Source organism: Macaca mulatta, chromosome X, assembly GCF_049350105.2.
Source record: "Macaca mulatta isolate MMU2019108-1 chromosome X, T2T-MMU8v2.0, whole genome shotgun sequence".
NCBI lineage: Eukaryota > Metazoa > Chordata > Mammalia > Primates > Cercopithecidae > Macaca > Macaca mulatta.
In genome coordinates, this window is record NC_133426.1 from 38294718 (window position 1) to 38583075 (window position 288358).

At 39.9% G+C, this 288358-nt stretch overlaps 1 protein-coding gene, 1 long non-coding RNA gene, 1 other non-coding gene and 2 pseudogenes across 4 annotated transcripts; 3 read left to right on the forward strand and 2 right to left on the reverse strand.

Moving 5' to 3' along the window:
• Positions 1 to 536: 536 nt before the first annotated feature.
• Positions 537 to 69184, reverse strand: LOC144338502 (uncharacterized). Of its 2 annotated transcripts, none has more exons than XR_013412721.1 (3): positions 69083 to 69184; positions 68922 to 68992; positions 537 to 6820 (listed from the first exon to the last, which is right to left on the reverse strand). It is a non-coding gene; the product is annotated as an uncharacterized LOC144338502 (long non-coding RNA). The 2 variants fall into 2 exon arrangements; XR_013412722.1 differs by lacking the exon at positions 537 to 6820 and adding an exon at positions 49518 to 50793.
• Positions 45206 to 46295, forward strand: LOC100430109 (BAG family molecular chaperone regulator 1 pseudogene; annotated as a pseudogene).
• Positions 69185 to 94840: 25656 nt separating the features above from the next.
• On the reverse strand, positions 94841 to 97950 carry LOC100430302 (nucleolar transcription factor 1 pseudogene; annotated as a pseudogene).
• Positions 97951 to 122632: 24682 nt separating this feature from the next.
• Positions 122633 to 241035, forward strand: TSPAN7 (tetraspanin 7). Its single transcript, NM_001261716.1, is given in 8 exon segments — positions 122633 to 122739; positions 218152 to 218340; positions 223389 to 223463; positions 226283 to 226378; positions 227766 to 227921; positions 233360 to 233443; positions 239724 to 239799; positions 240069 to 241035. Coding segments are annotated over 7 exon segments (750 nt in total). The 5' UTR covers positions 122633 to 122658; the 3' UTR covers positions 239793 to 239799; positions 240069 to 241035.
• LOC114675208 (U7 small nuclear RNA) lies at positions 166491 to 166552 on the forward strand. The gene has a single exon (XR_003726298.1). It is a non-coding gene; the product is annotated as a U7 small nuclear RNA (small nuclear RNA).
• Positions 241036 to 288358: the final 47323 nt, after the last annotated feature.

The following is a 288358-nucleotide window of genomic DNA, read 5'->3' on the forward strand; positions in this document are numbered from 1 at the left end:
ATCTCAATTAAAATTATAAGTAAATAAATAATGATATATTTGTAAACATTAAGAAAGGTAAGGAAATCCAAAGCAAAGGAAATAAATGAGTTGCCCAAGATCATCTTTAGTCTGGATTTGGAAATGTATTCTACTGCATCACTTCAACTGAACTGCCTATCAAAGAGGAATTACACTTTTAAATCATCTTATTTGATTAAAGAAATTGGGCACCTTCTTTATTAGAATGAGGGTCTGAACCTTCTGCAATTGGTAGATTCGCCAAATTTCTGCTCTGCCAAACTACGAGTAAAGAGAGGGGTTCAAGATTGAAAGACCAGGGGAAGGATGGGGAAAGGAGGAAAACAAGAGATTGAAAAGCCATTGCTGCTTCTCACTCCTACTCCTAAAGCTATTTCTAACATGGAACAATTTTGGCTAGTATCTTTATTTGATACCCATTTGACAAATTCAGATTATCTATAATGCATACAGTACTTTACATTATATTAAGAGTATATGGTCCCTTTTTATAAATGAAGAGGCTATATATCTCCTTAAGAAGTTGTCTTTGTTTATTCTTGCTGCTGTAACAAAGTATCACAGACTGGGTAATTTATAAATAACAGAAATTTATTTCTCACAGTTCTGGAAGCAGGAAGTCCCGTAACAAAGTGCCAGCAGATTCAGTGTCTGGTGGAGGTTTTATCTCTGCTTTCAAGATGGTGCTTTGTTGCTATATACTCACTTGGCAGAAGGGCAAAAGGGCATGAACGCTGTGTAAAGCCTCTTCAAAAGAGCATTAATCCCATTCACGATGAAGAAGCCCCCATGAACTAATGACCTCCTAAAGTCCCTACCTTCCAAAACTATCACCTTGGGGTTTAAGTTCCAATGCATGAATTTTGGAGGGACACACACATTCAAATCATAGCAGCAATTAATTTATAGTGATTTTTGATGTGTTGCATATCCTCCAGATAAAAGCTCACAGAATCTATTCTTACTAAGTGAGATCAACAATGAACTCTGAAACAGGTTTTCTTAACCACCCATGAGAGGCAATGAATACACCTGAGTGGATCAATTAACTGTGTAAAATTACGCACAACATTTTATGTGTATATTAGTACTTTTTTCTGTGATGGGAATCAGAGCTTTTTGGGAAGCCATGAATATGCACCTCTCAGATCTACTGCCAAGAGCATATTGACTGATGGCCCCAGCACTCTGAAATCCATTACTGAGTTGATGTCAAGGCTACACTTCCCACAGCTTGCTCCAAGACAATGGCAGGACTCCTCTGATGGCAACTCTGGCTCAAGGGCTCCCTGACAGCCTTGCTGACCTCCCTCAGAACTGTACTTCAGTCCAAGATGCATCCACTCAACCTTCCTCTCTTCCTTCCTTCCTCCCTTCTCTCTGTCCTTCACCCAGGGTCAGATCTGCTTTGAGCCTTCCCTGGCTCCCTCTCAATTTTCCCTCATAGGCACTGTCCTTAATAAATCTCTTGCATTACTAATCCCATGTAGTATCTACTTCTTGGAGGAGTTGGACTACACACGTGGTACCAGGAGTTGTCCTGGTTAACAGGTGGGGTTCGGATAGTCCCTAGCACAAAGTGGTAGTTCTATTGCTAAAGATTTCACTGATAGTGACCTGGGAAAATGTCCCAATAGAGGAGTTCAGTGGTCAGGATCATGCTTGGATACAACTTTTAAAGTAAACCACAGTGCTGTATGTTCCATGCCCTACTGTAGAGAAAGAAGTCCAGCACCTGATAGGTTTCTTTGGGTTCTGGAGGCAGCACATTCCACCCCTATGAATATTCCTCTAGCCTGTATACAAGGTGGCATGCAAGGCTGCTGGCTTTGAGTAGGATCCTGAGCAGGAATATAATCTGCAGCAGATCCAGGTTATGGTACAAGCAATCTTGCCACTTGGGCCATATAATCCAGCAGACCATATGGTATTACAGTTATTAGTGGTGGAAAAATATACGGTCTGGAGTTTATGGCAAGCTCCAGTGGGAGCAAAACAATGTAGGTCCGAGGGGTCTGGAGCAAGGACCTGCCACCCGCAGCAAAAAACGTTATGCCTTTTGAAAAACAAGTCCCGGCATGTTACTGGGCCCCAATAAAGACAAAACACTTGACTATGGGTGTCAAGTGACCATGCAGCCAGAACTACTCATTATGAGTTGGGTTCTTTCTGACCCACCCAAGTCATAAAGTCAGATAGACCTACCATCAATCCATCATACTATGGAAATGGTACATCTAGGAAGGACTCCAAGCAAGACTCAAGAACACAAGTACATTGCATAAGCAGGTAGCTCAGACCCTCATATCGTCCATAAATGATGCACCAGTTCTCCTTCCCTGGTTTGCACCTATAGCCATATGAAGGAGAGTTCACATATAAATAGCTGAAGGAGAATAAACCTCTTTCTTGGTTTACAGATGAGTCTGCTTTTTTACGTGAGTGAAAGCTAAACATGAATGATGGCTTCATTGCAACCACATTCAGAAGTGGCCCTGAAAGACAGTGAGAGGGAAAATCTTCTGAATGGGGAGCTGAAGTGGTACATCTAGTCATCTACTTTCTGTGGAAGAAGTGGTCTGAAATAATAATATTTACAGATTCACAGGCAGTGGCCAATGGTCTGTCTGTCTAGTCAGAATCCTGGAAGTGAAGACTAGATCAGAGACCAGGGGTGCTGGGGTAGGGGTATGTAAATGGACATATGGGAGTGGGTACAAAGTATGAATATCTTTGTATCACACATAACTATCCACCAGAAAATATCCGCCACACAAGCAGGGCACCATGGGCATCTACATAGAGGGTCATGTTGGCAGAGACAAAGGCCAACAGCACGGAATCCCATTTACCAAGACTGATCTAGTTAATGCTGCCTTTGAACATCCAACCTGTCAACAAAAGAGACCCATACTGAGCTCCCAGATATGACATTATCCCTTGGTCAGCCGTCAAGCCAAAAACACTGGGCGTCTTCCATTCTGCAACGGCCAGCAGTTTGTCCTCACAGGGATAGATAACCACTCTAGGCATAGGTTTGCTGTTACTTCCTGCAGAATCTCAGCCAGCATCACTATCGAGGGATTATGAAAGTCCTGATTCATAAGCATGGAATCCCATGCAACATAACATCTGACCAGAGGACCCATGTTACTACAAAGGAGGGGTGAGAATGACCCCATGATAATGAGATTCACCGGTCATATCAGGTACTACAGTGTCCAGAAGCAGCCAGCTTCAACCAGTGCTGGAATGGTCTTTGAAAGTAACTAAATTGTTGCTTTGAAGGCAACACTCTGAAAGAAGGAGGCATCATCCTTCAGGATACAGTGTATGTGTTAAATATAAGGCTTTTATCTGGTGCTGTGTCCCCAGTAGGAAAAAATACATAGATCCAGAGGACAAAGGGTGGAAGCATGAGTAGCCTTACACTGGAGGACGTTGTGCTTCTTGTCTCATCAACTCTGGGTTCTGCAGAGTTTGTGGTTATGATCCTCAAAGAGGGCCCACTCTTGCCAAGGGATGTAGGAAGGGTCCCATGGAACTCTAAGCTATGGCTGCCACCAGGACACTTTGGACTACTTGTGTCCAGGGGCCAGCAGGCAAGAAGAGGGGTCACAATTATGGCAATAATTGATGCTGATCATCAGGAGGAAGTAGGGCTGTTTTTATACAATTGGAGCATGGAGGAATGTGTGCGTGTTGCCCAGATAATACACTTTGGTGCCTCCAGGTACTCTCTTGCCCATTTATGACTTTGAATGGGCAAGTGTGGTGATTGCAACCTCAGAAGTGTGTGATTCCCAAAGGCTCAGACCTCTCAGGAATGAAGATTTGGATTAAACCATCAGGTAAAGCCAGTAAAACCTGCACAGGTGACGGCTGAGAAAGAGACAGCCCCAAGACCTGCTGCAGAACAGGGGTTGTAATTCGTCTTATTAACCTTCCTTTACTAAGTTTATCCCTCAGAAAAAGAGGTTCATGGAAACCACGTAGGATCTGCTCCCTGACCTTGTGTGGTGAAGTAGATCTGTGCAGTGCAAGGAGACTGTAGCAGCCATGAGAATGTCCCTCTCAGACCTGACTATCAGGATTATAATTGACGTGCTGCTGCTCTGAAATCCATCAACTCATTGAAGCCATGCTTCCCACCTGCTGCTTTCAGCCATGAGTAAGTGCTGCAGGGACACTAGGGCAGGCACCTCAATGGGAGATGCAGGACTCCTCTGACCTGCCCCTATGGCCCGAGGACTCATCAGCTTTGCCAAAAGTTTCTTAGACATGCATTAAAGTCTAAGGCACTTCCACCTAGCCTACCTTTGTTTTGTCTCTCCTCCACAGGGGGTCAGAATCCCCTTCTCAGTCTGATGGCACTCCTGGCCTACCCTAAGAGTCAGATGGCACTCCTAACCACCTCTCTCTCACCATTTTCCCTCACAGGTCTTTCCCTCAATGACTCTCTTGCACAGTTAACCCCATCTCAGAGGACCTGGATCAACACAGCTTTCATCAGATACTCAAAACGTTTATGACCTAAAAAAGGTTGTATACAACCCATTTGCCAGATGCTGAGTTTGTGTTCCTGCCTTAGAAAAACCAGAAACACAATATGGAGCCGTTCTTGACCCAGATCAATGCTTTCTTTCTTGCAGTATCCCTGATCCAGGTAAGTAAGATCGTGCTGAAGCATCTGGAAAAATAAATCAATGATGGGAGTAAGTTTAGGTCAAAAAGCAATTTCTCTTCCCTCTGGCCAGGCAGGCAGGTCACCCTTCCAACAGAGTCAGCCTTATTATATAAACTAGGAAGACTCAGTGGAATTTCACAAAGGCAATTCAACTGGAGAAATAGTCTGCCTTAAATTTACTTATTAAAATAATACATTAACAATACTAAATGTCCTTCCTGAATCATCCAAGAATGCAGTGCTATTAGTCACTCCAAGAACTTGAAGTGTACCACAAACACAAAGGCATGAGCTTTCTCTATCCTGAAAAATTCAGTGACAAGGGAAGATGATTGCAAACCATTTCTGGAGAAAATTAAATACATACATTTCAGGTTTTAGACAGTTAGGCTTTTTAAAAATAAAATATGTGCTTCCTAATCATCCTTGAGCTTTTCCCATGATATTAATCGTGTTCTGCCAGCAGGGAGAGGGACAATATCTACCTAATAGATCTGTTTCCCATGGGGAAGTATTTCAGAGCCTGGCAACTTCCCCTTCTCTTATTAGTGACAGGACTGATTCAGAGTGCTCCTCCTTGACCCATTTATTCATGGGTATACTATCAAGAATAGTTCCAAGCTTTCTATTTCATGGCATGATAAAAAACAAACTCAAGCAAAATTCATCCTCTGTCTTCTTTCTGTCCCATTTTTGTCCTGGTGATATTTCCTGGGTCTTTTCCCCTCAAAACATACTGTATAAAATAAAAATTTTATTTTATAAAAATGCATTGTCCCAAATCCCCCCAGATGTCAGTCCAACTTAAAGTAATGAAGAGTATGACATTTCTCGGGTAATATGTGAGCAGAGGAGAAGCTGGAGGTGGGGGTCTGGGATATAGGTGGAGTGAAGCCTTTTTCAAAGCACAAAAAGTCCCAAAAGATCTTTCTTTAACAGTAATGTTTCTGTGGAACATGCTGGTGTTCACGGCAGGATATTAGGATGAGGAGCTTGCTGGAACATCAGTAGCTGATTGAAGTTTCTCTTCATTCTTATGTCTGTAGCTGTTCCAATTGCCAAAATCATCTAGTCATTCTCTTTGGGACAAAAAGTTCTGTGAGTCCATGCCAGTTTTGTAATTTAATTTATCAGGAGACCCAATTCACCAAGTGACTTTAAATCAAGCATCTAATCTTTTGCATCTAAATTTATCTGTTTGTAAAACTGAGATTATATTGATTATCTCTTCCTCATTTTATAGGTTCTTATAAAGGAGAAAATGCCCAAATTTTAATTGAATCAATATTATAAGAGCCAAAAATAGTGTTAAAATCTATGACTCATGGGATTCTTTCAGCATTATCCATGTTTGGTTTTGCATTCATAAAAAAAAAATAGCTCTGACAGATTTTGAAGATCTAGCTTCAAACATTGAGTACTTTGAGGGAGGAAAATGACGAGGTAAAACGTTGCTAGTTAATGCTACTCGTTTAAAGGCAACAATATTACTGTTATAAAACCATCCCTCACATATAGTGTTATCTTTCAAGGAAGTACATTTCACATAACTAAAATTGAAGTTGACGTCAGCAACCCATGCTTGCAAGGATCTAGCCACATCTAGCAAATCAGGATTCCATGCAACTCTTGATCACACACCCTGCTTCACCATTTTCTTCCGATTCTCCAGCATAGAAGCTCTCAAACCACTCTGTCATCAGAAGTCCCTCCTTGCTGGGTAGAAAAAGAAATAGCAAGAAAACAGTCCATTTTCGAGGGAATGGGGAGGGGGAATTGCCAGAAACTTTCACGTCAAAAAGTGTGACTCCATCGCACTATGATCTGGCTCTCATCTACCATATTATATATTTATAAATCTAAACATATTTCCTAAATTATTTTTGCTACTAGCATATGGAGAGTAATGGTTCTCACTGGAGACAGAAGCAAGCCATTTGACATGGAAATAACAATCGCTTCTGTCTCTAGTTGGTCAACCGCAGCTCCAGCAGTAATTGAGTTGGATGTTTTCCAAGTCTTCATTCACAGAGTTGTTCATAATGATGTCTATGAACAACTTTTTCCTTTAAATTTCACAGAGGCTTTTTCCTCTTAAATTTCACAGAGCACCTTTCAAAACAAAAAAGATGGTAAAAAATTCTTTTATATATATATATGTAAAATTGTGATACACACATACATCTTATTATCAAATACAAAGTTTTAATAATGACTGATATGCATTAAATAATTTATTTGAAATTTTGTAAATGGCATATGCCATTCCAGACAGGTAAATTAGGTTTGGGAAAAATGTGTGCTATGAGCTAGCTTTTGTATTAGAGCACCTATTGTATTCTACCTTGTATTATTGCTCTTTGTTAACAAGTTCATCTCCATTAGCTTACAAATCTTTTGAATACAATGGCAGTATCTTTTATTTCTTTGTATTTTCTAAAGCGGTGAGATGTGGTTCATGGAGAGGAGCTGGTCTGGGAACAGTTGGTTGCCAGTTTGCAACAAGATAAGTACACAAATTGAGAGTACATATTTAAGATCTTTTGTAGAAATTTACTATTACCATACCGTCTAAGTACATGATGAGTACGCTCGTCTAGTAGAACAAGGCATAGGCCAGATTGAGTGTTGTTGAACTGGCTAGAATGACTTGCATGTGGTGTGAGCTGTATACTTGCCCTGGGCAGCAGAACCATGTATTGGTCTGGCTTGCAATTAATTAGGAATAAAAAGAACAGAACTGGTACTTTAATGCAGATAGTTTGAAAAACACTGCTCTAAATAAGGAGTTGGCAAACTATGGCTTGTTAGTCACATCTTACTGGTCACCTACCTGTTGTTGTATATAAAGTTTTATGGGAACACAGTCATGCTCATTCATTTGTTATATATGCTGTTTTCACACTAGAGAGGCAGAGTTGAGTAGCTCCAACAGAGACTGTATGGTTCTCAAAGCCTCAAATATTTACTACTTGGCCCTTTACAGAAAAGGCTTGCTGATCCCTGTTCTAAAGTAACATTTTTTAAAAAAACTTTGACTGTAATTGACAGTAAGAAATGCATTTTACTTAGCGAACAAGTAGATACATACATATATCTATCTAAAAGTTTTAGAAAAACAATTTACTCATACTATGTGGGATGCACTTTGATATTTCTATTCTATTCTGCTTTAATTGTATTAAAAATAATATCGAACACAACATAGTAAATTTATATTACAACCAATTATAGATTTTTACCATAATTTGAAAATTACTGCTCTAGCATGTTGCTTTGCACATTTATTTATTGAATAATTTATTAATATATATTAATATCAGAGTTATTTACCTTCCATGTCACATAGAGTTTACTGATATTCATTATTATCCACACCTTCTTGTACCACAAGGACTGAAAGCCTGGAAATTATATTTCCCAGATTCTTTTGCCATCACAGTTCCAGTTAGAGTTTGATATGAGAGACATTGAAAGTGGAATGAAGGAGGAGCTATTATTTCACAATAGAAGGCAATGGGCATCAGCAGACAAAGACAAAAAGCATGGGGTTTTGCCACCCACTTCCAGGCATCTGCCTTAGCATTCCCCTCTCCAGTGCTGCAGGCAGCTGATATCATTGCTGGTAGCTTCCCTGTAATTCAACATATTTGGTGAGATATAGATCATTCATCACATTTTGTCATGGTTGTGTTTGGGATATTTGGGGCTTCCTAGTCGATTCCACTTGAGAAGAAGTGTTCAAAAAAGGAATTAACTAGAGACAGAAATTAATTCCATTTTCTAGGCAGCATATGGGATAATCAATGACCTGAGGAAAGATCCCTCCAACTGGTGAAAAATTTGAGGGGAGAATTACAGAAAGGAAGAGTTATAGTCAGTGGTGTGCTGGTAAATGTTTAACAACTGGCTCTCCTGGGGGAAAAAATCCATGATTTACAGGGTTTGACTATTTCCATGGTGTAAATACTCCCACAATGGCCAATATCAAGCTAGCAATGTGGAATCAATGAATGTGAAGTTGGAAAGGGACACCCACAATCAGCTCTGCAGGTTAGTGGGAGCTGGCTACAACACATTAGATATAATCTTATCAGTGGGGTGTCCAGGGCAGCCCCACCCTGTATCTGTTGTTCATACCTGCCATCTTTCACTTCCCAAAGTATTTTATTTAATAGAGTCTATTCTTGTTATGCACAGTAGTTATGTTCTATAAATTGACTGCAAACACCAAATTGGTGAATACTGAACTATCACTCCTAGGTAAAACATAAGGTCAGGTTCCGGCAAGACTCTGGTCACATTTTTATCAACAAATCAATATATTACCTTGTTTTCTGTGTGTTCTTGTTTAAAGACACCTTATTTAATGTGTACTGTTGGTTCATTATACATTAACATATAGTTATAGATTATACATTGAGCTCACGGCCAATAACACTATCTCACACCTGAAGGACACTTATCTGACATATATATTTTCTTTTTAAGAAATATTATACGCCAGGGTGGCTCACACCTGTAATCCCAGCATTTTAGGAGGCCGAGGCGGGCGGATCACGAGGTCAGGAAATCGAGACCCTCCTGGCTAACACGGTGAAACCCCGTATCTACTGAAAATACAAAACATTAGCCGGGCGTGGTGGCGGGCGCCTGTAGTCCCAGCTACTCGGGAGGCCAAGGCAGGAGAATGGCATGAACCCAGGAGGCAGAGCTTGCAGTGAGCCGAGATCCCACCACCGCACTCCACCCTGGGCGACAGAGCGAGACTCTGTCTCAAAAAAAAAAAGGAAAAAGAAATATTATAGCCTTCTTGTGTTTATGAACAATAGCAGCACTTCGGCACTACACATGGAGGCCACTTTAAACAGCAAAATCATTAAGTAAAAGCATAAAAATGGGGAAAATGTGGCAGTAAATAGACCATGAAAAGAACACTTGTTTACAGTGTAAGAGCTGAAACAAGTAGGCAGGGTGTCACCTTGTTCAACCTAAGCAAGGAGAATGCATGTTGAGTGGCTAAAATTTTTTGTCACTCTGAGCAGGTCTATGAACAATGGCAAAAGCACCACAAGTAGAGATTTTGGTGTTATGAATACACTTTAGCAAGCAAGCAAATCTCTAAATACAATATCCATGAATAATGAAAACTGACTGTATATTATGATTACCCTAGTTATTTTTTAAAGATTTTTATTGATACATAATAACTGTAAATATTTATGGGATGCATGTGATATTTTGATACATGCATACAATGTGTAGTGATCAAATCAGAGTAATTAAGATATCCATCACTTCAAACATTTATCATTTCTTTGTATTGGGAACATTTCAAATCTCCTAATTATTTTGAAATATATAGTAAATTACTGTTAACTATAGTCACCCTACTGTGCTATTGAACACTAGAACTTATTCCTTCCTATCTAATTGTATTTTTATATCCATTAGTCAACCACTCTTCATCCTCCCATCCCCATTACCCTTCTCAGCGTCTGGCAGCCATCATTCTACTTTCTACCTCTATAAGATCAACTTTTTATTTATTTATTTATTTATTTATTTATTATTATTATACTTTAAGTTGTAGGGTACATGTGCATAACGTGCAGGTTTGTTACATATGTATACTTGTGCCATGTTGGTGTGCTGCACCCATCAACTCGTCATTTACATCAGGTATAACTCCCAGTGCAATCCCTCCCCCCTCCCCCCTCCCCATGATAGGCCCCTGTGTGTGATGTTCCCCTTTGTAGGGACATGGATGCAGCTGGAAACCATCATTCTTAGCAAACTATCACAAGAACAGAAAACCAAACACCGCATGTTCTCACTCATAGGTGGGAACTGAACAATGAGATCACTTGGACTCAGGAAGATCAACTTTTTTAGCTCGCACATGAGTGAGAACACACAATATTCATCTTTCTGTGCCTGGCTTATTCCACTTAACATAATGTTTTCCAGTTCCATCCATGTTGCTGAAAATGACAGAATTTCATTCCTTTTTGACCAAATAATATTCCATTGTGTATATGTACCACATTTTAAAAATAAGTTCAACTTTTATATTGGATTCAGGAGGTACATGCGCAGGTTTGTGAACTGAATATATTGCATGATGCTGAGGTTTGGGATACTATTGATCCCATCACCCAGGTACTGAGCATAGTACCCAATAGGTAGTTTTTCAACCCCTGCTCTCCTCCTACCTCCTCCCCAGTAGTCTTCAGTGTCTATTGTCCACAAATACCCATTGTTTATCTCCCGCTTATAAGCAAGAACATGTGGTGTTTGGTGTTCTGTTCCTGTGTGAGTTCACTTAGGATAATGGCCTCCAGCTGCATCCATGTTGCTGCAAAGGAAACAATCGTTTGTATCTGACAGCTTCATCATATTTCACGGTGTATATGTACCACATTTTCTTTATCCAGTCCATGTTGATGGGCACCTAGGTTGATTCCATGTCTTTGCTATTGTGAATAGTGGTGTGATGAGCATATGAGTGCATTAGTCTTTTGGTAAAACGATGTATTTCTTTTGCATACATACCCAGCCAATGTGATTGCTGGGTCAAATGGCAATCCTCTTTTATTTTTAAGTTCTTTGAAACATCTCCAAACTGCTTTCCACAGTGGCTGAACTAACATTCCCTTGAACAGCATATAAGCATTCCCTTTTCTCTGCAACCTCGCCAACATCTGTTTTTTTGTTTTTTGTTTTTTTTTTGAGTCAGAGTCTCGCTCTGTCGCCCAGGCTGGAGTGCGGCGGTGCGATCTTGGCTCACTGCAAGCTCCGCCTCCCGGGTTCACACCATTCTCCTGCCTCAGCCTCCCGGGTAGCTGGGACTACAGGCGCCCGCCACCACACCTGGCTAATCTTCTTTGTATTTTTAGTAGAGACGGGGTTTCACCACGTTATCCAGGATGGTCTCGATCTCCTGACCTCGTGATCCACCTGCCTCGGCCTCCCAAAGTGCTGGGATTACAGGCTTGAGCCACCACGCCCGGCCTATTTTTTGACTTTTTAATAATAGCCATTCTGATTGGTATGAGATGGCATCTCATTGTGGTTTTGATTTGCATTTCTCTGATTATTAGTGATGTTGAACATTTTTTCATATGTTTGCTGGCCATTTGTATGTCTTATTTTGAGAAGTGTCTGTTCATGTCTTTTGTCCATTTTCAATGGGGCTGTTTTTTGCTTGTTCAATTGTATAGTTTCCTTATAGATTCTGGATATTAGACCTTTGTCAGATGCACAGTTTGCAAATATTTTCTCCCACTCTGTAGGTTGTTTAGTCTGTTGATAGTTTCTTTTGCTGTGCAGAAGCTCTTTAGTTTAATTAGGTCCCACTTTTCAATTTTTGTTTTTGTCACAATTGCTTTTTTTTTTTTTTTTTTTTTTTGAGACAGAGTTTCATTCTTGCTGCCCAAGCCAGAATACAATGGCAGGATCTCGGCTCACTGCAGGCTCTGCCTCCCAGGTTCAAGTGATTCTCCTGCGTAAACCTCCCAAGTAGCTGGGATTACAGGAGTGCACTAAAACACCCGGCTAATTTTGTATTTTTTTTAGTAGAGACGGGGTTTCACCATGTTGGTCAGGCTGGTCTCAAACACCTGACCTCAAGTGATCCACCCTCCTTGGCCTCCCAAAGTGCTGGGATTACAGGCGTGAGCCACCACACCCAGCCTGCAATTGCTTTTAAGGATGTGGTCATAAATTCTTTCCCAAAGCTGACGTCCAGAAAAGTATTTGCTAGGTTTTGTTCTAGGGTTACTAAAGTTTGAGGCCTAATGCTTAAATCTTTAATCCATCTTGAGTTAATTTTTGTATATGGTAAAAGGTAGGGAGCCAGTTTCATTCTTCTGCATATGACTGGCCAGCTATCCTAGTACCATTTATTGAATATGGAATCCTTTCCCCATTGCTTATTGTTGTTGACTTTGTCAAAGATTAGATGGCTGTAGTTGCATGGCTTTATTTCTGGGTCCTCTATGACATTCCATGGGTCCTCTATGACATTCCATGGGTCTGTGTGTCTGTTTTTGTACCAGTACCATGCTGTTTTGGTTGCTGAAGGCTTGTAGTATAGTTTGAAGTTGAGTAATGAGACAACTCCAGCTTTCTTCTTTTTCCTTAGTACTGCTTTGGCTATTCGAGCTCCTCTTTGGTTCCATATGAATTTTAGAATAGTTTGTTGTTGTTGTTGTTGTTCTGTGAGAAATGACATGGGTAGCTTGAAAGGAATAGCATTGAATCTGTTTACTGCTTTAGGCAATATGGCCATTTTAACTACATTGATCCTTGCAATTCATGATCATGGAATGTTTTTGCATTTGTTTGTGTTATCTATGATTTCTTTACAGATATGGCTCTCAGCTTGAATGTTATTGAATACCATACTTTATTTATTAATCCTTTGATGGACACTTAAGTTGATTCCACGTCTTGGCTATTATGAATAGTGCTGCAACAAACATGGGAGTGCAGATATCTCTTTGCTAAATTGACTTCCTTTCTTTTGGATATATACCCAGCAGTCAGATATCTGAATCATATGGTAGATCTATTTTAAGTTTCTTGAGGAAACTCCATACTGTTTTCCATAGTGACTGTACTAATTAACATTCCCACCAACAATGTAAAACCATTACCTTTTGTCCACATCCTCACCAGCATCTGTTATTGTTTGTCTTTTTGATAATAGCCATTTAACTGAAGTGAGATAATATCTCATGGTGGCTTTGATTTGCATTTTTCTGATAATGAGTGATGTCAAATATTTTTTCCACATACTTCTTGGCCATTTGTATGTCTTCTTTTGAGAAATATCTATTCAGATCATTTGCCCATTTTTAATTGGATTATTTTTGTTTTCTGTTTTTGCTATTGAGTTGAGTTTCTTACATATTCTGGTTATTAATCCCTTGTGAGATGGATAGCTTGAAAATATCTTGTTCCATTCTGTAAGTTTTCTCTTCAGTCTGTTGATCATTTTCTATGCTGTGCAGAAGCTTTTTAGTTTGATGTAATTCCATTAGTCTATTTTTGCCTTTGTTATCTGTGCTTTTTTTTTCTTTTCTTTTTTTTTTTTTTTTGAGATGGAGTCTGGCTCTGTCGCCCAGGCTGGAGTGCAGTTGCGTGATCTTGGCTCACTGCAAGCTCCGCCTCCCGGGTTCACACCATTCTCCCACCTCAGCCTCCTGAGTAGCTGGGACTACAGGCGCCTGCTTCCATGCCCGGCTAATTTTTTGTATCTTTAATAGAGACAGGGTTTCACCATGTTGGTCTGGCTTGTCTCAATCTCCTGACCTCGTGATCTGCCCGCCTGGACCTCCCAAAGTGCTGGGATTACAGGCGTGAGCCACCACGCCCGGACTGTTATCTGTGCTTTTATGGTCTTGCCCCAAAAATCTTTGCCCAGATCAATGTCCAGAAGTGTTTCTCTAATGTTTTCTTCTAGTAGTTTCATAGTTTCAGGTCTTACATTTAAGTCAATCTATTTTAAGTTGGGTTTTTTTTTTTTTTTTTTTTTTTTTGAGACAGGGTCTTGCTCTGTCACCCAGGCTGGAGTGCAGTGGCATGACCATGGCTCACTGCATCCTACCTCAGCCTCCCAAGTAGCTGGGACTATAAGCATGTGCCAACATGCCCGGATAATGCTTTGTATGTGTGTGTGTATGTGTGTGTAGAGACAGGATCTCCCTATATTACTCAGGCTGGTCTCAATCTCCTGGACTCAAGTGATGCTTCCACCTCGGCCTCCTAAAGTGCTGTCATTATAGGCATGAACCACTGCACCTAAGTTGATTTTTGTATATGATGAGAAACAGAGGTCTAGTTTCATTCTTTTGCATATGGATATCCAGTTTTCCCTGCATCATTTTTTGAAGGGACTGTTTTTTTCCCCAAATATAAGTTTGTGGTGCCTTTGCAGAAAATGAGTTAGCTGTAAATACATGGATTTATTTTCGGGTTCTCTACTCTGTTCTGTTGGTCTGTGTGTCTGTTTTTATGTCAGTACCATGCTGTTTTGATTACCATCACTTAGTAGTACTTTTTTAAGTCAAGTGGTGTTATGCCCCAGCTTTGTTCTTTCTGCAAAGAATTGCTTCAGCTATTCACAGTCTCTTGTGGTTTCATACAAATTTCAGGATTGTTTCTTCCATTTATATTAAGAAAGTCATTGGTATTTTGATAGGAATTGGATTGGATCTATAGATCACTTTGGATAGTATGGACATTTTAATAGTATTAATTCTTCCAATCCATGAGAATGGGCTATCTTTTTTTTTCTTTGTTTCCTCTTTGACTTCTTTCATCAGTGTTTTATAGTTTTCATTATAGATATCTTTCACTTCTTTGGTTACATTTATTTCCGGGTATTTTATTTTTTGTAGCTATTATAAATGGGAATGCTTTCTTGATTTCTTTTTCAGATTTTTTTGCTGTTGGTATATAGAAATACTACTGATATTTGTATGGCGATTCTGTATCCTGCTATGTCACTGAGTTCAATTGTCAGTTTTAACAGGGTTTTTTTTTTTTTTTTTTGGTAGAGTATTTAGTTTTCCTAATATAGGATTATGTCATCTGTGAACAAGGCTAATTTTACTTTTTCCTTTCCAATTTGGATGCCCTTTATATATTTCTCTTGCTTAATTGCTCTGGCTATGACTTCCAGTACCATGTTAAGTAATAGTGGTAAAAGCACCACCCTTGCTTTGTTCCAGATCTAAGAGGAAAGGCCTTCAGTTTTTCCTTATTAAATATGATGTTGACTGTGGATTTGTCATATATGGCCTTTAGTGATTTTAGATATATTCCTTCTATACCTAATTTGTTGAGAGTTCACCCTAGTTATCAAGTGACAAAAGTCATTAGGTTTTTTTCATGGGTAGAAAGGATAGGAACTCTGAAATAATTAGTTAGAGAGGAAGAAAGATTTAAAATTTTGCCAAGATTTTGTTGAAGATAATTTTATGTTTAAAATCAACTTAAAGGAGCTGCAAGGGGCCAGATTGAATTTGTTACAAGTTTTATCCTTTTCTGGAGTTCCTGAAGCTCAGAATTTTAACCAAATCTTGCATCTCACTGTGGGTGTTTTAGTGCACCAGCTGGAAATGGGGATGAACAAATAGGGTCCCTATGGCCTCTATCCTGAGGACTCTGTTGGAATTGATTACAACATCAGCCTGCTTCTTATTGGTTTTCAAAGTGAGGGAAGAATTAAAAAATCCTAAATGGTGGGAGCATCCTTATGAAGTCTGGTCTTTTGTTTGGGTTTATTGAAGATTCAGATGTACTGAAAGGATTTATCACTTGCATGTCAGATATGTTTTTCTCATTTATACTCTCCACTCCTCTCTACCATGCTCGTTGCCCCAGGAGCTGACTTTTATAGATTGCATCAACAGAATTCTTTGTCTTCTAATTCCTGGCTGTCTAATGGTAGACACATGTAGATCATTGCATGGGAATGGAGTGAAGTCAGAGTACTTATTCCCTTGGTTTCTTCTCTTCTGAGTTGCCACAGGTTGGCAGTGGTTGTAGTTCTCCACCAAAGGCCACAACTCCCATTGCATGGCCTTCTCTTATAGCTACAGTTCTCTCTCTACGTTCCAGTAATTGCTCCCTTTATCTCTTCAGGCTCTGGGTTAATGGCATCCTTCTCCACTACACTTCATCTTAGCCAAAAGGCCGAGAAGCAATAATGGCATCCTTCTTATGGGACTCCTAGGGTACCTCATTATTCCTTGTTGGTTTTCCTTAAACACACCCATACCATGATAAGCAGTCTTTTTATTAAACTGTCCTCAACTGTCTTATTTGGCTGTGCCATATTGTTTCCTTCTGTGACCTGACTGATGACATTGGGTTCAGGTGTTGTAAGTCTGTATCCTCCATTATAAAGGTCCCCACTGACATCCATCTAATGATTTTGATAGGTTTTGATGATTGCTGCTAGAAATGCCATGCACCAATTATGTCATTACCTAAAGTATAGCTTGTACAATAAATAGAATAAATGTTTGATTATGTCTCTTTATTGATTTTTCAGAAGAGTTGATGTTCTAGTAACCTCCAAAGAAGCCTCCCTTTTTTCAAATAATATTGTGAATTCATAAATATGTATATATCTGGTGTGCTTCGTTATTTCTTTTGATGCTCAAATTGTCCCATCTTTCACCAGCAGTAGCCCCCTCATGCTGTTGCCTTTTTGTCATGACCTCAATAGGCTTCTATAGCTTCCTTGCTCTGTGGAGCAATGTGATGTCTCAGATTCTTTTTATACATTTCTGCTGCAGACATGGAACCAAACATTACTCTAAGGAGCCCTGATTCCTTTTTGTGGCAAATGCTATTTAGAGACCATAATTGGGACATTAGAGATTCTAGTTTCTACTGGATTTTCATTGCTTCTACATTTTTTCAATGAACAGAATTACAAAATGTGTACATTTTTATAAAGTGAAAAGCAAATCATGAGTTTATACTGTTAGTTCCAAGGAAAAATTTAAGATTACTGGGTTTTTAACTTATTTTAGATGTGTATCCCTTTTCTCTTAAATGGAAAACATCGTAATAATATTAACATATTAATAATCGATCATTTTATTTTCCTGCTTTATATGTCATAGCCTCAGAAATAACAATATTGTTATTAAAAACAAGACTATTGAGTGCAGTGTAAGATTTCTTTGAGGTTATTTGGTCTTTAGGATATAGTCCTCAAATAATTTAAGGGGGTTAAAACGGTTTCATTTAAAAATCACTTGAAATAGTACTTCTGTGGTTATGCCACCAAACTGAACTATAATTAGATTCCATCACTACAATCTAATTTAATTTTGGTTTTGTGTAAAAATTATTCTCTGATTCTGAAGTCAAAATTATAGAATAAGGTACATTCAGAGTCCTAACTTCCTTCATTGTTCTTGTTCACATATCCCCATATATTTCCTTCCCCCTCCTGTAAGTAATATTTCTTTATTAATTTTTTCCTTCCATTGTTTCTTATTGAAGCAAGCGTGTGTGTGTGTGCGCGTGCGCGCGTGTGTGTTCCAAGACCATTTTTGTGCCAAAGGTGGCAAGCTATACATATTTTACTTCACCTTGCTTTTTTTGGTTTTAACAATATATCTTGGAGATTACCTACAACGGTATAAAGAGTTCGTCCTCATTCTTTTTAACATAAACTAGTCCTTCATTGATTAGATGTAGCATAGTTTATTCAACCAGTCTCCTTGAGGGTCGTTTGGGTTATTTCCAAGCTTGTGCTACTACAAATAGTGGTGAAATGAAGTTTTTGGTATATGTCATCTTGAATTTTTCCTAGACTTCTAGAAGTGAAATTGCTGGTCAAAGGATAAATACATATGTAATTTTTCAAATGTCACAAATTCTTCTCCAAAAACATTGCATTTCCAATGAGGATGCCTGTTTCCTCACAACATCACCAATGGAGTATGTGGTCAAACCTTGAGATTCCTTTTGCCCCTGAATGGGTGATACATAGTATCTCTGTGTAGTTTTCATTTGCATTTGTTTATCTTACCATGATTAAGCAGAGCATCCTTGCACGTGCTTGAGGTTCATGTGTATATCTATTTGTATAGACAGTCTGTCTCTTTAAGACAGAAGAGATTTAAATGCTCTTCAAATTATGTAACATGAATGTCTTAGTTTCAGTGCCCCAGAGGCTGACCGTAAAACAAGGATTCATGTGATTGTGAATTATTAGCAGGTATGTCCATGTGAAGACAGTATGCTAAAGGAAAAATGGGACAAGAAAAAGAAGGAGGCTAAGCCAGGGTATGATAGCAAGCAAAGTTCCAGAGAATATTGCTCTGGGTCAGTCTCATAGGAGAGTTACGGAGACCGTGTGAAACACACCTCAGAATTGTCCCCTACAGGTGGCAAGGGAGGTAGAACAGTTTTTTCTTTTCACTGTCTGTCACTGATTGGTTAAGGGCTGCTCTCAGGGGACACAGGCCCCCAGGCACTTCCAGCTCTCTATATCTCTGGGCAAATCAGGCTTCAGCTGCCTGAGAGCAGTCATCCAACTAAGAAATGTAGATACTGGAAATGAAAGCCTTCAGGGAGCCAGAAAGCATGAACATGGTGAATAGACTGAAGAGGTTATGGGTAGAGCACTGGCAGCAACTACTTTAATGAGTGACTACCCATTCCACACTCACAGGAGGTCAGCCCCATACAAAAGAGACATGTATCAGGGATGATTTCAAAATAAATACCCGTGTCCATGATAGATGAGTCAATATTATTGGCATCTTATTTACTTGATTTGACTTTATAACAATTTGCTAATCACATGTGTTAAAAGAAAATTATGATGTATTATGTACACCCAGTATTTCCTAGTCACACAGTGTTGAGTCAAATGTCTCCTTTGAGGGTACCTTAGAATTTTCACTGATGCATAGGGTAATCCCTTTGTGTGAAATCAACACCCAGACCTGTGTTGGAATTAAACCAGGGTTCCCCTGACACTAGCAAGAGGAATAAACAGAGCTTTGTTTTCTCAGCTAATGAGAGCAAACAGTTCTATCCCAGGCGGCCTTCGTTGGAGGTTTTTGCAACTATAAGATAATCACACACAAGCCAGAGGTACAGCTCAAAAATCCTGAATGAGAAACCAGGAAAGGAAAGGAACAGAATACCTTGCTTGAAACTATCAAGTATTTTAGCCCAGTGGCAAGAAATTTACTGACAAAGCAAGTTTTATCTCTTAGGCCTTTCACCCTGGTTTTCATGTTTTTATTTATAGAAGGACCTAAAGAGCTCTCAGATTTCAACATCACAGACAGCAGAAAGCTGTTCCTCATTTCATTTATTTTATTATTACTTAAAATTAGTGAGTGGAAACAGGCCATGGGAGAAGAGCTAACATGAATGGAAATTGATCCAGGATGTAATTTCTCCACATCCATGTTTTGTTCCTCCTCAATTCTAAAGTTGAATTTTGATCAATTCTGGGGTGACCATCTTATCTGGATTTGTCTGGGATTTTCCCAATTTTAGCATTGAAAGTCTCAGACATAGGGCAAACTGGAATGGTTATTTACTGTAGCCATTTTGTGAATAATTCTGGTTATATTACTGGTTTAGGACGGGGCTTCTCATGGTAAACTGCATTCAAAGTCCCCAAATTTCCTGTTAACATGCATGCAGATGCTGATTCAACAGGGCTGGGGTGGGGCCTGAGAGTCTACCTTTCTAGTTTTCAGGTGATATTGATGCTTCTGATCCACCTGTGGACCACACTTGAAGTAGCAGGGGTCAAGGGTAGGGATATTGATGCTAAGTTTCGTTGCACATTTCAACATTTGAAATTTAATTTCAGTTTATATCTACTTTTTTTTTTTTTTTTGACACAGAGTCTCACTTTGTCGACCAGGTTGGAGTGCAGTGGCGTGATCTCGACTCACTGCAACCTCCACCTCTCAGGTTCAAGTGATTCTCCTGCCTCAGCCTTCCGAGTAGCCGGGATTACAGGCACCCACCATGATGCCCAACTAATTTGTGTATTTTTAGTAGAGCCAGGGTTTTGCCATGTTGACCAGGCTGGTCTCAAACTCCTGAGCTCATGTGATCCACCTGCCTCGGCCTCCCAAAGTGCTGGGATTACAGGCGTGAGCCCAGCTAAAATTAGCCCAGCTAAAATTAGCCCGGCCCTAGTTTATTGAACTTTGAACTTAAGGAAAGAAAAGCCTGGGCCTCCTGAAGTGCTGGGATTACAGGCATGAGCCACCATACCCGGCCCTAGTTTATTGAACTTTGAACTTAAGGAAAGAAAAGTGTTTATGTGATAATCATATCTCTTTATGACTATTCATGGTGAAGGAAAGAGAAATTAAAGTACTTGCCAATAGAGCATTTATGTTTATGAAAAAGTTAAAGGAAAGGTATTCAAGATACAAAAAATTAGCATTTTAATTGATACAAAAATCGTAGATTGCAGTTGTTGCTGTATGTTTTATGTTGTATCATTTATTTAGTTTTCTTTTTGGATTTTGAACAAATTTTGAACGTGGTATTTTCTTAGATAATTTTAATTTTATTAGCATGTCTGCACTGCCAATTCCTATCTCAGTCACATAGAGGCACCATCTGTACCTTCAAATAGAATTGTATGTTTTTTATCCTTATTACAAGGACATATTTCTATATATTTCATACATAAGATATGAAAGTACTGAATAAGGGTTATTCCTAAATTTGTTCCCTCAATTCCATATCTGAAACTTAATTTATTCACTTTTCTTTGGGCACTCTTCCCAATAGCAAATCTCCTTTAAACAACACATTTCACTGGTGTCATGAGATAGCTTTGATTCCAGGAAAGAAAAGCTGGTTTTCAGTATTCCTAAATACAAGAGTAGGGCTTTTTGTTACTCATCTCCATTGCCACCAGTAACATGAAAAGCAACATCTAAATCCATACAATGCTTTTCTAATGAGGTTTTTTAGAGTTATTTTTTTGCCAGGTTTCTCAATTACAGGGTGTCCACTATTAATCCTATTTGATCAGTTTCTGTTTTAGGAGAAGACTCATAGAACACAGCAAATATTTCATTTATTGAACCTGTCACAGTTATGAACTATCTTCCCAAATCCATCAACTTCATTGGATTTCTAAATCTATTAATGGTTAGTAATTGTGTGTGTGAGATGCATGCTCTATTTTATATATATATTATGTACATATATATATATACACACACACACACACATATACATACAGTGAGGTAAAATTTCATGTTGCTTTTGGCTATAATTTTTAAAAACCCAAATATGTTTATTTTATTTTATTTAAAAAATTTATACTCTACCTTGTACTTCTAGTACATATAGCTTGTATGGTTGCATGTCATCATAAAAAATAGCAAGCGTTACATGAAGGAAATTAAATAAATCAGAGGATAATGTGAAGCTAAGAGTAAACATAGAAGTAGAAACAATAACAACATTCACATCTACAGTGTAAGCTTTAGAAGTAGATATGATAGTGTCTAGGAGATAACAGCAGACCAACTGATCAATATATTGCATAGGAGTATTTCAATGTAATATTTCATCTTGTTCCACTGGCATCAGTGCCAAGAACAAACTAGTATTTATTCAGTTTGGAAAGAACTGAAAGAAAACTTTTCAAAGCCCAAAGTTTCTCTCCCACTCTCTTCCCATACCTTTCTTTCTTTGAAAAGAAAATGAAACTTTTTAATCAATGAAACTGACATTAGTTTATATACACTAAAGTGCACCTATTTTAAGTGTATATTTTGATTAGTTTTGACAAATGTATAAACTTGTGTAAGCATCAACACAATTAAGATGCAAAACATTTCCCGAACCCCTAAGTGCTCCCTTGCAACCCCATTCTATTCAATACTCCCCACCTCTAGCCCAGGCAACCATTAATCTTCCTTCTGATACTATGGATTCGATTTGTCTTTTCTCAAATGTCATATAAATGGAATCATAGGGTATATGGTCTTTTGTGCCCAGATTCTTTCCTTCAGCATAATGTTTTTGAGATTCAGACATGTTATGTGTATCAAAAGTTCATTTAGCTTTGTACTACTGAGTGATATTCCATTGTGTGGATATACCACAACTTGTTCATTCACCAATTGATGGGAAAATGGTCATAAGAGAAAGAAGTCTGGGTTAAAGATCATGTAGATCTATTAGCTTGGCTTTATGAATAACAGAAGATGTAAAGAGAGCAAGATTCTTGCTAAAATATTCTTCAACTCAGCAACTAAATCTCTGTCTTCTTTTCTCTCTCTGGGCTTGTTGCTTCTTTTGTTCATTAGTAATAATTTTATTATAGAAACCTAAAGTACTTTAGATTTAATTAAATTCTCATTGGCAAATCAAAGCATGTCGTATTTATCATCTTTGGCTCAAATATCATCCCTGAGTGGCAGGCAGATGGCAGACTGTGTTATCCTCTATCAGTTGAAAAGGAAACCCCTGGAAATAAGTTAATATGTTGGGCTGTAGCAGAAAGCTGGTACTGAAACTAGGAACACAACATAGATTTTCAAAGCCCCAAGTTTCTCTCCCACTCTCTTCATATACCTTTATTCTGAAAGAGGGGGAGTGAACAGAATAGCCAAAGTACTGCCTCCTTCCCCTTGTCCCCATCCCAATTTCCTCTTCTCACTTCAATCCAAGCAGCAGGTCTTTAACCTATTTTATATATTGAGTTTCTAAATAAAATTTCATTTGCTAAAATATTTCTCAGGTTAAGAAAACTATTGAAAACCCATTGAACCAAATCTCATAGGAAAATTAGGATTATTTGTTTTAAAACACAAACTTCAGTGATATAATAATGTCTTTCACTTATATGGCACTTTCTACTTCTTTAAAGAGTTCTCACAGACATTTCATTTAGCCAGAAGAATAAAGCTAATCAATAAACGTAATTAATTAAGACTATACATTCACAAATGTCTTAAGTCCAATTAACATTTAATTATCCTTGTTAATGGGAAATGGACCAAGTTTGTGTGTGCAAGATCCACACACAAACTAAAAACTTAATTACAGCAACTGGTTTCTAACTTCTGTCTCATTTAATTTTGGCTGGAGGTACTAAAAAGTATCCACAGTGGTTAAATTTTTTTTTTTTTTTTTTTTTTTTGAGACGGAGTCTCACTGTGTCTCCCAGGCTGGAGTGCAGTGGCGCGATCTCGGCTCACTGCAAGCTCCGCCCCCCGGGTTCACGCCATTCTCCCGCCTCAGCCTCCCAAGTAGCTGGGACTACAGGCGCCCGCTACCACGCCCGGCTAGTTTTTTGTATTTTTAGTAGAGACGGGGTTTCACCATGTTAGCCAGGATAGTCTCGATCTCCTGACCTTGTGATCCACCCGCCTCGGCCTCCCAAAGTGCTGGGATTACAGGCTTGAGCCACCGCGCCCGGTCAAAATTTTTTTTAAGGCAATATATGTGGGTTGCATTTCCTATCTCTTCTGCAAGAGAAAGGTGGTGCAGTAAAATAAGAATATTGAGAACATGCATCTTTTAAACAAGGAAAAAATAACTTTCCAAAAAATGACTGCTAGAATTTGATATGATAGTGACACATAGTTTTAAAAGTGACTTAAAAGTCTTCCAATAGGCAAATACTAAAAACATCAACAACAGTATTGCTTACCTTTGGGCAACTATTGAGATCAAGAAGACAGGCAAGCCATATATCTAAGCATGGCACCAACTGGTCCCAAGTTGCCTGGACAGTAATAGTTAATTTTTGTTCCAGCGTATTTGTTAATAGCTCCTTCTTTCACTCTCAGAAGTGTCCTGATTTGGGTGATAAATTATATGGTCATCCTGGCTATGAGGAAACAGCACTGAAACATGACTAAGATGAAAAACATATTACTTTTTCCCATTTTTTCCTTCCTCAAAATTTGAGCATCTGCTCAAACTGGCTGTTTTTTTTTTTTTTTTTTCTGAGATGGAGTTTCACTCTTGTTGCCCAGGCTGGAGTGCAGTGGCACAATCTTGGCTCACTGCAAACTCCACCTCCCGGGTTCAAGCGATTCTCCTGCCTCAGCCTACTAAGTAGCTGGGATCACAGGCGCACGCCACCATGCCCAGCTAATTTTTTTATTTTTTATTTTAGGAGAGACGGGGTTTCACCATGTTGGCCAGGCTGGTCTCGAACTCCTGACCTCAGACGATCTGCCTGCCTCGGCCTCCCAAAGTGCTGGGATTACAGTTGTGAGCCACTGCTCCCGGCCCTAAACTGGCTTCTTTCATTATCTAAACTATAGCTATAATGAGGTTTCCTCTCCTTTCTAGTAATTTCAATCAGTGGTTTGAAAATGTGGGCATTAATTAGAATCTCTGAGAAGCTTAAAAATACCAGTGTCTGAGAAGAACCTTGGAACAATTAAATCAGCGTCTCTGGAGGTGGGACGTAATCATTGATACTGATTAAAAGATTCCCAGATAATTCTAATGTGCAGCCAGGGTTGAGAATCATTGATTCTGACAGTCATTAAATAATTATTTCTATTACAAAATACCTGGTATTGTAAATGATGTAGGAAGTTTAAGATCTGCCTGGGGAAAAAGGATGTCCCTGCCCACCATACTTGACCATGGCATACTTTTGGCTTCATCCTCTGAGTAGCCAAAGGGGCTGCTAACAGATTCCTGTTATCTTGTGATCATACAAAGAGTAACAATCACATTTTTTCCTCTGAAATCTTCATTGTCTGCAACGATAATATAACAAAGCCAAATGAAGACCTCCTTTGGCCTGGGATAAAGGCACTTTAAGTGATAGTGATAGAGGCATTTGAGGGGACCTTCAAGTTGGCCACTCATCATCTAATGGAAGCTCTGACATTCTGAAAGCTTAGGCAATTGAAGCTAGGTGGCAGTCCTGCTTAGCAATTAAAGGAGACACCATAAAGACAACTATAAAGATTCACACAGAAGAAAACCAAAAAGAACTTGCCACTGATTTAACACCAACATAGGATCAACAGGGCAAAACTAACTTGCTATGTTATGCCTTTAGATATAATCTTCCTCATTAAAGCTCGGGAATTTCCTTAAAATTATAGGCAACTCTTAAAGTCTGATGCTTCTAAATAGGCTCCATGACCTCTTTACATTCTAGTTTTCCGGAGGTTAATCCCACTCCCTTATGCAAATGTCTGCAAATAGACACTAGTGAATCATTAATCTTCTATAAAATGAAAGAATATGAGGAAGTTACAGAGAATATTGAGAAACATCTGAAATGGTAATGCTTGTGATACATAAAACCATGACAAACTGTGATTCTTTTAAAATTTGTCTATAAAGATGTTTACCAAAATATTCCCAGTGTTCACCTCCAGGTCAGATGATTTGTGGGGATTTTTACGTTCTTTTTAATACTTTTCTGTTTTATTTAACTTGTTTTACAAAAAGCATATGCCATCTTATTTAAAATTTTTACTGTTTTTATGAGTGTCATAATGCTGTTTAACTCACTCTTGTCCATTAGTGATTAGATAATTAGCAGATCATGACTGTTTTCTGTAATGTCTATTCTCAGCCCCAGGCCTGCTATACTTTAATTGATGATTCCTCTAATTAACATTGTTAATGGATGACGCTAGTGTGTGTGCATCCCAGACAATCAATAGATTGTGCTTATACTTGCTCTAATTTGAGAAGCTAATCAGAAGTAGATGTTTTTGTTTATTTGCTGCTGTTTTAGGGAATAGCCAAGATGAGGATAGGGTCTATTGAGTTGCATAGATTTCATACGTTTTAAAGTGTTTAACAAACTATCCCTTAGATAGAATTCTAGAAATCATAAAAGAAATTGCTATATCAGAACTAAGAGCTCTGAAAGATTTAATAATTCTTCTAAACATATGTTCATTGAATTATTTGAGTTAAGCACAGTATATTAAGGAGTAAAGTTAGGAATACAACTGACAGTAACAGTTGAGTATCCCAATGGTTGAGCAACTTCTCTAAAAAATAATGTGTGATTAGATGTTGAGTGAGATTTTTCTGTTTCCCTGGAACTAAAGTTAAGGCCTAAAGCTGTTAATAAAAGACTAAATAGTACCCTAAATCTAAGTTTAGATAGCCATCTAGAGTTGAGGCCAACTGCTCCACTGCAAAGAATATGAACTGGAAATTAAAAAAAGAAAGCAGATCCTCCCCTTCCCTTCTCTTAGTATATACTATAGGAGAACTCAGGGAGAGCCCATGACTCTGTATCTGTAAAGTAAGCTGTTGTGACCCTTCACCATTGCCATCAACCTTTCTCTGATTGACCTGGGGCGAGGGTACTTCCCTTTTTCAAAGCCAAGATGGGAGTTGCAAGAGAATCATTCATAAAGTTATAGCCTGTTAGAAAAGGAGACTGGAATTTCACTCCCTCATTGGATGTCTCCTTAGGCCAGACAACTTGCTAGACTGTCCCTGGAGGAGAGAAATAAGAATTGGGAGGACGTGGCAAGGTAGATGACTATGAAGCAGAGAGGGTGCCAGGAACAAACTCCACTTAAATTCATGTTTCCTGAGAGGGCCATAAGATAGGGCCCACATTAACAAAAAGAAGGTGCAACTGGGAGCCTCAGTTCTGCAGCACTGCTGCAGTATGGGAGGCAAGAGCCTGAGCCACAGAGGAATGTGTTGTGATAGCACCAGCTGGGAGACCTAAAGAGAAGATCTAGAATGTAGCCCGGAGATAGGAGATAAAATCTGTTAAAGAAAAGGTTAAAAGACATGGTGCAACACAACTATTCAAAGAGATAATGGATAAGAATTTTCCTGAATTGTTGACAGACCCAAGCCTCATTATAAAATTCCTATAAATCCCAAACAGGAAAAATAAGAAAAATCCACACCTTCATATATCTTAGTGAAACTGTGAATTAACAAAGGCAGAAAATATCCAAAGCAACCAGAGAGGAAAAGGCTAACAAACACTTATAAAAGGATAGCTATTAGATCAATAGCCACCATTGAAGCCAGAAGGCAGTGGACTATCTTTAATATTCTGAGATTAAGTAACTGTCAAGTTGGAATTTCATACCCACAGAAACTATATTTCAAGAACAGAAATGAAAAAACTTTTTTTAGACAAAGAAAAATAAAAGGCTTTTATCAGTAGATCATCATTAAATTCTAAAGGATTGTCAGTCAAGCAGGAGAAAATAATGGCAGACATAAGGTCTGAAATGCAAAAAGGAATAATAATGAATAAAATCCAAATGGAGAATATAAAAAAAACAAGTGAATATAAAGATAATAACATCTAATCTTTAAACTTAAAAATAAGATACAACTAAAATACGGGACAACTATGTAAGTACATGGGGTGATCATCAGAGATAATACCTGCAGGAAACAGCTACCATTCCTAAGACAGGGTGGGAGGGGTGGGAACAAATGGAAGTAACTAACAGGACCTAGAAGCTTGGAGGCAGGGACCCCAACCTTCTAGGAAGGGGTGCTGCCTGGCTGGTGCTAGCATTTCAGGAGCTTGAAGAGGCCCTGCAGAGCTGATCCTCAGACCTCTGAAGAATGTGTACTCTTGGCTGCTGCTGTTGTCTCTGAAGGGGCAAGATCAGTCAGTTGTGAGAATGCCAAAGAAACTGGAGACAGGAACCAACAAAGTGATGTTGCCGGGGCAATGTTGCCAGGAGCATTATGCAAAAATGAGAAAGAATGGTCTCTTCTCCTGCCTTACAATATCCCTATAGGGCCCCTGACTTAGTCTGTGTAGTGTTGCTATGAAGGAATGCCTGAAGGGGAGTAATTTATAAAGAAAAGAGGTGGTTTTGGCTCACAGTTAAGTAGGATGTACAAGGAGCATGGTGCCAGCATCTGCTTCTGGTGAGACTTTCAGGCTGCTTCCACTCATGGAAGAAGGAAAGAGGAGCGATGGTGTGCAGAGATCACATGGCAAGAGAGGAAGCAAGAGAGAGGGGAGGGAGGTGCCAGGCTCTATTTAACAACCAGCTCTCATAGGAACTAGTATAAGGAGAACTCACTCATTACCATGAGGACGGCACCAAGACATTCATGAGCGATCTGCTCCCATGACCCAGACACCTCCTACTAGGCCCTACCTCCAACATTGGGGATTGCCTTTCAACATGAAATTTTGAGGGGACACACATCCAAACCATATCATTCAACCTCAATCCCCCATATTCATGTCCTTCTCAAATTGCAAAATATAATCATCCTTTCCCAATAGTGCCCCCAAATCTTAACCCATTCCAGCATCAACTCAAAAGTCCAAAATCTCATCTGAGACTCAAGGCAAGTTCCTTGCACCTATGAGTCTGTAAAATCAAAAACAAGTATTTACTTCCAAGATACAGTGGTGATACAGGCATTGGGTAAACATTCCCATTCTAAAATGGACAAATCAGCCAAAAGGAAAAGGTAACAGACCCCATACAATCTGAAACCCAACAGTGCAGACATCACCTCTTAAAGCTCCAAAATAATTTTTGACTCCAGGTCTTACATCTAGGGCACACTGGCGTGAGAGGTGAGCTCCCAAGGTCTTAGGCAGCCTGACTCCATGGCTTTGCCAGGCTCAGCCCACATAGCTGCTCTCACTGGTTGGAGCTGAATGTTTGTGGCTTTTCTAGTCTGAGGTTGCATGCTGATGGTGGCTCTATTAATCTGGGTTCTGGAGGGTAGTGGTCCTGCTCCAGTGGCTCTACTAGGCAATGCTCCAGCGGGGACTTTCTGTGGGAGCTCCAAGCCCACATTTCCCCTTGGCATCACTTTAGTAGAGTCTCTCTGTGGGGCCTTCACACCTGTGGCAGGCTTCTGCCTGGGATCCCAAGCTTTCCAATACATTCTCTGAAATCTAAGTGGAAGGCACCAAGCCTCCTTTACTCTTGCATTCTGGGAGCCTTCAGGTTTAACACTAGGTGAAAGCTGCCAAGGCTTATGGACTGTACCCTCCAGAAGGCCCAGTGGCCTGAGCAGTATCTGGGGCCCTTTAAGCTGTGGGTGGAGCCAAAGCAGCTGGGATGCGAGGAGCAGTATCTCAAGGTGGTACAAGGCAGCAGTGCCCCGAAAAAACCATTCTGTCCTCTTAGGTCTCTGGGCCTGTGATGGGAGGGGCTGCATCAAAGAATTCTGAAATGCCTTTGGGGCCTTTTTCCCATTGTTCTGACTATTATCACTTGGCTCCCTTTCAGTCATGCTGACCTCTTCAGCAAGTTGATGCACCACAGCACCCTTAAATTCCTCTCCTGAAAATGCTCTTTCCTTCTCCACCACATGGCCAGGCTGCTAATTTTCCAACTTTATATGTTCTGCTTCCATTTTAATTATAAATTTCAACTTTAGATTGCTTCTTTGCTGCCATATCTGTTTGTAAGCTGCTAAGAGTAGCCATGCCACTTCTTAAATGCTTTATTGCTTAGAAATTACCCTAGAACTTAAAGTATAATAATAATAAAAAAAAAAATGAGAAGATTAAAAAAAAAAAAAGAAATTTCTTCTGCCAGATACCCTAGGTACTCTTAAGTATGGCTTTCCACAAAGCCCTAGGACGTGGGCACAATTCAGCCAAGTTCTTTGCTATGGGGTAACAAGGGCTACTTTTGCTCCAGTTCCCAATCAGCTCCTCATTTCCATCTGAGACCTTGTCAGCCTGGCCTTTACTATCTATATTTCTGTCAACATTTTGATCACATCCATTTAACCAGTCTTTAAGAAGTTCTAAATTTCCCCTTGTCTTCCTGTCTTCTTCTGAGCCCTCCAAACTCTTCAACCTCTGCCCATTATGCAGTTTCAAAGCTGCTTTTACATTTTCAGGTATCTTTATAGCAATGCCCCGCTACTTGGTACCAATTTTCTGTATTAGTCAGGGTCCTCCAAGAGGACCAGAACTAATAGGATATATATAAAATGTTAAAATGTATACCATATATATATATATATATGGATATGTATACACATATATACATACACGAAAAGGAATTTATTAGGGAGAATTAGCTTACACAACTACAAGGTGATGTCCCATAACAGGCTGTCTGCTGGGGGAGAAAGATAGAAGCTGGTAGCATGGCCCCTAGGGAAGTTGGTAGCATGGCTCAGTCCAAGTCTGTAAGGCCCCAAACCTGGAAACCTGATAGTGCATCCCCATTCTAAGGCCAAAGGCCTGAGAGCCCTGGGGAGGCTGCTGGTTCAAGTTCCAGAGTCCAAGGCTGAAGAACCTGGAGTCTGATGTCCCAGAGCACGGGGAGGAAAGGGTATACTGCACCAGGAGAGAGAGAGAGCGAGCAAAAGAAAGAAGAGCAAGCAGCTGAATACCCCCTTCTTCTTCCTGCTTTGTTCTATCAACACTGGCAGCCCATTGGATGGTGCCTGCTCACATTGAGTGGGCCATCTTCCTCTCTCAGTCCACTGACTCACATGTCAATCTCCTCTGGAAACAGCCTTACAGACATACTCAAGAACAATGCTTTACCAGCCATCCAGGCATCCCTCAAGGGAGTCAAATTGACACCTAATATTAATCATCATATCTCCTCTTTGGCAGGTCCTAACAAGGAGCCAGTTGGCTGATGAGAAATGTAATTTGCAGGTCCCAGTCCCAGCATCACCAAGTGGAATATAGAAGGGTAGGTTTGGAGCTGAGATATTAATAACTGGAATGTGCATTCAGTACCAGTTTTTCCTGAGTACACCATTTTAATCTGCATATTCAAGGCTCCTTTGATTTCAGCAATGTTTCTTGAATTATATCTATGAATTTTTTTAATTCCATTGTTTGATCCTTAGTTTTTTTTTATGTGGGCTCCAGATTGGTGAAAAGAAACCACTCCATGGATACATCATATGGCGAAATTAATTTCCAGTTTGTTTAACATGGCATATATAAGCCTAACAGTAGGAAGGTGGCTACAAAGTATAGCTTGGCTCTGAATTGGTTTCAGAGGTCCTTACCTCCACCACTAAACTCTTAACAGGGGCTGCCATAGCCCTTTTCTGTACAAGTTGGGGTACTGGTGGATCTAAGAAGCTCAATTTCATATTTGTAATCCAGGGTAATACTCCGGGAAAATACTAATAATGTCATAAAGATAGTTGTATTTTCCTCATTCCAGGCCTAATTTAGAACCCCAAATCCCTTCTCCTAGTGTCTGAGAAAAGAAATCCAAATAAAAACAAAACATATTGAAGATGAAAAATAATACAGTGACTAGTTTTAAGATCCTTTTATTTCTGGTTCTATTTAGAGCCCTTGACTAACAAACTTGTCCCCCAGTCTTTACCTTTATAGATCTCAGGAGTGACTGGGCACATGAAGTCCAATTGAAGGTTGTTTTATCTGTATGCTGATGCAAACTTTAGTACACAGAAACCAAAAATTAGGTCTGTAAATTGCATTTGGTTTTAGGGTTATTGCTTCCCTCCATACTGATGAGTGTTGTGGGTGGATTTGTGAGCTCTCACTGCTAGTTAAGCATCTGCTATTCATCATCCTGATATAGTCATCTTTTGCATTTTACTTTTTAAATGGCAAGCTTCATCAGAAATTAAGCACTCTTTACTAGAGACACTATTTGACTCACGATTTGACAGATTCTAAGCTTAAAGGGAATCGGGGCGGGGGGGGGGGGCGCTGATAATAACATCAGCTACAGGAAGCTGTCATGAATGGGTTTACTTACTCTACTGGAGCCCAAAATGAAAGGAAGAATATGAATATTCTCTTGACCTCACTGTCTTCTGGTGACACTTTAGATCTGGTTCCATCAATTTATATTTTCAATTACACCTGCTTTACTGGCCCTTCCCCTCACTTATATTTTTACGTCTATCCTATATTAAAAATAATTATATCCTGCCTCCCACGAGCTGCTAAACTCACTGCACTCAAAATTCTTGAAATAATTCTCATAATATTCTCACCATTTTTCCCCTCGAAATGTGGATTTCATTTCTGCCACCTTTCCGAAACCACTCACCAGTGTCACAGATAACCTACTAATTGTAAATCCAATTGCTATATCCTTCTTTCTATTCCCCTCCACCTCTCTCCCTCTTTTGATATTCTCAAGCCTCTCTTCTCCTGAATTTTATGACACCGAAGCCTCTTTGTTCTCCTAATTCTGGATACTCCTCTGACTCTTGCACTGATTTTCTTCCTCCTCTTGCTTCTAAAGGCTCTCCAAGACTCTGTCCTTGGTTCTTATTTTTTCTTTCTCTTGAACCTCGATGAATTCATCAAAGTCCATTGTTTTATCATTTCTCTTAATTTAGTTATTTCTTCAAGCTCTATTCATATGTTCACAACTTCCTGATGGACATTACTCCCTGAATAATCCAACAGCATATCAAACTCAACAGGTCCAAAGATAAATTCATTATGTCCTCTCACAAATTACCTCCTTTTCCCAAAAGCTCAAAGCCTATCCTTTGCTCTTCCCAGTATCGAATCAATTGCCAAATTTGTAAGCTCTCTGTCTTTGCAACATTTACATCTGCCCCCTTACTCCATTCTCACTACCACTACCGCATGTTTTATTGAGTAATACACTGGACAGTGTCAGTGCTCCAGATAGGTTCCTTCAGATTTCTTTGCCATTTTACTATATGTGTCCTTCCTCCACTGATTTCAGTGTTCTTTGAATTGCCACCTTTCAGTGGGCTCTTCCTTGAAAGCTGCCCTCAGGCTATTGGAGCTATTTTGCCCACAGGTCAGAGGATTAGTTCTGAGAGTTTTCATCCCTCACCTCTACCTGGGGGTGACTGTTAACCAATGGCTATAGAATGTGGGACTTTGAAAGCACAACTGTCTGACCTCAGGATGATACAACTTGGAGGCCTCACACTGCAGAATTTCCTGGCAGGATCAGGCTGAAGTTACCTCTTGCAGAATGGCTGCCAAATTTTCTCCCTTTCTTCCTCTCCTCTGCTCATCTCATCTTCATAGGAAGATGAGATAGGAATCCATTTTTCTATCTCTCAGGGTCTGCTGCTGGGGAACCGTGGCTAAGACAAGTCATGTTTTTGAGTACCTGCCATGTTGTCAGGCACCATGCTAAATGTCCACATACATAAATTCTCTTAATTTAATCCTCTCAACCATCTGGAGAGCTAATTATTATTCTGATTAATAGATGAGTGAGCTGGCCTTTGAAGAGATTAAGTAACTTTTTTCAAAGCTATGTAGCTAATATGTGGCAATGCCAAGAGTCCAAACAAGGCTTCAGAGGCAGCTCAGTCAAGCAATTTTCTATACTCCTTCTGAAACTACTTCATGGAAAGGAGACTTCTCATATGGCCCCGCATGAGCCCTGTCTCCTGGTATTCACATCCACGTACAATTCTCTCCCCTTGGGTGTGAGCTGGACCTAGTAATTTGCCCCTGACAAATAGAATGTGGCTAAAGTGATTTCACTTCCAAGGTTAGTTATACAAGACTGGCTTCTATCTTGCTAGCAGAACATTTTGCTGCCTTTGACTAATCAAGTTGCTCTGTTGGAGAGGCCCATGTGATAGGGAATTGAGAGTGGCTTCCACTCAAGAGCTAATGAGGAACTGAGGCCCTGAAACCTGCCAGCAACCACATGAGTGAGCTTGGAAGTAAGTCCTTCCCTGCTGGAGCCTTGAGATGAGGCTGCAGCCATAGTCAACATCCTGATTGTAGCACAGGAGAGACTCTGTGCCAGGGGGCTCAGATAAGCTGTGCCTGTATTTCTGATCCACAAAAACTAAGAGATAATAAAATTTATATATATATATATATAAAAATTTCATATATATAAAATATCACACACACACATATACATATATATACATATATACACACACATATATACATATATACATATATATACACATACACACACACACATATATATATATATATACACACATGAGACAGGGTCTCACTCTGTCACCTAGGTTGCAACCACCCCTCTGGGGTTTAAGCTATTCTCATGCCTCAGCTTCCCATGTAGCTGGGACTACAAGCATGTCACACCAGCTAATTTTTGTATTTTTAGTAGAGATGGGTTTCACCATGTTGCCCAGGCTGGTCTCAAACTCCTGGCCTCAAGCTATCCACCCGTCTCTGCCTCCCAAAGTGCTGGGATTACAGGCATGAGCCACCACACCCAACCAGAGCGTGGCATTTCTTTAAAGCCTGCTGCTTGGAAAACAGAGAGTCAACTTTGTTATTCAGTGTAACACTTGAAACCTCCAGCTCAGTGACTTACCAATAGATGCTAACTAATAATCTATCACCTCTGGTGGTTTTATGGTCCAATAAACTTAGCTAGGATGGTGATGAATAAACTGCTTGAAAAGCATTAACTTTCCAGTGTGATAGGTACTTGATAACCTTAGAACCAAGTAAACAACAAATAAATTACCAGCGAGGTTGAGTAATGATATTATTTTAACACATCCAAAATAAGTCTTTGGTTTTGTGTTTGTTTCAATCAATTAATCAATCAATAAAGGACAGTACAAATTGGGCACCAGCTGGCTTGTTGCTCAACCATTAGCAAAGCTGTGTTCAGTACCTCCCAGTCAACTGCATGTTTCCCAGTGTGTGCCTCTCTCTGCCCCTGCATACTCACCCACATACAGCACATTGTCATGTAAATGGAAATCAACCAAAGATGTTTTTCCAACTCTTTATTCCTTTCGTTGCCATGGGATTACAGATCAGAAGTCAGAGAAGACAGATGTAAAACAGAAAAAGATGCAGCCCTCCAACTACCCTAGCTGCCTGAAAGCATCCTTTGAGTAGGCAAGAAAAGGTAATAATGAGATGGATGACATTGAGCGACAGTCTGCCACTATGATGGTAGGAGTAGAAAAAGCTAGAAGACAAAGGCAAATGCATAATGTCCCTTGACCCACAGAGAAACCTGCACACCTTCCCCATCTTTTTCAAACAGTGGTTGGCAACATCTTGGGCAACCAACTATCCTGATTTGTTGGAAACTGTCCTCATTTTAGCACTGAAAGTCCTGTGTTCCTGGAAACAGCTCGATCCAAGATAAACCAGAATGGTTGGTCACCCTAGCAACAACCATTAACTCCCAAAGGGCTCAGCTCCCATTGACATTTGCTTTTTAATTGGAAGAGTCAATAAAAAGATATCTTCTTAAACTTTTCTCTTTGAAAGCTGTAATTATCCTATTGGCAGAATTTATTTTTTAAGGTAGTGCCATAAATTATATTCCTCCCACTAAAAAGTGAAAAGATACATTAGAAGGTTTTACTGATTTTATTCAGATGTTATATTCGAGCTGAAAGGTGGAGGAAGGAGACAGGAGAGTGAGTTTGGAGGACACTAAGCTGTCAAAAATATGAACTAAAGGCATATTTAAATTTGCTGGTACATTATTAATTGAAGAAATCATTTGGCTGAATTCAAAGGCACACGTTAAATATGTCAGTAGTCACTCTTTAAACTCTAAAGATCTGGACCCTACAATTTGCAAATTTTACAGCTAGAAGACACCTTGGAGGTAATCTAACCTAACCTCCTACTTTTTAGACAGCATTCAAGGAAGCTCAAATTTGCATTTTGCTACCTGTTACAGAACACAGCTTTCTTAATAGTTGTTACATGATAAAAAGTTTCCTTGGTCACATAAGTTTAGGAAATATCAAGGTAAGCAATGTCAAACAAGTTTCTTGACTGCAGAAATTTTCTAGGCATTTGATATGCTTGCAATCAGTGACTCTCATTCAGAGATGTACATTAGAATCACCTGGGGAACTTTTAAAAGCTAGAATTGACTGGGCCCCACCAAGATTTAGGAAACAAAAAATAATCACTCTCTGGATATTTCTGATGTTCACCCTGATTAAGAATCACCAGCTATATTCCTGAGCTCTCCATTCTGTTCCACTGGTGTGTGTGTCTGTTTTTTATGGCAATACCACACTGTTTTAGTTACTACAGCTTTATAACATATTTTGAAGTTAGGTAATGTGATGCTCCAGTTTGTTCTTTTTACTTAGAATTGCTTTGAATATTTGGGGTCCTTGTGGTTCAACACGAATTAGGGGTTGTTTTTTTTCTATTTCTGTGAAAAAAAAAGTCATTGAAATTTTGATAGAGATTGCATTGAATCTATAGATTGCTTTGGATAGTATGGACATTTTAACAATATTAGTTCTTCCAATCTATGAACACAGGATATCTTTCCATTTATTTGTGTCTTCTTCAATTTCATTCAGCAATGTTTTATAGTTTTCAGTGCACACATACGTCACTTTCTTGGTTAAACTGATTTTAGACAATGGTGCCAAGACACACAATGGGAAAAGAACAGTCTCTTCAATAAGTGATGTTGGAACCACTGGATCTCCATGTGCAGAAGAATGAAATCAGACCCTTATCTCACTCCATACACAAAAATAAACTCAAAATGGATTAAAGACTTAAACATATCTGAAATTGTAAACTACTAGAAGAAAAACAGAGGAAAACCTCCATAACATTGGTCTAGGCAATGATATTTTTTATATCACCCCAAAAGCAAAAATAGACAAATGAAATAATATCACACAAAAAACTACACAGCAAAGGAAACAATCAACTGAGTGAAGAAACAATCTACAGAATGGGAGAATATATTTGCAAGCCATACATCTAATAAGAAGTTAATATCAAAAATATATAACACACTCAAACAACTCAATAGCAAGAAAACAAATAAACTGATTAAAAAAATAAACAAAGGGCTTGAATAGACATTTCCCCCCAAAAAAGACATACAAATGGCTAACAGGTATATGAAAAAAATGCTTAACGTCACTAATCATTAGGGAAATGCAAATTAAAACCACAATGAACTATCACCTCACATCTGTTAGAATGGCTATTATCAAAAAGATTAAATATAAGTGTTGGAGAAGATGTGGGATAAGAGGTACACTTACACACTGTAGGTGGGAATATAAATTAGTACAGCCATTGTGGAAAACAGTATGGAGGCTCCTCAAAAAACAAAAATAAGGCAAAGAGCGGTGGCTCATGTCTGTAATCCCAGCACTTTGGGAGGCCAAGGCAGGCAGATCACGAGGTCAAGAGATCGAGACCATCCTGGTCAACATGGTGAAACCACGTCTCTACTAAAAACGTACAAAAATTAGCTGGGCATGGTGGCGTGCGCCTGTAGGCCCAGCTACTCAGGAGGCTGAAGCAGGATAATTGCTTGAACACAGGAGGCGGAGGTTGCAGTAAGCCGAGATCGCGTCACTGCACTCCAGACTGGTGGTAGAGCAAGACTCTGTCTCAAAAACAACAACAACAAAAACAAAAAACCAAAAATAGAACTACCATATGATCCAGAAATCCCACTACTTGATATATATCCCAAGGATATGAAATCAGTATGTCAATAAGATAGCTGCACTCCCATGCAACATTATTCACAATAGCCAAGGTATGGCGTCAACCTAAGCATCAACAGATGGATGAATAAAGACAATGTGGTATATATACATAATGGAAAAGAATTAAATCCTGCCATTTGCAACAACTGGGATGAACCTGGAGGACATTATGTTAAGTGAAATAAGCCAGGCACAGAAAGGCAAATATCACATGTTCTCATTCATACTTGAAAGCTAAAAAAGTGAACTCATATAAGTAGAGAATAGAACAGTGGTTACCAGGGGCTAGGGAGAGGGTAGGGAAAGACTGGGGAGAAGTTGGTCAAAGGAGACAGCATTTCAGTTAGACAGGAGGCATAAGTTCATGACATTTATTGTAAAACATGGTGACTGTAGTTATTAATGTATTGTATTCTTGAAGATTGTTGAGGCATAAGTTCATGACATTTATTGTAAAACATGGTGACTGTAGTTATTAATGTATTGTATTCTTGAAGATTGTTGAAGGTAGATTTTATGTTCTCACCATTAAAAAACCATGTGAGGTAATGAATATGTTAATCAGCTCAATTTAACTATTCTACAGTGCATACATATTTCAAAACAACATTTGTACGTGAAGAAATATATACAATTTTTGTCAATCAAAAAGTAAAATTGGCCAGGCATGGTGGCTCATGTCTATAATCCTAGCACTTTGGGAGGCCAACGTGAGTGGATGGCTTGAGCCCAGGAGTTCAAGATCAGCCTGGGCAACATGGTGAAACTTTGTCTCTACAAAAAATACAAAAATTAGCTGGGTGTGGTGGCACGTGCCTGTAGTCCCAGCTACTTGGGAGGCTGAGGTGGAAGGATGGCTTGAGCCTGGGAGGCAGACATTGCAGTGAGCCGACATTGTGCCACTGCACTCGAGTTGAGTAATAGAGCGAGCCTGTCACACACAAAAAAATTAAAATTAATAAATTTTAGAAAGAACTACTGGCTAATATGTACTGTGAATCTATGATAGTAAAAAATAAAAAGTCTGCAATATTTTGTAACCTTATTTGACAACACATTTTTTTCTTCCTTCCTTTGTTTCTTCCTTCCTTCCTTCCTCTCTTTCTTCCACCCTCTTTCTTTCTTTTTGTTTTGGCTTTGGAAGATACTGATTTATATTTGAGGTTTTGTTTCTTTGGTCAACAAGGAGAGAAATAGAAAATTATTAATTATGTCTATAAATATACTTTATTTAAAAACAGATTATACTTTATTTAAATTTTTAATATAAAAAATTAAATCATATGGAGAACTAAGGAGAGTAGAATAATAAACTGTTTTGTACTATCACTTAGTTTCAACAGTTATAAACGCATGACCATCTTGATTCACCTACATTCTCATCTACTTCCGCCCTCTCCCCACTACTGGATTCTTTTGAAGCAAACCCCAGATAACTATATTATTTTATTCATAAATACTTGAAGATCTATCTCTAAAAGATTAAACATTTTAAAATATAATTGTAATACCTTTATCACATAAAAATTAATAATTCTTTAATATTGTTAAATATTCAGTCAGTTTGCAAATTTATAAGAATTGACACCTTCATGATAATGAATCTTCCTAACCTAGAACATGGTATGTCTTTTGATTTGTTCATGGGCATTTTCATGTATTTCAGAAATGTGTTTTCGTTTTCCTCATGTAGGTTCTGAAAGTTTTTAAAGTAAGTTTTCACCTAGGTATCGTATTTTACTTATTTTGGTTTATCCTTTGCCATTAAAATGACGTCTTCTCTTACATTATATTTTCTAACTTCATTGTTTGTATACGTGAGTTTTAATCAGCTTTATCAAGGTCTAATCTACATGCAACAACATGCACAGATTTTAAGTACACAGTTCAATGAGTTTTAGTAAAAATATATACCCATTTAACCACCATCCTCACTGACTTTTAAATGTTGATTTCATAATCTGCTAACTTATTAAATTTCATGTTTTAATATATATTCTCAAAGTTCTTACTAGCTTTGGCCAATTACTAAAAGGGTATCATATTCCAATTTCTGTTTTTGGTTTTGCTTCTTACTCTATCCCACAATGCCAAAAAGATTTTTTTCCAGTCCATGTTGTAATAGAAATAAATTAAATGTCAAATTGTGACTGATCCTAGAGATTTAAATTGTTATTACCGACATAAAGAAACACGATCCTGTTTGCAACAGGTGTCATGCTAAATACAAGTTTAGTGATGTAAGCAGCTAATAATAATTGGAATGTGAGCTGACTCAAGAATACATAACCGGCTCATTAATATTTGCTTCAGAGAAATAGGCTCAAATGTTCTTCTTGAGTCTGAGTAGGTATATGCCCTGTATACTTAGATGAATAAATTTGTGGCCAAGCCCAGCACTAAAGCTATCATTACTCATAGAACTCCATGTGACCCCTAGCTGGAAAAATGTGTTTACCAAGCCCCAGCTGTTGTATTTATGAATGTTTAGGAAGCTGAAATGACTGGCATTGGTCTCAGTGCCCCTAAAATGCGACGAGTTTTTTTGAAAGTTGCGAGGCAGCCAACTCACTCACCTAGATGAGACTAGAAGAAAAGCAGTAGCTTTTCACGGGAGTAGGGGCTTTACAGGCTGAGTATCCTCTGGGGTCATCAACACCCTGAGGATAGTCTGGTACCTACCTAGGGGCAAGGTAATGAGAAACATATAGAGCAAAGGTGGTGGGGGCAGAAGGGTGAGGCATGCTGGTTGGAAGAAAAAAGTGGGTTATTCCAGAAGTTCTTAGAGCTGATAGAGACTGTAACACATAATTTGATACTTGACCCTTGTCTTTGTATGAGGTTTGGAAAAAGTGGGCCTTGAGCAAGGATTTGACTGCAATTAGTTTATTGGAGGAGGGGGTATAATCTTAGGAAGCATGGCAAAAGAAAAGAAGGAAAATCAATATTCTGGGTGTAAATGAAAGGGTTACTACTGTGGACAACTGGGGCTCAATGTCACTGGCCCCTTCTGAGATATTGGGTAAAATATGCTTCAGAAATGTCCTGCTGATTGCTGAGGATGCTCAGATATGTATTCACTCATTTCCATCCCTAATTGGTTTAGGGTCGCTATTAGGGATGGGGTGGAAGTTAACACTTGACACTTCTGGCCTACCCTACTGGAAAACCAAGCATGCTCCCATGGCCAGAGAGTGCCCTCTGGCAAATAACTGTATGGATATGGGAGTTCTTTACAGGAAATTTCTAGGTAGAGCAAGAGGATCGGAGAGCTACAATTTTATATTGCTTATGTTGCTTTCTGGTTGTTTTTTATGTTTGAGTTTTATCTCACCAACAACAATGAAAACTCTTTGAGTGCAGGGGCTACAGCTTATATTTGTGTTGATTCACCCCATAAATTCTGGTGAGCTCCTTGCCACTGCAAGATTAAATCCATTAAGCCCTTCATGATCGGGGGGCCCTGCCTTCCTCTCCAGACTTTTCTTTACAGTCCACTTTCTCATCCCAGGCATCCCAACTATTCCTCAAGCGCCTTCTCTCTACATAAAATACCCCTTCCTCCCTTGTCCAATGGGTCAACACTGATAATCTGTCAGGATCAGCTAAGCAGCTCTTTTTTCTTAAAGTATTCCAAGTTTTCCCCAAGTAATCATGCCCTCTTTTGCAAACCACTACCTGGTTCTTACTTCTACTATACAATTTATCATACTGTACTGAAGTCCTGCCTATCAGAATGTGAGCTCATTGAGAAAGTAATGTGTCTTTATCCAAAGCACCCAGTTCAGTGCCTGCTATGGAGTCGATGCTGAATAAACACTTTTGGAATGAATTAATGAATGTTACCAATAGATACTTTCTGATTAAATGAAACAAGGAGTTGGACATACTCTCTTTGGATACTCGAAAATACCCCTCAACTATTTATAGATTGAATGTGTGGTCAGGAAGAATATTCCCCAGAATAGTGTGTCAATGCTCTTCAGCCAAGTATGACCAGGAACATGGCTATAATTCAACAACATGGGTTTTTACTCATTGCAGTGAAGAAACACACATCATGGTGGACCTTACAGAGTCTCAGTAAGAGTGTGTTAGAAAGAAACTATGATAAAGTTGGGACTTTGGATGGATGATGGGGAGGGGAACAAAGAAGCAGGGATTTGCTCTCGATCAGATGCTGTCAGAAGTGGGGGCAATCCTATGATTAGGTCTGTTGTGAAAGGCATAGTGGCTTGGATTTTGTTTGGGCTTAGACAAAATTATGAAGTGACCTTGTTTTGTTTCATTTTCTAATGGTCTCAGGGTATGTTTATCTGTGTTTGGTATTCTGTGAGATTGTTTATGTCCCACAGGACAAAAAAAAAAAAAAAAAAAAAATGGCCTGGCTGTGAGCATTTGGTCAGCTTGTAATAATACTGAGGTGTAACTGTGAACATCAGAGAAGTTCTGAACATCATTAGATGCTTCTGTGAGGTGATGAGAGAAGGGCCCAAAAGAATAAGATTATATGTACAGGTACTGATAGCACTCACAAGTGTGAAATGGGAGCTGAATAGAAGAAGAGACTAAAACCGAAAAGCAAACTCGATCTTCCATCATGCTCTCTGTGACCTTTCAGGTTGAGAAGAATCTTAAATCCTGAAGCTCTGCATAGTCCCAAATGTATATAATGGCTAAAAGAAATAGATTTTTTCAACTGAAAAGCAAGAAACCCAGATCCTCCTTTGAAGATATAAACTATAAGCCCTGAAAAATTAAAATACTTAATCCAGCAGCAATATCACTTGTGTAGCAATAAAATAATAGGATTTCCTTTTCTCTGCCTCCTTGTTTTGGCTATTCTCTCTTCTAAAAAAATTGTTGACGTACTTTTAGGGGATAAGAGTTAGATAACAAATCTGAAAGTATATAATTTATATTTTGGAATAAAAACAGAATATGGAATTTTCTGTTGGTTAAATCGTTTATGAAGCCCTGCGACTGGAAATCTAAGTCCAAATGGTCACTTAAAAGCCATTACACTATTTATTCAACAAATTGTTTTAGAGCACTTAGTATAAGTTAGGTACCATGGTAGATGCAGGAGTTACGAAGATGAATAAAACAAATTCTTGTACTAGAAGAGCTTACAGTCCATCAGAGGAGACAAATAATCACTGACATAAAACAAACCTAATTCTCTGTCAGAGTTTCCACCCCTGGCAAAAGGAAGTGACAGAAATGTTGCCAGACACAGAGAAAGTATAGCCACGAGCAACTGGGTCCCAAGAAATAGTCAGTCTGATTTAAATTATCTGAGATTGATTTTTTTGGGGGACAGCTTTTTATTTGAATATAATTTCAAACTTACAGAAAAGTTGCAATAATAGTACAAGAACTCCGGTTTACCTTTCATCCAGATTTACCAATTGCTTTCCTAACCATTTGCAAGCAAGTTAGAGATACTGTGCCCAGCCATACTAAATACTTTAGTGTGTGTTTTCTTTGTTTAATTTTTTTTTTTATTTCCATAGGTTTTTAGGGAACAGATGGTATTTGGTTACATGAGGAAGTTCTTTAGTAGTAATTTGGGAGATTTTGGTGCACCCATCACCCGAGTAGTATACACTGAACCCGATTTGCAGTCTTTTATCTCTCACCCCCCCCACCCTTTCCCCTCAGTCCCCAAAGTCCATTCTATCATTCTTATGCCTTTGCATCCTCATAGCTTAACTCCCATTTATGAGTGAGAACATACAATGCTTGGTTTTCCATTCCTGAGTTACTTCACTTAGAATAATAGTCTCCAGTTCCATCCACATTGCTGCAAATGCCATTAATTTGCTCCTTTCTAGGGCTGAGTAGTATGTATGTACACACACACACACACACACACACACACACACACACATAATTTCTTTATCCATTCGTTGATTGATGGGCATTTGGGCTGGTTCCATATTTTTGCAATTGCAAATTGTGCTGCTATAAACATGCATGTGCAAGTATCTTTTTCATAGTGTGTGTTTTCAAAAAACAAGAAAATTCCCTTATCTAACCATCATGCAGTTATTCAAGCCAGGAAGTTTATCACTGATACAATACTATCCACTCCATAGTCCATTTTCAAATTTTATCAATTGTCTCAATGTCCTTTATAGTATTTTGTTTCCATATCCTGCTCCAATGCAGGTTCATGCATTTAGATGTCATTCTTTTTTTTTTTTTTTTTTTTTTAAGTCTTTGTTAACCTAGGATAATTCCACAGTCTTTCTGTCTTTCTTGACCCTGACACTTTGAGAATTCCAGGCCAGTTATTTTGTAGAATGCCCCTCAATTTGGATGTATGTGATATTTCTCATTATGATATTCAGGGTACACATTTTTAGCAGTAATAAGTGGTTGATTTAAAATCTCAGAATAGCTGCCTCTACCCACGTCTCCCTCACTTTGACCTGACATTGTGCACAATTGGGAAGCTTTTGAGGTTTTCTGGTGAAATCCAGACTTTTCTCTGCTTTCTCCTATGATCTCTAATTTAGCCATCAGAATTGCTAAAATCCTGAGGAGAATGTTTGCTTCTTGGGGAGTTTACACTAAGCAGAAAGCTTACATTAATTCTAAACTCATTCCAATGTGTGTCCCGCCCCACCCTAATCCCCCAGGGATTAGTACCTGCTTTATTATTATTGCAATGAATACATTATTCATCAGGGTGGCTAAACGGCTTACAGAGGTAAATAACACGACATGAGTGTAATAAAGATATTTCCCTTTTCTAAATAAGTAGCACTTATAACTCAGCCTGTAAGACTGTTCTTCTTTCCAGAGAGGAAGAGTCCTGTAAATGGTACCCGAAGAGCAAGAGCTTTAAACAGGCCCTAGTGCAAAAGAGGTCAAGGCCTCAGTGATACCAAGAGTTCTGATTGTGTCAGTTCAGTCCCTGCTTCCTCACTGGTATATCCAAGGCTACCACAAAGTGGAAGGAGGAGGATGTGTGGGCGAAGAGTGGGTGGAGAAGACTTCCAAGAACTGGAAACTATGCAGACTAGCAGCCGGTAGTTAATTAGTTTTACTTCTAAAACGACCCCTTTGTGCAGCTTGTCCTTCCTGAGAAAGAGGTTAAAATGCTGCCATGGCTGCTTTTTAGCAGTATGGTGATTAAAACAATCTCAGGGCCTAAATAAGCTGGCTCTACTTATTTGGTTGAGGAGAGAGTGGTCCACCTTCATTTTCTTTTTCTCCACTCCTACTCACTGAACATCACATCGAAAAATGAGCAAATTCCTACACTTTACTTCCTATTCCTATAGGAGCGATTTAGAGGGAGGAATGCTCATTAAAGGAGATTCTAGAATCTAAAGTTATATGTTTTACCGAAACTGAGAAGCAAGCTTGAGATGTTACTAGCATAGCTCGGACACAGTTGATAAAAGTAACTAACATCTATTGTGCATTTAGCATGTGCTGGGCCATAGCTTAAGGGCTTTTCATGGTTTATCTCATTTAATCATCACTACAATCTACAAGTTGGGTAGTGTTATGATTATGAGCATATATGTCCGGTTTTTCAGATGAATAAGCTGGGGCTGAGAAAGGTGAAGGGACTGGACCAAGGTGAGTTAGAATGGAGGCAGGATTTAACCACAGGTCGTCTGGCCCAGAGCCCATTGCTCAACCACTGTACTACCTGCCTTCCAGCTTCCATTTGCCTACAGTCTAGTGGGAGTCATAAAAGAACTAAGAGAAGAAGATGAATCCAGACTGGAAGTGGTTGGGCTCCTGGCTAGGCCAGGAATCTCACCAGTCGGAGACCCTGGACCCCCTGGCCAAGCTCACTGCAGATGAACAAAAAAATCCACCCCCACTCAGCCTGGAGCAAGAAGGTGACCAAGGAGGAAATGGTGGCAGCCGAGCTCAGCATGACCGTCACTCCGAGCAATGAGAAGCATGACCGTCACGTTACCCTGCAGCAGGTCCAGCAGTGAACCAATTGCCCAAGACCTAACCCAGGTTGTTAGAGAGGCCACAGAGGTTCTACTGTCTTTTCAGAAACTCATAATTAAGGGAACATCTCTGAAGGAAATGGAGATACCTTTGTCAGCATGTGGAATACAAAATGGTTGCCAAGTCATGTTAATTGGGAAAAAGAACAGTCCAGAGGAAGAGGTTGAACTGAAGAAATTGAAAGAGTTGGTGAAGCCTGTGGAGAAGAAAGTTGACGAACTGTAAGAGTTGAATAAACAGCTTACTGGACTCCAGCAAGGTTTTCTGGCCAAGGATTTGCAAACTGAAGCTCTCTGCAAACTTGATAGGAGAGGAAAAGCCACAACCAAACAGTTTATGAAGATCTTGGAAGAGATCGACACACTGATCCTGCCAGAAAATTTGAAAGACAATAGATCAAAAAGGAAAGGTTTAGTTAAAAAAAAAAAAAAAAAGTTCAGGCGTTCGTAGCTGAGTGTGGCACAGTGGAGCAGAACATCTGCCAGGAGACCCGGCAGCTGTAGTCTACAAACTTGGCCCTGGCCAAGTAAGGTGTGACAGAAAGAGGCTGTACTGCCCTGAAGAACACCACCACCAGCTCTGCCCTCTCTGGAGCACAATTTACCTGATTTATTCTAGGGACAACTGGCCTATTGCCAATTTTCCTACTCCTACCCCAGTTCTCAGTGAAAAACTGTTGTCCTTGTGATCTTGAGTAGGGCGCTTGTCTGTTTTCTCATTGTGTCTTGTGTCTCTGTGGCCGTGTGGTCCAGCAGCCTACTTTTTCTGGAGAGGTCCTCCCCTGCCCAGGTTTTCCCAGCTATTTGACCTTCTGGTGCTTTCTTTGGGCTGGTGAGATCTCTCCTTTGTCCTGAGCTAGTTCTAGGTTTATAGGCTACCCTGGTCTTCAGATACAGAAGAGCTTTTTCGCTCGTGATCACACAGTCCCATAGATGTAAAACCAGAATCACTAGGAGGTTGCATCTATAGTCAGGAATGTTGAGAATGGCTTAGAACAGGTGTTTGGCACATAGTAGTCCAAGTATCCCTCATGGTGACCTAATTCCAGAACATCAGGCTGGGTTATTGGCTTATAGGCATTGTTCTTACCTCTTAGTGACCTGACAAACTACAAGACATGAAATATCAGGGGGCCAGTCCTGGAATGAAGCCTATGGTTGATGCATGGACTTCCTTGTCCCCAAGAAAATATTCAGAACCCAGTGTTGACTGAGTCCGTGCTTAAAACCAGGCAGAGCAATGGCTTAAGAAGGGCAAAGAGGGGGAGCCACAATGAATAAAGCAGGCTGGTGGTGAAGCCAACCATAAATTTCCCAGGAATGACATGTGCTTCCTTCAAGGGCATTTCTGTTAAAAATACCCTTCTGAGATCTGTATTTCCTTCAAGGCCATTGTTGTCCATTTTGTGGACTCTCCTGCAATATCACTGTTATTAAAAAAGTTTGAGCATAGGTATGGTGCACATTCCTGTAGTCCCAGCTGCTTGGGAGGCTGAGACAGGAGGATCGCTTGAGCCCAGGAGTTTGCATGTAGCTTGGGAAACATAGTGAGACTTCATCTCTAAGAAATTAATAAGTTAACAAATACATAAATAAAACAGTTTGAATGCGCATCATCAAGCAGAAGAATGTTTTGTTTTTGTTTTGGTTAGTGAGAAAAACCATTCTGTGGTTCTAGGCATAATTTGTGTTTAACAGAGTAGCCACAACATTTAATAAGAAGTTACTGTGTGCTGGGCACTGTTCTAAGTTTTTAAATATATATTCATCATTTGACCCTCACATAACCTAAGAAGTAGACAGGTATTATCCCCGTTTTGCAGATCAGGAAACTGAGAACACTTAGGTAATCTGCTTAAGGTCAGACAGTACGTGGCAAAGCCAGGGCACAAAGCTGGGCAGTTTGGTTTCAGAGCCACTGTTTTTATGCTCTACTGTACTACCTCTCAACCAACATAGGGCTACATGCTCCCATTCTCTTATTTTCTCTCTATTCCTCTCCCTATACCTTTATCTTCCATGTTAGTCTTTCCACTTCCTCTCCGGCCCTCTCTAGTTCATTCTCCACAGGGCACTCTGAGTGATTATAAAGTACAAATCTTATCATATCAGTCCCCTGCTCAGAAACCTCCAATAGCTCACTACTTCTCTTAGGATAAAGGCCAAAGTCCTTACCTACACCTTCTCCCACCTCATCTCAAGCCCCTCTCCTGTTTGCTCTCTGCTGTCAGCCACTCTGGTCTTCTTTCGGGTCCTCAGATGCACTGTGCCCTCTCCTACCTGGGGGTCTTTGCACATGCTGCTACTTCTGCTTGGACAGCTCCTCACCATCCTTCCTCCACCCCCACCCCTTGTGTACATAACTCTTATTCATCCTTCAGAATGTAACTCAAAGTCTCTTCCATGGAGACCTCGCCTATTGTCTTGAGACCATATCAGGCCCCCAGATGAGGTCTTTTCATGGCTACCCATAACTTTTCTTTCACAGAATTCACCATAGTTCATGATAGCTTATTTGTGGAATTATCTGGTTAGTATTTGCCTTTAACACTAGACTGTATGTTCCTTAGGTTAAGGAGCTTCTTTGTCTTGTTAACAGCATTATTTCGAGTACATTGTCTTGTATATAGTAGGACCTCAATAAATATTTGGAGAACAAAACAAACAAACAAACAAACAAACAAGCAAGGTGAATCCATGCCAGATGACTGGGTTGAGTTGGTCAGGGAAAATTTCACAGAAGGCAGATTGGAACTAGGCTGAAAAGCAGGCTGGGTTTGATTTAATGAAGTAGGCTATGAAAAGCATTCCAGGTGAGGGAAATCAAAGGAACTTTACACGTCCTGGGACCAGCAAACTGAGAAGTTTGTCTACAGCAGAGAGATCTTGCAGTCATTTGCAGGAGACCTTTATCACACTTCTAATCCATGAGAAGTAGTAGGGTGAATATGAAGAACTCTCAGAGCCCAGTGACTATTGGTGCTTATTAATCAGGGCACGGGGGCACTGCAATGACAAGGCAATGGGCCTGCCAAGCACTCCCCACTTCCCTTGGGCTGCCAGCATTCCCCTGAGTCTCCGTGAGGTTTGTTTAATTCAGGGGGTGGCAGTAGGAAGCCCTCACACATTCTCCAATTTGGCTTTACCATCAGCAAAGCTATCTTGATTCCAGTCTGGCTTCTTGGATGAAAGGAAGGATGAGTAATTGGCACCCCCAAAACTTCAACAATGGGAAAGTAATAGAAAATTCAATTTAAAAGGTAATTAATACATTATACAGGGTAGACCAAGAAGAATCTTGAAGGCAGGGCCGGGCGCGGTGGCTCACGCCTGTAATCCCAGCACTTTGGGAGGCCGAGGCGGGCGGATCACAAGGTCAGGAGATCGAGACCACGGTGAAACCCCGTCTCTACTAAAAATACAAAAAATTAGCTGGGCGTGGTGGCAGGCGCCTGTAGTCCCAGCTACTCGGGAGACTGAGGCAGGAGAATGGCGTGAACCCGGGAGGTGGAGCTTGCAGTGAGCCAAGATCGCACCACTGCACTCCAGCCTGGGTGACAGAGTGAGACTCCGTCTCAAAAAAAAAAAAAAACAAGAATCTTGAAGGCTGGTATAAGGAACTTGGTCATACGAGAATTATTATAATTCTCTGTGCAAGTACACACACACACACACACACACACACACACACACACACACACACACACTGTTTATCCATAGAGGAAATCACTGTGGGACTTGTTTCCAAATTAATCTCTTGAAATTTAATGTCATCAAATTCCCATCTTCCACAAATAAATTTGCCGAGAACCTTAAGTCATTAGGAAGTAAGTGTTTTCCAAGAATTATTTGATGACCAAAGAACAGTTTAGCCTACTTGGGAGACTTTAATAAAGCTTTATTCTACAGCCCCATTCTTGACATTAAAAAACATAATAACTAATGGTTTGACAAATACTGTGTATTATTTGGAAATAAATTTTCTCATCCTTCTTCACAAACATTTTACCTCAAATTACAGCCTTTCAATTGGTCTCACAGGGCTAGGTGATTTTTTTTCTCAGTCAGATTTATGTGTTTTTATTTGTGTGCTAATTTGAAAATAACTTTAAGTACATATTTTAAGTACAGAGATATGAGTTTTTAATCCAAATCTGAAAACAATTGTTAACTGCTTCTGTATATCTCTTACTGCCAACAACCAGCAAATGAAAAAAACTTTCTCTAGGGAAACAGTTGCCAGTATATTCTTTTTTATTATCAAAATATTTTGCATGAAAACAGGAAGATACAGTTTTCTCCTTAACTAAGCAAAATAGTTGTCCCAATCTCTGCAAAATATTCTTCCTATGACTCTAACCCTTCCATGATAAAAGAAAGGATAGCATGCTTCTGGTCTTCCTGCTTCAGGAAGCAAAGGAACTGTAGGAAAATAATTAATTTTTCTTCTCACTTTTGAGGTTTGAGAAAAAGTTGTAACTCCAGCTTTTCAAAGTGCAAAGAAAACATTACACACCTATTACTATCTGTGGGATACAAATGTATGGATTTAGGAGGAAATAACTGGCCAGAAAAATGAAATACATTTTAAATAAAATGCTACTCTGGTGCTTCTCCTCTCTTGGCTTCCGTAATTTAACCTCCATCTGACCCACCTCCATTCTAATCGCTTTGGCTCTCTTAGTGTTCCTTAAAATTGTCTTCCCTTTTCTCTAAAATGAACCACAGAGCCATTTTTTTAAATCTGCATTTTAAAAATTTACTTTATTTATCTACTTAAACACAGCCTTGTTCCAGAGAGGGTTTAAGGTGGCTTCAAAGGATCCATAACATACACCAAGAAATGAATAACAAATGGGACAAGAATGAAGCTCATACTAAAATGCTTATACAATTCTACTCATTTACTCTGGGTAGACTACAAATTTGTCTCTAAGCTTTCTAGCAGGCAGTCTAGAAAAGGAAACTTAATTAGTTACATCACTTACAGTGTCTGTAAAACAAAAACAAACCAATTATCCAAGTGAAGCACTGGTATTCCTAATACTAAGACCAGAACGAAATTTCTCTTGAGAGGCTTCATAAAGAGGTCAGCATGTGATGTAACAGCCAGTGTTCTCTGTAGCAACCAAATGGGAGATGCAAAGATGAATTTCACAGGGCTCTTACTGCATTTCTCTGAAAAGGCAGATGGCATCGCATTAACTTGAAAAATCAGGAAAAGAAATTTTATCATGAGTTTAGGGGTTTGGGGTGGATACAATGTGATATATTCTAGATACTCGCCTCTCTGCTCTGCTGGGCAAAACCAAGAATAACAGAACAATCCAGTACCCAGAATGGCCTCAGAGAAATATATATATATATATTTTTTTGAGACGGAGTCTCGCGCTGTGTCACCCAGGCTGGAGTGCAGTGGCCAGATCTCAGCTCACTGCAAGCTCCGCCTCCCAGGTTCACGCCATTCTCCTGCCTCAGCCTCCCGAGTAGCTGGGACTACAGGCGCCCGCCACCTCGCCCGGCTAGTTTTTTGTATTTTTTAGTAGAGACGGGGTTTCACCGGGTTAGCCAGGATGGTCTCGATCTCCTGACCTCGTGATCCGCCCGTCTCAGCCTCCCAAAGTGCTGGGATTACAGGCTTGAGCTACCACGCCCGGCCCAGAGAAATTATTAAACCACTAAAACTGTATGCAACATTTTGTGAATAAGAAACTGTATTTTTCTTGACAGACAAAATGCAGTTTTATCAATCCTTAAAATACACACGTGACTCACAAAAGAACAATTTCTTAAAAACTCTAGAGCATTAAACAGACTGCAGATCCTTCATGCTATTCTGCAAACATTTTTTTCCCTCTCAGCCTAGCATTTTTTTTTTTTTTTTAATTTTGCAAAAAGAACCTTTTATTGTTTCCATGCGGTCCATGGCTTGGTGAGTACTTCTGGATGTTGAGAAGCTCAGGCCGAAATCCGGAAGCCAGAAGAACGCAGAGGGGCACCTCAAAAGTTGCTGGGCTCTGGAAGCTCCCAGTCATCCTTGAGCCTTCTGAAGAGATACTCCGCCAGCCTGGCCTGAGGGCTGGCCAGCCTGCGGCGGTTGGTCAAGTAGTCGCCCATCTTCTTGATGAGTTTCACCTCTCGGTCTAGGAAGTGCTTTTCCAGAAAATCACAGAGACTGGGGTCTGTGTTGGCAGAACCCAGGGTATGTAGATCCAAAAAGGGCTGGTTCAGGTTCTCCAGGGCCAGGGTGGCTTCTATGGCGGCCAGGCTGCCACTCCACTCATCTCGGAGCAGCTTCTGCTCACCTTGGAAGAGGCCGCAGCTGCTGCGCTGGTTCTGCACCAAAAGATGCTTGGCGCTCTCGCATCTCTCTTCAGCCAACTTGCGAAAGAAGTGGCCCACGCCCTTGAGAGCCACGTCGTCGCCTTCGAAATAGAAGCTCAGAGAGAGGTAAGTGTAGGAGGCCTGCAGATGCATGTTGATCAGGCGGTCAATAGCGGCCTCCACCCCAGCGGTATACTTTTGGCGGCTCTGGGTGCTCATGGTTGGCGGGCAACCAGGAACTAACGACAAAAGCTTTGGCTGGTCCCAGAAGCCAGAGATAGTTGAGCAGATAGTCACGGAAGTTGTGAGTGGAGATGCAGGGTTAGAGGGTGGGGAGAGGCAGCATGCGGAGAGGCGGGGTGGGGAGGGTGGGGAGAGGCGGGGTGGGGAGAGTGGGACTTTGTGGGGTTGGGGCGGGATCACAGGGCGCAGAATCTCTCAGCCTAGCTTTTTTTTTTTTTTCTTGCATATAAGATTTATTTTGATGATATCATTCAGCCAGGACCCTGGTTTATTAGTAACATTGTACATATTCAAATTTCTTAAAGAAATGTAATTTTTAAAATAGATTAAAGGTCTACAAATGTACTTTTGTTACATGGATATATTGCATAGTGGTTAAGTCTGGGCTTTTAGGATACCCATCACCTGGATAGTGAACTTTGTTCCCAATAGGTAATTTTTCAACCCTCACCACCCTCCTTCCCCACTTTGGAGTTCCAAGTGTCTGTTGTTTCCTTCTATATGTCCATGTGTATCCATTATTTTGCTTCCACTTCTAAGTGAGAGCATGTGGTATTTGATTTTCTGTTTCTGAGTTACTTAAGATAATTGCCTCTAGGGCTATCCATGTTGCTGGGAAAGACATGATTTCTTTTTATGTCTATGTGGTATTCCATGGTGTAGATACACCACATTTTCTTTTTCTAACCATCCACTGATGGACACTTAGGTTGATTCCATGACTTTGCTATTGTGGATAATGCTGTGATAAACATAGGAGTGCAGGTGTTTTTTTGATATCACAATTTATTTTTCTTTGGGTAGACACCTAGTAATAGGATTGCTGGATCTTGGTAGTTCTATTTTTAGCTTTTCAGAAATCTCCATTCTGTTTTCCATAGATGTTGTACTAATTTACATTTCCACCAACAGTGTATGAGAGTTCCCTTTTCTCTGCACCCTCTCTAACATCTCTTGTTTTTCTGACTTTTTAGTAATAGCCATTCTGACTGGTGTGAGAGGGGAATCTCAACGTGGTTTAAATTTGCATTGCTCTGATGATAAGTGATGTTGAGCATTTTCATATATTTGTTGGCTGCTTGTATGTTTTTTATTGAGAAATGTCTGTTCATATTCTTTGCCCACTTTTAATGGGGTTATTTGTTTTTTTTTCTTGTTGGATTTTTGGAGTTCCACATACATTCTGGGTATTAGTCCTTTGTTGGAAGCATGGTTCACAAATATATTTCTCTCATTCTGCAGGTTGCCTGTTTACTCCATTGATTATTTTTTGCTGTGCAGAAGCATTTTAGTTTAATCAAAACCCATTTTTCTATTTTTGTTTTAGTTGCATTTGCTTTTGAGGTCTTAGTCATAAATTCTTTGACTTGGGCAATGTCCAGAAGCGTTTTTCCTAGATTTTCTTGTAGGATTTTTATAGTTTCACATCTTACATTTAAGTCTTTAATCCATCTTTTGAGCTAATTTCTGTATATATTGAGAGATATGGGTCCAGTTTCATTCTTCTACATATGGCTATCCAATTTTTCCAGCACCATTTATTGAATATAGTGTCCTTTCCCTAGTGTATATTTTTGTTGACTTGGCAAAGATCAGTTGATTATAGGTATGTGGCTTTATATCTGGGTTCTCAATTCTGTTTCACTGATCTATGTGTCTATTTTTGTACCAGTACCATGCTGTTTTGGTTACTATAGCCTTGTAGTATAATTAGAAGTCAGGTAATGTGATACCTATAGCTTTGTTCTTTTTGCTTGATTGCTTTGGCTGTTTGGGCTCTTTTTTGGGTTCTATGTAAATTTTAGGATTGCTTTTTTCTAATTCTTTGAAAAATGACACTGGTAATTTGATGGGGGTACATTAAATCTGTATATTGCTTTGGGCAGTATGGTCATTTTAACAGTATTGATTCTTCCAATCCATGAGCAGATGTTTTTCTATTTTTTGTGTTTGACTTCTATGATTTATTTTACCAGTGTTTTGTAGTTCTCCCTGTAGCTTTTGATAACAATTTAATTCCTCTTTCTTTCCTAATTGTTAGAAAGAAGTCTTTATTTGTCATTTGGCTCATTTTTACCATAATTCTAAGATGAGATAAGAACATCAAAAGTACTCATAGTGAAATCCCTCTAAATCTTCATTTGTGAGTTGAAACTCCCTTGTTTTTAAATTTAGAGGTTTATACACATATTTTTTTCCTGCTCCTAATCCCTCATTGGGAGTGACCATTAGTTACAGTTTGTGCAGAGTGGTCCTGTTGTCTTGGTATAATGATTAATAGCGCCCCTTTCCCTTTCAAAAGGGTCCTTGTTTGCAGTATATATTACATGGTCACCTTACCCATTGAGAAGGAAAAGAAAATCTATACTATGAATAGAGTTTGTAAAACATTGAACTTGACCATGGTTTGTTTCCATTTTATTACTTAATCATACCAGTAAGAACCCTATCATAAATTTTCTATTCATCACTTTATATTTTTTATTCATTGACTCAATTATTTCTTCTAGAAAGTTCTATTGAATGGCATAGATACCAGGTGTTTTGTTAGGTACTGGTGGCTTCTTAGGATTCAGGACCTTGCTCCATTAACTGAAACATCATGTGAATGAGTGCAAAAGATGAAAAATATAGATTGATAAATCCTACCAAAATAGAAAATAATCCATATAAGTTGAATGAGTTGGCTATTTCCTGTTGGAAGATGTTCTCACAGGGTCTCTTCTGGCTTTGTGAGTCCATGCTTAGTATTTTATTTTCCTAAATACCACTTGTCTGGTGCTGTTTCACAATTAGAACACTTTTGTGTATTTTCTTTCTTTTTTTTTTTTTTTTTTTTTTTTTGAGACAGAGTCTCGCTCTGTCGCCCAGGCTGGAGTGCAGTGGCCGGATCTCAGCTCACTGCAAGCTCTGCCTCCCGGGTTCACGCCATTCTCCTGCCTCAGCCTCCCATGTAGCTGGAACTACAGGCGCCCGCCACCTCGCCCGGCTAATTTTTTGTAGTTTTAGTAGAGACGGGGTTTCACCGTGTTAGCCAGGATGGTCTCGATCTCCTGACCTCGTGATCCGCCCATCTCGGCCTCCCAAAGTGCTGGGATTACAGGCTTGAGCCACCGCGCCCGGCCTACTTTTGTGTATTTTCTAACAAACAAGAAGGCATATTCTATTCAGGGTAAATAAGATTTGAACCCTAGAGAAGAGAGTTTTGCTTTGAACTTTGGACTTTGCACTAAATAAAAATGAAAATTCAGTTTTTTTCCAGCAACTTTCAATTTGTATTTTCTCTGTTGCTGAAAACTGACATCTTAAAATTACAAAAAGAACCCTGGAGTCTTCCTTTACTGCTTAAGGTAAAATATGAACACATATCCTTTATCTAAATACAGGATATATTGTCACTTTTAATTTCATGGATGGTTGTAGTCCAAAAGTATTCTCATACTGCATTTTAAGTTTGCAAAAACTGTTAATATTCAGGAAGAGTCACATTTTTCAATCCTGGGGGGGAATTAACTGGATAAAACATGAATATATAGTTCTACAGTCTTCCTGGCCTTGGTTCTAGGGCATAAAAAAGGCTGGCAGTATAGAGGAGGAGGAAAAACAAAAATTCAAACCCAAGAACAACCCTAGCAGGTAACTAAATAAGAGATAAATTAAACCAGATGCAATACGCTCCAAATGACTGCAAAGAAAATGATTGTTTTCTACCTTGTACATAAACCATTAATCATCATATTGACCTTATAATAAGGAAATGCTAAGCTTAGAGAAAACTTCATCATATAAAATATTATCCGTATTGCAGCATGTCAGGCTCATTTAATATATTTCAATTTCCTATACATTTACTTATTCCTCTTGGAAGAGAAAAATGTCTATATAAACCTTTCCAGATGAGATAAGTTTCTGCCTTGTGCAAATGTTGACAAATCTTTCCCTCATTACTTTAGAAAAAAAAAGAGCCAATATCAGAGCCATATTCTGGGGGTAGTTAAGCACACAGCCGTTAGAACGAGACCAAGGTAGGCTCAAAACCCAGCTTCGTCACTACGAGTGTGAACTTAGGCAGGTAATATAACTTCTATTAGCCTCAGCTTTCTTGCTTATAAAATGGAGATGTTAATATCTCACAAGTATGCTACAAAGGTCGAATGATAAAATGCACAAGAAAATGCTGCCAAACAAGTAGAAAGAACTCAAAAAATGGTGCTATATGATCGATCAGTTTTGGAATAAAATTGTAGAGATCCTCTCAAACCCCAGTAAGTATCAGAAGCAGATGCCAATATGTTTTTGATCCAAGTTTTCTCACTGCAGACCTGTTTTGCTGAATCACCCTCTGTAGGTGGCTATACCCTTTCAAGCACAAAAGCACAGCTTTGAGTGTTCAAGATCAAGGCATTTAGAGCACAAGCAAAGGCAGCTCCTCTTACTTCCCTTGGTTAAGCAGGCATCAACAATGCCTCCTGAGGCACTGATGGGTGTGGAAGCAGGAGGAGCAGTGCAAAGGTGGCAGAAGTATGTTTTCTTAGTTCTCCGGACCAAGATAATCATCCATTACAGAAAAAAAAAATGAGTGCCTATTTTGTAGGATAGGGTAAGACTCTGAAACATTACTTGTGAGTGGTAAAATTCACCTTCCCTTTCACTCAAATATAGACCTTGGGATGCCTTGAGAATCTTTGATCAGATTCTCCAGAAGCAGTCCCTGATATGAGGATTCCTGTGCAAGTGATTTATTAGGGAAGTGCTCCCACAGGGAGACCACAACAAAGTAGGGAAAGCAGGACAGAGCAAGAAGCCAATAAACAAAGCTTCAATGTCAGGAAATGTCACAGCTTAGCCACGATCCCAAGGTGGAGCTCTGGAGTGCAAATCACACCTAGAGTTTGTTTCAACATGAGACAAGGGAACTGGGCTTTTATAATCTCGCCCCATGGTCGTGGGCCTCCCCAGGGTGATAAAAAAAAAAACCCCAGGGTACATGGGAGGTATGTACAAGTGAAGCAACTCCATTAGCCCAAGAGAAAGACACCAAAGAAGGCCACAGGTGCTAGTAACTAGCAGAAAAGCACACTGAAATTGGGTGCTGAGCATATCAAACAGGGAGAAGGGAATTTGGGTAGGGCGTGTACAGTGTCCAGCACCAGCTTGCTACCCTGCTTGACCTTGGAAGGTATCAGAATTCAGTGGTAATGAGGAATCCCAATCAGAACCTTTTTTTGTTTTTAACCAGGAATCTAATAGATAAGATGAAGACCAGCTTATAGGTATTAACCTATATTTATTCTTCCTTGCTACTTCTATTTACAGGGAATACAGGGGTTTTGGAACCTACATCTGTAGTCTCCTTTACCATCCCTGAAACTCTGTCACTCTCATCAGGGGTCTCATTTGTACACATACCAGCCAAATCAGGTCCAAAGCTCTAGATAAGGAAGCATTTACATCTTTTATCTGACCCTCTACTCCGTTTGACAGCATTCCCCATATTGGAACCACATACTGATTTTTTAAATAGCTTCACACAAGTACTTAAAAGTCAAAATATCCCTAGCAACCAAAAAACTGACAGGCTGTGAAATTGCTGCTTAAGAACCTGTCATCCAAACTGAACTCACCTGAAAACTGATGTTACACAAACAGTAAAATGGTTTCTGTGTATTTGTCATTTTTCTAAAAGAAACTGTAAGGGGTACTGAGTTTAGTTCTGAGCTGTTATGCTTTAGACAAGGGACCACCTTGCACCAGGCAGTTATGAAGTAAGAAGAGTTGCTTTGGCCGGGCGTGGTGGCTCACGCCTGTAATCCCAGCACTTTGGGAGGCCGAGGCGGGTGGATCACGAGGTCAGGAGATCGAGACCATCCTGGCTAACACGGTGAAACTCCGTCTCTACTAAAAATACAAAACATTAGCCGGGCGTGGTGGCGGGCGCCTGTAGTCCCAGCTACTCGGGAGGCTGAGGCGGGAGAATGGCGGGAACTCAGGAGGCGGAGCTTGCATGGGCATGTATGGGCATGGTGAGTGCTGAGGGGGTATGAGTACCATACCAACAATGTCTGCTGGAGTTGGTCCTCCAAGAGAACATTTATGGGGATTTATCTTCAGTTTCGTTTTCTGAGGATGATGCCTTAGCCAAAAATAAAATTCAAATCATGCCCCCAGTAGGTATCCTGAAGACAAGCAAGAGTGATATGTTTTAGAGGGACCTTGTTAGAACATACAGTTAGAAAGGCCCTTAGAAACCATGTGTTGAAGCTCTATACCAATGCACAAATCCCTTGAAGAACATCCCCAACAAATAACCATCTAGTCTTTTCCTGAATGCAACCAGGTACCCAGGAACACATTAGCTCAGGAAGCTCGCCCATGCCATTTTTAGAGAGTGTGATGTAGGGGAGCCAAACAAATGTGAATTTAAACCTGGTTCTGCCACTTAACAGCTATGCAACTTTGTGCAAGTTACTTAACTTTTTTGAATCTTACTCTCCTTAGCTAGAAAATACCAGCAATATTATCTACCTCTTAAGATTACTGTGAAGATTAAATAAGATAATACAAGGAATTAGCTCAACTTCTGACACATAGTAGGTGCTCAATAAATATTAGCTGTCTTCACTCCTTTTTCTTCTCCACCTTCCCAAATCTCATGTGTCAGTTCTGTACCTCATAACGCTTTTGATCTTTTCATTCCAGTTCTAGCTTCCAGAAGAATAAAAAGTATGTCCAGCCCACCTTCCCATTAAACTAAGACTACCCCCTTCTCCATGGAAACACACCTGGCTTACTCCACCATTCCTTACGTGGCCTGGCTCTGTGGGCCTCTATTCTCTGGTCTCTCTCCAGAAGGTTTTGGAATCTCCTCAAGGAGATAGCTGCAATCTCATCCTGACCTGGTGCAAAACACACTTGTAGATCACGTCCATTTAATTTTGATGCACATAGATCAAAATGAGTTTTGTATGAATAATCTTCTAACATAAAGAAAAATCTAAAATATGGTTTAAACTTCTTCTAGTCAGAAAAGAGGGCAGGAAGTGATTCTCTTTCTTTACCATGCTCTATTTTAACTCTTGAAAATGTTTCTTCCATGCTGTATTTGCCTCTCTCCCTCCATGATGAACAGTGCTTTCTGTTACTTTTTTCAAAGGAAAAATGTAATGTTTCATAGAAAGAAACAAGATTCATATCCTGACTAGAGGTGGCCTCATATCTCAGAAGGGCTGGCAAGTCTGTCCTTGGCAGTTGCCAAGAGGTGGGTTGGAGAGACACAGCTTGAGCTGGAAACAACATCCAGCCTTGAAATTTGAAGTGGCAAATTTTGCAATGCCACTCTCTCTCTTTCCTTGCTTGAAGCCCCTGAATGTTCTTTCTGGTCATACTGACATCTGATTGGAGAAGGAAATCACATGGCAAGAGATTTTGCTTTTCCTTACCTATAGCATGATCCAATTTAAAAAAATATATGTGTGTATATATGTGTGTGTGTGTACATATACACACACACGTGTATATATATATACACACACACATATATATATACACTATTTGTGTGTATATATACATATATATATGGTGTGTGTGTATAAAGATGTGTATACTAAAATATTAACAGTCATCTCTGTGTGTGACCAAGTGTTTACTTTCTACTTTTCTGTATTATCTGATTTTGGGGATAATAAGCATGTATTTAACATTGCTGCAGGAAATCAGGGGAAAAAAGACCTGTTTCTGTTTTCAAAGAAAAGGCGGAAACTTGCTGTCCTTTCTCAAGTAGGTCATATGATCTTTGCCCACAAAGCAATGAACAGGGCTCAGTGTTTGTCTCCTGAAGCCAGAGCTAGCTTGCTGAAAGGCATCCTTTAGCCTCTTGGGCACCAAGCTATTTTGCATGAAAAGATTAAAATTCAGGAACATGGAGGGCTTTCTCATCCACTCTTCCTCCCTTACTCCTCTGGGACTTCACTGGCAACCTTTCTACTCCCTACCGGCCACCAACAACTTGAGGTTCAGTCTGAGGACTGAGAAGAAAAGAGAATCCCTCCTGGGACTGAGTTGGCTTCTAGGACAGGAATGTTGCTTTATACTTCTTCCATATTCCCTACTGGGTCTGGCACCATGATTGACACAAAAAATAACAGATGCTCAGAGTAATGGAAACTCAAAGGTCATCAGTGCTTACTAATTTCCTAATGAACATATTAAATGTGGCTACTGGTCACTTTACCTGCTTAAGAGGTTTAAGCCACAGAGTCAGATGCCTCAATTCATCCAGAGAGCATCCCCAGCCAGTTCCCATTCTCAATGTCAAGGAATACAAAGACAAAGACATGACTGAGCATTTATGCCTCCATGAGTGGGACAGGAGAAGGGGCCATGAACCATGGTGGGACTAGCACCAACAGGTCCCTTTTATAGCATTCAGGGCTGGTGATAGCTGCATGCGTGGCATTCATACAAATCTACCCTTCCACAGTGTTCTTGCCCCTTCCTTGGGGTGTATGAACATGGCTGCAGGCCAAAACACAGCTCTGTTCACCAATTCAAGATAAGGAAATATCTATCTGGGCCTGGCTTGCTATATAAGTACCAGATGGTAATGATTAAAATTAAATTAAATTAATGCTTGACAGTCCATGAAGGGCATAAATTGCATAGTGTGCTGCTTGTCCAATCTGTCATCTTGTTTCCCTCGGCTCAGGTCAACAAACAACAGCTGAAAGCTCCATCTCTGAATCAAACAGTAGCTTATTTCTCTGCTATGGAAATGGCTGCTCAGTTTACTAAGTTGAAGGCTTCCATGCTGCCAAAATTGTGATTAAGATGCCTTAAAAGGCAGAGAATTCTATCTTTTTGCCACAATCTCCAGCAGTCATCTCCCAAACACAGTAATAGCAATTACTGGTTAGAGTTCAGAAACTGGGAAATCTGAACCTGGCCTAAGAGTGAACCATTGCCAAAATCACAATGCAATTTTCAGCTCTAATGACAGCCTTCTTCATTCACATGGTTTCTAGAATGTGTGGGCAGTGCTGATGTGTTATCAAGTTGCAAAAGAATTCATGGCATCACATTTTAAAATCACCCATCTGCCAAGTACTCCCTTCCTAAAAACTTTCAGATTTAGACTTTTGCTCCTTTCCCCTGTGTTGTTCAGGAATCAGTGTCCAATATTTACATTTTAGTACTTAAACCCCAAATAACGTTTCAACCTTTGCACTTTTACACAAGAACTTTGATGAAATTTTCAAAATATTGAGCATAACTTCTTTGGTGGGAAAGATTGGATTCTTCAGGAGCAAGCCAAATAGTAGAACAAGCTACTGAAGACAGGTACAGGGTGCTGGAAGTTGTACCACCCAGATTATCCTTCAGGAATGAAACACTTCCTTCCCCAGCTGCTGGGAGAGCTGCAGGGGTATGGCCATCAGCTGTCATCTCCCTTTGGAGATTGCCTCCACTGAAGAAAACTGCCTCACCCAAGATTTCTTCTCCTTCTAAAGGCAGCCCACATCACTCAACTTGGGGCAACTCTGAAGGGCCATCCCTGCCTTTCTGGTTATTTTCTCTACCCGGGCTTGTCTCCCAGATTGCTGCCTGAATCCCTCCCCACTTCATTCAGGTCTCTGCTCAAATGTTGCCTCATCAGAAAGGCCTTTCCTCATCTCTTTTTCTAAAATAACACACACTCAGCCCTTTCCCATAGCCCCAGCTCCAGGGCTCCCTGCGCTCTTACCCTGCCTTCATTTCCTTCATTTCTCCTACCATTACCTGCCATTATTTACACATTTATCAATTATTTTGTTTAGTGCCTGTCTCCCCACTAGCATATAAGCTCTATGATGGTTGAGAATTTGGCTGTTTTGTTCATTGCTTTATCTCTACTACCCAGAAAAATGCTTAGCACATATATAGAGATTCTCGATAAATATTTGTGAATAAGTGCATGAATGAGTGATTAGTTGCCTACTATCTTAGGTACTTCCTAGTGCTTAGGCTGCCTAGCTCTCTCACTGTGCATCCTGGGAATCAGAGTCCTGCCAAGGTAGCATAATAGTCAAGAACACAGGCTATGGAGTTCCACTGGCTTATTCACTTAGTTCATAAACAATTACATAGTTCTTAAGTTGTGCTAGGCATTGCTCTTGGCTCTTATGCTATTAATACATTTAATGTTCATAACAGCCAAGGTCGCAGGATTCCTCTGGAAACTACTAAACCCAGGTGACAAAATGGCTTCCCAGGATTATGACTTCCTGGTTGCTTCCCCAATTCATCCTGTCATTTTTCACCTCTTCTCAGAGGCATGACTAGTCTAGCCTAGCTGCTTACACAAAGCAGCCAGAAAAAATGATGCCTATTAATCAGTTCTTGCCTCCTGCTGATCACCTCAGCTCAGGGCTTCTCTTTTCTCAAGGAAGTAAGACAGATGATCATGGGTTGCCACAAAATGCTGATTCTTTACTTTGACCTCCTCAGTCCTGGGAGGATTTATCAGTCAACAACACGCTCATTTAACTACACATCAGCAGCAGACAAAGAGTCAATCATTAAGTAAGTATAAACAACTAGGTACTTCACACGTTTGGTAAAGGCCCATATATTTATAAATGTGCCCTTGGGCAAGGGTCAGCCTCAATGATACTCACTTTGGGAATAACAAATCCCAAACCACTTATTTGTTATGAAAATAAATGACATTTTGATCTCAGTAATTATTTAAAATTCTGTACTTTTAATGGCCCATAAAATCTTAACATGCTCCCTTACATGTCAGATTTCCTAAACTACAACTGCATCAACCTCATAACTTCCACTTGATCATCAAGAATAGATAAAACAGTCAGGCGCGGCAGCTCACATGTGTAATGCCAGCACTTTGGGAGGTGGAGGTGGGCGGATCACCTGAGGTCAGGAGTTTGAGACCAGCCTGGCCAACATGGTGAAACCCTATCTCTACTAAAAATACAAAAAAAAAAAAAAAAAAAAAAAATAGCTGGGCGTGGTGGCGGGTGCCTGTACTCCCAGCTACTAGGGAGGCTGAGGAAAAAGAATTGCTTGAACCCAGGAGGCGGAGGTTGCAGTGAGCAGAGATGGCGCCACCGCACTCCAGCCTGGCGACAGAGCAGGACTCCATCTCAAAAGTAAATAAATAAATAAATAAATAAATAAATAAAATAAAGAATAGATAAAATACTTGCCCTATTTAAGTGTGCAGTAGTGTGTGCTGGATAAGCTAATAAAATCATAGAAGATAAAAATGCAGGAGAGCATAACTGCTTATTTTTCAGATTTACTAAGGGAACATATTTTATCTAATTAAGTAGATCTTCCTAAGCAAATCCTTTGCTGTCACAGCATGTAGCCTAGTTCTTACAAAGGAATGAAAGGAACACTTGATAGTCTATTGGTTTCTCATATTCGTTTTAGTTTTTTTTATGTACTTTTAGAAATACTGTTTCATTTCTGATCTTAAATTGTCTGGCTACCCAAAGTGGAGCTGGTATTGTTAGGCAGGACTGAGTCCTGATCAATATTCTGTTCTTTATAGTGAAAGATGATATGATTGATGCTGACCCCAATCTGAACGGACAATCACAGCTATAAAAACAGATGCTAGTCTCCCAGGCCCATCCCAGCCATACATTTCTATTCATGGTTCAGGGCACTTGGCAGAGATGGGCATTTTGTGTCAGTAAGCCTCTGATACCCCTGGGCTGTCTGAAGATTATTTTTAAAAAGTTATGATTCACTGCTGATAGGGCTAGCTGCCTCTTAGGATTCCACAACTCCTATGGCTCCTGCTTTGAGAGTTTTCCTCTGTGCCTCAGATACCTACAGTCACCTCATTTCAGGCTCCCTATAAAGTGATTACTTGGATCACAAGAACAATGTATTGGTAAGGGCTTAATTAAAACATTCTGTATAAAACATTTTATGGTCGTGAACGTCACTATAGTGGAAATTACTGCAGTTTAGCATCTGCCCATAGGAGCTTCAGACTTAGTTGAGGAAACACAATTAAAGCAGAATGACGTTTGCCATCATTGAAATAGGTTGTATGACCACCTCCATAATCTCAAAGTGAAATCACAGGGGTCCTTGTTAAAATGCAGCTCTCATAGCAGATCTACTGAATAAGAATCTCTGGATTGGTGATGGAATCTGCATCTTTAACAAGCTCCCTAAGTAATTCTCATGCACACTTAATGTTCAGAATCATTACCCTAGAGGCTGATTATTTCAGCGCAGGCATGGTTCCTGCAATGCCACAACTAGTTAGTGATTCTCTCTGTGTTTTGGAAGGAAATAGCAGCATTCAGTGACGATCACCACTGAAATGTGTGATTAATCATTATAATGATGGTGTTGATGCCTCACCCAGAGCATCCATCCCCAGCTGCTTACACCATCTTACCCAGAACTGTGACTAGCTCTATTTATTTTATATTTAGTAGCTATGAGTGTTGGCTGCTAACAGCTCACAGCTGCACTGTTCTCTTGAGAATTACTCTCAGCTGATGGGAACCTCACCCAGAGATGCCTAGGAGGTTATGTACCCACCAGCACAGTCAATGACAGACTGGTATGTAGGAGCAAAAATCCAGTCCCTTTGCCTCCAGGGAGACAACTGTGTGGTGCCGTCTTTGCTCTAGAACTTCCTGTGGGATCAGGCTGATGCTAGACTTCTGCTGAAACCATATCTTTGCTTAGCTTCTTCCCCTGCCTTTCCTGCTTCCCTCACTTCCTTCCTTACAGGTTTCTCCTGAGAACATTTCAAAAAATAAGTGTTGGAGAGGATGTGAAGAAAGACGTTCACTTACACACTGTTGGTAGAAAAGTAAATTTGTATCGCTATTATGGAAAACAGTATGGAGGTTTCTCTGAAAACTACAAATATAGAACTACCATATGAACCAGCAATCCCACTTCTGGGTAGACATCCAAAGGAAATGAAATCAGCACATTAAAGAGATAGCTGCATGCACATGTTCACTGCAGCATTATTCACAATATCCAAGGTATGGAACCAACCTAAGTGTCCATCAGTGGATGAATGGATAAATACACACACACACAAACATACAAACACACACAATGGAATACTATTCAGACTTGAAAAAGATCTTGTTTTTTGTGACAACGTGGACATAGATGAATCTGGAGAACATCACGCTAAGTGAAATAAGCCAGGCATAGAAAGGAAAATACTGTGTGATCTAACTTATAGATGGAATTTTAAAAAGTCAAATCCTGTTCATAGAAACAAAGAGTAGAACAGTGGTTACCAGGGCATTAGGAGGGTGGGGAACAGGGAGATGTGGGTCAAGGATACAAAGGTGTAGTTATGTAGGATTAATAAGTCTCAAGATCTAATGTATAGCATGAAGACTATACTTAATATTGTATAATGGAAATTTGTTAAAAAGTAGATTTTAGGTGCTCTTACCATAAAAAAAATGGTAACTGTGAGATAATGGATAATGTTGACTTGATAGATAAGTTAACCATTTCATTATGTATATTTATAGCAAAACATTGTGTTTTAGAGGCTTTCTCTAGGGGGAAGATGTTATAAAAATAACAAAAGTAACTGTGATAAATACAGAGATATATTCGTAGCAGGATGTAAAAGAAATAGGAGGTTCTGGTTCCAAGTAAAATGGGGGTAACTCCACCCTGTTTCTCCCACTCAATGCAGCTACAAAACCTGGACAGAATGCATGGGGCAGCTATTTGAGGACTCCAAAAATTAAACAGTGGTGGGCAGACTAGGAGAGAAGACAGGCCAGAATCTGAAGTACTACCAAATTGACACTGAGTTTATCATTTATTTTTCTTCTGTTATCCCCGGCCTAGAATCAAGGCATCCTGAAACCTAGAAGTGGGTACTCAGGCATGGACAGAAAAGCTCTCTAATTCTGTCTTGAAGAGCAAGAAAGAGATGATCTGATGCTCAGAGAGAGGGTGGTTGGGAGAAATCTTCTGAGACTTTTCCCTTTTCTCTGTCCTTCTGCACTCCAGGCCATCCTGCAGTAACTACAGTAGCAGTAGAGACAGCAGCAGCACTGGGGGTCTAGGGATGCCTAAAATTCTGAGGGAGGAGAACCACTATTTCTGATCAGGATAGTTATGTCCCAAAAGGGTGGGGTGAATCCCCATTGCCTTTTTTCTTTCTATCTTCCCTCCTGCTATTTCAGTTCAGAACTGACATAGGTTCAGTTGTTGGAAGTGCGCAGCACAGCATAGTTATATAAAGCCCCATCTTTCTTAGACTGTAAGAGGGTCGCAGCCTGTAAGTTGAACCCCAGGGAAAAAAAGTTGTGGGGACATTTTGGAAAGTATGAAGAAAACAATCCCATAAAATTGTGAAGTCCTAGGCTCCCTCCCTAGCTGTGCATGTATGGATCTGACACAAAACAATATACCAAAGATTTTGAGAATGAAATTATGGGACAGAACACTGCTTAGGTCCTAAATTGGCTGCTGGGTTTCACACATATGAGACAGACCTGACAGACTGCAAAAGCTTTGGAAAATGAACTGACATTGGAACCACAATTCAAAGAAGGCTCGTTGGAATATACAGCCTGAACCCAATCAAGTTGATTGTCTGTCACAGCAAAATGAACTACATTCCCTACAGGATGAAAGACACAGAGTCTCTCATAACCTAGAGTCTTCCAAAATGTCCAGGATAAAATCCAAAATTACTCAGCATAGAGAGAACCACAAAAAAGCTCAACTCTCATGGGAAAAACAACCAACAGAAACAAATGCCAAGATGACACAGACACTGGAATTATCAGAGACTTTAAAGCACGAATAATTAGAGAGTATAATTGGATTGTTTGTAACAAAAAGAGAGGATAAATGCTTGAGGTGATGGATACCCCATTTACCCAGATACAATTGTTACACATTGTATACCTGTATCAAAATATCGCATGTACCCCATAAATATATAAACCTACTATGTACCCAGAAACATTTTTTAAAAATTTAAAAAGAAGAAAAAATACTCTCAAAATAAATGAGAAGACAGAAAGTCTCAGCAAAGAAATAAAGGATATAAAGAGGAATAAAATGAAAAATTTAGAAATGAAAAATACAGTAATCAAAATAAAAATTCACAAGATGGGCTCAATACAAAAACAGAGATAACAGAGGAAATAGTGAACTTGTTGGGGTATCAATAGAAATGATTCTATCCAAATAATAGGAAAAAATATTTTTATAAATAACCAACAGAGCCTCAGGGGCCTGTAGGACAATACTAAAAGAGCTAACATTTGTGTCATTGGAGCTGCAAAAGAAAATGAGAAGGAATATGCTGCAGAAAAAATATGTAAGAAAGTAATGGCTGAGAACTTCCCAAATTTGGCAAAAGACATAAACCTACGGACTTAAGAAGCTCAGCAAATTTCAAATAGGATAACCCTGAAAAAAATCTGTGCCTAGACATACCATAATCAAACATCTGAAAACTATAGACAAAATCTTGAGAGCCACCAGAGAAAATGACACATGACTTACATGATAATAACAATTTGAATATCAGCAAATTTCTCATCAGAAACCATGGAAACCAGAAGGAAGTGAAATGCCATTTTTTTAAAGTGCTGAAAGAAAAGAATTGTCAATCCAGTCCTTCAGTAATGAGGGTAAAATAAAGACATTATCAGATGAAGTAAAACCAAGAAAATTTATTGCCAGGAGATGTTTTCTGAAATAATTGTTAAAGAAAATTCTTCAGACAGACGGGAAATGTCACCAGAGAGAAAGTTGAAACATCAGGAATGAAAGAAAAGCAATAGAAATGGTAGACATCTGGGTAAACAGAATATTCTTTCCTCTTCAGTTCTTTAAAATATGCTTGATGACTGAAAGCCAAACATAACATTTTGTGATAGGGTTTTCAAGATATGTAGAGGTACTACATAAAAGGCATTTACAGGATAAAGGGGGTAAGGGAAAGGGACATACATGGTGGTAATTTTTTAAACTTGAAATCGTAAAGTATGGATTCTGAGTAGACTCAGAAAAGTTCAGTGCATATATTATAATCTCTAGAAAAAACACATAAAATAGTGTTTGTAGTGTCTTCCTTTTCTCTGATCAGTAAAAAACAAACACAATTAGAGTAAAAATAAATAAATAAAAAGGCAGTAAAACAATAGACAAATTAAAATGGAATATTAAAATATGTCCAAAAATCCAAAAAGGGAAGAAAACTAAAAACAAAAAATGAAAAATAGAACAATCACAAAACAAATAATAAAATAGTAAGTATAAATCCAAACATATCAATAATCACATTAAATGGAAATGTTAAAGTCAAAAATTGTCAGAATGGATTTTTTTTTAAAAGACCCAATTATACACTCTCTGTAAGAGACCAACTTCAAATACAATGATATAGGTATGTTAAAGGGATGAAAAGAGATATATTAATACCATGCTAATACTAATAAAAACAAAGCTGGAGTGACTATATTTAAAGAACAGATCCTGGCAAAGTGGCATGCTGCTGAATCTAAGCTACATGTCCCCAATAATTACTTAATAACTCTTTTATTTACATTCTTTCCCAGAAAAGTTTTACCTCATCTCACTCATAGACCTTCCAGACATCCAGATACTAAACACTTCCCAGCACTACTAGACAGTTTTTTTGTGAAATGTTCACAGGTTTTGAATTAGAATCTTCCAGACTGTTCTATCTAATGGCTTACCTTAAGAACATAAGAACATGCTTCTCAACTCTGTTAGGTGAGCGACAGTTTTCCAGGTAGATTTCTGTTTCCTATAAAAAAATAAATGTTATTTTTTCATTTTCATTTTACAATGATAATTACATCTACCTGATATGACTGTACATACTAAGATGAGATACCTTATGATATATGTTTAGCACAGTGCTTGCCACATCGTGGGTACACAATGAACATTGTTTCATTCCTCTTCATTTGCATGCCTTAGAGTAATGTTTGCTAAGTAAATTGAGAGTAAGGTCTGAAGTCTCAGATAAGGTTTTATTATGGGTATGTAATGATCTTGGCCTTGAAGAGAAGCCAAGGATTGGATGGAAAGCAAAAAAGAAGAAAGGCCTCCCAGGCAAGCCCTGGTAATAAGATAGTACGAAGGTAATCTTTGAAGTCCCAGGCAGCCAAAGGTAGGATTAATGAGTAAAGAGCACTTGACAAGTAGTAGGGATATTGATTTGGAATGTAGCCTTAAGGAAACACAATGAAAAAAGTCTTATATTTGTGGATTTGAGTTGACTTCAGGCTAGCCCATGACCACATGGAGAAATAAGCAATATTTTTCTTTGGTGCTTTTCCATTACCTGTTTTTGCTGTCATTTCTTTCAGCATCTCTTTCAAGGACTCTAGTGTACTATTTATGCTCACTTATTTGGGAGGAAAGTGGGATGAAAAATATCTAATTTATACCAGGGAGTTTTTGACCTAATGGATTAACCCTTCTAAATCATCATCAGTTTAAAAGAGAACCTTGGTTTGCCTTGTGATTAATCAAGAGAAAAGACTCTTCAGTGATTCAATTTCCAGCACTTCTAAGTAAGGAAGATTTTTTTTTTATTAGAAAGGCTATCCACTCAAATCATAACAAAAAGATAACTTCCCACTTCATTTATGGGTGGGAAGAACCCAAATTTATAGATCTAGAGATGCACAGTCGAGATATAATCATGCTTTAGTGTCAACATTTTAAATGAGGCTTTAGAAGAATTTGCCTCAATTCTTCCTATACAGGTGTTAGTGCTGAACAATAGGGAGAAGCACTGATTCCTGGCTGATACAAAGAAATGGAGAAGCAGGCAAATGAGAAAAGTCAACACCCAAGATAACAGTACTGTATTAAATTCAAAGGGCCAGAGGCATGATTGAAGGGGTGGCCTGCCCCTCCACACCTGTGGGCGTTTCTCGTTAGGTGGAACGAGAGACTTGAGAAAAGAAATGAGACACAGAGACAAAGTACAGAGAAAGAAAAAGTGGGCCCAGGGGACCAGCGCTCAGCATACAGAGGACCCACGCTGGCACCGGTCTCTGAGTTCCCTCAGTATTTATTGATCATTATCTTTACCATCTTAGAAAAAGGGAAGTGGCAGGATAATAGGATCATCTTAGGGAGAAGGTCAGCAGTAAGACATATGAATAAAGATCTCTGTGACATGAATAAGTTTAAGGAAAAGTGCTGTGCCTTGATATGCATATGCAAACATCTCCATAAACCTTTTTAGTGCATAAAGAGCACGTCCCACCTTCAGCCCTAAGGCGGTTTTCTCCCATCTTAGTAAATAGAACATACAATCGGGTTTTACACCGAGATGTTCCATTGCCCAGGGACGGGCAGGAGACAGATGCTTTTCTCTATCTCAACTGCCAAGAGGCCTTCTTTCCTCTTATGCTAGTCCTCCTCAGCACAGACCCTTCACGGGTGTCAGGCTGGGGGACGATCAGGTCTTTCCCTTCCCACAAGGCCATATTTCAGACTATCACATGGGGAGAAACCTTGGACAATACCTAGCTTTCCTAGGCAGAGGTCCCTGCGACCTTTGGCAGTGTCCCTGAGTACTTGAGATCAAGAGAATGGTGATGGCTTTTCACAAGCATACTGCCTTCAGGCACTTGTTTAACAAAGCACACCCTGCACAGCCCCAAATCCATTAAACCTTGAGTCACCACAGCACATGTCTCTTGCAAGGACAAGGTTGGGGGTAGGGTCACAGATTAACAGCATCTTAAATACAGAACAAAATGGAGTCTCTTATGTCTACTTCTTTCTATATAGACACGGTAACAGTCTGATCTCTCTTTCTTTTCCCCACACGTGATTACCAACCATCCTTCATGTTTGAACTTAGGAGAAGATGAAGTTCAAACTAAGAAATGGTCAGGAGCGACTGTTAAGTCCAAGGTGGTTATGGCGACCAGTCCATCCATGACATCTGCAGGTAATGTTTCCTCAGTGACTGCCAGTTGTAACTAGCTTCAAAGGTTAAAAACAGAGCAAGTGTAGAAAATGCAGCAACAGACTTCTGATGCTACAGGGAAATTTTAAATAAATACTAGAGCAGAATTGGTAGCTATTAGAACACTGAAGTTATGAAGCTAGTAGAATACAGAAGTTGTAACACATGCTACCAGAGGAGGTAGTAAAATCACTATTTAAAGACTCATTAGACACTCATTCATTTTTAAGACAGGATTTAAGAAAAATAATGAGATCTATCTTGTGGTAGTCCTGAGATATGAGCTAACTACCCCACGAGAGGTCTCTTCAAATCCAAGCGATTCTGTTTAAACATTAAAATCCATCAGCTAGAATGGAAATTAAATCCGATAAGCATTCTCCTTAGAAAAACATTGCTTTGTATGAGCAATGCTCTATTTGCTCTTCTTTTTCTCTTTTTTCATCCCTTCCAAATTAAAAACTGGCTCAAACCTATCTCAAAAGTAATTTTCTTGATATTAACCCCTAACAATAGGATTCATATCATAATATACCAAGAATGTCCAATAGACTTCATCTGGATAAAGGATTCCTGAACTTTGTGTTGGGAAATATTCTGAAGCTGCCTTTAGAGAGCTATGGCTGGTTAGCAATGCCTGCCCTGTGCAGGAAGGGAGATTAGTGCATGCTTACCAGGTGTTTGTTACTCTGCCTGTGTAACAAACAACCCAAGGAGTACTGGTAATTAAAAACAATAAACAGGCAATCTAATATTTTAATATTCTGAGGCATATATGATCTCATGGGCATCAGTGAAATTTGATGCATGGTATAATGGACTCCTTCTGAGAATATGGAAATAAGAAGCTAGTCATTGTTTAAAACAAAGAGATTCAATAGAAGAGGAAAAGACGTAACACTGGTACACTAGGAATAGATAAACCTGTTTTTGCAAGTCTGCTATTCTAAGTTTGGAGTCCTAAGGAAAACGTTTAGGTATAATTCAAAGGAGAGAGGAAACAGAACTCATATTGCTATTGCCATATACTACACTGCATGGCCTAACAGAGGACACATGGTATTCTTCTAATATTGATTACAAAATTTATTTTAAAGGCATAGATAGAGCTGAACTTCAATCATCATCCATTTGAAAAGTCATGCCATTAACCACAAAGCTATACAGCCTAAACCTTAGCTAGGACTCTGACCTCCCAATGCTTAATAACTTTTATTTCTTTTGATAGCCTGGTCTACACAGATATCTAAAGGCCTTCAAGGTTCACGAGGTAAATCTTGCTGATAAAATCGCATTGGTTTCCCAAAAAGCTTTTTCAGGGGATTCCACCCAGAATGTCTCAAGCCTGGAGTCAGCAACCATATATTTGCTCTACCATTTGAAGTTGTGAAGATCTATTTTGTGGTTCTGGTGGTTGTGGTAATGTGGAAGACCCTAGTAGAGTGCACACATTCCTCCAGCCCCCTATCTGCTTTATCTGAGACAAGTCAAGTGTGTGTGGTAGTTGGGGATGAAGTGAGGAGAGTTGAGGGGATGTTGCCTGACATGTTGTTGGAACTCAAACATTTATCAAAAGAATAAATAGTTGAATGAATGAGTGGAAGTATTGAGACCACCTTAAATAGTGGAAAGAAAAGTGCCTGCTGGCCGTAGAACAACAGATATAACAAGCCAGAAAAACAGAAGCAGGCTAGTGTAGATAAGATTAGTACTTTCCTACTCTACTATCAGCAACCATCTTCCTAAGACCAGAAAACTGGGACCGTTTTGCTTAGGAGGCATGTATGTGTGTGGGATCATGCCAAGACAGAAAGGCTAACCCTCCAAATTAGTAGAGAGCAGTTTATGCAGGCATGATGACATTTGGCAGCACTTAATTTGGGCATTCTCTAGCATGTACAGCATGGAATAAGAGGGTCATACAGAAGACCATTTAAGTGTACAGTTTGTTCTAACTGTGAATCTGGGATTGGACAAATAGACTTTTTCCTTTTTAATAATATACTGGTATATTGGGAGATAAACAACATCTAAAACTCATGAACCTTTAACAATTTTATTGGAGGAAACAATTGTGGTTTGTTTTAGTGACCAAAGAAAAACTTGAAATCATTTCGGAATAAGAAATTGATTTTGTTTTTAATTGGCTATTTTCTGAATTTCTCATTTTGGATTTTAAGCTGTGCTGCTGTTCTTTTAAAGAGAGAAAGTGCTTGATGGTGTTTGAACATCTAAGTAAATTAGGGTATAAGGCTGTATGAAATTGGCTATGTTTAGACTTCATTTTAAAAGTGGCTGTGCAAAAACAAAAATTGACAAATGGGACTTAATTAAACTAAACAACTTCTGTACAGCAAAATAAACTATAAACAGAGTAAACAGACAACATACAGAATAGGAGAAAATATTTGCAAACTATGCATCTAACAAAGGTCTAATATCCTCAACCTATAAGGAACTTAAATTTAAAAGCAAAAAACAAATAATCCCATTCAAAAGTGGGCAAAGGACATGAATAGGCCCTTCTCAAAAGAAGACACACACGTGGCCAACAACCATATTTTTAAAATGCTCAATGTCACTAATCATTAGAGAAATGCAAATCAAAACCACAATGGGATACCATCTCACACCAGTCAAAATGGCTATTGTTAAAAAGTCAAAAAATAACAGACTGCTGAGGTTGTGGAGGAAAGAGAATGCTTATACACTGCTAGTCAGAATGTAAGTTAGTTCAACTGTTGTGGAAAGCAGTTTGGCAGTTTCTCAAAGGACGTAGAACTACCATTTCACCCAGTAATCCCATTATTGGGTATATACCCAAAGGAATATAAATTGTTCTACCATAAAGTCACATGCATGCATATATTCCTTGCAGCACTATCTACAATAGCAAATACATGGAATCAACCTAAATGCTCACCAATGGCAGACTGGATAAAGAAAATGTACATACACACCATGGAATACTATGCAGCCATAAAAAAGAATCAGGTCATGTCCTTTGTAGCAACAAGGGTCAAGCTGAAGGCCATTATCCTAAGCGAACTAATACAGGAACAGAAAACCAAATACCACATGGTCTCATTTATAAATGGGATCTAAACAATGAGCACATATGGTCACAAAGAAGGGAAATTAGACACCAGAGCCCGCTAGAGGGTGGAGTGTAGGAGGAGGAGGAGGATCAAAAAACTACCTATTGGGTACTATGCTTATTACCTGGATGATGAAATAATCTGTACACTAAATCCCAGCAATAAGCAATTTACCTATATAACAAACCTGCATATGCACCCCTGAACCTAAAAGTTTAAAAAATATAAATGAATTAATAAAAGAAAGTGGCTGTGCAGAGGATATACAGTCTTGGGAATGACTGGTGTCTAGAATCTGCTACCAGAACAAGTTTTGCCTCAGTGAATACTGATTTTGCTTTGCATTTATTTAGACAATGCTCCTGCCTTTCATGTTTTACCATTTTCAGTTATTGACAAGCATAGTATTGTTAAATATGAAAATAAATCTATAACAATCTCCATTTGGGTTTTGATATCGTTCTAATTGAAATAGCTCACTATCCACTTGGTGAAGTTATGCAAAAGATAAAGACATTCTCAGCTCCAACTTACTTATTATCATGGATTGTTGTTGATTAAGAAAAGGTACTTTATACTACCAGCCATCCTCCAGAGGCAACATATTTGGAATCTAATATTCTTCTATATAACTTGTTATATTGCTTAATTCAATCCATAATTGAGAAATAGGCAGAAATATTTAATTCACTCTGTGGTCTTGGGCCCAGAATACAACCGAGTTTTCTCAGGAATTTGAAAAACTAGGAATTTATAAAATGCATGTTTTCATGTTTAATTAGGGGAAATGTGTAATTATGTCTTTTTGAGTTGAGAATGAATTTTCATAGAACTCATAATTCCTGGGTATTCTCCATTTATGGCAAGGCAGACTATTAAGGGCTGGGAAATGAAAGCTGTCCAGGAGCAGCCCTCATCCAATGAGGGATGAAAATTGGTTAGATAAGTACCCCAGCTCTCAAGCTCCTCAGATGGGATAACTGGGAGGTACATGTTCTACATTACAGGACAGCAAACTATTTCTGTTAGGGGCCACATAGTAAATATTTTAGGCCTTGCTGGTGACATTATCTCTATTACAATTACTCAACTCTGCCATACAGAGATTACATCAATGTAGAGAGTTGTAATTTTGTACAACAAAAGTAGCCATAAACAATTTGTAAATAAATGAGCATGGCTGCATTTCAACAAAACTTTATTTATGAATACTAAAATTTGATTTTTGGGGGGTAATTTATGTGTCACAAATTTCTTCTTTTGATATTCTTTAACCATTAAAACCATAAAAACCATTCTTAGCTTACAAGCTGTACAAAACCAGGCTAGAATTGGCCCATGGATTGTAGTTTGCCAACCCCTGCTCTATACTATCTCTTGAAGTTTCTCTGGAGATTACACAGTGGTATCTTCAGTGGTATCCCGCTGGAGAACTTGGTATTGTTTTCTTTTCTTTTCTTTTCTTTTTTTTTTTTTTTGAGACAAGGTCTTGCTCTGTCACCCAGGCTGGGCTGCAATGGCATGATCATGGCTCACTACAGACTTGACTTCTCAGGCTCAGGTGATTCTCCCACTCTAGCCTCCCGAGTAGCTGGGATTGTAGGCATGTGCCACCACACCTGGCTAATTTTTGTATTTTTTGTAGAGACAGGGTTTCGTCATGTGTCCCAGGCTGGTCTACAACTCCTGGACTCAAGTGATCCACCTGTCCTTGGTCTCCCTAAGTACTGAGATTACAGGCATGAACCACCAAACTAGGCCCATTTTCCTCTTCTTACCTGTCTTACTTCCCCATTCACCTAACAGTGTTCCCTGGAATCACCTCCCAAACAAGCTACATGCATTTGAATACTTGTCTTGAGGTTTCCTTCTTGGGGAAACAAAACTAAGAACTGGGCTGATTAATCACTGAACTGAATATTTGTTGCTCGGCATCATGAAGACCACAGGAAAGAGTCCTAGACTTCTAACAGCAGATGCAATTAAAGGCTCTTTCCAGTACAGTCATGAGTGGCTTAATGATGGGGATATGTTCTCAGAAATGCAGTGTCAGTAGATTTTGTCCTTGTGTGAACATCATAGAGTGTACTTACACAAACCTAGATGACACAGCCTACTACACACCCAGGGCATGTGATATAGCCTATGGCTTCTAGGCTGCAAACCTGTACAGCATGTGACTGTACTGAATACTGTAGGCAATTGTAACACAAAGGTAAGTATTTATGTATCTACACATAGGAAAGATACAGCAAAAATATGGTATAAAAGATAAAAAATGGTACACCTGTATAAGATACTTAACCATAAATGGAGCTTGCAGGACTGCACATTGCACTGGGTGAGTCAGTGAGTGAGTAGTGAGTGAATGTGAAGGCCTAGGACATTACTGTAGATATTATGAACACTGTACACTTAGACTGCAACAAATTTATAAAAATATTTTTCTTTCTTCAATAATAAATTAACCTTAGCTTACTGTAACCTTTTTACTTTATAAACTTTACAAATTTTTAACTTTTTTACTATTTTGTAATAACAGTGTAAGATACACTTTATATAGCTGTACAAAGATAACTTTCTCTATATTCTTATTCTATAAGTGTTTTTCTATTTTTTTTTTTTTTTTTTTTTTGAGACGGAGTCTCGCTCTGTCACCCACGCTGGAGTGCAGTGGCCGGATCTCAGCTCACTGCAAGCTCCGCCTCCCGGGTTCACGCCATTCTCCTGCCTCAGCCTCCCGAGTAGCTGGGACTACAGGCGCTGCCACCGCGCCCGGCTAGTTTTTTGTATTTTTTAGTAGAGACGGGGTTTCACCGTGTTAGCCAGGATGGTCTCGATCTCCTGACCTCGTGATCCGCCCGTCTCGGCCTCCCAAAGTGCTGGGATTACAGGCTTGAGCCACCGCGCCCGGCCAAGTGTTTTTCTATTTTTTTAATTTTTTTTTTTTTTTTTTACTTTTTAAACTTTTTGTTAAAAACAAAAATATAATCACACACATTAGCCAAGGCTTACATAGGGTCAGGATCATCACTGTTCCTATCTTCCACCTCCACATCTTGTCCCACTGGAAGGTCTTCAGAGGCAAAAACATCCACAGAGCTGTCATCTCCTATGACAACAATACCTTCTGGAATACCTCCTGAAGGACCTGCCTGAGGCTGTCTTACAGTTAACTTTTTTTAATCAGTAGAAGGAGTACATTCTAAAATAATGATAAAAGTATAGTACAGGAAATATATAAACCAGTAACTAATTTATTATCACATTTAAGTATTATGTACTCTACATAATTGTATGTGCTATACTTTTATATGACTGGCAGTACAGTAGGTTGTTTAAACCAGCATCACCACAAAGATGTAATGCATTGTACTATGACATTATGATGGCTACAATGTCACTAGGCACACATCATAGGAATTTTTCAGCTCCTTTATAATCTTATGGGACTACTGTCATATATGTGGTCCGTGGCTGACTGAAAGATAATTTCAAGAGGCAGTGACATAATTGACCATTGAAGTTATGTGGTCCATGACTGCATATTCTCAGACTCATCGTGTAGTGGGTTAAAGGAATAACCTTTATCATTGCAATCTTCTGACTTGCACCTGAGGTAAAACTGAGAGTGTTAATACCTGCAATGAGCCCAAGGCAGCCATTTCATCTTCTTGGATCCATCACTCCCAGACTCTCATGCTGGGTTTATCAGCAGTGAGGACCTAAAGGTTCCTTACAGCAGCAGGTGCTGGTGACTCAGAGTCAACAGAGTCGTGTAATAGTCTGCAGGAATCCAGGGGCATTAGGCATGATGATAACTATTGCAGCAATCTCTGTAGCCATGGGGATTTATGAAATGTGTTTTCTTCCCAAAGCTCCCTGCAAATAACCAAAGGATTGAATTATTTCTAGATCAAGAACAGCAGGTGGTTAGACAGGACATTCATTTTTTGGTTCCATCTCACTCATTTTATGTAGTAATTGCTTTCTCTGCAAATTGAAAAAGCTTTCCTCACCCCATTCTCTGCTGTTCCAGATGGCTGTACCCTCTCAACCTGGCAGGTGCCTGCCTGTTGGCAGTGAGGCTGTGAACTTACTAAGTGCAGCATTTTCCAATCTCCAGACACAAATGAAGCGATGTTGATTCTTCTACTAATGTCAGGCTTCTCTGAGGAAAGGATAGGCCATGACATGTGGACTACAAGAAATTATGAAGCTATTTCAAGCTCTAAAGTACTAGAGACTTGTGCATGGTTTCATAAAAACCGATTTCCTCTAGTCCTACTTATTATCCAACATACAACAAAAACATAATTGTAAACTTAAAAGAAAAAAAACCTGACAATCCAGAACCAGCTCTGGGGTATTTATAAGTTCTAACAAAATCCCTCCAAAATGTGTTTTAATTGGGTTTCTATTAGCAAGTCTAATCCATTGGGACTCCCTAATTACTAAGGTAAGTCTTAACTCCCTTTCATCATTATTCTCTCTTTCAGTCCAAAATAGAAAGAAAGAAATTCTTCTTAAGATGCAAATTTTAACTTGAATTTGAGGCCAGCAAAGTAAGCTCTCATTGGTTCTTTTTGAGTCTAACCCTCTAGAGAGCTTCATTTTAAAATTCAAATACAAGGAGATTATTTATCAGTGTGGTTCTGGCAGTGACATAATTGCCCCTTGAAGTAAACAAGTTGGCAGCCTTGCAAAAGAGGAAGTGATTTTTATTTATTTATTTATTTTGTATGGGAATTAGGTTCTGCAAACAAATCCCTCTGACTACTGAGGCTTAAAAAATGCTGTATGGTGTTCAAGTGAAAAAGCAACATGAAGCCAGTGAATGGCCATGGTCAGAGGGTGTGGGAAGTGAAGCCATAGTAATAAAAACCAAAGTGCCAGGGAGTGGCAAACCAATGCCCAGAGCTATAAGCCCGCTGAAATTTCTAGTCTAGGTTCCACATTCCTTCTTGAAAAATACCTTCCTCTTGATCAGACACACAAAGGTCTGTGTTTCTGTGGTGTTATAGCATGCAGCTGGGATAGAGTAGGGTGAGAACTGGCTCAGGCATGGGACATCCAGGTTATCTTCCTGCCTGTAATAGTCTCTGGGACCATATGCTGCAAGCTCAGGCAGAGGAGAGAGAAGAGCTATTTCTTACCATCATTTAGCTGCCAAGTCCTGGCATTCTTTCACCAAATTACATAACTGGAGACAGCAGGTGTGTTTCAGAAGCACATGGACCATCACCCCACCTCCCCAACAAACACACACACACACACACACACACACAAAAACACACACACACACACATACCCTTCACCTAGATCTCCCTCCAGGTCCACCCCATCAACTATGTTCCTATCTGCTTATTAATGCTGGAAAATTCATAGCTAGTGTTTCATGCCTTGGATGTAAGGCTCTGGTTTTTAGTAATGTGTATATAATCCTGGGATATATGACATCTTAACCCCTTCGCTTTTTAATTCAAACAAACCCATAATGTTTGTTGTAAATAACTCATTCAAAATAGTTACAAAATTAAAGGGACAAGCTCTATTAATCACATCTACTTTACTGTATACAGGTAGAGGGAGGGTGAGGCAAAGAATGATGCAGGAAGAGGAGGCTGTGTGATCTACCTAATGATCAGGTTGACAGAAATAAAAACTACCATTATTTTAGTCAACTCAACCTCTAATTGCCATAAACAAGATTCTACACAGGTGTTCATTCGTTATACTTTCCAAGACTTACTCTTTTCTATGAATGATTTGTGTAATAGAATAAAATTTTAAAATGAAATTCAGATCAAATACCCTGTTTGGGGACCTGAAAATAAAATTCATCAGAAAACTCTATGTGATTGTATCCATTTGGCCAACAGAGATATTGTTATATGGCATTTCTCCAAGTTCCCAAGCTTATTTATATCTCTTTGCTATCCTCATAACATCTGTGCTTTTAGGAGTGTAGTAATATACTTAACTGAATACATTTCTGCTTAGCCAGGAGGAGATGCATAAAGATGTGGAAATACAGAAATTGTCATATCATGATAGCATAGGGAAAGAGGAACACTCATAAACAGAGCATAAGTTGGTGGAAAAATTTGGCCATTTTATCAAAATGTATTATGTGATATAATTTAATGTAGCAGTACTTTTCCCAGAAACTTCATTGTATAAAACCACCTTAACAAACAAGTGGACTGAGGTACAAGATATATACAAGACACAAAAATGTTCATTGTAACACTGCAAATGTGGCAAATGCTGGAAACATCCTAAGTATTCATTAGTTGGTTAAATAAATTATGACTTATTTACATGATGGAATCTAAAACCACTAAAATAATTAAATAAGTGGATAAAATACCTAAGATATTTTATTAACTGTATATATATGATCATACATAGTTTTTTGACAAGTCAAAATGGACACGCACATTTTCCTGTGGTTACCTGTAAGAAGAGGGATGTTGGCAGGGGAAAAAATTTACTTTTAATTTCACGGTCTTCTGAACCGTTTAAATTTTCTTGTTGCAAGTGATCATTCACTACTTCTATGAGATAATAATAAGAAAATAAAGGAAAACAAAAAAATGGGAAAAGGAGAAAAGCAAATTGCCCTTCTGGAAGTACACCTAGGTGTCATTTTGGCCTACATTCTCTCTTGGAGAGTGGCAATACTGGGTTAGAAGAGATCAGCACTGTCTTCCCTGATGTGCCCTGAACATCACTGTCCCTGCATATTTTATAGATTCATCACCATAAACTAATATCTATCTTATTTGGATCAATGTAAACAGCTCCTAGTACCTCTTGGGGTAACAAGTTTCAAAAGTTTATCACCCCGACTTCACACCTATCAGTGTGCAGAGAAGATCATGACTCTAAATTTAGTCCCTTCAATCTTTAAGAGCTGTTTTCCAGGTGCAGGATTATAAAGGCTTGATGAGTAAGTCAGTGATCATCCCTCTATGTCTTTCGAAAACGTATAGTCTTTGACTCTCTTACTCAACTTTGCTTTTCTATGCAAAAGTATTACAAATCTTCATCTGTCTTCAAATAGAGAGATCGCCCATTTGTCCAATCTATTAGTTGCCCTTCTCTGGGAACTTTCCACCTCCAATATGATTTTTTTTTTAGACATTTTAGAATCAGAATTGCAAATGGTTTTCCCAGCATAGTTGGGCAGGGATTTTATACAGTGTTCTCTATTTTATTTCCACTGCCTTTTTTCTTGACAAGTCCAACTGCTTGGCCAGCTTTTTGGAACAAGTTATCCAACTCCTTTTAGCCATTCTTTTCCCTCTGCAAGACACCAAAACCTCCAGATAAAAATGAAAAATGTTCAGATGTGTCTAAATCATTGAATCCCAGAATAGAACTCAAAGGGTCATTAGATATAATCTAGTCCAAACTTCTTATTTTATAAATGGGAGAAACTGACTGGGTGCTCATGCCAGCCAAGGCGGGAGGGTCACTTGAGGCCAAGAGTTCAAGACTGGCCTGGGCGACATAGCAAAACTCCGTCTTTACTAAAACATATATTTTTTAAATTAGCTGGGCATGGTGGTGTGCCCCCTGTAGTCCCAGCTACTTAGGAGGATGAGGTGGGAGGATTGCTTGAGCCCAGGAGATTGAGGCTGCAGTGAGCTATGATCATTGCCATCAGCCTGGGTGACACAGCAAGACCCTGTCTCTAAAAAAATATATTCTTTTTCTTTTCTTTCTTTTTTTTCTTTTCTTTTCTTTTTCTTTTTTTTCTTTTTTTTTTTTTTGAGGCAGAGTCTTGCTCTGTCGCCTGGGCTGGAGTGCAGTGGTGCAATCTTGGCTCATTGCCACCTCTGCCTCCTGGATTCAAGTGATTCTTGAACCTTGGCCTCCCAAGTAGCTGGGATTACAGGCATGCGCCACCATGCCCAGCTTATTTTTGTATTTTTAGTAGAGACAGGGTTTCACCATGTTGTCCAGGCTGGTCTCGAATTCCTGGCCTCAAATGATCTGCCTGCTTCAGTCTCCCAAAGTGCTGGGATTACAGATGTGAGCCACCACGTCCGGCCAAATAATTTTTTAAATAAATAAGTAAATGGGAGAAACTGAGGTTCAGAGAGGTCATATTAGTCCATTTTCATGCTGCTGATAAAGACATACCTGAGACTGGGAAGAAAAAGAGGTTTAATTGGGCTTACAGTTCCATATGGCTGGGGAGGCCTGAGAATCATGGAGGGAGGTAAAAGGCACTTCTTACATGGTGGCAGCAAGAGAAAATGAGGAGGAGGCAAAAGTAGAAACCCCTGATAAGCCCATCAGGTCTTGTGAGACGTATTCACTATCACGAGATTGGCACAAGAAAGACCAGCCCCTATGATTCAATTACCTCCCTCTGGGTCCCACCCACAACATGTAGGAATACAATTCAAGTTGAGATTTGAATGGAGATGGAGTCAAACCATATCAGAGGTTAATCAAGGACTCTAACTTAAATCTCCCAACTTCCATGCCAGGCCCTTCTCCACCACATTTGTATACAAGAGAGAGCCAAAATATTTAATACCTGTATATAGCACAGGTACTGGACTGAAGACCCGCTTGAGTATTGGCACAGGGTCCTGAAGGCAGCCCAATGTGGTGGGCAATAGCTCTTTATTTGCTGTGTCAAAGAGTGTTCTGTGGGGTCCTGGGGGAGGAGCAGAGGTGGCTTCAGTGCCAGGTGGACGGGGAGTGTTATAGAGCTCGGTGCAATGTCTCTTGACCAACCAGTATGGAAGTATTTAAATATATTAACAACTGGGACAGTCATCCCAGTGTGTCCCAGGTGTGTAGCAGCTGCATTGGTCTAATTTAGATAAAACTTAGGTATACACTTTTTCTTCATTTGTATACTTTGATGTGTGAAGACTCAGAAGCTCTGGCCAAGTGATGTGCTTTAAATCTTTCAACATTTAGACATCATAAAAATGCTAGGTACTCGGGACATTACACATAATTAAACAAAGTCTAAGGGGTCTTACAGGCTTTTAATATCAGTCATGAAAATGAAATTTTTTTTTTTTTTTGAGATGGAGTCTCGCTCTGTCACCTGGGCTGGAGTGCAGTGGCATGATATCAGCTTACCATAATTTCCACCTTCCCAATTCCAACAATTCTCCTGTCTCAGCCTCCCAGATAGCTGGGACCACAGGCGTGCACCACCATGCCCAGCTAACTTTTGAATTTTTAGTAGAGACGGGGTTTCACCATGTTAGCCAGGCTGGTCTCAAACTCCTGACCTCAAGTAATCCCCCCGCCTTGGCCTCCCAAAGTGCTGGGATTACAGGCGTGAGCCACTGTGCCCAGCCGAAAATGAAGTCTTTAAATTGCAAAATAGATGTAGCTCCACAGAAATATGAACTCTCTAAAAATGCATGAGCTGCTGCTTATCCATCTTCAAGGAAAAATGAGTCACAGTAATGTTTCCCTCTGTGAAACAGATTTTAAATTGTGATTTATGCGGTTTAAAAGCAGTTAAGTAGCCTTTGTCAGTAAGACTATCATGAGATGGTTTGATGAAGACTATTTCGGATAAATTACCAAATCAACTCAATTCCCCTTCCTCAGAGCCAGAGAGTAAAGAATACCCAGGAATGGCTGTGTGTGTGTGTGTGTGTGTGTGTGTGTGTGTGTGTGTGTGAAGAGGGTCTTTGTTCTCTCATTGTTTTCCTCTCTCCAGCTCCTCAGGAGGTGCTACAAAGACACAGCATACGTGAAAGCTAAACAACAGCATGTACATAAATATTCCTCCTCCTCCCCTGCCTAAAACCAAAACATCTATTTCACAGCTTGAAATCCCAGCATTTCATCTGGCCTTTAAAAGTCCCCAAATAAAACAAAATTATTCCTGAAAAGTCTTGAATACTTACATCTCTTTTCCACCACAGAAAAATGGGGTTGAGTTTCCCACAAAAAATATTTTCGCATCTATTTATTTAACAGATCTTTCAAAAATATCAAAAGTTAAATCACACTTTGTCCCACTTTTAAAGAAACTGTCTTATTGAAAATGAAGACTATATGAATAGAGATATAGTAGAGGTTTAAATATATATTGAATGTGGGATGAATGAAAAAAAATCAACATGTATGTATACCAGTTAGACCTCAATAAAGCTGCTTAAAATTAATTCACATGTAGTTTAATACTTGATCTGGGGACTTCTGATGCCATCTGTATCATCTAGGGTTCAATCAGAGAAAGAAAACCACTACACACACAGGTACACACACACAAACAGATTTAACCTTACACAATTGGTGGAAGTTGGTTAAGTAGTCTGAGTAAGGTTGTCTTTGCCACTTGTGATGCTGGAGCTTAAAGTCCACAGGGCAGGCAGTTGGGGAAGGGAAGATGGCTATGAAATGAGGGAAAGCAATAGTAAGCTGGAACCCACAAGCACAAGCTGAAGACAAGGATGGGCTGAAACCTGTGACAGTTCTTGTTGACTCTGACCTTAGCATTGAAAGAAATGGCAAAAAAAAACTGCAATTACCTTTGCACGGACCGAATAGTATGATTGTTTTGTAGAAGCTGGGGAGCCTTCATCACAGGGCTAAACCCACATACCTTACGCAGGAGTAGAAGCATCGGAAAGAGGAGTCAGGGGAGAGTGGAGCAGTTAAAGCCCAGCTGCTGACTCTCTCCAATGAGGACAGTTAGCAGATCAGTGACGATGTGGGAGTTACAAAATGGCTGTTGTTCTCTTCTGCTATCCTAATCTTACATAAGAATTTCTCTTGTGGCCCACTTTAACCAGCAACATATAGGAAGGGGATATCTTAAAAACGTAGTTGAGCCTTGCCAAGTTGACACATTCCAAAGCCACCATAACAGTCAATGTATTCTAGGGAGAGAAGTGTTAACATATTTCTGAGAACCAGGTTTTCAAAATGTGGAACTGAAGGTATTTACCCAGCAGGGCAAAGATGAGGGTAAGGGTGGTGCAAAAAGAGGTAACAAAGCATATACTTAGTCACTCACTCTCCCTCTCTCTCCTTTCATTTATTAAAATTGTATATTATTTATTCTGTGTCAGCCCTGTACTAAATTGTATTTGCCAAAGATGGCCACAGTATATCCCTTCCAGCACGATCACCTTACATTGTGATGTTAACACTCCTATATCAAGAGTCTACGTTTACTCCCCTTAAATCTGGACAGGACTGAGACTGTGGCAGAAGTGACATTGCATGACTTCCGAGGCTAGCTCATAAACATGATTAATTTTCACTGGGCTCTCTATCTTTCTGGAGACTCTCATCATTGACTCCATGTTATGAGGAAGCCTAACCTATATGGAGAGGTCACATGGAGATGTCCCAGTTGACATTTCCAGCCATGATCTCAGCATAAATCAGTCAGCATCGATCACTAAACATGTAAGTGAGTGAGTTTTCAGATGATTTCTGCCCCCAGTCTTTAGGCATCCCTTCCCCTCCAAAAACAAAAACAAAAACAAAAACAAAACAAACAAAAAAAACACAATGCCATATGGAACAGAGAGATGAGCCATTCCACTGAGTCTTGCTCAAATTACAAATTTATGAGCAAAATTAATGTTGTCATTATTTCAAGCTACCAAGTTTTGGGGTGATTTGTTACACAGCCATAGTAACTGAAACAGGCTCTTTGCCAGACCAATAAGGTATATAATGGACAATATATATTATGTTATTAAATTGTACATAATTACCTAAATCCTTTTGCTTTAATATTGCTTAAATTGGCTTGAAGTTAAGTTTTTAATCAATACTTTTGTGTAGTGGGGTTTTTTTTCACTTTTTATCTTGAGATAAATGTAGATTTGCATGCAGCTTTAAGAAGTAATAGAGAGAGAGAGAGATCCCATTTACTGTTTACCTAGTTTCCCTCAATAGTAACATCTTTCCTAACTATAGTACAATATCACAACCAGGAAATTGATGTTGATACAGTTTACCAAACTTATTCGGATCTCACCAGTTGTACACGCAGTCGTGTGTGTGTATTTAGTTCTATGCAATTTTATCACATTTGTAGTGTTATGTGATCACCACTATAGTCAGGATAGAAAATAGCTGGGTGTGGTGGCCCATGCCTATAGTCCCACATAGGAGGCTGAGGCAGGAGGATTGCTTCAGCCCAAAAGTTTAAGTCCAGCCTGGGCAACATAGTGAGATCCTGTCTCTACAATAATAATAATAATTATAAAATTTTAAAACTACAGAACAGTCCCATTACAAGGAACTCCTTATGCACCCTTTATAGCCACAACCACCTCCTTTCTGCCACCACCACCGGCCAACCCCTAGCAACCATTAATCTAGTTTCCATAACTATGATTTTTTCATTTCAAGAATGTTATATAAAATTCATTCATGGCCGGGCGCGGTGGCTCAAGCCTGTAATCCCAGCACTTTGGGAGGCCGAGACGGGCGGATCACGAGGTCAGGAGATCGAGACCATCCTGGCTAACACGGTGAAACCCCGTCTCTACTAAAAAATACAAAAAACTAGCCGGGCGAGGTGGGGCGCCTGTAGTCCCAGCTACTCGGGAGGCTGAGGCAGGAGAATGGCGTAAACCTGGGAGGCGGAGCTTGCAGTGAGCTGAGATTCAGCCACTGCACTCCAGCCCGGGCGACAGAGCAAGACTCCGTCTCAAAAAAAAAAAAAAAAAAAAATTCATTCATTATGGACTGAATGAAATCATATGGTATGTAAACTTTTGAGATTACCTTTTCTTACTCAGCATAATTCCCTGGAGATCCATCTAGGTTGTTATGCATATTGATAGCATGTTCCTTTTTACAGTTGAGTAGTATTTCATGGTATGGATATACCACAGTTAAGTATTCACTCCTTAAAGAGCATCTGGGTCATTTCCAGTGTTTGAATATTATAACATCCACGTACATTTGTGTGTGTGTGAACATATATTTTCATTTCTCTGGGATAAATGCTCAAGAGTGAAATTGCTGTGTTGTATGATAAGCATGTGTTTAGTTTTGTAAGAAACTGTCATGTTCTTTTTCAGAGTAGCCATACCATTTTCCATTATCTTTAGCAATGTATGAGTGATCCAGTTTCTCTGCATTATCATTTCAATACATGTGTAGTGATATAGCAACATTTTTTTGTAATATGATCTGACCAGATGTGTGTAAACTCTGTTCCTTCTTGTTTTCACCAGGGATCTTATTTTCTTCAGAGCTTCTAGGCCTAGGGCCTGCTGAGAAATTTCACACCCATGTCAAATGGTGAGGGGATCTTCTATTTTTTTTAACACTACCTCATTCCCCTTGACCATCCTCCATGAGATGGAGAAGAAAATGAGTTATGTGGGCTCCATAGCTAATGGCTGGCTATCCTTTTTTTTTAAGAAACGACTCCTAATAGATATGCAGAGGCTTTGTTGCAAAAAAAATTTAAATACATTTTCTGCAAGATATTTTAGGTAAAAAAAATCAAGATGAAGAATGATAAGGTTAGGGACAAGATTAAATATAAGGTTTAACATATAAAATGTATGAAGTCTCTTGCAATTGAGTCACAAATTTGCCTGTGCATTTGTAGCGTTAAGAGGGAAATGTGGTGAACTATCTATTTCACAACATTCATGGGGAAATAATAAACTAGTTTCTCACAGAAACCCAGCCTGGTTCTGTGAGCAGAATGGAAATTCCCCCATGTCTATGGAGGCCACTAGGCAATGTAAGTGAGTGAAGCAGATTGGGAATAAGAGAATAGGGAGTAGGGGCTGGGGCTGTGTCAAACTGGAAAGCACATGCACAGTCTAAGGGCATCTACTACTACTCAGCCTCAGCCAATATTCCCAGAGGGAAGCATAAGCCCTGTGTTGCCAGATTTATTTTGACTTTTAATATATTAGCAACTATATCAGTGAAAATAATAACTGAACAAAATGCTTCTGTAGTCCAGAGCTGGTCAGTTGCTGCCAGTTTAAAACCTCTGGCCTTGAAGAGTAGGCAGAAACATCTAATGCAAGACAATCCTTATAAATATGACCTCTTTCAGCTTAGCTTTGGATAACTATTGAATGTCACTGAGTCAGTGATTAAGCTTTCTGACATGCATTTAGAATGAAGATTGTATGGCTGGTCAAGTATGGTGTCATACACTTTCATAATCAGCCAACAATAATAAAAACATGAACAAAAGACTTGAACAGGCACTTCGTGAAAGAAGATATCCAAATTGCCAATAAATATATGAAAAGTGCTCAATGTTATTAGTCATGAGGAAAATACAAATTAAAACCACAGTGAGATAAAACTACATACTCACTAAAATGGTAAATATAAAAAACACCCCCTCAAGTGTGGGTGAAGACGTAGAGTAATTGGAATGCTCATACGTTGCTGATAGGAATGTAAACTTGTACATCTTTGTCATTTCTAATGAAATGTAATATATTCCTTCCTCATTGCCTAGCAATTTCTTTTTTTTTAGGTCATATCCAAATGTTTATTTAACTCATAACCTCTATAACACATTAAGTTGAACTTACAGAAACGAAAGCAAAGCATTTGAAAATTGATCTGTGGATACAGCATCTATAGGAAACAAATATAAAACATGAGACTCAATGAGTTTGATGGTGATAATAATTAATGTTTAGGATTCAACTTATATTCTAATTAATCTAATTGGGTTAACTACAATCATGAAATATTCCATATTTTCCTCTTATGATTTTGTTTGTTTTTTAAACTTTTATTTTAGGTTCAGGGATACATGTGCAGGTTTGTTATATAGGTAAACTCATGTCACAGGGGTATTGTTGTTCAGATTTTGTCACCCAGGTACTAAGCCTAGTACCCAACAGTTAGGTTTTTTGTTTGTTTATTTGTTTTTCTCCTCTGCCTCCTCCCATCTGTCACCCTTGCGTAGGCCCCAGTGTCTGTTATTCTCCTCTATGTGTCCATGTGTTCCTATCATTTAGCTCCCGCTTATAAGTGAGAATACGTGGTACTTGATTTTCTGTTCCTGCATTAGTTTTTTTTTTTTAATTTTTAGTTTTTTTATTTCAATAGGTTTCTTGGGGAACAGGTGGTGTTTGGTTATATGAATAAGTTCTTTAATGGTGATTTCTGAGATTTTGGTGCACCCATCACCCAACCAGTGTACACTGTGCTCAATGTGTAGTATTTTATCCATCACCACCCCCCCTTTCCTCCCAAGTCCTCAAAGCCCAAAGTATCATTCTTATGCCTTTGTGCCCTCATAGCTTAGCTCCCACATATGAGTGAGAACATACAGTGCTTTGATTTTCCATTCCTGAGTTACTTCACTTAGAATAATAGTGTCCAATTCCATCCAGGTTGCTGTGAATACCATTATTTCATTCCTTTATATGGCTGAGTAGTATTCCATGGAATATATACCACATTTCCTTTATCCTCTCATTGACTGATGGGCATTTGGGCTGGTTCCATATTTTTGCAATTACAAATTGTGCTGCTACAAACATGCATATGCAAGTATCTTTTTCTTTTAATGACTTCTTTTCCTCTGGGTAGATACCTAGTAGTGGGGTTGCTGGATCAAACTGTAGATCTACTTGTAGTTTTTAAAGGAATCTTCACGCTGTTTTCCATATAGGTTATACTAGTTTACATTCCCACCAACAGTGTAAAAGTGTTCCCTTTTCACCACATCCATGTCAACATCTATTTTTTTTTAAATTTTTTTGATTATGGCCATCTTGCAGGAGTGAGGTGGTATCACATTGTGATTTTGATTTACATTTCCCTGATAATTAGTGATGTTGAGCATTTCTTCCATATGCTTGTTGGCCATTTGTATAGAGAAAATCTTCACAGTCTATACAAATGACAAAGAACTAATATCCAAAATCTACAAAGAACTCAAATAAATCAGCAAGCAAAAAACAAACAATCCTATCAAAAACTGGTCTAAGGACATGAATACAAATTTTCAAATGACCTAGCAATTTCACTTCTAAGTATTTACTAACCAAAAGAAATGCATGTATATATCCATAGAAAGACTTGGACAAGAATATTCAGAGCAGTTTTATTCGGACTACCATTAACTGAAAACATCCCAAATGTTCATCAACAGGAAAATGAGTAAACGAAAAACTTTGGGGTATATTCATACAGTGAATGAGCAATAGAAAGAAATAATTATGATGCATCCAACAGCATAGATTAATCTCAAAAACATTAGGTTGGGTGAAAGAAGCCCTACACAAAAGAGTATATACTATATGATTCCATTTATATAAGGCTCAAAAACAGGCTGGGCATGGTGGCTTATAACTATAATTCCAGCACTTTGGAAGGCCAAGGCTGGAGGATCACTTGAACTAAGGAGTTCAAGACCAGCATGGGTAACATAGTGAGACCCTGTCTCTACAAAATAAACAAACAAACAAACAAATAAATAAGCCAGTCATGGGGGCTTGCACCTATAGTCCTAGCTACTCGGGAAGCTGAGGCAGGAGGATCACTTGAGCCCAGGAGGTCCAGGCTGCAGTGAGTCATGTTTGTGCCACTGCACTCCTACCTGGGTGACAGAATGGGACCCTACTTACAAAACAAGGATTTAAAGTTCAAAAACAGTGCAACTTGTGGTAATTTTAAAACTGGTTGCCTCTGTGGGTGGGGGAACTGACTTTAAATCCGGGTGATGGAAATGTTCTATATCTTGAGCTGGGTGGTTACATGTTGTATATTTTTGCTAAAATTTTCCAAACGCTCCTCATAAAATCTGCACATTTTACTATATGTAAATTATACCTCATTAATTTACTAAAATAATAGTTGGGTCCTGGAAAAAAAACAACTGGACAAGGACACTGCTGGCCTGGTCCAACCAAACTATCCAGATTCACACAGGGAAGAAATGTCAGCCTCCATGTTGGTATGTTGTACTTGGGTGCATGTGCTGGGCTAGTTCCCACATAGAAATGGCAAAACATGCTTTTAGAGTGCCCGAGAGAGAAAATCCTTCTTTCCCCAGAAGTTTCCTACCATACAGAGAGGCAGTACATGGTAATGGCTAGGAAAATGACTTTGGAGCCAAATAACATAGATTCAAATTTTGGCTTTCTCAAATATTAGCTTGATGACTTTGAGGAAATTCTTACTGTTCCAAGCCTCTCATTGCTCAGCTATAAAAATGGGTATGATAATACCTTCCTCAGAGTATCATCATGAAGACTGTCTGCAAAGTGCTCACTTAGCACAGTAACACCCATATGGTAAAGTATTCAATAAATTGTAGCATTTCATTCTATATTCATATAGGGACCAAATGTCTGAACATCTACCTTTCAAAGCTTATCTAACATCTTCTCCTTAAAGAACTTTCTGCTATTCTAAGACTCCTAGAAAGAGTAACATACTGAGTTCTTAAGGCCTTAGTGCAAATTACTTTTAGAAAAATATGACTTCTCTCAGAGACAAGCAACGTAGGTAGGTTATAGGGTAATTTACTTGACATAGATGTAGGGGAAAGCACTGCTAAAGGAAGAGGTGTCATTTGGGATTCCTGTTTGCAAGTAATTGAAATGATCTTTGGTTTAACCGAAGGCAGAGGCTGGAAAATCAGGCCTGGGCTTACAGAAACCAAGGTCACTCTGTAGGCCTAGGCCACAGAATTCATAGCAACTAATTTAAAGAAGGAAGTAACCAATAAACGCATGACCTACATTTGTTTCATTGCATCAATTCCTCAAGATCCAAAGTTTGGGGAAAGAGTATCAGTTTTGTCAAGCTCAGACTAACTTCTCTTTCCTGGTTCTCAAAGTAGGCAAGGCTAGATGCCTTTGGCTTCCAAAGGGTGAGGGAGGAACCTGGAATTACCTTACACCAAGATTACCCTAATCAGGGAGAGATATTCACCAAAAGAAAATTGGGGTGCCCTGGGAAGTGGCAGTGGATACCGGGCAGCTGAAAAGTAACAGATATCTACAGGAACACAGGGCACAGTAGTGGAGGGCCAGAAAATACCATTTCCTCCTTAGTGGGTTCTTAAGAGGTCTTTTATTTGGAGCTCAACAACTTTTTGGTGATCCTATTATTAAATTCATCTCAACAACAGCTCTGAGCAGAAGAGAGGGACTATCAATTTATTTCCTTATTAGTGACCTGTTCTATCTCATTGTATTTATTTCTTAAGAGTCCAAGTGCTTTCTGTGGAGGTTAGCAGGAAGCTAGAGCAAATATTTAAGAGCATCATTTGTTATATTATATATATTATATATTATATTTTTACACATATAAAAGTTAAAAGATTAGGGTGACTTCTTGCACAAATCTTAGTAAAACAACTGTACTAGCTAGCAAGTTATACACAGTAGTCATTAAAATATTGAAATATGGCCGGGCGCGGTGGCTCAAGCCTGTAATCCCAGCACTTTGGGAGGCCAAGACGGGCGGATCACGAGGTCAGGAGATCGAGACCATCCTGGCTAACACAGTGAAACCCCGTCTCTACTAAAAAATACAAAAAACTAGCCGGGCGAGGTGGCGGGTGCCTGTAGTCCCAGCTACTCAGGAGGCTGAGGCAGGAGAATGGCGTGAACCTGGGAGGCGGAGCTTGCAGTGAGCTGAGATCCGGCCACTGCACTCCAGCCTGGGCGACAGAGCGAGACTCCATCTCAAAAAAAAAAAAAAAAAAAAAAAAAAAAAAATTGAAATATAGGGAAATATAAATTTTAGCTCATTTAAATGTTTCCAGAAAAAATATTTTATTTTCATGGAAATGTTACTTTGGTGTTGCCTACTACAACCTTTTTGGGAAGAAGGAGGCCAAAATATCAATTTGAAAATTGTACTTAAAATTTATTTTAATATTTAAATTTCCATCAGACTTTCTTATATACATTTTTCCTCAGCTTGAGAGAAATCATGTGCTGCCATACTACATTTTTTAATTCGATATGAACTTTATCAGAAAATATTTTTACTTCAATTAATCTGTGTGTGTGTGTGTGTGTGTGTGTGCCCGTGCGCATGCTTATAAAGCCTTGGTAAATTGTGACAACTGCCTTTTCTGAGTGGTATAATATCATAGCTCTCTTGCAATCATTTTGAATTATGTGTGCATGTCAACCAATTCAAGTACACTTCTGCTCCATAGGCAACTTCATTTAGTTAAAAAAAAACACCTTGTTTTTACCATAACACTGTGCTTCACAAAAAAAAAATAATAACTTTCGTATTATATCACAAAACAAATAACTGAATCCTCAATGTTGAACTTTTAAAATGAATTTCCAATAGAATTCAAAACAATATCATATTTCACTTTGATAGAATGAACTTCTAAAAATTTTACTTTGATTCAATGAGTTGGGTGAGAAAAATTTAGCCATCATTGGAATTAACAGATTGTTTTATTTGAAGCATTCAATATCACTGATTTAAAACTGACCTCGCTTAATTCTTTGCAAAGCTCTGCTAATGAAGTGAACACAATAACATCTATCAGTTCATTTTTAATATATGCACATGAACACTTGGAATAAAAATGAATGGCATTAATTTAGGAAAATGATGATTTGATCTAAATTAAAAGTCATGCTTTACTGAGTGATATGTAAATACACCTTCTGAAGACATATTAATACATGTTAACTTGCCATCTTCAGGCCCAGGCTTCTTAAATTAACTATGAAGTTTTGAAACTATGAAGTTTTCTAAGTGCAGTAAACCACCATGGCACGTGTATACCTATGTAACAAACCTGCACGGTCTGCACATGTATCCCGGAACTTAAAGTAAAATAAATTTAAAAAAGAAACTACGAAGTTTTGAAATAAATGTGCATGTACCTTTCACAGATCTACCTCCTTGGATTTTATATAGCCAGTCATTGATATTATTTTGGCTCCCAGGGTGGCTGGTAAATGGCTCTTAAACTTTTGTGCAAATTACATGTCCATGATCAACTGTCTTGAGAAACAGAAAGTCAGTAATTCGGTTATTAATAATCATGTGCTTCATTTTTTTCAGAATGAAGCATCTTGTTTACAGCTTAATATATATGTATATAAAACACACTTCTGTCCCCTCCCCAATAAGCGGGTCCAGACACCTCCTTCCTACAGGGGACAGGGGAGAGGGCCATCAGGGCAGTGCCTATTTCCTCAGAGGCACGTATCTTCCTCTCCCGAAATGTTCCCTGCCTCCAGTTCCGATGCAGGAGGCCAGGCAGGAAGCCCCTCTGAAAAAGAAAGGGTCCCCCCCAAACTTCCACCCCACCTTGGTTTGAGCTGCAGTTGTGAGGACCTCGCTGAACTCTCTGGGACCCCTCATTTCGGCTCCCTGTTACATCATCCAAGCCAGAAGCACAAGTCACAAGTAGTGGGGGTGTGGGGGACTGGTCTGGTGTTGGCTCAGTCAGGTGGTTGCTCTCCCTGGAGGACCCCCCAGGGCTGATGTCTCTGAGGCTGTAGGATCCTGATTTGGACTCCTCCAGCCCCCTATCCCCACCATATTTTGTGAGGTGAGCTCCTGGGCTCTCCCTGGCTGCCTCAGGGTGGGGCTGATCTCAGTTGAAGTCAGCATCTGAGGAGTCCCTTGAAGAGGAGGAGCGGGTGGATTCATTGTCTTCATCCTCCCTGCCATTCTCCTCATCATCCTTATCCTTGTCATCCTCCTTATTCTTGTCCCTATCCTTGATCTCATCCTCAATGCTGGACTTGGAGGAGTCCCCACCATCTTCAGAGGAGTCACTAGTCTCATCATCTTCCTCTTCTTCCTCTTCATCCTCGTTGTCCTTCTCCTCAGACTCCTAATTGGACTTCAGAGTAGTCCAGCTGGACTTGGAGTGCAGGTCTCAAAGCTTAGTCATGCTCTTACATTTATTGGAGATGTACTCTATAAATTACATGGTCCTGGGGAGACTCTTGATGCAGAGGCCCAGGTATACCTTGTACACTTCTGCTGCTCCTTGGCCGGCTTTTTGTAGTGCTCCTTCTGGCTCTGGGAGATGTGCTGCCAGCGGCTGCCAATCTCCACAATGCGTTCCTTCAGTGGCAGGTGGTTCAGCTCCCCATTGGACAGCAGCTCCTGGGAACTGTTCATGGGAGGCTTCTTGGTTTCTCCCAGGAACTTTATCTTCTTGGAAGAGTTTCTAGCAGCCAGAGATGCCTGCATCTCGCTCGGCTCTCTCTCATATCACTTTTGATGTTTAGCTGCCTTCTTAATCCATAGCAGTTTCTCCTTATTCTTTATGTTATTCCAGGTCATCTCCATGGCTTTTGAGGGCTTCACCCAGTTGTTCTTCAATTGGGCCATGTAGTCACTAATGATGCTCTGTTGTCAGATCTCTGCTGTCTTGGGTGACTCTGGCAGCTTGCCCTGGGCCTAGTACTCCCTCCTGGGCCTTGTTCTTGGCCTTCTTCTTCCCAGATCATTCCACATTTTGGCCATCAGGTAGGTCCACTCACTCCCAGAGAGCTCAGGCTGCTCCTCCCACAACTGCTACCACTTCTCCTCAAAGAAAAAGAAATGAACATGTCCAATATAGGCCACTTAGGCTTCTCTGAGTTGCCCTTACCCCCATCTTGGGATGGCTTCTTGGAGGCCAGGCTGGTGGCTTGCTTCTTGTTGCTATTCAACATCTTCTCCTTCCCCAGGACCCACTACTGCTCCTCCTTGGGGAAGGCTCCAAGTAAATGGAGGAGCTCCACCTCATAATGTTTCTTTTTCTGAATGTACTTCTTGTGATAGGCATCCTTCTCCTTCTGGGAGAGGGGCTTCCACTGTTGGCTGCATAGCACCATGCACTCTCTGCTGGGTGTGTCCTTCATGTCAGCCATGAGCTCTTCTCAGTACAGCAAGTAGCTTTTTGGAAGTGGCTTGGTGGGTCATCCATCAAACTTGTCCTTGAGCTGCCATTCTCAGCCTTGGTGAGGGTGAACTTGGTGATGCCCACCCCACCTTGGCTCAAGGTGCTTCTGGATATAGTCCCACATCGTCTCCTCATATTCCTTCTGCTGCTCCAGGGCCTTATTAATCCATTTCAGCCTCTTGTTGCCCAAGAGCTGAGACCACTGCTTCCTAGGAAGTCCTTCACCTCCTTACCTCCTTCGTAGTGGTAACTGGGCTCACTTTGAGATACACCTTCTTCTCATGAGTGTACCACAGTTGCTGGGGAATTTGGGGCTTCTTGGGGATATCTGGCTTCTTGTCATTCTGGATTGGGTCAGAGTGATCCTCTTTGAATTGGGTCAGGTTTCTACAGAACTTTTGTTTCTCCTTATGGAAGCCCTGAATATATTTCATCTTCTTCTCCGGAAACTGCTTGGATTTCTTGGATATAATCTTGGTCAGGTCCAGATTGCTCATCTCAAGGGGAGTTTCACATACTTGTCCTGCTTCTTCATGAAGAAGGGAAATAAGGAATCAAGGAATTCCTTGGGAAATCTGCAGGGTTTTTTGTTTTTTTTTTTTTTTTTTTTGCCTTTGTAAGGATTTGTAACATGTTTCTGAGCATTGAGGATCAATTCTGTCAATGTATGGAACTTCCTGGCCTTGTTAGAAATCTCTACCCATTCAAACCTACAGAAAAGTCCTTAAATGCTACATTTTCCCACTTCATATGTGACTTGATAGTTTTGAACTTGGAGCTGTCATTGGCTGTAAAGTAATTTTTCAAGCATTGCGGCAAAGTCAGCATGGCTTCCTGGTACCAGCATTCTTGGCCTTTGGGGGCGGCCATTTTCAGGTCTGTGGGGCAGTCAGTTTTTCTCTTTATCCTCCAGGTATCCAGCTACCTCTTCCATGGTGCTGGCTGGCAACCCAGGATCAAAGCCACCTCACCCTTTAGAAGACATACCAATTCCCACTCAGGCAGGCTGAGAGGTGAGGGACTTTCTATCCCTCTCCCCTCCCAAAGAAGAGGTGGGCACAGGTCCCACACTCGCAGAGATGACCAACCAAGACCCTAATAGACTTAATGGGTTGGTAGATGTGGGAGCATGCTCCTCCTCTTCTTCCTAACCTCTACCCTATCCCCTACAGCCTTGCTCCGTGGTGTGCACACTCCCCTGCCCACTGGAAACTGCTTCCTGCTTCCATGTGCAATGAGTACCCACTTTCTACCTTCCTTCCCCAACCCTGGCCAACAAAAATTCCTCCTTGGAGCACCCACCCAAGGGAGGCTCCAGGCTACAGGGCCTGAGCTTCACTTTAAAAAACTCATTGCAACTAAAAGGTTTATTGAAAAATAAATGCATCATCAAACAATAAAATTGTTGTAGATTACCATCATACAATAAAGAAAAAAATACTGTAGTAAGAGCATTCAGGCTAATCTCTATATCAAGGGTTGGCAAACTATTGTCTGCAGGCCAGATCTAACCTATAACCTGTTTCTGTAAATAAAGTTTTATTGGAACACAGGCACTCTCATTTATGAGTATTGTCTATGGTTGCAACAGAGACCTTATGACCCACAAAGCCTAAAATATTTACCATCCGGCACTTTAAAAAAATGTTTGCTGACTCATACTCCATATGTAAGATGGCAGGGCTGTTCAGCCTCTATTTCCAGTACATATTTTATATACACCTAACCCAGGGTTTCCCAGCCTTGGCACTATTGATATTTTGGGCTAGATAATTCTTCGTTGTGGGGGGAACTGTCCTGTGCATCGTAGGATGTTTAGTAGCATTTGTGATCTCCAGTCACTAAGTGTCAGTTAGTATCCTCCCACTTTTGACAATCAGAAATGTCTATAGACATTGCCAAATATTCTCTAGTGGGCAAAATTACTCACAGTTGAAAATCACTGACCTAACTTGTAATTTTGTACTGATCTCACAAATTGGGACATGGCAGTGTCATGCAACTTGAGGCTGTAACTTAATACATAGCACAACTGGCTGCTACTTCAAGTGGCCAGTGGAAGCAAAGCAATGTGGAATACTTTTCCCACTACCTTCCAAGGCCATGAAGCATTAGCCGTCTCTAGTCACAAATCGAGTGCCCTGCATTCTGTCTTTAGAAAGAATGTATGAGTTTCTTTGTGTTTGAAAAAGGTCAGGAAATGAGTAATGGGTTATGGTTAATCATTTTTTAGACTTAATTATGTGTTAGGGTGAGAACTTGGTTCACTACCTATGTATCTTACACACTGCTACAGAAGATTATGACAGAAGCTTCAAGTATAAAGTAGAGGTCTACTAAACCTATCAAATGATGTGAGTTGAATGAGTAAATAAGTAAAATAAGTAATGCATAATAAATCTACCACAAAATTTCTAAGTCTTTGGATTCCTTCACATATATCATGCTGAGAAACTTAGCATCTCAACTTCTTTTACTCTGGCCCCCTTATTGAGTTCAACTAAACAAACAATTGGAACCACTCCCAGCATCTTAACCTAACACAATGGAATCAGAATCTCCTGGTAAGTGCTTCTTAAACAATGAACTCAGCCTTATCTAGTATTTTGTCCTTCCTTCACTCGGTATAGCACCCACTGAACCTATTATGATTCTAGCCAATATACATTAGTAAATTTGCAATTTGGCAACTGGAGCCTGCCATGACCTGATTTTAGTTTAGGTTTTGCAATAATCAGAGGTAGTGGGCTAAATAGAATTTTCTCACCTTTTCAAGGTAACACTCTTAGCAAGGTTGTTACAGGGTCTTCAAAGAATGAAGGAACAGCCTCATCAACCAGGAGAGAAAGGAAGATTATACGGGGTTTGGGGTACTGAGTTATATGAGTCTGGCCATATGTCCCCATTTCAATTCTTGGGATCCCACTCTCTCCTAATCCAAATATAACTTTTATGTAAAATATCTGGTAAACCAATGTTTTTATGCAGCAGCCCAAGACTCAAAATTTGAGTTTTGTTTTCAACTATCTCACTCCAGTGGCTGCAAGTGATAAGAGATTCTTTGAATAAAATCGTAGAAGTTCCACAATTTTTTGGTTTTGTCTTGATATAAGACATTAAGGCTTTGAGGTTGCTTTTCTTTTCTTTAAGCTGCCAAATTCAGCTAGAAGCAGCTAGGCTATACTGCAAATTTTTAATTATTTAAAGCTTTCATATTATTGTATTCCAACTACTACTAGATCCTTCAGAGTCTTGCCCAAAATGAGCACATTATTCCTAATAAGTGTAGATAATAATTAGCTATTTCTTTGATTTGAGCATGTCTTAGACTACTGGTTGAGTTTTTAGAGATATCAACAACAATTAGAAGAGGTAATAAATCTGAGATTTCCCCTTATTTTCCTGAGAATCTGTTGCTTGCAACCTCTTTTGGCACCAATTTCTCAATCAGGTTGGTTATTAAGTAGAAAAGTCATTCATTAATAGTTCTCACAATTTCTCAGAGCCCTGGTAAATTGAGCTTGAAGCCTAACTTCCAGGAATAGACCTGAAACCATGCCTCAAAACAGACTTGATAAACTACTGCCACTGATTGCTAGAGGAAGCCTGCATTGCCACTATCCTTATGCCACATCTGTGGCAGGAACTCAACTTTGCAATCACCAGAAAGCTGCTGTCATTGTACCAGTAGATGCTAGGCACATCTCCAGGAGAAATGGAAGCACCAAAGATTGCTGCCTTCTAAACCACAATCTCACATGGATGCATTGGATTGCTAGGGTCTAGGTCACATCCCTGTACAGTAGTTGCAAGTGGGGCTGTGAATTTGAGTTTATACTCCTATGTTGGAGTCCAAAGGCCAGGGAGCCTGGAGTTGTTTTCTAAGTACAGGAGAGGAATAGTGTGCCCCAGCTTTAGCAGATCTACACATTCATCTTTTCTCTGCTTTGTTCTTTCTGGACCTCCAGTAGATTTGATGGTACCTGCCCACATAGAGGGTAGATCTTCTCCACGAAGTCTATTTTGACTCACAGCTAAACTCTTCTGAAAACACCCTCACAGACACACTCCGAAATAATGCTTTACCAGGTTTTTAAGTATTCTTTAATCTCATCAAGTTGACACCTAAAATTAACCATAACACATACACCATCCCAAAATTTAATGTCTTAAAGCAACATGTATTTTGCTCACAAATGTGAAATTTGAACAAGAGACAATCTGTTTCATTCAGTGTAAGCTTGGGGATAGAATCACATGAAATCTCAGTCACTCACATGTCTGGTGACTGATGATGGCTTTCAGGTTGAGACTTTAACTGAGGCCATTGGCCAGACACCTACATGTGGCCTGTCCACAAAGAGACAAACTGTCTACCCCTACACAGCTTACTGTGTACATTAATCTGACTTTACTATTCCATTGTCTTTGTTAGTATAACTTTAGTATTCCAGTAGACTATTGCCCAGAAAGAAAAAAGTTGCAAGTAAAATTATTGCTTTTTACAGGAGTTCCTGAAAGTTGAATCATTCTTCAGTAGAAGAGTTTACATTGTAAGATTATTTGAGCCTCTAGCCTCAAAACACTTACCTTGTAGTATCCACCAATCCTAAGATCCTTATCCTATTCTAATCAAGCTCCTGTGTTGAAAGACTCTCGTAAACCAAACTCCCAGCTCTCAATATAGCATCAGACCTTGTCCTCCTGCTCTGAGACTCTCTCAGATTCCATGAAGTATCAGTTTAAGCAATATATTCAACTTAGTCTCTTCAGTGTGTTGTTCTGGTGATATTTGGGAAGTCAGCATTTGACACCATGTGGCCTGGGCTTCTTTACAACATGGTGGCTAAATTTCAAGAGTGAGTATTCCAAAAGAAAGCTATGTAGAAGTGATATAGCCTTTTTTAAGATAAGATCAGAAATCACACAGCATCATTTCCACCACATTCCAGTCATGGAGGTAACCACAGATGTTCACCCAGGTTCAAGGAAAAGGGGATTAGACTACACCATTTGATGGGAGGAATCAAGAATTTTCAGACAGGTCTCTAAACCATCACATCCCCTAAACTCAATTAACGTTGTCTATAGGTTCTTGGAAACTGAAACTTTAGGTACAATGCCTAAGGAAGCCAACTTTCCCATAGGCTAATTGATATAAACAAGAGTGATGAGATTGATGTAAACAAGAGTGATATAAACAAGGTTCCTATGGCATATTTCTGGTCACAGAAACATCACCAAAATTCTAAATAAAGACCAAAACACGTCTAATATTAAACATTAAAATAGATGTGAGCTATACATACATTTAAGACAGATTAATAAAAACAAGCAAGATCCAGTTATTGCAGTTCAGAGTTGTGGGTCACCGGAGGCCATCCCGGCAGCTCAGGGTACCCAATGGGAACCCACGCTGGCCAGGATGCCATCCCATCACAGAGTGCACTCACATACACACTCACATTCACTCAGACTGGGGCCATGTAGACACACAGATTAACCTAACATGCACATCTTTGGGATGAGGGAGGAAACCGGAATACCTGGAGAAAACCCACGCAGACATGGGGAGAATGTGCAAACTCCACACAGACCGTGGCCCCAGCCAGGAATCATTTTTTTTTTTCTCATCAATGTTATAACAAAACGATTCTGAAAAAAAAGATGTAATTCAAGGACCTGTCGTATAGAAAGATTATCCAAAAGCTAATGGGCAGCCATGAATATGAGGACTCTAGCGGATGCCCCCTACAAAAGGTATACACTAAAATACTAACAGTGTTTAGTTTAGGGAGTGGAATTATGGAAATAATTTTTTTGTATATATTTTCTGAATTTCCTTCAATTAAGAAGTATTCCTTAATTTAACAAAAGATACACAAACATATCCTCGAATTTAAGTTCGATAATGAAATAAGAAAAAATTCAGTACAAAATATAGAAAGGAATGCCTGTAACCTAAATTATTAAATGTTTTTTTAACAGCTTTATTGAAATCTAATTTATATACCATAAAATTGCCTCATTTAAAGTGTACAATTAAATTCTTTTTAGTAAATTTACAGTTTGCAACCATCACACAAATCCTATTTTAGGACATTTTCATAACCCCAATAAGACCTCTCATGCCCATTTTCGATCTCCATTCTTATTCTCAGCCTAGGCAACCACTACTTAATTTCTGTCTCTATCGATTTGCCTATTCTGGGCATTTCATATAGATGGAATCATACAATATGCAGTCTTCTGTGTCTGGCTTCTTTCACTTAGCAAATATTTTTTGATGTTCATCCACATAGCATGTATCAGTATTTTGTTCCTTTTAATTGCCAACTGAAATTCCATTGTATGGGTATGCCACAATTTGTTTATTCATTCTTCAGTTGATGGGCATTTGGATTGTTTTGGGGTTTGGCTATGATAAATAATACTGCTATGAACATTTATATAAAAGTCTCATGTAAACATTGTTCTCATTTTTCTTCAATAGATGCTTTCTCCAAAGTTGCTGTATCATTTTACATTCCCACCACCAGTGTATTAGGGTTCCTATTTATCCACATCCTCCTTAACACTTATTAAAGTCTTGTCTTTTATATTGTAGCTATTCTTGTATATGTCAATACACATCTCATTGTGTTTTTTTATTTGCATTTCTCTAATGACTAAATATGTTGAGCATCTTTTCATGTACTTATCAGTCATTTGTGTGTCTTTTTTGGTGAAATATCTATTCAACTATTTTTTGTCATTTTTAATTAGGTTATTTGTCTTATTATTGAGTTGTAAGAGCTCTCTATATATTCCACATACAAGACTTTTTTTTTTTGAGACAGAGTCTCGCTCTGTTGTCCAGGCTGGAGTACAATGGTGTGATCTCAGCTCACTGCAACCTCTACCTCCCAGGTTCAAGTGATTCTCCTGCATCTGCTTCCCAAGTAGCTGGGATCACAGGCACCTGCTAACATGCCCAGCTAATTTTTGCATTTTTAGTAGAGACAGGGTTTCACCATATTGGCCAGGTTGGTCTCGCACTCCTGACTTCAGGTGATTCACCCGCCTGAGCCTCCCAAAATGCTGGGATTACAGGCATGAGCCACCATGCCTGGCCAAGACTTTTATCAAATACATAATTTGCAAATATTTTCTTACAGTCTGTAAATGTTCCCCCATCTATAATTTAAATTTTATGCTTTCAATAGTATAATTATCTTCCTGACTTCCTCCTTTGTGCCCCCAGTAGCCACGATGGAGGTGATGAACCTGATGGAGCAGCCTATCAAGGTGACTGAGTGGCAGCAGATGTACACCTGTGACTTAGGTATCCACTTGGGCGCCAACACCTGCGTGCCCTCTGTCAGCAGCAAGGGCATCATGGAGGAGGATGAGGCCTGTGGGCGCTAGTCACTTATTCCAAAATTGACCGCACAGTTGGAAGTAAAGCCGTCCTCAGCAAATGTAAAAGAACAGAAATCACAACAAACTGTCTCTCAGACCACAGTGCAATGAAATTAGAACTCAGGATTAAGAAACTCACTCAAAACCGCACAACTATGTGGAAACTGAACAACCTGCTCCTGAATAACTACTGAGTAAATAACGAAATGAAGGCAGAAATAAAGATGTTCTTTGAAACCAATGAGAACAAAGATACAACATACCAGAATCTCTGGGACACATTTAAAACAGTGTGTAGAGGGAAATTTATAGCACTAAATGCCCACAAGAGAAAGCAGGAAAGATCTAAAATCAATACCCTAACATCACAATTAAAAGAACTAGAGAAGCAAGAGTAAACAAATTCAAAAGCTAGCAGAAGGTAAGAAATAACTAAGATTAGAGCAGAACTGAAGGAGATAGAGACACAAAAAAACCCTTCAAAAAATCAATGAATCTAAGAGCTGGTTTTTTGAAACGATCAACAAAACTGATAGACCGCTAGCTAGACTAATAAAGAAGAAAAGAGAGAAGAATCAAATAGATGCAATAAAAAATGATAAAGGGGATATCACCACCGATCCCACAGAAATACAAACTACCATCAGAGAATACTATAAACACCTCTGTGCAAATAAACTAGAAAGTCTAGAAGAAATGGATAAATTCCTGGACACATACACCCTCCCAAGACTAAACCAGGAAGAAGTTGAATCTCTGCACAGACCAATAACAGGCTCTGAAATTGAGGCAATAATTAATAGCATACCAACCAAAAAAAGTCCAGCACCAGATGGATTCACAGTCGAATTCTACCAGAGGGACAGAGAGGAGCTGGTACCATTCCTTCTGAAACTATTCCAATTAATAGAAAAAGAGGGAATCCTCCCTAACTCATTTTATGAGGCCAGCATCATCCTGATACCAAAGCCTGGCAGAGACACAACAAAAAAAGAGAATTTTAGACCAATATCCCTGATGAACATTAATGCGAAAATCCTCAATAAAATACTGGCAAACTGAATCCAGCAACATGTCAAAAAGCTCATCCACTAAGATCAAGTAGGCTTCATCCCTGGGATACAAGGCCGGTTCAACAGACACAAATCAATAAATGTAATCCATCACATAAACAGAACCAAAGACAAAAACCACATGATTATCTCAATAGATGCAGAAAAGGCCTTCGACAAAATTCAACAGCCCTTCATGCTAAAAACTCTCAACAAACTAGGTATAGATGGAACGTATCTCAAAATAATAAGAGCTATTTATGACAAACCCATGGCAAGTATTATAATACTGGATGGGTAAAAACTGGAAGCATTCCCTTTGAAAACTGGCACAAGACAGGGATGCCCTCTTTCACCACTCCTATTCAACATAGTGTTGGAAGTTCTGGCCAGGGCAATCAGGCAAGAGAAAGAAATAAAGGGTATTCAATCAGGAAAAGAGGAAATTAAATTGTCCCTGTTTGCAGATGACATGATCATATATTTAGAAAACCCCATCGTCTTAGCCCAAAATCTCCTTAAGCTGATAAGCAACTTCAGCAAAATCTCAGGATACAAAATCAATGTGCAAAAATCACAAGCATTCTTATACACCAATAACAGACAAACAGACAGCCAAATCATGAGTGAACTCCCATTCGCAATTGCTACAAAGAGAATAAATACCTAGGAATCCAACTTACAAGGGATATGAAGGACCTCTTCAAGGAGAACTACAAACCACTGCTCAACAAAATAAAAGAGGACACAAACAAATGGAAGAACATTCCATGCTCATGGATAGGAAGAATCAATATCATGAAAATGGCCATAGCACCCAAGGTAATTTATAGATTCAATGCCATCGCCATCAAGCTACCAATGACTTTCCTCACAGAATTGGAAAAAACTACTTTAAATTTCATATGGAACCAAAAAAGAGCCTGTATAGCCAAGACAATCCTAAGCAAAAATAACAAACCTGGAGGCATCACGCTACCTGACTTCAGACTATACTACAAGGCTACAGTAATCAAAACAGCACGGTACTGGTACCAAAACAGATATATGGACAAATGTAACAGAACAGAGGCCTCAGAAATAATACCACACATCTACAATCATCTGATCTTTGACAAACCTGACAAAAACAAGAAATGGGGAAAGGATTCCCTATTTAATAAATGGTGCTGGGAAAACTGGCTAGCCATATGTAGAAAGCTAAAACTGGATCCCTTCCTTACACCTTATACAAAAATTAATTCAAGATGGATTAAAGACTTAAATGTTAGACCTAAAACCATACAAACCCTAGAAGAAAACCTGGGCAATACCATTCAGGACATAGACATGGGCAAGGACTTCATGACTAAAACACCAAAAGCAATGGCAACAAAAGCTAAAACAGACAAATGGGATCTAATTAAACTAAAGAGCTTCTGCCCATCAAAAGAAACTACCATCAGAGTGAACAGGCAACCTACAGAATGGGAGAAAAGTTTTACAATCTACCCATCTGACAAAGGGCTAATATTCAGAATCTATAAAGAACTTAAACAAATTTACAAGAAAAAAATCAAACAACTCCATCAAAAAGTGGGCAAGGGATATGAACAGACACTTTTCAAAAGAAGACATTTATGCAGCCAACAGACACATGAAAAAATGCTCATCATCACTGGTCATAAGAGAAGTGCAAATCAAAATCACAATGAGATACCATCTCACATCAGTTAGAATGGCGATCATTAAAAAGTCAGGAAACAATAGATGCTGGAGAGGATGTGGAGAAATTGGAACGCTTTTATACTGTTGGTGGGAGTGTAAACTAGTTCAACCATTGTGGAAGACAGTGTGGCAATTCCTCAAGGATCTAGAACTAGAAATACCATTTGACCCAGCCATCCCATTACTGGGTATATACCCAAAGGATTATAAATGATGCGACCATAAAGACACATGCATATGTATGCTTATTGCGGCACTATTCACAATAGCAAAGACTTGGAACCAACCCAAATGTCCATCAATGACAGACTGGATTAAAAAAATGTGGCACATATACACCATGGAATACTATGCAGCCATAAAAAAGGATGAGTTCATGTCCTTTGTAGCGACATGGATGAAGCTGGAAACCATCATTCTGAGCAAACTATCACAAGGACAGAAAACCAAACACTGCATGTTCTCACTCATAGGTGGGAATTGAACAATGAGAACACTCGGACACAGGACGGGGAACATCACACACTGGGACTTGTTGTGGGGTGGGGGGATGGGGGAGGGATAGCATTAGGAGAAATACCTAATATAAGTGACGAGTTAATAGGTGCAGCAAACCAACACGACACATGTATACATATGTAACAAACCTGCACGTTGTGCACATGTACCCTAGAACTTAAAGTTTAAACAAAAAGTATAATTATCACAAATTATTTGATTTTGTTCATAGAACATACCAAATTTGAAGAAAAATGAAATCAATGAGAAGCTTTGTTTCTAAGGTTTAAAGTTAAAAGGGCAATTACAGTTGTCCAATAACTAAAGATAATTTAATTACTTGTTGAAAATTATTTTGCCTTGATTATCTAAGAATTGGTAATCAAAATGTAAGAGCATATTTTTGAAACTGATAAACTGAGGGGTTTTTTTGTTTGTTTGTTTGTTTGTTTCAGATGGAGTTTTGCTTTTGTTGCCCAGGCTGGAGTGCAATGGCATGATCTCGGCTCACCGCAAACTCCGCCTCCCGGGTCCAAGTGATTCTCCTGTCTCAGCCTCCCAAGTAGCTGAGATGACATGCATGTGCCATCACGCCCGGCTAATTTCGTATTTTTAGTAGAGACGGGGTTTCTCTATGTTGGCCAGGCTGGTGTCGAACTCCCATCCTCAGGTGATCCACCCGCTTCAGCCTCCCAAATTGCTGGTATTACAGGCGTGAGCCACTGTGCCCAACCAGGAGGTTATTTAAGATAAGCATTTCTTATTTCAAAAGGAAGGTAGTAGTTCTAAATTTTAATTCTACACCTCAAATGTAATTCATTTTAACACTTTATCTACATCTGACTGATTTTATCAATGGAAAATAAAGCAGGTGACCCAATTCAGGCAAACATGTACTGAGCATCTGTTGAATGAGGCCTTGTGCTAGGTGTGGCAAAGAATATAATGACAAGAATAACTGCTCATTTGTGATTTACTAAAAAAGAGAGCCAATAACTTCAGTAGTGAGATGTCCAGGAAAATTGTATAAGAGTTGCTACTGATAAGCTCAATTCCACATTCTGCTAGGGAAGAGAACTTGCATAAAAGGATAAAATAGTAAAACTTTTTGTTTTCAGTTTTGGCTGAGTTCCCAAAGGTGGAGGAAAACCAGTAAATTCCAAATACATTCACATGCCAGAGTGAGGCACTGAACTTGCAAAAAGGATGGAGCAAAAGCTATGATTTTCAATCCTTAGGATATCATCTATGTTGAAGTGACATCATTGGCTTCAAGATGGCCAGTCAACTTCACATGCCTCTGAAGCTTGGGAGACTGATGTCTGACACTCTCAGAGACAAATCCGAAAGGAAGTGAATATGGCTGATGCTGACCCTGCCTGATAACACATTGAGAGAGTACTGCGTTGGAAGTGAGATGCACTTTCCCTTTCATGCAACAGTGGGGAAGGGTGCTTGAATTTTCCCACTGGCCAATGGAAGGGTGGAATTGGAATTCTGCCCACAAGGATTAAATCCTGTTCTGCTCTTCTATTCCAGAGCCTTTCCACAGTTACTCCCACAGGATGAGCAAAGGGCCTGCATTGTTTCAAGTTTTCCCCTCCATGTAGACAATGGATGGATACTTGATTTCTCCAGTGCTCATGGGCCTAATGATTCGTGACTGTGTTAGCCCCTTTTACCATTTTCAGGGCTTGCAGGAAAAATAATCCTAGGAGATTCATAATTAGAGCAGAATGTGGCCCAAACACCTGGCAATCATGTTCATCCTCATTTTTTACCTAGATCATCCTTGATGCTAGAGCAAGGTTTACTCAATCTGATGGACATGCCTTTTATTTCTCTTGGCATCACCCACCTCTAGATAGTCATAAAGGATAGTGGATGGCTTATTATGTCAAGTATTTCTCTCATAATTAAATAAATTATATAGATAATGCAGTGTCTGTAAGTACTTGAGGAGACTTGGAAACCTTTTACGATCATCAAAATGAATATTTTTCTATTTGTCAACATTCAAACTATGAATCTTTATCTGTTTGTGTGGTTTATACTGGGGTTCTCCACCCCTGCCCCCCAACCACCAGTATTTCTCTACTTGGCCATTCTTATTCAGAGTCTTTCACCTTTATCTCTGACATAGCTTGATTCAAGAGCTTAATTTTTTTAAGGTACCATGATCAAGTCAATTTATATCCTGAAGAAGGGATTACATGACTCTTCGTTTTCTGAGGAGTCCAATGAACAGGCCCATAACACAGACTCTCATGACAAGGAACTGAGGCTTCTAGCCAACAGCCAGCAAGGAACCAAGGCCTGCAACAATGACTTGAGTTTGAAGGCAGATTTTCCAACCTAAATCAAGCCTTGAGATGATTATAGCCCCAGCTGACAGCTTGAGTGAAATCTCATGACAGACCCTGAGCCAGAACCACCCAGCTATGTTACTCTCAGTTTTCTGACCCTCAGAAACCATGTGAGATAATAAATGTTTGGTGTTTTAAGTCACTAGGTTTTTGAAAAAATTGTTGTGCAGCAATAGATAAACAATATCATACACTGAGTTAATGTGACTCCAATAGCTGAAGGGTAGTTCTCTGAAGAGCTTGAGGGGATATCGTGTAGGAGAGTTGCACAAAGACGCTGGGGAATGGGCAGAACCAGTAGAAGAGACCTGAGTGACATAAGCAGAGCATCCATCATATTTGCTATTCCCCCCCAAGCAAACATTTCATGAAACAGCACTTATTATATGTGATATACTCTAATGTTTTTAATTCTTGTTTTATTAAATGCTGAGAGCCCTCAAATTGATTTCATAATACCTAACAGATGTGACATCCAGTTGAAAACAGTGAACGTAATCATCTTTAAGGCCCCTTATAGATCTAAGCTGCTGTAATTAGGAGGTGACACAGTTGTTATAATGATAACTAACATTTAATAAGCATTCGCTATCCAGAATTGTTCTAAGCACACTTCACATAGACTGTCTTACCTGAAGACAATAAGGTAGGTACTATTACCATCCTCATTTTACAGATGTGAAAACTTGTAAATGCCAGAGGCCAGGAGGGAATCCAGGCATTCTGGCTCCAAAACCTACTGTCAAGAGTGCAGGCTTCTATATTATACCGTTTGGGTTCAAATTCTGATTCCAATGGTTGATCAATAAATGTTTTCAGTTATGATGATGATATACCCAATTATTAGAAATTCACTGATGGGGATAATTCTCCCTATTGTCAAGAACACAGGTTCCTGTATCAGACTGTTTGGGTTTAAATCCTGATGCCAATGGCTAATCAATGTCTTTTCAGTTATGATGATGACACACTCAATTATTAGAAATTCACTAATGGGGATAATTCTCACAAAAGGAAGTTTAGGGCTGAATTCAGCAGTTCAACGCATTGATAATAAGATCAATGTTCTGCTCTGCTTCAGCCACACTGACCCAGTCTTCACTTTAAATGCAGCCACTCATGCATTTCAGTAAGAAGGGGCCCTGGCCTAGGTTATATAATGTCTGCATGGTTTAACAGCTAAAGTACACTTCACTGTAACCAAACAGGATAGAAGGAATTTCAACATATTCATTTTTATGTATTGGGTTCATTAAAGTGCACTCAAAGATAATTCTCTAACAAACAAACCTAAGTAAAAATACACTAGTCACCATCATGTAGAAAGTATTCCTACTAAATTCAGTGAGCATTAATTACCTTTGGATTTCAAAAATAGGATCAATAAACTTGGTATAATTGACTAAAAGTGGTAAAAACTATTTGCAGAACCTGGACACCTGGAACTATCATCTTTTTGGTTAAATTCCTCTGAGACAAGTCTCTATCAATTATATCTTTCCTTTCACAGGAATAAAGTATTTATCACAGGTATTAGAGTCAGTGTAAAAGCACAACATCCTTTTAATAAGATTCTCAGTAATCAAAAATTCATATACCTCCAGAATGAATTATCTAGAGCTGGACACATATAGGGAAAATGTGTCAGGAGGATGTTTCAGCAGCTGCTGCATTGTAAGGTGACATGGAAACTTTAGAAAGAGGGCAGAAAGAAAAAAAGGTTTAAGTCCCACTTTAGATGCTATTGGATGATTATGGATTATAAGGAACAAGACTGGTTGCAACCTTGCTTGGAATACCGCTAACAGGGGTAAGACAGTTTTCTCACATTACCTATTTTCTGGAAAAGAAAATATCATTTCTAATATGTTGCTAAAAAGGGATTTACAGAGGATGTCATGTTTCTCAAACCAAATATCAATCTCAATGACCTAAAATTTAACAATTCAAAATAAAACTTTTTCTAATTATAAAAGAAGTCATGCTTTTACAGAACATTTAATAAATGTAGAAAATGTAAAGAAAAAGCACAAAGTGATGAGATATTGCCCCACAAAATAGTAATTATTTATATGTATATATAGATACACATCTCCAAATTGTGCGTGTGTGTGTGTGTGTGTGTGTGTGTGTGTGTGTATCTCCAACTTGGCATCACACTATAAGTTCATTTTGTAATTTTACTTTTTACGTTTTAAATTTTTATTAACCATCCCCACTCCCTCCTCACAACTACATGTCCCAGCCTCTGGTAACCATCATTCTACTCTCTATCTTTGTGAGTTCAATTGTTTTAACTTTAACTCCCACAAATAAATGCAAAGTTTTTCTTTTTGTGTCTGGCTTATTTCACTTAACATAATGACCTCCAGTTCCATCCATGTTGTGGCAAATGACAGTATCTTATTCTTTTTTATGGCTGAATAGTACTTCATTGTGTGTATGTGCCACATTTTCTTTATTCATTTGTCTGTTGATGGACACTTAGGTTGTTTCCAAATCTTGGCTATTGTGAATAGTGCTGCAATAAACATGGGAGTGCAGATATCTCTTCAGTATACTGATTTCCTTTCTTTTGGGTATATACCCAGCAGTGCAATTGCTAGATCATATAGTAGCTCTATTTTTAGTTTCTTGAGGAACCTCCAAACTGTTCTCCACAGTAGCTGTATTAATTTACATTCCCACCAACAGTGTACAAGAGTTCCCTTTTGTCCATATTCTTGCCAGCATTTGTTATTGCCTTCTTTTGGACAAAAGCCATTCTAACTTGGGTGAAATGATACCTCATTGTGGTTTTGATTTGCATTTCTCTGATGATCAATGCTGTTGACTACTTTTTCATATACCTGTTTGCCATTTGTATATCTTCTTTTGAGAAATATCTATTCATGTCTTTCACCCATTTTTGATCAGATCATTATATTTTTTTCCTATAGTTGTTAGAGTTCCTTATATATTCTGGCTATTAATTCCTTGTCAGATGGGTAGTTTAGAAATATTTTCTCTCATTCTGTGGATTGTCTCTTCACTTTGTTGATTTTATCCTTTCTTGTGCAGAAACTTTTAAACTTGATGTGATCCTATTTCTCCATTTTTGCTTTGGTGGCCTGTGCTTGTGAGGTATTACTCAAGAAATCTTTGCCCAATCCAGTGTCTTAGAAAGTTTCCCCAATGTCTTCTTTTAGTAGTTTCACAGTTCGAGGTCTTAGATGTGACTCTTTAATTCATTTTGATTTTTGTATATGGTGTGAGATAGGGGTCTAGTTTCATTCTTCTGCATATGGATATCCAGTTTTCCCAGCACCAATTATTGAAGAGACTGTCCTTTCCCCAATGTATGTTTTAGGGAACTTTGTTGAAAATTAGTTCACTGTAGTTGTATGGATTTGCCTCTGGGTTCTCTATTTGGTTGCATTGGTCTATGTGTCTGTTTTTATGCCAGTACCATGCTGTTTTGTTTACTATAGTTCTATAGAATAATTTGAAGTCAGGTAATGTGATTCCTCCAGTTTTATTCTTTTTGTTCAAGATAGCTTTGTCTATTCTGAGTCTTTTGTGATTCTATATAAATTTTAGGATTGTTTTTCTATCTCTGTGAAGAATGTCATTGGTGCTTTCACTGTAATTTTATTTATTTTTTTACTTTAAAAATACTGTGGGAATTTCCTTGTGTCAAAATATTCTGCTTCAATATTAATTTCATAGCTGTATAGAATTCCATTCTATGCATGTAGTACTTGTAAGTTAGGTATCTACTCAGTCAAGCAGAAACTACTCTATATATTTAATGCAGAAAAGGACTCAATGTTTTCCGTTTAGTTTCTCAATTCATACAAAACCACATCCAGGCCATCACCAATCATTCTATATGACAAATGCTCTTTTTAACAACCCCACAATATCGCCCCTTACAACAAAATCTTCCTTCAGCTTAATCTCTCCCACTCTAGGTTCCCACGCCGCCCCTAATCCCACTTGAAGCAGCCCTGAGAAACATTGCCCATTATCTCTCCATACCACCCTACCAAAATTTTCGCTGCCTCAACACTTCAACACTATTTTGTTATTTTTCTTATTCATATAAGAAGACAGGAATGTCAGGCATCTGAGCCCAAGCTAAGTGATCATATCCCCTGCGACCTGCACGTATACATCCAGATGGCATGAAATAACTGAAGAATCACAAAAGAAGTGAAAATGGTCTGTTCCTGTTTTAACTGGTGACATTACCTTGTGAAATTCTCCTGGCTCAGAAGCTCCCCCACTGAGCACCTTGTGACCCCCGCCCCTGCCTGCAAGAGAAAAACCCCCTTTGACTGTAATTTTCCACTACCCACCCAAATCCTGTAAAACAGCCCCACCCCTATCTCCCTTCACTGACTCTCTTTTCGGACTCAGCCCACCTGCACCCAGGTGAAATAAACAGCCTTGTTGCTCACAAAAAAAAAAAAAAAAAAAAAAAGTAATTTGCTATAAGGTACAAAAAGTACTGAAAAAACACAAAGGACAAAGGTGTGTATCAGTTAGCTATTGCTGTGTGACAAACCACCTTAAACTTACTGGTTTTATTTTTAAAACAATTCTGTGGTCAGCAATTTAGGCTGGGCTCATCTGGGTAGTTCTCTAGTCTCAGTTGAACTCCTTCCTGCTGGTTTTGGGTTGACTTTGCAGATTGTGGCTGGGCTCCCTTACATATCTGAGTTATCAGTGGAAACAAGAGGGCTCGTTAGACTCTGATGCACATGGTTTCTCATTCTCTAGCAGGTTAATCTGGGATTATTCCCATGGCAATCATAGGGTTCCAAAAGAGTGAGGAGAAGATGGTGAGTCCCCTTGAGGCCTAAGCTTAGCACTATCACAACGTCATTTTCACTGTCTTCTATTGTTCAAAATAAGGAATAAGGTGAGCCCAGATTCAGAGAGAGAATAAATAAATTTTACTTTTTATGGGAAGAGCTGCAAAGTCACATTGAAAAAGGTCGTGGAAACCGAGAGAAAGAATTTTGGCTAGTTTTATAATTCATTACAGTGTGTGTTACCCAGAGACCAGAAAGCTCTACTACTTCTGGGCTGGGACCCATAACCTGTCACTTAATGCTGATCTGTGAGTGATGCTAACACTGCTGCTTTTGGGGGTGCTGCTCCCACTGAGTAGGAATACAGGATGCTATAGCTTTACTAATGCTGTTAAAACGGTCACAGATGTTTTGGAAAGAAATGGCTGCCTATAGTCACTGTTGCTGCTGCTACTACTGCTGGAGGGACTTCTGGAGACAAAAAAAGAGGCTTCTTTTTCCTCTCACCTCATAGTCTCTCCACCAGTGCTTCCCACTGGCAAACCTAACAGGAGGCTAATTGGAAAAGGAATCTGAAAAATGTAGTTTGTGGGTTTCTAGCTCCCTGTGATACAGAGAGAACAATGAAAGTATAACTGGGAGCCAAGTGAAAAATTACTGCACAATATAATGTTTTAAACTGATCTCCTATTGCTGGATATTTAGATTGTTTTGAGACACAACATAAGTGTGGAAAGCAAAGCCATCAGTGGGATAGTTTCTGAATCCAGTGGACAATGATATTTAATTTCTAGGAGAGGTATTTAAGAAGGGATATGTACTCCTTCAGCTAAGCAAGAAAAAGGTAATACATAAAACAGAGCAGCTCTAAGTAACTCTGTTCTAGACATCCAAGAGCAGATTTGTGTTCATTATAAAAGGAAGAACACTGGAGTTCTGTGCATGTGGAGCAACAATTATATAGTTGACCTCAAAAATTGTTTTCTTCGCATTATATTCCCATTTGGTTGAGATCTGTAGCTTATTCTTAAGTTATAATTTTTGTACCTTGAAATACACAAAAATTTTACTTGCATTGCCCTATATACCAGTAGTCACAGAATAACTATAAGGTCCTGATAATAATTTTTCAAAATGTGTTTTTAGGGTTTAGCCTCTATACACAACATTTAAAAAATGTTTTAATTTTTGTTATAAAAAATTAGTATTCTTGCAGATATATTTTATACATGTATTTATCTTTTTAGGGCAATTCATAGAGGAGGAATTACTGGGTCAAGGAACAAAAACAAAATTAAAGAACTCTAACCCCTCTCAAATTTGTCCCATGTTCAGGAAGTACCCAATGTGAAGGGAGGTGGCACTTATATTTACAAACCCAGTCTTCCTGAGTGCTAGCACTTGAGTGCTACCATTGTATGTCTCATGAATGTAGTCCTGTTACTAAGTGGCATTGGCTTTTTAATTTGTTCTGTTTTGGGGAAGTTGTCTTGAGTCTCTTATGTTTCTACCTCATGTTCTGATCCATTCAACTGTCATTCTGTTGAAATGAGAACAGTACCTTTTGTCCCTGATATTTTTTGTTCAGCAAGCTATATTGGCTACAAAACTTTGTGCTCCCAATATCTTTATGAAATTTTTTTCTAATCTAGCTTTGTTAAAATCATCTTATTAACCCCCAAGGCTCAGGGTAAATCTCTACGGAGGAAAGGTAAGGGCTCGCATCATTCATTTTACGCCAATATTGGGCTATCCTTAGAATAGTTCTAACCCTCTGACACTAACCATGGCTCCTTGAACCAAGTTTTCAAAGCTCAGTTCTTTCCCTTCTTCAGTCAAGTGACTTGCAAACATACCCTTGACAGGTCTAGTCTCTGTCCAGTAGATGTTTCTGAATCCCAGGGTAAAATGTCATTTGGGCTGCTCAGGTAGGGATCCTAGAAATACTCAGATATATTCATAAATATAGAAACAGATGAACAGGGGTATGCTCAAATTTCATATCAGCAAGTTTTCAAGATAGTTCAGGGTTTTCCCCCCTTAGATCCTAAAACTTTAATATTTTAATCTTTGGGGTAGAAGGCTTCCTTTATATTCTTTTCTGATTATAAATGTAACATATGATCATTTAGAAATATTCAGAAATAGAAGAAATATAAAATACAGAAAATAAAATCACCTATAACCTCCTTCCCAGAGGCACCGCTGTGAAAATTTTATACACATTTTCATCTAAACTCTTTTCTATATAGTTTCTATAGTTAAGGTCATATTGCATATACCTTTTTTTGTTGTTTGCCCTTTTCTTAATGACAAAACTTTTCCTTTGTGACTAAAAATGCTCTTCATATACATACTTTCTAATAACTGTATATTAGTCCACTGTTTGGATGTACCATATATTATCAGGGTTGTGTGTTTTAAAAACTGTCTTACAAGTTTACTCAGAATAAAGTCAGTCATATTTTCTTTCATCACCCAGATCCATTCAGTTCTGAGAGCTGTCTATTCTATTTCCAAATGGTTTATCTGTCCCAGAGGTTTTAATCCAAGCTGGAACATCTGGGAAGCTTTTAAAATATACTGATTATTGGGGTCCCGCCACAGACTGATTCAAAAAGAATTCCTGAAGGATAGAGCTCAGGCATTCACATACCTAAAATCTCCCCAGTGGATTTTCATATAGCCAGAGTTGAGACAAAGTGGTCAGGCCAGTCGCTCCTCTCCAGAGCCACTGCTACATCCCTAGGTGGAGCCCTCCCTCAACTCCCAATTAGGCAAGTGCAATTACCTCCTAACTCTTTTCCTGTTCCTCGTCTCTTTCTCTGGCAACCTCTCATGCTTCATACTCCTTCCCAAGTTACTTTCCTAAAACACAGGTCAGATCACATAGCTCCCCCATTGAGAGACTTCCCACTGCTCCCTACTGCCTATACTGGTGAGTCCTAGCATGGCTTGAGCAAGGCCTTCTACCACCACAGCCCAACCTATATTTCTATATTTTTTCCTCCTCTAGGTCCTTGTATTAGTTAGTTTTATTTTGCTGATAACAGAATACCTGACGCTAAGTAATTTAGAAAGAAAAGGAATTTATTTCTTACAGTATGGAGGCTGAGAAGTCTAAGGTTGCAGGGCTGTAGCTAATAAGGGCCTTCTTGCTGTTGGGGACTCTGCAGAGTCCTGAGGCAGTGCAGGACATCCATGGGGGAGGGGGCTGAGCATGCTAATGTGCTAGCTTAGATCTCTCTTCCTGTCCTTATAAAGCCACCAGCTCCCCTCTCATTATAACTCATTAATCCATTAACCCATTAATTCATTAATCTATAAATGGATTAATCCATTCATGACTGCAGAGCCCTCATGACCCAGTCACCTCTTAGAGGCCACATTTCTCCATTCTGCTACATCGGGGAATACATTTCAGCATGATTTTTGGTGGGGGCATTCAAACCATAGCAGTGTTCTAGCATGCCTTGCCATTTTCCTTAGCAAGCTTTCTGCTTTTGTTCAAACTGCCTTTTTTCACACTGTTCCTAACCTGCAATGATCTCCTTCTCCAATCCTCAAAGAACACCATCATCTTATTCATACTTCAAGGTCCATTTCTAATATCATATCCCTATTCAACCAGTCAACAATCATCTATTGAGGGACTACTGTGTGCCATTCATTAGTTCACAAGTTTTTGAGTTCTACTGTATCTAGGTGCTGAGGAGACAATAGTGAACAAAACAGAAAAAAATACCTTTCCCTGTAGAACTTACATTTTAGTAGGAGACACAGGAAAAAAAAAACAAAAACAAAAAACACCCAAGCACATTTTCATAAATAAGAAAATGTTAGATAAGTGCTATGCAGAGAATAAGAACGTTTAGTGACCAGGTGGCTATTTTTGTTTGAAATGGCCTCTCTGAGGTGACATTTATACTGAGGTCTGAATGACAGGAAGGAAGGGACCAATCATTCAAAGTTTAGGGGGCAAAGCATTCCAAAGACAGGATCAGCCAATGTGAAGGCTCTGAGGTGGAATGAAGCCTACTTGTTTGAAGAATAGAAAGAAGGCCAGAGCAGCTGAAGCACAGGTCCAAAGGGGGAGTAGTGGCAGAGAGAGTCAGAGCCAGCTTATATACACTTTTGTTGTTGTTTTGTTTGTTTTGAGACAGAGTGTCACTCTGTTGCCCAAGCTGGAGTGCAATGGTGTGATCTTGGCTCACTGCAACCTCTGCCTCCTGGGTTCAAGCAATTCTCCTGCCTCAGCCTCCCAAGTAGCTAGGATTATAGGCACGTGCCCCTACGTCCAGCTAATTTTTGTATTTTTAGTAGAGACAGGGTTTTGCCATGTTGGCCAGGCTCATCTCGAACTCCTGAGCTCAAGAAATCCACCCACCTCGGCCTCCCAAAATGCTGGGATTACAGGTGTGAGCCACCACACCTGGCCTCATATATGCTTTCTAAGTCAGGGCAAAGAGTGAAAATTTGATTCCAAGTGCAATGATGAGAAGCCACTAGATAATTTTAAGCCAAAGAGTGATATGAAATGGTTTGTGTTTGAACAAGATCACTCTGGTTGTTGTGTGAACAACAGATAGAGGGGGTGACAGTAGGAGCAGGGTCCAGGTAGATGCTTTGGTAGCAGTCCAGTTTTCCTTGAACTACTTGCTGAATTTGAAGCCAATAAAAAGCAAACACTTCTCTTACTCTTAGGCAAAAGATTAAAATTGTTAATGTCACCTAAAAAGACCTGGATGGACTGGCCTCTCTCCAGCCTTCTCTATATCTTCTTTGCCTCCTGCTATTGAGCCTTGCTGACCTTCCTTCAGTTCTCCAGCCCACATCATTCCTTCAGGCCAGAGGATACTTGGACTTGCTGTGGTTACATATTATTTCTGTGTGTTATAAAATACACATAACATACAATTTACCACTTTACCTATTTTAAGGTATACAATTCAACATTAAGTACATTCACACTGTTGCACAACCATCACCACTATCTAGCTCCAGGACTTATTCGTCACCACAAGAATAAACCCCATATCCATTAAGCAGTGATTCTCCATTAGGGTTAGCCCTTGGCAACCACTAATCTGCCTAGGGATTTGCCTATTATGGACAGCTCATATAAATAGAATTATACATATGCATCCTTTTGCATCTGGCTTTCACTCAGCATAATGTTTTCAAGGTTCATCCAAGTTGTATCATACATCAGTACTTCATCCCTTTTTATGGCTGAATAATATTCCATAGTATAGATATGCCACAAAATAGATTTCATTAATCTATTTGTCACTGGACATTTATTTAGGTTGTTTTCATATTTTGGCTATTGTAAATGATGCTACTGTGAGTTGTTTGGTGATATGGCAGCTGTGGTTATATACTGATGCATTATAGATCAGTGAATCTTAGACATTTGATAGTTTCCTATGGCTGCTGTAACAAAGTACCACAAGCTGAGTGGCTTTAAAAAAAAAACACAGAAATGAATTATCTCACAGCTCTAGAGGCTAGGAGTCTGACATCAAAGTGTCAGCAGGGCCATCTTCTCTCTGAGACTCTGGGTAGAATCCTTCCTTGTCTCCTCTTAGCTTCTGGAGGTGACCATCAATCCTTGGCAGTCTTTGGCTTGCAACTGCATCACTCTGATCTCTACTTCTGTTGTTACAATGGCCTTCTCCCTGTGTGTCTTTGTGTTTTCATATGGCCCACTCCCTGTGTCTCTTCTTTTAAGGATATGAGCCCTTAAAAGTGCTTGGATTAAGGGCCCCACTACTCCAGTATGACCTTGTCTTAATTATATTTGCACCAACCCTATTTCCAAATAAGATCACATTCTGAGGTACTGGGGTTAGGACTTCAGTCGCACGAAGCCTGGACTTCAATATATCTTTTGGGAGGACACAATTCAATCCATAATAGATGACAGACATTACTGTGCATCTGACTTCCCTAGGGATCTTGTTAACATGGGCTTGGAGTGGGGCTTGAGGTTCTGCATGTTCAAACAGCTCTTCCAGTGGATGTCAATGCTGCCAGCTCAGGGTTAGTGTGACCAATATGTTCTGGTCTGCCCAAGACTTTCCTGGTTTTAGCCATGAAAATCCTGAACGCAGGGAAATCCCTCAGTCCTGGGCAAACTGGGATGGCTTGTCACCCTATATATATGTCATGGGCCACAGTTGGAGAGCAAGGATCTAGCTACAAGCTATGTTAATTTATCTACTAATTACATTACTGAATATTCATACTTATCTTTACATTTAAATGGTTTATTTTTGCTAGAACAGTCCAAGTTTCCAAGAATCTGGACCTAGAGATATTCCAAAAATGCTCCAAACTGTGAGACTGTGAGTTAGTTTAAACTGATGGGTGTCTTCTGTGAACGTCATATATTAACTCACCAAATTATCTATGATGCTTAGCAGTGTCACTGTTTGGCTGAACATTGAGATTTCTGACCCCTTTACAGAATAATTATACATGGCCAAGATCTTTTGATGCTAAGGATACCCACTGGGTTTGAAGTCTTCAGTATCCTTTCCCTGCTGCTGCTGCATTTGGTATCAACCTGGAGACTGTAATAATGAAAGAGAAAGCTCCTCTCTGAAGTTGGGTTTAAGTTCATTGCAGTAAGGGGCAATGCCCCTCAACTCTTGCTTAATATTCAGACCACCTGAAGAGCTTCTAAAAAGCAGAGCTTTCACCCCACACCAAATGACTCCGAATAGCTGGTATTAGGCACAGGCATTCATAATTGTTTTAAAACACCAGGTGATGCAAATGAGCACCCAGCATCGAGAATCAGTGTGCCAAGACCCCTTTACAACAGACACCTTGCTCAACCTGTCCCTTCTTTCACCTGCACCTATTCCACTCTTCTATGCCCACGTACCTTTTTGTTATGGTTGACAATTTCCTTAAACAGGTTCTCCTCTTCCTCATATTTGTGTACTGTTTATACAGTTACCTTATTGACCTGAGACCACATATAACTCGATAGAGGTAATAATTACTCCTGTAACAACTGACCTTGGCAGGCTTTTCCCAAGCCTTATCGACTCTGTTTTTCACTCTTTCACAAATATGTATCCTTAACATAATCATCCACGATTGAGTTAATCTGTGATGGTGTTGCTGTTTTGGCTAGTCTCTCAGCAATCAAGCTAAATCTCCCACTGAATCTGTGTGTTACTCTACAAACCATATCTGGGTGGAATGTACATTTTTATTGTGATATAATTAATATATCATAAAAGCCATCCTCTTAAAGTGTACAACTCAGTGGTTTTTAGCAATTCACAATATTGTGCAACCATCATCACTATGTAATTCTAGAACATTCTCATTACTCTAAAAAGAAGCCCCTTACCCATTAAGAGTCACTCCTCATTCCTGCCTCCCACTCGCTGCAACCACTAATCTCTTTTCTGTCTCTACGGATTTGTCTATTTTGGATATTTCCTATACATGAATCATTCAGTATGTGGTCTTTTGTGTCTGGCTTCTTTCGCTTATTTTCAAGGTTCATCCACGTTGCAGCATTTATCAGTAGTACTTCATTCTTATGTGGCCGAATAATTTTCCATTGTATGGATGTACTGAATTTTGGTCATCCACTCATCAGCTGATGGATATTTGAGTTGCTTCCAATTTTTGGCTATTGTGAATAATGCCGCTATAAACGTTTATGTATATGGTTTTGCGTGGGCATATATTTTCATTTCTCTTGGGTAAATACCCAGGAATGGAGTTGCTGGATCATACGGAAACTCTGTTCAACATTTTGAGGAACTCCAAATTGGTTGTGAACATTTTTTTAACCTCAATGCGGCTTTCCCTTCCAGGAGGGAGGTGGTCTGTACTTGTTAGCGTGCCGCAAATGATTCTCAGGCATATTAAACATTTTTCTGTTATCTGTTAAACATTGTATGTGCAGCAAGGATGACGCCTCATACAGACCTTTGTCATTTCGTTTTATCATTTCACAATGTAAGAAAAATCTAAAAAATGGAGGAGCCTGCAGATACCTGTGGTGGCGAGGATTTGGGGTCTGTCTGAGCTCCTGGGTTCCTGTCCATCCCTCCAGCTGTATCTCCGGCCACCTGTCACAGTCTGTTCCTGGCACAGACAACGCCTGCTGGTTGCCAAGGACATGACTACTGGGCCACTTCCATGTGAGAAGGCCCTGGCGGGTGTCAAAATGCAGAAACGTGACTGATGGGCAGGGGGGCACCCATAAACTTCCCATAGCCAGGTGCAGGCATCCCTGCAAATGTAACGCCCAACTGTGTACAAAGCAGAAATCTAAATGCCAGGGCGGACTGGGAGAGGTTCCCGTGACCTCTGACCCGGCCTCTAAATTATCCCATTCCCTCCCCGCTGTCCTGCCGCGCCCGGTCTCCCCTCGCCTGGCCTCGTCTCTCTCCTCCGCTGGGGGTCTGAGCCTGCGCGGTATTGCGGACGCGGGCGGTGTTTCCCGCATGCGCAGTCACTGCCCGGCCCTGCTCGGCTTTTTCAGTAGGAGCACCGCGCGGTGCGCGCTCACGCACGCGCACGGCCTCGCCGGCGCGCTCACGAGGCCTCTCGCCGCACGCGCCCCCGGCCCGCCCCGCCCCGGCCCGCCTCTTCCCCCCTCCCGCGCGCCCGCCCGCCGCCTGCCGCCGCCGCCGCCGCCGGAGCTCTGTAGTATGGCATCGAGGAGAATGGAGACCAAACCTGTGATAACCTGTCTCAAAACCCTCCTCATCATCTACTCCTTCGTCTTCTGGGTAAGTGCCCACGCCGGGCCCGTGGCCGAGTCGCTGTCCATCTGTCCGTATGATGATGCTCTGAGAAACAAGTGGGGAGGAAAACCCAAACCAAAAATCAAATCTCGGACCCCTCTTTAAGGAGACAGGCGCGGGGTGCTGGGTCGGGGATGCAGGATGGTAGGGTGCGGGTCGGGGCTGCTGGAACCCTAGACCTCGCTCCGCGCGGGCTGCAAGGGGCTGCGTAGTGTCGGTAACTGCAGGTTGTCGACCTTCCAAAAAAAGAATGTTAATGCATTAGTTTCTTTTTTAATCTCCCGGGATAGGGTCAGCTCCTGGGGAAAGTTGCGGGTTTATTCGTCTGTTTTCCTCGCTGTACACCCTTCACTCCCTTCCCCTACCAGCCGGTTCGCGGCGCCTCTTGGAGCTAACCTGTGACCGGCTAGGAGAGGACAGGGGAGCGTGGGGTTTAATCTCAGATTCGCAGTTATTCCCGACCCCACGGGGCTGCGAGAGGGAGGCACCAGAAGCACTGTGCCTGCCTGGCTGGGCAAGGGCGACCGAAGTCTCCCAAGCGCACGATGGGGAGCAGGCGTTGTCACCGCGTGGAGGCGCACGAAAGGGAGAGGGTCTTACATAAGCCGGGGGCATCTTTGAGGTTTCTTGGTGACCCAAGAGACGAGTCTTTGGATTCCTTTCCCACCTCCCTGCATCCTTACACTCCCTATCTGGTCGTTCTGTCACTGCATGAACACAATCCGCAGCGCCCTGGCGGAGGGTCCCCTCCAGTTGGTGATAGAGATAGCGCCCCAACTCGACTCTCCATCTATCCAGTGCTGCCGCCGGTCCTTGAAGCTCAATGCAGAAGGGTGACGTCAGCCCCTCAGCCAGGGCCGCGGGGGGCTGCGTGGTGCACTTCGCGGAGGGATGCGCCTTTCTGCGCGGGGGAGGGGGGAGGAGGAGGAGGAGGAGGAGGAGGAGGAGGGGGCTCCAGGCTTGTGCCTTACCTCATCCTGTTTGGCAAATCATGGAATCAGTGCAGGGCTGACACTGCAGTGATTCACTGAGAAAGGTGCGTGGTACTTAAAGACCATTCCCCGTTATTTCTGTTTTCATGCAGATGACCCCGTCTTCCCTAGTTCCTTACTCCCATAACCAAGCTACAGCTACCCTGCAGGGGAATGAATATCGACCCTCTTCCCCCCTTGTCCCCCAAATCTGGGTCATTTTAGCTTCGATGGCAGTCATTTTGAAATCTGAGGCTCTGTAGGGAAAGCCAGTTCAACCTTTGGTTGTTTTCTTCTTGCACCCCCCACCCCCGCCCCTCACCCACCACCACATATTAGCCCTAATTTTGCTTTGAAACTGGAGCACAGTACTGTATGAGGTACCGAGAATCAGCTAGATGGCAAACCGGACTGTTTGCAATGGTCAAGGAAGGAGCAGAAATTTATTGAGGTTCAAAAATATTCCTAATGCCCCCGGACATTTCCTTATCGCTGGCGTTGGTGATTCTTCAAGTCGGGGAAGGTATGCGCTCCCCAGACCACGCATACCAGGAGCTCTGCAATGAGTTAGGGTAGATTAACCGGCATATTGCACAAGGCAAACACAGAAACGGACTTTATTTGGACTGACAATGACACAGGTTGAAATGTCTCAGTAATGGAATTGTGAGCTATGCACGGATCATATCATCTTATGCTCTGCCTGTAAAAAGCGATAACACATGCTGATTGCTGAAACTTCCCAGTAGCCATTCCTGGGAACTGGTTTATCTTTATGTGTTTCCTTAAATCTCTTTTGTTTGGCCCTTTATCATTTACTTGACTTCCTATTTGTTACTGGAGTAAATCATATGGGGGGGGGGGATATTTTTAGCTTCCTTAAAAATAAGGTTTACAGTGCACATGAAGAAATATCGTTCATTCAGAATCACTGCAAGCTGGTAAAGAAGGGGTATCTTCCAGACTGAGGCTTTTCATATGAACACTTTAACTCTCCTTGCTTACATTCCACCCCCATGAATCTAATTACTTAATGCCCCCAGTACATCTTAAACAATCACTGCATTTTATGTCCTCCGGAAGTTCCTTGATGCCTTCATTTTAATTTTTTCGACTTTCAAGATTTTCATAGTCTTAAATATTTACCTGGAACGTTTTCAATAGTTTAAATACCAAAGCCAGTCCTGGCTTTGGTTGTTGTAATCATTTCATACTTACAACCAAAAGAATAAGATCTCTTCGGATGTGTGAGGATATTTTAAACAAGATATTATTTTTAAGTAGCCTTACTGAGACATGATTCACATGCCATAAAAGCCACCTATTTAAAGTATATGATTCAGTGAGTTTTAGTATAAGTAGCACATATTTTAGTATATAAGTGGTATATATTTCTGTATATTTAGTATATTCATAGATATGTGCAACCATCACCCCAGTCATTTTTAGAACATTGCATCATTTCACAAGAAACCCATTTCTTTAGCTGTTATCCCATTTACCCCCCAATTTCAACTTCCCACCCTCATGCCCACCCCCTTCCAGCCCTAAGCAACCACTACTTTCTGTCTCTAGAGATTTCCATATTGCAGACATTTCATATAAATGTAATTATACAATATTTGCCCTTTTGTGACTGTTTTTTTCACTCAGCATAATTACTTCAAGGTTCATCCATGTTGTAGTGTATATCAGTACTTCATTCCTTTTTATGATTGAGTAATATTCCATTGGATGATTATAGCACATTTTGTTTATCTGTTTGTCTGTTGGGGGACATTTGAGTTGATTGGGTCATTTAGCTATCATGAATAATGGTGCTATAAACGTTCATGTACAATTTTTTGTGTGAACATGTCTTCATTTCTATTGGGTATATACCTGGGGGTTGAATTGCTAGGTCACATGGTAATTCTAAGTTTAATTGTTTGAAGAACTGCCAGCTTGTTTCACAAAGCAACAGCACCCTTTTACATTCCCTTTGACCATGAGGATGCCAATTTCTCCACGTCCTTGCCAACATTTGTTATTGCCTGACTTTTTTATTATAGCCTTAGTAGGTGTGAAGGTGGTATCCCATTGTGATTCTGGTATGAATTTCCCTGATGAGTAATGATGCTGAGTGTCTTTTTTATGTGCTTGTTGGTCATTTGTATATCTTTCTTGAAGAAAAGTTTATTCATATCCTTTGACCATCTTAAGATGTAGGGCTTTTTGTATTAAGTAGTAAGAGCTCTTTTTATATTCTGGGTACAAGTCCCTTATCAGATATATGATTTACAAGTATTTTCTCCTATTTTGTGGGTGATCTTTAGATGGTGTCCTTTGAAGTACAAAAGTTTATTTTTATGAAGTCCAGCTTACCTATTTTTTTTCTTTTTTTGTTTATGCTTTCGGTGTCATATTTGAGAATCCTTTGCCAAAACCAAGGTCACAAATATTTACCTGTTAAATGTTTATAAGAATTATTTCTCAGTTCAGTAAATGCAGTTGATAAATCTTTCTTCAGCACTCAGATCTATGTCTGGCACATAGTAGGTACTCAAATATTTGTCAAAACTTCTGGGATTATGCTAGGTAATTTACAAAAAGATGACCTTGGTGTTCTTTTTTGTTTGTTTGTTTGTTTGTTTGAGACAGAGTCTTGCTCTGTCACCAGACTGGAGTGCAGTGGCGCCATCTCAGCTCACTGCAATCTCCGCCTCCCAGTTTCAAGCAATTCTGCTGCCTCAGCCTGCCGAGTAGCTGGGACTACAGGCCTGCACCACCACGCCCAGCTAATTTTTGTATTTTTAGTAGAGGCGGGGTTTCACCATGTGGGCCAGGATGGTCTCGATCTCTTGACCTCGTGATCCACCCACCCCAATTACAGGCATGAGCCACCGTACCCGGCTGACCTTGGTGTTCTTTAAAGTGGAAGGTGGAGGAAAGATTAGACAGAATTATTTCCTTTGTATTCATGAGTTGTTTTAATAGGAATTTTCCCCTTTCTTTACCTTAATTTAGATTTAGAACTAGAAGGCATTTGAACTTAAAATGGTGGTAGAGCAGTAGCATCATAAAGGTTGTTAAACCAGAAGTCTACACTTTTGAAAGAGAGATTACTGTTTTATCTGGCTTTCTCTTCTGTCTATAATCACACTCTCTCTCTGAGGTGTTTCTCTAAAGTGGTGGTTCTCAAAAGGGGGCAGTTTTGCCCCCCTCCCATATTTGGCAATGTCTGGAGACATTTTTGGCCATAGCTGGAGGGGAGGATGATACTGGCATTTAGTGGGTAGAGGCCACAGATGCTGCTAAACATCCTACAGTACACGAGACAACCCCTCACAACAAAGAATTGCCTTGCTCAAAATGTCAACAGTGCCACCAGACTCTGCACTACTGGACTTACATAGTAGTAAGTCCTGTGAAGAAAAAATGGAGCGTTATGCAAACCTCTGTATATTTATTCGTGTTTGGAACCACCGTAGCAGAGCATGCGCAGCACAATCACGTGAGAAGAAAAATATTCTCTATGGTGTACTATACAATTATTTGAAGAGAAAAGGTAGGTACCTCTTTATATAATTGTGTTCAAATGGATGGGATGATTTGTCTTTCAGTTAAATAATATCACCTGAATGCTGTGTAAACAGATCCTTCATTTCTCTTGATTTGTATGTTTTATTTTCAGGTTTATAGAAGAGGAGGGAAAAACACACCTAGGAGTAAGTTATCCTGTGCTTTAAAGACTAGCAAACAATGTCGGGCCCATAGTAGGTTTACTCACTAAGTACTTGTTTCCTTAATGAATGAATGAATGAATGAATAAATGAAATTTTATTGACTACTCTTGGGCTCAGTTATTTATTTCAACTCACTTCAATGGGGAAGTTTTTGAAAACAGTGTTATTTCTAGTCTACCTGTAGTGATTTAAATGTGCTCCTCCAATAAATGTGTGAAAAGATGGAATAGTAGATTTTACAAGGACTTGCTTATCCTAATGACAGTTCAATCATTATATTTTTGTAATCAGTTAGTTTGTCATTTTGGTTATTTAAATTTTTAATTAGAATTTGTTAAGCATGAATAAAAAGATATCTATCTTGCCCTATATATATCTATAACAAAATATCCTTTCCTCACAACCGATGTAACTGTTTCAAGATCAAGCAAAGAAATGTAATAAATATTTTGCTTACCAGGTAACTTTTTGTTTTATTTATACATTTTTTATGTATTTTAAATACTCATCTGAGTTCTAAGCTAAGATTTAAATCCACCATGTGTGAAGAGAAATTTCCCTTGCTTAATTCAAGTGTATATTGGGCCTGATTTATTCCTTGATTATCTAAGGAGGTAATTAGCTTATCAATAGTGCTATCAAATTCTTCTGTGGTAAAATATCAGTGGTTTTTTTTTTTTCATTTGAGAAACATCATTAATCTTTTTTGGATAAATAATTTAAAACAATCATCATTCTTTTTTTTTTTTCTGTCCAAAAAGTTTAGGTACTTGGGATATAAATAGAAGAAAACATCTTAAAGAGCAACTCCTAACATTTTAAAGAGTTTGAATTTGGGCACTGTATTGGTCTGTTCTTAAGCTGCTAATAAAGATATACCTGAGACTGTGTAATTTATGAAGGAAAGGGGTTTAATTGACTCACAGTTCCACATGGCTGGGGAGGCCCCAAAATCATGGCTGAAGGCGAATGAGGATTAAAGTTACATCTTACATGGTGGTAGGCAAGAGAGCTTGTGCGGGGGAACTCCCATTTATAAAACCATCAGATCTTGTGAGACTTACTCACTGTCACGAGAACAGCATGGGAAAAAGCCACCTTCATGATTCAGTTATCTCCCACTGGCTCCCTCCCACAACAAGTGGGAATTATGGGAACTATAGTTCAAAATGAGATTTGTGCGGGGACACAGCCAAGCCATATCAGGCACACACTTTAGTTTATAGTTATTCTTTTGCACATCAACACAATTCAATCATTCACTGAATGTCTATTACATGTCAGGTATTGAGTAATCAATAGAATGTGTACCAGCGTTTACTAGCTGCTGCTTTTGGCGTTTTACCTGCATTTTAAAATAATACATGTATTCTATTTCTCAACTTTTCAGTTTTAGATGTTATGTACTGTCTTCCCACTATGGAAGATGAAGATTTAGCTCTCCTGCCCCTTTATCCCATACTCGTATCTTCCCTATATTGTAGTTGACCCTAACATATCATTTTATCGTTGTCATATTTTGGTTAGAGCGGTCATCAGTGATTTCATGAATATGACTAGGTAAACCTAGTCACAGCTGAGCCATGCAGCATGTTATGTTATGATTACTTGCATAGCTTTTTGTTTTCTCTGCAGTTAAGAATTGCCTTGTTTGATCCTTTGCTTTTTAGTTGCCATGCTCACTGCTAATTTATCCCTGTACTTGCCCCAAGATCTGTGTTTCTTCACTCAGTCTGTTCAAACACTTCATGTGTCATATCAGTTTCTTGTTCTTGGTGGCATTTCTCCTAAAGCATTCTGATCTTCAATCTGGACTAGTATTTTCTGGGCCTTTGAAACAGTGGACATCAATATAATCTCCCTTCACCATCATCCTGGTGAATCCTGTCTCCTTTTACATTGGATCCTCAGTTTTTGAGATGTCATGTCTTTCTCTTCCTTGGTGTTTTTTTTTTTTTTTCATTTTGGTAGAGCAAGTTTAATAATTTTCTGGAAAATGATGTATTGGGGGTTAATTTTTTGAGCTCTTACAGGTGTGAAAACCTTATTTTTCTCTTGCACTTAATTTGATCGTTTGGCTTAGTGTAGAATTGTAGTTTGGAAATCATTTATCCTCAGAATTTTTCTGTCTTTCCCTGCTCCAAGTCTTGCTCTTGTTGTTAGTGTTGAGAAATCAGATGTTATTCTGATTCTTTTTGAATCCTGCTTTTCTTCTCTGAAAGTCGTTATGATCTCTTGCTTGCTCTGAAATTTCACAATAATATGCTCTGGTGTATGCCTATTTTTAGCTATTTCCTGGGCACCCTTTGAATCTGGAAATTTTCTGTATACCTTTCAATCTGGTCCTTGAGTTTGGGGAAATTTTCTTTTGTTTTTTGTTTTCTTTACCTTCTTTTTTTTCTGTCCTATTTGGATGTTGGACCTCCTAAACTGATCTTCTAATTTTCTCCCCTTCTATTTTCTACCTCTTTTTCTTTTTGCTCTATTTCTGGGAGATCACTTCCACTGTATCTTGCTGCTGTTGCATTTTTCATTTGTTTCATATGTTAATTTCTAGAAGCTGCTTTTTGAGGTCTGAATGTTCTTTTTTTCTAGCATCCTGTTTTTGTTTCGTGAGTGTAATATAGTTTTAAAATCTCTCTGAAAATATTAGTGATTTTTTTGAGTTTACTTCTTCCTGCATAGTTTCCTTCAGACTGCTCTGTTTTCTGGCATATTACCGGCTTACCTCAAATTTATGGTCATGTTTTGCTCTCTTTTCTGTACATGTTTAAGAGGGGGCACTACCAAGCTGATTGGAAGCCCTTAGCCTGAAGTAGATGTTTATCAATTGTAATTTGGGTGATTTGACTGGGCAGTTGAGTTTTAGGACCAAGGTCAATATCTTCAGGTCTTTTCTTTTGGTCTCATCAGATATCCTACAGAAGAATCTTCTAATTGCTCTCTGAATAAAGAAGGTGAGAATATAGAAGTCTCTGTGTACAGTATATACACCTTTGCTTAAGTTCCTGTTTCCGGTGTAGCATCCATGTCCACTGTGCTTATATTCCCCAGTTCAGAGACCATCTCTTTCACCCTCCAAAGAATACATATCTGAACCTATTGTAGAATGAGGAGAGACCAGAGACAGGAAGTTGGCGTCGGGGGTTGGGGGTGGGGAATCTAATTGTTTTTCAAAAAACTCTTACTGGAACCTATTTATTTTAGCTCCCCTTTCCTCCCTACTTCCAGCTGCTAACTCCTGAGTCTTTTGGGGATGTTCAGGTGCGAATATTTTATTTTATGCTTCTCTCACAGCTGCCATAAGATTTGACTTTTTCTCAGCTTTGAAGAGAACATTGTGGTTGTCTCCTCTCTTTGTTACTGTAGGTTAAAAACATTCTTTTAGTGTCATTTCAGTGGAGTTTTGGGAGATAGCCAAGGTAAATGGATGCATTCAATCCATCATCTTTAACTGGAAGTCCTTTATAGCTTTATCTCTGCATCAGATGGTACTAATTAAATACCCAGTTGATTGTGAGTGATTGAATAGAGCATCTAAAACAGCAATAGTCGGGCTATTCTAATAAATATTGGTATCCAGTTTTCAATTTTTAAAAAGCTTTTGGATTTCAAGGGAAGTGTTCTAAGTTGGAACAGGCTTACTAAGACACATCCTCTATAAGGTCATCTGGTAATCAGCGACTGGACAAATGGAAATGAAGCTCTGAAGGTTGCTGCTGCTTTTTCTGCCCTTCTTATTTCTTCCCACCAGACGAAGTCCCATGTGTCTTCTGACCTAATTCAGACCTTGCTTGATTAATTTAGTGTTTATAGTGTGGTGTGTGTGTTGGGGAGAGGAGCTTGATGTTAAACTGATTATTGCTTTGCTGTTTTTCTTTTACTACAATGATAACCCTTCATGGTTACTATTGGACTTGTACATTATAATCTGGAATTTTTTCTTATTTTATCAACTTAATTTACCATATGCAGTATACAGTTAGGATGTGTGAACTACCTTTTATAACATTTGGGGAACATTAAGTCTTTTTCACTTAGTTGTTGCTTAGAAATTAGCTGAATTTTGGTCTAAATAGAATGAAATACTCTTCTCCATTCTAATCACAACTAGAGTTCTTGATTTGACCTTATTGTGAGTTGCATTACTTATTCAGTGATTGTTCTTTATATTCTGCTTTAAATAAGCACCTCAGAAGGTGCTGAAAATTGAAAGTCATCTGTGACTGTGTTTCTTTGTTTAAACATGTTAAACCCTTGACATAGATGACTAATGCACTGCCAAACCCATTTAAACACACTTTAAAAATATATTCTTATGTCTTTTTCTCCTTTAGTCCCATTACAGCAGCTTCCAATCTGAGTTACCTCCTCATGGCAAGCAGATTTTTGAATGCTGCTCTTAAATTTCTTATTTTAGTTGTTATTCCCCTTGCCATGACAGAATGCTTTTCATTCTTGGCTGAACATTTTTTTCATTTTACTGCAGAACCCCACTATTCATCAAGAAAAGGATGTAGAGGAAAAAGGAGAGCGTTTTCTTTGTTTTGTTTTTCCTTTTGGTTATTTGATCAGTTAAACAGGTAAGCATTTTACTTATTTGTTTATTGCCTTTTAAAACATTTATTATTACTTTTATAGATTTATGGAATACAAGTGCAGTTTTGTTACATGCATATATTGCATAGTGGTGAAGTCCGGGCTTTTAGTGTAAAGCATTTAAAATAGTTTAAACATCACATTTCAACTCTGAAAGGTTTTCTTTGGTGCTTTCTGCAAGATATAGTGGGATTTTCCCATCATCATTTGTTTGTAGGACAAATTCCAGGTGCCTTATACTAGAGGATGATGAGATGAGCCAGACACAGGTACTGGTGAACAGTCTAGATCAGCGATTCTCACCCTGTTTGCCCATAGAATTGCCTAAGGGGCCCTAAAAAGATACTTAGACCCCATCCTAAGAGATTCTGATTGAATTGGTCTGGACAGAGTGCCAGCATTGATATTCTAAAATATGCTCCCAGGTGATTCAGCTGTGCAATTAGGATTGAGAAACATCGATCCAGGGAGAACTCAGTAGCTAATAGCAGGCTTGGTTCACTTGAGCCTCCTGGATCTGCAGGTAGCGACAGAGTATCTAACCTAGTACTGGCAATATTAATTTGGTCTTTGTTGCCTGAGAGTCTGGAACCAGGCCTGCAGTGTCTCTCAGTAAACCAAAATGGCCTTGCAGTCTTAGGAGACCATGTTAATCATTCCTGAGTAAAGCAATGTGTATCAGAATCATCAAGGACATTTTAAAAACACAGATTCTCAGTCCTATCTCATAGAGTTTAAGTTTTAATTGATATGAAGAGAAACCTGGGTGTGTGAGTTAAAAAAAAATCCCAAGGTGATTCTGATTCCTGGGATGTAGCTCTTTGGGGCTGTGATGCCATTTGATGTAAATGAGTTCTTACCTCATGAATGCTTTCCTATGATATGATCTGTGGTACCATAAAGCTGAATTGAGGAGAGTATTCCACAAAACAAGATGTAGTCAATGTAGCATTTTTCTTACCCTCTTAGTTGGTCTTTGGCAAGGGTCTTCAAGTGAACTCTTGGAGTTTGGAGTAGTTTCCATTCCTTAGGGGGAATCTATTTTTTTTCATAGTTGTTCTGAGAAGTTAGGGAAAAGCCTTGGTTTGTCAAAGACGAACCTCTATCAAAAGAGAGACCATAATCCAAGATGTAAAACAAAACCCAGAATTCATGACTTACCAAAGTAAGAGACAGCTTAGTCAAGCATAGTCTATGAGTGAAGCAGATTATTGATCTTTTTGGGAAGCATCATGGTGTTTCGGTTACAGAGGCATGAGTGGTTGAACTTGACCTTAGAAGCATGGCTATTTGAGTGAGACTATTGTTGATTGACTCTGAGAAGCATGTTCACTGTAGTGTGTCTGCTGCTGATTGGTTGACCTTGAATTGTGTGAAGCTCATTGTAATTGGCTTCCAGAATTGTGTTCCCTGAAGCAAGTTGAGTTGTCATTGATGATTAGTCTGAGGTGAATTGCCCTCAATCAAATAGGTTTAAAAGTTGGTGCTGGTGGTTACTAGTTACCGTGGCTATTGAATAATCAATCTTTTTCTCCCCAGTAATAGAGACTTTTATTCTTACCTCAGACTGCTAATTCTCTTCAGTGAAATGAAGTTGCTTCTGCATCTCAATTCCCATTCATTCTTCAAACATCATCATGATGATGTGTAGAACTCCTGGATCAGTTCATTGTTCTAATCACTCCATAAATACTAATTGATTGTTTATGATTTCCAGGAATTAGACTAGGACTTCCCAAAGGTAGACCCCTTTGGGGTTGAAAAGGAACCCAAAGCTTGGTAAGACTGTTGCTAAACATCCCTTCTACATCCCCATCTCTATTTGGGTTGAAGTTATGTTTCTGGTGAAGCTTTTGCAGACTTCTAGCCCCTCCAGATTTCTGTTTCATATTTTGAACTGTATCACCCACTTGATATTCTTTTAACCATTGCCTTCTATTGCAGAAGATTTAAAATTAGACTTAATATGAAGTCTTGACTAGCACATCTGCTGTGTGACCTTAGGCAAATCATTTATTCTCTCTGAGCCCCAGTTTCCTCTTTAGAATTGAGGATATCTATGATTACCCACCTCAGTCAAGTGTTGAGGGTCAAATGACATTCAAGTGCTTTATAAACTAAAGTGTGATACATATATATTTTGGCAACATTATTCCTTAGGGTGTAAAGTGTTTTTTTCCTAGTTTCTTGTACATGGAAGGTACTGTATCAATACTTGTTAAATGAATAAATTGGTCAGAACATTCCTTATCCTGGAAATTAAGAATGATTCACTTTTAGGGTTTTATAGTTTGCTACCAAAGAAAGCTAAGTTAACAGAGTGGTTTGAACCGGAACAAAAAATAGGACTCACTGAGTTTGGTACTGTCATTGGGATAAAGGTATTCGTATCTAGGATGAATAAATATAAATCTGACACTTAGAGTCAAATGAGGAATTGATGACTTCCATTATTCTTTTTAAAATAGACTTTTCCTTTAAGGATAGCTTTAAGTTTACAGAAAAATTATAGAGCTAGTGCATAGAGTTCCATATATCATACTACCATTTTTCCCTATTACTAACAGCTTACATTAATATGGTACATTTGTTATAGTTAATCAATATTGATAACTTTTTATTATCAGAAGTGCATACTTCATTCCTATTTCATTAGTTTTTACCTAATATCCTTTTTCTGTTACAGGCTACCCCATATTATATTTAGTAGTCATGTCTCCTTAGGCTCCCCTTGGCTGTGACAATTTCTCAGACTTTTCTTGTTTTTGACTGTCAACAGTTTTGAGGAGTACTGATGATGCATTTTGTAGAATGTCCCTCAATTTGGATTTGCCTGATGTTTTTTTCATGATTAGAATGTAGTTATGTGCTCTAGGGAAGAAGACCACAGAGGTAAAGTGCTATTTCAATCATATCATATTAAGGATACATACCACCAACATTGTTTATCACTGTTGATATTGACTTTGATCACCGGGGTGAGATAATTCGTCAGGTTTCTCTACCATAAAGTTGCTCTTTCTCCCCTTCTCATATGGTACTCTTTCAAAGAAAATCACAATGCACAGTCCATACTTACGTGAAGAGTTATGTTCTACCTCCTTGAGGAAGGAGTACTACCATTATCTTTATTAACAAAGATGATTTTCATTCAACAAATGTTAAAACCAACAGTTAAACAAGTAGTAAAATACTAAAATTATTTGAGCCGATCAGAAACTGGACAGAGATTCTTGTTTACCATTATTATTTATGATTTGGTTTATCTAGCAAATGCAGTAAGAAAAAAATTAACATTGGAGAAAGAGATAAAATTATCTTTTTACAGATGTAGTTGTTGTAAACTAAATAACCCAAGAGATGTTAGGAAAAAACTACTAAGAGAATTTGATAAGATGGCTGGATATAAGAGAAATATACAATAATTAATTTCTTTTTATTATTTTAGCATAACCCTTAGGAAACAGAGGAAGGAATTTCATTCACAGCAGCAACAGAAATCATAATTACTTCAGAATAAAGTTAATAAGAAAGGCAAGGATCTTATATGAAGAACAATAAAATCCTATTTTGGGTCATAAAATGAGATCTGAACAGATTAAATGATACCAGAAGTTCTTGGGTAGGGAGATTTAGTATCATAAAAATATCGGTTTTCTAAAGATGTTTTTAATATATTTCCCAATAGAATACTGACAGGATTTTGGGGAGGGGGGAGGAGATGGTACTTGATAAAACTATATTGTTTACATAGAAGAATAAATACCTGAGAAATCAAGAGATATTTTGGGGAGGAAAAGGAAGAATATGCCTTATTATCAGAATATACTATTGTGGCAGATAGACTGTAAGATGTCCCCCATAATCTCACCTCCTCATATTCATGCCCTTGTGTAATCCCCTCTGCTTGGGTGTGGGTGAGACCTGAGACTGTCTTCTAATTAATAGAATATAAAAAAGTGATCAAATGCATATGACTATGTGTACATGGTTTTATTACATAAGATTGTAAAATCTATCTTGCTAAAAGACTCTGTTCCTTTCTGGCTTTGAAGCATCAAACTTTTATGTTATGAACTGCCCTGTAGAGAGGGCCACATGGCAGGGAACTCAGGGCAATCTCTGGCTGACAGCAAGAAACTGAGGCCCTCAGTAACCAGCAAGCAACTGAATGCTGCCAATAGTCAAATGATCTGGGAAGCAGATTCTTCCCCATTTGTACCTCAGATGAGACTACAGCCCTGCCTGATGCTTTGATCAAAGCTTTGCAAGACCCTGAAACAGAAGACTCAGCTAAGCTGTGCCCAGATTTTTGGCCCACAGAAACTGAGATAATAAATGTGTTTTGTTTTGAGCTTCTATATTTGTGGTAATATTGTTATGGAGCAATACAAAATTAATACAACTATAAAATCAATTCAATATGATGTTTGCTTAGAAATACATAGGTAAGTGGAACAATAAAGAATCCAGAAATAAATTCTAGTGAATATGATTTAATAAATGAAAAGGAGCATTCATTTCAGTGAGAGAAACTAGATTTAAATGATCCTGATACTACAGGATATCTATATGTGAGAAAATAAAATTGGAGTCCTCACTTAGATGATATGAAAACTTCCAATTGGTTTAAATGCTCAAATATGAAAATAAAATCCTATGAGAAAATGTACATACCATATGTACAAATTAGGAGTCAGAGAGACTGCCTTATGTAAGCTGGAGATTTGGAAGCAATTAAATAAAAAATCAATGTGTTTGGTTATAAAATTTTTAAAAATTTTGTGACAAAAGGTACAATAAAGTCAAACAGTTGAAGTAGGATAAAAAACTTGTGTCAGACTATTAATTAATATACTGCTTCCTTCATTCAGAAAGCTTTGTTAAAAACAGTCTGTTTGCTTTCTGGTATAAATTTCTTCTCAATGTGGACTGACAACAGTTTGCTGACCAGCCACTGGTTGGTCCACTAACCACACTTTGGGAATTACTGCTCTAGAGAAGTGGTAGGCAAACATTTTCTGTAAAGGGCCAAATAGCAAATATTTTATTTTATTTATATTGTGGGCCATATAGTCTCTGTTGCAACTAGTCACCTTTGCCACTGTAGTGTGAAAGCAGCATAGATAATATGTAAATGAATGAGCAAGGCTATAGTCCAATAAAACTTTATTTGCAGCCAGATTTAACCCATGGGCTACAATTTGCTGATTCCTGTTCTAGGGGATACAACTAGAAGGAAAGTCCAATCCTTACCCTCAAGAATTAAAATCTAAAGTTTAATATAGGCCTATAGGAGTGGGAATGAAGAAAGCCTCATGATTTTTATCTTGAAAGAGCTGGTCACGCACTGTCTAATAAATTAAGCACCTGAGCACTTCAAATGTGGATAGTCCAAACTTGGGATGTCTCTACGCGTAAAATAAATACCAGACTTTTAAGAGTTAGTATGAACACTGTAAAATATCTCATTTTTTATGTTAATTACATGTTGAAATGGTAATATTTTGGATATGGTGGTTTAAATATACTAGTTAGATTAATTTCACTAGTTTTTTTTTTACTTGGAGTGTGACTTTTGATTGAAGCTTTTTCATACCCTAATTTAAAGTTAGATATGTGGCTCTTGGACAGCAATGAACTGTAAGCAATGAACTGTAAGAGAGAGAGCCTGTGGGGCTGGGGAATTTGGAAAGGTCATGTGGACATAGTTCACTTGGAGAATGACAGGATTTTGACAAGTGGTTCTTGGAGAGGATAATCAAGGCTATCAGCAGAATGGTTTCTGTGTTTAGGACAGGAATAAGTTTAGCTGTAATAAAAAGTGAGGCATGCAGCAAGTTTAGGTAAGTAGGCATAAGCCTTATTGTGGGTTGATTGCATGAGTAAGGGTTTTGGGCCTGCTTTGGCCAGTAGGCCAGTAGCCAGTAGGCTAGTCCATACTTTTGAGCAGGGAGTAGTAACTTTGGTAGCTATACTTTGCAGGCCTAATCTGGAAGTAGTAAGTTGGTTGGGTTGAAATAAGAAGAGCAAGAAGTGGTGAAACCAGGTTAACTAGGTAAGAATGAAAGTCTAATATAGGGTGACAGTGGGAATGAAGAATGGAAGACAGGAGACAGCTACTTCATGATGTGGCAAGAATGTTTGTGAGAGAGAACCCCAGTATTCTGTGCTTAAAGAGCACGGATGATGGTGATACTCTCATGAAAATGCAGACCTTAGAAAGAGCGGGTTTGAGACTAATATGATGTGTTCCATTTTGCATGTGTTTAGTTTGAGACAAAGGTAGATTTAAAATATAGGCTGGTTCTCAGAAGCTTGTTTGCCTATATTTTTCATTGATAGAGGTGGCCCTAGGCAATTATTTATTTTTGACCATCTCTATACTTCCTGACCCTCCCCACTTTCTGCCATGGTCACAGTTGATTGACCTGGAGAGCAGATCTGACCTTTAAATATCTATTTGTTGGGTGTTCAGTGGAACTTGAGATAATCAGGCTTATAAGATCTGAATGGAGAAGTTCTTTTTTAGGCATTCAAACTCAAGATATAAGAGACGTGGTTGGTGTAGGGGCAGAAGGAGAAAGTGACCCAGAGAAGTAGCAGAGACATGTGAGCAGTGAACAGCTGGGGTTGGACCAGTGAACTCCTGTTCACTAAACTGTGTAGCCCCTGGACAGCTCTACTGCAGCCCATGCTTTTCCCTTCTGGCCTGAAGAGTGGCTTTTCATAGTTCTGATGAGGCCTGACTGAGTGGGTATGATTCCTAGCTGCCTCATTTCCTCCTCTCTTAAACCGCCTTGGCTAACCAAAATGGGTGATGAGGTAGATGTTTGAAGTGGCTAGAAAGGCAGGATTGGAATTAAAAGAGGAGGTTGGGGTAGAGATACAAAGTTGTGAAAGGCCATATGTTCATTTAAGAGGCATAAAATAGCAAATGGTGTTTTCTTCAACTGCACAGTAAGCCCAGAGTTCTAAATGCAATGAATGCTGAGTTGCTTGCAGATAATAGGTATAATAGGTACAGCAAAGCATTTGGCCGGCAGCATTAATGGATGCCTACAATTCCAGTGAAGTCTTGTCTAGGGGATAAAAGTTCTCCTACAGGGTAAGAGCAAGTTACTTATTAATCTCCTTAACAGCTGCTGTTCTATTTGGGAAGGGAGGCTGCAGGTTGTTTTAGTTTATATCCTTCAGAGATGTTTTGAGGACAAACAAGTAACTGCTTGGTATGTTGTGTTTTTCAAAAGATAGCCATGGTGTACAGAGGTGGTGGCTAGCCTGAGGGTTATGTAAATGACTTAGAACAGGCCGCTCTTTGAGTGGTGCCTCGATGAGCACTTTGGGGGGCTTTTTTCTCATCTAGATGACAAATGGAGGAAAGGTGCACTTCTCCATATCCCTGGAAATTCAGTCTTTTAAACTAAGATTTTAGAAGTGAACTCTGAGATATAGCATGCTAATTATTTTGAGAGAAAAAAATACAGGAAAAGAAAGGTACATAAGTGAATATTGTACTAAAAACACTGTTCAAATGAGCTATCTACAAATTACATATATGCATGTGTGTATATGTGTACACACGTATACACATACACATATGTATGGTGTATATATGTGTATATGTGTTATGTACATATATGTATACGTATGTGGGTGTATATGTACACACATATATACATAAATATATGGCAAGCCATTTTTGTAAAGAAAACAATGCATGTAACAAATGCTGAGGGGGATCCACATCAAATGTTAACAGCTGTGGTTGGGTAATAAGACAATTAATAGACTACTTCTTTCTGTGTGCTTTTCTTTATTTTCCAAGGTTTTTTCCTCCGTTTATATATAACATGAACTACTTTCGTAATGAAAAGATTGTTAGTTCTTTTTTAAAAAAATCAAAATTACTCTGGACATTTTCTAGTATGTAGTTTTATGTCTCAAAGATGGAGTGCCTTTATTTTTCACCACATCATCTGATTTGTAATGTAGTTTATTAACCCTGTGCATTTTAGGGATTTGATTAAATTAATGCAAGGCCGGGTATGGTGGCTCACACCTGTAATCCCAGCACTTTGGGAGGCTGAGGCGGGTGGATCACATGAGGTCAGGAGTTTGAGACCAGCCTGCCCAACATGGTAAAACCCCGTCTCTACTAAAAAAAAAAAAAAAAAAAAAAAAAAAAAAAAAAGTACAAAAATTAGGCAGGTGTGGTGGCATGTACCTGTAATCCCAGCTACTCAGGAGGCTGAGGCAGGAGAACTACTTGAACCTGTGAGGCAGAGGTTGCAGTGAGCCAAGATTGTGCCACTGCACTCTAGCCTGGGTGACAGAGCGAGACTGTATCTCAAAAAAAAAAAAAAAAATTAATAAGAATGCAAAGCAAAAATGCATTAACTTGGTTTTTAAGCCTTGTCTCTTCAAAATAAAGAATTTCATTTTGTTCCTATTAGGGATTTAAATTTTTTTGGCGATGTATTTCAAATGTAATCCTAAAACAGAGAACAACATGATAATTTTCTGTGTATCTACTAACTAAATAGTGTATCTACTACATCTACTAGATAGTAGATTTTGGCATTATGCCTTATTTGCCTCAGGTATTCCGTTTTTAAAGAAATATGAAAAATTTACAGTTGATGCCCCTACATCTCCTCTTCTCTGTCACAAATTCAGAGTTTATCAATTCGGCTTATTTTTATACACATATTAATATTTACGTATCTATAATTATTATACAGTATTTTCATTTTTTAAGACCATAAATGAATCATGCCATGCATATTGTTTTGAAACTTGCATTTTTGCTCAACATTAATATGTTTCCATGTTGACAGATCTGGCTTTAGTTTAGAGGCTGGCAAACTTTGGCCTGTGAGCTAAATCTAGCCAGCCACCTCTTTTTGTAAATAAACTTTATGTATTGTCTATGGCTGCTTTCACACCAAAACAGCAGAGTTGAACACCTACAACAGAGACTGTATGACCCAGAAAGCCTAAAATATTTACTATCTGGCCCTTTACAGAAGAAGTTTGCCAACCCCTAGTCTATTTCATTCTTTGTAAGAGGGTCTCCAGTGTAGCCTATTGAATATTAAACAATTTGGCTTTTATATATTTTGTTCCTGTTTTCCATACTTAACAAAAAAGTAAATAAATTTAAGGCAGATATGGGCTCTGTTCCTAGATGTTTCATTTAGTGGTTTCGGAGAGAGAAGATACTTTTATTCTTGATTTAGATAGTTTTTCTCAAAGTGGGTTATTATTGCTTGAAGAGAGAAAAGGGTTGTGTGGTCCATGTGGAGCAAAATGAGAGTTATGAATTTTTCTGTCAGCAACAAAGGAGTAACCACTGCATGCAGTTAACTGTCTTAGGTTATGGTGATGTTGTTACTACAATTAATAGCTGCTACTATGATCGTTGAGCATTTAATAAGGGTCAAGGATAGTACTAAGCACTTCACATGCATTATCTTGTTTATTCCTTGTAACAATCTATTGAGGAAGTAATTGGTGCTCCTCATTTTGAGAGGAGGCAGCTGAGGTCCACAGTGTGCCCCAAGGTCGTGTTTAAAGTGAGGTTTCAACTTGGACTTCTCCAGCCCCACTGGGCCCAGTGTACCATTCCAGGAGTACAGTTCTCCAGGGTAAACCTTTGAAGAGATGGGTTAGAGGGTACTCTTTGAGAATCCCCGCTGCCCCAAGGGATAAATTCTCATTGACTCCAGCCTTGGCTTCTAAAATCTGGCCAAGGCTTGATGCCCCAGGGAGAAGCCTCTGTTTTCTGCAAAGGTCAAAGTTTACAACTGTAGTGGGGATAATTATCTCACATGGCTGCTTTGTAGAAAACTGAGGCCAGGTCCATCTTGTCACATTTTTGGCTATCGTCCCAGCTCAAAACTTCAGTTTCTCAAGGTTTACATACAGTGGATGCTGGAGATGGTCCAAGGGACCTTAATGTCGGGTCCAGTGCTCTTGTGAGCAACAGAGCAACTGCTCATTCACTTTCAAAGGTTTGAATTTGTATTAGTCTGTTCTCACACCGCTAATAAAGACATACCCAAGACTAGGTAATTTATGAAGAAAAATGTTTAATGGACTCACAGTTCCACATGGCTGGGGAAGCCTCACAATCATGGCGGAAGGCAAAAGAGGAGAAAGACACATCTTACATGCGGCAGGCAAGAGAGAGAGCATGTGTAGGAGAACTCCCTTTATAATACCATCAGATCTTGTGAGACTTATTCACTATCACAAGAACAGCACAGGAAAGACCCGCCCCCATGATTCAATTACCTCCCACTGGGTCCCTCCCATGACAAGTGGGAATTATGGGAGCTACAATTCAAGATTTGGGTGGGGACACAGCCAAACCATATCAAATCTGTAAACATTTCTTCTCCCCTTTAGTTTATGGCTGCTGTGGGTAAGACATAAGAAGCCCTGAAGACTTTCATGGGGATCGATAGCCTTTCCACTCTGTCATTTAAAACAAAATTACCTTGTGCCTAAAACACTCCAAATTGCTGGCTCAGACACCTAGGTATTATTTCTCCTGCTGCTGTGAAATATGGTAAGAATGTGAACTTGCCTCCTGCGGCTATAAGCCCCCAACCACTTTGAACAAGACAGAAGCCAAGGCATTTAAAGCTGCTGGAGATGCAGGGTTTACTTTTGCTTTGCTTTAAAGAAACAAAGCTGAAAGCAATGGGGATCATGAGTCATTTTCCTATGAGCTGACACTAACTAGACATAGTAATCTGCACATGGACACACAGGTAAGGCTCATTGGCACATGGTCAAGTAAAAGTTTGTCAGCTGGGGTGATCTTGCCTCCCCTACCTGAACCTGCTTTCAGAAAATAATTTGACCAGTCATGTATACTGCCTATGAATGGTAAGAGGAATTCTTGCCTGTATCAGGATAATTAGCTATATTACCTCTGGTGAGAATTTAAGGTATGAGCACTGGAGAAAGTCTAGTTCTAAAAAAGAAATTCCTCCCAGGCTGTTAAAATTACATCCTATAGATGTACCTCTTTTTCTGCTTGTAAGACCAGCTACACACCAACATCAATGGACAATAATTTATCATATCTTACAAATACAAAGCTCAACATAAACTGTTTCTTAAGTGATATTAGTTAATGCACATGTATTCTACTTCTATAAATACCATGACACCAAACTGAGATACCATTCTCCTGTCCCAGATCTAGCAGGTGGCAGAAGGAAGTGTTATAGACCGTGGGGCCTAATTTCAACAGACCTGGCTTAAATCAAGTGTTCATTTGTAACCATGTCAATATTTTTCCAGCCCTGCTTTGGGGCCTCTCACCTCCCTTTGAATGAGGTCCCTATGATTGTAAAGGTTTGACTAATAAGGATTTTGGAGGATTTGTATTTGAAAAACAATCTGTTTGTAAGATGGGGCATTGATCAGATAGACTGAGAAAGCTGCATTCAGATTAAGTCTAAATTTAGCAGAATGTGTAAAGTTGTGTTACCTTTTGTTTGTAAAGTAACCCCCTACACCTGCTCCAGCAATTAAAGAATGGAGTTTGTCTTTCTTCTCTCCTGCCTCTCACAAATCTTTTATTGCATTTATTGTATCCAGTTGCCTCAACTATAAATCCTAGATTTTTTCTTTCAACCTCATTCACATCCCATGAATCACCAAACCGTGGTGAATTTAATTCTTAGATTAAATTAGTAGCTCTTGCATCCCTTTCCTTCTTTTCATCTCACCACTGTTTTTTCATTCACTTGGACCTTTACAGCAGTTTCCTGGTTTTCCTACCTCTAGCCTCATTTTATCCCATCCATTCTGTTGAAATAGTTATTCTAAAACAATCTCATAAAGCCAGTGTGATAAAATTGGTAGTTTCATGTTATCTATAAGTTCAAAATTCCATGCATGTGCTGATAAAAGACCCATTATGGTCCTCATTGTACTTCCTCCCCATTTTTTAGCTTTCATTCTGGTCACCAGCTCTAGTTCCTCTGCTTAGCGAATCTCACTTGTCTTCAAGATTTCGTTCAAATGTCACATTTTCTGGGAAGCCTTGCCTTTTGTGACACGCTCTCCCTGCCACTCTACAGTCATTTTCCTTCCTTTACACCTTTGAACTTTGCCCATCCATTATAGTGCTCATGTTGTATCGTAATCATTTGCTTACCTGTCAGCCTTCCTCAATTACTCATCGCATTTATTCAAGAAATATGCCAGGAATATTGAGTGCCTGTTAAATGCCAGGTGCTGAGATTTAATTGTGAACAAAATGAACAAGATAATCTGTCAGGAAGGGAGGAAAATAGACAATAAACAAGAAAATAAATATGTTAACTTCAAGCATTGATAAGTGTTCCAAAGGAAAGAGTTCATGAGGTGCTGGTGTGGGAGCCTACTTGACCGAGTCATCACAGAAGGCCTCTCTGAGGAGGTGACATTTGAACTGAGTACTGAAGGATAAGAAGGTCCTTAATCCACAATTCAGATGATGCAGAATTCAGTGTTTTTTGCTATTTGCTAACCATTGTTAACCTGATCGTTATAGTTATTGATATCTGCTGAAGCATGTAGCTTAGAAGTCAATTTATGGTTTTGGTTTTCTGTCACTCTCCCTGCACTGACAGCAACACCAGATTTACCTTTCTAATGAATTATTTTAGCATGAAGAACAGAACCCTGATTTTTTTTTTTTTTTTTTTGAGATGGAGTCTCTCTCTGTCGCCCAGGCTGGAGTGCAGTGACACAATCTCAGCTCACTGCAAGCTCCACCTCCCTGGTTCACGCCATTCTCCTGCCTCAGCCTCCCAAGTAGCTGGGACTACAGGCTCCCACCACCATGCCTGGCTAATTTTTTGTATTGTTAGTAGAGATGGGGTTTCACCGTATTAGCTAGGATGGTCTCGATCTCCCGACCTCATGATCCTCCTGCCTCGGCCTCCCAAAGTGCTAGGATTACAGGCGTGAGCCACAGCGCCCAGCAAACCTGATTTTTTTAAAGGGAGATATATAAATAATGGAGTAGAAATGGAAAAGGACTGTTTTAGATAACATTCACATGGGGCATTATTAAAAGATGGCCATGATTTAAAGCACTTCATTGTTGATACAATTGTGATTGGGATGAACTAATGAAATTAGGGTGGATCATTCTGCCATTTCCTGAAACTTGCATGATCCTTTATTTCTCTCTTCTTTTTCCTTGTATCTAAACTTGAAAATTTCTCCACTTATTTCTCTTATCCAAATTGATCTCTCAAATCATCTCAAACATGTGGAGTTCTGCTTTTCCTAGTTAATGTTATTCAGGTGTGGACTTGCATATGTATAAATGGTTGTGTGTCTTTTTTTGTGTTTGAAAAAGTCTTTGTGTTGTGAGAGATGTATAAAAGGCTGCAAAAATATTTATGTACAGTTTAGAGAATAGTTTAATTAAAAATCACATACGTAGTTAATCTCCCAGGTTAAGAAAGAAAACATTGTCAGAACTCCCGGAAGCCACCTCAGTTCCCCCTCCCTCTCTATCATGTTCTCATTCCCCTCTTCCCTTTCCTGAGAAACTCCATACAAACTTATTTACCATCTCCTTGATTTTCTTTATAGTTGTACCACCTATGAATGAACTCTTAAGTGGCCAAATTCTTTTCTCTTTTTTGGTGTATTTTTTAACATTATATAAATTGAATAGTACTCTTTGTATTTTGTAACTTCTTTCACTTAATGTTATTTGAGATCCATCCCTGTTGCTGCTTGGAGGTATATTTATTCTTTTTCATTGCTGTATGACTATACCGTAAATTATCTGTTCCATTATTGGACATTTGGGTGGTCCTCAAGTTGTATTTATGAATTATGCTGCTATGAACATTCTTTTCTTTCCTGTTAAACATGTGTGAAGATATAGATGCATCTTTAACTTAATATATAACTGTTAAACTGGTTTCTTAAATGGTTGTATATTGGTGATAATTCTAGTTGTCTACATCTTCTTCAGCACTTCCTCTTATTAAACTTCTCAATATTTTTCCAATCTGGTAGATGTGCCTTCAATTTGCATTCTCTGGGTAATAATGAGGAAGTATATATTTTTGTTTGTTGCCCATTCTTATATCAGTTTCTGGGCCGTATTTCATTTTCCCATAAGAGGCATCTTATTTTCCCCCTAACTTCTATGAGTTGCAAGATTTTTGATTAATAAATTACATTTTTAAGAAACTTTTTTATTTCTATAATTCTTGGAATTTTTATACAGTATGTATAAAATATTTGTATACAGATAATTTTAATACAATGCAAAATATGTAATTATTCAATGGATGTGATATAGTTTGGAGATTTTTCCCCTCCAAGCTTCATGTTGGATATGATTCCTTGTGTTGGAGGTGGGACCTAGTGGGAGGTGTTTTGGTCATGGAGGCGGATCCCTCATTAATGGCTTGGTGCCATCCTCCTGGTAATGAGTAAGTTCTTGCTCTGTTAGGTTCCTGAGAGTTCCTGCAAGAACTGGTGAAAAAAGCCTGGGACCTTTCTCCCCTCTCTCTTGTTCCCTCTTCTTGCTATGTGACATGGAGGGTCCCCACTGCCTTCCACCATGTGTGGAAGTAGTCTGAGTCCCTCACCAGAAGCAGATGCTGGTACCATGTGTCATGTACAGCCTGCAGAACCATGAGCCAAGTAAACCTCTTTATAAATCACAGAGTCTTAGGTATTCCTTTATAGCAACGCAATGCAAATGAATGAATACAGGATCACTCCTGATGTTCTGACTGAGCTTGTTTCTTTGCTTCTTTGAATCTTGCAGCTTATCACCACCAACTGGAACCTTGGCCTAGGCATTTTCTTTTAAGTCCTAAAAATGCCCAGTGGGCCTTCTTTACTACCTTCAAGTCCTCTCAGTGGTTCAGAGACCTGGCATTGGACTAGATGGATTCCTCAGATTTCTTTCAACCATCATTTATGTGTCTGATCAAGTATTGTGTCTTTTGCTTCACCTCAGTTTGCAGAATTGGAAGTTTTGCAATATTTGATATCAGGAAGGCTTTGAATATTTTTCATCTAATTTCTTTTGGGGGTTATTTCCTTGGAATATATTCCCAAATGTGGAATTACAAAACACTGTATTTCTTTTAACCTGGTATGTCATATGTTAGGAGATGAAAAGATTAAATGACCTATTTGCCCAGAGTCTGTCCCACACAGAGGCTTATTTAAACTGCATTTTGTTAGTTTAATTAGTAGGAATGAGTAGTATAGATTTTTCTTTTAATTTGACTAAAGGTTGAACTTAGGGACTTGAATTTTTAAAAAGCCAATTTCTTGAAAAATCATTTATTGAAAGTCTAATGCATATTTTCATTATGTCCTCAGAGTATATGATCAATTCTTTAATTCTTCTCTGTTCTACTGGAACAAATGACCAATTTATGAAGTTGTTGAGAGACTTGGTCAATGGCAATGATTTATGGCTATGAAACTTGAGACATGAGTATAATGATGATTCCTGGAAAAATGTACTTGAGATGTTTCCAAATTAGCATGTGCTCATTAGCTATGGAGGAAGGCATTGATTGTGTTGATTACCTATATTTGACAGTGTCCTAAATAACCCCTCAGGCATCAATATTCTTCATTTTTCCCTCTCTCCCAGTTTGTTACCTTTCACCACCAGCCTTAGCTGAATTTACATAATAGGTTTTGTAAGGCAAAGGTTTTCAACTGGGGGCGGTTTTGTGCTTCCCCAAATGGGATATTTGACGACGTCTGGAAAGATCTTTGGATGTCACAACTGAAGGAGAAAGGTGCAACTGGCATCTAGTGGGTAGAAGCCAGGGATGTTGGTTAAGTATCCTACAATGCTCAGGATGGCCCTGCACAACAAAGAATTATGCGGCCCAAAGTGTCAGTAGTGCTGAGACTGAGAAACCCTGTTTTAGTGGAAATAAGTTTTTATCTTTCCTTACATTGTCTCCCCATTCACTGTTATTTTCATGTTTTGTGAGTGAATTATCAGTTCACATTTGTGTTCTGTGGAGCTCTAATATGATAGTTTAATCTGCTTCATTGTGGAGATTCTATATATGTACACACATACACAATAAAATTTGCCAATTTTAAGTGTATAATTTGATGAATGTTGACAAATGTGTAGTTGTGTGACCACCATCATAACAGTGTTTGATATGTTTAAATTTTATGTAGTTTCAAATATGCATTCATTAAATAATATTATATTCTAGGTAGAATATACATGGTAATTAATGAAGGATAACACCCTTGAACTGACTTCTGAATTTTACCATACTTTAATATTAATCTAAAGATTCTTAATTTTACTTGGACATGATTTGACCCCTGGATGATTGGCTGAGAAGAGTTTCTATATTGTAAAACAGGAAATCTATATCAACGTCTCTCATAAAATACTGAGTTTTATGTCCACAAATTCCTAGATTCTCTTTGCATCTTCTAGGTCTTTTTTGTTCCTGCAGGTATAAAACAAGACTGAGTGTTTGAAGGCAAAAACAGAATATATACTTCTTTTCTAAAGGATAATTTCCAGAATGTTGGTTGCTTTGGTGGTTGAATTTAACCTTGGTAAGTAGTAGCAGTTGTTTGCAGTAAAGTGGATGGAAACCCTTGATTCCATTGCTGAACCACCTTCTTAGAGTGAGAGGTTTATCTTGACCACTAATTGCTGTAATTGGAGCTTGAGAGATGGTTTGAGATGAGTCTTGAAATGGTAAGTGTGTCTATCTGCTTGGCAGGTGTTTTCTCTCTTTCCTTTTAATTCCCTTTCCAAATCAAGGTGGTATTTGTAGTTGAGGTTTCAGAAGGAGTTTGCTAATGTGTTTCTAGAAGAAACACAGAAAAGCTAGATAGAAGGGTGGTCTAACTTGAATTCTATCCTCATCATTGTGGTGTAATGAGAATATACCCCAATTTTTGCATGATGGCAAAAAATGAGATAAGCATTGGCGCACTGAAACATGTAGAGGTATTTAACTATATCTTAATACTATAGGCTATAGCTCAGAATAACCATAGGAATCTTGTTGGTTTTATTTGTGGGTTTATTTTAGGCAAACTATCAGCAGTGCTGAAATGATACTCTGTGAAAAGGAAGAAAGAATGTACCCACAAATTTAAAATGCTGTGTTTGCTGGTTTTCTTAGCCTTATCCGCCAATCAAGAATTGTTGGAGAAAAGTCATGTTGAATAATTCTGCCAATTCCACTATGTAATCTTGGGATGAATTGTGTCGCTCTGCATGGTAACCTCAGTATTTCATAACTGAGGATGAAAATGGTTTTCCAACTTGACAAAAATCAGGACTCTTTTAGAACAATATTTCAAATTCCCATAAAATACTCTTTTTTTGTTTGGATGTTCATTCTCTGTCCCTTCTTCCTTAGCCTTTTATCCCAAGGTGCTATTTTTATGTACTGGCAGTCGAGTTCCAGAAGTGAGTGTCTTATCCTGAAGTGATATTTTGAAATGGCCTTATTCTATTTTTTGAAAGAAAGGACTAATAAAATGATCCCAGTTTATCGTTGTAATGGACTAGAATATGAACAAAAACCTCAGGCATTTAAATTCCCGTTTGTCTCTACTCTTCTTCACTGTGTACTCTTTTCTACTGTTTACTTTCAGCATGCTTCTTGACGTGGAAGCCACATTGCTAATGGATCTGTGGCTATTTCACCCAGGTCACAGCCAGGTTAGCATTAGAAGGAAGGATTGGATTTTCCGAGTTCAGAATTTCTATTTGGTAGTGCTCAAGACTTTAGTTGCTTAGCCACTTCAGGTCACAATTTGGTGAAAGTGCTTAAAGAGCAGTGCAAAACTTTCAAAACCTGGGGTATGAGACAGATTTGGAATCTTGCTGTACCAGATTTGTGTCCTGATATTTATTCAATCAGAATTTTCTTGTGTCTTTAAAAATTCTTTAAAAATACCATGAAATGGCCATGCATTTTTCCATCCTGAGGTTCATTTATTTAGCAATTTCCCTATTGTTGCATATGTAGGTATTTCCACTTTTTTACTAATGTAAGATTATGATTAGTAGCACTTAAATCTTTGTCTTCACATTTCATTATTTGTTTAAACTAATTTCCTTGTGGTAGAATTAAGCATGAATATTTTTAAATATTGAAAATTTTTGCTAGAAGAGCTTTCTGAAAGGATGCTTACCAATATCCCCATTAATTGTATAAGAAAATGTCAATCACAACACACTATTGCCATTGACAAAGATTTTTTAAAATTTGAAATGTATAGATTTAAACATGGTAAATGATATATACCTTTTATATTATAAGGTGAAACTTAAATATTTGTATTTTGTGAATTTTTTGTTGTTTTGCTCTGTTTTTATATTATAAGGTGAAACTTAAATAATTATTTGTATTTTATGAATTTTCTGTTCTTTTGCTCTTTTTCTACCTTCTGTTAGTGGTATTTGGTTGTTTTATTAGAATGTTTATACCTTAAAGCTATCAATCCATTGTTTTCATTGCAGAAAACCAGATTTATCATTCCCCTCTTAATTTATGAGGTAGAAGCTAAATACATTATGAGTTTGATAAAACATAAATTCATATATAGCTATGATGCTATAGAGTAGGTTGACATTAATTTCCATTTACTTCTCTATAAAGACCTAACTGGTGATAATTCTAAGGTGTTGTGGCTACAAATTTCTGGTCTGATCTGGATTCTACTTTTCTCCAACATTCTTATGACGCAACCCCTTGCATTTCTGCAAAATACTATTTGGTCATAATGTGTTATCCCTTTTATGTTGCTGGATTCAATTTGCTAATTTTTTTTGTGTGTGTGTGACAGGGTCTCATTCTGTTGCCCAGGCTGGAGTGCAGTGGCATGATCATGGCTTACTGCAGCCCTGACCTCCTAGGCTCAGGCAGTCCTCCCACCTTGCCTCCTGACTAGCTGGGAGTACAGGTGTGCACTACTAGGCCTGGCTAATTTTTTATTTTTTGTAGAGATGGAGTCTCATTGTGTTGCCCAAACTGGTAATTTTGCTAAAATTTTAATTAGAATTTATGCATCAATTTTCATAGGGGTTGTTGGTGTATAATTTTCTTATAATGTTGTTGGTTTTTGTAATAACAGAAAGCTGGCCTCATAAACTGAATTGGTAAGTGTTCCTTTTTATTCTGTTTTCTAGAAGTGATTACATAGAATTGGTACCAGTCTTCCTTAAATGTTTTGGAGTTTTCACCAGTGAAGCCATCTGGGCCTGGAGTTTTCTTTGTGGGAAAGTTTTTAACTATGATTCAACTTCTTTAGTAGATATAGATCAATTCAGGTTGTCTGGGGTTTTTTGAGGGAGCTGTGGTAGTTTGTTTCTTTCAAGGAATTAGTCCATTTCATCTAGGCTATTGAATGTATTGGCATAACATTTTTAATAATATTTTTTGACTATGCTTTCAGTATCTGTAGAAGCTGTAGTGTTGTTACCTTTCTCAGTACTTACATTGGTAATTCATGTCTTCTCTCTGCTTTTTCAAATCAGTCCAATTAGAGATTTATCAAGTTTGATTTTCTCAATAGGCAAGTTTTTGATTTCATTAATTTTTCTTTCTTGTGCTTTCATTGTCTTATTGTATTGATTTTAGTTCTGATCTCATCTTCTTCCTTCTACTTGCTTTGGAATCAGTTTTCTCTTGTTTTTCTAATTTCTGAAGGTAGAAGCTGAAGTCATTGATTGGAGACCTTTCTTCTTTTCCCACATAGCCATTCAATGCTATAAATTTTTCCTTAAGTACTGTTTTAGCTGCATCCCAAAATTTTTGATATGTTGTCTTTTCATTTTCATTCAGTTCAAAATTATTTTTAATTTCTCTTTTGATTTTTTTTCTTTAATCCATGGATGACTTGGAAGTGTATTATTTCATTTTCAAATGGTTGGAGATTTTTCCAGAGATCTTTCTCCTATTAATTTCTAAATTAGTTTGTTTGTGGGAAGAACATACTTTCTATGACTTGAATCCTTTACAGATTTATTGGGTTTTGTTTAATAGCCAAGAATGTAGCTTATCTTGGCAGATACTACATTTGTGTTAGAAAAGATTGTGTATTCTACTGTTGTTGGGTGGAATGTCATGTCAACATTGATAATGTTTAAGCTTTTCATATCCTTAACTAATTTTCTCAATACTTGTTCTATCAATAAAGAGAGTCTTTTTGAAATCTCCAACTATAATTGTGGATATGTCTGTTTCTCCTGACAGTTCTATCAGTTTTGCTTTATGTGTTTTGAAGCTGTTTTGAAGCATAAGGTTTAAATGTTTAGGATTGTTATGTCCTTGTGATAAACGGAGCCCTTTATCATTATGAAATAAGCTTCTTTATCCATGTTAATATTCTTTCCTCTGAAATGTATTTTGTCTGATATTAACATAACAACATAACCACTCTAGTTCTTTTTTGAATAGTGTTAGTATGTGTATTAATCTGTTCTCGCACTGCTATAAAGAACTACCTGAGACTGAGTAATTGATAAAGAAAAGAGGTTCAATTAACTCATGGTTCCATAGGCTGCACAGGAAGCATGGCTGGTGGAGGCCTCAGGAAACTTACAAGCATGGTGGAAAGCAAAGGGGAAGCCAGCATGTTCTACATGGCTGGAGCAGGAGGAAGAGAGTGAAGGGGGAAGTGCTACACACTTTTAAACAACCAGATCTCATGAGAACTCATTCACTATCATGAGACCAGCAAGGGGGAAATCTGCCTCATAATCCAGTCACCTCCTGTCAGGCCCCTCCCACAACACTGGAGATTACAATTCAACATGAGATTTGGGTGGGGACACAAAGCCAAACCATATCTCTTCCCACCCCAAATTTAAACCTATTTGTACCTTTATATGTAAAGTGTCTTTCTTGTAGCCAGCATGTAGCTGAGTCTTGCTTTTTAATTTAATCTGACAATCTCTGCCTTTTAATTGGGATGTTTAGTCCACTTACACTTAATATAATTGTTTATACTTTTAGGTTAAGATCTATTATCTTGCCATGTTTTCTATTTGTCCCATCTCTTCTTTACTTCCTTTATCTCCTTCATTTTTTATTTTTATGATTCTATTTTATCTTACCTGTTAGCTTATTAGCTATAATTCTTTATTTTGTGCTTTTATTGGTTGCTTTATGGTTCATAGTATACATATTTAACTTATCAAATTCTACCTTCAAGTGATAGTATACCACCTTGCTTATAGTCTATGAACCCTGTGATAGTATACAATACAACTATTTCTCCATTCCTAGCCTTTTTTTCTATTGTTTAATACATTTTATTTTTAATTCTTTTTTGTTTTTGTGGGTATATTGTAGGTGTATATATTTATGGGGTACCACCACACTCCATTGTTATTATTTTTGTGTAGTCAGTTATATTTTAGAGATTTAAATAAGAAAAAATAATTTTATATTTTCCCAAGCAGTTATTTCAGTGCCCTTCATTCCTTTACATAGACCCATATTTATATCTAATATCATTTTCTGTCTTCTTGAACAACTTATTTTAACATATTTTATGATACACTGATAATTAATTTTTTCAGCTTTTGTATATCTGAAAAAATCTTTACCTTTGTTTTTGAAAGCTGTCTTTGCTAGTATAGATTCTAGGTTGATAGTTGTTTTTATTTTTGTATTTTAAAGATGTTGCTTCTAGATTTTTTGGCTTACATTGTTTCTAATGAGAAGTATGTCATCCTTATCTTTGTTCTTCCATATGTAACTTTTTTTTCCCTCTGGTGGTTTTTAATTTTTTTTCTTAATTATTTTTATCAATTTTGTTATAATATATCTTGGTATAGTTCATGTATTGCTTGGGGTTTGTTGAGCTTCTTGAATATGTGGGCTTATTGTTTGCATAAAATTTAGAAAATTCTGACCATTAATTCTGTAAATATTTTTTCTGTCCCACCCTTTTGTGGTTCCTTTTATGGAAGAATGGTATTTAGAAACTAGGGTCTGGGTGCTAGGTATGTTTGTTGCTACTGGAGTGTCGTTGCTTCTTGACCCTAGCAACAGCTAGGAAATATACGCGAGTGTAATAACTGTGCAAACACACGTCTATAGTTATCTGCTATGGTTTAAAAGTGTGTCCCCTCCCAAACTCATGTTGAAATTTAATTGCCATTATAACAGTATTAAGAGGTGGGACCCTTAAGAGGTGATTAGGCTATGAGAGCTCTGCCCCCATGAATGGATTAATGCTGTTATTGCAAGAATGGGTTAGTTATTTCAAAAGTAGGTTTCTTACAAGAGGATGGGTGTTGCTTCCTTTTGGCTCTCTCTTGCTTTCTCTTTGCCCTTTGCCATGGGATGACACAGCAAGAAGGCCCTTGCCAGATGCCATTACCTTGATCTTGGATTTCCCAGCCTCCAGAACTGTGAGAAAATAAATTTATGTTTTTTATAAATTATGCAGTCTCAGGTTTTCTGCTATAGCAGCACAAAATGAACTAAAACATTTTCTGAGTTTCTCTTTTTCTGTGTGTCTATTTATCTGTCCATCTATTCATTCATCTATAAAAACTATGAGTTCATACTGAAACCTTTGATTCTAATATAATACCACAGGGTTCATTATAGCCTTCTTTCTCTGATGGTGAGAAACCTGGTTTTCATTATCTACAATATATGTAAACATGCTTCTGTATTTCTTTAATCCTCTTAGACATGGAGTAGTTTCAGAACTGCTAACCTGTACCCTTATAAGAAACACATTTACTAACTAGAGTAGTTCTGGGTATTGTTTTTTTGTTTGTTTTTTGGTTTGTTTTGGTTTTTGTTTTTGTCTTAAAATACAGTAGCCAGTAGCCAGTCAAGATGCTGTTTTACACAGTTAATAAGGTTAGTTCTTTTCTTCCGCACTCTCTTCAGTATGGTTACATTATTCACTTGTGATATAATTAGGTTATTTTGTTAGTGTTTATATTCCATTTTGTCCCCTTCCCCCAAACACACTAGGTGATTTTATTAGTGACTTATATTTTCAGTACATTAAACATGACGATGCTTCTCAGAGTGAGGGCTATACAAAACAGTATACACAGAAGTGTCATTCCCTTTTTATTCCTAGCACCCCTTCCCATACCCCCGCTTTTTCATCCCTTTCTCTATTGCCTTAGATAACCAGTATCTTTAGTTTTTGGTTTATTGTTAATGTATTTATTTTGCACAAATGAGAAGAAACATGAAAGTTTTCTTTCTTAAACGAAGGGTAGCATACTACAGATACTTTTTTGCACTTTGCCTTTTAAGAATGTTTACACATTTATAGAAATACAACAAAATTTGTCTTTGTGCAAGTAAAAATTATCTATATTCAAGGCAAACAATGTGATGATTTCATATATGTGTGCATTGTATAATGATTACCATAGTCAGATTAATTAACATATCCATTATCACCCAGAGTTACCATTTTGTGCATGCATGGAGCTGGTGGCGGTGAGGACACTTAAAATCTGTACTTTGCCTTTTTTACTTCTTACAGTTTATCCTGTAAATCCTTTCACATCAGTTCATAGAAATCTTCCTCCTCCTTTTTTTATAGCAGCTTGGTACTCCGTCATGTAACTGTATCATAGTTTAGTTAACCATTCTATTTATGGACATTTAGGTTGCTTCCAATATTTTGTAATTGCAAACTATTTTTAATGAATAATCTTGTACCTATGTATTTTTTTATTGGGGGTGTTTTCTTAGTGAAGATTCCTAAAAGTGGGATTCCTGGGACAAATAGTTCTTTTTGTCCCTCTATGTGCTTGAAGAATTTCTGATGTGTATCAGAAAATAGCAGCTTTTCTTTGCATTTCTTTTCTCCTATTGTTTTGAACAAAGCAAAAACAAATTTGTACAGGAATATAGATGAGGACATTTTCCAATGTGTCTGTTGTTTCAAGCACACTCCTCCTAATATCTAACTTTTATCCCTTGAGCATTACATTTTTACTATCATCTCTGCTCTTTCTTTAATCATTTATTTTCATATAACTCATTACATATGTTCTGAAATGTTCTCAATTCGTAGCTTGAGCTAAGATGTGATGTCCTCATTTGAAGTATAATTATCTGCATTTTGCCTTTTTGTTGTGAGATTTAAAAATACAACAAAAACAAGGTTACATTAGTGAGAAACAGTCAAATGGAGACAGTTATTTTTTCTTCTTAACTGCAACTGGTACCATGTGTACTGAAAGAAAATTGGTATAAGGAAAATAAACAGCTATGAATAGTCCTCAAGTAGCAAGGAAAATCAGACTTGCTCAGGTGGTGAAGAACTCTATCTTTGGTCTCAAATGGAACTTTGAATTGTTAAATTTAAATTATTAAACACAAACTATCAAGCTGGAATCAGTGGCCTGAAAGAATCAGTTTTGAGTGTCCCAGAGGCCTTTCTTACTCTCTGTCCTCTACAATTGTCTGCCCCTCTATAGTAGTAGTGAACACAGTCTTCTTTTTGTCTGGTTTGTGGTTATTTTTGTAGCTCTACAAATCTTTGTGGGAGACTAATGTTCCTCTGAATTACATCTTGGAAATCAAATTTTCACTGGGGCATTTGCATCAAACTGCTCTTCTCGCTGGCTCTTTAGTGCCAGATTTCCTTACAAAATTACAGGTTGTGTGATCTGTGCTTCTACTGCCTTTATTTCACGAAGTCGTCTTTGATTTATTCTGTGTATCTGGGGGTAAGAGCATAGAGGCAATGAGAAGCAAATGCCTTTATCTGCAGATAACAGATTCCCTTATCTGCATGTTAAAATGGACAAGTGGTACTTTGCCCACTTGTGTGTCAGTTGCTTGCAAATGAAGCATTCTGTATCTTTCAGATGATTTTTTCTTTACTTCCTTAATGCTGCTAATCGTCAGTTGAGAGAAGAGAAAAATACTCCCAAAGCTGAGATCCTATTTGGAAAGCAGTATTGAGATCCTAATTACTTTATTTTCCATACAACACTAATAGCCTTAGGCAGTAAAATCAATGGCATTGTCAATTCTAGACTGTTTTACATGTGGAACTGTTGATATTCTGAAAGTTTACTTACTTTTTAGTATCTAATATATAACCTGAAACTGAAGTGCTTTTTAAAATCTAAATAATTATCATCTATTGGACATAGGTCCATATTGAGGCTGATAAATTTCTTGGGGGAGCTTGTGATCTACCCCCTTGCTACCCAAAGTCTGTGCAGCATCAGCATCATCTGGGTGCTAGTTAGAAATGCAGAGTCCTGAGGTCTCAGCTCAGACCTTCTGAACCAGAAGGAACATTATTCACAAGTTCCCAGGGGATTCATGGGCACACTAAAGTTTGAGAAGCACTACCACAGAAGATGGAACATTCGTTTAGGAATCAGGTCATCTAGAATTCATTCCTGGTCCTTTTCATTCTTTTTTTCTGAAATAAGAACTTGCTTCTCAATTTTTCAAAGCCTTGGTCTTCTTATATTTAAAACCTGATTTAAAACTGAGCTTTTTCCAGGCTCATGGAAGATGAACAAAGGGGTCATCTTGATATGAAGTCCGAAGAGACACTTTTGAACTCATTCTGGAAAAGAACATAACTAAAATTTTGGCATTGTTACTAACTTTCTCTGTCCACCTACGAAAGTGCTTTTTGAGACCTCAAGGTAGGACATGATCTCTTGGAAATATAGTCAATTCTCATAATTGGTGGATTCTATATTTGCAAATTTGCCAACTTGCTAGATCTGTTACTATTTGTAACCCCCAAATCGGTACTTCTGATGCTTTTGCTGTCACTCACAGACATGCACAGAGAAGTGAAAAAATTTGATTCACCTGACATGCACATTCCCTGTTAAAGTCAAACAAGGCAGGACTGTACCTTCTTATTTCAGCTCTCCTACTATAAAAAAGTATTTATTTGTAATCTATTTAGTGCTGTGTTTTTCCTGATTTTTGTGCTTTATGTTATTGATTTTGGTGTGTAAGGTGGTCTTTAACTATAGTGCTGAAGAGCTGTTCAGTGTTCCTAAGCACAAGAAGCCTGCAATGTGCCTTACAGAGAAAATTTGTGTATTAGATAAGCTTCCTTTGGGTAGGAGTTAGAGCAGTGTTGGCTGTGAGTTAATGATAATGAACCAAAAATATATGTTAAATATAGTGCCTATATGTTAAATATAGTGCCTTTAAACAAACACACATAAAACAAGGTTATGTATTGATTAGGTAACAAAAATGTTGTGACCAGAGGCTTGTAGGAACTTACTCCTATATTTTCCCCTAGGAGCAATGGTTCAGTATTTGTTAATTCAGTCTTTGTGGTGACTTCATAAAACATAGTGCTGTGAATATTGAGAATGAACCATATGTTTAAAACACAATTAGACTAAGATTTTAACTGGGTATCACATTTTCTCTTTTGTGGATGATAACAAGATTAGCTTGTTATAAGAAATTTTGGGGTTGTACTCTGTGAGTATGATTTCAAATAATAGTAACTGGTAATTTATGAAAACATGCTTCAGTATTTGGAAGGTTTCTTGGGATGAAAGCAATATGCCAGAGAAGCTTTTCTCTTCCTGTGGGCAACTTTTTATTCTTTTAGGCATGGTACTTGAAACAATTGTACTGCAGTTACTTTTAGACCACTAATTTGTATGTTAAGCTCATTTTTTGTTGAGTCTGTGTCTTCTTTTTGGTCAACTTTGCTGCATAAATATCACAGAAATCTGTGTCCTCCTCTCCTGTATCCATGATCCATGCAGCTGCTTCAGTCCAGGTCCACATCATGTATTGCTTGGATCCTAGACTAGTATTCTAACTGTTCTTACCCACAGCCCACTCTCCAGTGCCACCCATTTTGTGGTATAGTAAATCTGATCCTATCCCTCCTCTGTGTGAAATCTCTAAGTGGCTCCCTGGGATAAAGTTGCTTTGATTCAAAGTTCAAGATGCTCTAAGTTTTTTAACTCTTGATTTTCTTACCTTTATGCTTGGAGACCCCTGACCACTTGATAACTCTCCCACCTCTGTGCCTTTGCATAATGTCCCTCTGTTTAGTATACCCTTTTTTTTCTTCTTCTTCTACCAGGAAGTTGATTCCTGGGCTAAGACTCTGCAATTACCTTTGTATTATTGTAGATTTTTAAAATTATCATTTCCCCCCTGCATTAGGCAGTGAGAACTTTGAGGAAAAGGAATGGTTTTGTTCAGCTTGGTGTCAGTAGTGCCTTATATCTTGTACAGGAGTTTCTGGCCATGAGATCACTAGAAATGTTAAATAAATTAGAATTTGGGGGTGAGTCTAATTTAACTGTTATAACAAACTGACCTTGGATCAGCAGCCCTAATCTGCACCGGTTCTAATATCACTAATCTTTAAGAAAACCCAGTATAGAACCCATAATGAACATTCAATTCTGGAAAATATGAAAAAAGGAAAGTGAAGAAATTAGTTATAAAGTACAATAAAAACAGTAGCAACTTGTTTTATATGGTCAATTGTTTTAAAACAAATGATGCTTTGTATAACATTTGTTTGCATAAGAAGTAACAAATGTAAAATAAATTAATGCAATAAAGTATTCATACTCTAAATTTTACTTCCTGCTTTCCCTGATTCATACTTTGAGTGGTATACAGCAGTAGAAATGAACGAATTATTGCAATACACAACACTGTGGATGAATCTTATTAAGTTAAAGTAAGTCACCCATGATTGCATGACAGGAATATATCAAAGATCAACACAACACATGGTTCTTTATAGTGGCTATCCTGGGATGAGGGAGGGAGGGGAAGGAAATGGAGGTCACTACATATGGAGATGTAAGTTATTATCCATGTTCTAGTCTCTGTGTTGGGTAGTGGGTTCATGTGTGTATGTGCATATTAATATAATAAACACAAGAATGCCATGATGAGTCCTCATGAATCAAGGATTTTGATTAACAGGATTTATCTAATTATCTTCACCCAAGTTCCACACTTATTAAAAAAAAAATCTTCTTTGGAAATGTTAGGGGAGCCTCCACCCCTTTATCCTCTCCTGAATGTGAATTAAGCACAAGTGTAGGAATTGTACATATTTTGTATGGGAAAGAAGGGGAACAAAATGACCAAATATAAAATGTAATATTAACGGTGAATTTAACAGTGAATTCAAAGACAATAGGCATTACGAAAATGAGAAAATAATGGGAACATCACACAAATAGCCAGCCTTTTTTGAGTCAATCAAGTACTGGGGATGTGGAGATGAATTGCAATCAGGTTTAATGGAGTCCCCCATTTTGCAGTGCTTGTGTTAGCTTGCCCTACATTTTCTTGGCAGCAGGAAGCAAGCAAAGGGCCCTATTCAAAGCAAAGCAACTGTGCAAGACTTGTGAGAAAAATATGCATCCTGTTTCTTCCATGTTGCATATCATAGAAAGAAAGCTTTGCCTTCCAATTTTGTGAGAAATACCCTTCATTTGAAAATGATTTTGTTTTACATTTCTCCCAATAGCACTCCCATGCTCAATTTCTTGTCAATCCTCTCTTTTCTGCTAGAATCCTTGAAATCTCTTTCTAGTAGCAGTTGGTACAAGACAATGTGCATTTATTTTGGTGGCAGCATTTTCTAGTTTTCCTGCCAGAATGTCTGCCTTCACAATGAACTAGTTTTAAGGCACTTTAGATTTCCGCTGATTCCCAGTATCAGATGTGAACAGACAAAATTCTATCTGAGAAGAAAATCTCTTTTTAGGCAGAAACTTTAGTTACCCTCTTGGCAGAGTCCAGAGAGAGGAATCAAGGGTTGCTTGGATTCTCAAGTCATTTTAAAAACCATATCATGAGTATCTTCCTGTCTCCTTGGTGATATGTGACCGTTTTCCTCCTGGAAGAGCTGTTCCATATATTTTTAGTAACAGCAGGAGAGGATAGATATTTGGGTGAGCTGTGTACCCAGCTGGAAAGCCTAAACATACAAAGGGTCTTAAGTTTCCCTTGATCTTGTTTTTCTCCCCAACCCCCTGCATTCTTTTTTTGTAAAGCACAGAAATGGAAGGCCCGCTTGTGAAAAGCATCTCACTTTGGGCTTACTGACTGCCATTCACTTCTTTGGCCCTTTGTTCTGTTTCTTCTATCAGCAAGGGAAGCACATAAGCTCTGCCAGCTGTTTGTCACTTCCAGAGATATTACGCTGTTTCTGTCTCGTCTGTCCAGCCCAGCTAAGAGTGGAATCTTACAATTTGACAACCTATAAATAGGAGGGATGAGAGGGTATAATTTAGCAATGTTTTTTTTTTTTTTTTTTTCCGAGCCTTGTTTCTCTTGCCTACATAGCTAGCAAGTGTCATAGACTTATTGCTTGATTGAATTTGGGTAGTTTCTAACAAAAAGTGATATTCTTTTCTTCCAATAAGCAGTAAGGCTGCTCTATATTCTTTCTAATAGCAATGGGCATTACATTAGCACCTCCTTTTAAAAATCACATACCCAGGGCTCTGAATGAACTGTGGCTTTAGAACAAGATTTTTTGAGAAGGTGGGGTGGTGTTTTCATGAAATAGGTTAGCTTGTCTGTTTAAGCCAAACTGTGACCTCATGAACACCATCATCCAAGGAATCAGCCAGCATTATATACACATCAGATTGAATTCTATAAATTTCCCTTCACACAGGGAAGTCCCTTGAGTAGACATTTGGTCTGCCCTTCCCAAGTCTCTTTTGCAGAAGGTTCCCCTCATGAATACCTCAGCACAGGGATCAATACTACAGGGTAGAGTATAGAAGACCATGATATTCTGAAACAGGCATGGAAACTGGGTGTGAAAATATGCAGTTGTTAATTAGTACACAGGGATACTTCCCTTTCTGGAAGTACATATCATATAGGGTATATCAGACAGATAGGGTGATATTATTTTGGGACTTAGATAATCACACAAAACTGCTCAAACAAGAGTCAAGGGAGTCATTTCTAAGAACACAATGGTAAAGACTGTGGTCCCTGCCATGGGGTAAGTATAGTTGTGGGAGAAGCCCCAGAAATAGATACTCTACAGATGGATCTTAAAGGCTGTTTTACTAAAAGAATTTCCATTTAAAAACTTGTAAAATTTACATTAAATAAATATAAATACAATCAGTAATTATGGAAATGGGCATAAACCATCTACCATTTAATTTATCCCCATTGACATAAATATTTATCCTCCATGTTTTTCCTCTAACCCAGCATAAAAATGTTGTATGTTTTTGTGTGTGTTTTGGAAGATATACTGGCCACATAGCACTTCATTGTACTGAATTATAAGATACATCTACTGGTAAGGGAATGATTAGCTATTGTTGTATAAAAATCCATCCCCAAACTTAACAGTTGAAGACAATCATTTATTTGTTCACAATTAGGCAAGTTGGTAGTATGGGCTAGGCTCAACTGGGATGGCCCATTTCTGTTCCACATGGTGTCATCTAGGCTTACTCGTGCATTTGGACCTTAGCTGGGGTGGCACACTACATTCTCTCCCATATTGCAGGAGACCAGCCTAAGCTTTTCACATCATAGCAGATAAGTTCTCAGGGATAATGAACAAGCAGTCTTGATGCTACTGTCTGCATAACATTGGCCTGTGTCTCACTGGCTAAAACAAGTCACATCACCAAGCCCAGTGTCGTTGTGGGAGGGAAGACTACACAAGGGCTTAGGTATGGGGAAGTGTGACTTACTGGGGTTGTTAATGTAGTCATCTCCCACAGTGGACCTTTCAGTTGCTAAATGCTTTTAATAAAATGAAAGTAACACTACTAGTTGCTGTGATGAGGTATGAGAGCTGAGTGTGAAGGAAAACCAAGTTTCTGCAGTAGTATGATGTATGTGCTTTCTGAATGAGAAATCACAGGGCAGTCTGACAAAGGGATTGTTATGATAAGTGCTTTAAGTATAATACCTAATCACTTTTGTGTATTCCTGTAAAGAGAATGCATCAAAGGCAATGAATAAATATAAATAGACTAGTCTCCACAAAAATGAACTCTCAGATGGCAAACAGCATGAATAAACAAGGAAAACACAAGCTGGGAAAATTATTGATAATAGACAAAGGCATAGTATTCCTAACAATTAACAAGAAAGACAAATATGCCAATAGAAAAATCAACAAAGGTCATGAATGGTATATTTACAAAGAAGAAATATAAATATGCACATAGCTGCCAATAAACATCCAAGAAAACATTCAATTTAACCAGTAGTCAAAGAAAGGCAAACAAAAGTTTCTGACAAGTCTCAATTCTTGATATATTTTCTTTGCACTTACATAATATAAAAGCACTTACATAATATAAAAGGGAATGGAGAGGTGAGCGGGAGGAGTTGCAATTTTGGAGAAAATGGGCAGGGAAGGCCTCTCAAAGGTGGTAACATTGAAGCAAGGCATCAATGCAGTGAGAGCACAGGCCATGTGCTCCAGAAGTGTTCCAGGCTGAGGGAAGAGTAATGACAAGATCCTTAGGTGGGACCAAGCAGTGAGAAAGCCAGCTAGTATGTGACTGCAACCACTTGAGCTGAGTATTTGGGAATAAGTGGAGATGCTGTACTACTGAACTATTCAGGCAGACACATTCCGTGTGATAAGCAAAAAAGTGGATGTTACAACCCACAGAATGGGAAAAACTTTTGCAAATCATATATCTGAAAAGGGGCTTGTATCAACAATATATGAAGAATTCTTACAAGTCAATATTAAAAAGGCAAATAATTAAAAAATGGGCAAAGAATCTAAATAGACATTTCTCTAAAGCAAGTATACAAAAGGTCAATAAACACATGAAAAATGCCTAATATTAACCACTAGGAAAATGCAAATCAAAACTACAACGAAATACCACTTAATGTTCACTAGAATGTCTATAATAAAAAAGAAGTGTTGGCAAGGATGTGGAAAAGTTGGAACCCTAATACATTGCTGGTGGGAATGTAAAATGCTGCAGACACTCTGGGAAACTGTGACATTTCCTTAAGTGGTTAAACATAGAGTTACCATGTGATCCAGTAATTTCACTCCTAGGTATATACCCTATAGAGCCGAAAACATATTTCCTGACAAACACTTGTGTATAAGTGGGCATTTGGGCACATTATTCGTAATAGCTTAAAAGTGGAAACAACCCAAATGTCCATCAACTGATAAATGGATAAATAAAATGTGATATATCCATAAAATGGAATATTATTTGGAAATTAAAAGGGATGAAGTACTGATTCATACTATATCATGAATGAGCCAGTCACAAAAGATCACATATTATATGATTCCATTTGTATAAAATGATCCAGAATAAGCAAATCTGTAGAGCCAGAAAGTAAATTAGTATTTGCCTAGGACTGGAGGATATGTGGCGACTTGGGAGCAACAGTTAAGGGATGTAGGGTTTCTTTAATGTTACATAAAAATATATCAATGTCTTATGAATTTAATATTTTAAAAGGGATTAGAAATTAGACTAATTCCCTCGAAAGATATTAAATTCTTAAGACATTGATATATTTTATGTAACATTAAGTAGAGACTAGAATTACAAAGAGGCAGGACCTAGCCCAACTTGGGGGGGTGAAAGAGTTGGAAAATGTAAAAGATAAGAAAGGTAAGACATCAGTTGACTTTGGTCTTGGTACCCAGACGAGCCAGAGCTACAGCCTTCTTTAAGGTATTAGGTCAGAGTTTTCTAGGATAGTAGCTGATGTAGTAAATTGATCTTTCGTCTTGGGATCCTGAATCCTAAGTCCATAATATTGGTGATTTACAACCTGGAAGTGATGAATGCAACACCAGACATCCACCCCCAGCATTTCTGCATCACCAGAAGCTACTGTTGTGACTCCCATACCTAATGGGGCCCCCTTTGTGAAGTTGCACATAAATTGGAGCTTGAACTTTTTTTCCAGTGTAAGTATTTTTAAATGATTAGATTTTTTATAATGCCAATTTTATTATAAATCTATTTTGATTGGACATTTAAGACCACTTATAACATTGTTTAATGAGGAAATGTGTCCAGCTTTCAAACAAAGGATTTAGAAATGATCTTTTGGAAACGTAAATTTTTTTGCGAACTAGAACTCCCTACATTTCAGAGCTCCTCTCTGAGTCATGGTGTGGATGTGGAGAAGGACAGCCTGAGAAAATAAGATAAGGGACTCCAGTTCTTCTTTTACATTAATGTATAGTCACGTTCCTATTCTAGCATTTGCTGCTCTGATTTTCTGGGAACTACTTTAGAAGTCTGCGCTTAGCTTGTTAGATATGATTTGCATGCAGTCGATACCCCAGAACTCGCATGTATGATGAATTTCATTAATCTAGTGATTTGTAAAAAGAGTTTGAATTAAACGCTCCTTCATGCTCCAGAGACTGCATTGGGCTGCTCTGTAATGGTTGCCACACTTTCTCCAAGGGAAGTGATGTAAAAACGAAAAGACAACTAGGAATGAAAGATAATCCAGAGACCTGCGGGTACAGCATTGCAGATCTTGAAACAGAAAAACAGTGTAGCTTTATTTAGATGTCTCACTGCTTTTTTTTCCTCTCTCTCGTTTCGTGAAGACAAATGACACTCTATGATACTCTCACTGTGCTTCAGCTTCTTACTCTATAATAGTAGTTTTCACTTAGGTGAGCCTCAAGCACCTGGAGAGCTAGTAAACATGCAGGTACCCCAGACCCCACACTCAGAGCTGCTAATTGAGTGAACCTGTGGTGGGACTGGAGCATCTGCAATTCTAACAAGCACCCAAGCAGTACTGCTGCTGCTAGACCAGTAGGCACACTTTTCGTAGCATTCATCTATCATATTTAGAAAGCCACTTTCAACTCTAATTTTCTGTAAGTCTGTGATTTCATATTCTGACATCAGAGGCATCTGTGTGAGACCAGAGGTGAGCACTGATGATTGAACTTGCCCAACCATTTTCAGGACTCACCTTCTTCCTGATCCTGCAGAAACCAAAACATGGCTATGTTTAGTGTGTGCAAAAAGACTGCTCTCTGGTCTAGTTTTAGCCTTGAGGAAAAAAAAAAAAAAAAATGGTGGGAAAGAGAAGAACCAATTCTGAGTTCGAATTAAGATTACCAAATGAGTATTGAATGGCTTCAAAGCTATCTTTCTGTTTCCCGGGCACCCCCAAAGCCTAGATTCCCTTGAATCTTTCCTGATTTAGCGTGGTCCCTGGTAGGGAAGGACTCCAGCCTTTAGGAAATATGGGGGAACTGGAGAAATAAAGCAGAGGGGAGGGAGGTGGGAGTGTTGTAAGAAATAAGTCGAAGTAAATTGGGGACACTTAAGCTTTCAGTTCCTTTAAACATCTGTTTCCTTTGGGCAATTCACACTTCCAGAAGAGTTCTTGAGATGCTGTTTAAAGATTAAAAAAAAAAAAAGTAGTGTTACAGCTCTTTTAGAATTTGTCTAGCAGGCTTTCCGGTTTTTACCAGAAAGCACCCCCCCCCCCCGCCAAAAAAAAAATATATATATTTTTTTTTGAAAGAAAAAAAAAGTGAGACTGAACTGTTAGCATATACCAAAGTTAGGGTCTTGAGAACCTAAGGTTTTAAAACACTTGACTGCTGACTCCAATCCAATATGGGTAGCCCTCACTTCAGAGGACAGTATTTGGTTTTAAAATGTTCAGTTCCGCTGCCTTTGTTTTCTGGCCATTTCTTAGTGGATAAGAACTATGTGTTAACTTTCCTTGGTGCCATTACTGAACTTATTTTAGACAACTCTTGAAAAATGTGGGAAAGTTGAAAAGTGGTCTGTTCCCCTTCCTCATTTTATATATATAGTATTATTTAATATATCTTTATTACATTTTATTTTGAAAATTTTAGCTATTTTATTGTGCCAGCCATACATAATTGAATAATTAAAAATTACTGCCTGAAAGAAAATTTCCCACAATCCCATTAATCAAAGATAACTTCCTTTAACATTTTGCTGTGCATCATTCCATACATTTTTTCAGTGATTAATATCCTTATTTTCCACAAAAATGGAGTCCTGCTATCCAAATAACTTAACCACCTTTTCCTGATAACATTATCGCAGATATTTTCCCATTTCACTCAATATTTTGCTATGCCACAGGACCCCGTTGTATGAATATACCACCCTCTAAGTAATCAGTGCTCTTTTTTGCTATTAAGCAGTGTGATGATGACCTTGCCTGCACGTACATTTTTCACATGAGTGTTCATTACTTCCTAAGGATAAATCCGTGTTAGAGGATAAACACTGTAAATGCTTTTAATACATAGTACCAAATTGCCCTGTAGAAATGAGCCTGTTTACACACTCTCTCAGCAGTGTCTGATGAGTAATCTGCATGTTTCAAAATGAGCTTTCATTATTTTTAAGAAGCGATTTCATGACATTAGAGAATTTAAGTGTTGGTTTTTGAATGAAAGCATTAGCAAGCTGAATGTATTTGAAGTGGTGTTGCGGAATATGATTTGGAGCTGTCTCTCTTCACACAAGCTTTCTGCAGCATTTTTGCACTGCCTTGATAAGAAATCGGTTCTATTATTAGTGGAAGATAGAGAGACTCTGAAATGTTCACCATCAGGCTTCCTCTGTGTTTAGGAGCTACATGTATGAAACTATTTTTCCTCAAATACTATTTCATATTTATCTGTGTAGTTGTAAAGCTTGTGCAGCCAAGTGTCTGCTTTCACAGTTCAGGACTGCATTCAGTTTTGATCTCCTGTTTTAAATATTTTTTGAATCAATAAATTTCTGTGCATGGTGCTTGGCATACAGCATATATATATATTTTTATATAATTATATATTTATATATTTATATAATTTTATATAATTATATAATTATATATATGTAATTAAAGTAAGAAAAATCCAAGGTCCTCTATCTCCTACAAGGCTACAGAGAACTCTTGGAAAAAAATATTCCTTTATCTTCTAGGTGAGACAGTTACATACTCATTTGAAAATAAAAAACTTGGAATTCTAAAGCTGTTCTTGCCAATTCCTGCAAATATAGTGCTCAGATTTCACACCAGATTATTAACAATGACATGGATGTCTGAAATGATGGAAAAAGGATTGGACCCAGCAATAAAGAATGTCGCTAGGTTATGTTAAATTTCCCTCTTGGCCCTCAAGAATGCCCCTTTGGCCAGAGCTGGATAAGGTTCCATTATAAAAATAAGAGGTAGTACAAAAAATCTGAGAGATTTTTGTACTAAAAATGTGTGATTGGCATTCCAAAGAAAGTTGTATGTGATTCTGCATTATTTGGGGTTCTTGACAGAAACTGGCTTGACAATTTATCCAACAAACATTACTGAGGCATGTTCTGTGTCATATCCATTGTTTTCAGCATTCTATAAATATCAACTAATTAATTACCCACCATTTTGTGAGCTATGGGTACTCATATTAGCCCATTTCACAGATAAGGAAACTGAGGCACAGAGCAGTTATATAAGTTGTTCAGGATCACTCAGCCAGTGAGTGGCAAAGCCAGCAGTCAAACCCAGGTAGCCTAACTCAAGATGCTGTGCTCTTAATTACTTAGCTGTGCTGCATGGCATATATAAACATAAACACTGTTACAGCAGTGATGGTTTTTAGGAAATGTTAGCTTATATTTTTGACAGGAGGAAACTGGTCACTATTATTCTCTAATAGACCATAGTTCTTACCTTTGACTGTGCATTAAAATCACCTGGGGGAGCTTTCCAAACTCAACCCAGACCACATCCCTGACCTAGTAAATCATTCTTGGAAGGTGGGACCCAAGCACCAGTAGTTTTTAAAGCTCCCCAGGTGATTCCAGTGTGCAGCCACGGTTGAGAAGCTCTAATCTGGGGAGAAGAGTCATTATCGATGGCCAATACTTTATCAGAAACATCTGAGGAAAAAGTACTGCGGCCATGTCTTGAGAACACTTCACTGAGTCTTCTAAGAGGTGAGCCTATTCACAATGGAGCAGTCTTCTTCAAGTGGAGGCAATTTAAGTCTGAGAAAAATTGTTCTTTCTGAAGATGCCGTTTCCAGTGATATTTTAGAAAAGTCAAAGTATAAATCCATTGGTGTTCATGTAACATAGCCAGCTGTTTCAGTTTATTAGTCAGGTGAGTGGAATATAATGCTCTTACTCAAATCAGTGCCCAGTTGCTTTCAATTGTCTGCATCTGAATTTTGAGTTGAAGTCCGAAAGAGGTAAGAGAAAATCGGTGGATAGGGAAGACAAGCCGTGTGTCAGCCAGATGGCTAAACAGCATGAGACTTGGGCTGCAGCATCTTCAGTCCTCTGTGAATGCTGTAGAGTGACTTCTTTCTTTCTTTGACCAGACACGGAAGGAAAATATTCAGCACATGAGAATTTCGAAAGAGTTTTTCTGTTGGAGCAGCTTCGTGAAATTGAATAGCAAGATGCCTTTCAAGAAAAGTGACTTTTAGTCATGGTGGTATGCGCATACCATACATAGTGTTTAAGGAAATCGACCAAACATGGGTCAGTAGTTAACCATAAACATTTCTGCTGCTTCATCTGAATCATGCTGGGAAAGTGAACCTGTTGTCTGGGGTATTTATTTTGGAATTGCCAGTTTGTTCGAACAAGACTCAGTCACATTGGGGAAATGGTGAGAACAATCTCTTTTGGCTAGACCCTTCAGTTTCTCTCAGAAGCCTGTGAGCTTGCAGGAATCCCCACTAGTTGAGGAGCATTAGGGCATTTCTCAAGGCTGTATATGAAAGGTAATTACAGAGGGTCTTGTTTCCATTTGTTCCTGCTATGAAGTGTCTTCTAGAATTGCTTTTCTGTGACTGCTGTCTTGGGCCATATTAAAGGATCATGATGGTGGGAACAGACACTGTCCACTGCTGTTATGGGGAACAATAGAGACAAATGGTATAGATTCTTGTACTCTTTGTAACATAATCTGTGACCCAAATCATCTTGTAAATTGCAAAATGTATTGTAAATACAAAAGAATGTTTAGTAGATATAGGTACAATATAAAGAATGATTTTAAAATACTCATGGGCCCACACCCCCAGTTTAAGAAATGGGAAAATAGCTCCTTAAAGACCCTTCCTCTGTTCCCTTTCCCAGTAGCATAACCTCCGGAGATAAGCACTCCCCTGACTTGTCACTCGTTTTCTTCCTTACCTTTTTAGCAGCCAGAGTTCTGTATGTATCCCTAAACAATATATTGTATGGTTTTGAAAACCAAGCAGCAAATACAAACCTAGCTGTGCAAGGAAAGAGAGACATTGGTTTTGTTTGATGAAAGTCCCAAGAGAAGGTAAGCCCACCAGGTCTCTGGGAGAAATCTGGCTTCTGCTTTCACAGCTTATTGTGGGGAAGTTGGTGGGCAAGGCCATGAGTGAATCTGAGGAAAAATGGGGCTCCTGATAGGCAGGACATTTGACAACACTGTAGTGTGGGACTGGTACTGGGCGCCTAGCAGGAGTGTGGTGAGGGCACAGGCTGCTCTGCGTTTCCTGCTCTCCAGCTCTTTGATGCCTGCCTCCAGTTCTCAGAAGGCTGCCTTGGAGTGAAATGAGTCCTTTGCTGGTTCAGGCAGTGGAGAAGAGCAGGAATCTCCTCAGCCCATGCCAGGAAGAGCAAAACAGAAGAAGCTGCATCCAGCTTACCCCATCATTGTTTTAACGGCAGGTTTAACGGCAGCAGGCGTCTTGCGATGAAAGTTCTCAGTGTGCCCCTCTCTTGAGTCACATTGCACCAATCTGGACTGGTTGTCTTCTTTTAGTACACAGCTGTCATCCGGAGCTTCCCTTGGCCTCTCTCCTGAGTTAGAGCTTCTTTTCTTTTTATATCTTCTGTTTTGCTTGCTGGTTTTAGTGGAGCACTTCCAGTAACTTTGTGAGAAAGGGTACAAGGGAGGTAAATTTTTCAAGGCCTTGCATACCTGAAAATGTCTATTTTACTATCATACTTCATGGGAGTTTGGGAGTAGAATTCAAAGCTCTAAAGGAAAATTAATACATTGATCTGTTGTCTTCTATTTCTACTATGGCTGTAGAGAAGTATGAAGCCATTCTGATTCCTGATAGGATACTTAGGACCTGATTTCTTTTTCTCTCTACAAGTTTATAAAGTCTTTTTGTCCCCAGGTATCTGAAATGTCACACTAATGGGCCGTGACATGGGTTTGTTTTCATCCACTATGCTGGGCATTGTATGACATACTATGTGCCATTTCATTCTGACACCTCAATTCTTCAGTTTTGGGAAATTATTTTTGAAACATTTATTCTCCATTTTTCTTTTCATTCTGCAACTAACACTCAGGAGCTGGAATCTCCGTAACAGTTATCTGATTTTCTGTTTTCTCCTATTTTTCATCTCTTCGTATTTGCTCTAATTTGGGGGTAATATCTTCTTATTTTTGATTTCTCATAATAATTTTCAATTCCAAAAATGTTTGTTTCAGTTCTTTAATTTTCTGTGTTAAAAAATCATTTTTTAATTTTATGGACGTAGTATCTTAGGTCTCCAAGGATATCATTGATATATATTTGCTTAATGTTTCTCCTAGGTGTATAGTCTCTGTTCCCAGTGCTCTTTTGTTTGCTTATTTTGATCTGTCTTCCTTGGTAGAGGCTTTTCTCAGATGTCTGGTAATCCTTGGTTTCTTGGGAACTAGAAAGCTGCTGCGAAGCTAAGCAGGTTGGTGGAGCTTGTTGAATTTTTTTTCACTATAGAGTGACCTGGGTTGGGCATTTGTTGGGAAATGCCTATGACAATATCTTTAGGTCTTTCACCTTGGGTCATTAGATGCCCTAGAGAAGCCTTGAAGTCTCCTGCAGGAAGGGTAGGTCTAGTGTTTAGTGTGGGAGCTTCTTGGGGAAAGAAGACTTGAGGGTAGTCTCTCTGCATTCAGGGTTCAGCGTGTATCTGGTCACTTAATGACCCTATTTTCATTAGAATACTCATGACCTGACTATGCCTCCCAGGATAGGTACCCTGTGTTTTACCCTTTTTAGGAAATAATCCTCTGGATATTTTCCTGGCTGGGGAAAGTGCAGTCCCTCTGTGGAATGGAAAGGGGAGCTAGACGTAACAGTTTCTCAGATGCCTTCCTTTCCAGCCTCTGCACGTTTGAGACCCCCTTGTCCCCCAGTTCCAGAGAAGCCTTGTGCCCATTTTCAGCTTTGCTCACTGCTAGTTTGAGGTTTTTTGTTTTGTTTTTATCTTTTTCCCTTGCCTGCTGAGTTGGTTACCACTCATCTGTCTGCTTTGGAGCTTCCAAAATGTTGTTCCTATTGTCCCATCTCCTGTTTTCCTGAGTTTGTCTTTTAAAAAACAATCCCTTGATGTGGTTTTTATGGTGTTTCAAGAGAGTGAAATTAGATGTATGTATTTCCACGGACTTAACCTGAAAGGCAGAACTGTTGTTTCTTTTTTACATTATTGAATCCGGTACGTTTTTGACTATTCGAAGCCCAAGGCTTCTGAGCATTTATGGAACACCTTTGTGCCAGGTACTGTTGTTGAGTTCTTTTCATGTGTAGAGATGCAAGTAGGAATGGATATTATCCTTAGTTTACAAAAGACAAGTTGAAACTCAGATTAAGCAGTGCATCCAAGGTCACTGCTAAAAAGTGGCAGTGCTGGGATCTGAATGCAGTCCAAGATTTGGGTTTTGAAACCCTGTGAAAGTTTTTACCCAGTCCAGTTCTTCCCGTCCACCAGGGGCTGAGTTGAAATAATGCCTGTGAATCCTATTAAGATCTCTATGAGTTAACTGGACTTTGAAGGAGAAAACTATTCTGACATGTTTTGAGTTGTGTAACCTTGATTGGGCTTTTACAAAGTGAATGGGGCACCCACAAAGCATGAGAAGCACCTGCTTTCCCCAGCTGCAGGGACTCCCGCCTCCCTGCTAGCTTGGTGTGTGGCTGAAGGTCATTCATGGGCACCGTTGTGCCGTCTATCTGGAGAACAAAGAATGCATGGTTTTCTGGCCCACCCAGTAGAATGTGTGTCTTATGGGTGATATTGTGCAGTAATGAAGGACTTATTTTCTATATGGCCACAAGGCTAGGTAACTCATTACCCATTCAGTGTCATGAGCACCAGCACCACATTTCCCTATTGAGAGCTTTGCTTTTTTTGCAACAGTATGAAGCCATTGATTTGCAAAATGGATACAGCCCAGCCATCAATGGGAGCTGTAGAGTCTTTACAGATTTAATTATTCTTTTTTTTTGGTAAACCTTTGTCAAACCAAATTGTTCAGACCAAATTATGTATCAAAAACTTTGTTTTCAGCATTAAAGAATTGCCTATAGCCTTAAGTATGGGCTGGGTGGATTTGAATATTAGAGTATTAGAAATATTGCTAAACAATGAAATCTTTTTTCCTCTCGAGTGTTGAGGGGTGTTATTTTTATAACATGTTTCAGCTTCAGTGAGCTTTCTAAGCATGGTTGCTTAGTTAAGTACAAGATTCTGTTTATATTCTTTTCTGTAACTATAGCTTCTCCTACAAGAATGTAATATAAAATACTTACACATAGCTGAAAATAAGCTTTTTTTCCCCAATGCAAAGTAATATCAGCCTGCCTCTGCCTATGAAACCTGAAATGAGCTGGGGTTCCATTTTCATACAGTGTCTCAAGTCAAATTATTTTTAATTTCTACAGAGAGAACCCTTTTCATTTAAAGGGATTGAAAGAGCACTGGACCACTTGCAGCTCATTTAAAATGCACATTCAGGGCCTTTTAATGTCCTCTCAAGATTTTTTTTTTTAAAAGAACATTATAAGGACACTCCATACACTGCATTACTATATTGGTTTTCAAATTTAACTAGACCTTTTACCTAGAGAAGAAAATGATGAGTAACATATCCCATGAGTATTTTGAGAGAAATAAAATGCTTAAAGTGTTAAAATATTTTATTTTTAACACTTTTTCATCATAAGGATATCATTTCTTCCATTCTTGCCTAAAGAGAAATATTTAGGTGTCTCATAGTAGAAAAATCTGCTATTCCAAAGCCAGATTTTGAATCCCATAAGAAATGTAGAAGACCTCGTGAAGGCAGACCTGTGATTTTGAGGTCACCATTACTCTAGACAACCTTGCACAAGGGAAAATGATTGGAAAGAAAACTGGACTTCAGAGTCAGATCTAGGTTTCAATCCTATCTCTACCTTGCATTCTTGGAAAAGTCATTGACCTCTCTGGGCCTGTTTCTGCATCATTAAATGGGGATAATTTGCAGCTTGCGTAGCTCTTATAAGGTTTAGAGGGAATGTACATTAGAGACCTACTGCAGCAAGTGGCGTGTAATTGCAGGTTCTGATTATAGTCATAGCCCTAATTGACAGCGTTTAGTACTTGTTAGCTTCTGTTCTAAGAGTTTTACGTGTATTAACTCACCAAAGCCTCACAACAACTCTCTAAGGTAGGTACTATATTAATATCTCCACTTTACAGATGAGAAAACTGAGGCACAGAGAGTGTGCCCAAGGTTATACAGCTAGTAAGTGGTGGAGCTGGGCTTTAAACCCACAAAGACTGTCTCCAGAGCCTCTCTCTCAACGGCTATACCTTATCCACTACACAGGGGTGGTTGACAATGATGATCTGAATCGTGGTCATCTGCAGGGCAGAGTTCCTGCCTCATTCATCTACGGCAGGGGTGTCCAAGGGCAAGAATGCAGTCATGGATTCTTAGTTTTTGTTTCTGGTTGGCCAGCAAAGCCCCTTCCTCATCCCTCTTTTCCACTCATCACTAAAGACAAAAACTTAAAAACCATGGCTTCAGGCTGCTAAAAGCCTAAAAACAAAACAGAACAACCACAAGATAAGGTGGGTTGGACAAGCTTGATCTATGGAGTACCCATTGCCTGCTATAGGTGGCGGTAGATTCTCCATAAGTGCTTGCTGAATGAATGTATGAAGCACTTTCCATAGCTTACTGAGGTGGGCTATTCTTGCTACACAACATGTATTTTTCCTCAGAGCCACTTTGCAATTTCCCTGAGCCCCTGTGAACCTCCTCTCACCTTTGAGTGCTGGTACCATACTCAGCGTCAGTATTTCCACTGAGCTTCCCGTGGCATGGCCAGCTTATCCACAATTGCCTTGCAGTGACTAAAAGATTTCCTTGATAAATATCAACTTTGAAAGCTATTCCAGTAAAGCAGGGGTTGGCAGAATTTGTCTTTAAAGGACAAGATAGTATTTTAGGTTTTGCAGGGCACAGGGTCTCTGTCACAACTACTCCACTGCAGCTCGAAAGCAGCCACAGTGTCCGTGGCTGTATTCCAAGAAAACTTGATCTACAAAGAGCCTGGCTGGTTGCATTCGGCCAGAGAGTGCTGATTTTCCCACTTTCCTGTGCTGAAGAATCATCTTTTGCAAATAGAGATTCCTGGGCCTACCTCTGTTAAAAGATAATATTCAGAAAAGGCAAAATCATTACTTTCATACAGATAAGGATGAACATGTTTTAAAGATTTCATTTTACTCACGTGAGGGAACCTGGCAGAAGTTATAAGCAGTTCAAAGGGAAAAAGTCAAAAAGCACAAATTTATGTTGAGTAAAGGAATAGAATTGCAAATGGAAGCAAAACTAGTTTTTTCCCCTAAATGGGGAGGGACGTCAGGCAAAACCAGACAATGACAGAGTTTTTAATATCTTCCAGTTGCCTACAACTTACGAAGTTGCAAAATACCTCAAAAGCAGTGAGAGCTTAGAACCTGATAACCTAGAGGGATGTGCTCTACAGGCAACACAGAGTTTTGCATTTTATGCACCCTGGAAAGACTGGTTCGGTAGGTCTCATGTTGTATTCAGAAATCTGCATTTTGAGCTACCTTGAGAGTGGTACCTTGACCAAAGCTTTGGTCAAGCAGGAAGACTTCATGCCACACTTTGAGCAACACTGGTTCATTATTTGTATGCTGCTCTCTTTATTTAGAATACTCCTTCTGCTCTGAGCCTCTCTTCTGATTTAGAGAAATCAGCCCTCATCTTGTGAGGCTTACCCATCCATTTGATCAGATGGGCGATAGTTTTCTTTGTTGTGGGGATTGGAAGGGACAGGGAAAGATTGACTAATGGGAAAAACAGCCTCATTTTACATTTTTACTATTTGTCTGTTCATGTCAGAAGGACAAAATGATGGAGACTTAAGCCATACAACGATTTAAAAATATTTTGGGCAGATTAAGGAAGGTGTTTGTAATGGAGGAAGAATGAACCTTGGAAGTTGTTGGTGCAGTGAACCTCAGGAAGGTGGAGGAAGGAAGATGGAGGGAATCAGGCCATCACTGGGAAGGACCATAGGGTGGTACAGACTAGAACAGGAAGCTTGAATTCTAAATCATCAGGAGTACAGAGACTTCAGTGAGCATGTTAGGGAAGTCAGAACTCGTTAAGTTCACAATCCATTATACATTTACTTTCTTACTGATCTTTAACTGTCAGCCACTATTCATCTCCATCAAATGCTGTTCCTCTCTGGATAGAACAGCAGACCTGGCTTGTGCATTTCCGGAGGATGGGGAAGTTCAGAAAGCCCCCAGACTGTCAGCCAGATGACTTCCTTTTTATTGGGCTTTTTCTCTGTGTATTCCGAATAAGCAAAGGGATCACAGACAGACAGATGGTTGGGTGGGTGTTCTTGATAGCGTGTATTTGGAAGTTACTGTCAAGTCAGGGTGCATGCGGCATAATTTCCCCTCTGATTTGCTTTCCAGCGGGAACTTTTGTGTCTGAGAGAGAGTGGGAGAGTAAGGAAGGTTCATTCCTCCACAAATCTTTTACTCAAACCATCTGGCTTCTCAGCTAGTCGCTGAGCTACCTTGAGAGTGGTACCATTTCATACTAGCTAGGAGAGTCTTCATGTTAATTCCTTTGCTCAGTGAGTTCAGCAGTTTACAGGGCAGACATTTTCCTTCATCTGATTCTCTGTGAGATGCTGTGTTAGGTTTAGGGGCTTCATTGGACAATGGGCACAGATCCTGGCTGTATAGGATTGGGAGTTGGTGGTCTCTCTGTGGGTGGTGGGGAGGCATCTGGGTGGCACAGACTGTGGAACAAAGTAGTTGTGTTATAGTGGAAGCTGGATGGCTTTTCTTCTTGGCGGTGAAGCTGTGTCTTTGAAGACATTGCACTTTGGCACCTGTGTCTTGCTAAGGATTTCATCCCTATCTTGTCTTTGTCCTGAGCTCATATCTTAGGACCTGCCAATGTTGCTGGAAATGGCAAGTTACCATGCACTGAAAAATCTCAGACAGCCAAGAAATGTACTATTTTTGCTAGCCTCAAGAGCCTAAGTGATAAGAGTGTCCAGGTGGTGGCCACTGCTGCCCCTGGGATATCTCAGGCCTCCTGCTTGACTGGGAGGCAGCAGCCACGCCAGCTGTTTGGGCCCCACTCACACCGGGGCCCCCATAGCATCGGAGTCTGCCCTGCTATGGAATTTGGGATGCTGCCCTTGTTGCATTCACTCTTCTTTGAGTACTTGGTGCTGCTTAAAAGAGCACAGCAAGTGTTCTTTGCAGGTGATATTGTTCATGCTCTCACCTTGTTTAGACTCCAAATGGCACCTGAAATGGCATAGGTTATCAGTGTTTATTAGCTAAGGCATGGCTCAGTCTTGAGTCTCTCTCAAGAGCTACAGGAAAGGCCTTTGCATTGTCTCTAAATGATGCTTTGCTGCTTATTTTAATCACAGAAGCCTTAAGGGGGCTGATAGTTGTATGGAGGATAGGAGCTTGTTTAGCAGGCAGGACATATTGTCATTTTAGATTCATAACCTTTCATTCCTAAATTAGATTGAAAATCTGAGCAGCTCTGTGACATCCACAGTATTGACATTCTCGGTTTTGTGTTCATGGGTTGCCAACACAGAGCATACTCTGACAAAACTGTAAAATTGTATATAACTTAAGAATGAATTTTTATGATTAGGGGCTCTCCTGTATTGTACAAATCATCTTATTTTGGGGTTGCAGATAGTAATAAATACAGAAGTTTTATAAACTTACATTTGGAAGTGAAATAAAGAAAAATAAGGAAGTATGTGCTCCAAACCAAAAATGAAGCTATTCAGATTTTCCTAATTTAAGCATATTTTCCCATTCTTTTCCCTAAGAAGATTTTTTTTTTTTACCATATATCCCTTTGTATCTTTTAAATTTTGTATTACATTCATTTGTGATCTTTCAGAAATAAATAAATAAAAATGCACTGGCTTCCTGATCAGAAAGAGGGAATAATTGCTATCACTTGCATTTCAGAAACATAGCATCCAAACTGATGTGATTGTGGTGACCTGTCCCACTTAGTTTTGCTGATGTACTATAATTACTTTCTCTAGTGAGGCTGACTTCAGAAACAGATGCAGATGCAGAATTTTAATCCAGGGTATGCTGTATGTAAGTAACTTTTGCATTTACAATCTACCATTTGACTTTTTATGACTAATAATCCACAAATATCTAAACTAATTTATAAAGGCAAAAACTACTGATTTAATGTAGTACTCTGCTTCTGGATCCCTGAAGTGAGTCAGAAAAATTTCAAGTTGCCACGCCTTGGCCAGACCCCACAGTATATTTGTGATTGGTCCTGAAGTTAGTTAGTTAAAATAACTTGAAATGTTTCATGCTTAGTTCTAGGATCGATGCTTTCTTTGATTTGACTGGGACTGAAAGGCTCAGAATAACTGAATATCCTTGGCTCTAAATAAGAAGCTGTAACTTTGGGCCAGGTGCAGTGGCTCATGCCTTTGGGAGGCCAAGGCAGGAAGGTAGCTTGAAGTCAGGAATTTGAGACAGTCTGGGCAACATAGTGAGACCCCTGTCTCTATAAAAGCTTTTTAAAAGTAGCAGGGCATGGCAGCATGTGCCTGCAATCCCAGTTACTTGGATGGGTGAGTTGGGAGGATTGCTTGAGCCCAGGAGTTCTGAGCTGCAGTAAGCTGTGATTGCACCACTGCACTCAAGGTTGGGCCACAGAGTGAGACCCTGTCTTTAAAGAAAAAGAAAAAAAGAAGCTGTAACTTTAGTTAGGATTCTGACTGGTATGCCATATCTTGCATTAGTTCAGAATTGGGTCCTACTTGGGAAGGTGGAGGGATTGAGTACCATGTTGGCAATTTACCTTCAGTAGAATGTTAAGTAAGCCCATGGTGAGGCAAAGAAAAGCAGTCCTAGTTCTCATGCCTGTCTTTAATCTTGGTTTCTATAACTTGTTTAGTTCAGACTTGGTTCTTTCCCCTATTTTTCTGATGTTGATCACATGCTAGCGTGATCTGCAAAATAATATGCAAATATTAGTCGTGTGCGTATTTCTCTTTGTTTGGGATAGCCTTGCTCACTGAAGAGAATAAGAAGCTGGGTTTCTCCTCATTTACATAACAAGTAATATGGTATGGAAGATGGAACCGAAGATTTGAGGTCAGAAGACCTAAGTTCTATGGCTTTTCTACAATCTAGATGGTTGGTCTTAAATCTTGATTGATTTGTAGTTTGTTGTTTTGTACAGTTGAAGCTAACCCTTCTCATCTCACAGGGAAGTTGTGGAGATCCGAGGAGAGCCCATGTGAGGCAGCACTTTGTTAACACCGAAGTGTGATCATTGTCAGTTTTATTTACTCCTATTTGTAAGCATTACTAGCAGACCCTTTGGTTTCTGAGAAATTTGGCTTTCTTTTTGAATGACAGGGCAAGCACTGAAGCTAATGCCATGTAGTACGATCAAAGACCTTCCTGGAACTCAGCTTCCATTGCCCCCAATAATCATGAAGAGGATTAAACTTCAATCACTGAGAAGTTGAAAGCTCACTGTGCGTTCTGGGAGTTTCTCTCCACCTGGCTTCCAAAGCACCTCCTTCTCTTGGCTATCCTTCTATCTCACTGGTTGCTCTTTCTCAGCCTCCTTTACTAGTTCTTACTCTCTCCCTAGTCCCTTAATGCAGGGTGGGTTCCAGGTCTCAGTCTGTGGCTCTTTCCTCTATACTCGTTTGGTGACCTCATGCCATCTCATGACATTAAAGTAACGGCAAGAACCTCACTAACTTTCGCACCAACCTAATAGCTCAATCCTGAAAACTCTGACTTTCTCCTGAAATCTGGACTCATTTTCCATGGCCATCTCTATATTGATATCCCAAACTCAATATGCCCTCAAACTGAACAGATTTTTCTTTCCTTGAAACAAAACAAAAACCAGTTCTGCCCACAGCTGCACCCTTCCTGAAGCCCCCACTTTTTTATTTCCTAAATTATGCTCTAGATACTTCTCCATGGACCCTCCCACACTCCCCAGTGCCTTTGGTAGAGTCACAAGGAGGAGAAATAAGTGTATCTCAGTGTTAGAACTGAAACACAACCCACATTTTCATCCACTGTGCTTATTTTAAGGATGAGGAAACAGACCGAAGGTCACACTTGGGATGCATGGATTCTTATTATCTTGGCAAATAACTCTGAGAACTTTTGAGTGTTTTTTGTTTTGTTTTGTTTTCATTTGTTTCAGAGCCATACAGTGTAGTCATTTATAAAGATGGATAGCCTAGGCTGGCTCCAGGCAAGAGGCACAACCAAATAATATATTAGACATAATTTGCCTTTCAGCATTTCTGTTATCTACCTAGTAAGCTATGACCCCCGCCCCATCAGCCATCAAAATGTTGTTATTTAAAGCTTCACACTGTAAAGCTGTATTATGCCTACCGGCTGGAGGAAATGTTGCTGCCAGATTGGTTCTGACCACACACGTCTGTTGAGACCCTGAAAACCAGGTTCGTGATGAAAGGTACTATGGAAGGACAATTATTGTATTTATTTTTAGGTTGTTAAATTATTTATGTTAACAGTTGAGAGACTTCTCTGTTTTTTGGCTAATGAATGTTGACTTCTCTTAGTAAGGTTAGCTGTGCTCAGTAACCTTACGGGTCACTGAAGAAATAGGTTTTAGTTATTAATGTTCTCTGAGCTAAGAAACATTGCCTAGAAATAGTAACTAGAGCCTAAAGGTTTAAGTCAAGAAGAAACAAATAATCAAGGCAGAATTGTCTTGCCCAATTATAAGTAGTGTATTTAATCTTTCTGTATCTTGCTCCCTTGAATTAGAAAGCAAAAATACAATATTGAACGTTCAATCCTCTAAGGTGGTAGTTCTCAACCTTGACAGTACATTGGTATCACCTGGGGTTTAAGGAATATTCATGCCTGGGTTTCACCCCCAGATAATCTAATTTAATTGGTTTGGGGTGTGACCCAGGAATCAGGATTTTTTAAAGCTCCCCAGATGATTTTTAATATACAACTAAGGTTTGAGAGTTTCTACAATGAATTCTTGAAAGCAGTTTGCAGAGGTCTGTCCTACTTTTTTGTTTTCTGGAAGAGACCAGACACCTTTGGAATTTTCCATATCTTTTACTTGTTTATGGAAGATATAAAGATGAAAAATAGTTCTGCTTGCCTGTGAACAGTATACTTTTTCTGACTCTTGAGCACTAGCAACATGTATCTAGCCAGTTACCAAGGCATGGAGCAGATACATTTCCCACCCTGTTGAGCTTAGGAGGTTCTTATTATTGTCTCCCTTAATCTGTCTAAATCCTAAGATCAGCTCACCACCACCCACCCAGTAATTGCAGGCCTGAGATTTGAACCCTGGTCTTTCTGACTTTAAAACTCCTTTTCTTAACTACTGAGGCAAAGTCTAGTAGGATTCACCAAACCCCATTCCATCTTCTTCCTAGGCACACAGCTAGACTACCTTTCTCAGCCTCCCTCAGAGTTAGGTGTGGTCAGGTGGCTGGGTTCTAGTTGATAAGGAAAGCAGAAGTAACGTGAAGTAACGTATGCCACCTCCAAGCGTTGCCTCCCTGGGTGATCTTCCATTCTTTCCCCATCTGTTGGCTACAACTGAGGACCATCTTTGGATGGCTCCCTTCCAAATACTCACAGTGTAATTCTATGTGAACAAGAAGAATATGTTAAGGGAGAGACTTGAGGGTTTATCTGTTTGAGCAGCTAGCCCTACCTGAAGATAAATACTGTGTATTAATGACCCAATGGAGAGGGGAAAACAATAGAGATGCCAGGAGATGTGATCCAGAGCACAGGTGAAAGCATTAGTTTTGAACAAGATACATCTTTGATTTTGAGAATTGGGAAGGAGGATGAAACAAGTGTGTATACATGAAAATTTTAGAAGTATGAGGCAATTTTCTTTCTGATAGCTTCAATTTTCTTTGTGATGTATAAGACATAAGTCATCTGTGGGAACTTCGTGGGACCAAGTAAGTAGTTTAAGGAGATAGTGTTTTGAAAAACATTATCTTATGGAGAATGGAAAAGAGATCCAAAGGAGAAAATTACAGACAATGCCAGGAATCTATTGAGGATGGGAATCATGTGAATTTGTCACTGCAAAGACTGTTTCTTGTTCACTGCTATTTCTTCAGTGCTTGGCATTGTGCCTGGGACAGGGCAGGCTTTGAATAAATGACTGAAAAATAAATATAGTGGCACTAAAGAAGTGACAGTTGGAAAAATGAGAGGGCTATGGTCAAAGAGTGGGATTTTAGATATACTATTCTGGAAGTACTTTCAGGTTCTGACAAATTTTATGTTCTGGCTATGGGAGTAGGTGGCAGACATGGAATGAAGGTGAAGATCATTGCCACTGGGAATACTTCAGGACTGAGACGCTAACGGCAAGAAGTCACCCTGGATAATAGGACATGGAATACAGTATAACCATCAACCAGCTGTCAGTCTTTAAAAATATAAAGAGATTGGTACTTGACATTAATAGGAAGTGATAGAGTATGGTATATGGTATAGCCAGATGGTCTGAGCATCAGGAGAGCAGGATGACTATTCGAGAGTGAAAAGGCAGTGATCTGGAAGTTGCACTGGGGCATGAGAAAGATGTTAACCCTGCCTCCTGGCAATGAGTGTGTTGGGTGTAGGAGAAAGGGCCACAGAAGACACAGTACCCTCAGAGGAGATCTGGGTTCCAGAGAGGGCTGGGAAGTGAAAGGCACATTCAGAAGAGAGGAGTTTATTTTTCAACGAAAGAACTGAGTAACAATGGGAAGACTTTGGGTAGGTGTGTAGAGTGTTGCAGTAAGTTCCGGTTGTCCCTTGCCACATTAATGCTGCACAGAAACCATAAATCCTTGAGAGCATTCAATAATAAGTTTATTGTGCATGTTTCTGGAGTCAGATTGGGTGGGGGGGTGCCTAGGTGGCTCTAATGGTCTTGGTTGAACTTACATACATGTCTAGGGGTTACCTAGCTGTCAGCTAATCTATACTGGCTTTGGCTGGGGTAACTTGGCTCTGCTTTGTGTGTATCTCATCTTTCTTCTGGGACCAATGGACTAGCCTGGATGTGGCCTTATCATAGTAAAGACAGAGACAAGAATGAAAGCAAGCAGAATTGCTTAAGTGCTCTTCAGTCTTCTGCTTGGGTCAGGTCACTTTTGCTAACATCTAATTTGTCCAAGAAAGTCACATAGCTAAGTTTCAAAGTCACAAAATTATATAGCAAAGGGTAGGGATGTAAGAAGGGGTAGGGAAGTGGGGCATTTTTTGCAATTTATCACACATTGGGAAAATAGATAAAGAGAAAAATTGAAGAGACTATGGCTGGAAGAATTTACGTTGAGGGATGAGCAAGGATGACTTGTAAGTTAAGCCGGTGTGGTGGTTGGCTGGCAGAAGCATTAGGTTCCAGTAGGCATCTGATGGATTGGCAGTGGGCACTCAGAGCCCCCTCAGAGGAAACTGATCCACTTACCCTCTTGGCCTTAGTTTCTGCATATGTAAATGGAGATGCTAACACTTTTCAGACTGTTAGGTTAGTGAGGTAATACTTTCGAAAGCATTTTGTAAACAATAAACTTAAAATATGGAGGTAGGTGTGAATGTGTGTACTAGTCCAACACCCTTTTTCAGCATAGATAGGCTGCCGGGTAGCTAGTCCCCAGGCATGTGAGTAAGCCCAGTCAAGATCATGAGAGCCACATTGAGGAATGTTGGGGCCAGATTACCATGTAAAGTCTGCATAGTTGTCTCAAACCCCTGCCAAAGCTAAAGTGACTCAAATCCTATGGTTTAAAAAAAAAGTCTCTTAAAAATTATTTTATCTCTAGTATACTTTTTGAAAGCATACTCAATTTGACTGAGTGGTTTTTGCCCCTTGTGAGGGGATGGCACCAGATACATATGTATCTGACATACGATGGCACAGAGTACAGACCCTAAACTGGTAATAATGCATGCCTCCTCTAGAGGGCAGTGCCCTCCACCCAGCCCTTGCTAAGTCCTCTGGTGGCCACAGTAGGACTCTATACCTCTTTCTTTCAGATCACCTGCTGAGAGCCCTCTGGACATGAATATGGGAAGCAAGTCAGCCTAACTTCAAGTGGCTTGCACTGGGCTGTCTCTCTGAACTCCCTTGGATGAAGGTGTACTTCCCTGCTGTCTAGAACAGGCTTTTCAGATGCAGAGTTCTAGATCGTATTGTCTTCTCCTGGGCAATGTCCAGAAATAGGAGTCCATTGGCATTAATGCCAAGTACTCTTTTTATACCCCCCTCCACAATGCCTGCTGTGGGGCATGGGAGCTGTGTTGGTAAGTGGACTCCCAGGGGCGTCCTGTAAGTCCCAAGCAAGGTATGCAAATGACTCCAGGATCACATCTATGGGTGAGGACCTATTTATAAATGTGGCTTTGGAAAGACTTTGGCAAATATGATTTTTTTTGTCTTAGGAACACTTATGGTGGCAATTCTGTTAAAAATAAAAAGAGAAGAAAACAATTCCAGTCCTCTTTTACTGAGCAGGGAAAGAGTCCTTACCTATGCATGGTGGGCAGAGTGTATGGTACCCATCTGTGGAGGCTTTCAAATGAATGTCATGGATTTTGACTTGAATAGCACAATAAAAATCTCTGCATGCAAGATTGCACTGTCTGCCTTATTCTTCTGTTTCATCTCAGGTCAGTATTGGAGTTGAATGTCAAAGCTCCTTATTTTATATTCAGCTGTCAACTAGGTATTCTGATGGTTTTTAACACCTCTGACCTCTTGAACATTCCTTGGTGGATTTGGAAAACTGAGTTATTTATCAATTTATTGACTTGATTTTCATTTCACATTTACCAAGTATTTGTTTTTGGAGGACTTGATGACATCATCATTAAAAGGAATGCCATTCACTGGAGTCTATTAAGGTTTGTGCAGTACAGGTGGCTTTGCATTTTTATAGCTATTTTTAATGACCAGTAAGTTTGAGGCCTTGGATGGTCTTTGGGCCCGTCCTAAGTAACATAGATATAGTCAAGAACCATGTTGTGTATTTCAAATGCTTTTCCCCCTTGATTTTTTTGTTTTCTTTTTAAATAAAATCTATGGTAGTTTTGTTCAATAGAAACAGTATGTGAGCCTTGTGAGTGATTTTAAATTATCTAGTACCCACGTTAAAAAGTAAAAAGAAATAAGTAATATGCATGAAATGTTTTGTATTCTTTATTTTTCATATTCTTTGCAATCTGGTGTGGATTTCACACTTAGAGCACATCTCAGTTTGCTCTAGCCACATTTCAAGTGCTCAGTAGCCACTGGCTAGTTCAATGAATAACACAGACCTGTAGCATTAAGACGGTGATGTGATACGATATGGAGAACCTTCCACCGTGGTTTGTGTACTTTGTTGTTGTTGTAAGCAGCAGCATCTTGATTAAATTTGGGACAATACACTTGAATTACTTAAATTGCATCCCTAATTATCACATGGTTCACTTGATTACCCTTTAGCACCTTGTTGCTTTTTGAGTAGCACTGGAAGAAAATGTGTTGAGAACCACTATGGTGTTTCTGAAAAAGCTTTGGAATAGCAAAGCTAAGCAGAAATACTGAGCCTAGCTGCTCTGAGAGACAGTGTCTATGTGGATGCATATACACGATAAAAGACTCACCACTTTAGAGCACTCCTCTTAGGAAAAAGGGACAGGAGGTGTGATGCTTAGGGCCAAATATCTAAGAGTACTACAGCTTGTTCCACCTTCATGTTCCTCTGACCTGAGGGCCTCCAGTGCCCCTTAAGTATGTCTAACATTGCATGTATATGTAGAACTTACAGGAATTTGGCCTCCTCGTGGGCTTTTTAGAAAACAATTCTGGGGAAACCCAGACTTGTATCAATTTAAGTCTCTGCTCAATTTAGTATTTGCTGTTCCACAATGATAGAGTGCCTTTACAATCTTGTCTATAGACTCTGGAAACCAGTCCATTCTCATTTAAAAGGTATTGATTTTTTTTTTTTCCCCCCTTTGGGCTCTAAAATTGGCCTAATTGTATAGTTACAGCCAGAATGAGTTTGGCTTCCAGTTTACAATCTTGTACTATGGAAGGTTTAGGATTCTTATGGTTATGCTTGAGAAGAATGAGATGTTTTCAAAATTTAGAATATTGTTAAAGAGAAATGAACAAAAGGGATAACTTAAATTTCCCCATTTTAATTTAGCTATTTTATGCCAAGTTACAATCCAAAATGTCCAAATCAGTTTAGAAAATGATTGTGTCCTTCATGTAGTCTAAAAAGTGTTACCATGCCCTGTTAAGTTTATGATTTTGATTTATTGCCAAATGTGTAATTGTTTCTAGAAGAAAATATATAGTGGATATATTGCTCTGTTCTGTAGCCATCTTTATATTCATGATTTTTGGAAATCAACAACCCACATGGTTAAAGGGTGGTAACTATACAGGTGCTTCCTAACAAATATTAGTCTAAAAGTTTTTTTTTTAGTTTATGTCTATCTCTTATGATAGGACTGAATTTACCTCCATCTAACCTCAGAGTTAGGCCTGATGGTAAAGACTATGTCACATTGGTATGTCCAGGTAAAGATTGTTTATGAGTATAGCAGTATCCTCAATATAATGTAATTTTAAATCTACACATACAAATGGGGACCAAATACGTGTAATATGGTAGTTTTGTGTACGTCTCTACTATTCTGATGTAATGATTATGTCATGTTCATGGTATACCTTTAGGCCATTTGGGGCGCCTGCATGTCTTTTTAAATCCCTCTTATTTTTTCTTTTAACTTTTAGAACTCTCTTTTTAATGTGATCTGGGATAGATCCAGATGATGTCTTTGTACTCCCAAGTTGCCTTGAGAAGACCCCAGTGATCAGCACCACAGTCGGTCAGAAATGCCCCATCTGTGATGACAAGTGAGCAGTGCTCATTTCTACCTCTGCGCTATGTGAGAACAGACGTACAGTACCAAGAACTAGATAAATCTCTTTTTTTTTTTTTTTTTTGAGATGGAGTCTCACTCTGTCGCCCAGGCTGGAGTGCAGTGGCACGATCTCGGCTCACTGCAAGCTCCACCTCCCGGGTTCACGCCATTCTCCTGCCTCAGCCTCCGGAGTAGCTGGGACTATAGGCGCATGCTGCCACCACGCCCGGCTAATTTTTTGTATTTTTAGTAGAGACGGGGTTTCACTGTTATCCAGGATGGTCTCGATCTCCTGACCTCGTGATCCGCCCGCCTCGGCCTCCCAAAGTGCTGGGATTACAGGCGTGAGCCAACGTGCCCAGCCGGTAAATCTTGAATACTAACCTTTTCACCTGTGCTGCCCATTTACACATTACTTTGGGTCAAAGAGGGGTGGGTATATTTTTCCCCTTTAAATTAGATAGCAAATGATCAGTGGACTAGAATTCTGCATTATTCATAGATGTAATAATTTTTTTAAAAAATGGCTTTTATTTTCTTAATTTTTGAAAAATCCAAACATGAAAGTAAATATTTACCATCTGAGTCTTTAAACATTGATTATAAATTTTTAAATTTTGGCATTTTAATAGTGGTGGTCTCAGTGCATTTTATGGCAGGAAATTTGAGAAAAATTTAAAGAACTGGTGAGGATTGGGGTGGATGTGTTTTTGAATTGCCACAGTTCTTTTGGGAATTTCAGTGCCCCTTCAATTTGCATAGACACCATTTGAATAAACATGGCCTCTGCCAACAAATTCACTGAAAATTATTTTCTTTAATCTGCCTTATACAGATGTGTACTTGGAAATACTTCTATGACTTGTAACTTCCTTCTGTGAAAATAAATTATATCTTTACCTGGAACCCTGAAGGTTGGAAGAGAAAGGAGCTAATTAGTCCAGTCAATTAAGTCAATTTTAAGTTAATTTTAAATGAAACACAACCCTAGATCTAGTTTGAATTTTTTACCTTAGGTGCAAGGATTTTCTAGTTGAGGCCAAGATGCCCTCAAAGGTAGAAAAATATTATGAAATGCCTGTTCTGTTAGGTTTTGGCAAGACTTTTGGGGGCAGAGGTGGTGTCATAAAGGGATCTTACTTCTATACTATTTCCATTTCCTGAGGAAGATGATGTAGGTCTCTGGTAACATCTCTTAAGAAATTCACACCATTTTCCATCTCGGTTGATGAAAATTGATGCTCTTTTGTTCTTAGAAACATCGTTGCCAGAAAGAGAGGAAAAGTAAATTCTGGAATAATCTAAAATGATGATGATGATACTTAATGTCTATTGAACACTTACTATATGCCCCACGCTGTGTGTTAACCTCATTCAGTCCTTAGTAGAACCTTGTGAAAAAGGTACTAATACTATCTTCATTTGCAGATGAGGAAATTGAAGCAGAAACAACTTGTCCCAAGTTCTGCAGCAAGAAATTGCAGAGTAGGACTCAAACACGAAACAACTCTGTCTCACCCCAAAGCCCGCTTTCCAAAACACTGTTACCGCTAGCTATGTGGGCCCTTCCAGTTGAGGTAGGCCATGGGTCTGAGTGGCCCTGTGCTGTGCAGGCCTTTATGAGTAGTACCCCGTGAAGTTCATCACAGACTTCCCATTTCTGGCAAAGGATTCAATTATTCATTTTCAGGTGAAACTTTAAAAATTCCTTCTTTGTAGCCCCGTTAATTTTATGCATTTGCTAATTAGGGTTTTTTGTTTTGTTTTTTATTTTTATTTATTTATTTTTTATTTTTGCAAAACGTAAAGGGGCTATACCCCAGAATCAAGACACATTTGAGTGCAATAAACCTCTCACTGTTGATCAGAACAGCTAAGTATACCTGCCCTGTCCTCTGTTTACTAAGTCAACCTACTTAACAGCAGGACAGAAGCCATTTTCTTTTCCCTTGCTCGTACAGATTCTTTCATAACCATCACCCTGACTTTGAGTGAATAACCGTTACTCATTCTCTTCTCGTAGAGAAACATTTAAAATTGCAAGTTACTTTCTGTTCCAAACAGTTGTCCCTGTTCAAAATCAAATTTCTTGCACTTAGGATCAGCGAGACTGATAAGCAAATCCCCAAGGTAAGTTTTGGATGAGAATGAACTCAAAGATCAGAGCATCATGGAAAATTATGGAACTCCAGCCCCAAGGCTATCATATTGAACAGAAGTGAAAGACGACACCAACAGTAGAGGACAGTGCTGAGGCACCTGGTGGGAGGCAGGCTCACAGAGGCCAGGACCGTATTCCCTGTGACAGAATCAGCATTAGGGGTAGGGCAGGGGTTTCTTTCTTTTTTCTTCTTTTTTTTTTTTGTTTGTCAGATAGAGTCACCTCTGTCACCCAGGCTGAAGTGCAATGGCGCGATCTTGGCTCACTGCAGCCTCCACCTCCCGGGTTCAAGCAATTCTCCTGCCTCAGCCTCCAGGGTAGCTGGGATTGCAGGCATCTGCCACCACTCCCAGCTAATTTTTGTGTTTTTAGTAGAGACAGGGTTTCACCATGTTGCCCATGGTGATCTCGAACTCCTGACCTCAGGTGATCCGCCAGCCTTGGGCTCTCAAAGTACTGGAATTATAGGCGTGAGCCACCATGCCTGGTCGGATTTCTTTTTGTCCATAATTTCTCTAATAAAACCATAGTCCTGTTGAAACATCACAGGACAAATAGCCAAGATGTTACAAAGCACCTGACTATATAAGAAATAACCCCTTCATAATTGAGGCTCATTGTTACATCCTGACTTTCTGGGAGGTATTTCCTTAGCTAGCAACCCTGGAAGTTCCTGTGTCCTGGTTAAGATTTCAGCTTACTGCTGCTTTTGGTGTCTTGCAAATTCGCCTTTGGGTATTCTCGTGGGCAGATTTCCTTCCTGTAAAATTCCAAAAATACTGTTTTTAATTCATATGACCTGTATGTTCTCATGAATACGGTTATTCCGATGTTGCTTTAACCTTGTGTACCATGGCAAATGTTTACTTCCTCTAAAACTCCCTCCCCAGTTTGCTTCCGTTTTACATGCTCAAGGCCAGTCTATTCTAAAAGAGATATGTAATCTTGTGTCCTTGCTCCTAGACTTAGAAATGTCATGGCTATCATTGCTTCAGTTCAACCCCAGATCCCTTGGGTGGCCCAGCTCAGCAGAGCTTGTTTTCCTTCATGTGCTGCTTAGTTATTGTTGAGGCTGCTGAACTCACTTTTTCCTTCCCAGTGCCTCTTGAAACCCAGCCATCTTTCCCCACAGGAGAGTAAGCCCCTGCTGATAGGAACCTTCCCATGTGCCACATGAACACAGCGGTTTGCCAACGTGGATGGCTGCCAACGGTTTTCTCCTAGTTGCAAGTTTATTTTCCCTGGATGGCAGTGCTGTGCCACACAGGTGGTCCGCGACACACTAGGCTCCCCATCGATAGAAGCTTCTTTGTGGAGAAGTGCCTCTGGTGTACTTGGGGTTCCCACAGACATATGTGACAGTTGAATAAGTGAAAAAATATTTTCATATTTTAGTGATTTTTGGTTTATTCTGCAGCAGAAGGATGTGTCAATATTAGTGTACGCTATAGGCCCCTCAAGAGGTAACAGATTGCTCCAGCCCCAGGGGGGCTTCACTGGCTGTTAGATGAGACCTGGAGCCACCAGAGAGCCCCCTATAGGCAGCTACCCATGATTGGCCTGTTAATGGAAGTGTTAAGGATTCCACACTATGTACCCCTACTTTGTAGGGCATGGCATGGGTCCCTGGCTAACTCTGCGAAGCAGGGTGAACGGGCACCTTCCTATAACTGCACGTTAGGGAGCTGTACCTCTCTCCCCTCTAACTTCCCACTTCTGATAAAATGCTACAGTCTTTAATCTTCTGCCCGTTTTTTAAAAATTGAAATTGCAGTGACTTACCTCCTTCACCCTATGTGACTTTCTCTCTCCAAAATCACAGGGCAGGCCCCCTGTGGTACAATCTGAGTGCCACCTATAAAAAGGTTTTTCACACTGTGGGTTACTAAGATCATCTTAGTGAGTCATGATCAACATTTTAAAACATTGAATACAACGGAGTAGAAAATACAATACATGCTCATACTGAGGGTAAGTAGTGTTTTGAGAAAGCCATGTTTAAGCTGTATATGTGTATGTATATGGATATTCAGCATAAATCTGATTTTTTTATGTAGATCGTGGTCAAGTCTGGAAGCCCCTGATTGTAGAGCCCTATCTTCTACCTTAGTCTCAAAGTATCTGCCATTCGCATCAGCTTGCCTTTAAAGTTGGGCAAGCTCCTCCTCTGCAAAGCCTCAGTTGTGTGGAACCTTCCTTAATTATATGGGCCTTGGGCACTGCCAGGTCTTAAATCATGAAAGACAGATTAAATTACGGTCACACTGCATGTTCTAAGGTAAGGAGTGTACTCGTGGGCTTCAGATTTTTTTGAGTTAAGACAAATTGGTCTTCTATTAATTCTTGGTTAATAAGAAAATTCAATTTAGCCCACCAGTATGATGCTCTGTAAGCATTTTGGATATTCAGGAATGCAGGGGTTTAAGGCATACAGCAAGCAGGGACTTTGCTAGGGAAAGGCTTTAAGTGTCTTTTCTTTTAATGCTTTAATAGGTAGAAGCCTCCTAGTGTACATGGAGAAATACATTTAGCTATCTTTACGACACCCTTTGCCTCTGACCGATTATATGGAGAAGGAATTGTTTTAGCAAGCTCTCCCCAACCACATCTAGAAAGTCTCCTCAAAGGCATATTTATTTAGTCTTTAGAAGGGACTTCTTGTGTGACAATGAGATAAGAATAGCAGCAGCTCTGGGTTATTGGGCATTTAGTGTTAGTCACAGACCTAAGTGTTTTACTTCACATTATTTCATCTGATCCTTGTAACAGCCTCCTGAGGTGTCTGTTGTCATCCCCCTTTTACAGAGAAAAAATAAATAAACTGGGTACTAAGGAAGTTATGTGACTTGTCCAAGGTCACATACCTGTGAGTGGTGGAGAAGGGATTCCACTGAGTCTAGCACACAAGTCCAGCACTCACATGCTATGTGGGATGGCCCCTTTACATCATCTGATTTGGTTCTTATATTTTCCCTTCTGCCTGAAATATTTTCTTTTGTTCATCCCCAGCCATCAGAATCCTTTCTATCTCGTAGGCCCTGGTTTGAATCCTACTTTTTGTGAAATCTTTTTTTGCTTCTCCTAGTGAGAAGTGATTTCCTGCTGTCTGTACTCTTGTGGCACATGGTTGTCTCTCTCGTGGCACGTCACATTCTGCCACATACTGGGTTATTGTTAGATGTAAATATGACTTGTTCTTGGGTTGCGGTTCTTATGGGATGGTTCTATTGCTTCTTCTTTGGTTTGGGTGAGAATGTATGCACTGTCTTCATCAGTGGGGTCTGCTTTGGCAACTTCAAGTTCAGGCTTAGTCTTTCCCTCATCTCTGAGCAATGATTCATATCCTAAAGGGATGAGAATTTTTTTTTCTCACTTTCATTGTAATTGCCACATTTCATATGATGACCACTTATTTTCTAATTGTGATTCTATTTACCAGAATTCTTCTAGATTTTTCTAGATTCTTCTTTCTGGATCCTCCTAGAAAACTCAGCCATGAATGGAATAGGATTTTTAAAAATATATACACAAGCAAAAATGGACAGTTTTGTACTACAATGGATCTGTCCAATATTTTACTATCATTTACCTTCATGGGTTTTGAAACGGAACAAGGAGGATGCCAGGAGAAGCAGAAGTAGGTTTAAAACATGTTGGTGTCAAAACTGAATTTTCATTGCATTTTAGAAGCCTGAAGGTAATTGAAATTTAGTTTTTCAGGATTGAATGTTTAGGGTGCCTTTCTTTTAGGGGAAGGGAAACTACCATTTCTTTAGCCCCTTCTCTGTGCTGGACTCCACATTTAACATGTTTCTACTTCTCCTGGCCTCTTCCTCACCCCCTTTCAAAACTCATAAATATCATAATAGTGAAATATGAGAACAAAAGGGCAACTCCCAAGATTGCATCTTATTGTGTTTACAGATATGGAAACTGAGACTCAGTGAGATTGTACTCAAATCAGCTAGGTACTTACTACCTATCTGACAAAGCCTGAAATGGAACCCAGGCCGACTTTACCCCAAAGCTCTTTGTCCACAGCATTTACTGTTCAAGGAGAAGCCTGGACATTTTCTGTTTGTGATGAGAGAGAGACTTTCAGTGGACATCTCCTCAACAAGCAAGCCCTTCCTCCCCTTGCCAAGGCTGACTTGATTAAATCACATGTTCATTAAGAAGAGTCACTATTTTGTTGCCTTTTAAAGGTATTTTCTCTCTTAAAATGCTAACATTTACAGAATATGCGTTTAAAATGAAATTGTAAGAAGTCTGGCATTTACTGTGTGGGAAGGAAAGATTGGGGAAAGATCTATTGCATGCTTCTCAAATCACATTAAGTAGGAGACATCTTCCTATGAGCTGAGGCTGATTCTGCTTTGGAGGGTGAATAACAGTGGTTAGCAGTACATTTCTTGAGCACTTGTATGTTTTGGGCACAATACTAAGCACGTTAGCTATATTTCATTTAATACCCACCACACCTCTGTGAGATTGGTTATCCTCATTTACATGAGGTAAGGGCCGCTTTGCCCAAGGTCCTCTGTTAGGTATTCATGGGAGCTGGGTTTTGTGCCTGGTCAGATTACAAGCCAAAGTCTGTGCTCAGTCTTTCTGCTAGAGGATTTGTGTGTAGAATCTTGGCCTTGGATACTTGGTCCACAGCCTCCCAGTGGGAGGTCTCAAGTATGTTTGCAGCATGATTAATGCCCAGAGTGCAGCCCCCTCTCTAAGAATTTCTACTGTCTACAGTTCTGAAGAGAGGCTTTGAACTTTCTCAAGTGAAGCTTTTCCCTCCCAGGTGTGTGTTTGTAGTTGAAGAACAAAGAAAACTGTATGATACTAGTAATGCAAGTTCCCTTGGGAAGGCATGTATGTTGTTCTTAACTTGCTGAACCTATGATTGCTTATCTTGACCTTCAGGGTGGCGTTGACAGAGTTAACTATGATGAAAGGAGTCCAAACCCCTCTCTGAAGGAAGTAGCTGTCCTCTGACATCTCTACCCAATAGTGGGGTTCTCTCCGTGATGCCCTTCTCTGGTGTACCCTGAAACTGAAATCTATAGAAAAGAACTATGTGACTCTTTCCTCCTCCTTCCTTTCACTCTCCCCTCTTAATTCACCTTCTGATCCTTTTTTTAAATTTTGTTCATGTACTCCTTCAAACTCTCACAGCCAATAAGATCTGAATTTTGTCTGATGGTGTGTAATTTTCACGGTGCTTTCCCGTTTTGTCCCCATGGTGCAGACATTATCTTCATTTTGCAGATTGGAGGTTGAGGCTCACAGATCTTAGCCAAGATCACAGCAAAGGTAGAATGAAAGAGAGAGTAAATAGGTACCAGAAAAGGAAAGAAGAAATGCTTTTCTCCTGGAATCTCCTCCTTCTAGTCTTTTGGAAAGTCCTCTTACCATTTTTTTCTCAGGCCTTATGAAGCCTTTCTCCACTAGCTGATGCCTCATGCTGCTACTGCCTCTTCATTTTCATTACAAAGTATAAAATCATTATTTCACTTAGGTACAAAGAGCTCTCCTCCTTTTACAGTAGATACTTGTCATGTTTCTCCTGAAAGCCATTAACAATTTCTGTTTTTCTGTTTCCAGCATGCTCTGGGGTGTGCATTTGTGTTGCCAGAGTGAATTTGCAGCTTCTCTTTGACCCTGTCTGCAGTGGTTCCCAGAGATTAAAGGGAGCACACCTCGAGGTTATTTGTATGATTAAATTGAGCAGCTGTGGCTAGGACATTTCAAGATTGAACTTAGGATTCGGGGTGACTGTGACTAATTGAAAAACTCAACAAAATAATGTTGAATAAGGACAAGTGGACAATACCATCATGAGAGGAAAAAAGCCACCCAATCTCCCAGTGGGTATTTATAGGACAATTATGCTTTGCTCATTACTGTGCTGAGTACCGAGGTTGACTCAGAAAAAGCTGAGGGGTTGTCTCTACTCGTCGAGAGTTTAAAATCTAGTTAGAGAGAAAAGACCTAAACACACGAAACAAATAAGGAAGGAATAAATGACTATAAACAGTGGCCTTTGTAATCTTTGGTGCTCAGAGAAATGGACTTAAATGCAGCAAAATTCAGAGGATGAAAGATTCAATAAGAAACAACCTCCGACCTAACCAAGGCTCCTGCTACTGAGAAGATGCACATGTAAATGATTAAGATAGAGTGTAATCACATAATACAAACAGCTACAAGAGTAAGCAGCTGGAGGACAGTGGTTAAAAGCATAGACTGCAGTGATGCTGCTTGGGTTCAAATCCTGACCCTGGCATTTCCTGATCATGTAATCTTGGACAGTTTATTTAACCACTCCTTACCTCCATTTCCTCATCTCCCATGAGGTAGGATTATCATAAGGATTGAATAAGTTGGTACATGCTTCCAAGAGTTCCTAGCCCATGGCAGTGCTTTGTATGCTGTGGTGATAGTGATGATGATGGTGTCAGTGACCAGCAGCCCGGAAAGGGGAGAGAACCTCTGCTGGGGAAGAATTGGAGGGAGAGTGGGGAAACTTGCACAATGGGTCCTTAGCAAAGTTTCTTAAATATCCGAGCAGATGACGAGGAAAGACACAAAATTACATGATAGGTTGGGAAGGGGGCTGCAGCTTATTGGGTATTGTTGCAGCATCAGATTTGAGTATAAGGGATTTAAATCCTGGGAGAAGATATAACCCCACATCAAGCTATAAAGGATGGGTAGAACATTAGTAGTTGAGGAGGAGGGCTTTTCAGTATGAACGAAGGTATACAGTTGGGCTATTTGTTCAAATAAATATAAAAGAAGATGTGTAAATAAAGCAAAAAAAGCCACAAGAGGGGGCATGTGTCTGCAATGTGGTTGGTAGCTAAGACTCGGCAGAAAGTACTTACTACTAAAACATCAAATTGAGATTTAGCCTATATTAAACTAAAATCTCCCCAATTTTACTAAGAAAAGCAAAATTGTTAGAATGGAAGTTGGGTGTGACAGGAAATAGATCAGTTCCAAGGGCACTAAGTATAGGTTAAGGAATGAAATTTTTAAAAATTTAAGTCAGGGCCGGGCGTGGTGGCTCACGCCTGTAATCCCAGCACTTTGGGAGGCCAAGGCGGGCAGATCATGAGGTCAGGAGATGCATGGTGGCGGGTGCCTGTAGTCCCAGCTACTCATGGCATGAACCTGGGAGGCAGAGCTTGTAGTGAGCCGAGATTGTGCCACGGCACTCCAGCCTGAGCAACAGAGTGAGACTCCGTCTCAAAAAAAAAAATTAAAAAAATAAAATAAAACAAACTAGTTTTTGCTTTGGTGGTAGTGAATGAGAGATAATGGGAAGGAGGGCCAGAAAGGGTGGTATCTTGCCTGTAAAAGACCAACAAAGTAAATCTCTGGGGTTTATGGAATCCTGACAATGCCCTGTGCTTCTCTCACTCTGACACTATGAATGTTGCTTTCAGTGCAGGATAGATGGCTTCAGTGGGTATAATAAAATTAACGGGGCCCGAACTCCCCCTTCTTCCCAAGCTGCGCTGACCTCAGTAAACTATGCACAGGAGAGAGGTTTTGTTTCAGCAGGTGATGTATAGGCTAAAATTATTCTGAGTCACCTGTTTGGGGGAACATTTTGCTGAGACATGCTGATTCTTCTGACCTTGAGCTTAAGGAATAGCAGCACTGTTGTTTTGGTGACAATCTAGGATGTTAAATCTTTATTTCAACCTTGTGTGACCAGAGAGTTGATTGGGAATGAGGAGAAAGCACACTAGTATCAAAATAAATCTTGATGTAGTTTACCATAGCTTGTTTTTTCAGATAATGAGTGTCCCTTTGGATTTATATCTTTTGCATTTCCTTAATGAATTTTGATTTTCAGAATAAATTAAGTATTGTCACTATATACAGTCCTGATAAGGCTGACCTTGTTCCCCAGGAACTCTTTTACACTCCCCAACCCCCATCCATAATAGAAGTTGTTTAGAGGCCTTTAAAGGTGACATTTTGAAGCGATCTGTAGGGATGAATAAATGACGTGGATTCTAGTCCTGGCTCTGCCTCTAACTCCCTGTGTTATCTTAGGCAAATATTTTGCTTCTCCAAGCCTCAATCTTTTCATTTGTAAAATTGTGAGGGTTGGACTCGGAGATGATGTTGATGAAGATAGTAGCTAACATTGATTGAATGCTTCTGATGTACCAGGTGTTATTCCAAGTACTTTATATATATACATATCAATTTGTTTAATCCTCCCATCAGCCTTGTCAGGTAGGTACTTGATCATCACTGACTCCCCGTTACAGGTGAAGGAATGCACACAGGTCACTTGCCAAAGGTCTCCCAGCTGGTAAGTGGTATAGAACAGGATTATTCTAACCCAGGAAGACAACCCCTAAGCCTTCTCTCATAGCCACTGTGGCCTCCTGCCCCTCACTGTCTTGCTGCTGACGGTGATGTCTAATGTGATATACAGTGAGGGTTTAGAAAATGTCATGACATCAGTATTTGCAGTGAAGTCACCCCACCCATCTGCACTCATACACCAACACCAGTTTGATCCTACTCAGGCTGCTCGTTGCTACTATGACGTGTGGCATCACTTCAGTTGGCTGGCGTGGGGATAGGGGCAGCCTTGGAGCCCTTGCTAATTCCCAGAAGCTTCTAATTCTGCTGCTTTGTGAGCCCATTGCTTCCTGGCTGGGTCTGTCCCCCTTGACAGGGTCCCCACAGTAATCCTATGGCAGACCTGCAAACAAAGGAGTTGACAAATTTTATGCCTCTTCCAAGAGCTCAATTTAAAACAGCTGCTCTTGCTGATTTGCAAATGAATGACAAAGCTGTGCACCAGTAGTCCCAGCTACTTGGAAGACTGAGATGGGAAGATGGCGAGTTCAAACCCAGCCTGGGCAAAATAGCAAGACCCCCATCTCCAAATTAATTAAATTTGTATTGAAGGGATTATTTGAAGGAAGAAAAAGAAAATGATAGCTAATGATAGCAAACTTTCTTTTAAACAGTGAGCATAGAATAGAAGGGGCTCTGCAGAAAGTAAGGAGATTAGTATTTTCTAGCTGCAAAACGACACTTACTTTTCCCCAAAGCCAGAGCAAACCTCTGCATTTATAATTGTCTAGAAGCTTAACAGAAAGACAGACTCTTTCAGGAGGCAATTCAGAACATAAAAGGATTTTGGACAGTACAGATTCTTGGTAGCATGCATGGCTGTGGAAATACTTGGAAGCACTCAATAATAACATAAATAATAAAAATAACAATGGCAAAACCACTGCTTTTGTTTGACATTTCCTGTTTACCAGGCCTGAATGCCTGGCTAGTATATTAGAGAAATTATCTATTTAAACCTTTCATCAGCACTATGAAATAATAGTCAGTTTACACATGAGGCACCTGAAAGTATAGAATTGTTTTCTGGGTGCCTGCACAATTTATGTTTAAGTTAAGGTACTTCTTGTCAATTACCTGGCAGTGAATTACTGACCTGGTAAATTCCAGACTTATTGGTCAGACAGACTTAAAACTCTGGTTTTTAAACTAGTAATAGTTGGTGTACTTTCTGTTAAAAAAAAAAAAAACTTGTAAATACATTAAAACTTTGGAAAAAGTCATCTGGCAAAAAGTATAGATCCAATACCATAGAACTTTTCTATAATATCTTTTACACGTTCATTAAAGAAAGAAAGGCTGCAGGATTTTGTGGCAGACAGGATGTGGCTATGGCTTTGGTTACTGAATTTTGTTGCAGGGTTGGCTCCTACAAATATTAATGTGTGTGGCTGTGGGATTTTGTGAAGGTAGTGATGGTTTTTACTCTTTCCCTGAAGTGGCAGTGGAATAGAGTAGAAATATTAGGAGCAGTGAATGCAAGTAAAACAGGGATTCTTAGCAGGGGCATGTCAGAAACCAAAGGAGGGAGGTGTACGTAGTTGGAGACAGTGCATTCGCAGTTACCATTGCTTGGAAGAACTTGTGAAGTGCCAGATAATCTTAAAGGAGGGCATCAGCTATTCTATGCTTAGCAAAAGTTGAGAAGCTCTAATTACTTCCTTGTTCAAGTGAATGATGATGTGTAATTTACATGCTGTAATTATATGCATTCATGTGAAGTGGAATGTCCCCAAATTTCAAAAATTGCATTAAGGTGATAGAATTTAGGGATGATATTTATTTTAAAATTCTGCCTTTAAGAACGAGAATGTGCAAACACAGGTGTAATTATGTACTTCATTGCTTTTATCTGTACTTCTGGGACATTTGTGTCTTCATATTGCCAGATACTGGTGGCCACGGGAAAACAGGTTGTCTCAGTTCATGGTCCCTCACTGAGGTCAGAGCTTAAATTTCCCAGTGTTCCACTTAGGAAGAACAGTGCTAATGTGTATCTTTTTTTTTTTTTTTTTTTTTTGAGACAGAATCTCGTTCTGTCGCCTAGGCTGGAGTGCAGTGGCCGGATCTCAGCTCACTGCAAGCTCCGCCTCCCGAGTTTACGCCATTCTCCTGCCTCAGCCTCCCAAGTAGCTGGGACTATAGGCGCCCGTCACCTCGCCCGGCTAGTTTTTTGTATTTTTTTTTTTTAGTAGAGACGGGGTTTCATCGTGTTAGCCAGGATGGTCTCGATCTCCTGACCTCGTGATCCGCCCGTCTCGGCCTCCCAAAGTGCTGGGATTACAGGCTTGAGCCACTGCGCCCGGCCTAATGTGTATCTTTTAAGATAACTCAGCCTGAAAGCCATCTGACTTCAGTGAGAATGAGGGGTACACTAGGGGAGAAAATAGGCATCAAAGTTTGGAGAGGTCTGTGCTGCCTATAGATTTTCTTCTAATTATGTTCACCCAGAAATACATACTTTAAAAAAAATTATGCTCACTATTCTTTTAACACGGAAGTTTCTACTGGTTGGTTTTGCTAGTTACAATCCTTTAGTTAAGCTCTGTAAAATTATTCCCCCACTTTGATTAAAGGGATAGAACACATGCAGTTAGTACATAAACGCTCATGGTACATTTGTCCTGAGTTTTACTGAAATATCTTTTAGTCTGTATTTTTAGTAGAGATGGGGTTTTACCATGTTGGCAAGGCTGGTCTCGAACTCCTGACCTCAGGTCATTCACCTGCCTTGGCCTCCCAATGTGCTGGGATTACAGGCATGAGCCACCGTGCCCGGCCTTGTCTGTGATACAAAATTTTGTGTCAAAGAATTCTAATTTTGACACTATTACTTTCTAGAAGGTACCAAACATACTGATAAAATAAGCATTTATTGAGTATGCACTATATTTAGGACACCATACTGGATGCTCCTGGAAATGTAAAACACAGTGATTTGGTCCCTAACCTCAATTGTTTGCATGCTATTAAGAGGACAAGATGGACATTTGTGAAGTTTCAAGACAAATTGAAACTGTAATCTGCAAAGCAACATAATTGTGGCAGTGTTAATTGAACAGGCTTTCTTTTAGCCCTGTGATGTTTAGTCCTTATTCTCATGGTTTGATTATGGAAGAGTCCAAGATGCTGGATGTTAGTCACAGATTGATCGAGTCCTGTGGTTCCGGCAGCTTGTCAACCCTGGTTCCTGTACATTTGGATAATGTTAATAAATTCATTATTCAGGGGAGCTTGCAGTGTAGAGAACCAGATTAAGCACAAGTCAGATACACAAAATACAATGAACTATACCAAGTAACCAAGAAAACTAACTTATAAAAGTTCCTGGCCGGGCGCGGTGGCTCAAGCCTGTAATCCCAGAACTTTGGGAGGCCGAGACGGGCGGATCACGAGGTCAGGAGATCGAGACCATCCTGGCTAACCCAGTGAAACCCCGTCTCTACTAAAAAATACAAAAAATTAGCCGGGCAAGGTGGCGGGCGCCTATAGTCCCAGCTACTCGGGAGGCTGAGGCAGGAGAATGGCGTAAACCCGGGAGGCGGAGCTTGCAGTGAGCTGAGATCTGGCCACTGTCTAGCCTGGGCGACAGAGCGAGACTCCGTCTCAAAAAAAAAAAAAAGTTCCTGGCATGGTGTAGTCAAAATGACTTGGCCTATGATTAAGGACATTGGGTTTTTGCTTTGTCTTGGTCCCTAACAGCCTGTGGGACATAGGGCAATACTTAACTTTCTGTGAGCCTGCACTGTCATCTTGCAATGGGTATCCTAATTATGTGAGCCTCATGGGATTATTATAAATAGTAAATACAATTTTATGAATGAATATACTTTATAAACTATAAAGCAGCTTACAAATGTTAGAGGATATTTTAATTTCACTTGTTGCGTAAAAGCCCAGAGTCATTTTTCTTCCTCCTGCTGTCTCTAATTATTATATAATAACATTTTTTCACTTATTCTTTTTCTGCTTGTGTTTTGAGGTTCTCCCTCACAATACACTGCAATCAAAATAAAGATTATTTGCATCACCACATGTGGCCCCTCCTATCATTCCTGACCCCTTCACGGACAGTCACTGTTAGGATTTCTATCGATGTAGCTTAGTTCAGGCCTTTACATTTATTTATTATTTAGAGTGGGGTCTTGCTCTGTTGCCCAGGCTGGACTGCCATGGCACAATCATGGCTCACTGTCAGCTCAAACTCCTGGGCTCAAGTGATTCTCCTGCCTCACTCTTGGAGTAACTAGGACTACAAGTGTGTGCCACCATGCCTGGCTAAGTTTTAAAATTTTTGTCATAGTGACAGGATCTCACTGTGTTGCCCAGACTGGTCTCAAACTCCTGGCCTTAAGCATTCCTCCCGCCTCAACCTCCCAAAGTGCTGGGATTACAGGTGGGAATAACCACACCCAGCCAGACATCTGCATTTTAACATTAGCCAGGCATGGTGGCACAAGCCTGTAATCCCAGCTACTCTGGAGGCTGAGGCAGGAGAATCACTTGAGCCTGGCAGGCGGAGGTTGCAGTAAGCTGAGATCATGCCATTGTACTCCACCCTGGGCGGCAAGAGCAAAACTCTGTCTCAAAAAAAAAAAAAAAAAAAGAAGAAGAAGAAGTAACAGATGCCAATATTATGTTATTCCTGTTAGGTAAGGAGGGTCCCTGGTGTAATCCCAAATTTGCTTGCTTTTTAATTTACTATATTATTTACTTTTTAAACATTTATTTTTATGAATATCCTCTAGCGTTTTGGAAGGCACTTATTTTATATACTCTTGGTCCTTAGGCCCTTTCTTCACCCCAAATGAGTATGTTAACAGACTGTGACACAGTGTGACACCTCTTCTTATGCTATATTGTCCACAATGATACATTTCTCGTGACCGCCAAGCCCTCATTCTTGCATGGGAAGAGTCCCTACTGCAGTAATGTTAGCCACTTGCTGAGCTCCCAAGTCAGAAGGGGGGTGGTGGTTCCAGATGTGGTGAGAGGCTTGGTGACGGTGAAAGGATATCCGAAGGATCCTGCCAGTGCCATTGGAACATTTAAGAGACACCTACGTTGAATGGTCCACAGAGTACAGTGAGTTTGGCAACAAGCCAATTCCTTCAAGCTAGTGTCTTCATTTATTTGAAGTCACTTGGCATGTAGCCTTATGTGGTCAAGGACCTAAGCCACACTTTTGGGAGGAGCTGAGGGAAGGGTCTGGCCTCCTGGGAGTTGCCAGTATTGCACCCTCCCTCTAGGCCCCCTGGTTAGCCAACCAGAGCTTCTGTTCCCTTGCTGGTACAGGCTGCTTGTGGCTACCTGAGTTGGGTTTCCCCAGGGTCCCTTTGGGACAAAGGGTTGTGCTGTTAACAGGTCTATCACCACAGTTTTCTGATGCTGTACAGGATGCAGTGTTTAAAGTCAGACCGAACACATAGGCTAATTCACAGGCCCCATCCTTTATTTCAGGAGGAAAGGGAGAGCCAAGTCCCACAGTGACAGGCATGTTAATCAGTGGGTTGCCCGGCTCACAGCCTTTTCTGACCATCTGTTCTCCTAGCACTTGCTGATAAGATGGGGCATTGGGACATGGCCCTGCCCTCATCACAGCTGATGGCTTCCGAGAGGTCACCTGACCTGAGACGGGCCCCTCAGATTCTCTCTTCCATGAATTTGAAATTAATGTTCAAGGCTGCTTATCAGTCTCTGTTGGATGCTTGAATCGGGAATGCCCTAGTGGGAGGCCTTTGTACAGAGAGAGCCAGTGTGCATAGATAGAGAAGAATGCAGCTGATGTGCAAGAGAGGTACATCCTAGAGCCCTGGCTTATAGGAAGGGTAGCTCCTCTGACTTCCTGTCCCAGGAAGTGCCAGCGGCTTGTGCTTCCCACAAGATGCCTGTGGCCCTCAGGAAGCCCCTTGCTCAAGGTGGCTTGTATCATCTCTTGCTAGTAGCCACATGATCTGTGGTTAAGATACTTTACGTCTGAACAATGGGAGGCAAAATGAGTTGAGAGAACAGTTTAGTAAAAACAATATCAATTGATGTAAGAGGTCAGAATATACCACTGTGCCTGCTGGTCCATCCTACCAGCAAGCCAGTGCAGTCCTTGGTCACAGTCACTCACAGTGTATGCCAGGGCTTCAGACAGCCCTTGGCTGTGAGTGAAGACATATGGTAAGAGCCAGTGGCTTTCCTTTGCCCAGGAAAGCATGTCCTTGGCCATAACTTGTGTGGAGCACAGGTGGGACTCAACCATTCTGGCCCCTTCATTGCTGCTTTAAAGAGTTCTTTAAAAGAGGGTATGGTCCCCGGGCCAGTCACTTTCAGCTGACACTGTCAGAGGGGAAGGATTTCTGCTTCTTGCTGAGAAGTCTTAGCTTTCTAAAATAAGTTGTTTTGGTGACTCTTGGGGAAGGAAGAGGCTTACATCACTGGACTTTGAGTTGAGGGACCTGATTACCAGGTTATACTTTTCTGGACTTCTCATTTGTCTAAGACCACAACAGTCATATTTGTTTCTAAGCACAACGTAGAAGGAATGCAACAGCCTTTGATGCTGGTTCCAAACTTGACTATTGCATCTCCCTAGCCTTTTTTACATGTCAGGCTCCCTGCCCGACCTCTCCCATCTCATGCCCTCTTAGCAACCTCAGAAACCAAAGAAAAATGCCGTCATGTCCTTGATGAGAACTATTTGCAATCAAAGCACTCTTTCTGATCATATTTCATTATCAGAAATGTGATTTTATATATATATATATATACACACACACATATACACACACATACACACACACACACACACACACACACACAGAGTTAATAACAATCCCCATGAGGGACTCATCTCTTTTCAGGGAGCAGATGACTGGGGATGCACATAAAGTGTTCCCAAAGTCTTAGAATACAAGGTAAAAATGTCAGTCATAAGAGGTATGTGGAAAATCTTAAGCACATTCAGAAGAGGATGAAATGATTATTGTCTTTGAGTGTCAGGAAAGTCCTCTTGGTGGAAAGGACATCTTTGTTGTACTTTGAAAGGCAGGTAGGACCTGGCAGGGCAGCGATGGGGCAGGAGGGCTGAGCAGGTAGAGCCCCGCATGTATCCTGCAGGAGCAAGTTTGATGGTTGTGCTGCCTCAGGGTCCAAAGTGGAGTTGTATTTGCCCCCATAGCCATGTAAGGAGCTATGTAATTTTCTATAGGAATAGATCTCTGGTGCAATATGCCATTACTAATAGCACCTTATTAGACACTTCCTCTTTTTAGTTCCAATATACGTCAGGTTTTTGACAGAATCCTTGTCTATATGTGAAAAGTATGAAGGTTGCACCTATAGCTTTTGTAAATTTATCTTTAACCAGCTTCACTGATTCTTAAAGTCATCCAGGATTTCTGACTCTAAGCGATGTAGAGTGTATTTGCTTATGGAAAATAGAAGAATTAAAATAATAAGGCAAATACTCCTTCCAGTGCCATATCCTCTTTTAAAGAACACAGCTCGTTTTCATTGCAGCCCCATTACACTGAACAGGCTTTTCTCTTGCTCTTAATGTGACAAAATTATATGACCTATCGCTTCCTTTGAAGATCAAAGGAAATGAAACTCCAGATCTGGGAAAATGGTTTCCCCAGTTCTTGTGCTGTTAAAGCTCCTATTCATCCGTGTATGAAAATCCAGGGAGATAATTGACTAGCACAGGCTAGCCAATTGGCTAGCACAAGGCTTCTGGGACAATAGTCAGAATGAGAACAGGTTTTGAAAAACAGTGCAACTTAGCCCTTCCTGCTGGATTTCCAGCCATAGGACTTCTGTCCCATGGTTGCATCCAGAGCCTCTATGGGGCTGCCCAGAAAGCTGTTTACCTTCTGTTGTAAGGTAACCCTCCCAAGGCAACCCACGCCATTTTGGGCAGTGCCTATTATTAGAAAGTTCTTCCTTGTAATGAGCCAAAAATCTGTTTCCCTATAACTTTCCCTAATACTGGCTTAAATATAGATTTTTGAGGACTGGCCTAGAAACAAGCCACCATGTATAACACGATTTCTCAACGAAAATACCTTTTGAGTTTCAAACAAGTAATGTATAAATAACCCGGAACACAGCCCAGTTCATAAAATGGAGCATGCCCAATAAGGGGCACGGGAGGGTCCAGCCCAGGAAAGGAGAAGGGCAAAGGCCAGCGCCCCCAGGGTCAGTTTGTAGAGTCCATTTCTTCCCACTCTGCCTTTACCCATGTTTCCTGGCTATTGACAATTAGAAAGTGCCCAAGAAACCTCGCTGTGGAAATTGGTTCAGGGTACTGGTTTCCTCATAGCTCACTTGTAGGAAGCCCTTAGGCAGTATAAAGAAGACCAGGCTTCTCTTTAGCGCTCACCTACCTAGAGGAGAGGATCAGTGACTGGGTAATATTGGATAGAGGAACTCAGCCCTTGGCCTTGACTGCTGTTACTTACACTGCCGCAAGAGGCAGAGTATCCTAATGACCAGGAAAACTGCCTTCGAGTTGGACAGAAATTGGACTCTGGGCTATACCACTTATTCACCTTGTGACTTTGAGCAAGTTGCTGAAAGTCAACAACCGAAAGCCTCGGGTTTTCATCTGCGAAACAGAGATTAAGAATAAATGTGATGAAGCGTATAAGGAGCACAGTACTGCTCAATAAATGTCATTTATCACACACATACACGGTTAACTGTGTTTCCAGACTGTGCCCTTCGTTCGTGAACAACCAATCAAATCCCCCTCCCAGGCTGTGGGGTGAGCAGATATGATGCAGCTGCCTTATCTGGTGACTCAGCCCATCGCTTTTGGTTAGAGCTACTTTGAAAGGCAATTCCACAGTTTCAGAGTGGGTTCTCCTCATGTATGTTGCACCTGTGGCCTCTTGTTTCTCTTCTCAGGGCCCAAACCAGAGTACTTAAGTTTCTTAAGCTTTCATTTTACGGTGTGCTTGGTGGAAAACCAATACTCAAGACACTACAGTTTTCCATATGTTTGTCAAGCTTTATTGGTTCTTCAGATCAGTCCTCCCACAGGTTTGTTCCTGGTGCTTATGATACTGAACATTTCTGGTTCACCTCGACATATACATGAAGATCTTTATTTCCCATACTGGCTTTTAAAGTATCAAACTATAGCTTGGAGTGGAACATGCTTTCATTTCTATAGATTTACCTGCTTGAAGGAGGGAAATAATGGATAGCCTTTTAAAATAAATGAATTATTGGCCATGCCTATAGGTCTTATTTATTTTTAATTATGGCAGCCAAATTCTCAGGGTTGATTCAAGGACAAATCAGTGCCAGGATGGATGACGCTGGCTTATGAACTCTTCTTGTGGAAGAGTTAGGAGTAAGGAGTTGAAGAGAAAGAACCTTCTACAGACAGGCTAAAGAGGACATTAAAAGAAAGCAGTGGTGGAGGGTCAGGGCTTTGAGTAACTGTTCTGCCATTTAGTGGCAATGACCTTGGGCATGTTTCATAGGGTTATTAAGAGGATTGAGCCAGATAAAGCATTAAAGCACTTAGTATAGTGCAGGGCACATAGATAGTAAGCATCTCAGTTGTACATTTTTTAAGAGAGAGGGAAATCTTACATAAATGCTGTTCATTATCTTGGCTGCTAACCATCAGCTACAGACCTTATAGAGTTATAGGATATTAGAGCTTCAAATTACTTTTCTATTAGTGGTGATGGATTAGAAGGAACCATTCCCATGCTTTCTCATTTAGTCCCCCTTGTGGCCAAATGCAGACATTTATGAAGCAATGTGCTGGATTAGAAGCAATTGGCCAAAGAACAGGTTTTTATCTGAGTGCAACTGCCAGGGCCTTACAGTAAGTAGTCAGGCCCACCATTTAGCCTCCTTGATGCAGTGCTAGTGACAATAGACTTTATGCCTCCAAAGCTCATACTTACTAACCTGCCTGCGGTCTTGTATTTGGTCAGTTAGCAAATATTTACTGAGCCCCTCCTATGAGCAGGCATTCGTCTTGGCCCTAGGGATACACCCATGAAGAGGACAAAAATCCTGCCCTCACAGAACTTAACATTCATTTTGGGAGATGAAGTGAGTAAGGTAAATAGTGTACAAAGGTGATAGGTGCAATGGCGAAAAATAAAGCAGGAGCCCTGTGGGGGAGTGGAATTCTGGTTTCAAATAGGGTCATCAGGGAAGGGCTCATGGAGGAGCAGAGACTTGAAGAAATGAGAGATCTTGGAATTCCAGGCAGAAGGAAGAGCAAGTATGAAATCTCTGAGGCAAGGGCATGCCAAGAGTGTTGAGGATGAGCACAGAGGCCTGTGAGGCTGCAGCAGAGTGAACCAGTGAGGGCTGCAGGTCAAGTAGGGCCTGCAGGCCAGGATAAGAACGTTGACTTTCTCTCTGAGAGATGAAATGTTGTGGGAGGATTTTGAGCAAAGTCATGATATTATTGGACTTAGGTTTCAGCAGGATCACCTCAACTGCTGTGCTGAATGGAGAATGGGGACAAGGGTGGATGCAAGGGGAGATGGAGGCTTGGCCTAGTGGTAGAAGTGGTGAAGTGTCCTCTTTGTGTTTTTCTGAAATGTCCGATTTTTGGGGGGCCAAAAACATATTACTATTACCTTAAAGTTATTTTTTTCATAGTGCTCTGTCAACATTAGACATCTGAATTTTCCCTGTACATTGCATTTAGTAGCAGTACCACATATATATGCAGTATGGACATATGAGTGCTGAAAAGAAAGCGAATTAAGTCACTAATACAAGTTTTTAATTTTTTTTTTCCCTAAATCACCCCAGGAGAAAGTTAGGATCATTGAAAGGAGAATCCTACCTTACTATTTATATGAGAATCTTGCTCTTGAACACTGCATACATGCTTTCTTTTCCAGGCTTTTCCACATTTAATAGTAGATCCTCTTCTTACATTATGTTTTATTGGCTCCAGTTTCACCTGAAAGGAGGCATGAATTCTTCAAACCACCCCACCCCATCACAGCCCATCGATGCATAGCCACATAAAGCGTGGGAATTCAGTGACTTTTTTTGCCATCTGAGTTCTAGCTTCTTCCTGTGTATAAAGTATTTATTAGGACTATGGTTTTGGTTTCAGTATTTTGAAGATGATAATCTTATGCATAAATTATGCAAAGAAGATTCTCCCTTTCGAAAATAATGGAACTCCAGGAAAGCCAAATATGTTCAACATAATTATGAGAAAGGAGTGTGCCGCTGTCAGATTGGCATTTATGGAAGAATTGTTACCATTCGTTTTTCCAGATTCATTCCCATCCAAAATTCATGAGGACACAGTCACTAAAAGGGAGCTGAATTTGAAGAAGAGCTCATCACTAAGATTCATTCTGTATTTATTGAGCTCCTACTATATGCTCCAGAGGTACATTGTACTATAGGCACAATGACTGGCTTTCAAATTGAAGGCTGAGAATCACTGTCAGACAAGCAGTGATTCTGTTTAGATGGATATTAAGACAGAATGTTTGAACAGCATGTTGTCTTGGAAAATCAGGTACGAGGTATGGCTGAGGCTTTGGTGGATATAAAGGAGGAAAGGATTTATGCCTTCCCCACATGACTCTTAAAATCCTGATGTATTAATACAATTAATACAGGGCAGAAAAATGTGTAGTCAGTAGAAACATTCTGTCAACACACATTAATATGTTGCTCCTGTTTATAAGCTTATTCTGACATGCTCTTTTTTTAAAACTATCTTATTAGTGTGGAATTCGATCCATCTTTTCACAGCGCTGGTTATCTGAGGAATGGAAGCAAGGGAAGGGGTTTCTTGCCATAACTCTTACTTCAGTGGTGGTCGGCTATCTGCTAATGGCGCTAAGACTGTTAGTGCTCCTGGCACTCACGTGGCCTCAGTGTATATTCAACTGTGCCAAAAGATAAAGGAGGTGGGGCATAGAGGGAATCCCCCAAACATTAAGCTTCTGTCACTTTAGCCACTACAGCTGGTGCTGATTTCTAAGTACATAAATCTCCTGGTAAGTGGCTTTGCTGGCCCCAATTCCTAATAGGCATTTACCTATATGATGTCTATTTATATATCTGGGCCATCATGAAACCAGAGGTATGAGCTACATGCATATAGTCTTAACCTCTGGTTTGCTTGCTTCTTCCTTTCATATGCTCTTGAACTCTCAAAGTTGAAATAAGACCTTCACTGTTAGTATAGATCAAAAACCTAAGTCCTGTTTTAAACATTTGATAGGAGAACTCAACAATGCTTATAAAAAAAAAAAGTAATGCCAAGGGGCTCAGAATAAGCTACCCTTAACATTCTTCTCTGATGTAATAGAATGTTTCTCAACGTACAGATATGTGTGCAGTCAAATTCTTTCTTTTCTTTTTGCTTCTGGGCCTTTTTTGGGGAATTTAGTTTTTAAGGGAGAAGAAACCTAAAGTCTATAACCTTTTAGGGTAATATAAAAGAAATGAGAAACCAATTCAATAGAGGTGCCCATTCTTTCTCTTTTCCCAGTGCGATATACAGAGTACCTAATAACATGTTCAGGAATTTTATGTGACTGTATTTGTTGAATAATGGAATTAAGTGTAAGGTAGAGCTGTGTGGGCCTCATTTGAAGGAGTTTAGTTATTCAAGTAGTAAAAGGCTCTCTTAACAAGGTGACCTTTATTATTATTTTAGCAGCTGTATGGCCCTGATTTTCTGTGACAGGCCAATTTCAAAGATCTCTACTGTGTTCAGATTCTGTTTTTAATTCTGAAAATACTGTCACCATATGGATCAATTTTTACCCCTTCATGGGCCTATAGGACGTTAGAGAATATTCAGTCTCCAGCCAGCCGCCTCCTTGAGCCACCCTCTAGCTAAACTCCCCAGGCTGGATACAGAGCCCAGCAGGTGCAGCACCTTGGTGAATGCTGTTGACCAGTCTTTGGCATCCAAGCGAACAGTTGAATTTGATATTTGCCCCTCTGAGGACCACTGGTAATTCAAAGAAACAAAGAACTCTAGCACTGGAAGGGCCCTGGGGCTAGTCCTGCCACTTTGTAGATGATGAACGAAGACACAGAAATGCAACATGACTGGTGTAAGCTGGTGGTTGCAACTTAGAGAAGGAAGTATTGTTTGCTGGACTTACAGCATGCCTGGAGCCATTTCCTATGAAATGATTAGTTGTTTCACTACACATATGAAGAGACTGTAATAGACCCACAGCCAAAGCTAGAAGTTCTGACTTTTCATAGTGCTGTTCAAAGCCTTTTTCATATTTTCAAAAGCATCTGTGATTTGTTAGACCTTGTTAGACAATCTGCATTTTAGACTCTGGCTATCTGATCCCTGATAAAATCCAAATAGAAGCTAGAGTTTGTGACAAATCACTCTGGCTTCATGACCTAGCTCCTGAAACTTGAAGTCTATGAATTGAGTCTAGGATGTAATAATATTAAAATACAAAATGTGATCTCAGTGGGCTGTACTGGTGCATAAATAAAAAGAGTGCCCTGTCTGGTCATTAGTATACATGGGGTCAATGAATTGTGCTGGTGTTTTGTTTCCCATAAGTTTTTTTTTTTTTTTTTTTTTTTTTTAATAAGGTCTTTCTCTGTCACCCAGGCTGGAGTGTGGTGGTACAATCTTAGCGCACTGCAGCCTCGACCTACTGGGCTCAGGTGATCCTCCCACCTCAGCCTCCCAAGTAGCTGGGACTACAGGCATGTGCTGCCACACCTGGCTAATTTTTGTATTTTTTTTTTTTTTTTTTGTAGAGATGGGGGTCTCACTATGTTGCCCAGGCTGGTCTGGAACTCCTGGCCTCAAACAATCCTCCCACCTTGGCCTCCCCAAGTGCTGGGATTATAGGCACAAGCCACTGTGCCTGGCCTTGTTTCCAATAAACCTTTAAAGGAGAAAAAGTTTCTTCCATGTCCTACTTCTCGTATTGGCAACCACCTTCATAGACTTGTCCACTCTGTTTTGTGTCTCCTTGCTGTCCCCTGTCTTCCAGCATTGTCCTCTCATGTTCTAGTGGCAGTCTTCCTCAAGCCTTAGTCCTTGACCTTCCCACCATCTTTTGATTCTGTTTCCTAAGATTCATTGTTCTCTCTTAGCTGTCACTTCTGGCCTCAGCCCTCACCTGCAGCTCTGACTTACTCATGAATTCAAGCCCCACATTCACAACTGCCTTCTGAACATGTTGCCTATGTGACTTTTGGTCACCCTAAACCCAATAGAAAACAGAGCCTGGACCAGATGGTCTCTGGATTTCCTATTGGTTCTCAGATTCCCTTTTAACAAGTCAGCACTTAAGATGATCTCACTCCTCTCCCCCTTCTTTACTTCCCTGTCTCTTTTTAATGATACCACCAACCTCTCAGCTATGTAACATGTATGATCTTCCACATACACACACACCCACAGACGTACACATGTATACATGTACACAAGAGACAAAAATGATGGAGTAAAAAGGTTGAATTGGCCAAAATACTTGCCTAGAGAGAGTTCAAAGCACATGTCTTGATAACAGTGGGATCTTCTTATGAAAAGTAAAGCTTTTGTTATGCTAGTGAGCTTATACATTTTTGAGTTGTCTGTGTAAAACTACAAACGCGTGTCCTGCTGGGCATTCTTCCAACCCTTTCTTATCCAGGAGCCTCTCGCCACCTTGGAAAGCTGACAGAACAGTGGGCTTCAGGTCCAGAAATGAGCTAACTTTCCTACCCCTGCTGCTGGTGGTTTATCAGGTACAGGGAGAATCTTAGAAACTCTCTTTTGTTTGCCTAAAGGCACAGCTATAAATATATTTCAGTGTGACTGAGTGTGTCAAGTTTGAGGTTCTGATTTGTTATATCAGAATGTTAGAGCTGGGAGGGAAGCACTGGCAATCAGGTTTCTCCACCTCCTGATTTTACTGAAGAGTGAACTGAGGCCCAGAAACATCAGGTGATCTGCCCAAAGTCACACAGCTTATTAATGACAAAACTACAACATTTTTAATTCTAATTTTTTTTTTTTTTTTTGAGATGAGGGTCTTTCTATGTTGCCCAGGCTGGCCTCAAACTCCTGGGCTCAAGTGATCCTCCTGTCTCAGTCTCCTGAGCAGCTGGGATTACAGGTGTGAGCCACCACACTCAGCTAACATTCTTTTTTTTTCTCTCTTCTCTCTTTTCTCTTTTCTTTTCTTTTCTTTCTTGACACAGTAAAGCTCTGTCACCCAGGCTGGAGTACAGTGGCGTGATCTTGGCTCACTGCAACCTCTGCCCTGCGGATTCAAGCGATTCTCCCACCTCAGTCTCCGAAGTAGCTGGGATTACAGGTGCACACCACCACACCTGGCTAATTTTTGTATTTTTAGTAGAGGTGGGGTTTCACCATGTTGGCCAGGCTGGTCTCGAACTTCTGGCCTCAAGTGATCCGCCCAACTCCGCCTCTGCCCTCCAAAGTGCTAGGATTACAGGCATGAGCCACCACACCTGGCCCCAGCTAACATCCTTTTAAATTTATTGAGTCCCTTTCTGCCACTCATCTGGAATGGGTTCTCAAGCCCAGTGAAGAATCCCAATAAATTATGGTTCTTAGTCTATTTAAAAAACACTAAGTATACATACAATTTGTAATAAAATCTGAAGTTGTAAATATAATGGATGCATACTGTTACTTCTTGAAATAAGACGATAACATTATAGAAGCTGCTGGTTGGTTTCTTTGCTTTTCTGGTTACTTTCTCCACCTCTACCTAATCAGGTCCCAACATGGTGCAAAGACTTCTCCTCCTCTTTGTCCCCTTGGCACACACACTCACATAAGAATCAGCTAAAAGAATAGTTTGTCGGGTACTTCTCCTCTTAAAACCTAACATCTGAGGACTGTGGATTTCAATTATTGATGATGTGTATGGAATTTCAGTGTCATGCATTTTCTTCTGAGTTACAGAATTCTCTGGAGGATATTTCACAATACCTCTGTGTGTAGTCGCTATGAAGGAATTAATCTGTAAACCTCTGGGATGATTGAATTGTGGGCCAACTAAAATGCAATCCAGCTAAGACTGCTGCCTATGCTCTCACCTGTGTGTTTCTTTTTGTTGGTTTTTAGATGCAGTGCTTTCTATTCCATATGGCTCCTTAGTAGGCAGTCTCTTTTTGATAGCTTGTACCTCTGTGATTCAATTTTTGTTGTTTTGTTTTCTTTCATTGAATGATACAGTAAATATGAACTTGTGTCATCATTAGAATAATGTGCATATATTCACATAGAAGGTGGGGCTTATGAACCTTGTATTAAGGATTTAGTGAGAGGAAATAAGGACTTTGCCCACTCAGACTTGGCACAGCAGCTGCACCAGTTTCATCGTAAGGTCTGTGGTCTGCATGCACAAAACAGAGTGGGCTCAAGTAAAATGCCTCTGGACAGGTGAGCAAGATGGAAGTCCTCTATTTCTGGCACTTCTCTGAAGATCAGGATGCTACAAGATCCACAGAGAGACTTATCAGCATTAGCCAGGATGACCTGGCAAGAGCAAGGGGAATTGTTTATGTTGGCTACTTGCTCCCCTAATAGCCATTTTAGGATGAAAATAAACCGTAGTAAGTCTGTTTCAGAGCATTTTGGATACCCCCTTGGCATATTGCCAAACCTATCTGTAAGTTTTCTTTGAGTATAATTTTAAAGTAATCCTCACACAGAAGCCTTTTCAGTTCTGATCTAACTTTTCTGATGCCATGATTATAGCTTTATTCTGTCTCATCACCAAGCCTAAATTAATAGTAGCTAGTGGTACTTTGCTACCCATACATTTTGAGCTGTGTTGTAAGCACACAGAAAATGAGATGCTGGGAATAAGCAAGAAAGGGAGAGCCTCAGCCTGGTTACTGCTGATGGATTGCTGGGCCTACCGTCCTGGCTTGTGGTTGATTTGGGAGCATATAAGGTGGTGCTGGTCCTTCACCAGGCCAGTCGTGTAGTTTATCTATGGTCTCCTATCTCTTTCCTCACTGAACCACAGCATTGGCTGCTTGCTGATCAATTCTTCTGAGAAAGAAGTAAAACCTCCACGAGAAAGGTAATATATGCTGATGATTGATTTAGGGATTTGAGGTCTCTGAGGAGCTCAGACACACAATTGCTTTGGTGAACTCTGAACTTACTCATTGCACCTCACAGCAGGAGAGAGATGTTTTAAAAAAAAAAGTCCCTTGCTTTTCAGTTCAAAAGTCATGTTTGAGACATGACTTTCCTGTGGGTGCTTGCAAAAGCACATGTGTGGAGTGAATGTGTGTTGACAGGAGCCAAGAAAAAATTTATACATATGATAGTGGCTTTTGTCCACACACACACACCCCCACCCCATGGAATACTACTAAGCCATAAAAAGGAATGAAGTAATGGCATTCGCAGCAACCTGGTTGGAATTGGAGACCATTATTCTAAGTGAAGTAACTCAGAAATGGAAAACCAAACATCGTATGTTCTCACTCATAAGTGGGAGCTAATCTGTGAGAATGCAAAAAGCATAAGAATGATACAATGCACTTTGGGGACTGGGGAGAAAGGGTGGGAGCAGGATGAGTGATAAAAGACTGCACATTGGGTACAGTGTATACTGCTCAGGTGATGGGTGCACCAAAATCTCAGAAATCATCACTAAAGAATTTATTCATGTAACCAAACACCACTTGTTCACCAAAAACCTATTGAAATTAAAAAGTCTTTTTCTGAAAATGAAATATTTGTGTAATTTACATTTTATGACCATTTTAACAAACTGGTGTAGGTTTTGCACTTACGTGAGGAGAGGCTTCATATACAAAGCAATGATTGCATTAGGATACATTATGTTATGAAAGGAGAAAAGGCATTAAAATGATCTTGGTACTGTTTGCCTTAAAGTCAGGATTTGTGTTAACTTTGACATACTGCATGTAAGATTTGTTCTGGCAGTAACTGAACTTCATGAAATCACTGGTCACAGAAATATAAGTTATCAGACTGTCATACTTGATTAGCAGTATACATTTTCATTAAAGCAATCACATTCCAATAAGGACCAGCAATAGCAGTTCACAGAATGCAGCAGCTCAGTTTATATTTGAGGCATTACTGTATCTTTGGGAGCAATACCATGAAGTCGCAAGTTTCTGAATGAGGCATATATTCAGCCTAAACAACAACTAGCTTAACTGAATTTTTGCTTTTGTTCAATACATTTACATTGTGATGTTTACAGCTTAGGCTGATAATGCTACAGTGGAAAGTATGGGGGAAATTTCTCTTTGGTCCCATTTTAAATCACCTCGCAGTATTTACTGAATGTAGAAGTTGTGTAAGTATTTGGTATCTGATAAGCTCTGTTGTATAAAATATAGGTTCTAAGACTCAGAGAAATAAAAAATGTAATTTCTTCCCCAATGGAATAGTAAGCATTTACTCTGTGCCAGGCACTGTGCTAGGCATTAGTAAAAGATGGCACAGGCACTGTCCTTCTCTACATAGTGTCCATTGCATTTTTACCCCTAATGACTTGACAGTTGTTTCTTAAAATTTGATTTTAGCAGGTAAAAAGGATTTTATGTTTCCGTGTGGGGGAGTATGGCAGAAGAGGCTGCTCAAGGAAAGTACTTTTTTAAACAACCACCGGGTGTCAGCAGAGGACTTAGAACTCTTGGCAACATCTGTGTTCTTGGTTTTCTTGGATTTCTTAATTCGCTAGGCCATCTCCATTGGAATTTTTCAAAGGCAGTCAACCTCCACGGGGCCACTTTCTCCCAAATATTAGTGTCAAACACTTTCACCGCAACACTGCATCATGACTGTTTATCTTTGCCTAATAAAAGTAGCATTAGTTCCTCAATCTTTTTCTGATTTAAAACCTTTAATTCTGTCTTCATGGTGAGGGTTCTACAAAGTAGACAGGCTGCCGGGGCGGGGAAGTGTCACCAAACTCTAGTTGTTTTTATTGACCTCTCCCCCCATACAGGTAGAGCTCACCCTTACCTTATGCAGTGAAAGGTACATGGACTATTCTTGGTCCTGCCCCCAAAAAATAATCTGATAATGGAGCTTGATGGTTCCAAATTACAGGAAGTGTTTTCAGAGTATAAAGGAGAGAGGTCTGAGCATCTTCACTGGCCCAGACATTTGGTTCATGGTATAGCCTATATTTGGTGGTGGTCATAGACATCAGGAGCCATGTATTGATTGATAAGGGAAACCTTGGCAAAGTGGGTATTGATTTGTATCATGCCAATTCTCTCCAGTTTTCTCACCTTGACTCCTCACTTGAGTGAGCAAAGTAGACAGGGATCCAAGGCATTTGGTATGAGACATCAGGCTCTAGGGTGGGGTCAAACTGGAGATGGTCTTTCTTTGACACCCAAGTTTCTTTCAAGCTTCATGCGGTATCAGAAGTGGTAGCAGTTACAAGGCTGTCAGTTTGAGTTGCTAAGCTATTGGTGACCTGAAAGACCAGCTTGGGAGATGGTTAGAGACATAAGGCAACCCCAGTGGCTTTAGCAGCTAAAGCTGCCAGGGTGTGTGGCCTGCAGGGGGTGGAGAGTTAGCCATAGCATGCAGCCTGGAATCTGTCCCATAAAGTAAAGGCCTGATTGATGCAGGGTTCTAGTTTAGACATGCTATAGGGATTTCTTTTGGACTGATCAGTGGGATTTGGCAAATCGCATTACAGCTAATTCCAGGAACTATGCAGATTCTTCTGTTGTTTTATATTGAATAAAATATTAAGACAGCACATCAATAGGGATTCAAAAATATTTGGAATATTTTGTTTTTGTGGAAATTTCTGCAATAATAGTCAAAGGGAATCACTGTGTTCCTGAAAACGTTGTGCAGAATGTCCATAAAATATACTGTGTATACACATTCCATCAAAGAGGGCAGCTGTCATTCTTCCTGGGGTTATACCCAGCTTGGTGTCAGGCAGCAGCTGGGGGAAGGCTCTCAGACCTGTCGTATGATGTGCTTTGTAAACTACTTTTTAAAAAAGAAGTTCTTTGTTGTTGGTTTGACTTCTAATTAACACAATAATTGCATATGGGATTATGTAAGGGGCACGTTTATTGGGGAAAAGAAAAAAACCAAAGTGTCTTTATGATGATTTTAGTTAACACTCTCTGACATTTCTCGTTGCTCAGGAAATCCTACAGCAAGTACCATCTTATTCATGGAAACTTGAGTCTTCAGATTGGGCCACATTGCTCTGTGCTGATTGTCACCTCTCTTGGCAATAGCTTCACACTCTCCTATCCCTCTTTCAGATCACTGGGGTGATCCTGCTGGCTGTTGGAGTCTGGGGCAAACTTACTCTGGGCACCTATATCTCCCTTATTGCCGAGAACTCCACAAATGCTCCCTATGTACTCATCGGAACTGGCACCACTATTGTTGTCTTTGGCCTGTTTGGATGCTTTGCTACATGTCGTGGTAGCCCATGGATGCTGAAACTGGTGAGTATGTCACAACATAATACTGCTTTCTCAACTGTATTTTTGTAAAAATGTAAATTACATGGAGGTGAAATGGTTCGTCTTGAGGTCACAGACAAGACCTTAACAATTTCAGTCCAGACTCTTTCCTAACCCAGCCTTTAATCCCCTAGAGGTAAAAACAGCCCCAAACACAGCCTGGCACGCTAAATCTAGTCCCAGCCCCTCCAGGTAGATGATGACAAAGCAGTGGCCAGTCATTGCAGTAGTCCATTTGTATCCTCATGACAAGATGCCCTGTTTCAGTCTTTTTTTTTGAGATGGAGTCTCTCTCTGTTGCTCAGTCTGGAGTGTAGTGGCGCGATCTCCGCTCACTGCAAGCTCCGCCCCCTGGGTTCATGCCATTCTCCTGTCTCAGCATCCCGAGTAGCTGGGACTACAGGCACCCACCACCATGCCTGGCTAATTTTTTTGTATTTTTAGTAGAGACAGGGTTTCACCGCGTTAGCCAGGATGGTCTCGATCTCCTGACCTCAAGATCCGCCTGCCTCAGCCTCCCAAAGTGCTGGGATTACAGGCGTGAGCCACCACACCCGGCCTCGCCCTGTTTCAGTTTTGGACTATGTCTTAGAAGTCTCCTTAAGCATGTGATATGCAGCTTTGGTGGGCAAGGTAGCATCCTGAACATAAACAGACTTTTACTTCCAAGTTCCTATTGGAGAAATACTTTCTACCTCCTTGAGCCTGGCCGTGCATGGATGCATGTGTGTGGTCTTCTCTGAACCTGCACTCCCTGTCTCAGTGCTATGAGAGTTGAGCTAAGTCAGAGCCTGCCACCCAGAGGACTTATGCAGTGTCAAGTGTTGGCTACCAGGACCAGTGCAGGGTGCATACTCTCATGGGACAGATAAAGCAGTGATGCTTCCCAGATGATAAAGGCAGACTATTGAAAGGCTATTACTGTGATTTTTAACTTTCAGGTACACCAGTTGCCTAATTCTCTACTCACTGTTCATGTTCTTTATTGATGGGGATTGATGGTAAAGGATTTTGTAGATAAAAATTAGCAAAGACCTCTCCTCAAAATAAAATTTTGTTTAAAATTATTTCAGGCATCTTACTCCATGAAGGGAGAAGCAAAGATTCCATCAGGGCCATGTTGCCTGTCCCTGTGTAGCCCTAGGTTGTAGTAACATTTAATACCATCTAGTGATATATGTGGGTGTGAGAGTGTTTCATTCCAAAGGAACCATCTTCCCAACTGGCACTGGGCAGTCAGTGTTGTGTTGTCAACTTCGTAGAAGTGGTGCTTGACTTTGCCACTTTCTATCCTGCAGACCGTACAGGAGGCTGATGCCTCAGCCACCATTGATTCTTCAGGTTGGCGGGCAAGCCATAATGAGGCCCATCCTGAGGCACTTTTGCTGCTGTCACCTGGCACTCTATTCTAACACCCTGAGTCTACCTTCTAGTACTTCTCATAAACACTAGGGTTTCTTTTGGTCTAGTGCCGTGGTCCTCAACTCCAGACATGTGATTAAATCACCTTGGAAGCCATTTGCAAAAACCTTTGCCGGCATCCCACCGCTAGCTGGTTGAAGTAGACTCCTCAGTGGTGGTGAGGCCCTGGCATCTTATTTTCTAAAAAGCTCTCCAGAAGATTCTATCATGTAACCAGTATCGAGAACCTTTTGTTTAGCACAATGAGTAGCAAGGGGAGAATTAACTTCAAAAGCATAGAAAAGAACAAGTTCTAAAAAACCATCCATTCAAACAAGAAGGGAAGTGATGTGGTGTTGAGACCTGACTGATTCCAACTAACTGGTTTAAGTCTTAATGGCAAGGATGTAACCTCCTTGGACCTTTGTCTCCAATTATGACAAAATAGAATTGGACTAAATCACCAAAGTTTCTCCTGGCCCAAATACTATGACTGGAGAGGGGTGGGAGAGGGGATATTTTTGTGTTCTAATTCTAAATTTGCTTGTGGGGCAAAGGTATCCCATAGGTGAGTATAATGTCATAAATTAGGATATGTGTATAAACAATGGGATAGTTAGTTCTGGCCTCTTCTGGAGGTGGCTTCACACCACACTACCATTTTCTTCTCCTAACACAAGTTCACTAGCAGGTGAGCATTTGGGGAAGTAGAGAAGCTTTTTGGTTTGGGGCTTAATTTGGGTCTCTACAAATATCTTTTAGATCAAATTTTAGATTCTACCTATATGTAAGATCAGGCAGTTATTAGTCTTTTCTGTCCCTGACTTATTTCACTTAATCCTCTAGATTCGTTCATGTTGTTGCAAGTGACAGGATTTCATTCTTGTTTAGGGCCAGATAGTATTCCATTGTGTATAGACACGTTGTGTCCAGTGTGTATGGACACTTAGGTTGGCTATTGTCAATAGTGCTGCAATATACATGGGGGCGCGGCTATCTCCTCAACATACTAATTTCATTTCCTTTGGTTATATACCCCGCAATAGGATTGCTGGATCATATGGTAGTTCTACTTTTAGTTTTTTGAGGAACCTCTACTCTGTTATCCATAGTGGGTTGTGCTGATTTGCATTCTAGTCAGCAGTGTATAAGAGTTCCCCCTTTTCCACATCCTCATCAGCATTTATTAATTTTTTGTCTAGAGATAGGGGAGGAGGGAGGAGCAGAGGTTAGTCAATGGGTGCAAAGTCACAGCTAGATAGGAGGAATTGTCTGGTGTTTGATTGCATAGTAGGGTGACTGTAGTTGATGTATTATATATTTAGCAATAGCTGGAAGAGAGAATTTAGAATGTTCCCACCACAAAGAAATATTTTAGGTAATGGATATGCTAACTGCTCTGATTTGATCATTACACAGAGTATGCATGAATCAAAACATCATACTATACCCAATAAATATGTACAATTGTTATATGTCAGTTAAAAACAAAAACATTTAAAAATATGATTTAGTTCCTTTTATGTGACAGAGGCTGTACTGGGTGCATATGACATTTTTTTTTTTCTCCTCACTACCACCATGCAGTGTAAGTTGTATTTTCATGTTATGTGATAGGAACTCGGGGGTTTAGATAACCCATCCAAGTTCACACAGCTAATGTATGGAAGGCTGGGCTTTGAACCCTTGTATATTTCCTTCCAAAGCCAGGACTATTTCAACTCCAACGTTTACATTTGGGAAAAAGCTCTAACCCCTACCGACCTGTATTTAGTACAAGCTCTTCCCAATAGGCTTTTGGCCAAGGCTTTCTGTAGGTAAAACGGCCACTCTCTGAAACCTCCTAGAGGCAGGAAACTTGCCAGACACAGAAAACTGCTGATCTGGCTGATGAGAACGGAAGTCACTTGATTAACTGTCAGTCTAGAATTTTGCAGTCCTATTTTAATTGCAAAACAACTGAAAATAACTATGTCTACTTTATGGAAGCCCAGAGAGGCTGCCTCTTTTCTAAGAGGTAGCTCATAACAAGATAGGATTCAAACCTAGGAGGACTTCTGACTACAGAGATAAATGTCCTTTCTTCCACCTGCCTGCTAGCAGTTATTTTCCCACTCAACTTTCTGGAAGAGTCTAGGCTTATCCTATCAGCAAAATGGGAGAGTCTCACATCAAACTGTGCTTTGAATTGCATTTTGTATGAGGTTGGGAAAGAAGTCACATACATGGGACATTCTCATAACTACATATTTAGCATTTGAGTGGCTGTGCTTTCTAGAGAATTTTGTTAATATTTAGAAAGAAATTGATATTTTAAGCCAATATTTCCTTTTTCGATATATGTGCCACTAGATGAGAAAAAAAATGTATGATTCTGCATACATATGTATACTTTATGAGACGTGTATATTTTACAGGTAAGTAACGTGGCCACATGCAATCTATCCAAATTCCACAGCATCATTTAGGGCCACTGCAAATGTTCAAAACCATTATATTTTATTTTGAGATGAGAAGAAGCAGATTGTAAGACATGTGCCTTGTAGGTAAGGAATCAATTCTCGTTTTATCTGCTTTTCAAAGTTATCCTTAATGTTTCATAAATATCATGTACTACCCTTGAATTTAGACGTGCTTGCCTGTGCATGCACATGCAAAAAACTTCGGAAGTACTGGCAGCATGAGATGAAAAGCACTGAAGATGTTAGATGCTTGCAAATGTCATTAGTAGTATGGCGTATTTACTTTTTGAAAGGCTATAAACTCCATGCAGCATCCATCCCGAACAAGAAAGGCGGGCAACTCCACAGGAAAGCTGCTGCGGCTACTGTGTCCAGTGATGACCACCAATCTGAAGAGGAACATCATCTTGCACACGTTTGGCTTCTTGGGCCCAGATGGGAGGGATACAATTCCAAATGAAGCAGTTTTGTAACTGTTTCATCCGAGATGTGGTTGAGACAACTGGAGGCCTTTGCCCAGGCAGCAGGTTCTCATCCTGGCTGTGTTCACACACATGATGGACTAGCATTAGAGAAAAGACATTGGGCCGGTTCTTATTTCTTCTGAAAGCAGCACCAATGCTAGTGAGTGGAAGTTAGAAGTAGGCAGACTTGTGGCCAAAGGGAAAGGAAATCTTTCCAATGATTGGAACAGTTTCAAAATGGAATGGGCCGCAGGGAATTGGCTTGCAGACCGTCGTGAGGAAAGTGGTAAAAAAAAAAAAAAAGGCCCCCCAGACAGGGCAGAATGTGTCCTGTGACCTTCAGAGCAGTTTGGTTTTTTTCTAGCTCAAAGATTCTAGCGTAACAAATAGTAGATACCTTAGTTGTGAAAGTTCCTTCCGGGTTTCTCCAGGTGAGCCAAGCTGACAGGCACAATGCCAGTCTCTCAGTAAATTCTCCCCAGCCTGTGTACTCCAGAATGCATATGCATATTAAACACACATTCCTAGATTGAGGCTTATGTGGGTAAATTTAGAGAAGAATGTTTTATATTTTTTTTCTAAACTTTGTCTAGGGAGTGTGAGGACTTGTCTAATTCCCGTCGATTGAAAGTAACCTACCCTGGAGAAGCCCTCTTCTTAATCCTGATGTGTCTGACTTTGTCTTTGTGTGCTTCATTTTCAGTATGCCATGTTTCTGTCCCTGGTGTTCCTGGCTGAGCTCGTAGCTGGCATTTCAGGGTTTGTGTTTCGTCATGAGGTGAGTATACACAAAATGCCTAACTCAATTAAGGGGTGTTTGGGAGGAGGATTCTTGAAACCTCTTGAAATGTGTAAAAGGTGCATGCATATAGGCTAGCTGATTTCCTCAGTGGTGTTGCTGTTTTCCAAAGATCATGTCATATGACCTGAAATTTTCATGAAATTCTAAATGTGGGAATTCCACCAAGCATGAAACCTTCATTGTTCATCTTCACTGTTTCTCCGTGTAGCCATTGCATAAAATGATTCTCTCCCCCATTTTAAAGCAGTCACCTTCAATATGGATTACATACTCCTTTAAAAATAGTTGCTTCAGGCTGGGCATGGTGGCTCATATCTGCAATACCTGAGCTTTGCAAGGCCTGGGGCAGGAGGATCTTTTGAGGCCAGAAGTTCAAGAGCAGCCTGGGCAACATAGTGAGAACCCCATCTCTAAAAAATAAAAAAATAAATTAGCTGGGTGTGGTGGCTTACATCTATAGTCCTAGCTACTTAGGAGACTGAGGAGGGAGGATCACTTGAACTTGGGAGGTTGAGGCTGCAGTGAGCTAATATCACACCGCTGCACTCCAGCCTGGGCAAGAGAGTGAGACCCTGTCTCTATTTTTTGTTTTTAAAATAGCTGCTTCAGTAAGGCACAAGTGTATATCTGTATAACAAGTTTTCTAAGACTGTAAAGGCAAGCCAAACTAATTGTCTTGCTGCCTCATAATTTTATCATTGTATTCCATAAATAATAGTAAAGCCAGAAGCAGATACACATGTGTTAAAAAGAAAAAGAAAAAAAAAACAAGATACAGGTGGAAAACAGAGAGTTACTGTGGGTCTCAAAAGTCTGGCACCATCTGTTCCCAGACCCTGCCTTTTTTTCTTTTTTAATTTTGTCTTAGATTTTTCATTAACCCATCTTGCTGCACCCTCATTGGTACCACTGTTGTGCTTGGCCAGGTTCAGTTCCCCCTGAGCTTGCCTGTATGCTCTCTGCTCCCCTACTGCCTTGTTTTTCCCCTTTACCAGAGACAGTATCCCAGATGCCAAAGCTGACTCCCAAAACCCAGTTTGTACAGGTGCTGCATTTGGAAGTAGAACCCCATTCATAGTCTCTAGTGAAGTGAGACCTGATGAAGTGTCGGCCTCAACAGCCCTAATAAGTGCCCCTTGTGCCTGTGTGAACACCAGGAGCAGCCTGGCTTGTTCCTACCTGAGCCCTTGTGAACTTCCCTCTTGTTGGTTGCTGGGAGTGCGTTCTGTGGAGGGGTTTTTCTCTTAATGGTGCTTGCTGCCTAGGGGCTGGAAATCCTCATCTACCTAATCTCTTTTGCCTGAAACCCTGAGGGATGTTGTGGGAGGAGGGTACAATGCCACTCTGACCACCAGCGCTGGTCTTGAGTTTGGCTCAACAGTCAAACTCACATGATGACAGTAGGTCTCAGTGCCATTTAACAAAAGCGGAAAGATATAACAAAGGAAGGCCAGCTTGCCTGCTAGGCAGCAGTGGGCTTGCTTCTCCACCATGAGTCCACAAAATGGTCTAGCACCTATTCTGTGTACAGTCCCCCATCCTAAGAGACAGCTTAAGTGCAGTGAAATGAGATGACACAGCTGGGTGTGGTAGCCACCTTAGCTTAGAAGCTGCATGTAACTGGTGTTTCTGTCTTGTAACTGTCCCATGGGCATAGTTTACAGCATTTTAGCAAAGAATATGCCTAGTTAGGAGAGTCACCATACTTAGCCCTAAGCTTCCCACCAAGTAATTATTGTCATTTGCTGTCCTCCCAATCTGGAGACATTTTACCAATTGGGGGTCAGTTTTATCACAAACTCAGTGGCCTGGTAACCCATCTGACATTCCACCTTCATCAGGTTTTCAGGGAAACAGAGCTTGAAAGTTACCCCAAAGTCAAATGTATTCACAGAAAAGATTTTGTTAATCTTTTTTTTTTTTTTTTTTTTTTTTTTTTGAGACAGAGCCTTGCTCTGTCACCAAGGCTGGAGTGCTGTAGCACAATCTCTGCTTACTGCAAACTCTGCCTCCTGGGTTCAATTGATTCTCCTGACTCAGCCTCCCAAGTAGCTGGGATTACAGGCGCCTGCCACCATGCTAAATTTGTGTGTGTGTGTGTGTGTGTGTGTGTGTGTATTTTTAGTAGAGACGGGGTTTCACCATCTTGGCCAGGCTGGTCTTGAACTCCTGACCTCAAGTTATCTTTCCATGTCAGCCTCCCAATGTGCTGGGATTACAGGCGTGAGCCACTGCGCCCAGCTGACCTTTTAAAGTTCTTGTCTTTTATCCTCTTTTTTTTTTTTTTAATTTGCCTCACTAAAGACAGGTAAGTGAAAGTTGGTTTTGCCTCACTCGTATGGTAAAACGGGGATCAGTTTTTGACCAAAACATCAGTCATCCTGTCCACCCAAGTGGTTTGTCTTTTATGACCCTCCTGTGTAAGGGCAGAGAAAGTTATAGAAAGATGGGCATTAATCAATTCAAAGAAAATAAGTAGAAAGCCCATGCCTGAGGTTTGGCAGCTCATCATCACAGCCCTTTCAGAAATGGACAGGCCCCTCCAGCAGGTCATTCAGCAGGTCAGACTTTCTCTGAATTGAGGCTGAGGGGAACAATTTTTTAAATTCCTGAGCTTAAAAACCCCCTGGGAAATTTTCTGAGCTTTTCAGTCTCAGAAAATGGGGCATTGCCTCCCTGGCCTATATTTATACAGCGACTTTCCGAAGAGGCTATGTTAGGGTAGAAGTTGGTAAGAATTGGAGTCAGTTTGGGCTGTGGTGGGCTGCAATCACATCCCTCCTTGTCTTCCATAGATCAAGGACACCTTCCTGAGGACTTACACGGACGCTATGCAGAATTACAATGGCAATGATGAGAGGAGCCGGGCAGTGGACCATGTGCAGCGCAGTGTAAGTTCCAGAGGAGATGGGGGTGTGAACTACCTATGAGGTCTGGGCTTAGACTTATGGGCTGCTGGTAGGTTGGCCTAGTGCTTGCTGTTGGTTCCCGTTCTTCAACTCTTAGTCCAGTTCCATTGCCAAGAGTTGACACCCAGTCCTTGTCCAGGCTCCAGTTATTCAGGTAATGAGTGTCAAGGAGGACCACTCCCTTGCGTGTGCCTTGCATCAGTAAGGGTTGCAAGTATGCCAAGGACAGCTCATTTGCTCTTCAGATCTGAACCCTTGGGAAGGAGTTAGGCAGTGAGTGTGTGACAACCTTGCTTAGAGTTGGCTCCCAGAGGCTGGCTTTCTGGGATCAATGTCTTCAGGCTGGGTGGAGAGCTCAGGTGAGCTGTGTTCACTGGCCGGGGCAGTGGAGTGGGCATAGAGTGGACCTAGAAGAAACTGAGGATCTGTTAGGTATGTGAAGAGGGTGAGCTGCCTGATATTTTGCGGAGGATATGGGGGAAATAGAAGAGTGATTTCCTGTCTGGGTGGCAGGTGCTGGCACTCAAGCATGACCGTCCATCAGGAATCACTAATGAGGCTTTTGCTTTGGGTTTTCTTGCTTTTGTTTACTTCAGAAGCAGTCTTTTTTCTAATTTATTTTGATAAAACTTCCAACATATACAGAAAAGTCTCAGGAATATTACAAGGAACTGTATACTCAGATTTACCAATTAATTATATTTTTGCCCCATTTGCTTTAATGTTCCCTATATTGGGGTTGGCAAGCCTCTTCTGTAAAGGATCAAGTAGTAAATATTTTACGCTTTGAGGGCCATACACTCTGTCACAACTACTCATCTCTGCACTGTAGCACAAAAGCAACCACAAACAGTATGTGAACACATAGTTGTCGCTGTGTCCCAGTAAAACTTTATTTACAAAAACAGGTAGCTCCTGGGCTATAGTTTACCAGCTGCGGCTCTCCCTTTCTGTATATGCATCTTTTTAAAAGAACGATTTATTTACTTATTAGTAGAGATCCCAGTGGAGAGGTTTTTGAAACCATATTTGCCTCAATTCACCCATCAATAGTCCTGAGTTAGTGGATGAATACATCTATATCAATAGGTGATTGTGAGTTGGACAGAGAAGTATTGCTTTGCTTTGTGGAGGTGAATAAAGAAAGGCAATGTGATATATAATCTAGGACTTCCTTCTTGGAGATCAAACAAGCATCGGTATGGGTATAATTGTTATTGGAGCTTCCCATTCATCTTGACTCACCAAAGCTGCACATGTTGTCTTAGGGCCTTGGCCTGTGTTTCTCTTGTAAAAGTTACAAGGCAGTGATTGAGGAGACCACATTTGATCTACCACTTTTTGATTATTTTCCTTTCCCTGTTAATAGCTGAGCTGCTGTGGCGTGCAGAACTACACCAACTGGAGCACCAGCCCCTACTTCCTGGATCATGGCATCCCCCCCAGTTGCTGCATGAACGAAACCGATTGTAATCCCCAGGATCTACACAATCTGACTGTGGCCGCCACTAAAGTTAACCAGAAGGTACCTGCTTTCTCCCAGCCCTGATGGGACCAGTGGTGAATGTTTGGGAGGGGTTTTTTGTTTGTTTGTTTGTGTGAAATTATGATAAATAGATTTGAAACAGTAGTCAAGGAAAAGAGAATCTTACTTTGTGGTTCCTTGATTGCCTGGGAGAGGTACTTGAGGCTGCTCACTTCTAAAAGAGAAAGCTGTGACTCAGATCAGCCTTGTCTTTCTCTCCCACAGCAAGGATCTACGAGGCATAGTTAGGAAGGTTTAGCAAGCTGTTCCTGTTAACCCTGATGCTTATGTCAGACAGCGAGTGTTGGCTTTCTTCTTTTGGGGTGTCCATCTTCTGCTTAATATACCATCCAAACATGAAATTGTTTGCAGCTGGGTGTCAGTCTTTGGCAGCAAGAGAGGAGTAGAGTTGACAAGACAGCATCTACTTCTGCTAGGAAGGTGGCCTTTATTTTAGGGAGTTTACTGCCATAGGAAAATAAATCAGCAACTCCGATTCAACTCATTGTCAACCTCCTGACTCCCAAAGAAATTAGAGAGGGGGAAAAAAGAGGACTAAATGAGATTTAAAAGTTAGTACATAGTGGAAATGAGGGAAATGAAGTTTTAGTAGTCAGCGAAGAGGAAAATCAATTCTGCATTCCACTTTACAGAGAATACGATGAAGACATGATAAAACTGCATGTGAAGACTATCTACATTCTTAAATGTTTAGAGAAATACCATATATAAAATATATTTTGGTAAACAAAAGGGAGGGAAAAACCTATTATTGTGTTTACTTCCTGTTATTCAGTCAAGGGGTGAATCTTTTCTTGCTAAGATAAAATTCTGTTCTTATGATGCCTTCAAAATTCTATGTGATCTGGACCAACTGCTGAATAATTCAGAGAGAAAAGATAGTTCAGTAAGATTCAGTACTGACAGCTTCTTGTCTAAGTTAAAAGGACATCTGTTTCTATTTGAATTTTTCTTATGAACCCAAACATTGAGGCTTCCTTCATCTCTTATTAGTTAATAAGGTAACTTCTGGCTTCTTCATGGGCATCCCCACTGAGTACCCATATGTGTCATTATGCTTCCATTTTATGAAGTGCTAAGCATGTGGTAGACACTCCAATTTATGGAAGACAAGACATGCTCTATGGCAGTGAGATATTTGATATAACAGAGCCTCAGAAAGTCATTCATGAAAGCAGTACCCAAGTCTTTTTTTTTTTTTTTTTGGCCACTCAAACTTCCTCTTCTTTTGTGAAAATTGAGGATCCAGAAGTCAGGAACACGGGGTCTAGTGTCAGGCTCCAGTAGAAGTTCTGACTGAGCCACTGTTGATTATGTGATCTTGGTCAAGTTACTTAACCTTTCTCAGTCTTGCTTTTCTCATCTGTAAAATGGGGATAATAAGAATACATGCTCCTTGTGCTTGATTTGAAGATTTAATGAGATAAAGTGTCAAAAGCACAGTACCTGGCACAGATTATGACACAGATGTGATACACGTTAACGGTAATGTAAATGACGATGGTGAAATTTGTCTTCTATATCACATGGAGTCTTTTATTAACAATGATGCAGCAGTTTCTTATAGGGAGGATCTTTTGTTAGTATGTAAAAACAAGTTTGGAGACGTATCTTATAGTGCATCTATAATCCTTACAATTATTTCCAGAAAGAGAGATAGGGTCACCTTTTTTCATTTCACTGATAAACCTACACACTGACCTCACTTTCCACCTCCCCACTGTAATCCAACTTTATATTTTCCTGGCCACCTCAAATACTTAGAAGATCTGCTTAACTTCTCTCTTACTTACCTTATAGCCTCCAACCTGGCTCCCTCAGAGGAGAAAAACTGAATGAAAACTAAAATTTGTCTACCAAGTTTCCTTAGACATTCTTATTTAATGCCCACCTGAACTTATGAGACAAATTACTTCTCCTGACTAAATCTCAGACACCTAATCTATACAAGGTGGGAGATGGGGATGGGGTAATAGTAGATGCTCATACATGTTACCCGTCCTCCCAGTGACTCCTTCCCCCTAGGAGGCTTAACTACTGCCACATTCTAGTGATATGGAATCCTATGATTTAGAATAAATGGATCATCCCTGTAGATCCTGTGGTGTCTTAGACCCTGTACTCTGATAGCACAGAAAGACGATTCTTGGCTCTTACCAGGAAGCTTGAGAAACCCGTCTTGTACAGATAACCGGGAGAGAACAGGAGGAAAGTATGTAGAGTTAAATAGGACATTTATTGTTTGGATTTGGGGACAGGTTTTATTTTGGTTTTGCTAGCAGGATGATGAAATGTCTGCAGGTTCAGTTGGCTAACAGCATTGGCTGAAATCCTACTTCATGGGAATTATTTGACAGTTTATAAGGGCGAGAGGAACATAGTTATTCTGCTTGGCAGCTACAGAGATACCTCTTCCCATAACCTATCTGGAACTAGCGTTCTACTTCTAGTAGTTAAAGTCGGTCACTTGCAGATGTTTTCCATTGGTGACTGTTGATTTAGACATGCTGAGAGGGCGAGCAAATGAACTGTTCTGAGTGTTTCCTAGGATACTTAGCAGGTCTGTGTAGATTTATCTCACACCTGACAACCAGACTTTTGTATTAGGAAATTGAGAGAGGTTGTTGTGAGTAGATAAGATCATAGTTTAGGGGAAAATTTAAGGTTGAATGCAAACATGGCCTGTGGTAGTAGTATTAAATCAGCTCTTACAGTATGCAGATCTGTGCTGAGACCAGGAAAATGAACTTTGGGGTCCATGCAGTAAATAACAGAAAAATCCAGAGATGGCAAACATTTATTTTGACATTGGTCTCTTATTGTTTAAAAACAAAACAGAAAAAAAAAACTAAGTCACTTTTCTCATTTTAATTAATCCTATTACTGATATGATTCATTAACTTGCTTTCTTATTTGGAATAAAAAATAATGAGAAAACATTTCTTATAGAAGAGTGCTTCTCACCTTTTAATGGGCATGTGAAGCGTATGGAGATCTGGTTAAAATTCATTAAAAATATGTCTAAAGGAATAACCCATGGATTTGGCAGATTCTGATTCAGTAGATCTGGGGTGGAGCCTTCAATTCTGCATTTCTAACAAGCTCCTAGGTGAATAAATACTGCTCATTCAAGATCCATACATTGAGCAAGGTTTAGAGAGAATTATTTCGGCACAGTTGTACTAATGCCAGGCAGTTATTCCCTTTTTCTGGTGTCTCCTACTGGTTGGAGTGGCCTTACCAAAAATAATGTGACCAAGTCTAAAGTCTTCTAGAATGGAGTAGAAATCATACTTGAGAAAATATATTCAGTTTAAGTGTGGAATTGAAGTGCGCAGAAAAAAAATCTATGCCAAACTATTTTGCAGAATAAGAAAATACTCATTTTGCTTCTCTCTGGGTTGTATTATCAGGCTTGTGTTTCCAAATTTTGAGCTTACGTAACACTGGTGCTGATCTGTACCTCATTCCTTAGCCCCATCATCACTGCAGGGAGAAGATACAGTAATGATAGCCAGCCTGGCAAACTGCTGTCTTAGCCGCTACCTTTTGGGAAAGTGTTAGAATATCCACATCTCTTTTCATTTTGTCTTCTTTCTAACCCAAATTCTTCTCTCTTCTACTACCTTTTGAAAAATTGTATGAGGTTGGGCATGGTGGCTCATGCCTGTAATCCCAGCACTTTGGGAAGTTGAAATGGGTGGATCACCTGAAGTCAGGAGTTTGAGACCAACCTGGCCAACATGGTGAAACCCCATCTGTACTAAAAATACAAAAATTAGCCAGGCATGGTGGCACACACCTGTAATGCCAGCTACTCGGGAGGCTGAGGCAGGAGAATCGCTCGATCCCTGGAGGCGGAGGTTGCAGTGAGCCGAGATCACGCCACTGTACTCCAGCCTGGGCTACAGAGCAAGACTCTGTCTCAAAAAAAAAAAAAAAAAAAAAAAAAAGAAAAAAAAAAGAAACAAAGAAAGAAAGAAAAGAAAAGAGAAAAAGAAAAAAAATGTGATATAGAGTCTCACTAGTAACAGTGAAATCAGTAAGCTTCTACTATGGGGAATCAAATATTAAAACTCCCCATGAGTGATAATGTATTTCCTTTCCCACTCCCACCCTGGCCTTCAAATTTGCATCAGATAACTAAGAAGTCTAGTTTGTCGATTGCATTGAAAACATATGTCACACAAAGGGAACAACACACACTGGGCCTATAAGAGGGTAGAGGGTGGGAGGAGGAAGAAGATCAGGAAAAACAACTAATGGGTACTAGGCTTAATACTTGGGTGACAAAGTAATCTGTACAACAAACCCCCCACGACACAAGTTTACCTATATAATAAACTTGCACATGTACCCCTGAACTTAAAAACAAAAGAAAATATGTCTGAAAGCACTACTGGTAAGTTAATGCACCATTTTTTTTCCCCTGCAAGCAGACTATAAATGTATATAGATATCACTTAATAGAAGACACAGCATTGGCAGAATTTTTTACAAGCTATGAGAAATGTTAAATTGTTAAATTTGAACTTAAAGAGGGGAAACATGCTTGGGGTTTTTTTGTTCTTCAAATGTTATTAAAACTTAGTGTGCCATTTTGATAAATAAGAACCAGCTTTAATCTGTTTATCAAATTAATGTCTTTATTTGTCACAGACTTTATACAATTTAGTTGAGGCCCTTTTCCAGAAAACTGGAAAAAGACCATGTCTTCCTGGCTGAATAAGTCAGTTCAGAACTCTAGGTTGATTTGGCCAGTTTCAAATAAATATACTTACAAATTCTCTCTCTCTCCGGAAAAGATGACCCTAGAACATAGGTTTTCCCTATTTAAAAAATCCTAATGGTCTCATTAGGAAGAACCCTAAAACTCCATAAAGTTGGCAGATACTCAAACACTTCCCTCTAGCCAGATGATTCCGGTTTGTTTATTCAAGATTTTGTCATTCGTTGTCAAAATGCTAGTAACCATGTTTATGATGCTGAGATTTCCTGTTCAAGGATGCGGAATGTCTTTTCAAGTCTACTTCTTTGTCTCTGTAGTGTTTGCTTCATAGATCTTAGAGATCTCTTGCTAAATTTAATCCTACTACAGAAACATTTGTCGATGAAATTGTGTCTGGGATTGACTTTAAATGGGATGGGAGTTGGGGAGGTTCAAATGAAGCAAGATTGACCAGATGTTAATTTGTGATGTTTGGGGAAGGGTCATGTGTCTCTGTATTTTTGTGTATGTTTGAAACCTTTTCTTATTTTTTTAAGTTTGAAAAGAATGCTAATAAATTCCTGGAGTGAGTTGCAATTGTATTTGCTGAATTAAGGTTGAAGTGTATGTTGGGAGTGTTTCGAGTACACATAGCCCAGCTTGGCCTGAGTAAAAACATGTCTCCAAGACAGTGTCTTTCTCTTTCCAGGGTTGTTATGATCTGGTAACTAGTTTCATGGAGACTAACATGGGAATCATCGCTGGAGTGGCGTTTGGAATCGCATTCTCCCAGGTAGCTTCGTAATTGTGCAGAACCTAGTCTAACCTTTCCTCTGCCTCCCTCCCTGGCCTCCAGATTCTCTGCCTGCCTTCCTGTGCTTTGGGAAAAGCTGATAGATGGGGTCAAAGCTCCTTGCTCATTAGTCCTCAGGTGATCTGTTTATTGATTTTTCTTTTTCAACTCAAATGAAGTTTTGTCATCAAGGGAATATCAGTTACAGTTACACTAATGACTAGCTCCAGAAAAACAACTGGTTACTTCTGTAGGTCAAATGGAGGTTAACTGAATAACGTGCTGGCATAATTGGATCATAAACAACTCAAAACAGCAAATGGCTGATCTGGATTTGGGGGAAGCGTTTTTCCTGATTAACCTGACCCTTTTTTGCTCTCTCTTAGTTCCCCTGTATTACAGATGAGATCTCTCCCTTGTAAAGAAAGCCTAAATTTAGCAAACTTCGACTTGTGATCATTATTTTAATCTCTAAGTTTGGCTATTTGTAAGAAGTTTGACTATTCTTATGTGGTTTCTTAAGAGGAAATAAAATTTTGTGTACTAAATTTTATAGCCCTTTATCTGTACCTACCCTCAAGAAAACAATGGGAGAAGTACTATGCCAATTAAGTAAACCACACACACTGGAGGATAGAATAAGATTAAGCTAAATCTAAAACGTAGCCCACCTCCACCAGGCAGGGCATGGTCCCTCAGGCTTCTGATCTCCCAGACAAATGATACATCCTTGCTATAATGTGGCTTTGGGTAGAAGAATTAACATGTATAGTTAACAAGCAAGAGCAAACTTTGTTTATGTTTAACTCAGACTTTGTTCAGACCAACAGATCGTTTTTCAAACAAAGCCCGATTAATGTTGTCTGAGTAATGTCTCCACAGCTCTCAATTCTTTTTTTATTTTTTTATTTCTTTTTATTTAGGACCTGGTGTCTACAACAAACCACAACTCTAATTTCTATATAGGCTATCTCAGACTCTAATTACTTTTTCCCTACCCATCTGTATCTCTGGCCCTCCTGCTTAGCAATGCAGATGCACTTTAATTTTAGTCCAGTTTGTTCCTAAAACTTTCTAATTGAAATGTGGAATATACGGAAAGGTGCATAAATTATGTTTACAGCTTAATAAGTTACCACAAAATGAACATAGCTGTGTAACCCTCGCTTAGATTAAGGCATAGAACTTTAAGCCTGATGGTTTGTTTTTTACAAGTAGACAGCCTTAGAGAAGTAGAAGAGCTTTTCTTCCTAAGCAGTTACAAAACCTGTGCAACATTTTATCTCACAAGAGCATGTGGGCTCAGCCAACACAAGTGTGTTCCTTGTTGCAATTTCAAAACTATCTTTTACCATGCTTCGTTGTTTTTTGTTTTTGTTTTGAAGCCCATGAAGTGAATGAAACCCTCAACACTCCAACACATAGACAAACCAGAGTGGGGTCACAAACAATGCAAATTAACTCAGTCTCCAGAGACATTTGAAAAGCAATTGCTACTCTGAAATGTATTCTAGTTGCTATAATATTTCAATAATACTCAGCCACATCACTCTAATGACTGAGGGACATTTTAGAGGATCCCCAAACCCTGGTGACTGATGCAAATGTGCAGGATGCACTTGACAGCCTGGAACATCCTGTTTACTTAACACATGTATGTGTGGCATCATATTGTTAACATCAAAAGGGCATTCATGTGTTTGGCATTTGAGGAGGCCTGTCCCATTGGAGGAAAAAAAAAATATTGCTGAAGTCTCCCCTACTAGCTATCCTAGAACCATAAAGGGACATTATGCTGATACTGTACATTAGGAGAAGAGAGCCTCAAATAACCTGGAATCTCATGAATGAAACACCTTATCATCCAAGAATATTCCCATGTGGCCATGAGCATGAGTGTATGTGTGGTATTAGGAGGATCCTGTGTTCATTAATGAGATGAATCAAATGGATCCTTCTCCAAGTAATGAATCTGATTAATACCTCTCTTCCACTCTTCTCTCACACATCCCAATGAAGAAATGTATGATTAGACAAATAATTATCTGGCCTGATTAATCTCTCTGTGCTACCTTAAGAAATCTGTGATTTGTGAATTGTTGAATATGTACTGTGACCCTCTAGGGCAGTAAGAGAGGGGCTTTGACCTTAAGGAACCCCAACTCTGAAATTCTCTGCAGTGAGTTTAGGTCTCATCAAGGTACCACATAGTTATTGGGGTGATAAAACACAAAGCCCAGTGACATCATACCATGGTGCCAGTACTGCTCACCCATGTGGCCAGGCAGGTCCAGCAGGGCAGACACTTGAGACCTGCTCCCAGGTTCGGGCAGGGAAAGGAATGGCTGTGGCTGGCATTTGCCAGCCAGATGCACCAGGAACTACAGCTATTTATGGTGCCATCAGCCTCAGGGTTCCTGAAAGCTGAAGTTGGCTTCCAGATGTCCGTAGATCCAGGGCATCCCTGGGACAATGGTGGCCACTTACCAGATGCCCATTCACAAAGAACCAGCCCTACTGATCCTGGTCAGTGACCTAGAACCAGACCTTTGGCTACATGTGTTCAGAAATTTTAGAGCCAATGTCATAGTAAAATTTAGCACATGTTGTCTGATATTGATGAACCAGTTGTGTTGACCTATGCCTTAGCCTTCCTATAATAAAGAAGGCTCTACTAAGTAGAGGCCACAGAGAGGACAAAGTAGGTAGGAAAGAACAGAGCTCTCTCCCTCCCTCCCTCCCACTTTTGCTCTCCTGCCCTCGACCTTTTTCTTGCCCTTTGCTTGCTCTTATGACCTCCATGCTATCATCTGTTGGAAGAAACCGGCCATGCACATCTATTGTCTCAAAGATTAAAGGTGGTATAAAGTATTAGGAAAACTAAGCTGGGTCTAGCCTTTTAATACACTGGGCAAGAACTTTGTTCCCTGTTAGCTAACTTAGCTAATTGAAAGCTCTCGAGTGCTGTTTTTGAACAGCAGCAGGGTTGTGTCAAGCATTAAACACTTCTCTCTACAAACTTCCATTGCCTTTGCCCTCTCAAGGTAAACCTCATTTGTCTGGACTTGATGGGCAGAGTCTGCTGCCCTATAAATTTATAGCAGAAGGTTGAATCTGTTTAGTAGGGTACCTCTTCGCTGCATCTTTGGCAACTGCTTTTTCACTCGAGGGCTTGTGGGGAGAGTGAGAGATGGAGCACGCATGTACAGTACCCCTGTCCTATCCCCACCCCCAAAATGCCCTGGAAGCCAAGAACCATGGGATGTCTCGGCATGGACATGTTTATTGTTCAATTTGTGACATTGTGTATATGTACATACGCATGTGTGTGTGTGGTGGGGTGTTCTCTGGTCTTCTGTGTTTAGTACTTCTGTGTCTAAGGTAAATAGACCCAGGGCTTTGCTAGACTTGGAACCTGTTAGGCTGGATTAATTCCCCATATCATGTAATATTGTAGTCCTGAGTAAAGACAGTAGAGCCATTTTCCAGAAGGGGAGGGTTGAGTGACTCGCTTGAAGTTGGGCAGCTACTATAGATCCAGTATTATAATTCTGACCTCTTCACCTGGCCTGCTGTATTAACTTTTAAGGCCAGAGATCACCCTTGTTCCTGCCTCTGGTACCACCTGAAGGGAATTCATTTATTGCTTTTATAACAAAAAGACTTAAGTCTGTGAAATACAAAAGGAAAAGGTACTCATAAGAAAACACAGACCCTATTACTACCCATCCATTTTCTGACCCTCATCCTCCTGTCTGGCCTCCTCCAGGGTCTAAATGCTGCTAAGATGTGCCGGTCATTCTTTTCTTTTGGGGGGCCCTTGAGAAGACTTGTTTACCTTTTCTATGTAGAGGGCAGGACAGAGCTGAGGCTTTTCTTAGATAGGATGAGAGGGTACAACATTAAGCTCTGAGAATTACCTGTGTAGCTTGGGGCGTATTCTTTAACCTCTCATAACCCTCAATTTTCTTATCTGGAACACTGAGATTGTAATATTGTACAGGTTGTGGTAAATATTCAATACAGGCTAGGTACAGTGACTCATGTCTGTAATCCCAGCACTTTGAGAGACAGAGGCAGGCAGATCACTTGAGCCCAGGAATTCAAGACCAGCCTGGTCAACATGGCAAAACCCCATCTCTACTAAAAATGCAAAAATTAGCTGAATGTGGTGGCGCACAACTGTAATCCCAGCTACTCAGGAGGCTGAGGCAGGAGAATCACTTCAACCTGGGAGGTAGAGGTTGTAGTGAGCCGAGATTGCACCACTGCACTCCAGCCTGGATATTCAATACAGTCAGCCTTCCGTATCTGCAGGTTCTGTATCCATGAATTCAACCAACTATGGATTGAAAATAACAATACAACAAAAAATAATGCAAATAAAAGCAATATAGTATAGCAACTATTTACACAGCATTTACATTGTATTAGGTATTATGAGTAATCTTGAGATGATTTAAAGTATAAAGGAGGATGTGCATAGCTTATATGCAAATATTGCACGATTTTATATCAAGGACTTGAGCATCCTAGGATTTTGCTATCCTCAGGAGGTCCTGGAACCAATCTCCAACAGATACTAAGGGACGACTGTAATTTGTTCTACCTGAATGTGTTATGTACCTCTGACACTTATTTAATTTTTGACATTATCAAGTGTGTTCTGCTGTTTGTTGGTCCTGGAAAATGGAAGTTCTAATAAAAAGAGACAAGCTATGAGGTTCAAGGTCGTTACATTCATATTTTAGTTTCTCATTTGGCAGAATATTCTAAAGGTTATAGCCATGGTATCTTCAGCCACTTGGCAGTAAGTGCATGAGACTATGTATTTTATGGCACCAAATGATGTTGACCAGAACCTTGGTAGGAGATAGGACGAGTCCAATAAGATGATGATGCTTCCTTACCTGAAAGAGGTTATAGTTTGCATATTTCACAGCACAATTTTGATTTGAAAAAGGAAGATAAGAAATGAGAGCTGGAACCTGCACGGGTAGGTTAAGAGCCAGGAGAATGGAGTTCAGGTGTTTCCCTGACCAACAGTGGGACCTGAAGTGGCAGTAGGTGTTTCATCTATAAGATGAGGGTGACTAGGTGGACTGGATGAGCAGTTCCCTGCCCTTGAAGGCTTGTTAAAACACCAGTTGCTGGGCCCCAACCCCCAGCATATCTGATTCATCAGAACTGGGGTGAGATCTGAGAATGTGCATTTCTAAAAAGGTCCCAGGTGATCGTGATGCTCTTGGTCCTGGGGTCGCACTTCTAGTGACACAGGTCTGATCCAGTAAAACATGCCCAGTTGTCTAAAGAGAAGGGACTACATTGACTAAGAGAAAGCAGCCTCTAGACTCAAGTGCACAATTGGGCTCCTCTCTAGAGAATGCTGATCCTCCAGATTCATGAGTGGAAATTTTCTTTTCTAATGAACAGAACAAGATGTGGTTAAGGGTGTCTTGAGGGTATCACAATCATCTTTATTAGATTCACTTGTGCTACAGTTTAGATCAAGGCACAAAGACAAGTGGATGACTAGAATCTTCTGAGGAGGTAGAGGTACTACATCACTGGTTGTCCTGAGGCCCCTAAAAGAACTGGGAGGTGGGCCCTGGGTGTAGATGAGCCCACTTAGGCCTAAGATATCTACATGGTCAAGAGACAGAATATAAAGCCCCACTTTCCCCTAGCCCCTCCTACCTTTTCATAAGCTGTGGCTTTCTTACCCCACTGGTGAATGTGCCTCATCAAGAATAGGGTCTCTATTCTTGCCTCAAGGAAAGAACTATTATTTTGTCAGCTGGGTATGACTGAGATATCATAGTATGCTGAGAAGTCTTCCAAATGCATGTGCTATAGATTTGAATTAAATTTTAGCCTTTTAGTTAATATATCACTAAATTCTGTGTTCCTTAATTTTTTTATTACTCTCATAACATGAACAAATTTTAATAGTCCTTAAGTGTCAAAAGTTGTTCTTAAATGGCCAGAGTGAGCTACAGCTGGAACATGATGGCCAGTTTGAGAACTTCCAGTTGGCTCTGCAGTTAGACTCCCAACAACTGAGATCCCATGGTTGAAATCAGGTTTTATCTTTTGCTCTAGTGCCCTTTCCCCATTTACATGCAGAAACACTTGGTTGTTGAAAAAATTATGTCTAGTGATACACACATATCAAAAATCACATTATCCCCCATAAATATATAAAATTATTAATTAAAAATTAAGAGGGTGTGGTTCAGTGACTTGAGATTCTCGTTTTCATTTTTCTCCCTGGCAACAGTTAATTGGCATGCTGCTGGCCTGCTGTCTGTCCCGGTTCATCACGGCCAATCAGTATGAGATGGTGTAAAGAGAAGGTAGGTGACAGTGGGGAGTGTTTAATTTTGAGGGGTCCCCTTTGGGACACATAATACCCTTCAAATGTGCAGGAGTACTCCCTGGCCATTGAGCCACCTGATCTTGGTGGTACTTGTCCATGTGCAGAAATCTCATTTCCATGGTTCTGGGAAGGAGGTATAATTGGTTCTTTTGTGGAAACTGTGGAAATACTTTTTTCAGCTTGTTATCTTTCTTTTCAAGTCCTTATTACTGGTGAATCACTCACATGTTCTAATTTCTCTCTTAGTCTTTCAAGAACGACGGAATAAGAGACCTGTTTTAAAAAGGAACTGCAGCAATCTTTGAAAGACTTCCAAAGAATGTTAGAGCACAGTACATAATACACCTGCCCTGCTCCCCCTATCCCTTACCCCCCACGTGCAACTGACACTCCCACCCAGTCTCTGCTCCACCTTTCAGCCCATGTCACTTGTAGTGTCCATTTTGTGAAGCCTTGTTGTGCCACAGAGTGTAGCCAGGTCCCCTTGCAGCTAGTCCTAGTGAACCTCACCCCGAGGCCCTGCATGGGCCAGCCCCTCCATCTGTACTTGGTCCAACTGCAACTCATCATCGGTGACTGGTTATCACACCATCGCTGGCCCCTTTGGGCCCTGCATGTAGTGTGGGAGGCTCCTGTTAGCTCCTCACTGTGGTAAATGCCACACACCTTTAAGTAGATAAGCAGACGATAATTATCTGTTCTTTTGACTTAATCTCATTTGGTTTGATTTTCCCTCTACTAAGGCTTTCCTACCTTCTTCAGGCTGCCTAAGACATGTAAAGAAACACATCGATAATTGTCCATGAGGAGAAAAAAAGCATGTGTCATGCATGAAGGAAACTGAGCTTTAGGTGGCCTCCTTGCTTGTTACATACCTGGGTATGTGTAGGCAGTTTAGTGCATCTTTGCCTCTCAGTTGAAACCTGTATAATCCTGTTACAAAGCTGTGTTGTTGCTTCTCGTGAAGGCCATGATATTTTGTTTTTCCCCAATTAATTGCTATTGTGTTACTTTACTACTTCTCTCTGTATTTTTTTTCTTGCATTGACATTATAGACATTGAGGACCTCATCAGAACAATTTAAAAATGAGTGTGAAGGGGGAACAAGTCAAAATATTTTTAAAAGATCTTCAAAAATAATGCCTCTGTCTAGCATGCCAACAAGAATGCATTGATATTGTGAACATTTGTGATATATGTATTAATAAATAGAGCAATTACAAGCAGCTGTGTTCTGGTTCTGTTCTTTGGTTCTTATGAAAGTTTTTAAATACATTTCTATTCCATCTTGCTCTTTAGGACATTGAAGGCAAGTGGACCATCTCACACACTGACACACTTCTCCATGTGTGCTCCCACCCCACCAAAATAGCATCAGGCAGCAGAGAAGCTAAAGGGTTAGATTTTTAAAATTATTGTTATGGACACTTCAGAAACTTTAACCATTTATCATGAACAGAATATATTGTTGTCTGCAGAAATAGAGCCTTCATATCATTTCAGGCCTCTGAAATCCTCAGATCTGAAATCCGTGAAATAAAAACAAAGATTTCAGCTGAGCTTTTAAAGTCTGGATTTCATTTTCTTAAAAAAGGAAATGAGCCTCTATTCTTTCCTTCATTGTTTCTAATGAGCATGAATTCTTCCCTTTCCTCTTTCTTTTCTGGGTTGGAGTGAGTAAACACAATCTAGAGAAGAGATTACATCCTACGATGCAGCCATCCCAATGCCGCAGTTTGTACTGAAGTATGGAATGCTTACACTTGATTTAAAGAGCATTTTATCAATAGGTGCAGTAGATTATTTGCAATCAGTTTATTCTTGATGAGTCATCCAAAAACCAAAAACCTAGTAAAAGCATAAATTGATCTGTTACCAAAATGAGTGGATCTAAAAGGCTCCCTCTTCTCTATAGCACAGACTATAATTAGAATGGAGATGGCTTTCTAACTATATGCATTTATTAGCCTGATCTCTGCATAGAGTAAACCCTACTACAACATTGACAAAGGACACTGCTTAAACCTTCAGTTGTACCCTCTTGAAAAGGTCAGCATTTTTAGTGAATTAAGGAGAGCTCTTCTGTGGAAACATATGTAGCTCAAAAATTTTTCACATCTCTGTTTCGTAATTTCTATTTCATTATATATTTAAATGAGGCTTTTCTGTAAAATCCTAAATAGATCCCAACCCATGGTTTATCTTTTTGCAAACTGTGTGTTTATTGGTATACTTTGGTAAGTAAGAAATCTATATACTTTCTAAATTAAATTCAGATCTCAGAATAACATACTTTTAATGTGAAACATTTGGACCAAGGTTGATTTTCCTTTAAAACTATCAAGTGTTCATGTTTCAACTCTGAATGACTTGTGTGTAATGTCCTTTCCTCTTTCAAAGGAAACTTAAAGGACACAAATTGAAATACTTTTTTTGTTTTCTTTTATTATCTTCCCCCGCCCTTTTTTTTTTTTTTTTGGAAATATAACATTTACTTATGGTAAAAAACACAAAATGTTAAGTGTGCAACTTGAACTTGCTCATATGTACAAACCAGTGTACAAACTGCCCAAATTATATACAGAGTATTTCAGCACCCTTGAAGGTTCCCTGGTGTCCCTTTTCAGTCAGTAACCACAGCCCTCTCACATCCCCTCAATCCTGCTCAGGAGTACCACTAATCTGAATTATATTCCCATAGATTAGTTTTGTCTCTTCTTCAAATAAATAGAATCACACAGTGTGGACTGTTTTGTGTAGCTTCTTTCACTCAACATTGTGTCTGCAAGAGTTAGTTACATGATGCATGTAAACATAGTCTTGCCTTCATTGTGGTATAGGATTACATTATACAAATATAGCACAGTTTACCCCTTCTTCTGGACATTTGGGTTGTTTTTTAGGTTTGGGCTACTATGATACAGCTGCAATGAGCATTATGGTATATGCTTTTTGGTGGACATAAATACACATGCTGGATTGCTTAGAAATAAGGTATGTTTAGCTTTAGAAAGTACTACATAACATTTTCCCAAAGTGGTTATACTAATTTATACTCCAATCAGCAATGTAAAAAAGGTCTAGTTGTTCCACATCCTCACCAACACTTGCTATTCTCAGTCTGTTTTATTTTAGCCATTCTGCAGATGTATAGTGTTATCTAGATTTAATTTGCCTCACACTTTCACTTTTTCATTGACATTGACTTTTTCATTGTATTCTGTTCATGATAAATGGTTAGTTTCCGATGTGTCCATAACAATAATTTAAAAAATCTAACCCTTTAGCTTCTCTGCTGCCTGATGCTATTTTGGTAGGGTGGGAGCACACATGGAGATTTGATTTCCTCTTTTGTAAGATGTTCAAGTATTTTGTGTATTTTAAAATCAGTTGTCTTTATTGATTTGTAGGAATTCTTTCTCTATTCTGGACACAAGTGCTTTCTTGGATGTAAGTATTGCAAATCTTTTCTCCCAGCCTGTGACTTGCCTTTTCAAGAAAAGTGAGTTCTGGATTAACAATGCATCTGGTTAGAGGTAGAAGCAATGACACAAATAATTCAAAATATTAAAAGTCCTTTCTTCCTAGCAAGAGCAATGCTTGATTCCACGGTGCCTCCACTATTTGTTAGTTGACTTTAGAAGGAGCTTTGCCTTTTATTTGTGTTGTGCTTATGCTAATGTAATTAGTTTACATTTTCTACAAATATAAAGATTTGTAGCTGGGAAGAGGAAATAATTAAAACATGTCATTTGAAAATGTCAGGAGCCAGGCCCAGTGTCTCATGCCTGTGATCCGAGCTACTCAGAAGGCTAAGGCAGGAGGAATGCTTGGGCCCAGGAGTTTGAGCCTGCAGTGAGCAATGATTGTGCCACTGTACTCCAGCCTGGGCAACAGAGCAAGATCCTGTCTCTAAAAAAGTAAATAAATAAAATGAAATAAAATATTGGGACATCCCCTAGCAATCAGACTCAGGAAAAAAAATATTGGGGGACAGGCTAAGGAATTTAGGTTTAAATTAACAAGATACACAAAACAAAGGTTTTCTTGTTTACATACATTTAATTGTCAATATTAAAAACCTTTGAACAAAACTTAGGTAATAGATTTTTGAGATTATCAATCATAACCCAGCCCAGAGATTGTTGAGGTTTAGCCTGAGCTTTTTCTTTGTTAAAACTCCCCAGTTGATTCAAATGTCCAGGCAGAGTGGGAACCTCTGTACTAGAATCTGGCTTCAGCTTACCTTTTTCACCTTGTGCTCCACGTCTATCCTATTTACTTGAGAATGTTTTATCCCATGCTTTCACTCTCATTCTCCCTGTTTGGCATGCCTTTTCCCAAGGCTTCCCATCTTCAAATACCATCTTATCTGTGATGTTCTTTTGATAACTGCAGTCCTAGCCTCCTGTGGCAACTGTCTTCTGTGCTCCACATTTTAAATCAAGTATTAATATTTTCCAGAATGTTGTCCATTTTTCCTGCTTTCAAGTTTATAAAGTTGTTATAGTAATGTCTCATTTTTGAAATTTTAATGACACCTACTTTTGTTCCCTTTTTCATTCCTAGCATTATTTCTTTCTTCCCTTTTTTCCATTAATGCTGAAAATTTGTCTATTTTATGTATTTTCAAAGAACCAGCCTTTCAGTTTCATCCTTTCTATTGTTTGGTTTTTATTTGATTAATATCTGTTCTTCCTTCTGTTTTCTTTGGGTTTCCTTGGATTTTCTCTTGTCAATCCTTAGCTCATTAATATTTTAAACCATCTTTTCTAATAATTTCATGAAAGGCTGTAAATTCTCATCTAAGTACAACTTTAACTGCATTTCAGTTTTAATTTGAAATTTTTGTTGTCTTTCAGTTCTAGACATCTTGCAGTTTCCATTAGAATTTATGCATTGAACCATACATTGGGAATTTTTTTTTAAAGTTTCCAAACATGGATTTTAGGGTTTTTTGTTCAAAAAACTTGGTTTGTATAATAAAGATTCTTCATTTGTTGAGACTTGCTTTGTGCCTGGGTATGTGGGCAGTGTTTGTTCTGTGTGTGCTTGAAAGTATGTATCTTCTTTAATTGTTGGGTGCAGGTGAAAGGAGCTGGGCACATTCCTCAGCCCCGGGCTCAAAACTCCCTGAGCCTAGCACAAACACATCCCATCCTCCCATCCCACCACCATATATCTCTCAAACTCCCTGAGCTCAGTACAAACACCACCTGGAAAGTCTCCGATAAGGAGACAGCCGTTCAAGGTTACTGAAAGCGCAGGAGCCAAAAGAATTTCTTTGTTCCCCTACAACTTTCGGGCTATAAAAAGCAAACGCTCGCATTGTTCGGGGCCCTCTTGTATACTGTGTAAAGGAGGGACCAAGTTCGAACTTGTAGTAAAGATCCTTGCCGCTTGGCTTTGACTCTGGACTCTGGTGGTCTTCTTTGGGGAACAAACAGTCTGGGCATAACATCTGGGGGCTCGTCCGGGATTCCCCAAGCCCACCAGACCCCTGGTCAACGGATCTGCTAGGATCGATCTACTGATAGGTGAGCTGGCTCGTCTCCGTTTGTCTGTCTGTGTCTGTGTGTCTGTTCTGAATCTGAATCTCTGACTCGCGAGGTCTGAAACTGAGGCTGGCACAGTCCTGGCGGACGCGCTATAGGACAGCCAGTGGAGACCGGTGGGAGACGTCCCCTGGCTCTCTTCTGATTTAAATTGCGATCTGAGTTGCCGGAGCGGGTTCGCAATCCGGGCAACAGCCGAATCTGACCCCGGTCCTCGGGTGCGCGCTTGCAGTCTGAATCTGACCCTGGTCCCCGGGTGCGCGCTCGCCGTCTGAATTGCCCCGGTCCCCGGGTGCGCGCTCGCCGTCTGAATTGCCCCGGTCCCCGGGTGCGCGCTCGCCGTCTGAATTGCCCCGGTCCCCGGGTGCGCGCTCGCCGTCTGAATTGCCCCGGTCCCCGGGTGCGCGCTCGCCGTCTGAATTGCCCCGGTCCCCGGGTGCGCGCTCGCCGTCTGAATTGCCCCGGTCCCCGGGTGCGCGCTCGCCGTCTGAATTGCCCCGGTCCCCGGGTGCGCGCTCGCCGTCTGAATTGCCCCGGTCCCCGGGTGCGCGCTCGCCGTCTGAATTGCCCCGGTCCCCGGGTGCGCGCTCGCCGTCTGAATTGCCCCGGTCCCCGGGCTCCGGGCTTCCGGCGCGCCCCCGGGCCCGGTCCCCGGGCTCCCGGCTTCCGGCGCGCGCTCGCGGGCCCGGTCCCCGGGCTCCCGGCTTCCGGCGCGCGCTCGCGGCCCCGGTCCCCGGGCTCCGGGCTTCCGGCGCGCCCCCGGGCCCGGTCCCCGGGCTCCCGGCTTCCGGCGCGCGCTCGCGGGCCCGGTCCCCGGGCTCCCGGCTTCCCGCGCGCGCTCGCGGCCCCGGTCCCCGGGCTCCCGGCTTCCGGCGCGCGCTCGCGGCCCCGGTCCCCGGGCTCCCGGCTTCCGGCGCGCGCTCGCGGCCCCGGTCCCCGGGCTCCCGGCTTCCGGCGCGCGCTCGCGGCCCCGGTCCCCGGGCTCCCGGCTTCCGGCGCGCGCTCGCGGCCCCGGTCCCCGGGCTCCCGGCTTCCAGCGCGGATTTCCTTTACAGGGATTCCAACCCACATTCTTTTACAAAAAGAGACACAGAAAGTGAGACTGAAAAGAAAAGAAAATAAGTGAGAGAGAGACCATAGAGATGGGAAAAGGAGAAAGTGAGAAGGGAAATCGGAAAGAGAAAGGGGAGAAAACGGCAGACGTGGAGAGTCAGAGAAAGAGACTGAGTATAAAGGAGAAAGGACACGGGATGACAGAGAGACAGAGAGAGAAAGCGCGCGCGAATAAGATAGAAACTTAAAGAAAAGACCCTGTAAGTATGTCAATCAAAGATTTAGACAGAAACGGAAAGATTAGAGAAAGAGATAGAGGGACAGAGCAGGCGGAGGGGAGGCGGGCTCGCTGAAAGGGAAAGTAACTTTAAAAGGCTGGGGGGGCCGACGCGAGGGCGCACTTCGCGGACTAGGCCCCCCCCCCAGCCGCCTGACTCCACGGTGGCTTTACCCCTTCGGGAAATAAAACCCCCAGATGACACAGGAATCCCCAAGCTCCAGTACTGGCCATTCTCCACCAGTGATCTGTATAACTAAAAGGCTCAGAGTGCTCGGTTTTCAGACAACCCCAAAGATTTACTGGCTTTACTGGATAGTGTCATGTTCACCCACCAGCCCATTTAAGATAATTGTCAGCAGCTCCTCCGAATCTTGTTTACCACGGAGGAGCGAGAGGGAATACAGGTAAAAGCTGGAAAGCTGGTCCCGGGGGACGACGGTCAACCGACTGCTAACCCTGACCTCATAAACGCGACCTTTCCTCTGACCAGGCCGGCGTAGGACTACAACACGGCAGAAGGTAAGGGACGGCTACACCTTTATCGCCAGACTCTAATGGCAGGTCTCCGGGCAGCTGCTCACAAGCCCACTAATTTGGCTAAAGTATATTCTATTCTGCAGGGAAAGACAGAGAGCCCAGCCACCTACTTAGAAAGATTAATGGAAGCTTTTAGACAGTACACCCCCATAGATCCAGAGGCTCCAGGAAGTCAGGCAGCTATTGTAATGTCATTCGTAAATCAGGCAGCCCCAGATATTAAAAGAAAACTCCAGAAATTAGAAGACTTGGAAGGAAAGCGGATTCAAAACCTCCTTCAGATAGCCCAGCAGGTTTATAATAACAGAGATACTCCAGAAAAAAAGGCAATTTAAGGCCACTAAAAAAAAAATGACCAAGGTCCTGGCAGCAGTAGTACAGAAAGAACATCTACAGCCAGAGTACACCCAACCTAGGCGGCCCCCCCAGGCATAATAATCTGAAAAAAGACCAATATGCCTACTGCAAGGAGGCTGGCCACTGGGTAAGAGACTGCCTCGCTACTGCCCAACCTGGACCTGGACGCCCCACTCCACGACTGCACCGAGGTACTAGCTCAGGTGCACGGAGTTCGAGAAGACCTGCAGGATCGCCCACTTCCTGACGCCGACCTCGTCTGGTTCACTGATAAGAGCAGCTTCATGCATCAGGGCCAGAGATACGCTGGAGCGGCAGTAACTTCAGAGACTGAGGTAATCTGGGCGGAACCCCTGCCCCCGGGGACATCGGCCCAGAAGGCCGAACTAATAGTGCTCACCCAAGCTCTTACCTTAGGGGCGGAGAAAAAGCTGACGGTATATACAGACAGCCGATATGCTTTTGCAACAGCGCATATACATGGGGCCATTTACAGGGAGCGGGGGTTACTAACGGCTGAAGGAAAAGAAATAAAAAACAAGCAAGAAATCCTAGCCCTGCTAACAGCCCTATGGAGGCCAGAAAAGTTAGCCATTGTGCATTGCCCAGGGCATCAGAAACTAACTACTCCAACTGCTCAAGGCAACTTTCTAGCGGACCAAACTGCAAGAAAGGTGGCGAAGGCTCCCAGCCAACTCCTTGCACTCCAGCTCCCTGACCCGGGCCCCCGGGACTTGCCATATTTCCCTGATTATTCAGAACAAGATCTCCAGTGGATTGACAAGCTTCCCCTGAAACAGATCCAGAATGGGTGGTGGACTGATACTAATGACCAAACCATCCTACTAGAAAAATTAGGACAACAAATGTTAGAACACATCCACCGAACCACCCACCTGGGCGCTCGGCGGATGATAGACCTGATCAGACGCTCTAAGCTCAAATTCAGACATACAGCCGAGATGGCCAGCAACATCGTGACAAGTTGCAAAGTCTGCCAGCTTAACAACGCCTACCCCCAATCCCAGGCTACAACGGGAACAAGGCTTAGGGGAACCAGGCCCGGTATGTACTGGGAAGTAGATTTTACTGAGATAAAGCCAGGAAAATACGGGTATCGGTACTTACTTGTCTTTGTAGATACTTTTTCAGGGTGGACTGAAACATTCCCCACCAAGAAAGAAACTGCTCAGGTTGTAGCAAAGAAAATCCTGGAAGATATCCTCCCCAGGTATGGCTTCCCTGTCCAGATAAGGTCAGATAATAGGCCGGCCTTCGTCGCTAAGGTAAGTCAGGATTTGGCTTCCATCCTTGGGGCAAATTGGAAACTACATTGCGCTTACAGGCCCCAGAGTTCAGGACAGGTAGAGAGAATGAATCGGACCTTAAAAGAGACCTTAACTAAATTGACTATGGAGACTGGCGCTAATTGGGTGGTCCTTCTCCCCTACGCTCTGTTCCGGGCCCGTAATACCCCTTACAGACTGGGCCTTACTCCTTATGAAATTATGTATGGCAGACCCCCACCCTTAGTTCCCGGCCTAAAAGATGATCTGCTCAAGTCCGAAACAGAAAATGTCTCTGAACTCTTGTTTTCCCTACAAGCCTTGCAGAAAATTCATCAAGAAATCTGGCCCAAGCTGAAGGAACTATATGAGACCGGTCCCCCGCCGACACCCCATCCGTACCAGCCGGGAGACTGGGTCCTGGTCAAGCGACACCGACAAGAGACCCTAGAACCCAGGTGGAAAGGACCACTCCAGGTACTCCTAACCACACCCACCGCCCTGAAGGTAAAAGGCATCGCATCGTGGATCCACTACACCCACGTCAAGCCAGTGGACCCAACCTCTGATCTTCTGGGACCAATCACGGCGGCGGCTGAAGCACCGGACACGTGGACTGTGGACAGAGCTAGGAACAACCCCTTAAAACTCACCCTGCGCCGGCAGCATAGCTCACTGCAAACATGCAGTTAGATAGTCTAACCCTAATGTTAGTCGCCCTAGTGGCCGCTGGAGAAATCACAAAACCAGCTCATAATCCCTTTGTCTGGAGATTCTGGCTTTATGAAAACCGAACCCACCCTGGGCAACCTCATAAGCCCGGAAAATTATTAGCCAGTGCTGATTGCCCTTCCTCAGGGTGCAACAGCCCAATTCTACTAAATTTTACTGGTTTTCAAATAGCCAAACCTATGACACCAATAATATGCTTTGAGTTTGATCAGACTAAATACAATTGTAAACACTATTGGTGGCACCAAAATGCTGGCTGTCCTTATAACTATTGTAACATCCACAGACCCCGTTATTGGGGAGAGAGAAAACAGTTAGACCCTAAATGGCCCTTCTATCGTAGACGGGATAGAGACTTTCCATATACATGGATAGTTAGAGACCCCTGGAACTCCCGCTGGACCACACCTCAACATGGGGCTGTATACTACTCCCCCTCCTCCACATGGCCTAGCAGTCACCTCTATCTGTGGCGAGGCCTAGTGCAAGTACTGCCCCTGGTCCACGGGAATATCCAACGACAGGAAAACAGACTAACACAAGACTTACGTCCTTTCTCCTGGTTAAAGTTATTACAAGAAGGACTAGAACTTGCTAACCTTACAGGACTTCATAGCCTGTCTGGCTGCTTCCTGTGCGCCACTCTAGGGCGTCCACCGCTAACAGCTGTCCCTCTGCCATGGGGACCCTCTACCTTTGCCCAAGCTAACAACCTCCGAAACCACTCGTATGCTCCTATCCTGAACGTGCCCCTATACCTAAACCCCAGTCAGGAGAAGTTTCCCTACTGTTTCTCAGGAACCAATTCCAGCCTCTGCAGCATCACTGCAACGCCCCCTAATATCACCTTAAGGGCTCCATCAGGCATATTCTTCTGGTGTAATGGAACCTTATCTAAGAACCTACCTAATCCTTCTGTTAATAACCTACTATGTCTCCCTGTCACATTAGTTCCCCGGTTGACTCTACTAACTGCTGGCGAGTTCCTAGGGTATACCGGTAACTGGACTAGTGCTGTTATTCACCCAGACCCTAGACCAAGACCTGCACGAGCCATATTTCTCCCCCTCATTGCAGGAATCTCCCTCACCGCATCCTTCATTGCGGCCGGACTGGCGGGGGGAGCCCTAGGTCACACCCTCATAGAAAGTAACAAGTTATACCAACAATTTGCCGTTGCTATGGAGGAGTCGGCTGAGTCCCTTGCCTCCCTTCAGCGGCAGCTCACGTCCCTAGCTCAGGTAACCTTGCAAAACCGGAGGGCCCTAGACCTACTCACTGCAGAAAAAGGTGGTACATGTATATTTCTAAAAGAAGACTGTTGTTTCTACATAAATGAATCAGGACTTGTAGAGGACCGGGTCCAACAGTTACGCAAGTTAAGCACTGAAGTAAAAACACGGCAGTTTGCTTCAGCTGCAGACCAATGGTGGAATTCCTCTATGTTTTCTCTATTAGCCCCCTTCCTTGGACCCCTGCTAAGTCTACTATTTCTGCTTACCGTAGGACCTTGTGTTGTTAACAGAATTTTACAATTTGTTAGGAAGAGATTTGACACCGTACAACTCATGGTCCTCAGAGCCCAATACCAACCTGTAAACGCTGAAACAGAATCAGATCTATAAGACCCAAGATTGGCTCTAAAGATACCTGAAAAGAAGGGGGGAATGAAAGGAGCTGGGCACATTCCTCAGCCCCGGGCTCAAAACTCCCTGAGCCTAGCACAAACACATCCCATCCTCCCATCCCACCACCATATATCTCTCAAACTCCCTGAGCTCAGTACAAACACCACCTGGAAAGTCTCCGATAAGGAGACAGCCGTTCAAGGTTACTGAAAGCGCAGGAGCCAAAAGAATTTCTTTGTTCCCCTACAACTTTCGGGCTATAAAAAGCAAACGCTCGCATTGTTCGGGGCCCTCTTGTATACTGTGTAAAGGAGGGACCAAGTTCGAACTTGTAGTAAAGATCCTTGCCGCTTGGCTTTGACTCTGGACTCTGGTGGTCTTCTTTGGGGAACAAACAGTCTGGGCATAACACAGGATTAGGACAAGCCTGTGAATATATTCAAATAGTAAATTTTATGAATATTAGTAAAATCATTGGTTCTTATGAATATTTTGTCTGTTTATCAGTTTTTAAGAATGATGCATTAAAATCCCCCACTGTGATTGTAGATTCTGTCAGTTTTTGCTTTATATATTTTTAAGCTTTGTTGTTAGTGACATGCAAGTTTAAGATTACGTCTCATAGATGAATCCTTTCTTTTGTCACTATGGACTTTCTTTTCTGTCAATTATGATTGTTTTTTTCTTTAACATTCATTTTGTCTGATATTATAGTTATAATTATTTTTTCTTTTGATGAGTATTTGCCAAGAGTATCGTTCTGTATCTCTCTGGTTTCAGTCTGTAATATTTTTGAGTTAGACATGTCTAGACATGTCTCTTTCACAACACATAACTGCATTATGTTTTCTTTTTCAGTCCAATCTGAGAAAGCTTTAACAATCATGTGTTGTTATTACTGATGTTTTGGTTTTATTTCTACCATATTATTTTTTCTGTCTACTATTCATTTCTTTCCTCTTTTGCTGCTTTTCTGTCTTCTCTTGAATTAAATATATTTATATTTCTTCTTTGGAAATTATAGATGATATTTTTATTGTTTTAGAGGTTAATGTTAATCTTTTAACATGAATATTTGCATTTAAAATTAATCAGAATAAGAATTCTTAAGAAAGATAGGGATCTTTCTCCAAAATAACAGAAAGACCTTGGATTGTTTTAATTCTAGTCACCACTCACTTAACTTCTGTATTTTTGTTGCCTGACATTTTATTTCTACCATCTCCCCAAATGAATATTAACTATTAGTGGCTTTACAGTTTATTTAGACTTACCTAAATGTGTACCATTTTGTTGTTCCCCCGTTGCTTCTTGCCTCTTAATCCTTCTGGGTTCAGAGATCTATATGTGGTAAATAATCTCAATTTGCACCAGAAAAGTATCATCAAAAGACAAAATTATAACAAGTTAAGTTTAAAGATCTTCATTGACTTTATTTGTGATTCCAGAATTGGGCAACACTTCGTTCTGTGAAACGGAATCAGTGTTATAATGAGATGAGCAGAAGGAGTTGGCTTTATAGACAGAGAAAATCTGAAGAAAGCAGAAGCAAAGAACAAAGAGCATAGCAGTCCTTTCAAAGCTACTTTTCTTGTAAAGCAGGACAAGGAAACAGGGCAATAGAAAAATAATAGTTAACATCAGGTTACTTCGGGACACTTTTTTGTGTAAGAATTAAAGCAGAGGGAACTTCATTATCAAGCCTATTGAAGATTATAAACTGGCCTGCTAGGGAAATTAGCTGTTTCTCCTTGCAATGTCAGAAAACAACTTAGTTTAGGTTTAGTGACTTTAGGATGGGTGACTTCATTTGGATTAGTCTGGTCTGTTGGGGCCTAGAACAGAAGCTTAGTCCAAAACAGTGGCCTCCTATAAATTTCATTTAGCAGTGTATATTTATTTCCTAAACATATTTTTAATCCACTATTAGAGGTTTTGCCTAATGTGTCTAGGTCCATTTCTTTCCAGTTTGCCACGTTACCAGGATGTATATTATATTATTTGCAGTGTATTATATGCTGCCTTCTAGTTCTCTAATTATTTTACATGTAAGTAATTTTATTCACAGTTGATTAGGATCTTTTAATAGTGTTCTTGAGGGCAAGGATGATGTCAATACTGTCTTTGTATCCCCCAGTGACTGGCAAGAACTAAGCACTTTCCAGGTTCTCAAATTACTTTATGAGTAACGAATGAATGAACTCCAAGTCCTTAAACTGTGTGCCAGAGCTTATCCAGTCTTATATAAATATATTTTCTTAGGTTATTTCAGTTGTTCCTTACGTCCTATTTGCGGTTTTATCTCTAGAATTCTGTGGCATTCCTTTTCTTGCCTCATGTCTTCTTTTCTACCAGTTAATGCATCACTAGTTTTGTCTCATAGGTATGTCATAATTTTTCCCAATGCCCTCAAAGTAACTATGTGTCTTGAGTAGAACTGGTATGATTCAACCTTGATTCTCACGTAGACTTATAGTCAGAATCCCCAGAATTCTGTTTCTTGGAGGAGGAAAAATGGTTGTCTTTGTTTCCTAATAGAACCTAAAGCATGTAAAAATATGTTAATAAACACTAAAAGGGTCCAAGAACAGATAAGTGAATTCCTTCTGGCCCTGTTATTTCTCTACAACAAACAGTACTGGATGATATATATGCACAGAACTTTTGACCTCGTGTGTGGCATTTCTAGGGAGGGATATAATTTAATTAGAAAATGATTATTTGAAGACCTACTGGATTTGGACCATGGGATGTGAAGAAGAGTAAGAAAATGCTTTCAAGCAGTGTTAATTAATTTCCATATATATAGCAGATCTTTTAATCTAGTAGTCTGCTATAATAATTCAGGTTTGTACAGTTGTGAAAGACCAATGTGATATCTGTGACTATAACGTCTTATCTATTGCTTTATAACACATAACCCCATCACTTAGCAGTTTAGAATAACAAACATTTATTATGACAGGTTTTTGTGCTTCAGGAATCCAAGTATGGCTTAGCTTGATGCCCCTGGCTTTCACATTCTCTCATGAGGTTATAGTCAAGCTATTGATTGCGGCTGTAGTCTCCTGTGAAGGCTCAACTTGGGGGAAGGGAATCAGCTTCTGAACTCATTAGTTGGCTGTGATAGGCCTTGGTCCCTTTCCACATGAGCCTCTCCACAAAACTGCCTCAGAACCTGGTAGCTGGCTTGTCCCAAGATGAGCAATCAAAGAGTATTCAGGAGAGAAGTCACTATTTTATAACCTAACACGCCACCACTTCTGTAATAGTCTATTTGTTAGAAGCCAATGAGTTAATCTAGGACACAGGAGAACACAAGGGTGTGAATATTAAGAAGCTGGGACCACTGGTGGCTGTCTTGCAGGCAACCTGCCACAGCTATACTTGATTCACTTCCCTTTGGGATTTATTGAATGACTCTCACAGTTAACAAAGAATAGCAACTAAACTAAGGAAGAGAACCATTTTACAACTTTATACTCGACTGCCATTGATCTTGATGTTTTTCATTTCTTTTTCTTTTTTTTTTTTTTGAGATGGAGTCTTCCTCTGTCACCCAGGCTAGAGTACAGGCGTATGATCTTGGCTCACTGCAACCTCCACCTCCCAGGTTCAAGCAATTCTCCTGCCTCAGCCTCCCGAGTATCTGGGATTACAGGTGCTTGCCACCATGCCCAGCTAATTTTTGTATTTTTAGTAGGAGCGGGGTTTCAGCATCTTGGCCAGGCTGGTCTCGAACTCCTGACCTTGTGATCCACCCGCCTTGGCCTCCCAAAGTGCTGGGATTACAGGCATGAACCACCGCGCCCGGCCAATGTTTTTCATTTCTTTCATGACCAGCCAAGACTTTTTTGGCATCACCTCCTCAAATATTTCTCTTTAGGGGGTAGTTCTTTCTTTATTATTTGTTTTTGTTTGTTTGTTTTTCTTTTTTATGAAGGTAGAAATTCTGATGGTCAACAAAATCAAACTCTCAAATTTTTCAAAATGTCAAAGCTGTTTTTCCATTATCTTGGGAGGTTTTCTAATTTCTGGATATTGACTTTCTTGTGAAAAAAACAGTAATTATCTCAATTCTGTGTTACCACACATCTCTTGGTAAAATCGGTCTGAAAAGAAATCATTAAAAATAACTTGGTATTTGATTTTACCCATTCTTCCATTACCCTTATTTATTTCATGAGGATTCTTTTAAGTTATGGTTGATACTGTTAAGGAAATGGAGTGGTAGGGTTGTTTTATTTGTAATTGCTTTGGTAGCCAAATATTACATTTTTAAGCAGACACTGATAAACTGATAAATGACTGTGTCCAACATACCCTCCAGAACAGTAAGGATCTAGAAATTAGGTTGCAGTTGAAGAAATTTGTGATAATCTGCTTGTACGGGTTTGAATATATGGCGGTGGGGCATATTAGGGAGGTACAGCAAAGCATAGGAAACCATTTTCTTTAAAGATTGAGTACCTGAGGCTCAAACCCAGTCTGTCTTCTCTATCCTCTCCTCCTGGACAATTTCATCCATCTGTGTTGCTTCAATTACCATATTGATGGTAGTGACTTCTATCTTCGAATAGCTAGCTCACACTCTTCTTTGGAGCTACAAATGTGTACAGTTCAGCTACCAATAACCATAGGGCTGAAAGTAGGATCAAAATCCCGAGTGGTGATAATGGTGAGACCAACTTGGACTCAAATGGAGGGAAGGTCCCAATCAGTCTGGTTTGGATTAAAGGAAATGGGAATGTTGATGGCTGATGTGATACTTCAGTTCTTCTCGGCTTAAAAGAATTTAAACAGGAGACACACAGCAAAGGAGGTACGGCATAGAGTAATTTATTGCTAAAGAAAAAGAATATTGTGAAAGTTAGGTGCAGAATAAACAGTACACCCTGAGAGAGGGATTCAGGGCAGGCTGTTCATTAGGATGAGACAGCAAAGACTGGCACTAGGGAGACTCCCTTTATGGGGTCTTCCATAATTATTCATAAGGAGTTGGAAAGAGGTGTTACTAGTTAGTATGTTCTGGGTGGTCGTCTGGGTACACGTGAGCAGTACCTGTACATGCTTGTTCTTATATCGCATGTCTCATTAGCATCTTAAATCTCTACCCCAAGGGTGTGTTTTTTACTATTATAATGAGCAAAGGGTCAGTTTGAGGACAGATAAAATGAAAATGTACATGCTGTCTAGAAGGGAAAGTCCCTACTGAAGATAGCTTTGCTTGAATGAACTCAATGACAATGCAAATGCTGCAGTTTATTGCGTTGACTGGTCACGATAGTTGCTGCAAGTTGCTCAGTCAAGAGAACATGGTCATTGACTACCTATCCTGCCTTGGGAATTTTTGGTGAAGTTCCTTTGGGCAATTGTTCCATAGATATTTATCAGACACCTACTATGTATTAGGCACTATTCTGAGTGTGGGGCTACAGTGGTGACAAGACAGAGAAAGTACTTGCCATCATGGAACTTAGGTTTTCATGGAAACAGGCAGATAATGTGTGAATGAATAAAGTTAGTGATGGGCCTTAGAATGAAAATGAGTGACACTGGTGATGTTACTTTAACAGCTTACCTTTAAACTGTGTGTTTGAATGAGCTCATAAACCTGAGCAGTCAGGCTCTGACATCTCATTTGAGTTAATTTAAAGATGGGCTGAAGTCAGATTTATACATACCTGAGGCTTTGGGTGGGACACTGCGGCCACAGGTGACTGTGTGAAAACCAGCCATTTATGGTTATGCAAACAAGGCTAAAAACCTCTTGCAAATTAGGACCCTAAAGAAAGTTTTCAGAAATTCAATTAATCACTAATTATAGATATTCCCTTGCAAGGGAGAGTTAACATCAAGCAGAAGGGCATAACAGTGTTCATGGTCTGTACATTAACAAGGAACATATATGCTGCAATCATGGTTGATTTAGCTTTGTGGACCAGCTCTGGCACTTCACTATTGGAAGCACCCCAGTTCTACCTGTTACATATATGAGGCTTTGTTAGGTTGAATTTGAAGAAAGGATTTCACAGTGTCAATCTTAAATAATGAATTCAGAAGATATAATTAAGTATAGAGTTTTATTCGAGCTCAGAGTTAGAGGATGGCCACCCTAGACCACAGCTTTAAATTGCTGTGAAGGTATACTCTAATTAGCAGCAGTTACAAGTGTTTTTGTTTGAGATAAGATCTCCCTCTGTCACCCAGGCTGGAGTGCAGTGGCGTGATCAGGGATCACTGCAGCCTCGACCTCCTGGGCTCAAGCGATCCTCCCACCTCAGCTCATGCCTCCTCCCCCAGTAGCTGGGACTACAGGCATGTGCCACCATGCCCAGCTAATTTTTTTGAATGTTAGTACAGACAGGGTCTCACTATATTGTCCAGGCTGGTCTCGAACTTCTAGGCTCAAGGGATCCTCCCACCTCGGCCTCCCAAAGTGCTGGGATTACAGGCAAGAGCCACCATGCTCGGCCTACAAGTGGATTTTTAAGGAAAAAAGAGGCAGGTTCCTAAATTGCTTACCAAGAATTTACATTAAAATAACATAAACTATAGGTTGACTATACATTGTTCTTTGTATCACAAATTCGAGGAGCATAAGGATAATGAAGGAGATAGGTAGAGAGGTACAAATGACTTTAAACCAGTGTCCCCCCAGCATGGTTGTGGGGTGTGGGATGACTGATGTCCCATACTCATGTCTCTCCGAGCCTGCTAAACTTTGCACATACTCAGACTGCTTGAGCTATTTTTCTTTCTTCAAAAGCTTTAAGAAAAAAGTTTGAAAACCCCTGAGTTAGATTATGACACTGATGAGAGGAATCAGAGCTGTACAAAATGTAGTCTGGATCAGCAGCGTGGGCATCACCCAGGAGCTTGTTGTAACTGCCGAATCTCAACCCAGAGATTCTGTCCCGCCCAGAATCTGAATCTGCATTTTAACAAGACCTCCTGGGGATTCATAGTCACCAAAATTTGAGAAGTACTGATTTAGGATTTAGGCCACTGGTTTCCAAACTTAGCTGTACTTTGGAATCACCCGGGAGTTGGGGAATAGGCTGGGCTTTGGGATTTTTAAAGGCTCCCCAGAGGATTCTGATGTGCAGCCAAGGTTGAGAACACTGATTTAGGCCACAGCCTGTTGTCCTAAAAATATGGGCTGTTTTGCCATTAGAGAACCAGGTTTATAGTATAAGTCTATCAGCTAGGACCCTATACCACTAGGGAAAGGTGACAGAGCCCACCCAACATCCTCCTTGCATATGAAAGCTAGTACGTAGTGAATGGAGAATGGTTATTCTGGTAAGTGGGTGGGGCAAGTGTCAAGGGCATTGAGCATTCCTTTCCAGCAGATGGTATCACTTATCAACTGGTTTAGGACAGCAATGAGATCTCATTTATATGCAGCAATTTTCCTCTTCACCAGGGATTAACTCCGTAGAAACACTCAGACTAGCCTGCCTGCTACTCACCCTGTTCAATTTAAATTTATTTTATGTAATTGTATGCAATAATTTATCTGTGAAATTCCTCTAGGGGAAGAAGCCACATGGATAGCTCAAACTGCTGAAGGCAATAAATAGAATGGCCTCATGCATTCATTAAGTCAGAAAGCAAACAGCAGGGGATTGTTGGGGAAAACGAGAGGTGACTGAATACTCAAAACAGGACACCTTTGGGGATCCCCCATCTTCTTCCACTGCTCTCTCTGCCAGAAATGTGGTTCAGAAAATCCAGTCTGCACAGTTCAGTTTTTTTTAATGAAAAGTAAATTATGGAAATAGGCAAGTATAGACTTCACTTTTAAAATTGCAATGTTGGCCAGGCATGGTGGCTCACATCTGTAGTCCCAGCACTTTGGGAGGCCCAGGTAGGTGGATCACTTGAGCCCAGGAGTTCGAGACCAGCCTGGGCAACATGGCAAGATCCCGTCTCTACAAAAAATACAAAAAAAAAAAAAAATTGCTTGGCATGGTGGTGCACACCTGTAACCACAACAACTCGGGAGGCAGGAGGATCACTTAAGCAGGGGAGGTCGAGGCTGCAGTGAGCTGTGATGGCACCACTGCAGTCCAGCTTGGGTGACAGAGTGAGATCCTATATCAAATAAATAAAATAAAAATTGCAATGTTACATTCTCCATGGTCCCAAAGTCACTTTAACTGAGACACGGAGAGAATTGAGTTAGGAGAAAGTATGTGTGAAGTTCTATCTTCTTGCTCAAAAAGCTGGCTACAGTGAGATTTTGGTATGATTCATGCACGCATGCCTATAATAATAACAAGCAAGAAATCAAAGCTGGTACCCTGAGAGGGTAGGTATTCTTTTTATTTCTTAGATGAAGGGACTAAAACTTCCTGGAGTTGTGATCTTTAAAATTCAGTGTCCATGACAGCTGAAAATGCCAACATATGCTTAAGTTGCAGAGCTGCAGTAAATTCCATTTCACACAAATTAACTATGAAAATACCATTGCTTGTCGACCACTTCGTATGTGATCAATGGGCAAATGTAGAGTGGTCAATCCACTTGTAAATAAGTTATTACGACTGAGAAATATAAATAAAATCCTAAGCCCCCCAACTGATTGAATGAACTCCCTCTTGGCCAAGGGGACCTCAGAGTAACCTTGAAAACTGAGCTCTTGGTCCTGACAGGATGGGAGGTCAGACACACCTTGTAATACCTCTTTCCTTGCTAACCACCATTAGCCTTTCTTTCCTAAAGGCCAAACAGAAACCAGCCTTTTTGAAAGACTCCACCAGTGATATGGACCAACTGCCTGCCACTGCCCCTCCCTTTTGGCACAACAACCGACCAGCATTCCTTCCTGATAAGAGACCACCAACCACGGCTCCGGCCAGTCTACAGAGAATGCAGTAGTGAGGGTTTTAAGGTCCTCTGCTTCACTTTTTAACATCCAAGGGCTGAAAACTGCACCACTGGATCATGCTAACACTGCCACTTTTGAACATGGGTCCCATAGAAGGGCATGAAGTTCAATTGCACATGCTCATGTTTCCTGTTTCATAAATATTCATGACTCCTCCTATAGCTTGTTGAATATGTACATTTGACCACCTCACTCAGCCGGAATTCCCGTCTTATTCTCCCCTCCCTCAAAGTATCTGTTTCTGGCTTCTCGTTGGAGGCTGTGCTTCCCAGCCTGTCAAAATGGCCACCCTGCAGGCTGCAACCCTTTATGAAAAATAAAGCTCTCCTTTACAAATTTATGAACCTCATCATTCCTCAGTTGACACAAGTGATTCTATATCCACCCAGTTCCTTTGAAATAATAGCATTTCATTGCAAAAGAGACTCTACTGGTTGGCTATGGTTATGTTTAAAAGAAAGAGAGACCTGCCTTTCTCTGTGGAGGTATGTGCTGGTCTTACAAGCAAGACACAGGACATTTAAAACCTGGCTGTTTGTCACAAAATAACCCTTACTCAATAACATTGTTTTGAATTAAGAATTTTAATCTTCCCAGCAACCTTTGTTCTTATTTAACTCCTTCTAAACTAATCTGTACACCGTAATATTCTTGTTGTACAAGAAATGGTGAACTGGTTTGAAGATTTTCCAATTTTTAAAAATCTTCCTGATTCTAGTGTCTTCATACTTTCACTGTTATAAGGAAAATGTGCTCTCATAGGAATGAAATGGGGTAGGAGGACGGGCGAGAATAACACCATTGCTTTTGTATCAATTAAAAGATTCAGATATCAATAGACTTTGTTACAATAACCCCCAAATAATTTTATGTTAATGATATAGATCTTTGGGAGTAATCATTATTAATCTTCCAAATGTTCACTTCTTAATTCTGAATGCAAGAATTGAGAAGATTTTTTTTTTTGTGAGGGCAGGGGAAATGCTTTCGAGGTGGAGGACCTGACCGCAAAGGTAGGTTTAAGGCTAGGCTATCTCTAGCTTGGTTCAAATTTTAACTTTAAAAATAAAGTGTGAGCAATTTTTGAAACCTTTAAAACAAAGATGTCTTAATGTGACCATTTTCCTGGGATGGATTATGTTGAATAAGTATAGAGGAAACATAAAACCAAAGGAGTAGGTAGCAGTGCCAATGGAAAATCTACCAAAACTGAAGTCACCTGGCTCTGAAATCATAAGTCAATGAGAGAATATGATTTTTTTTTAAGTTGCCCGTACATAGTACCTTCTTGGATCACATGTTCCAGGCCACCAGTAGCTTTTCCTCATGAGTTTTAGATAAGTAAAGGTTCTGCTAGCAGCCTTAAAGATGTGTTTGTGCCATTAGGACATATGGGAGAGAATATTCCAGGGGCCAGGGCATTTCTCTGAACTGACAATCAGTTGTGCCTAGTTTCTAGGCCACAACTGAAACACGATGATGAAGTCTGAGCTGTTAGCCCAAAGGCTAGTAGCAGTGATTTATTTCTACTTCAACATCAACACTATCTTATTGTATTTATCTATGTAGACTCCTAAAAATGAGGTTCTAAAGAAAACTATACTTCAACAAAGAAAAGCCCAAGGGTGACACACCACATTTATTCCAAACCTATTCATGGCGCACCTCCTAACTTCAAACCAGCAGCCTAGCAGAGACTAACCCCAAAACAGTTTTATGAGGAAAGAGAAAGGGTCATTAATAACTTCCGAGGCAGGGATTGGACAATGAGGATAAATGTCCTCTTTCCCAGAGAGTTCTGTGAGATTTGAGGAAGCTATTATTTAAAGTTCAAAAAACTACATATTCAAATTCATCTAGATAGGCAAGAAGGTGAGACTCGGTCACGTCTGTTGTCCTTCAGGCAAACAACTTGCTGCTTTTTCATATGACAGTAAAGTTATTATGAAAGTTACCGGCTACAACAGGCATAATTATCCTAATTCAGTACTATCTTCTGCCTAGTGCCCGATGAATAAAGGCATGGCGCAAAGCGAAGTGGACCCAGCAACTATAGAACCAGCCTCTGGGTGTTTCATATCTTGAACTAGAAAAACAATCGTAACAATGTGGCCAAAGTTCCTTAAGTCCCACCACCTACCTTGACAAGGTGCTGTCTCTTTAGAGAGAAGGCATTACTTTGATGGTTTCTTCCTTTTTGCCCAGTTTGGTGTTTAATAATTACTTCCGCTGAAGGAAATCAAATATTCCATTTTTCATTTTTTTCCCTGAGGGCAAGTCTGCTTTTTCCCCTGGCATGTTCTCAGAATTCCCTGCTATCATCAACCCCACTAAGGGGAAAGACAACCAGGGCTCCATTCAAAATCCTCCAAGGGAGCTATGGGGCGTGTGCAAGCGTTCCTCTGCTGCCAGCTATCCTGATTCCTGATGGCTTTGCAGGAGAAGTGACTCTTTTTGGGGAAGAAGAAAAGAAGGTCAGGAATAGCATCCTCTGTTTGGTGGTAGCTAGAGTAACACCTTGGGAATTAGAAGGGCAATTGGATATGTAAAATTAATCATCAACAATGTTACAATATAGGTATTAAGAGCCTTCAGATGTAGTTCATAATATGGTATTCCTAGGCATATAGCTCAGAACACTGAGTGCATATCTTCACCAAAAGACTCCTACAAAAATATCGACAGCAGCTTTATTCACAATAGTCCAAAACCAGAATCAACTCAAGTGTCCATCAACAGGACAATGGATAAACTATGGTATATTCACAGAATAAAATACTACTTAGCAATCAAAGAAAACAAACATGTTTCACACAATAATGTGGCTGAATCTCTTAAACAAAATGTTGAGTGAAAGAATATGAAAAAGAGTAGACATTATATTATTCCATTAATACGAAATGCAAGGACAGATAAAACTAATCAATAGTCATAGAAGTTTTAGTAGTAATTACAAGGGGCAGGTATTGACTTGAAAGGGGCATGAGTAAGCTTTTTGGAAAGCTTCCTGGAATCCCCTTTGTCTTAATCTGTGTGATGGTTACACAGATGTATAAATAGTAAAAATTCATCAAACTCAACTGACATTTGTACACTTTTTGTATTTTAAATCTCAATAAAACTTGAGGGGTGTGAGGTGATAATAATTGAATCACAATTGTTGTCAAGGATATGGAGAAAAGGAAACCCTTGTACCCCGTTGGTGGGAATGTAAAGTAGTACAGCCATTATGGAAAACAGCACGGAGTTTTCTCAAAAAACTATAAGTAGAACTACCATATGATCCAGAAGTTTCACTTCTGGGTACATACTCAAAGGAAATGAAGTAAGTGTCTTAAAGAGGTCTCTATACTCTCATGCTCATTGCAGCATTATTCACAATAGCCAAGATATGGAAACAACCTGATTGTCCCTCAACAGATGAATGGATAAAGAAAATGTAGTGTGTATGTGTATATATATGTATATACACACAATGGATTTTTAATCCTTAAGAAAGAATGTTAATATTTGTGACAACATGAATGGACCTAGAGGTCCATTATGGTAAGTGCAGTAAGCCATACATCAAAAGACAACTACTGATTGCATGATCTTACTTTCTGTGGAATCTGAAGAAGGCAAACTCATAGAAATAAAGCATGGGGCTGGGCACAGTGGCTCACGCCTGTAATCCCAGCTTTTTGAGAAGCTGAGGTGGGTGGATCGCTTGAGCTTGGGAGTTTGAGACCAGCCTGGGCAATATGGTAAAACCTCGTCTCTACCAAAAATACGAAAACTTAGCCGGTGCACATCTGTGGTCCCAGCTACCTGTGAGGCTGAGGAGGGAGGATCACCTGAACTCAGGGGGTGGAGATTGCAGTGAGCCAAGATCGTGCCACTGCACTCCAGCCTGGGTGACATAGTGAGACTGCATCTCAAAAAAAAAAAAAAAAAAAAAAGCATGGAATGCCAGTAGCTGGTAGGTTGGGAAAATGGGGAGATCTGAGTAAAAGGGTACAAACTTTCACTTTATGAGTAAGTTCTGGAGACCTAATGTACAGCATGGTAAATATAGTTAATAAGAATGTATTGAGGCAGGGCCGTGACCCATGCCTGTAATCCCAGCACTTTGGGAGGCCAAGGCAGAAGGATCATTTGAGCCCCAAGAGTTTGAGACCAGCCTGGGCAACATAAGGAGACCCTGTCTCTACAAAATAATAATAATGTATTGTGTACTTGAATTTGTTAAGAGAGTAGATCTTAGTGTTCTGTGCACACACACACAAAATGGTAACTATGTGAAGTGATTGATGGATATCTTCAGTAGATTATTTGTGGTAATCATTTCACAATGTATATGTATATCAAAAGGTCATGTTTTATACCTTAAATATGTACAACTTTTATTTGTCAAGTATACCTTATTAATCTAGGGCGATAAAAGGAAGAGTGAAACGAAAGCATCTTGAGAACTTCTAGTTTCCAAAGTAAATGCCTGTGGGATATTACAAACTCATTTTTCATCAATGACTAATTTTCTAGACTGCTTTGGTATCAAGAAGTGACACATTCTTCCATCCTTGGATTAGAAATACTCATCCCAGTCCCCAGTGTTTAAATTGCTCACAAGCAAGAAGTAGGGTGACAAGGAGGATGAATTAAACATCGATCAGCAAAAATGGTGTTTCAGAAATGCCCCATGAGTGCGAATGTTACCACTGCGTTAATATGGTCATATCTGTGAGCAGGACTGTGGTGCCATATAGTGGAAACACTCTCAAGATGGGAGTCCAGAGACCTAAGCCTCAGCTTAGATCTCAGAACTTCCTGGGAAACTTGTGTGAGTCTCTTAAAAGCTGTCCACTTCTATTTCCTCATTTACAAAATGGTAAGGGTGGGATGAGATGTTTCTAAATACCCACAAAACCACTTTGACATAGCTGAATAATTGGTCAGTCAATGACCACCCAAATCCTTTGACGATTCTTCAGAGTTAAGACAATTGAGAACCAAGCCAGGCCTCACCAGTTAGGGAGAATCCCACTGGTGGAGACCCAGCTACCAGCCCCTTCCCTATCAACATCTACACAGCGTCTCTGGAATCACACACACACACACGCCATTGTGGGCAGAATTTGGGGAAGATCACCTTTCCACAGCAAAAGTTATCTTCTAGATTTCAATGTTTGCCTTTTTCCATGATTCTCTGTGATGGGAGACTTGTGAAATCTTGATAACATTAATTAAAATGCAGACTATATTACTTATAAATTCACAGAATGAAGAATAACAGCAGCAAAAATAAAACAGAACAACTTCATATTGAAAAAAGTCTTCTACCAGTAAAGGATTAACTGGAAAGAAATTATTTGTTTTAAAATAGGTATATATATATAAGGGACTATCAATTCCAGCTAATTTAGAGTACAAGAGGCCAGATTTACCCTCCTGCCTGAAACAACCAAATACCAGGAAAAATATATGAAACAACAGTTTTCAAGACACTAGAACCACAGAAGAACAGTGATCCCTGAGAGAGAACGAAGGAGAAGAGCACTGTGCGTGCCCCAGCTTACTGCCTTGAGATAGTTTCAAAGCTGTGTTGTAGGAAGAAGAAACTCTCTGAGCCAGAATCTCTGAGAATAGACAGAGCTGAGAATCCCGGCAGACTCAAGCAGCTAGAGCAGGGGTGTCCAATCTTTTGACTTCCCTGGGCAACATCGGAAGAAGAATAATTGTCTTGGGCCATATTTAAAATACACGAACACTACTAATAGCTGATGAGCTAAAAATATGTACCGCAAAAAGTTCTCATAATGTTTTCAGAAAGTTTACGTATTTGTATTGGGCCACACTCAAAGTCATCCTGGACCACATGCAGCCTGTGAGCCGCGGGTTGGTAAAGCTTGAGCTAGAGTTTGCAGGACAGAACACTGGAGAGGAGAGAGTTGGGCAAAGACAGAACTCTAGAAATCTACAGAGGGACCCGATTGAATATTCAGTAAAGTAGAGATCAGTGCATATATGTGGAAAAACTACCAAGGGCTGGGGAAATTACTACCCAGAGGATTAGAGGGAACAGTACTTGGGGCTCAAACCGGTGCAGGAATAGTGCCCCTTCCCACCAGCCAGACTAGAAAAACTCATAATTCACAAAGCATTGAGTAGAGAGAACTCAAAGGCTTTTGCCTCAGTAGTGGGGAATAATTAGCTGTAGAATAAACATGGCTCTGTACCCTTAACAAATCTTGAAAGACCTGGGCCAGGTGTGATGGCTTACAACTGTAATCCCAGCAACTTGGGAGGCTGAGATGGGAGGATCACTTGAGGCCAGGAGTTTGGGGCCAGCCCGTGCAAGATAGTGAAACCCTATCTTTAAAAAAATTAAAAACAATTAGGCATGGTGGCATGTGCCTGTAGTTCCAGCTACTCAGGAGGCTGAGATGGGAGGATCACTTAAGTCCGGGAGTTTGAGACTGCAGTGAGCCATGAATGTGCCACTGTACTCCAGCTTGGGCAATAGAGCAAGACTCTAACTCAAAAAAAAAAAAAAAAAAAAGAAAAGAAAAAAAAAAGAAAAAGAAAAGAAAAAGAAGAAAGACAGACTTGAAAAGATGAGATTCTTTTGAAGTAACTGAGCTGTGTCTCAGAACAAAGCTTAGGAATATTTACAGGAATACACAAATATCTAGGACTCAACAAGGTAAAATTCAAAATGCCTAGCACTCAATAAATATTTACCAATATGCAAAGAAGTGTGAAAATAAACCCATAATGAGGAAAAAAGCAATCAATGAAAAAGAACTCAGAACTAAAATACAAATTAGACTTAGCAGATAATGACATTTAAATAATTACTATAACTGTACTTGAAGAAATATGGCCAGAATTGCCCTCTTTTTATTTTTAGAAACATTTTCACTATGTTTCCCAGGCTGGAGTGCAGTGGCTATTCACAGGTGCCATCATGGCACACTGTAGCCCCAAACTGCTAGGTTCGAGTGATCCTCCTGCCTCAGCCTCCAGAGTAGCTGGAACTACAGGTGCATACCACTGAGCCTGGCCAGAGTTGCCCAAATTTGATAAAAACTATGAACCCACAGATCCAAGAAGCTCAACAAACCCTAAGTACAAGAAAAATGAAGAAAATTACATTAAGGCACATCATAAACAAATTGCCCAACCAGTGATAAAGAGGAAATCTTTAAAGCCACCAGAGGACAAATAGGTTATATACAGAAAAACAAAGATAAGGATGACAATGGACTTCTCTTTGAGAAAAAAGTGTGAGAAGAGAGTGGAACAGTATTTTTTAAAGTACTGAAAGGAAAAAAAACCCTCATCCTAGAATTCTATACTCAGCAAAAATATCTTTTAAGGCAAAGGTGAAATAAAGACTTTTTCAGACATAAAAAAGTTGAAAGAATTAATCACCAGCAAATTCACACTATAAAATATATTGAGAGGTCCTTTAAGCAGACAGAAAAATGACACTAGATGAAAATATATGTCTACACAAAGGAATGAAGAGTGCCGAAAATGGTAACTACTTGGGTAAATAAAATCTTTTCTATTATTTAAATATCTTTAAAAGATAATTATTTAAACAAAAAGAATAGCAATGTAGTGTAAGTTTTATAATATATGTAAGAACAAAACAGCAATAGCACACAGACTGGGAGGGGAGAAATGGAAGTATACTTTTATAAGGTTCTTTTACTACATGTGAAGTGGTATAATATCACCTGAAGATAGACTGTGATTAGATAAGATGTATAATAAAAATTCTAAACCAACAAATAAAAAGGTTATGATTAACAAGGCAATAGATGGGATAAATAGAATTTTTAAAATATTCAATCTAAAAGAAGATAGAAAAAAGGAAAAAAGAGAATAAAGCACAAAAAGAACACATGTAGCAAGATGATAAACTTAAACCTAAGCTGGGCATAGTGGCATACATGCATAGTTCCAGCCACTCAAGAGGCTGAGGCAGGCAGATTGCTTGAGCCCATGAGTTCAGGGCTATAGTATGCTACAACCACATCTGTGAATAGCCACTGTACTCCAACCTGGGCAACATAGTGAGACCTCATTTCCAATAAAAACAAATATGAACAAAACCGTGTCAGTAATCACATTGCATATAAATGATCTAAATACCCCAATTAATAAGTAGAGATTGTCATATTGGATAAAAAGCAAGAGTCAACTAATACGTTGTCTATAAAAACATACTTTATAAAGACACAAATAAGTTAAAAGTAAAAGAAATAGAAAAGTTATTCCATACTAACACTAATAGAAAGCTGGAGTGGCTATATCACTATTAGACAAATTAGATTACAGAGCAAAGAATATTACCAGGGTTAGATAAGATCATTTCATAATGATAAAGGGATCAGTTTACCAGGAAGAAATAACTATCATAAAAGTTTATACAACTAATAAATAAATCAAGTAAAAATGATAGAGCTACAAAGAGAGATCAACAAATCTACAATTATAGAGACTTCAATGTCCCTCTCTCAACAATATATAAATACATTTTAAAAAATCAGCAAGAATGTAATAGACTTAAACAATAAAATCAACCAACTTGACCCAAGTGACATATTTGGCACATTCCACTCAGCAACAGCAAAATACATATTTTTTATTTTTTTGAGACAGGGTCTCACTTTGTTCCCCAGGCTGGAGTGCAGCAGTATGATCATGGCTCACTGCAGCCTCAACCTTCCCAGGCTCAGGTGGTCCTCCCACTTCAGCCTCCCAAGTAGCTGGGACGACAGGCATGCAACACCATGCTCAGTTAATTTTGTATTTTTTTTTTTTGTAGAGATGGGGTTTCTCCATGTTGCTCTGGCTGGTCTCGAACTCCTGGGCTCAAGCGATCTGACTGCCTCGGACTCCCAAAGTGTTGGGATTACAGGCGTTAGCCACCGGGCCTGGACACATTTGTTTTTCAAGTGCACATAGAACATTTACCAAGATAGACCATATTATGGGTCACAGAACAAGTCTCAATAAAGTTAAAATGATTCAAACTCATACACAGTATATTCTCTGATCTCAATGGAATTAAAGTAGGAATTGATAACAAAAAGATCTCTGGAAATTCCCCAAATATTTCAAAACTAAACATACTTATTAAAAGCTCATGATTGAAAGAAGAAATCCAAAGGCAATTAGAAAGCATTTTGCATTTAATACAATTAAAAGATGACATATTAAAATTTATGAGGTACCACAAAAGCAACATTTAGGAGGAAATCTATAGCACTAAATGCCTATATTAGAAAATAATCAAATCTTAATCCCTAGCCAATGATAGCAATTTCCACCTGAAGGAACTAGAAAAAGAGGAAATTAAACTCAAAATAAGCAGAAGAAAGGAAATAATAAAGATCAGATAGACAATCAATGAAACAGAAAAATAGAAAACAGTAAACAAATCAGTTTAATCAATAGTTCATTCTTGAAGAACAAAATGGATAAACTAATAGTCAGAATAATCAGAAGAAAAATGAGATACAACTTAACATACATCAGAAATGAGCAAAGTGACATCAGTACAAATTCTGCAGATATTGAAAGGTTAACAATGAAATGTTTTGAACTACTTTATTATTAGTATTAGTATTTTGATACAAAGCCTCGCTGTGTCGCTCAGGCTGGAGTACAGTGGCATGATCTCGGCTCAGCGCAACCTCTGCATCCCAGGTTCAAGTGATTCTCCTGCCTCAGCCTCCCAGGTAGCTGGGATTACAGGCGTGCACCACCAAGCCTGGCTAATTTTTGTATTTTTATTAGAGAATTGGAGACAGGGTTTCACCATATTGGCTAGACTGATTTTTACCTACTTTATGTCAATAGATCTGACAACTTAGATGGCTGGAAATTTCTTGAAGAACAGAAAGTAGTAAAGTTCACTCAAGAAGATAAATTTAATGTACACAGCTCTTTTATAGAAATCAAAACTATAGTTTAAAATCATCCCACAAAGAAAATCCAGGTTCAGATGACGTCACTGGTAAATTTAACCAAACAGGCCGGGCGCGGTGGCTCAAGCTTGTAATCCCAGCACTTTGGGAGGCCGAGACGGGTGGATCACGAGCTCAGGAGATCGAGACCATCCTGGCTAACACGGTGAAACCCCGTCTCTACTAAAAAATACAAAAAATCAGCTGGGCGAGGTGGCGGGCGTCTGTAGTCCCAGCTACTCGGGAGGCTGAGGCAGGAGAATGGCGTAAACCCGGGAGGCGGAACTTGCAGTGAGCCGAGATCCGGCCACTGCACTCCAGCGTGGGCGACAGAGCGAGACTCCGTCTCAAAAAAAAAAAAAAAAAAAAAAAAAAAAATTACCAAACAGTTAAGAAAGAAATAATACCAATTCCATACAAATTATTCCAGAAAACTGAGAAAGAGGGGATAATTCTCTCTTTATGAGGATAACTCTTTCTTAAAGAGGGGATAATTCTAATTCTTTATGAGGAAAGCATTACTCCAACATCAAAACCTGAAAAAGACATTAAAGAAAACTACAGAACAATATCCCTCATAAACGGGTAGAAAAATTATAAACAAAATTTTACCAAATTGAATCCAACAATATATAAAAACAATAATACACTATGACAAAAAGTCAGCATTTATTTATCCCAGAAATCAGCACTTCTCTTCTACCTTGTACTGGAAGTTCTAGGCAGGACAATCAGATAAGAAAAAGAAATAGAAGGCAACTAGATTGGAAAGAAAGTAATAAAAGTCTTTATTCAAAGAAAATATGATTTGCTATGAAAGAAATATAATGCAATCTCAAAAACTTAAAAACAAACAAGTGAATTAGCAACGAATATTCAGAAGTTAAAATTCTTAAAATACCATTCATGACAGCATTGAAAATATTAAATACTTGATGATAAATTTGACAAAAGGTATACGAGAGCTATATATTGAAAACTAAAAAAATTGCTAAGAGAAATTAGAGAAGACCCAAATAAATGAAGAGATATATCTTGTTAATTGTTCACAAGACTCAAAATAGAAAAGATGTCACTTCCTCTGAGTTGATAAATTCAATGCAACGCCAATCAAAATCCTGCCGGCTCTTTTTTTTTTTTGACATGCTCACTCCAAAATTCACATGAAAATGCAAAAGGACTTAGAATAGCCAAAATAACTCTGAAAAAGAAACCATCATCCTCAGCAAACTAACACTGGAACAGAAAACCAAACACTGCATTTTCTCACTCATAAGTGGGAGATGAACAATGAGAACACATGGACAAGGGAGGGGAACATCACACACCAGAGCCTATTGGGGGGTGGCGGGCAAGGCGAGGGAGAGCATTAGGGCAAACACCTAATGCATGTGGGGCTTAAAACATAGATGACGGGTTGAGAGGTGCAGCAAACCACCATGGCACATGTATACATATGTAACAAACCTGCACATTCAGCACATGTATCCCAGAACTTAAAGTAAAATAAAATTTAAAAAGAGTAACAAAATGGAAAGGCTAACACTACTGGATTTCAAGAATTAAATAAAACATCAGTAATCAAAACAGTGTGGTATTAGAGTCAGATCAGCAAAGAGATCAATGGAGAATAGAAAATCCAGAAATAGATTCACACACATATGGACAACTGATTTTTCACAAAGTTTTAAAAGCAACAGAGTGGATAAAAATAGCCTTTTCATCAAATGGTGCTGGAACATTTGGATATTCACATGCAAAAAAAAATGAATTTATAGCCACACCTTGCATAGAAAAATGAATATGAATCACAGAACTAATGTAAAACCTAAAACTACACAACTTTTAGGAAAAAAAAAAAAAAGGAGAAAATATTCACCTTTGGTTTCACAAAGATTCTTTAGATAAGACACTGATAAGAGAATGAAAAGACAAGCTACAAACTGGAAGAAAATGTTTACAGAGTATGAATCTGATAAATAACTTGTCTCTCTAATATATTAAAAAATCTCAAAACTCAATAAGAAAACAATGCAGTAAAAATGGGAAAAAATGGTTGAACAGACATTTCACCAAAGAAGATATACAGATGGGAAGTAATTAAATAAAAACACACTTAATATCATTAGTCACTAGGGAAATGAATATTAAAATCACAATAACATATCACTACTCACCTATTAGAATGCCTAAAATTAAAGTGATTTTACCATACCAGGTGTTGATTTACCACAACAACTGGAAAGCTCCTATAGTGCAGGCTGGAATGTGAAATGATCCAACTACTTTGGAAAACATTTTGGCAATTTCTTAAAATGTTAAAGAAAAACCTACATATGATCTAGCCATTCCACTCCTAGGTATCTAAGCGAAATAAAAACATGGTCCATACAAAAATTTGTACGCAACTGTTCACGGCAGCTTTATTTGTAATAGCCAAAAATTGTAAACAACACAAATGTCTGTTAACAGGTAAATAGATAAACAAATTCTAATATATTTACAGAAAGGATAATAAGAAATGAACTAATGATATGCATAGGAACATGGGTAAATCTCAAAGTGCTGGCCGAAAGAAACCAGACCAACGAGTACGTACTGTGTGATTCCATCTAAATAAAATTATGGAAAGCACAAACTCCTCCATAGTGACAGAAATCATATCAGTGGTTGCCTGGAGGCAGGTCTAGGATAGGGAGGGGCAAAAAGGCATGAGACATTTTTGGGGTGGGGCTGATAGATACGTTTATGATCACGACTGTGGTGATGATTTCATGTGTGTACACATGTCAAAACTTATCAAATCATACATTTTAAATGGGTGCACTTTAATTTATGTCAAATATGTGTGTCAAGACCCAGGAATTTCACTCAGGTATACATAGAGTCAAGAGAAATGAAACCATCTGTTCATGGAAAAACTTGTACCCAGAGGTTTATAGCAGCATCACTCATGGTAGCCCCAAAGCAGAAACAACCCAAATGTCTATTTACTGATGAACTGATAAATAAAAGGTGGTATGTCCATACAATGAAATACAGATGATCCTGACTGATGATGGTTTGACATAAATTTTTTCGAATTTATGGTGGTGTGAAAGCCATATCCATTCAGTACAAAGCGTACTTCAAGTGCCTATAGAAGCATTCTATTTTTCAGCTTCAGTACAGTATTCAATAAATTACATGAGACATTCAACATTTTATTATAAAATAGGCTTCGTGTTAGATGATTTTGCTCAATTGTAGGCTAATGTAAGTGTTCTGAGCATGCTTAAGAATGGTTAGGCTAAGCTATATTTGGTAGGTTGGGTCCATTAAATGCAGTTTTTTTGTTTTGTTTTGTTTTGTTTTGTTTTTTTGAGATTGAGTCTCGCTCCATCGCCCAGGCTGGAGTGCAGTGGTACTGCTACCTCCTTCTCCTGGGTTCAAGCAACTCTTCTGCCTCAGCCTTCTGAGTAGCTGGGATAACAGGCGCATACCACCATGTCTGGCTAATTTTCGTATTTTTAGTAGAGACGAGTTTCACCATGTCCAGGCTGGTCTCAAACTCCTGACCTCAAATGATTCACCCACCCTGGCCTCCCAAAGTGCTGGGATTACAGGCGTGAGCCACAGCACCCAGCTAAATGCAGTTTTAACTTATGATATTTTCAATGTACAATGGGTTTGTCAGCACATAATCCCATCATAAGTCGAGGCACATCTGTATTATTGGGCTGTAAAGAAGAATGTAGTACAGGTATATGCTACAACATGGATGAACTTCAAAAACATTAAGCTAAATAAATGAAACCAGTCACAAAAAGACAAATATTGTACAATTCCCTTTATATAAGCTATAAATAATATTTATAGAGAAAGAAAATAGATTAATGGTTACCTAGGGCTGGGGTGAATAGATGTTGTGGAGAAATGGAGAATGATTGCTAAAGGGTACAGGGTTTCTTTTTGGGGTGATGAAAATGGTCCACAATTGATTGTGGTAATAGTTGCACAACTCTGTGAATGTAAGTGTACACTTTAAATGGTTGAATTCTATGGTGAGCAGAGTATATCTCAGTAAAGCTGTTATAAAAATATGTACGTTGATTATGAATTGTTGATTATTTTTAAAAGGTATACTTTGTGTTACCAAACTCTTCTGAGTCTTGCCCTAAGGGTGGTTGTTTTTTAAAAAGTGAATAAAATTCTTGTACAGATTAGTAAGTATTCTATCTCCATTGCACTGTGTCATATTTTCTAAGTTTATTCAGGTTGTAACAATATATGAAGGATGTTTGAATTCCTTGAATTCTTAGCACATCTGCTTGCCTCTGAATAGTCATTTCTGTATATGTAAATATTTTAAAAAATTGTTTCTACAAGCAATTGTGTGCTTTTTCTGACTATGTGATAGCAAGCACAAATCAGCAAAGGAAGGTAGTATCTTTGTTTCAAAACTTTTCATCGAGGCAAAAGACATCAGAAAGTACTTATATCACAAGCACATTTTGGATGGATTTTCACAAAATAAATGCACTAAAATCACTAGCACCCACATCAAGATACAAACCATTCCCAGCATCCCAGAAACTCCCTCACCTTTAGTAAAATATATCTTTTAAAAAATATTGTAGTAAAAGGCACATAGCATAATTTTACCACCTTAACCATTGTTAAGTATACTGTTCAGTAGTGTTAAGTATATTCACACAGTTGTGAAAAAGAGCTCCAGAACTTTTTCATTCTGCAAACCTGAAACTCTATACCCATTAAACAACTCCCCATTCTTCTTTCACCCCAATCCCCTGGTAACCAGCATCCTATTTTCTGTTTTTATGAAGTTGACTACTTTAGATATCTCTTACAAGTAGAGTCATACAGTAATTGTCTTCTATGGCTGGCTTATTTCACTTGGCTTAATGTCCCCCAGGTTCACCCATGCCATCACAAATTGCAGAATTTCCTTCTTTTTCACGGCTGAATAATGTTCCATTATATGTATACGCCACATTTTGTTTATGCACAGACATTTGGGTTGCTTCTACCTCTTGGCTATTGTGAATAATGTTATGAATATGAGTGTGCAAATCTGAGAATGTCTTTTAATACTAAGAATAGCTAACACTGTTGGCATTAATGTTTGGAACTGTTCTAAAGATTTTGTATACATTATTATCTCATTTAATTTTCACAGTGATATGAATTGGGGAGTGCTCTTGTTATCTCTGTTTTACAGATTAATAAGCTGAAAAACAGGGAGGTTAAGCAACTTTCCAGAAGGTTGCACCAGTGAAGTTGGAATTCTCAATGAATCAGTAGACTGGCAACAGGGCTATGCTGTTAACCACCACGCTATACTGCCCCTTCTTTATTTTCTATAGTGATGCTACAAAGTGTCTCCTATGAAGCATTGCCCATGTGTGCACTCATAAAATGTTCAGGTCACCCAATTACAGCCCTGTTTAATTAAAAACATGAGCATTCCCTCATGGAGCCCCACATTTCTTTCAATTTTGACTCATTTACAAACTGTAACATCATAAAGCATATTTATTAAGCACCCGACCTTCTAAAGTTCCTTTTCTTGTTCTAGCCAAGCATTTCAGAAAAGCTGTATATTGGAATGAAGAAATCAAAATTAGCTTCAATACTCAATTCTATAAAAAGTTATTAGCAATTAGTACAGACTTAAGGGGGGAGGGGAGTAATTAGCCCTCTTGCCCTGAAAATTAATGGGTCCTTTTCATTATACCCCTAAGGGATATTTTACCCAATAACATTCCATTTCAGATTAAAATAAAATGAAGACTAAGTTATTTGAGAATGCTGGCTACATAACGATTACAAACCACAAATCTCACAAAGATTAGCCGAGAAGGAAGATCAAGCAGAACAACGAACTATTAATAATTCTAGACGGGATGAAAGTAATAAAATCAATGTGTCAATCATTCTACCAGAATCAAGAAAACACAATATTTTTTGAAGGCATGGCCAGGCTTGTGTAAAATAAGAGTTGATGTAGTTCTGCATACGTTAAACTAGGCTTTCAGGAGTGGGTAGTTACAAAAGAAATTAAATATACTCCATAACTTTCAATTTTAAGATGCTGGGGTCTATACAAAAAGACACTCTCTTTTCTACATTTCTAGGGAAAATCCTCTTTCTTTTCTGAAAAGGCCAAAAATGGCTCAAAACAGCACAGATTGAGTGTCAGCTGCTCCAAATGAACCACTAGGGGGCAGATGCAGACAGAAACTGACCAACAGGTTACCAGAGAACCCATTCACACTCAGTGACTTGAGATGGACTGCTGATAATTGCTTCCTATATGTCAAATTGAACTTATAATTTATCTTATTTCCTTACTAAGAACTAGAAACCAAAGTAAAGCTGCCCAATTTTTTCTTTTGTCTTTATTATGATGCTTATGTAACCATTTGTAAGGAATACTGACCTAGGGGCCATGATAGCAGTTACGTGAATGCAAGGGAAATACAGTTTTATTTCTATTCCTCTCCAGCTCCAGTTTTACAGTCCTTTTCATCTTGATAGGCACTATGTGCATTCTGGCTTACCCTTGTGGTTCACCTCATCACTTGATGACTTGTGGTCTGATTCCAGAAACAATATCCCCAAACAAATCTGACTTTATAAGGCAGCCCATTGCCACACACATTTAACCTATACCACAGTCATTTCATAACAGGCAAGAGTTCACTCCTTCTACTACATAATGCTGTGTTAAAGCTTAGCCAGGAAAAGTTACAAAAGATAGAAAAACTAAGTGTCAGACCTATGCAGCAAATCGTGTAATTCCTGCCAATTTCTGAAACCTCCATCCTACATAAGCCCACGAAGAAATAACTTTCTATAAGGTGGTCAAAGCTGGATTGTGAAGTACTCCCAATCTCATCCATATATCACTGCAATTGTTGTCTATATGCTGAGGAATAAAAATTGATGGTTTTTCATTCAGCAAACTGGACACTTTATATGTGCCAGACTAAAGACATAAGAAATATGAGCCCTGTCCTCGTGGAGCTTGCAATCAAGTAGAAAGCCAGATATAGAAAAGAAGGAATATCATAAATAGAATATTAAGTTTTATGTAAAATCAGTGATTTGGACAGGGTGTTGCTTAGCTGGGAGTAGGGGAGGGAGATGAGAGGGATCAGATGTCAGATAATGCTTTGCTTCCTGAGGAAGGGGACCCTGAGTTCAGTGTTAAAGGCTGAATTGAGATGGCCAGGTAAGGCTGGGTGTGGTGGCTCATGCCTGTAATCCCAGCAATTTGGTGTTACAGGCGGGTCTTTGTTCTTAGAGCTCTCAAGATGGTGGTGGGCCGCTCCCAAGATGGTGGTGGCTGCTCCCAAGATGGCAGCAAGCCTTTTGTTCTCTGACCTTGGGTTCTTGGCCTCACGGATTCCAAAGAATGGAACCTTGGGCCATGCAGTGAGTGTTATAGCTCTATTTGAAGCTGTGGGTCATGGAAAAGAACTGTGGTACCCAGCGGCTAGTGTTCAGCTCAATTAGGATGAACCCAGGCAGTTAGCCATGCAGGAACAATGGCAAGCCTTTAGCCTGATCGGGAGCGGCAATGAGCGCGTCACTGGATCAGAAGTGCAGCATACACCCTGCCAGATCTGGAGGGGTGGAAGTCAATGGCGGGTCTGCCATGGCGACAAACAGCAGTGGTGGACAGTGAGTGAAAGCTCAGCTCAAGCTGGAAGAAACATGGGCCAGAAGAGTGTGCAGTTGCAAGATTTAATAGAGTGAAAACAGACCTCCCATACAATGGGAGGGGACCCAAAGGGGGTTGCCTGCTCCCAGCTCGAATGCCTGGGGTTTATATCCCAATCATTATTCCTCCCACTGTGCTCTCCAGATGATAGATGATTTGACTATTTCTTTACCTCCTGCTTTTAGCCTAATTGGTATTTTAGTGAGCCCTCTTTACTACCTGATTGGTCGGGTGTGAGCTGAGTTACAAGCCCGGTGTTTAAAGGTGGGTGCGGTCACCTTCCCTAGCTAGGCTTAGGAATTCTTAGTTGGCCTATGAAATCCAGCTAGTCCTGTCTCTCATTGGGAGGCCGAGGCAGGGTCTCACGAGGTCAGGAGTTCAAGACCAGCCTGGTCAACATGGTGAAACCCTGTCTCTATTAAAAGAAAAAAAAGTACAAAAATTAGCTGGGTGTTGTGACGGGAGCCTGGAATCCCAGCTACTTGGGAGGCTGAGGCAGGAGAATCGCTTGAAACAAGAAGACAGAGTTTGCAGGGAGCTGAGATTGTGCCACTGTACTCCAGCCTGAGTAACAAGAGCGAAACCCCATCTCAAAATAAAGAGATGGCCAGGTAAAGAGAAGGTGGAAGAGCATTAGAGCCAAGGCAGACAATTGTAGTAAGAGGCAAGGCAAGAATAAGTTGGGTGTGATGGTGGTGGTGGGGTGGGTAGATACCACAGAAGTTCTAAGTTGCTGCTGTGTTCACTGGGAGTTGTGAGAGACAAAGCAGGAATAGAGAAGGACAGAGCTCTATGGGCCTTATACACCAGGTGGAGGGTCAGGGACTGCAACGTTTAGTCAACAAAGAGCTGGGAGCTGTTCTGAGTAGAGGAAATTGATTGCTCTGGAAGGATTTGAGGGGCATGAGATTAAGATCAGAGAGACTAGTTAGGAAGTGGTATAATTATCCAGAAACGAGGCAAGCCTGAGCTAAGGCACTGATACTTGGGGTCAAAAGGGGTGACATTTTGGGATTCACATTGGCAGGGCTTGGTCATTGGTTGGATATGTGGATGGGGTGAGGGTGAAAGAGTAATCAGGAATGACTCAGATTTCCAGTTTGGATGGCTGGAAGGATGGTGGGACCACCATTGGAGATCGTGAACTCAGGAACAGGAGCAGAATTGGGGACAACAATGAGTTGGATTTTAGACAATTTGAGAGTTTGAGGTATTTCAGAGATATCTAGGTGCAGATATCTGGCAGGCATGTGAATATCAGCCAGGTGGACCTAAAAGTATGGGTCCAGAGATTGTTTAGGCTGCAATTTTTTTTTTTTTTGAGACTTTGAGACAGAGTCTCGCTCTGTCATCCAGGCTAGAGTGCAGTGGCATGATCCCAGCTTATAGCAACCTCTGCTTCCCGGATTCAAGTGATTCTCCTGCCTCAGCCTCCCGAGTAGCTGGGATCATAGGCACCTGCCACCACAGCTGGCTAATTTTTGTATTTTTAGTAGAAATGGGGTTTCACCATGTTGGCCTAGGCTGCAATCCTTAAGTCACCAGAAGCAGAAAAGATGGGGTGGATGAACTTTTTCCAGAGAATGAGTAGAGCAGAAGGGCAAGATGAAACCCTCGGAGAACCCCAGCATTGAAGGAATAGGTGGAAGATGTGGGTCACCAGGCTGGGGCAGAGAAGGAATGGTCAGAAGCAGGCATCTTGTGGCAGAAAGTTCTGAGAAAAACCTCAGATGATAGGTTAAAAGTATCCAAACATCCTACTCATGTCATTATCATTTAGTAAATATTTGAGTATTTAGTACTATGAAAGTCATTATAGGAGGAGAGGGGATCCTAAGAAATCTACCACAGGACCGTTGATCTCAAACGCCCTCAAATCTAGTGGGAGAAACAAACCACACTCATAAAAGAGGTCAAATGAAAGCCCAGGGAAGAGCCAAACAGCTGGGGAGGGTGAGGTCTAGAGGACTCTGTGGGAGTAAGGGAGCCAAGAAGATTTTAAAGAGAAGCAGAAGTTGGCTGACCTTGAGGGCCAAATGGGCCATAGGTGGAGGATGCACCAACACAGGGGAACATGACACAAAGGCCGAGAGGAGGACAATGTAGTATTTACTGTGGATGGGACAGCCACTTCACATTAGAGAATCGAGACAGATCCTACTGGAGAGGTAGCTCAAACCCAGGTGTTCAAAGGCATGCGTGCCTGCCTTGGGGAGTTCAGATGCTGCATAAGGCGAAATGGAAAGTTCAGGAAAAGGACTATCTTTATCAGCAAACCATGACCACGTGTGTATCCTCCAAAGAGGAGTAAGAAGAAATGTTCCTGCCCTTCAGAGACAAATCAAAGGAGCATTTCAGATAAATTAATACAACAGTGGTGTATCTTTTATTATGTACTTTTGAAATAGTCTGACAAATTCAGTTTTTGTTTCATTTTAAGATGATATAATTTATCTGCTATCTTTGTTGCCACATTTCCTGGTTACTGTTATTTTCTGCTTAACCCTCAAACTTCAACAACAACAAAAGATAATAAGACACTACCTCAGTGAGACTTAGCCCATAAGAGTTTATAAACTTCATACTTTAATAGTAGCTTTTCTACTTCACTGTGCCTAAGAGAAACCTATGCCTAGGTTTTTCAGAAATCACTAAAATATGAGCACATTAGCCAAGTGGATGATAAACTGTAATATCAATTTGGTACTTTAAAGTAAAAGAACTTTCTAAAATGCAATTGTATCCCACTCCTATTTAAAATCCCGAAGACTTACAATTCAATAAAAGAAAGGCTAACAAGTTAATGGAAAAATGGGCAAAGGGCATAAAGAGGCATTTCAAAGAAAAAGAATTGCGTATGGTAATAAGCACATGAAAAATGTTTCCCTTCACTCTTCTATTTCACTAACATTTAAAGAAATGCATATAAAAAAGGCAGGTTGCTGCTTTCACATCTGAAAATGTTTGCTATCATCCATTGTCGGTAAGGGTGTAGGGACTCTTGTCCAATGTTAATGGGAGTGTAAATTGATGTGTCTTCCAGGAGGGAAATTCAGTACTCACTTTCATATCGTAAATGCATACACTCCTTGACCCAGCAATTTTACTCCTAGAAATTTCTCCTACAAATATTCTTGAGCAAGTGCTTCAAGATGTGTGTAAAAGGATATCCACTGCTATATTTTTTTGTTGTAGATTTTTCTTTTTCCTTTTTTAAAAACAAAATCTAGCTCATCCAGTAAGAGGGGGCTGAGGAGAGTCACTGTGGTGGCTACATACGCTGGTCACTGGGAAGTCGCAAACAAAATCTTGTAGATTGAGGTGTGCTGGTATGGCCTTGTCCATGATCTACATCCCTAGAGACCCTCTACATCCTCTTTCAAAGACTCTTATTTTTTCCTGAAAACTTTACCACTATGTGAAGAGCTGTTTCCTGAAAAATTGCCTACATTAGTCTTACTGGAAAAAAATTGTGTTGTGCTCTAGCCCAACCCAAATACACCAAAATGTTTTGCAGAAAGAAAAAAAAAAAATCAATTTGAAGTATGAAAACAAATTTGTGTAAGTAATAAACATCAATTTGCAAGCATGTACAAAATGAAGGTCCACTGTTCTTGCCCAAAAAAGAAGAGACTTGACAGTGGATGGCGGCGGCGGAGTGACATGCAAGGAACTCGTTCCTTGGAAGGGGAGTTCAGCTTCGGTGTGTTTTCTTCATCATGATATGGGCTCATGATTATCTTGTGCTGAAACTCTTCTTAAAAAGAAAGTTAGCTGGCCAGGCGCAGTGGCTCATGCCTGTAATCCCAGGACTTGGGGAGGCCGAGGTGGGAGGATCACTTGAGGTCAGGAGTTCGAGACTAGCCTGACCAACATGGTGAAACCCTGTCTCTACTAAAAATACAAAAATTAGCCAGGTGTGGTGGCGTGTGCTTGTAATCTCAGGTACTCGGGAGGCTGAGGCAGGAGAATTGCTTGAACTTGGGAAGTGGAGGTTGTAGTGAGCCAAGATAATGCCACTGCACCCCAGTCTGGGTGACAGAGTGAGACTCTGTCTCAATAAATAAATAAATAAATAAATAAATAAATAAATAAAGTTAGCTAGGTGGTGGCCCACGCCTGTAATCCCAGCTACTTGGGAGGCTGAGGTGGGAGGATCACTTGAGCCCAGGAATTTGAGACGGGGCAACACAGTGAGACCCCTGTCTCTAATATAATAATAAAGTTATAGCGTAGAAAAACATTTTGGGGGCACAGTAAAGGTTAAACATGGAGTGCTTTGATCATGTGGAAATAACACATGTGAACCACAGACTGAGGATATGTGGGAGATGCACCACTTCACCCCGCTCACTTGGTCTGTGTATGAAAAACAAAACATTTTGGCTTAACCCATGCATTGTGCACAGTTCCAATTAGTTCCTTATGAGAATCTCTGACAAGAAACCATTATTCAAGTAAATTGGTGAATGCATCTTTGCCTGAAACCATAATGTAAAAATTCCCCTTATTATAATGCATTTATTTAGTATGTTTTGTGGAGGAAACATTATGCCAATATTTTTTTAAAAGTTATCTCCCATGCTAGGCGCGGCGGCTCATGCCTGTAATCCCAGCACCTTGGGAGGCTGAGGCGGGCAGATCACCTGAGGTTGGGAGTTCGAGACCAGCCTGACCAACATGGAGAAACCCCATCACTACTAAAAATACAAAATTATCCAGGCATGGTGGCACATGCCTGTAATACCAGCTACTTGGGAGGCTGAAGCGGGAGAATCACTTGAACCCGGGAGGTGGAGGTTGTGGTGAGCCAAGATCGCGCCATTGTACTCCAGCCGGGGCAACAAGAGTGAAATTCCATCTCAAAAAAAAAAAAAAAAAAAAAAAAATCCCCCAAATGGTGCAACTTTTCAAAAGCAGTTATAGCCAAGCAAAGATTAGTAATTAACTGAAAAAAGAGGCAAGTTGCAGAACAACATAGCGCAATCTCCTTTTTAAAATGACATATACCCATAATACATGTTTCTGTAAATAAAATCCTGAAAAGACATATAAGAAATAGTAAAAGTATTTTTTTGGGAGGAGAGAGAGGGGGGCAAGAAAGACATGTGTGCTGTTTAAATTTTTACTGTGTGAAAGTAAGATTTTTATAATACAAAACAGGCTTAATGAAGAATGCTTTGGGGATCAGTGATTTTGTAGACTAGAGAAAAGGGTTACAGTTAGTGTTCAGGTGTTAACATAGAACATACTGCAAGATCTGTCTGTCCACATAGGCACTACCCACAGCGCGGAGTGCCTCATTACAGCCCCACCAAACTGCTTGCTGTTCCCAAAATGCACTATGCAACTCTGAACCTCTGTGCCTTTGCGCTGTTTCCTTTCTCTGGAATGCCCTTTCTAAACTCATCTATCAGGAAACTTCTTCTCATCCTTTAAGATCTGGTTCAAGTGGGCCTTGCTTTTGGATGTCCTCCTTGACTTCTCCAAACCCTAGTCCCTCCCCAGGCAGATGTGCTTTTTCTGGGATGGATACTTGCAGCTCAACTTACGTGCTGTGAATGGCTCCTCTTGGGCCATGCCTAGCTGCTTGGGCTACCATTTTCCAGCCTGAGAAAGGGGTAGCTGAAGGTAGGGTAGGAGGGCATGTAATACCTGCCCCAGTCTGGGTGCAGGGTTTACTCACAAATGTCCTGGCATCTCTCCCCACTTTCCTCTATCAGAGCCAAAGAGCTGCTTTCTGCACCTCTTCCCTTAAGGCTGTTGGACCAGAAGCCAAAGCCTTAGCTCTAATTGGCTTAGTCCATGCTAGGACTTGGGAAGATGTGTCTCTGACTACTTTGGGCTCACCTACTTGATTTTACTGAATGAGTTAAGTTCATTCTTCAGAGCATGCTTCTTCTGGGTTATGTTGGCCAATGCAGAGTTGGCCTTAGAGTCACAAGAAAACTCTTCATTTAAACTTAGTGAGACAGCCAGGTGGAAGGGGCGTCCCTGGAGAAACTCCAACCAGTCTGCCCAATGAGGTGGAGCCTTGGGAAGTTCACGATGTTTGCAGCAGGGAGGAGCCTGGAGCCTAAATTTTCATGGCCGTGGGATGGACAAGGACCCCATCTTTAGCTGAACTAAGGAAAAGTCCTGCAACATTTTTGGCGTGCAATGTGGGGGCTCGAGAAGCGGTGAATGAAATACGGACTCAAAACCTCTCACTGTTGCTTCTAAGCCTTTTCATCGTGGGACTTCTGAGGGGGGAAGAAGGGTGCTCCCCACCCTCAGAAGGGTGCTCCCGGGTCTTTTCATGACCTTTTCCTTCCTTTTTCGGACCCACCGGTGAGCAGCTGCTCCCCGCCACTCCCTACTCGCTGCCACGGCTGGGATGCATAGCCTCACGGTCCAGTACAGCCACTGGCTGGTTCCCAGCCACAAGCCACAGCAGTCTTCCCCTTCCCCAGCCAAGGGATTTTACTCCATTGGACAGTAATTAAACTTTTTCTCTTTGATGAAGGAACCAGTTGCATAAGAATAAGAGGTTCTTCCCCAGGCATTTAAAATTTTTTTTCTTTCCTCTTCTCCATCCTGTCAGCAGTCAACCTTTAAAGTTTATTTTTTCCCCTTTACTAGGCCAGACCCCCCCCCCCAACTATCACTGTTTATATTTCCTGTAAAGCTTTCATTGTGGAAAAGGATTTGTGGGGCTAGTCTTGGGCTGTGGCCAATCTGATGCGCTTTGCACGTGTGCATGGTTTGTGCTGCAAGCCTCCATCTTGTTTTACATCCTGGGGGCACGGCCTGTAACCATTTGGCAAGGCTTTGTTTAGCAATCCTGCCTTAGGGAATATGTTTCTTTCCGAATTGATGTCTGCATGTTTTCCTAGCCCTGGTTTTTAAAGGGCCCCACCCAATGACTGGGTTTTCTTCTGCATGTCTGTGTGTGTACTGTGTGCAACGTCTGTCCAAAAAAGCTCTAATTAATTTGGCCTAAAGAAAGACAAGTGCTTGAATCAAATATTTTTTAAAGGGAATATAAAATCGGTGGTACCTTTCAGTTCATGTGACTTTAATCTTTAAGAAATAAAAACAGCCTTCAAGCGTATTGGTAAAATGCCGGTCAGATGCAAGGTTTGCTAAATGTTTTAAGGTTACAAACGGCTTGTGGGGTTTTGAGAACTATTTGACTTGCTGGCTTCACAGTTGGTAAGGCCTGGGAACATGCGGAACTAACCAGGCTCTTACCTAAGAAGGCAAACCTTGGCTGCAGTTAGCACACAATTAAAGCAACTTACCAAGTTTTACCTTAAAGTTAAAAATTGCTAGGAGTTATGATTATAACATGTAATTGAAACTACTGAAAATAAATTTACATGCAAGGGTAAATAAGAAGGCATGGAAGTGTAAACTTTTGCCTAGAGTTAAACGATTCTTTTGAGTTAGACAGGGAAAGCTGAAGGTTCAAACAAGTGGTGGAAAAGTGGAAATTAATCTTGCAGAAGAGATTCTCTGTGTGAACATATTAACTAAATTCAAAGGAGTTAGAAAAGGTTTTTGCTTCTTTAAAATGTCTGAGTCATCATTTTGGGAAAATAAATAGTTTATGGTAACCTGGAACTCTATTTAATAATATCAAGTGCTTTAAACATATTTAAAAGGCTTCCCAAAATCAAACTTAAGTTTTTAAAATTGTCTTTCCTGATACCCGGCTTTTCAAATATTTCAGAGGGCCCCTGTAACATCCAGAAAAAAGAAGTAAATAGGATTATGTGACATGTGTAGGTACATGGGATTGCCAAAATGATCTTCAGTCTTCGTCAGATTATACTTTTGTGAATAATACTAATATATGTTCCAAAATTGTATGGGATTTCTAAAATTCTAATATCTGAATATATGCTATCAATCATAATTAAGGTTGCTATGCTAAGTTATTGTAAACCATGGAGATAACCAAACTTCTTTGTCAATTGTGTTTCTAATTGTAACCACCCTGGATATTTTGCTGTTCACAGACAATTGTCTTGTTTTCTTCCTTTTCAAAAGATGGTTTATAATAAGCTATAGAACTGTAACAGGTACTCTCAAATACAGGCTTCTGATAACTTTGGAAATTGTAACATTGGAATAAAGGAAAACGCGCAGGACTTATGAAGAGCTGAAATGTTCAGAATATCAAGCAAAACAAAAAACTAAATGGACTGAACTCAGAAAGCTGAAGCAAACTGTTTGACTTTTGGTTGTAATATTGCTGATCCTTGATTGGTTTTTCATAGTCAAAGAAACTTATTTAAAACTATTTGCAGACTTTAATAATTGAGTAAGGTATACTCCTATGAAAAAAATTTGGAGCATGTTTGTTTCTGTGTGACTGGTTCCTCTAGAATTTGGAGACTCTCTGTGAGTATTCTTAACTTATGGCAATATAGTTATTTGCATCAGTGCAATAAGAATCCATTTTTCTTTTGCAACTTGACACAATTGGAGAAAATGGTTATTTTACCAAGGCTTTGACTGGAAGGATATGCTTCCCTTTAAGGAGTCAAGCTCGACTTGGAGAGCCATTAAAAGCCCCATGGGAAAACTGGCCTCATACCCTTGCCTACACAGTCCCTGGACAGGGTTCCTGACCCGTGGTTAGTAAAGAATGTCTAGGAGTTCCAAGTTTATTTTGGGACCTTAAGAGGAGAGGATCACCCAACTCACAGGTATTTGAGGACACAAACCCATGGTTGGGCTTGGCTTTAAAAAGTCCTGTCTGAGATTCCTTATGGAATAGAATTCCATCAAAGCCAATCGAAAAGCCTATGTAGAAATAATTATTCTTGCTGCACTTTATGCAAATAATCAGGTCAAATATAAAACTAAAGTCTATTTTGCAAACCACTCAGTCCTATGATGATTTGTTTTTTCACAAACATGAGGACAGGAGAGAGAGAAATCATGTTTCAAAACTTACATTTGTCATTAAATTCTAAACTCACTAGTTGTTTTTAAGTTTTTGCTTACATTTTATACTAACCCTGCATGTTCCTGTGAACTGACCAGTAATTTCCAGCTGCAGTTCAGAAAGAAGAAAAAGGATGGGTAATGCAGAACTCTGGATCAATATTATTGTTCTGAGCAATTATCCTGGGATAATGGCAAATATCCAGGTGATGGGAATAAGTGGGATGCCCATCACCCGGAAGTTTCCTTTTGGGAAAGTAAGACCAAAAAAGAGCTAACCAAAGACAAACACCATGGGCCCAAATCCTAGCAAGAATAACGACAGCCACCAGTTATCTGGGTTTGTCACAAAACATCCTTTCCCCTCCCTCGTTGGAGGAGGACTCAGTTCCACAGTTTTAACTTAGCATTCGGCTTATGATAAGGTGTCTATGCAACCCCCCGAGACACATTTTTGTCCCAAACTCAATTCCAAGTTTCGTGTCAAAGCCCCAGGAAGGAAAACTGGATCTGAGGAATCCAGAGGCAAATGACAACAGAGGTTAAAAGGCACAGCGCAGGTGAGCGTGGCTGATTTCTGCTGATTAAGCCAACCCTAAGCTTTCTGTTTCATGAATAAAGGCCACGATAAATGAGTTCTAGGGAACTCCAAGGCTACTGACAGTAGATGGGAAAGAGACATAAGTGAGAGCAGATAATTCCTATTCTTTAGACCCCCCTGCATCATTGGTGCAAGCCACTTTGGCACTCATGGCGGGACCTGCCAAGGAAGCCAGGATTCGGGGATGCAAGGATGAAAGAGTGAAAGAGGATGCTCTTCCCTCTCTTCCTCATGTACCATGAGTATCTGCTAGGAAGAGAAGGGAACCAGGGACGCCTGCTCTCCTTTTTGTAGATGGGTAGCCACTCATTTTCAGTGTGTAGCCCTTTCAAATGCATCCTGAACCCCTGGGACTCCTTTAAAAGTTGCCCTCTCTTTTTCCTTTCTTTTCCTTGGTCCTCCCTTCACTGATAGGTAATTGTGTCTCTGTACTATGGGACACTCCCCTCAGATGATCCTCCAAACTGAAAAGAGTTAATTTCTGAAAACTTAAACTGGTTGGCTTAGGATTGGACTCAGGGGAAGGGAATCCAGAAGCTCAATATGCCAGCAAAAGGGTAAAGTTTATTACCAGTCGGGCTTTTGACCTCCCTCTCCCTTTGTAAACTGGTAAAAGCCCTCGGAATTTTTGAGCTGTCTTTACCCCTCCCCTTGTTTCATTTGATACATGTTTTCTAGTAACGCAGTTTGTCTGTTCTTGCTTTCACGCCATCAGACTTCAAACAGTCATGCAACCAGAGCCTCTGACGATGGCCTCTTCTGCTGGGAACCCTTAGTAGGCCTCTGAGGGAGATCTGACTGCCGCTTCCCCAAAACAGCGCCCCCTGTCAGCAGGAAGCAGTTAAAATTGGTCTTCATCCTTCTCCTTAATCTAATGGCAGTTAGATGTACTTATTTAGAGGGGAGAATGAGACAACAAGGTGGGAGGGGGTCCCTGGAGAAACTCCAACCAGCCTGCACACTGACGTGGAGACACAAG